The following is a 240,773-nucleotide window of genomic DNA, read 5'->3' as shown; positions in this document are numbered from 1 at the left end:
TGGAGCCCAGTGCTGGTTTTAAAAATACGGGGGACCCCTACATCTTTTGTCCCCCGTATTTTTGGAACCAGGACCGGACTAAGAGCCCGGTGCTGGTTGTCTAAATACGGGGAACCCCTGTCCAATTTTTTTCCAGTATTTAAACAACCAGGACCGGTTCAAAGAGCCCGAGGCTGGTTATACTTAGGAGGGGGGACCTCACGCATTTTTTTTTTAACCCATTCATACCCTTCTCCATTAAGTTAACGGAAGCCCTGGACAACAAAATTGCATTCATGTCCTCCTCCCACTCCCTTCCCAAACACTAATTTTTTTTTTTTTTTCTATAAAAATGTACAATATATCACAAGTATGATGAGCAGGCAGGCAGCAGGCATTGGCGGCATCGGACTGAGATGCAAATTAGTGGCGGAGAGCTGGGTCAGTTGATGGTGGGTGAGTTCGTAAGCCATTGGCGGTGGCAGCGGGCATCGGCTCAGAGGCAGTAGCGGGCATTGGCTTGCTGGCCGTAGGGGTCATCGGCAGGATTCGGCGGACATTATGGCTGTAGTAACTCCCCAGCCACTGACCTCACCGCATGCCACTGGGGTATGGTCTGGGTAATGGCGACTGGCTACTGTAGCTTTTGCTTTGAGCACATATTTGACATGCTTTAACAAATTCTTCAGTGAGTAGGGTAACCCTCCAGGAGCAGGGCCGGCGCCACCATTAGGCCACTGCAGGGCGGCACTAAACACTGGCCATGAGTGGATGCTGTCTTTATTATTACACAGTTACACTTGCCTCAGCAGTCAGCCAAGCTCCACCCCCCCCCCCCCCCCCCGCGATTGAGCTCCCAGACTCCAGTATGTCACCTGCTCCCCCCTCCGTAATTGGGCTCCCGCATGCCGCTTCTTGTCACACGCATCCCCCCCCTCACGACTCTGCTCCCGCTGCATGTTACCCGCTCCCATTCGGCTCGTGCAACTTGTGACCCGCTCTCACCCCCCCGCCCCCCGCGACTCTGCTCCCGCTGCCTGTTACCCGCTTCCACTCGGCTCCTGCAACTTGTAACCCGCTCTTCTTCCCCTTCTCTCGCCTCTCTCTCTTCTCCCCCCTCTGCTCCCGCTGTCTGTTACCTGCTACCACTCGGCTCCCTGCAGCTTGTAACCCGCTCTCCCCCCCCCCCCCCCCCGCCCCCGCGTCTCTGCTCCCACTGCCTGTTACCCGCTCCCACTCGGCTCCCTGCAACTTGTAACCCGCGCACTTCCCCCCACGCGACCCTGCTCCCGCTGCCTGCTACCCGCTCCCACTCGGCTCCAGCAACTTGTAACCCCCCCCCCCCGCGACTCTGCACCCGCCGCCTGTTACCTGCACGGTAGATGTGTATATATATATGTATATGTATGGAGACAGTGTGTATGTACAGAGGCAGTGTATGGCTGTATATATGTGTGTATGTATGGAGGTACTGTATGGATGTATATGTGTTTATGTATGTATGTATGGAGACAGTATGTTTATATACATGTATGTATGTATGTATGTATGGATGTATATATGTGTGTATGTATGGAGACAGTGTGTATATATGGATGTATGTATAGAGGCAGTGTATGGATGTATATATGTGTGTGTGTATGTATAGAGGGAGTATATGGATGTATATATGTGTATGTACTGATAAAGCTAAATATTTATCTTATATAATACCCTTTATGAGGTCTAAGAACACTGTACGCTATCTACGTATGAAGTACCGTAAGGGTACGCACGTTGCGTAACAATCGCTTAGCCGTAGTTGAGACGCTCAAGCGTCACGTTCGCTCACGGCCAAGAGATCACAGGCAGGCACGCTATTGGCTGCTGACTAACTTAATGATTCGCTATAGCGTAGCGGACGCTCGGGACCACGAGGAGATCACCAGCGGCGCTGACGCTCACAATGTTAAACCTTTGTATCTAAACCATAAACAGTGTATTGTGCAGTAAAACCTTAGTGTAATGATAGAGTGTAAATGCAACACAGTATAACCTTATTACCTTTAAAGCTGTTCTAGCGTCACCGACGCTCTGAGAATACTTAACACTATAAGAAATACACAGATACCGTGCTCAGGGTCCAACGCCTAATATATATATTATGAATGATATACTTGCAAAAGAATTAATACAAATACAAATCATACACTACAATATAACATAGACTACCTAACCAGATAACTACACAGGAAATACAATACAATTACTATTTAAGGGAAAATAAGAGAGAAAGAGGAGAAGAGAGAGAGAGAGAGAAATTGGCCTACAATAACAAGAAGATCAATATAGTTGCGGAGAAACACTTACGCACAAGGGGAAACGATCGCATGCGCCTCGATATCCAGCTCCCGATTATCAGCAATGAGAACCGTTGAAGAGAGTGAACTGGATATGGTCGGCCTGCCTATTTATGCCCCACACACAATACAATTCAATGGTCCCTACAATCTCATTGTTCATTGGACACAGGAATTCGGCTTCGCATTATAACAAAAGGTCATAGGTTGATTCATACAGGTGGGCTGTGACTGCTTCCAACTGTTCAGGTGGGTGGGATACTGGGTTTCCCGCCGCATGACTAAATAAGAACAAATAATAGTAAATGGACATAAACTTCTTATGTCCATAACTATTCGCACGAGCGATTAATCCGCTCCAAACCAACACCGGAATATTGCTATTTAAATACTCTTCCGATGGGTACCAAACACCACTGTATGACCCCTGTTAGACCCTTCGTACAATACAAAGAGGGATCTCTCTGTTCAGGAACATGCTATGTTAACTAAACTTTCAGAATCTATCAAAGGGACCATGATCTACAAAATACATTATATAGTGAAAATATGTAACGATTGAGTCGCACGCTACGATCACATAAACTCTACCGTAAATACGCATACCGTGCGCCTGCGGGTGCCCGCGACTGTGAGTATGCGCACGTACGGGAGAGCGTACGCATGCGCAGCACGGACCTGTGTGAGGTGCAAATATGGTAGTGTGCATAGAGATATTTTTCTGACTTTGACAGTCCACCCTTTGGCAGTCAACAATAACTGCCACCTTCTAAAACATTTCAAAAAGAGAAAAATATATGTCAGGGGTTAATACATTTACATGGTTGGGTAGGGGAGGAGAGGAGAAGGTAGGAAAAAGGGTATGACCTAGTGAGATAGCAGAAGCATGTGTGTATGAATCCGTGCTTGGGGGTCATGTATCATCGTGCCGTACGTGTTTTAAATCAAGCTTCGAGGTATTGCGAAGTATACATTTGAATTCCTTCTTATCCCGTGGTACGGGTCTGTGGATGGGCTGTCAAACTTTACCGAGCTCTTTTCGGCTTTGGTTGTAACAAAATGGGGGAGCACATTTTAGTTGATGATACATGAATGGGGGAGATATGTGATTGCTGATATCTGTGCCTGTATTCCCTATCGACTATGTGTGTCATTACCTGAGGGTTGTAGAAATGAAGAAAAGACATAATTACGGTAAATGCGGTGGTATTCTATGTCAGGTAAATGTACATTCGTCGATTGAGGTCTTGTTTGGTGTCTGTTGAATGCAGTCTTCTTTGTGCTTTTGCCCATAAGGTGCGAGCAAAAGCTGTCAATGTCCATAGATTTACAAAAGTGTTGGGCTAGCGTAATTTTAAAATTTCTAGGGAAACTGGGGATCCATGGCATAGTTCATCAAAAATCTGTGTATCAGGTTGTCAAAACTTCTTCTTTAATCCCTCTGTTGTCTGTATATCGGCTCATCAAATTCCTCGTCCAAGTGGGTCTTTTTACCTTGGAGGAAACGGAAAAACAGGTGAAAGAAACGGACCGTAGAAATCGCATTTTCATCACATCATTGTTTCTACATTTGGGTCATAAATCAAGTCCATTGGAATTACAGTTTCCTCACTCCTTAAACTCATTACCCTAGTACGACGATTGCACCTCATTAAAGCCTGACCGCATCTAAATATCAAACCAATCGTTATGATAACACCTAAGATACATAGGAGAAACTTCCCAACATCCATTATGACTCCTTGAGCCCAGTCTCCTAAACCGGAGAACCAATTTCGCGGGTTCAACCATGACACCCAACCAGTCAGCTCATTACCTACAGCAGCAAGAGTGAGATTGTGTCTCCTGCGAAATTCCCACTTCAGTTGGAGAATATCGTCCATCTTTTGGTCTATGACCTCGACCGGGTCCTCGGTGCTATTCGTAATATATGTGCAACATTTCACGCCGTATTGTGTTGCCAGTGTGACACAATATCCGCCTGTCACTGCTGTGAGGTAATTAAGAACCATTCTATGCTGTACGAGTTCTGTTTTATAAGCCTGAAGTTCTCTTCCAGTATACCTAAACGTGTCATCATACATTTCAGTGATATTATCTAACAAATTGGCGAGCGCAGATATGTATTTATAATTCAACACTCCTCTAGCGGTGCGAGTGATATCTAACGCGATTAGAAACTGAATCCCGGTGGATTCATGGATCATGTCAGAGGCCGGATGCTCTGTTCTTTCTATCAGGTGCCGTTTAACTACGTGCTCGTAATGGGTGTGAGTATAAGGAGTTTGGGCAACACGGTGTATGTCTTTCATTTTGTCATGTGATACAGTCATTACTTCAGGCAGTACTTTTCCAATATAACACAATCCTTCAGAGTTTGGGGCAAGCCACTTATACGCCTTTCTCCCGCATATGAAATATGCATCATCGGGGAGAACATATGGGACGGAGTAGGACATAACCATATTACACACCTTCCATGTGAAATCTCCTAACCCTAATTCTTCCATCTGCTTAGTACACGTATCAGGTTGTACGATATGTGCACAGTATCCTGGTGATACCTCTCCAACTCTCGTAATCCTATTTCCTAAGGTATACCTATACCGGAAAGATTTTCCTCTACTGGCTATGTGGCGTATAAGCTCTGTATCTGTAGGCATTCTATCTGCTCTATGCGAAAAGGTTATGGTTTGATTACTCCATGACACTTCCCAATTTCCCGGCTTTCGGGGATTGGAGATGTTAAAACATAATAGGGACCTATCCACATGGTATTGGTGGAGCTTCAAACTAGGAGGGCTGGAGATATTAAACCTCCTGTCCACCGGTCTCCCACCACTTAACTCAAGTACCTCCCCTAACGTTAAAGGAAATGGTACTAGCCCTGATTTGCTATGACCTTGAGGTACTTGAGAGCATACCCAACAATCTGTTTTATTTAACACACTACCCACTAAGGAGTGATAGTCACTCAATGGATGCCGGTCCATATGGATATTAAAACTGGATTGGCATTTCTTTATGCACCCATCCTCAATGACATTGTTACAGAGCCGACAGATACAGTTTTCTTCAGCTAACAATCCTTCACAATTCCTTCTATGGTCAATGCTATCGGATCGTTTTCTGATACTCGCCTTTGCTTGTTGATTATGTTGTTCTTGGAAAACTACGCCTCCATCTCTGTCATCAGAACCCATTCCAGAACCTCTCTCGACCTCCATGGTACTCTCGCCGGAACAGACTGCTCTGGTCAACATCATGGTCAACAGGAAAATCCGGATCACAGTCTCTTGGGGCAAGTCCATCTTGTAGGAGGAAACGGAGAAGAATGAGAAGGGGGAAAAAAAAATAATTTGAGGGAGAGGGGATGGGAAGTTGGAGAAAAACAATAAAAGGGAACAGGGGATTGACAACTGCTTTTGGTCTTGTGATTTTCAATGCTCAGGTGCCGCCTCAGTCCTCCTGGAACAGACACTCCAGTGATACAACCTCTACCGTCTGTTCCTTATCACGGGGCCTCTCTGGATCAGCAACCTTTTTACAGTGGGACGAATGAACCCAAGTCTCTCTCTCAGCAACCTTCAATGCTGTAGTGCTAGTCAATAAGACCTGGTATGGTCCTTCCCATCTGTCAATAAGGCAACCTGAGCGTAGAAAATTCCGTATCATTACATAATCCCCAGGTTCAATGTCATGACAATTACTATCTGGTAAATCAGGAATCACTAACTTCAGATTATCATTTTGATTCCTTAACTGTTTACTCATGTTAATCAAGTATTTTACAGTCACTTCATTGTTACACTTCAAATCATCCTGAGGGTTAATCATAACATGCGGTTGTCGACCAAACAAGATTTCAAAGGGAGACAGATTAAGAGGGGACCTGGGAGTGGTTCTGATGCTGTACAGTACAATGGGTAAAGCTTCTGGCCATGTCAATCCTGTCTCTGCCATCACTTTACTCAGTTTATTTTTAATAGTGCTGTTCACTCTTTCCACTTTCGCACTCGCCTGTGGACGGTATGGAGTGTGCAGCTTGCTATCAATTCCCATCAATTTACACATTCCTTGGAAGACATCACCTGTAAAATGGGTACCCCTATCACTTTCGATAATTCTAGGGATACCATATCTACATACAAATTCCTGCACAATTTTCTTAGCAGTAAACATAGCGGTATTTGTGGCCGCCGGAAATGCTTCGACCCAATTTGAAAAAACATCTATACAAACAAGTACATATTTCAAATTTCGACAAGGGGGTAATTGAATAAAGTCAATCTGTATTACCTGGAAAGGGCCGCCGGCAGGTGGGATATGAGATGGTTCTGTAGGTATTGCCTTTCCGATGTTCTTTCTCAGACAGGTAAGGCATGACATTGCCCTTTTACTTGCATGAGATGAAAATCCTGGGGCACACCAATATGCTCTTACCAACTTGCACATTCCTTCCTTGCCCAGATGAGTCAGCCCGTGGGCTCCCTCAGCTAAACATGGAAGGTATGCTCTGGGGGCCACTGGTTTACCGTGTCCATCCGTCCAGAGTCCTGAGGACTCCTGGCCATATCCTTTTGCCTTCCAGACTGCCTTTTCCTGTGTGGAACACAAATTTTGCATCTCACACAACTTCTGTGTGTTGATGGTATTAAATACCATCAGTTGTGTGGTGTCTGTCTGTCTGGGGGTAGCAGCTGCTAATTTAGCAGCTTCGTCTGCTCGGCTGTTACCAAGTGATACTGGGTCTTGGCTATATGTGTGTGCTTTACATTTGATAACAGCCACTCTGTCGGGTTCCTGTATCGCTGTTAGAAGCCTTTTTATATGAGCTGCATGCGCTACCGGTGTACCAGCTGCCGTCATGAAATTTCTGAGGCGCCATAGGGCTCCGAAATCATGGACTACCCCGAATGCGTATCTAGAATCGGTGTAGATATTGGCTGATTTGCCCTTAGCCAATTCACATGCTCTGGTTAGGGCGACCAGTTCAGCAACCTGGGCTGAGTGAGGTGGGCCTAGCGGTTCCGCTTCTATGGTGCCTTGGTCATCTACGACTGCGTATCCAGTACACAAGTCTCCCGAGTCTGACTGTCTATGACAACTACCGTCCGTGTAGAACGTAAGTTCTACATCTTCCAGTGGGTTGTCACTGATGTCAGGCCTTGCGGTAAAATTTTGGGTCAAATATTCCATACAATCATGTGTGTCTTCCTTTGTATTAAATTCTCCTTCCCCACCACTCTCATCCTCCACCCTTTGTGCCTGTCCAGGCACACCTGGGAGATATGTTGCAGGATTTAATGCACTGCATCTCCTTATGGTGATGTTTACGGGGGCCATTAGTGCCAATTCCCATCTTGTAAACCGCGCTGATGAGACGTGTCTGGTTTGGGCAGAATTTAACAAGGCTGACACTGCATGTGGTGTATGAATTGTGAGGTTGTGACCTAGCACGACGTCTTCGCTTTTCGTTACTAGCAATGCTATCGCAGCAACGCTTCGCAAGCATGTGGGGAGGGATCGCGCTACCGTATCAAGCTGAGCGCTGTAATATGCTACCGGCCTGCTGGCATCACCGTGCTTTTGGGTTAGTACGCCTGCCGCGCAACCAGCACTTTCTGTTCCGCATAGTTCAAAGGGTTTCCCATAGTCTGGCATACCCAATGCTGGTGCCTGTGTTAGGCACTGTTTAAGTCTCTCAAATGCTGTCTCAGACTCGTCTGTATGCGAAATCCGATCAGGTTTGTTTGAGGAGACCATCTCCTGCAAGGGTAACGCTAGAATGGAAAACCCTGGGATCCAGTTACGGCAATACCCACACATTCCTAAAAATGTTCTGATCTGTTGCTGGGTTTGTGGCAGAGTCATGTCTCTAATTGCTTGAATTCTATCAGCGGTCAGGTGTCTCAGTCCTTGTGTTAGACAGTGTCCCAAATATTTTACCTTAGTTTGGCATAATTGCAACTTGTCTTTAGAAACCTTGTGTCCTGTGTCTGAAAGATGAAACAGGAGCTGTTTCGTATCCTTCAGGGATGCTTCCAATGAATCAGAACACAGTAGTAGATCATCCACGTACTGTATTAATACTGATCCACCCACTGGTTGGAAAGACTGTAAACAATCATGCAAAGCCTGAGAAAATATACTTGGGCTATCTATGAATCCTTGTGGTAATCGAGTCCATGTGTATTGGACTCCTCTGTATGTAAATGCAAACAAATATTGACTGTCAGGGTGCAGAGGTACCGAAAAGAAAGCGGAGCAGAGGTCAATAACAGTGAAAAATTTCGCAGTGGGAGGGATTTGCATTAGGATGACAGCTGGATTTGGCACTACGGGGAACTGACTCTCAACTATTTTGTTAATCCCCCTTAGATCCTGCACTAGCCGGTAACCCCTCCCCCCACTCTTTTTAACAGGGAAGATGGGACTATTGGCAGTGCTGGACGTTCTTACCAGACTGCCCTGTTGTAGCAAGCGCTCTATTACGGGATACACTCCTAACTCCACCTCTGGCTTCAGAGGGTACTGTGGGATTTTTGGAGCTATCCTACCATCTTTTACTTGTACAACTACCGGAGCTACGTTTGCCATTAATCCAGTGTCCTGTCCATCTTTAGTCCAAAGTGACTCTGGTATCTGAGATGTCATTTCTTCTACTTGGGAGGGAGTCCTATTTGTCATAATGGTATGTGACATTAATTTTGACGGGGAGTCTAACATGTCTCGCACTTCCTGAGCGTGATTCTCAGGTATGTCCAAGAATACACCTTCAGGAGTACAATAAATGACGCACCCCATTTTACACAGTAAGTCTCTTCCCAGGAGATTAGTCGGTGCCGATGCAGCCAGCAAAAAGGAATGCTTGGTATGTAAAGGCCCTACTGTAATCTCGGCTGGTTTGCTAACATGGTAGTGCTGGACTACTCCCGTTACCCCTATGGCTGGAATTGTCTTACCAGTGGTTCTCATGCCCACTGTCGAATTTATCACTGATTTGGCCGCCCCTGTGTCTACAAGAAAGTTTAATGATTTACCAGCTACATTGATTGCAATTTCTGGTTCACTTCCAAGGCTTGCAATCAATTTTACTGGCTGCAGATTACAGGTATGGCCACACCCCTATTGGGTATGGTGACCTCCCTGAATCCCGCTGGCAGCAACTACTTGTGATGGAGTTAATTGGGAGCTACCAGAGGCTTGCCAGTCTCTGTTCGGGGGATATCTTTTTGTTTCCCCTGTATGTGGCTCATAACTCCGTTTCTGCGGACCCTGATCCCAATGTCGTGTCGTTGTCTAGGGGGTTGGTATGAGTTTCGTGAATTCTTCACTCTACAATCTCGTGCCATGTGTCCCTGTTTATGACAAGAATAACAAGTAACCACATTTGACTTACCCACAGGGTTTGGTGATATAAACAAAGGCTGCCTTGTGGTCAGGGCCTGTATACTTACTGCCATTAACTTATCACCTTGTTGTTCCCTGTGTCTGGTGATGTTCCTATCGTGATCAATAGCAGCCTCTCTCAAAGTAGCCACAGACAGACCTCGCCAACATGGTTGTGTGGTCTGTACCCTAGTCTTCAATGACTCTTTTAAACCATCCATCAGTACCGATACTGCTACTTCTCGATGGTTTATGTTTGTTTTAATGTCCTCTATGCCTGTGTATTTTGCCATTTCTGATAATGCTCTGTGAAAATACTCTGCAGCTGTTTCTGACTCCCTCTGTTTAATGGAGAATATTTTGTTCCATTTAACTACGGCTGGGAAATACTCCTTTAACTGTAAACTTATTCTTTTTACATTGTCTTTGTTGTATACTTCTGTAAGAGGTACATCCTGATCTAATCCACAGTCAGCTAAAAATTGAGCTGCGTCGACATTGGAGGGTAAACATGCTCTCAGCAATATCTGCCAGTCTTTATTGTTGGGCTCTACAGTGTTACCTAGGTCTCTGATGTATTTTTGGCTGGCAACTAAGTCTTTTCTAGGGTCAGGGAATTCAGACACTATGGTCCTTAATTCCATTCGGGAAAATGGGCTGTACATGGCAATGTTCCTAACAGGAGTGACTCCTGAGGTGTCTGTTTTCCCATTTGGAACTACTATTACCTTAACAGGATTAACTCTAACAACCTCATTCTGTGTAGATTCTACAGGCTGTGGTGAAATAGTTTCAGCATAGTGTATGGTGCCGTACTTACCCGTTGATACGACCTCACCTATCCCTCCGCTAGGGGCCTTTGTTACTAATCTCGGGGGTGGAGCTGTGCCTACTGTGGTCTCTGCTATGGTGGCTGCTAGAGAGAGCGCTGAAATTGTTGCCGATTCGTCCTCTTGATCACACTCCTGAGGAAAGTTCAAAACAGGGTACAACTTGCACGGGTTAATACTTGCATTGGTTAATTGGTTAACATTATCTTTAACATTTACACAGTTGCTAAGTGTTTGTTTGTTACACCTTAATGCGTCATTCTCCGCAACCAATTTTTCTCCCGATATATATGGTGGCGGTGGGGCCGTGGCTATCAGTTTTCTGATCGAGCCAGATCCCGCCGCCTGAGCCAATCCTCTCTGTATGTCACCCTCCTGTTGCCACAACTGTAAATAATCGTAATGCTTGATTCGTCTCTTTGCTGATTTAATGAGACATATCCTTCTCCTTAAATTCGTTAACACTTCTGTGCTGAAGCTACCTACTCTTGGGAATTTCTCCCCGTCATGTACCGTCATTCTCTCCCATTCATCACATAAAGCTTCTGTGTGACTTCCGTATTTCTCACACATTACGTACCTTGCCGACCCGACTGGTCGGTTCACTGAATCAACCCGAACCGAGGTTGATCGCCCCCTACCTGAACAAGTGGCCCCCATAGTTCGAAGGTGTTGCTTTATTCAGCCAACCCTTACGCAAACCAAAATGTTCAAAATAGGCTGACGGTGAAGTTTACCGAGTACTCCACTCACTTCTCGCCCACGTTGGCCAGTAACACAATCACTGTATCCAGAGCTGTTGTACCCAACCTAGGGCCCCTGTGAACCTTTATTTACTGGGGCGCGTTTCCCAGCAAGTATCGGTTGTTGGATAGTTCCTGAGTGACCAGCGAACTTCCCTTAAAATAAAAAAATTACACAAATCACGTTAGAATGTACAAATAGCGTTTATGACCTTCGTACACAAATAGTACCGGTCAGGTTTACTAATGCACACAATTACGTGCGGTACAATCGTTCAGCACATAAGCAACTAATCTTATGTACTGAGCGACCAACGGAATCGAAAATTACGGCTGCGAATTCCTTCAGCCAGAGCTTGTATGGCCTATATGGGTGTTGCACCAACCCTTTTAGGTGTTGTGCCTGTGGACTGTATAGCGGACTTCCTTGTCTGCTGTACCTAAACCTGCTGGTCTGCTATGACCTCCTGGTCTGTTACAGTATGACCTCCTGGTCTGCTACACCCTAATGCTCAAATTGTATGTTTTAACCAGGGATGCCTCCCTAGCCACCATGTACGTCACTTACACGCATGTACCTCACGAGAACTCGACTTTTCTTGTGGTTCAACCTCAAAAATTGTAAAAACAAACACTCACTCACCACATATACACTTTTGTTTCTATTTCTATTTCTGCGCAGAAATTTCTCTTTAGACCAGATGTGTTACAAATTAGGAGAAGGATCTGTTAATTTAAATTTCGAATGTTAAAATAGATTTGCGCGATTTATCGCCTTGCGTTATTTACCGCGTTGCGCTATTTATCGCGTTGAAAAAAATTAACACTTGTGATTTGAGTTACGTGGGCGTACCCGTACGCTCCGTTGCGTAATATACGCTGCGTGCGTCGGCCCTTGGGTTGCGTACGCAAGTCTCAGTCCTTTGTTAGAGACACGTGTACGCAAAGCAAAGATCCACCGTAACACAATTTATACGTTTATCAATGTAGATGATCCTTTATCATCTACCGCGCACCACACTGACTTCGCCTTGTCTCTCAGGCACAGCTGTGTTTGTCTATACTTTAACTATATTACCTTTTTACTCTTAAACTATGAAATAGCGGCAAATCTCTCTTAGCACGTTTATCAATTATACAATAGCAAACAGGAGAGTGATATATGAAAATACACGAATGAAAAGAAATGCAGATATGCGTGCGTGTGTACGCAAGACAGAAAAATAAACAGTTTTAAAAGAGACTAGCGTGTTGTTCTTACCTCCGGTTCCCGGATTCCTTCAGCACCCTTTACTAAGAGAAGCAGACGCTTATCCAAACAGCACTACGAGGAATATGATCTCCCGCCCTTTGCTGCTGGATAATGTCTGCTGAAATTACCTAGTGCAGATATGTGAAGGACAGGACGAGCCCGCAATTGATAAAGCTAAATATTTATCTTATATAATACCCTTTATGAGGTCTAAGAACACTGTACGCTATCTACGTATGAAGTACCGCAAGGGTACGCACGTTGCGTAACAATCGCTTAGCCGTAGTCGAGACGCTCAAGCGTCACGTTCGCTCACGGCCAAGAGATCACAGGCAGGCACGCTATTGGCTGCTGACTAACTTAATGATTCGCTATAGCGTAGCGGACGCTCGGGACCACGAGGAGATCACCAGCGGCGCTGACGCTCACAATGTTAAACCTTTGTATCTAAACCATAAACAGTGTATTGTGCAGTAAAACCTTAGTGTAATGATAGAGTGTAAATGCAACACAGTATAACCTTATTACCTTTAAAGCTGTTCTAGCGTCACCGACGCTCTGAGAATACTTAACACTATAAGAAATACACAGATACCGTGCTCAGGGTCCAACGCCTAATATATATATTATGAATGATATACTTGCAAAAGAATTAATACAAATACAAATCATACACTACAATATAACATAGACTGCCTAACCAGATAACTACACAGGAAATACAATACAATTACTATTTAAGGGAAAATAAGAGAGAAAGAGGAGAAGAGAGAGAGAGAGAGAAATTGGCCCACAATAACAAGAAGATCAATATAGTTGCGGAGAAACACTTACGCACAAGGGGAAACGATCGCATGCGCCTCGATATCCAGCTCCCGATTATCAGCAATGAGAACCGTTGAAGAGAGTGAACTGGATATGGTCGGCCTGCCTATTTATGCCCCACACACAATACAATTCAATGGTCCCTACAATCTCATTGTTCATTGGACACAGGAATTCGGCTTCGCATTATAACAAAAGGTCATAGGTTGATTCATACAGGTGGGCTGTGACTGCTTCCAACTGTTCAGGTGGGTGGGATACTGAGTTTCCCGCCGCATGACTAAATAAGAACAAATAATAGTAAATGGACATAAACTTCTTATGTCCATAACTATTCGCACGAGCGATTAATCCGCTCCAAACCAACACCGGAATATTGCTATTTAAATACTCTTCCGATGGGTACCAAACACCACTGTATGACCCCTGTTAGACCCTTCGTACAATACAAAGAGGGATCTCTCTGTTCAGGAACATGCTATGTTAACTAAACTTTCAGAATCTATCAAAGGGACCATGATCTACAAAATACATTATATAGTGAAAATATGTAACGATTGAGTCGCACACTACGATCACATAAACTCTACCGTAAATACGCATACCGTGCGCCTGCGGGTGCCCGCGACTGTGAGTATGCGCACGTACGGGAGAGCGTACGCATGCGCAGCACGGACCTGTGTGAGGTGCAAATATGGTAGTGTGCATAGAGATATTTTTCTGACTTTGACAGTACGAAGGTAGTGTATGGATGTATATACGCAAACCAAAATGTTCAAAATAGGCTGACGGTGAAGTTTACCGAGTACTCCACTCACTTCTCGCCCACGTTGGCCAGTAACACAATCACTGTATCCAGAGCTGTTGTACCCAACCTAGGGCCCCTGTGAACCTTTATTTACTGGGGCGCGTTTCCCAGCAAGTATCGGTTGTTGGATAGTTCCTGAGTGACCAGCGAACTTCCCTTAAAATAAAAAAATTACACAAATCACGTTAGAATGTACAAATAGCGTTTATGACCTTCGTACACAAATAGTACCGGTCAGGTTTACTAATGCACACAATTACGTGCGGTACAATCGTTCAGCACATAAGCAACTAATCTTATGTACTGAGCGACCAACGGAATCGAAAATTACGGCTGCGAATTCCTTCAGCCAGAGCTTGTATGGCCTATATGGGTGTTGCACCAACCCTTTTAGGTGTTGTGCCTGTGGACTGTATAGCGGACTTCCTTGTCTGCTGTACCTAAACCTGCTGGTCTGCTATGACCTCCTGGTCTGTTACAGTATGACCTCCTGGTCTGCTACACCCTAATGCTCAAATTGTATGTTTTAACCAGGGATGCCTCCCTAGCCACCATGTACGTCACTTACACGCATGTACCTCACGAGAACTCGACTTTTCTTGTGGTTCAACCTCAAAAATTGTAAAAACAAACACTCACTCACCACATATACACTTTTGTTTCTATTTCTATTTCTGCGCAGAAATTTCTCTTTAGACCAGATGTGTTACAAATTAGGAGAAGGATCTGTTAATTTAAATTTCGAATGTTAAAATAGATTTGCGCGATTTATCGCCTTGCGTTATTTACCGCGTTGCGCTATTTATCGCGTTGAAAAAAATTAACACTTGTGATTTGAGTTACGTGGGCGTACCCGTACGCTCCGTTGCGTAATATACGCTGCGTGCGTCGGCCCTTGGGTTGCGTACGCAAGTCTCAGTCCTTTGTTAGAGACACGTGTACGCAAAGCAAAGATCCACCGTAACACAATTTATACGTTTATCAATGTAGATGATCCTTTATCATCTACCGCGCACCACACTGACTTCGCCTTGTCTCTCAGGCACAGCTGTGTTTGTCTATACTTTAACTATATTACCTTTTTACTCTTAAACTATGAAATAGCGGCAAATCTCTCTTAGCACGTTTATCAATTATACAATAGCAAACAGGAGAGTGATATATGAAAATACACGAATGAAAAGAAATGCAGATATGCGTGCGTGTGTACGCAAGACAGAAAAATAAACAGTTTTAAAAGAGACTAGCGTGTTGTTCTTACCTCCGGTTCCCGGATTCCTTCAGCACCCTTTACTAAGAGAAGCAGACGCTTATCCAAACAGCACTACGAGGAATATGATCTCCCGCCCTTTGCTGCTGGATAATGTCTGCTGAAATTACCTAGTGCAGATATGTGAAGGACAGGACGAGCCCGCAATTGATAAAGCTAAATATTTATCTTATATAATACCCTTTATGAGGTCTAAGAACACTGTACGCTATCTACGTATGAAGTACCGCAAGGGTACGCACGTTGCGTAACAATCGCTTAGCCGTAGTCGAGACGCTCAAGCGTCACGTTCGCTCACGGCCAAGAGATCACAGGCAGGCACGCTATTGGCTGCTGACTAACTTAATGATTCGCTATAGCGTAGCGGACGCTCGGGACCACGAGGAGATCACCAGCGGCGCTGACGCTCACAATGTTAAACCTTTGTATCTAAACCATAAACAGTGTATTGTGCAGTAAAACCTTAGTGTAATGATAGAGTGTAAATGCAACACAGTATAACCTTATTACCTTTAAAGCTGTTCTAGCGTCACCGACGCTCTGAGAATACTTAACACTATAAGAAATACACAGATACCGTGCTCAGGGTCCAACGCCTAATATATATATTATGAATGATATACTTGCAAAAGAATTAATACAAATACAAATCATACACTACAATATAACATAGACTGCCTAACCAGATAACTACACAGGAAATACAATACAATTACTATTTAAGGGAAAATAAGAGAGAAAGAGGAGAAGAGAGAGAGAGAGAGAAATTGGCCCACAATAACAAGAAGATCAATATAGTTGCGGAGAAACACTTACGCACAAGGGGAAACGATCGCATGCGCCTCGATATCCAGCTCCCGATTATCAGCAATGAGAACCGTTGAAGAGAGTGAACTGGATATGGTCGGCCTGCCTATTTATGCCCCACACACAATACAATTCAATGGTCCCTACAATCTCATTGTTCATTGGACACAGGAATTCGGCTTCGCATTATAACAAAAGGTCATAGGTTGATTCATACAGGTGGGCTGTGACTGCTTCCAACTGTTCAGGTGGGTGGGATACTGAGTTTCCCGCCGCATGACTAAATAAGAACAAATAATAGTAAATGGACATAAACTTCTTATGTCCATAACTATTCGCACGAGCGATTAATCCGCTCCAAACCAACACCGGAATATTGCTATTTAAATACTCTTCCGATGGGTACCAAACACCACTGTATGACCCCTGTTAGACCCTTCGTACAATACAAAGAGGGATCTCTCTGTTCAGGAACATGCTATGTTAACTAAACTTTCAGAATCTATCAAAGGGACCATGATCTACAAAATACATTATATAGTGAAAATATGTAACGATTGAGTCGCACACTACGATCACATAAACTCTACCGTAAATACGCATACCGTGCGCCTGCGGGTGCCCGCGACTGTGAGTATGCGCACGTACGGGAGAGCGTACGCATGCGCAGCACGGACCTGTGTGAGGTGCAAATATGGTAGTGTGCATAGAGATATTTTTCTGACTTTGACAGTACGAAGGTAGTGTATGGATGTATATATGTGTGTATGTGTACGTACGTACGTACGTACGTACGTACGTACGTACGGAGGTAGTGTATGGATGTATATATGTGTGTATGTATGGAGGCAGTGTATGGATGTATAGATGTATATATGTATGGAGGCAGTGTATGGATGTATGTATGGAGGTAGTGTATAGATGTATATATGTGTGCATGTATAGAGGTAGTGTATGGATGAATATAGGCTTAGTGTCTGCCTGCGCTGCGTGTAGGAAAATAGAGGAGGGCCCCAGGGAAAGAAGCGCGGCCGGTGTCTGCCTCAGCCCATCCACCACGTGGAACAAGGGCCAGGCCACCAAATTACCATCTCCTGCAGCCACTTTCAAAAGGAATCGGCCACCATGGAGGAACCACCCCCAGCCACAGCCATTCAACTAAAGGTAAATACACAGCTCCTCAATCAGATCCGCACACACAGCCCTACCCTCCTCACACAAAGGGGGACGCTGTCTGCCGTAATGTGTAAAAAGGGGGACGCTGTCTGCCGTAATGTGTAAGAAGGGGGACGCTGTCTGCCGTATTGTGTAAGAAGGGGGACGCTGGCTGCCGTAATGTGTAATAAGGGGACGCTGGCTGCCGTAATGTGTAAAAAGGGGGACGCTGTCTGCCGTAATGTGTAAAAAGGGGACTCTGTCTGCCGTAATGTGTAAAAAGGGGGACGCTGTCTGTCGTAATGTGTAATAAGGGTACGCTGGCTGCCGTAATGTGTAAAAAGTGGGACGCTGTCCGCCGTAATGTGTAAGAAGGGGGACGCTGGCTGCCGTAATGTGTAATAAGGGGATGCTGGCTGCCGTAATGTGTAAAAAGGGGGACGCTGTCTGCCGTATTGTGTAAGAAGGGGGACGCTGGCTGCCATAATGTGTAATAAGGGGACGCTGGCTGCCGTAATGTGTAAAAAGGGGGACGCTGTCTGCCGTAATGTGTAAAAAGGGGACTCTGTCTGCTGTAATGTGTAAAAAGGGGGACGCTGTCTGTCGTAATGTGTAATAAGGGTACGCTGGCTGCCGTAATGTGTAAAAAGTGGGACGCTGTCCGCCGTAATGTGTAAGAAGGGGGACGCTGGCTGCCGTAATGTGTAATAAGGGGGACTGGCTGCCGTAATGTTTAAAAGGGGCTCTACCTGGTGTAGTGGCGCTACTGTGCAGCGTAATTTGAATAATGGAGACTACTGTGCACGGTAGTATGAATTGGTATTATTTTGTGGCCACACCCCTTCCCCATTAAGCCACGCCGCCCCTATTTTTTTTGCGCGCGCCTACGGCGCACACTGCCCGTGTTTTACGTAAGGGGGTGCGCCAATGCCGTTTCTTCCACACAGCGCTAAAATGCCTAGTTACGGCACTGCCCCCTTGCACATACAGTAGTGGCCCGTGTTAGTTGCAGAGGGGGTCAGATGAATAGTAAATTTTTTTTAAGGGGATGGCCATGCCTCTCCATATTTTGCCACACCCCACCAGTATGTCGATCCATATCCGCTCTCCGCTGCCCTGACCCTGCCCCCTATTTAGGGCTGCTTCCAGAAATTTCCCGGGCTGGTTTTGTATCCCATTCTGCCCCTGTGGATATGTATGTATGAGAGACAAATTAAATAGAAAGAGATAGGCAGCTGGGTAGGGTGCCAGGATCTGGGAACGGGGTGCCACTAGGTGTACCCATCAATTAATTAAGGATGTCTTTGAGAGATACATCCTTGTTGTACTCAATGCAGTCAGACGGCTGGAAAACATATAAGACGCCGCTTATGTACTTTTACTTTAGTGACTGGGAAAGTGAGTAATTGATGGTGTTGGGGGGCAGTAGGCAGAAAATTTGCCTAGGGTGTCAATAAACCTTGCACCGGCCCTGTCCAGGAGGCTTTTCCCTTCACCCGGATTCCTGTATTCTCCAGGAATAAGGGGACCCTGGGAGCACCAGGTCACCAGCAGGGCTCCTTGGCAGCTGAGGAACTCGGTGAACTACAGTGACTGTCTTGCAAGATGATGACATCAAATCTTGCGAAACTGTGTGTAGCCAGACTGAGCCGAGGCTGCTGTGACACAGCCAGCGGCAGCTCTTCCTCAGTGTTTCCCTGGGCTGCGGTGGTGAAGTAACGCCGGCCCGGCTCATGAGCAACGAGAGCTGACAGGCATGTCACACGTATATTTATAATATAATGAGCATGCATGAAACAGTAGCTCAAGTTATATATAGATATATGTATATTTTTTAATCACAAACAGACACCTTTTAGTAGTGCATTTGTTTGTTTAACCTGTTGAAGCTTGACATTGATTAGGTTGTGTGCAACACTTAAACGGTTCTTCCCTCTATCACACAATCTGGTTTAACTTTTAAGGCACCAAATGCCTGTAATTTATCCAAGTGACAACTATTTATACTCCTGTTTATATAGATACACTGTTTCATTTAGATTGTTTGTACATATTTTTTTTTTTATAAATATGGTACATCATAATATTTAAAGGAACATTGCTTGGTGGTGGTGGCGGTGGGGGGTTGGGTAGGTGGGGGGATCTCCAGGAGTCGATGATGCATGAGGTGGCAACCCTATCAGTGAGAGATGTCCACCAGATAGAACAAGACAACATCTTAATGGTTTCACCAAGATGACTAGAGACTTAAACTGCAATAATACTATACAATACATGGTCCAGGTCGATGTCCACTATTCTTCTTGTTTACAAAAGTAACCCAGCTCCTACTCATTCTGAAAGTAATTTAAACATTTTAAAAATAGGATTTTAATACCTACCGGTAAATCCTTTTCTCCTAGTCCATAGAGGATGCTGGGGTCCACTTCAGTACCATGGGGTATAGACGGTTCCGCAGGAGCCATGGGCACCTTAAGACTTTTCAAGGGTGTGAACTGGCTCCTCCCTCTATGCCCCTCCTCCAGACCTCAGTTATAGGAACTGTGCCCAGGGAGACGGACATTTCGAGGAAAGGATTTACTTTTATACTAATGGTGAGATTCATACCAGCTCACACCTCAACCATGCTGCACAACATGGCATTCAACATGACACACGCCAACAGGCATGAACCATTTACAGCAACATGCTGAAAACAAATGAAACACAACTTGTTTAACTATAAAGAACAAACTGCAGGTAAAGTACGCACTGGGTCGGGTGCCCAGCATCCTCTACGGACTAGGAGAAAAGGATTTACCGGTAGGTATTAAAATCCTATTTTCTCATACGTCCTAGAGGATGCTGGGGTCCACTTCAGTACCATGGGGTTATACCAAAGCTCCAGTACGGGCGGGAGAGTGCGGATGACCCTGCAGTACTGATTGACCGAACTTGAGGTCCTCATCGGCCAAGGTGTCAAACTTATAAAATTTAGCAAATGTGTTTGACCCTGACCAAGTAGCTGCTTGGCAATGTTGTAAAGCCGAGACGCCCCGGGCAGCCGCCCAGGATGAGCCCACTTTCCTAGTAGAATGGGCCTTCACCGACTTCGGTACCGGCAAGCCTGCCGTAGAATGAGCGTGCTGAATTGTCCCTCTGATCCAGCGTGCAATAGTCTGCTTAGAAGCAGGACACCCAATCTTGCTGGGAGCATACAGGACAAACAGAGCCTCTGTTTTCCGTAATCGAGCTGTTCTTGCGACATAAATCTTCAAAGCTCTAACCACATCTAGAGACTGTGACTCAGTGAAAGTGTCAGTAGCTACTGGCACCACAATATGTTGGTTTATGTGGAAGGACGAAACCACCTTTGGAAGAAATTGTTGACGAGTTCTGAACTCTGCCCTATCTTCATGGAAGATCAGGTAAGGGCTCTTGTGAGACAAGGGCCCCCAACTCCGACACCCGCCTTGCGGATGCCAAGGCCAAAAGCATCACCACTTTCCAAGTGAGAAACTTCAATTCTATCTCCTGCAGAGGTTCAAACCAATCTGACTGAAGGAACTGCAACACCACATTAAGGTCCCATGGTGCCACTGGAGGCACAAATGGAGGCTGGATGTGCAGAACCCCTTTCACGAACGTCTGAACTTCTGGAAAGGAGGCCAATTGTTTTTGAAAGAAAACTGATAAGGCCGAAATCTGGACATTGATTGACCCCAATCTAAGGCCCGCATCCACACCAGCCTGCAGAAAATGGAGAAAACGTCCCAACTCAAACTCTTCCGTAGGAGCCTTCTTGGATTCACACAAGACACATATTTTCTGCAAATACGGTGGTAATGTTTAGACGTTACTCCTTTCCTGGCCTGAATAAGAGTGGGGATGACTTCCTTGGGAATACCCTTTCGGGCTAGGATCCGACGCTCAACAGCCATGCCGTCAAACGTAGCCGCGGTAATTCTTGATACACACACGGCCCCTGCTGTAGTAGGTCCTCTCGAGGAGGTAGAGGCCGAGGATTTTCTATGAGCAACTCCTGAAGATCTGGATACCAAGCTCTCCTTGGCCAGTCTGGGGCAATGAAGATTACTCAAACTCTTGTTCTTATTATTATTTTGAGAGCTTTTGGAATCAGTGGAAGTGGAGAGAAAACATATACTGACCGAAACACCCACTGGGTCACCAGTACATCCACTGCTATTGCTTGAGGGTCTCTCGACCTGGAACAATATCTCTGAAGCTTCTTGTTTAGACGAGATGCCATCATGTCTACTTGAGGAACTCCCCATAGACTTGTCACCTCTGTGAAGACTTCTTGGTGGAGGCCCCACTCTCCTGGATGGAGATTGTGTCTGCTGAGGAAGTCTGCTTCCCAGTTGTCCACTCCCGGAATGAAAATTGCTGACGAAGCTCTAACATGTCTTTCTGCCCAGAGGAGAATCCTTGTCACCTCTGCCATTGCCGCTCTGCTTTTCGTTCCGCCTTTGCCTGTTTATGTACGCGACTGCTATTACATTGGCCCTCATTCCGAGTCGTTCGCTCGGTAATTTTCATTGCATCGCAGTGAAATTCCGCTTAGTACGCATGCGCAATATTCGCACTGCGACTGCGCCAAGTAATTTTACAATGAAGATAATATTTTTACTCACGGCTTTTTCTTCGCTCCGGCGAACGTAGTGTGATTGACAGGAAATGGGTGTTACTGGGCGGAAACACGGCGTTTTAGGGGCGTGTGGATAAAAACGCTACCGTTTCCGGAAAAAACGCAGGAGTGGCCGGAGAAACGGGGGAGTGTCTGGGCGAACGCTGGGTGTGTTTATGACGTCAAACCAGGAACGACAAGCACTGAACTGATCGCAGATGCCGAGTAAGTCTGAAGCTACTCTGAAACTGCTAAGTAGTTTGAAATCGCAATATTGCGAATACATCGGTCGCAATTTTAAGAAGCTAAGATACACTCCCAGTAGGCGTAGGCTTAGCGTGAGCAACTCTGCTAAATTCGCCTTGCGAGCGATCAACTCGGAATGAGGGCCATTGTCCGACTGGATCTGCACGGGATCTTAAAGAAGATGTACCGCTTGTAGAAGGCCGTTGTAAATGGCTCTCAATTCCAGAACGTTTATGTGAAGGCAGGCTTCCTGACTTGACCATTTTCCTTGGAAGCTTTCCCCCTGTGTGACAGCTCTCCAGCCTCGGAGACTTGCATCCGTGGTTATTAGGACCCAGTCGTGAATCCCAAACCTGCATTCCTCTAGTAGGTGAGAACTGTGTAGCCACCACAGGAGCGAAATCCTGGCTTTGGGGGACAGGATTATTTTCCGGTGCATGTGTAGGTGGGATCCGGACCACTTGTCCAACAGGTCCCACTGGAATACTCTGGCATGAAATCGGCCAAACTGTATGGTCTCGTAGGCCGCTACCATTTTCCCCAACAACCGAATGCATTGATGGATCGACACGCTTGTTGGTTTCAATATTTGTTTGACATTTTCTGGATTTCCAGAGCCTTTTCCACTGGAAGAAATACTCTCCGTACTTCTGTGTCCAGAATCATCCCTAAAAAGGACAATCTTGTCGTCGGTTCCAACTGCGACTTTGGAAAATTCATGATCCGACCGTGTTGTTGGAGTATTGACAGGGAGAGTGCGATGTTCTGCACCAACTGTTCCCTGGATCTCTCAGGAGATCGTCCAGATAAAGAATTATATTGACTCCTTTTTAAAGAAGGAGGACCATCATCTCCGCCATCACCTTGGTGAATACCCTCGTTGCCGTGGAGAGTCCGAACGGCAACGTCTGAAACTGGTAATGGCAATCCTGTACTGCGAATCTCAGATAAGCTTGGTGAGGAGGATAAATGGGAACATGCAAGTAAACATCTTTTATGTCTACTGACACCATGAAGTCCCCCTCTACCAGACTGGAATCACTACCCTCAGGAATTCCATCTTGAGCTTGAACCTTTTCAGGTAGAGATTCAGATTTTTCAGGTTTAAAATTGGTCTGACCGAGCCGTCCGGCTTCGGAACTACGAAGAGGCTTGAATAAAAAACCTTCTCCTTACTGTGCCAAGGGTACCAGGACAATGATCTGATCCTGACATAATTTTTTAATTGCCGTTGTTACTGCCTCTCTTCCTGGAAGAGAAGCTGGCAAGGTCGATTTGAAAAATCGGCATGGGTGGACGTCTTGAAACTCTAGTTTGTACCCATGGGACATTATTTGTAAGACCCATTGGTCCAGGCCAGATTGAATCCAGATTTGTCTGAAAAGTTTCAGACGTGCTCCCACCCGAGCGGACTCCCGCAAGGGAGCCCCAGCGTTATGCTGCAGATTTGGCAGAAGCAGGGGTGGACTTCTGCTCCTGCGATTTGGGAGACGTTGCGGATTTCTTTCCTTTTCCCCTTCCCCTACCTGCAAAAAAGGGGAGACCTTTGGCCTTTTTGTATTTGTTGGGCCGAAAGGACTGTATGTGAGAGTGATGTGTCTTTTTCGGCGGTGTAGGAGCATAAGGCAAGAATGTCGACTTACCTGCGGTAGCCGCCGAGCCTAACGCATCCAGCCCATCACCAAACAAGGCCTCACCTTTATACGGGAGAGCCTCCATATTTCTTTTGGAATCTGCATCAGCATTCCACTGGCGAATCCACAATGCCCTCTGAGCCGATACTGCCATGGTAGCGGTTCTTGATCCCAAGAAATCAATATATTTCATGGTTTCTAGTACGTACGCAGCAGCGTCTTTGATATGACCTAACGTTAGGAGTATCTCGACTCCATCTATTGTGTCAATGTCTAATGACAAGTTTTCTGACCACTTTTCAATAGCACTACTCACCCACTCACAGACAGTGGTAGGCCTGAGTAGTGTCCCATTGGCCACATCAATAGATCACCTCACTCACTTGCGGTCTGTCGGCTCCTTAAGTGAAGCCATTCCAGGCGCAGGGAGAAACACCTTTTCTCTTTTATGACAGGGCCCTGTCTAAAATGCGGGGTGACTCCCACCTTTTTTGGAAAAAGGTAAGCTGCCTGAATTCCTTTTGGGAATCTGAACTTTCTTTTCAGGTTAAATCAGACCTGAGGTGGAGGGAAAATTACATTACTTCTTTATGTTATGATTCCAGCACTCCTGACCGGAGGAGATTTTATGACAAGGACCAGAGCGCTGGAATGGAATGCAGGTAACGGGAGCAGGGAAGACTAGTTGCCCCTGGCGCCCTAACTCTATTGTCTCACCCGTGCTATCGGAAATCCCCTGCGAGACTATGGTTTCTTGAGCCCCTGGCAGCCACGTTTGAAGGGCGGATTATGTCTGCCCAACTCCGGTGCCCCCCGGTCTTAGTGAGAGACAAAGGGAAATCCGAGGCAGGATGATAACAAGAGGACCTCTTACTGACAACAGGCCAGGGGCAACAAGCTAACTAACAAAAACAGAAGTATGTGCGGAAACCCGCCAGGGAAAAGGACAACCAAAATCCACTTGTCCAATACTCCTACCCAGCACCGCCGGATACCAGAATGGACCTGTGGAAGCGGAACCCTCCGCAGAATGCTCCAAAACACAAATAATAAATAATAAAGCGGACAAGCCGCAACACACGGCAAGGCCGCGACTCACGAACACCACTGGATGTTATATGGTGATTAGTCAGGACTCCAGGAATAAGATGACAAACTTCCGAGTTCAGGACTTCCGAATACTGGAATGACCGGATACAGCAAGACTGGAACAGACTCTCAGCAAACAGAAACAGCATGCAGGAAGCTATTACCGGCGTCTGTGAGAAGCCCTGGGAGTGTATTTAACAAGGAGTCCTCCAATCAGCTGCCAAAAGGCTGATTAGAATAAATGCCGTGCAGCTGCCTTGCTGCATGGCCAGAGAGCAGGAGAATACATTAACTCTTAAAACCTAGCAACGGGGAACACGGTCCGCCAGTGGCGTCCCCGTTGCTAGGGTCCGTGCGGCTCAGCGCGCCCGGCGTCCAGCGTTGCCAGGGAGCCGGCGGCTGTCCGCGTACGGCGTCCCTGGTTGCTAGGCGCCGGGCCGCACCGACGAGCGGACCCCGGCGCCTAACAGTACCCCCCCCCCCTTGAGGAGGGGTCAAGGAACCCCTAAAGCCAGGCTTCCAAGGAAACTCCCGAAAAAATGCCCTCTTGAGCCTTGGGGCATGAAGATCCTTATCCAGGACCCAGGACCTTTCCTCTGGACCATAACCTTTCCAGTGAACCAGAAAATAAAGCCGGCCCCTGGACAACTTGGATTCGAGAACCTTCTCCACCAGGAACTCCTGTTGTCCCTGTACATCCACTGGAGATCTTCCCTGAGAGATCTTCCGAGGAAATTTATTGGAAGAAATGTATGGCTTCAACAGGGAGCAATGAAACGTATTACCAATCCGAAGAGATTTTGGTAAACGTAACCGGAAAGCAACTGGGTTAACTTTTTTAATGATATGAAATGGTCCAATAAATTTGGGTCCCAACCTAGCTGAAGATTGTCGAAGTCTAATGTTACGAGTCGACAACCATACCCTATCTCCCACCTTAAAATTGCAAGGACGTCGGAGCCGGTCAGAAAATTTTTTCTCACGAAAGGCCGCTTTTCTGAGAGCAAGGTGCACTTTTTTCCAAATGGCTCTGAGATGGGAGGTTAAGGTTAGCGAGGAAACTGAGGAATGTTGAAAAAAAGAATTAGCTCTGGGGTGAAAACCAAAAACTGAAAAGAATGGAGACACGTTGGTGGAGGAATGACAAGAATTATTGTAAGCAAACTCCGCTAATGGAAGAAACTCGGACCAATCATTCTGGAGTTTGGCTGAGTACAAACGCAAATACTGTTTCAATGATTGGTTAACTCGCTCTGTTTGCCCGTTGGACTGTGGGTGGTAACCAGATGTTAATGACAATCTCATCTTTAATGAAGCACAAAAACACTTCCAGAATTGTGCAACGAATTGTGGACCCCGATCAGAAACAATATCAGTGGGCAACCCATGAAGTCTGAAAATATGGCGGAGAAACAACACTGCCAATCCTTGGGCAGATGGCAGTCGGGGAAGGGCAATGAAATGAGCCATCTTGCTAAAACGGTCTACTACCACCCAAATGACTCTGCATCCAGCTGAAAGGGGAAGGTCCACCACAAAATCCATGGAAATATGAGACCATGGCCTGAGAGGGACATTCAAGGGCATAAGTTGCCCGATAGGCAAGGAACGGGGAACCTTATGCTGTGCACAAACCTGACATGAAGAAACAAACTCCTTAACGTCTTTAGAAAGACCAGGCCACCATACTGAGCGGGAGACTAACTCCAATGTCTTAGAGATCCCTGGATGCCCGGAAACTTTGTTATCATGGAACTCAGTCAAAACATTAGCTCTCAGGAACTCAGGGACGTAAAGACGACCAGCAGGAGAATTTCCAGGAGCTTGGTGTTGAAGCTGTTTTAACTGGGTAAATAAATCTTGTGTGAGGCCTGCCCAAATGACTGAAGATGGAAGTATGGGAGTAACAGGACTGTTATCATGAACCGGAAGAAAACTGCGTGACAGAGCATCTGCCTTGGTATTCTTGGAACCTGGCCTGAAAGTTATAATAAACTTGAAACGAGTAAAGAACAAAGCCCAACGAGCCTGCCGGGCATTCAGCCGCTTAGCTGATTCGATGTATTGCAGATTCTTATGGTCAGTCAATACTGAAATGGTATGTGTTGCTCCCTCCAGCCAATGCCTCCACTCCTCGAAAGCCCATTTTATTGCCAGTAGTTCCCGGTTACCAACGTCATAGTTGGATTCAGCGGAGGAGAATTTCCTAGACATAAAGGCACAAGGATGTAGTTCCTGAGACTCTGGATCCTTTTGAGATAGTATAGCCCCTACTCCAACCTCCGAGGCATCAACCTCCACCACGAAGGGCAATCCTGGATTGGGATGTCTAAGGACTGGAGCCGAGACAAAAGCTTGTTTCAAGGCCCGAAAGGACAACTCCGCTTCACGCGACCAGTTGGTAGGATCCGCTCCTTTCTTTGTCAGGGCCACAATGGGAGCAACCAGGTCGGAGAAGGAATGAATGAACCTCCTGTAATAATTCGCAAACCCTAAAAAGCGCTGAATTGCTTTTAAATTGGTGGGTTGCGCCCAACTAAGGATGGCCTGAAGCTTCTTTGGTTCCATGAAAAATCCCCGAGGGGAAATAATGTATCCTAAAAAAGATACCTCCGTGACATGAAACTCGCATTTCTCCAGTTTGGCATATAGATGATTCTCACGTAACTTTTGAAGAACCTGACGCACCTGGGTAACATGTTGTTCAATAGAGTCAGAATAAATCAGGATGTCGTCTAAGTAAACGACCACGAATTTCCCTAGGAAGTCACGGAGCACATCGTTAATGAGGTCCTGGAAAACTGCTGGAGCGTTAGACAAGCCGAACGGCATCACTAGGTACTCGTAGTGACCCGACTGAGTACTGAAGGCTGTCTTCCACTCATCTCCGGACCTGATTCGGATGAGGTTATACGCTCCTCTTAGATCGATTTTGGAGAAAATCACAGCCGAACGCAGCTGATCAAAGAGGACAGAAATCAGCGGCAGAGGATAAGTATTTTTAACTGAGATTTTATTTAAGGCTCTATAGTCAATGCAAGGTCTGAGTGAGCCATCCTTTTTCTCCACAAAGAAGAAGCCTGCACTTAAAGGAGATTTAGATGACCTAATAAATCCTTTCCCTAGGCTCTCTTTAACATAGTCATTCATGGCCGCAGTTTCTGGCCCGGATAAAGCATATAACCTTCCCTTTGGCAATGCGGCACCAGGAATTAGCTCAATGGCGCAATCATAAGGCCGATGGGGAGGCAGAAGGTCTGCATTGCCCTTGGAGAACACATCAGCAAACTCCTGGTACTCCACGGGAATGAGTTCAGGAATTGCAGCAGCTATTCTGACTGGAAACGAAATACATTCCTTATCACAGAAGGCACCCCATTGAGAAATCTCCCCTGACCGCCAATCAATGGTGGGATTGTGAAAGGCCAGCCAAGGGTGACCCAGAACCACTGGAACTGCTGGGCAATGGGTAAGGAAGAACTCGATCTTTTCAGAATGAAGAGCTCCTACCGTAAGTAGTACAGGGGGTGTACAGAGGGAAATAACCCCATTGGACAGTGGACTCCCATCTAAACCATGCATGGTGACACTCCTACCCAAAGATAACTGAGGAATGCCTAAGGCCTTGGCCCAAGTAAAATCCATAAAGTTTCCTGCGGCTCCACTGTCGACAAAAGCCGACACCGAGGAACTGAGGCTGCCAAAGGAAACCTTAGCTGGGACTAAAAGGGAGTTATGCGAGGAGATAAGCTGCAGACCTAGGTGAACCCCCTCACAATTCACCTGGTCAAGGCGTTTCCCGACTTATTCGGACAATTACGAGCAAAATGTCCCTTACCCCCACAGTACAAACAAAGACCAGAGTTTTGCCTTCTGGCTCTCTCTTCAGGAGACAACTGGGAGAGACCCATCTGCATGGGCTCCTCTATGTCCTCAGGGATGGAATATACACACGGAGATGACCTGACCGATGCTCCTTTTTCAGCCTTCCGCTCTCTGAGACGACGATCAATCTTAATAGAAAGCTCCATGAGTTTATCGAGAGTCTCAGGAGCGGGATACTGGAGGAGACTGTCTTTAATTGATTCTGATAAGCCGAGGCGAAACTGACTGCGCAGGGCTGGGTCATTCCAGCCACAGTCGTTCGACCACCGGCGAAACTCCGTACAATAAACCTCTGCGGGATTCCTACCCTGTCTGAGAGCGCGCAACTGACCTTCAGCGGATGCCTCTCTATCAGGGTCGTCATATAACAGTCCTAAAGACCCAAAAAAAGAGTCTACTGACAGCAACACCGGATCATCTGCTTTTAAACCAAATGCCCAAGTCTGGGGATCCCCCTGGAGCAAAGAAATAATAATCCCGACCCGCTGAGATTCAGTACCCGAGGAGATCGGTCTTAAACGAAAATAAAGTTTACAGGATTCTTTAAAATTAAAAAACTCTTTTCTATCCCCAGAAAAACGGTCAGGCAAATGCATTTTTGGTTCAGGAACTACCCTCGGGGAAGTTCGTAAAAGATCTTCCTGCGACTTCACCCGAAGGGAAAGATCCTGAACCATCTGAGTAAGTTCTTGAATCTGACTGACTAAGAGCTGACCAGGATTTGGTCCTAACCCTGTTGGATTCATGAGGCCGACAATTTCTTACAAAAAACTGAATAAAAATTAAACTCCGTTTTAATTTTAAGTTTTGGTATGGCCGGTAATAATGTTATGATTCCAGCACTCCTGACCGGAGGAGATTTTATGACAAGGACCAGAGCGCTGGAATGGAATGCAGGTAACGGGAGCAGGGAAGACTAGTTGCCCCTGGCGCCCTAACTCTATTGTCTCACCCGTGCTATCGGAAATCCCCTGCGAGACTATGGTTTCTTGAGCCCCTGGCAGCCACGTTTGAAGGGCGGATTATGTCTGCCCAACTCCGGTGCCCCCCGGTCTTAGTGAGAGACAAAGGGAAATCCGAGGCAGGATGATAACAAGAGGACCTCTGACTGACAACAGGCCAGGGGCAACAAGCTAACTAACAAAAACAGAAGTATGTGCGGAAACCCGCCAGGGAAAAGGACAACCAAAATCCACTTGTCCAATACTCCTACCCAGCACCGCCGGATACCAGAGTGGACCTGTGGAAGCGGAACCCTCCGCAGAATGCTCCAAAACACAAATAATAAATAATAAAGCGGACAAGCCGCAACACACGGCAAGGCCGCGACTCACGAACACCACTGGATGTTATATGGTGATTAGTCAGGACTCCAGGAATAAGATGACAAACTTCCGAGTTCAGGACTTCCGAATACTGGAATGACCGGATACAGCAAGACTGGAACAGACTCTCAGCAAACAGAAACAGCATGCAGGAAGCTATTACCGGCGTCTGTGAGAAGCCCTGGGAGTGTATTTAACAAGGAGTCCTCCAATCAGCTGCCAAAAGGCTGATTAGAATAAATGCCGTGCAGCTGCCTTGCTGCATGGCCAGAGAGCAGGAGAATACATTAACTCTTAAAACCTAGCAACGGGGAACACGGTCCGCCAGTGGCGTCCCCGTTGCTAGGGTCCGTGCGGCTCAGCGCGCCCGGCGTCCAGCGTTGCCAGGGAGCCGGCAGCTGTCCGCGTACGGCGTCCCTGGTTGCTAGGCACCGGGCCGCACTGACGAGCGGACCCCGGCGCCTAACACTTTACTAAAGTAAACCCTCTCCTTGTGGTAAAAGAGGGGGCTTCGTTACTTCTAACACCTCACTTATAGCTAAAACATGTTTTGAATGCTTTTTTGCAAACTTAGGACCTATTCCCCTGGAATCACTAGTGTCGACACAGGAATCAGAGTCCGTGTCGGTATCAGTTTGTACTACTTGTGCAAATTTGTATGTGACCCAGAAAGGTCCCTGTGGATGAAAGGCAGAACTATTAAAAATCACATCTTCAACAGATTATTTTCATTTTCTGTCCAACCTCTTACTGATATGATTCACACTATCATGTAACCTTTCACCCAGTCAGGCTCTTGGTGTCATATTACACCTCTGTATCCCTAACATGTCTCCACAGAGTTCCCTGCCACAGACATGTTACACACGTGCACAACCACACCACAGACACTCGGGGACTTATAGGGGACAGACCCACAGTAAAATCTGTCAGAGGGACACAGATAGGATTTGCCAGTTCACAACCCAGCGCCAGTAACACAATGTCTGTGAACACAAAATGCCCACTAATATTCAGCGCTTTTATAATGTTAATCACACAATTATATAGCACCAAATTCACTGTGGCCACCCCGTTTTGCACCCTGATACTTGTTCAGTAGTGGAGGACCAGCGTTGTCTCTGCAGCCTGAGGAGAGAGAGAAAATGATGCTGAGCAGTGTGCTGGCTGACTGAGGAGGAAGCTCCACTCTTCAATGGTGTGTTTCTCCTCAGGTTTTATGAGGTCAGTTTTTATACTGGCGGGGGTAGGACTGTGCCTCAGCAACTTATGCCCCTTATTTATGCCAGTTTCCATAGGTTTCATGCTCCCCGGGGTGCCCCCCCCCCCCTGCGCCCTGCACCCTGCAGTCCCTGTGTATGTGTGGGCAACATGGTGCGCTGCGCTCCCGCCAGCCGCGCAGTACCTTTAGCCGTCACTTTCTTGATTGAAGATCTGTCTTCTAACACTCACCTGTCTTCTGACTTCTGGCTCTGTGAGGGGGGTGATGGCGTGCTGTGGGAGTGAGCATCTGGGCACGACTAGCGTTCAGTTCCCTTCAGGAGCTAATGGTGTCCTGTCAGCCAGTAGCAGAGCCATGAAACTCTTTAGGACGTTGGTTCCTACTTCTGCCCCCTCAGTCCCACGAAGCAGGGAGACTGTTGCCAGCAGTTCTCCCTAAAAATAAAAAACCTAACATAAGTCTTTTCAGAGAAACTCAGTAGAGCTCCCCTGGAGTGCATCCAGTCTGCCTGGGCACATTTCTAAAACTGAGGTCTGGAGGAGGGGCATAGAGGGAGGAGCCAGTTCACACCCTTGAAAAGTCTTAAAGTGCACATGGCTCCTGAGGAACAGTCTATACCCCATGGTACTGAAGTGGACCCCAGCATCCTCTAGGACGTATGAGAAAATAAGAATTTACTCACCGGTAATTCTATTTCTCGTAGTCCGTAGTGGATGCTGGGGACTCCGTCAGGACCATGGGGAATAGCGGCTCCGCAGGAGACAGGGCACAAAATTTAAAAGTTTGACCACTAGGTGGTGTGTACTGGCTCCTTCCCCTATGACCCTCCTCCAAGCCTCAGTTAGGATACTGTGCCCGGACGAGCGTACACAATAAGGAAGGATTTTGAATCCCGGGTAAGACTCATACCAGCCACACCAATCACACCGTACAACTTGTGATCTGAACCCAGTTAACAGTATGATAACGTAGGAGCCTCTGAAAAGATGGCTCACAACAATAAACAACCCGATTTTTTTGTAACAATAACTATGTACAAGTATTGCAGACAATCCGCACTTGGGATGGGCGCCCAGCATCCACTACGGACTACGAGAAATAGAATTACCGGTGAGTAAATTCTTATTTTCTCTGACGTCCTAGTGGATGCTGGGGACTCCGTCAGGACCATGGGGATTATACCAAAGCTCCCAAACGGGCGGGAGAGTGCGGATGACTCTGCAGCACCGAATGAGAGAACTCCAGGTCCTCCTTAGCCAGGGTATCAAATTTGTAGAATTTTACAAACGTGTTCTCCCCTGACCACGTAGCTGTTCGGCAGAGTTGTAATGCCGAGACCCCTCGGGCAGCCGCCCAAGATGAGCCCACCTTCCTTGTGGAGTGGGCATTGACAGATTTAGGCTGTGGCAGGCCTGCCACAGAATGTGCCAGTTGAATTGTGCTACAAATCCAACGAGCAATCGTCTGCTTAGAAGCAGGAGCACCCAGCTTGTTGGGTGCATACAGTATAAACAGCGAGTCAGATTTTCTGACTCCAGCCGTCCTTGAAATATATATTTTCAATGCTCTGACAACGTCCAGCAACTTGGAATCCTCCAAATCGCTAGTAGCCGCAGGCACCACAATAGGCTGGTTCAGGTGAAACGCTGATACCACCTTAGGCAGAAAATGAGGACGCGTCCTCAATTCTGCCCTGTCCGAATGGAAAATCAGATATGGGCTTTTATACGATAAAGCCGCCAATTCCGACACTCTCCTGGCTGAAACCAGGGCCAGTAGCATGGTTACTTTCCATGTAAGATATTTCAAATCTACCGATTTGAGTGGCTCAAACCAATGGGATTTGAGAAAATCCAAAACTACATTGAGATCCCACGGTGCCACTGGGGGCACAACCGGGGGCTGTATATGTAGTACTCCTTTTACAAAAGTCTGGACTTCAGGAACTGAAGCCAATTCTTTCTGGAAGAAAATCGACAGGGCCGAAATTTGAACCTTAATGGACCCTAATTTGAGGCCCATAGATAATCCTGTTTGCAGGAAATGTAGGAATCGACCCAGTTGAAATTCCTCTGTCGGGGCCTTCCTGGCCTCACACCATGCAACATATTTTCTCCAAATGCGGTGATAATGTTGTGCAGTCACCTCCTTCCTGGCTTTGACCAGGGTAGGGATGACCTCTTCCGGAATGCCTTTTTCCCTTAGGATCCGGCGTTCAACCGCCATGCCGTCAAAACGCAGCCGCGGTAAGTCTTGGAATAGACACGGTCCCTTATAATTCTCAGTACCTTGGGTATGAGAGGCAGAGGAGGGAACACATACACTGACTGGTACACCCATGGTGTTACCAGAGCGTCCACAGCTATTGCCTGAGGGTCTCTTGACCTGGCGCAATACCTGTCCAGTTTTTTGTTGAGGCGGGACGCCATCATGTCCACCATTGGTCTTTCCCAATGGACTACAATCATGTGGAAGACTTCTGGATGAAGTCCCCACTCTCCCGGGTGAAGATCGTGTCTGCTGAGGAAGTCTGCTTCCCAGTTGTCCACTCCCGGGATGAACACTGCTGACAGTGCTATCACATGATTTTCCGCCCAGCGAAGAATCCTTGCAGCTTCTGCCATTGCCCTCCTGCTTCTTGTGCCGCCCTGTCTGTTTACGTGGGCGACTGCCGTGATGTTGTCCGACTGGATCAACACCGGCTGACCCTGAAGCAGAGGTTTTGCCAGGCTTAGAGCATTGTAGATTGCTCTTAGTTCCAGTATATTTATGTGAAGAGACGTTTCCAGGCTTGACCACACGCCCTGGAAGTTTCTTCCTTGTGTGACCGCTCCCCAGCCTCTCAGGCTGGCATCCGTGGTCACTAGGACCCAGTTCTGTATGCCGAATCTGCGGCCCTCTAACAGATGAGCACTCTGCAACCACCATAGCAGAGAGAGCCTTGTCCTTGTCGACAATTTTATCCGCTGATGCATCTGCAGATGCGATCCGGACCATTTGTCTAGCAGATCCCACTGAAAAATTTGTGCATGGAATCTGCCGAATGGAATCGCTTCGTAAGAAGCCACCATTTTTCCCAGGACTCTTGTGCATTGATGCACAGACACTGTCCCTGGTTTTAGGAGGTTCCTGACGAGTTCGGATAACTCCCTGGCTTTCTCCTCCAGAAGAAATACCTTTTTCTGAACAGTGTCCAGAATCATCCCTAGGAACAGCAGACGTGTCGTCGGGATCAGTTGGGATTTTGGAAAATTCAGAATCCACCCGTGCTGTTGGAGCACTACTTGAGTTAGTGCTACTCCGACCTCCAGCTGTTCTCTGGATCTTGCTTTTATCAGGAGATCGTCCAAGTAAGGGATAATTAATACGCCTTCTCTTCGAAGAAGGATCATCATTTCGGCCATTACCTTGGTAAAGACCCTGGGTGCCGTGGACAATCCAAACGGCAGCGTCTGAAACTGATAATGACAGTTTTGTACCACGAACCTGAGGTACCCTTGGTGTGAAGGGCAAATTGGGACATGAAGGTAAGCATCCTTGATGTCCAAGGACACCATAAAATCCCCTTCTTCCAGATTCGCTATCACTGCTCTGAGTGACTCCATCTTGAACTTGAATTTTTGTATGTACTGGTTCAGAGATTTCAGATTTAGAATAGGTCTTACCGAGCCGTCCGGCTTCGGTACCACAAATAGCGTGGAGTAATACCCCTTTCCCTGTTGTAGAAGGGGTACCTTGATTATCACCTGCTGAGAATACAGCTTGTGAATGGCTTCCAATACCGTCGCCCTGTCTGAGGGAGACGTTGGCAAAGCAGATTTTAGGAACCGGCGAGGGGGAGACTTCTCGAATTCCAACCTGTAACCCTGAGATACTACCTGCAGGATCCAGGGGTCCACCTGCGAGTGAGCCCACTGTGCGCTGAAATTCTTGAGGCGACCCCCCACCGCCCCTGAGTCCGCTTGTAAGGTCCCAGCGTCATGCTGAGGCCTTTGCAGAAGCCGGGGAGGACTTCTGCTCCTGGGAAGGGGCTGCTTGCTGCAGTCTCTTACCCTTTCCTTTGCCTCGGGGCAAATATGAATGTCCTTTTGCTCGCTTGTTCTTATAGGAACGAAAGGACTGCGGCTGAAAAGACTGCGTCTTTTTCTGCTGGGAGGGGACTTGAGGTAAAAAGGTGGACTTCCCGGCTGTTGCCGTGGCTACCAAATCCGATAGACCGACCCCAAATAATTCCTCCCCTTTATACGGCAATACTTCCATATGCCGTTTGGAATCCGCATCGCCTGACCACTGTCGTGTCCATAGACTTCTTCTGGCAGATATGGACATCGCACTTACTCTTGATGCCAGAGTGCAGATATCCCTCTGTGCATCTCGCATATAAAGGAATGCATCCTTTAATTGCTCTATAGTCAATAAAATACTGTCCCTATCCAGGGTATCAATATTTTCAGTCAGGGAATCCGACCAAGCCACCCCAGCACTGCACATCCAGGCTGAGGCGATTGCTGGTCGCAGTATAACACCAGTATGTGTGTATATACTTTTTAGAGTATTTTCCAGCCTCCTATCAGCTGGATCCTTGAGGGCGGCCGTATCAGGAGACGGTAACGCCACTTGTTTGGATAAACGTGTGAGCGCCTTGTCCACCCTAGGGGGTGTTTCCCAGCGCGCCCTAACCTCTGGCGGGAAAGGGTATAACGCCAATAACTTCTTTGAAATTAGCAGTTTTTTATCAGGGGTAACCCACGCTTCATCACACACGTCATTCAATTCCTCTGATTCAGGAAAAACTACAGGTAGTTTTTTCAGACCCCACATAATACCCCTTTTTGTGGTACTTGCAGTATCAGAGATATGCAAAGCCTCCTTCATTGCCGTGATCATATAACGTGTGGCCCTACTGGAAAATACGTTCGTTTCTTCACCGTCGACACTAGATTCGGTGTCCGTGTCTGGGTCTGTGTCGACCGACTGAGGCAAAGGGCGTTTTACAGCCCCTGACGGTGTTTGAGACGCCTGTACAGGTACTAACTGGTTTGCCGGTCGTCTCATGTCGTCAACCGACTTTTGCAGCGTGCTGACATTATCACGTAATTCCATAAACAAAGCCATCCATTCCGGTGTCGACTCCCTAGGGGGTGACATCACCATTACCGGCAATTGCTCCGCCTCCACACCAACATCGTCCTCATACATGTCGACACACACGTACCGACACACAGCAGACACACAGGGAATGCTCTGATAGAAGACAGGACCCCACTAGCCCTTTGGGGAGACAGAGGGAGAGTTTGCCAGCACACACCAAAGCGCTATAATTATATAGGAACAACCTTATATAAGTGTTGTTTCCTTATAGCTGCTTAAATATATATAATATCGCCAAAAAATGCCCCCCCTCTCTGTTTTTTACCCTGTTTCTGTAGTGCAGTGCAGGGGAGAGCCTGGGAGCCTTCCTAGCAGCGGAGCTGTGTAGGAAAATGGCGCTGTGTGCTGAGGAGATAGGCCCCGCCCCCTATTCCGGCGGGCTCTTCTCCCGGTTTTTCTGAGACCTGGCAGGGGTGAAATACATCCATATAGCCTCATGGACTATATGTGATGTATTCTTTTTAGCCAGAAAGGTATTAACATTGCTGCCCAGGGCGCCCCCCCCCAGCGCCCTGCACCCTCAGTGACCGCCGGTGTGAAGTGTGCCTGAGCGCAATGGCGCACAGCTGCAGTGCTGTGCGCTACCTCATGAAGACTGAAAAGCCTTCAGCCGCCGGTTTCTGGACCTCTTCTTACTTCGGCTTCTGCAAGGGGGTGGGCGGCGCGGCTCCGGTGACCCATCCAGGCTGTACCTGTGATCGTCCCTCTGGAGCTAGTGTCCAGTAGCCTAAGAAGCAAATCCATCCTGCACGCAGGTGAGTTCACTTCTTCTCCCCTAGGTCCCTCGTTGCAGTGAGCCTGTTGCCAGCAGGACTCACTGAAAATAATAAAACTATCAAAACTTTTACTCTAAGCAGCTCTTTATGAGAGCCACCTAGATTGCACCCTGCACGGACGGGCACAAAAACCTAACTGAGGCTTGGAGGAGGGTCATAGGGGGAGGAGCCAGTACACACCACCTAGTGGTCAAACTTTTAAATTTTGTGCCCTGTCTCCTGCGGAGCCGCTATTCCCCATGGTCCTGACGGAGTCCCCAGCATCCACTAGGACGTCAGAGAAAGTATGATTTGTACAATGCTTTATTTCGTAGTGTATTATCCCAGTAATGACTCTATAATGTCCATACCTACAGTTTACCTGTATGTTTTTAGTGATCTCATGTGCAGTACACAAACGCACACACCACTTGTATAAAGGTACTGTGAGAGTGTGAGGACTGGAGTTGTTCCTCCGTCTCACAAGGTGGCGCTGTGCCGGCTGCAGATGGTTAGTGTCTATCATTCCGCACTGACTGCACTGCACTCACCGGCACGGTAGCATCTAGTTTCTCTTCGGGCAGAGGACCTTTCCCATAACCCCCTCACTGGCACTGCCGGAGGAGGTGACAGCTGATGGCTGCGCCCACGGTGGCACATGCTGGAGATATGTTGCAGGGACCAAGGCAGTGTATCATTTTCTACCAGGAGCGGGGGCTAAACTCACTGAGCGTAGTGGCACTAAAGCTCGAACAGTTTACAGAGTGAGTGACATCACCCATTCTCTGCATTGTATTCTGACTGTAGACATGATTTTGCTATAGATCATAACGCTCCATTGCTGTAAATATAGGCTTCTTCATTTACTGTGGCTGATTACTACATGAGACGAGTGCCAATATAAAAAACACATACTGTAGCAACCATTCAGTGTGAGCCTAGTGAAAGTCAAACTAAAGGGAATGGTCACAATAGATGACTGCATTCTGCCAGCTTGCATATATGTTAGTAAATAACTCTTAATCAGCTCGTTTTTTCTCATTTGTAATAAATAACATTTCTCTTACGTCCTAGAGGATGCTGGGGACTCCGTAAGGACCATGGGGTATAGACGGGCTCCGCAGGAGACATGGGCACTATAAAGAACTTTAGAATGGGTGTGCACTGGCTCCTCCCTCTATGCCCCTCCTCCAGACCTCAGTTAGATCCTGTGCCCAGAGGAGACTAGAGGCACTACAGAGGAGCTCTCCTGAGTTTCTTTGAAAAAAAGAATTTTGTTAGGTTTTTTATTTTCAGGGAGCACCGCTGGCTACAGGCTCCCTGCATCGTGGGACTGAGGGGAGAGAAGCAGACCTACTTAAGTGATAGGCTCTGCTTCTTAGGCTACTGGACACCATTAGCTCCAGAGGGTCGGAACGCAGTTCTCACCTTCGCCGTTCGTCCCGGAGCAGCGCCGCCGTCCTCCTCACAGAGCCGGAAGATTGAAGCCGGGTGAGTATAAGAAGAAAGAAGACTTCAAAGGCGGCAGAAGACTTCAGTTGCTCCTACACACACACACACACACACACACACACACAACAGCGGGCACTGTAAGGGCGCAGGGGGGGCGCCCTGGGCAGCAATTAATAGCCTCAAGGGATACTGGCAGCTGTACATATACTGAGGAGGCAGTATATTATTTACCCCCGCCAGGTATTTTGATTGTTTGAGCGGGACCGAAGCCCGCCGCTGAGGGGGCGGGGCTTGATCCTCCAGCACTAACCAGCGCCATTTTCTCCACAGCACATGCAGAGAAGCTGGCTCCCCGGACTCTTCCCTGCTGAACACGGTCACAGAGGACAAAAAGAGGAGGGGGGGCACTTTTTATTGGCGCAGTGAGTGTATATTATATAATTGTATAAAAGCACTGTTTCTCTGGGATTTTAGTTTCCAGTGTCAGTTGGCGCTGGGTGTGTGCTGGCATACTCTCTCTCTGTCTCTCCAAAGGGCCTTATTGGGGAACTGTCTCCATATAGATATATCCCTGAGTGTGTGGGGGTGTCGGTACGCATGTGTCGGCATGTCTGAAGCGGAAGGCTCTTCTAAGGAGGAGGTGGAGCAGATGATTGTGGTGTCTCCGTCGGCAACGCTGACACATGATTGGATGGATATGCTGAATATTTTAAATGCAAATGTGGCTTTGTTGCATAGGAGATTGGACAAAGCAGAGTCCAGGGATAGAACAGGGAGTCAATCAATGGCTTTGACGGTGTCACAGGGCCCTTCAGGGTCTCAAAAACGTCCCCTGTCCCAAATAACAGACACTGATACCGACACGGATTCTGACTCCAGTGTCGACTACGATGATGCAAGGTTACACCCAAGGGTGGCCAAGAGTATTCATTGTATGATTATTGCAATAAAAGATGTTTTGCATTTCACGGATGACCCCTCTGTCCCTGACAAGAGGGTTCACATGTTTAAAGAAAAGAAACCTGAGGTAACTTTTGCCCCATCTCATGAGCTGAACGAGTTATTTGAAAAGGCTTGGGAAACTCCAGACAAGAAGCTGCAGATTCCCAAAAGAATTCTTATGGCTTATCCTTTCCCTGCGAAGGACAGGTTACGGTGAGAATCCTCACCCAGGGTGGACAAGGCATTAACACGCTTGTCCAAAAAGGTGGTGCTACCGTCTCCAGACACAGCAGCCCTCAAGGATTCTGCTGATCGCAGACAGGAAACTACCTTAAAATCAATTTATACACATACAGGGACCTTGCTCAGACCGGCAATAGCGTTGGCTTGGGTTTGTAGCGCTGTAGCAGCTTGGAGTGATACCTTGTCAGCTGACTTTGATACCCTAGATAGGGATACCATTTTATTGACTTTAGGTCACATAAAAGACGCAGTCTTGTATATGAGAGATGCTCAGAGGGACGTTGGTCTGCTAGGTTCGAGAGCCAACACCATGGCGATTTCTGCTAGGCGAGCACTGTGGACCCGCCAATGGTCGGGTGATGCCGACTCAAAGAAACATATGGAAGTTTTACCTTACAAAGGTGAGGATTTATTTGGGGAAGGTCTCGCAGACCTGGTTTCCACAGCTACCGCGGGTAAATCTACCTTTTTACCTTATGTTTCTCCACAGCAAAAGAAGAAAACGCCGCAATATCAGATGCAGTCCTTTCGATCGCATAAGTCCAGAAGAGGTGGGGGTTCTTCCTTCCTCGCCAGAGGTAAGGGTAGAGGGAGAAAACTGCCGGCTACGGCTAGTTCCCAGGAGCAGAAGTCCTCCCCGGCTTCTACTAAATCCACAGCATGACGCTGGGACTCCACTGGGGGAGTCCGCCCCGGTGGGGGCACGTCTTCGACTCTTCAGCCACGTCTGGGTTCGGTCAGACATGGATCCTTGGGCAATGGAGATTGTATCCCAAGGCTACAAGCTGGAATTCGAAGACGTGCCTCCTCGCCGGTTTTTCAAATCGGCTTTACCAGCTTCTTCCCCAGACAGGGAGATAGTGTTAGCTGCGAGTCAAAAACTGTGTCAACAACAAGTGGTTGTCGAGGTTCCCCTAGTTCAACAAGGGAAGGGGTACTACTCAACCCTATTTGTGGTCCCGAAACCGGACGGTTCGGTCAGACCCATTCTAAATTTAAAATCCCTAAACCTGAATACTCTTGGCCACCTTTTATGGTGTCTCTAGACATAAAGGATGCATACCTTCATGTGCCCATATATCCCCCTCATCAGGCGTACCTGAGATTCGCTGTACAGGACTGTCATTACTAGTATCAGACGTTGCCGTTTGGGCTTTCCACGGCCCCGAGGATTTTCACCAAGGTAATAGCGGAAATGATGGTGCTCCTGCGCCGACAGGGAGTCACAATTATCCCGTACTTAGACGATCTCCTGATAAAAGCGAGATCGAGAGAACAGTTGCTGAAAAGCGTGTCACTCTCCCTGAGTGTGCTGCAGCAGCATGGCTGGATTCTAAGTCTTCCAAAGTCGCAGTTGATTCCAACGACTCGGCTATCTTTCTTGGGCATGATTATGGACACGGAACAAAAGAGGGTTTCTCTATCGTCCTAGTGGATGCTGGGGTTCCTGAAAGGACCATGGGGAATAGCGGCTCCGCAGGAGACAGGGCACAAAAAGTAAAGCTTTAGGATCAGGTGGTGTGCACTGGCTCCTCCCCCTATGACCCTCCTCCAAGCCTCAGTTAGATTTTTGTGCCCGGCCGAGAAGGGTGCAATCTAGGTGGCTCTCCTAAAGAGCTGCTTAGAAAAGTTTAGCTTAGGTTTTTTATTTTACAGTGAGTCCTGCTGGCAACAGGATCACTGCAACGAGGGACTTAGGGGAGAAGAAGTGAACTCACCTGCGTGCAGGATGGATTGGCTTCTTTGGCTACTGGACATTAGCTCCAGAGGGACGATCACAGGTACAGCCTGGATGGTCACCGGAGCCTCGCCGCCGGCCCCCTTGCAGATGCTGAAACGAGAAGAGGTCCAGAATCGGCGGCAGAAGACTCCTCAGTCTTCTTAAGGTAGCGCACAGCACTGCAGCTGTGCGCCATTTCCTCTCAGCACACTTCACACGGCAGTCACTGAGGGTGCAGGGCGCTGGGAGGGGGGCGCCCTGGGAGGCAAATGAAAACCTTTTTTGGCTAAAAATACCTCACATATAGCCTCCGGGGGCTATATGGAGATATTTAACCCCTGCCAGAATCCATTAAAGAGCGGGAGACGAGGCCGCCGAAAAAGGGGCGGGGCCTATCTCCTCAGCACACAGCGCCATTTTCCCTCACAGAAAGGCTGGAGGGAAGGCTCCCAGGCTCTCCCCTGCACTGCACTACAGAAACAGGGTTAAAACAGAGAGGGGGGGCACTAATTTGGCGTTAGAAATATATAAAAGATGCTATAAGGGAAAACACTTATATAAGGTTGTCCCTATATAATTATAGCGTTTTTGGTGTGTGCTGGCAAACTCTCCCTCTGTCTCTCCAAAGGGCTAGTGGGTCCTGTCCTCTATCAGAGCATTCCCTGTGTGTGTGCTGTGTGTCGGTACGTGTGTGTCGACATGTATGAGGACGATGTTGGTGAGGAGGCGGAGCAATTGCCTGTAATGGTGATGTCACTCTCTAGGGAGTCGACACCGGAATGGATGGCTTATTTAGGGAATTACGTGATAATGTCAACACGCTGCAAGGTCGGTTGACGACATGAGACGGCCGACAAACAATTAGTACCGGTCCAGACGTCTCAGAAACACCGTCAGGGGTTTTAAAACGCCCGTTTACTTTAGTCGGTCGACACAGACACAGACACGGACACTGAATCCAGTGTCGACGGTGAATAAACAAACGTATTCCTTATTAGGGCCACACGTTAAGGGCAATGAAGGAGGTGTTACATATTTCTGATACTACAAGTACCACAAAAGAGGGTATTATGTGGGATGTGAAAAAACTACCGTAGTTTTTCCTGAATCAGATAAATTAAATGAAGTGTGTGATGATGCGTGGGTTCCCCCCGATAGAAAATTATGGGCGGTATACCCTTTCCCGCCAGAAGTTAGGGCGCGTTGGGAAACACCCCTTAGGGTGGATAAGGCGCTCACACGCTTATCAAAACAAGTGGCGGTACCGTCTATAGATAGGGCCGTCCTCAAGGAGCCAGCTGACAGGAGGCTGGAAAATATCATAAAAAGTATATACACACATACTGGTGTTATACTGCGACCAGCGATCGCCTCAGCCTGGATGTGCAGAGCTGGGGTGGCTTGGTCGGATTCCCTGACTAAAAATATTGATACCCTTGACAGGGACAGTATTTTATTGACTATAGAGCATTTAAAGGATGCATTTTCTATATATGCGAGATGCACAGAGGGATATTTGCACTCTGGCATCAAGAGTAAGTGCGATGTCCATATCTGCCAGAAGATGTTTATGGACACGACAGTGGTCAGGTGATGCAGATTCCAAACGGCACAAAGGTGTATTGCCGTATAAAGGAAGAGGAGTTATTTGGGGTCGGTCCATCGGACCTGGTGGCCACGGCAACTGCTGGAAAATCCACCGTTTTTACCCTAAGTCACATCTCTGCAGAAAAAGACACCGTCTTTTCAGCCTCAGTCCTTTCGTCCCTATAAGAGTCATATCTGCCCAGGGATAGAGGAAAGGGAAGAAGACTGCAGCAGGCAGCCCATTCCCAGGAACAGAAGCGTATCACCGCTTCTGCCAAGCTCTCAGCATGACGCTGGGACCGTACAGGACCCCTGGATCCTACATGTAGTATCCCAGGGGTACAGATTGGAACGTCGAGACGTTTCCCCTTCGCAGGCTCCTGAAGTCTGGTTTACCAAGGTCTCCCTCCGACAAGGAGGCAGTATGGGAAACAATTCACAAGCTGTATTCCCAGCAGGTGATAATCAAATTACCCCTCCTACAACAAGAAAAGGGGTATTATTCCACATTATATTGTGGTACTGAAGCCAGAAGGCTAGGTGAGACCTATTCTAAATCTAAAAAAATTTGAACACTTACAAAGGTTCAAATCAAGATGGAGTCACTCAGAGCAGTGATAACGAACCAGGAAGAAGGGGACTATATAGTGTCCCGAGACATCAGGGATGCTTACCTCCATGTCCAAAATTTGCCCTTCTCACTAAGGGTACCTCAGGTTCGTGGTACAGAACTGTCACTATCAGTTTCAGACGCTGCCGTTTGGATTGTCCACGGCACCCCGGGTCTTTACCAAGGTAATGGCCGAAATGATGATTCTTCTTCGAAGAAAAGGCGTCTTAATTATCCCTTACTTGGACGATCTCCTGATAAGGGCAAAGTCCAGGGAACAGTTGGAGGTCGGAGTAGCACTATCTCGGATACTGCTACAACAGCACGGGTGGATTCTAAATATTCCAAAATCGCAGCTGATCCCGACGACAAGTCTGCTGTGCCTAGGGATGATTCTGGACACAGTCCAGAAAAAGGTGTTTCTCCCGGAAGAGAAAGCCAGGGAGTTATCCGAGCTAGTCAGGAACCTCCTAAAATCAGTGCATCATTGCACAAGGGTCCTGGTAAAGATGGTGACTTCCTACGAAGCAATTCCATTCGGCAGATTTCACGCAAGAATTTTTCAGTGGGATCTGCTGGACAAATGGTCCGGATCGCATCTTCAGATGCATCAGCGGATAACCCTATATCCAAGGACAAGGGTGTCTCTCCTGTGGTGGTTACAGAGTGCTCATCTTCTAGAGGGCCGCAGATTCGGCATTCAGGATTGGATGCTGGTGACCACGGAGGCCAGCCCGAGAGGCTGGGGAGCAGTCACACAAGGAAAAAATTTCCAGGGAGTGTGATCAAGTCTGGAGACTTTTCTCCACATAAATATACTGGAGCTAAGGGTAAATTTATAATACTCTAAGCTTAGCAAGACCTCTGCTTCAAGGTCAGCCGGTATTGATCCAGTGGGAAAAACATCACGGCAGTCGCCCACGTAAATAGACAGGGCGGCACAAGAAGCAGGAGGGCAATGGCAAAAACTGCAAGGACTTTTCGCTGGGCGGAAAATCATGTGATAGCACTGTCAGCAGTGTTTCATTCCGGGAATGGAAACTGGGAAGCAGACTTCCTCAGCAGGCACGACCTCCACCCGGCAGAGTGAAAACTTCATCGGGAAGTTTTCCACATGATTGTAAACCGTTGGGAAATACCAAAGGTGGACATGATGGCGTCCCGTCTGAACAAAAAACGGGACAGGTATTGCGCCAGGTTAAGAGACCCTCAGGCAATAGCTGTGGACGTTCTGGTAACACCATGGATGTACCAGTCGGTGTATGTGTTCCATCCTCTGCTTCTCATACCTAAGGTACTGAGACTTATAAGACGTAGAGGAGTAAGAACTATACTCATGGCTCCGGATTGGCCAAGAAGAACTTGGTACCCGGAACTTCAAGAGATGCTCACAGAGGACTTATGGCCTCTGCCGCTAAGAAGGGACTTGTTTCAGCAAGTACCATGTCTGTTCCAAGACTTACCGCAGCTGCGTTTGACGGCATGGCGGTGGAACGCCGGATCCTAAGGGAAAAAGACATTCCGGAAGAGGTCATTCCTACCCTGGTCAAAGCCAGAAAGGAGGTGACCGCACAACATTATCACCACATGTGGCAAAAATATGTTGCGTGGTGTGAGGCCAGAAAGGCCCACGAAGAAATTTCAACTCGGTCGATTCCTGCATTTCCTGCAAACAGGAGTGTCTATGGGCCTCAAATTGGGGTCCATTAAGGTTCAAATTTCGGCCCTGTCGATTTTCTTCCAGAAAGAAGTGGCTTCAGTTCCTGAAGTCCAGAAGTTTGTCAAGGGAGTATTGCATATACAACCCCCTTTTGTGCCTCCAGTGGCACTGTGGGATCTCAACGTAGTTCTGGGATTCCTCAAATCACATTGGTTTAAAACCAGTCAAATCTGTGGATTTGAAGCATCTCACATGAAAAGTGACCATGCTCTTGGCCCTGGCCTGGACCAGGCGAGTGTCAAATTGGTGTTTTTTTTCTCAAAAAAAGCCCATATCTGGTTGTCCATTTGGACAGGGCAGAACTGCGGACTCGTCCCCAGTTCTCTCCCTAAGGTGGTGTCAGTGTTTCACCTGAACCAGCTTATTTTGGTGCCTTGCGCCTACTAGGGACTTGGAGGACTCCAGGTTGCTAGATGTTGTCAGGGCCCTGTAAATATAGGTTCCAGGACGGCTGGAGTCAGGAAAACTGACTTGCTGTTATCCTGTATGCACCCAACAAACTGGGTGCTCTTGCTTCTAAGCAGACTATTGCTAGTTGGATGTGTAATACAATTCAGCTTGCACATTCTGTGGCAGGCCTGCCACAGCCAAAATATGTAAATGCCCATTCCACAAGGAAGGTGGGCTTATCTTGGGCGGCTGCCCGAGGGGTCTCGGCTTTACAACTTTGCCGAGCGGCTATTTACTCAGGGGCAAACACGTTGGTAAAATCCTACAAATTTGATACCCTGGCTAAGGAGGACCTGGAGTTCTCTCATTCGGTGCTGCAGAGTCATCCGCACTCTCCCGCCCGTTTGGGAGCTTTGGTATTATCCCCATGGTCCTTTCAGGAACCCCAGCATCCACTAGGACGATAGAGAAAATAAGAATTTACTTACCGATAATTCTATTTCTCGGAGTCCGTAGTGGATGCTGGGCGCCCATCCCAAGTGCGGATTATCTGCAATACTTGTACATAGTTACAAAAATCGGGTTATTATTGTTGTGAGCCATCTTTTCAGAGGCTCCGCTGTTATCATACTGTTAACTGGGTTCAGATCACAGGTTGTACAGTGTGATTGGTGTGGCTGGTATGAGTCTTACCCGGGATTCAAAATCCTTCCTTATTGTGTACGCTCGTCCGGGCACAGTATCCTAACTGAGGCTTGGAGGAGGGTCATAGGGGGAGGAGCCAGTGCACACCACCTGATCCTAAAGCTTTACTTTTTGTGCCCTGTCTCCTGCGGAGCCGCTATTCCCCATGGTCCTTTCAGGAACCCCAGCATCCACTACGGACTCCGAGAAATAGAATTATCGGTAAGTAAATTCTTATTTTTTCTCCCAGTGGAAAAAGCCAAGGAACTACAGAACATGGTCAGAGACCTGTTAAAACCGGAAAGAGTGTCAGTCCATCAATGCACTCGAGTTCTAGGGAAAATGGTGGCGTCCTACGAGGCCATCCCCTTCGGCAGGTTTCATGCGCCAACGTTTCAGTGGGACCTTCTGGACAAGTGGTCCGGGTCGCATCTTCAACTTCATCAAACAATAAGCCTGTCCCCCAGGGCCATGGTGTCTTTCCTGTGGTGACTGCAGAGTGCTCACCTTCTAGAGGGTCGCAGGTTCGGCATTCAAGACTGGGTTCTGGTGACCACGGACGCGAGCCTCCGAGGATGGGGAGCAGTCACACAAGGAAGAAATTTTCAGGGACTGTGGTCGAGCCAGGAGGCTTGTCTACACATCAACGTGCTGGAATTAGGGGCCATATACAACGGCCTACGACAAGCGGAGAATCTCCTTCGCGATCTACCGGTTCTGATTCAATCAGACAACGTCACAGCCGTGGCTCATGTAAACCGGCAAGGCGGGACAAAGAGCAGAGTGGCAATGGCGGAAGCCACCAGGATTCTTCGCTGGGCGGAAAATCACGTAAGCGCTCTGTCAGCTGTATTCATTCCGGGTGTGGACAACTGGGAAGCAGACTTCCTCAGCAGACACGATCTCCATCCAGGAGAGTGGGGACTTCATCAAGAAGTTTTTGCAGAGATAACAGATCGTTGGGGACTTCCTCAAATAGACATGATGGCGTCACGCCTCAACAAGAAGCTTCGGAGGTATTGTGCCAGGTCAAGGGACCCTCAGGCAGTAGCAGTGGACGCCCTGGTGACACCGTGGGTGTTTCAGTCGGTCTATGTGTTCCCTCCTCTGCCACTCATCTCAAAGATATTGAGAATCATAAGACGAAAAAGAGTGCGGACAATACTCATTGTTCCAGATTGGCCTCGAAGGGCCTGGTATTCAGATCTTCAGGAAATGCTCACAGAAGATCCGTGGCCTCTTCCTCTCAGAGAGGACCTGTTGCAACAGGGGCCCTGCGTGTTCCAAGACTTACTGCGGTTACGTTTGACGGCATGGCGGTTGAACACCGAATCCTAGCTGGGAAAGGCATTCCGGAAGAAGTCATCCCTACTCTGATAAAGGCTAGGAAGGAGGTGACGGCGAAACATAATCACCGTATCTGGAGAAAGTATGTATCTTGGTGTGAGGCTAAGAATGCTCCTACGGAAGATTTCCATCTGGGCCGGTTTCTCCACTTTCTGCAGACAGGAGTGGATATGGGCCTTAAATTGGGCTCCATTAAAGTACAGATTTTGGCCCTATCGATTTTCTTTCAGAAGGAATTGGCTTCTCTCCCAGAAGTCCAGACTTTTGTAAATGGAGTGCTGCACATGAAACCTCCTTTTGTGCCCCCAGTGGCACCATGGGACCTTAACGTGGTGTTACAGTTCCTGAAATCTCACTGGTTTGAGCCCCTTCAATCAGTGGAATTAAAATTTCTCACTTGGAAGGTGGTCATGTTGTTGGCCTTGGCGTCTGCAAGGCGGGTGTCCGAATTGGCGGCTTTGTCTCACAAAAGCCCCTATCTGATTTTTCATGTGGATAGAGCAGAGTTGAGGACTCGTCCTCAATTTTTGCCTAAGGTGGTTTCTTCATTTCATACGAACCAACCTATTGTGGTGCCGGTGGCTACGAGTGACTTGGAGGATTCCAAGTCCCTGGATGTAGTCAGGGCCTTAAAAATTTATGTAGCCAGGACGGCTCGGGTTAGGAAAACAGAGGCTCTGTTTGTCCTGTATGCAGCCAACAAGGTTGGCGCCCCTGCTTCTAGGCAGACTATTGCTCGCTGGATATGTAACACGATTCAGCAGGCTCATTCTACGGCTGGATTGCCGTTACCAAATTCGGTAAAGGCCCACTCCACTAGGAAGGTGGGCTCGTCTTGGGCGGCTGCCCGAGGCGTCTCGGCATTACAACTTTGGCGAGCGGCGACTTGGTCGGGTTCAAACACTTTTGCAAAATTCTACAAGTTTGATACCCTGGCCGATGAGGACCTCGTGTTTGCTCAATCGGTGCTGCAGAGTCATCCGCACTCTCCCGCCCGGTCTGGAGCTTTGGTATAATCCCCATGGTCCAAACGGAGTCCCCAGCATCCTCTAGGACGTAAGAGAAAATAAGATTTTAAACCTACCGGTAAATCTTTTTCTCCTAGTCCTAGATGCTGGGCGCCCGTCCCAGTGCGGACATATTTCTGCAAGGCTTGTATATAGTTGTTGCTTACATAAGGATTATGTTACAGTTTGGATCAGTCTCGGACTGATGCTGTTTTGTTTCATACTGTTAACAGGTTAGTATATTCCATGTTATACGGTGTGGATGGTGTGGGCTGGTATGAATCTTGCCCTTAGAGTAACAAAATCCTTTCCTCGTACTGTCCGTCTCCTCTGGGCACAGTTTCTCTAACTGAGGTCTGGAGGAGGGGTATAGAGGGAGGAGCCAGTGCACACCCATTCTAAAGTTCTTTATGGTGCCCATGTCTCCTGCGGAGCCCGTCTATACCCCATGGTCCTTACGGAGTCCCCAGCATCCTCTACGGACTAGGAGAAAAAGATTTACCGGAAGGTTTAAAATCTTATTTTTACAAAATCTGATGTCATGTGTAATTAATTTCTCTTACAGGGCTTCAGTGAAGCGTTGCAAAGAAAAGCATTTAGATGAGGCAGCCCAAGCATTGGATGCTGTGGAGCAGACTCTGGGAAGCCTTACTGATGATGAACTCCTTCCGCTACTCCGCTGTATCCTAACCTGTCAGATAGATTCTTGTAGTAGTTCCAGTTTCTTCTTGAGGCTTGAGAAGGTGAATTGATAGCCGGTAATGTGCACAGGTATCCAAGAAACTAAGGTTGGGGGAGAGATAAAGTGGAGAATAAAAAAAGCACTAACCAATTAACTTGTGTCGTTTTCCAGTCGCAGCATGTGACATGCGAATTAGGAGCTGATTGTTTAGTAATTTGTATCTTTCCACTTTATCTATCTTCATGCTCTGATAAATACCCCAAGAGACATAAAAAGAGGAAGATGCAGCTTCACCGGGTTTGTTACATTACATGCAGCTAATGTATTAAAAAGCAATGTACAGGCATAATAAACAGGGCTTTTTCTACAAGAATTATAAATTGGCGTAAATGTGCTACTATGGTGGACACTACTGTACATTTACTATTCTTTTGTATTAATCTATCAGGGTTTGTTGGTGATCCCTTGCTTTTGAGCTTTTCACAGATCCTGCAATGCAGCGTGACTAATAGGGTTTCCTAATAATATTGAGGTCCCCAGTGATGTAACATAAGTACTGGCATACATATTATGGATAGTCCTTTTGAAAAACAACATTTCTGTACTTCTTTGATTCAAAATCGTTCTCTACATAAATGGTAAAATATTCATTTGGAAAAATGAGGTGTCCTTTGCGTAAACTCACAAGTAAACTACAATTCTCTCTTTCTGCTTTCAGCCATGGGGGGCACTGGAGTGACTTTGGGGTATAGAGTGGAGCCTGGACACCAAATATGATTTTTTCTTTCCCAGCAGCACAGGCTCCCTCTCCCCTATACCCTGCTCCTTGAGCTCCTATAGCCCAGTTTAGTTTAGTGGAATGGGCACAGTACAGGGAGGTTGCTGTTAAGCATAAGCAGACTCTTTTTTCCCCCCCTTTCATTTTATTTTACTTTATTTACTGTATGAGCAGGTGGTGAGTCAGCATCATTTACACCTTTACCACCGCTCCACCAACTCTCCAGTCATGGCGGTCTGCGCGCCGGCTACTGAGTCAGTGACACCAGCTAGCTCCTGCACACACCATTTGTTACACAGCCAAACAGTGGGGAGCAGGTAGTTGCACATATTGCGGCTGTAACTGCCAGTGTAGGAACCCAATGGTGGTGTGGCAAGTGGGGACCAGATCTCCTCCGCATCCCCAGTAGACCACCAGGGATGCTTGGTAATGAGGCACTGTGATATATTGTGGTGACCACTTTCCCTTGTAGTTTTTGCCATTGGGCGATGTAAGCTTTTCCCATTAGTTCCTCCCCCGGTCTTAGTGTGTCCCCTGTGCAAGGGTACCCACGAAAAGGGATACATTTCCTCCTCTCTCCTTCCATTCTAGCAAGCAGAGTGGCCATTTTACAGTGCTACAAACCTGCATTCTTGGCTGAGAGAGAGAGTGACACAGACACCTCGTGTCGTACCTGGTGTCAGGTTGTAGATTCTTGTTCCTTCTTTCCCTATTGGGGATTAGTTGTTGAGCTTTGTGCCCATTTTATTTTGCTTGCATGTAATTTTGTGTGCATCAACTGTTTCTCTGTATTTTTTTCTCACTTTATTCTCTCTAAGTGCATTTTCACTGTATTCCTCCTATTTTTCTCTACTTGTCTCTATTAGAGACTGTTATTTGTATTGCACCACTTATTTGTTTTTCTGCTGCGGGGTACACAGGGCTCCACAAGGATTAACATCGGGGTGTAGAGTAGGATCTTGATCCGAGGCACCAACAGGCTGAAAACTTTGACCTTCTTCCCAAGATGCACAGCGCTGCCTCCTATATCACCCCGCCTCCGTGCACAGGAGCTCAGTTTTGTAGTTGGTGCCATGCAGTAAGCAGGCACATAACAGGTTTATCGTAATATAGGCAGTTCACAGGATATACTCAGTGTGTATTTTTCTCTGTGATTTTTAGTCACCATATACCTCTTGAATTCCCTGTTTGTGCTGATACACTACACAGGGGTTTCTTGTCAGGTATTGTGCTGCTGATATTGTACTGTGTTGCCTTGCATTGAGCTTTTGATTATGTCAGCTACAAAGGGAAACGGAGCTGGGGCCGATCCCACATTGTGTGGTGTTGACGCTGCAGACACATTTGAGGATAACATAGCAGCTGAGAGTTCAGGTTCTGGGGGTTCCTTACCCCCCAAGTGGGACTGTAGTAACGGGGGTGCAAAATGACCCACCTTGGGCTACCTTCTCCACGCTATTGAATACGCTGGTAACTAGACTAATGCCCCCTATGGGACCTCCTGTGTCGGTACAACCGCTTATAGTCCCCGCGGTTAACCCGGCTTGGGCAGATCAACTGTCCAATCAGTTACAGCAATTGAACCAATCACTGACTGCTCAAAAGTCTAACCCTCGCCTGCCTAAGACCAAGGGGTCCTCTAAGCGGGCAATTACTTCCTCACAATCCACCAACGTCCCAGACACCTCGTCTGGTGAGGATGGCGTTTATACGACCCCACAGATTCTGATCCTGATGCGTCTGATGGGGAAGTTGTTTCGCAGGTGGATGTTCCTGACCTGTTAGAGGCTATCAGGCTCATTCTTCAAGTTGATGATGAACCGGAGCCTGACTCTGCCACTAAGAAACCGAACAGGTTTAAATGTCAGAAGGTGGTTAAACAAGTTTTACCTCACTCTGAACATTTAGTTGACATACGTCGGGAGTCCTGGGAAAATCCAGGAAAAAAGTTCACGCCTCACAAGAAGATGCTGGCTCACTACCCCCTATCTGCGGAGCTTAGTAAAAATTGGGAAACATACCCGCCAGTGGATTCGCAAGTGGCGCGGCTGGTAGTATCCTCAGCTCTGCCTGTAACTACCATTACGTCTTTGAGAGAGCCGACGGAAAAGCGCGTGGCGGGTTGTTTGAAGGCAATCTACACCCTAAACGGTGCGGTGCATGGGCCCACTATAGCAGCGACATGGGCTGCAGAAGCTGTGGAAGCGTGGGCTCAGGAGCTGGAGTTGCCTTCAAATGCTTCTGATCATGCTAGACAATGCCTGTCGTATATTGTTACAGCGTCTCATTACATTGAAGAGGCGGCTTCTAAAGCTGGTATTCTGGCGGCCAAGGCTTCTACTATGTCCATTTTGGCTCGCCGTATTCTCTGGTTACGGTCCTGGTCTGTGGACATGGACTCTAAGAAAACCCTGAAGCTACTCCCCTTCAAAGGAGACATTCTTTTCGGAGAAGACCTCAACAAGATAGCGGCTGACTTAGCGTCTGCTAAAACAGCATGTCTTCCTAGTACTGCTCCTTCGGTGCCGAAGGCTAAGAGTACTTCCTTTTGCTCCTTTCGTCCTTCAGGGAAACCAAAAGGTCAGGCGTACCCAAAACAGGTTCGCACTTCCAAACCCAATAAACCCAAACGGGCCTGGGCTGCATGTCAGCCTGCTTCCAAAACTGACAAGCCTGCTGCATGACGGGGCGGGCCTTCCTTCTGGGGGATCCCAGAATGAGGGGCCGACTTCTAAGGTTTACCCAGGAATTGTTGAAGACCACTTCCGATGCCTGGGTACTGGAAGTCGTCACTCGAGGTTACGCCGTATCCTTCAAGAATCGTCCCCCTCATCGATTTTGCCTGACAGACGTCCCTTCGGATCAGGTGAAGGCAAAGACTCTTCATTCGGTGGTGCAGTCCCTCCTGGACACAGGAGTGGTAGTATATGTGCCTATGGCTCAGAGAGGCAAGGGGTACTATTCACTGCTGTTCCTAGTCCCGAAACCAAATGGGTCTTCCCGGCCCATTCTCAACCTCAAGTCCTTGAACAAATTTGTGGAGGTCTCCAAGTTTGGTAAGGAAACTCTTCGCTCTATTGTTCTGGCCTTGGAGCCTGGGGACTATATGGTCTCACTGGACATACAGGATGCTTACCTGCATATTCCCATTGCAGTGTCGCATCAGCAGTACCTGAGGTTTGCGGTTGGCAACCTCCATTACCAATTTCGGGCGTTACCTTTTGGTTTGACCACGGCTACGCGTTCATGGCGGTAATGATAGCTGTACTCCGCCGTCAAGGGGTCAGGATCCTACCGTACTTAGACAATTTGTTGATCCTGGCAAATTCCCCAGAGATTCTCCTACGCCATCTGGATCTGACTATCCAGTTTCTGCAAGCCCACGGGTGGCTCATCAACTGGAAGAAATACTCCCTGGTCCCTGCTCAGAGCATGGTGCACCTGGGGGCGTTGTTGGACACTCACAACCAGCGGTTGTTCTTGTCTCAGGAGAAAGTCCTGAAGCTTCAGGACAGGATTCAATGCTTCCTATCTCGTCCGCAAGTGTCGATACCTTCGGCAATGCAAGTGCTAGGTCTCATGGTGTCGGCTTTCGTCATGGTGGCGTACGCTCAATTCCATTCCCGCCCTCTCCAGAGGCTGATTCTTGCCAGGTGGGACGGCTTGCCTCACTGTATCAGGTCTCAAATTATCTCTTCGTCTCCGGAGGTCCGTCTGTCACTGAGCTGGTGGCTTCAGGACCAACGATTGAGCAGGGGTCGCCCCTTCTGGATCTCAAACTGGGATCTTCTGACAAAGGACGCCAATCAGAGGGGTTGGGGCGCGGTGTTGGAGCAACACTCCCTTCAGGGGCGGTGGACCAAGGAGGAGTCTCTCCTCCCGATAAACATTCTGGAATTGCGGGCGGTATTCAACTCTTTGAACTTGGCCCATCACTTAATACAGAACAGACCTGTTCAAGTACAGTCGGACAACGCCACCACGGTGGCGTACATCAGTCGTCAAGGTGGCACTCGAAGCCACATGGCAATGAGGGAAGTATCACGGATTCTTCAGTGTGCGGAACACCATCTGCCAGCCATATCGGCAGAGTTCATTCCGGGGGTCCTAAACTGTGAAGCGGACTTTCTCAGTCGTCAGGATGTACATGCCGGAGAGTGGAGCCTCCATTCAGAAGTGTTTCAACTCCTCGTGGACAAGTGGGGCCTTCCACATGTGGACCTGATGGCATCTCGACACAATCACAAGGTTCCGGTCTTCGGAGCAAGGACAAGGGATCCTCAAGCAGCGTTCTTGGACGCACTGGCAATTCCATGGAACTTTCGGCTGCCATACGTGTTCCCTCCGGTGTCACTCCTGCCCAGAGTAATAAGGAAGTTCAAGCAAGAAGGAGGTATCCTACTTCTGATCGCTCCAGCGTGGCCCAGACGACATTGGTTCTCAGACCTTCAGGGTCTCTCGATGAAGCGTCCACTTCTACTTCTGCAGCACCCAGACCTCCTCGTTCGGGGCCCCTGTGTATATCAGGATTTAGCCCGATTGGCTCTGACGGAGTGGCTCTTGAAGCTTCCGTCTTAAGGGCCAAGGGATTTTCTGAGGCGTTCATTCAAACCATGTTGAAGGCCCGGAAACCGTCTTCTGCTTGGATTTATCATAGGGTCTGGAATTCTTACTTTGCTTGGTGCGCATCTAACAATCATGACGCTTACAAGTTTAGTACGGCCAAACTTTTGGCCTTTCTACAACAAGGCCTGGACTTGGGCCTTCGTCTGGCCTCCATCAAGGTTCATATTTCTGCTTTGTCGGTTTGGTTTCAGAGAAAAATTGCGACCTTACCTGATGTGCAAACGTTCACTCAGGGTGTGTTGCGGATTCAACCTCCTTATGTCACGCCGGTGGTCCTGGAGGCGTTGCAAGGGTCTCCGTTTGAGCCTCTTGAATCTGCAGACCTTAAGTGTCTTTCTCTTAAGGTATTGTTTCTGCTGGCTATTACCTCTGCTAGACGGGTGTCGGATTTGGGTGCCTTGTCTTGTAGGTCACCATATCTTATTTTTTTCACCGTGATCGTGCGGTTCTTAGAACACCTCCCAGGTATTTACCTAAGGTGGTGTCTTCTTTCCACCTTAATCAGGAGACTGTGTTTTCGCCTTTGCCTCTTTTGATTTGTCTTCCTAAGAACGGTCTTTGGATGTGGTACGGGCTCTCCATATCTACGTGAAGAGAACTGCCTCCATTAGGAAGTCGGATTCTCTCTTTGTACTGTTTGGTTTTCACAAATGTGGCTGGCCTGCTCACAAGCAGACCTTGGCCAGATAGATTAGAATGGTGATTGCACATGCTTATGTACAGGCTGGTCGCCCAGCTCCTGTTACTATTAAGGCCCATTCTACTCGGTCTGTTGGACTTTCTTGGGCGGCCCGCCGTGGTGCGACCCTTGAACAATTGTGCAAGGCGGCTACGTGGTCCCCAGTGAGGTTCTATGCCTTCGATACTTCCGCCTCCCAGGATGCTTCCTTTGTATAAATATAGCAAACTCCGGCGCCATTACAGGAGGCGGAGCTTCCTCAGAGCGGGACCAGCGGCGTTTTGGCGTTTTCCTCTGCTTACAGCAGCAGGCACACACAGCTCCTCCAGACACTCAGGATACGCAGGAAAACTGGTACAGGGGTGTAGCAAAGGGGGAGAGCCGGTATTGTACACGATCTGTGTCCTGAAAAGGACAAAAACTCCAGTGTTTCACTGTGATATAACTGCTTGCAGCCTCACCTGGGCTGTTTAGCTTGGGTGTGCTGTTCCCTTCTCTCTGTCTCCCTCTCACATACAGTAAAGGCAGGCTTGCTATTGTATTACTTGTCTGTGTGTATGTGTATGTAAGTGTTGTTTACTGTAAACATGGTAAAACACCAATTATGCAGTGTATGTTACACCAGATTCTCTCCCTCTTCCTCTGGTTCCATATCATGTGAACAATGTAGTCAGTGCTCACAGCTCAGTGAGGGGACTGGGGGAGGGTCAAGAGCCTTCCTGGCTAGGTGCAAGAAAATCCATGATGTCAGATATGTACTCTCAGCTCACTGCTAATGCTCAAAAAACTCAACAACTGCAGCAGGCTGTAGCAGACGTAGCTGCAAGGACAGATGTTCCACAGCCCCCCCCTCTCTAACTCAAGACCACTTAAATGTGGGTTACCTGCTTTACTCTCAGACTTTGATGAGGAGATACAGGAGGAGGAGGAATTTGATCCCGTTACTGGGGATTCCCCTTCTGCACAGGGTATTGAACCCCTCATTTTAGCTATACGGGACATGTTAAGACTCCCTCTACAGTACGCTGCGGCACAGCAGTCGTTTTTCTTCAAACAGAACAAGCTCAGTGTCACTTTCTCTGATTCTGCAGAGTTACATAACCTATTTAAGTTAGCCTGGAAAAATCAGGATAAAAATACCAAATGTCAAGACGGTTTTTGCACACTTTCCCATTTGCTCCTAAAGGCAGGAAAATCTAGGAAGAACCCCCGGCTGTTGACATATCAGTATCTCGCCAATCTAAAAAGGCGGTACTGCCAGCTCCGGGCTCCTTTACCATAAAGGTCCCCGGGGATAGAAAAATAGAGACTACACTGAAGTCTGTCTACACTGCAGCGGGTATATCACAAAGACCGGTCATAGCAGGTTGCTGGATGACTCATGCCATTCATACTCAGATTCAGGAGGGCCTCTCGGGGGATATGTCCCTGGTCACTACAGTGACTCGCCTGAACCACATTCAGGACACTGCACGCGTCCTGTGTGACTCTCTCAAGTAGATAGGCAATATTAATGCTAGGACATCTGCCATAGCAGTGTCGGAGTGCAGGGCTTTGTGGTTGCGTCAGTGGATAGCGGACACAGAGTCTGAGCGCAGTGTGGAGTTTCTCCCCTTTTCAGGGGAATGGCTCTTCAGGGTGGAATTGGATACGTGGATTTCTAAAGTTACTGCAGGGAAATCCACGTTTCTGCAGCGGGGTACACTGGTATTCCACAGGGAATACATTGGGGTGTAGAGTTGGATCTTGATCCGAGGCACTAACAGGCTAAAGCTTTGACTGTTCCCAGGATGCACTGCACAGCCTCTTCTATAATCCCACCTCCAGGCACTGGAGCTCAGTTTGTAAGTTGGTGCCACTAACAGGTGGGGCTGCTCTAGGCAGCCCTGAAAAGAGCTTTTTAAGACGACTTCAAGGGCCGCAGCACTGTTTATGTCATTCTGATATTCTGTGCTGCGACTCCATCACCTCCCCAGCAGCGCTGCACACTCCCGCGGCCGGGTTCCCGGGTACTTGCAGCAGAGGCGCACCGGTCATCAGGCACACCACCGCTGACGCTCTCCAGGATCGCGTGCCTGCACATGAGGGAGGAGGTAAGAGGGTCCCCCAGGTGGGACCCGCCGGTAAATCGCGGTCCCAGTAGATGGACCGCACCGCTGGGTGGACACTGTACTGCACAGGGACCCCACTATATCCATCAGGGCAGGGATCACAGGTCGGATTTACTAAAATCCATTTTACATAGGCTACACAGTACCCAGTGGTGAGGCCCAGCATAGGGGATAAGGCGCTGACCTGTAGCGCCTCCCCCAGCTCCAGGCGCCATCTACTGCTGGTGTTCCCGCCCTGGAGCTGCATTTCACTCTCCCTCACTCCCTGACAGAGATTTTGGCGCCATCTTCACTGATAGCTGACCTGATCTCCGGGACTGCAGGGCACTTTCTCCCCTGTAAAGCCGCCTGTCTCATCATCAAATGCTGTGCATTTACAGACACTTAAGTATTCTACATGTCATTTTAGACAGTGTTAGTTAAGAACAAGTGTACTGCTATCTGAATATTTAGTTCAAGTATTCTGTGATATACATCAAGTATCTACTGTGCATTGTTATATCTATATTGATACATATCTCTATGTAGTTTTACTAGTCCAGTGCAGTTTTATTGTTTATCTGTAATAACTTCTGCATTGTACCTGTGACTGAGTGTGCCTGTAGCTACTGTGTGGATTTCATTCTCGTGTATCACAGTATTTGCTATCACTATATTCTGGGGGTCTTTGTGCGTCAGGGTCTCATATATAAATATATATAGTGCTACACAGTATATATGGTTTGGTATTTTTTACAGTTTTTTTCTCTAACGTCCTAGTGGATGATGGGAACTCCGAAATGACCATGGGGAATAGCGGGCTCCGAAGGAGGCTGGGCACTCTAGAAAGATTTATGACCACCTGGTGTGCACTGGCTCCTCCCACTATGACCCTCCTCCAAGCCTCAGTTAGATCTTGTGCCCGGCCGAGGTTGGATGCACACTAGGGGCTCTCCTGAGCCTCTAGAAAGAAAGTATAGAATTAGGTTTTTTATTTTCAGTGAGACCTGCTGGCAACAGGCTCACTGCAGCGAGGGACTAAGGGGAGAAGAAGCGAACTCGCCTGCTTGCAGCCGGATTGGGCTTCTTAGGCTACTGGACACCATTAGCTCCAGAGGGATCGACCGCAGGCCCAGTCCTTGGTGTTCGGTCCCGGAGCCGCGCCGCCGTCCCCCTTACAGAGCCAGAAGCAAGAAGAGGTCCGGAAAATCGGCGGCAGAAGACATCTGTCTTCACCAAGGTAGCGCACAGCACTGCAGCTGTGCGCCATTGCTCCTCATGCACACTTCACACTCCGGTCACTGAGGGTGCAGGGCGCTTGGGGGGGGCGCCCTGAGCAGCAATAAAAACACCTTGGCTGGCAAAAATACCACAATATATAGCCCCAGAGGCTATATATGTGGTAAATACCCCTGCCAGAATCCAGAGAAAAGCGGGAGAATAGGCCGCGGAAAAGGGGCGGAGCTATCTCCCTCAGACACACTGGCGCCATTTTCTCTTCACAGTGCAGCTGGAAGAAAGCTCCCCAGGCTCTCCCCTGTAGTTTTCAGGCTCAAAGGGTTAAAAAGAGAGGGGGGGGCACTAAATTTAGGCGCAATATTGTATATACAAGCAGCTATTGGGGAAAATTCACTCAGTTATAGTGTTAATCCCCACATTATATAGCGCTCTGGTGTGTGCTGGCATACTCTCTCTCTGTCTCCCCAAAGGGCTTTGTGGGGTCCTGTCCTCAGTCAGAGCATTCCCTGTGTGTGTGCGGTGTGTCGGTACAGCTGTGTCGACATGTTTGAGGAGGAGGCTTATATAGTGACGGAGCAGATGCCGATAAATGTGATGTCGCCCCCTGGGGGCCGACACCAGAGTGGATGGTTAGGTGAAAGGTATTAACCGACAGTGTCAACTCCTTACATAAAAGGGTGGATGACGTAACAGCTGTGGGACAGCCGGCTTCTCAGCCCGCGCCTGCCCAGGCGTCTCAAAGGCCATCAGGGGCTCAAAAACGCCCGCTCATTCAGATGGCAGACACAGATGTCGACACGGAGTCTGACTCCAGTGTCGTCAAGGTTGAGACATATACACAATCCACTAGGAACTTCCGTGACTTGATCCCGGCAATAAAAAATGTGTTACACATTTCTGACATTAACCTCTAAAAATGGGTTTTTATGTTTGGGGAGAAAAAGCAGGCAGTGTTTTGTTCCCCCATCAGATGAATGAATGAAGTGTGTGAGAAGCGTGGGTTCCCCCTGATAAGAAACTGGTAATTTCAAAAAAGTTACTGATGGCGTACCTTTTCCCGCCAGAGGATAAGTTACGCTGGGAGATATCCCCTAGGGTGGATAAGGCGCTCACACGGTTGTCAAAATAGGTGGCACTGCCGTTTTAGGAAAGGCCAGTTTGAAGGTACCTGTTGATAAAAAGCAGGAGGCTATCCTGAAGTCTGTTTTACACACTCGGGTACTAGACTGAAACCTGCAGAGCGTGCTGCTGCAGCGTGGTCGGTGACCCTGTCAAACATACTAGTTTGCTAACATGAGAACATATTAAAGACGTCGTCTTATATATGAAGGATGCACAGAGGGATATTTTGCCGGCTGGCATCCAAAATGAATGTAATGTCCATTCTGTCAGGAGGATATTAGAGACCTGTCACTGGACAGGTGATGCTGACTTTAAAAGGCGCATAGAGATTCTGCCTTATAAGGGTGAGGAATTATTTGGGGATGGTCTCTGGGACCTCGTATCCGCAGCAACAGCTGGGAAGAAATATTTTTACCTCAGTTTTCCTCACAGACTAAGAAAGCACTGTATTATCAGGTACAGTCCTTTTCGGCTTCAGAAAAGCAAGCGGGTCAAAGGCGCTTCCTTTCTGTACAGAGACAAGGGAAGAGGGAAAAAGCTGCACCAGTCAGCCTGTTCCCAGAATCATAATTCTTCTCTCGCTTCCTCTGAGTCCACAGCATGACGCGGGGGCTCCACAGGTATAGCCAGGTACGGTGGGGGGCCGTCTCAAAAATTTCAGCGATCAGTGGGCTCGCTCACAGGTGGATCCCTGTTTCATTCAAGTAGTATTTCAAGGGTACAAGCTGGAATTCGAGATTTCTTCCCCCCGCCGTTTCCTCAAATATGCCTTGCCGACAACTCCCTCAGGCAGGGAGGCTGTGCTAGAGGCAATTAATAAGCTGTATTCCCATCAGGTAATACTTAAGGTGCCCCTACTTCAACAAGGACGGGGTTACTATTCCACACGGTTTGGGGTACCGAAACCGCATGGTTCGGTGTGACCCTTTTTTATATTTAAAATCCTTGAACACATACATAAAAAATTAAAGTTCAAGATGGAATCGCCCAGGGCGGTTATTGCAAGCCTGGACGAGGGGGATTACATGGTATCCCGGGACATCAAGATGCTTACCTGCATGTCCCCATTTACTATCCTCGCCAGGAGTACCTCAGATTTGTGGTACAGGATTACCATTACCAAGTCCAGACTCTGCCGTTTGGACTGTACATGGCACCGAGGGTGTTACCAAGGTAATGGCCGGAATGATGATACTCCTTCGAAAAAGGGGAGTTTTTAATGATCCTGTACTTGGACAATCTCCTTATAAGGGCGAGGTCCAAGGAGCAGTTGCTACTCGGGGTAGCACTATTTTGGAAAGTGCTACAACAGCACGGTTGGATTCTAAACAGTCCAAAGACACAGCTGTTTCCTACGACACGTCTACTGTTCCTGGGGATGGTTCTGGACACAGACCAGAAATAAGTGTTTCTCCCGGAGGAGAAAGCCATGGAGCTGTCATCTCTAGTCAGAGACCTCCTGAAGCCAAAACAGTTATCGGTGCATCATTGCACGCGAGTCCTGGGAAAAATGATAGCTTCCTACGAAGCAATCCCATTCGGCAGGTTCCATGCAAGAACTTTTCAGGGGGACCTGTTGGACAGGTGGTCCGGATCACATCTTCAGATGCATCGGCTGATAACCCTGTCTCCAAGGACCAGGGTATCTCTACTGTAGTGGCTGCAGAGTGCCCATCTTCAAGAGGGCCGCAGGTTCGACATACAGGACTAGGTCCTAGTGACCATGGATGCCAGCCTTTGAGGCTGGGGGGCAGTCACACAGGGAAGAAGCTTCCAGGGACTTTGGTCAAGTCAGGTGACTTCCCTACATAAATATTTTGGAACTGAGGGCCATTTACAATGCCCTGAGTCAGGCAAGGCCTCTGCTTCAAAAGGCCGGTCCTGATCCAATCAGACAACATCACGGCAGTCGCCCATGTAAACCAACAGGGCGGCACAAGAAGCAGGATGGCGATGGCAGAAGCCACAAGGATTCTTCGATGGGCAGAAAATCATGTGTTAGCACTGTCAGCAGTGTTCATTCTCGGAGTGGACAACTGGGAAGCAGATCTTCTCAGCAGACACGACTTCCACCCGAGAGAGTGGGGACTTCATCCAGAAGTCTTCCAAAGGATTGTACACCATTGGGAAAGGCCACAGGTGGACATGAAGGCGTCCCGCCTCAACAAAAAGCTATAAAAGATATTGCGCCAGGTCAAGGGACCTTCAGGCGATAGCTGTGGACGCTCTGGTAACACCGTGGGTGTACCAGTCGGTTTATGTGTTCCCCCCTCTGCCTCTCATACCAAAGGTACTGAGAATAATAAGAAGGCGAGGAGTAAGAACGATACTCGTGGTTCCGGATTGGCCAAGAAGAGCCTGGTACCCAGAACTTCAAGAAATAATATCAGAGGACCCATGGCCTCTGCCGCTCAGACGGGACCTGCTGCAGCAGGGGCCCTGTCTGTTCCAAGACTTACCGCGGCTACGTTTTGATGGCATGGCGGTTGAACGCCGGATCCTAAAGGAATTCCGGAGGAAGTAATTCCTACGCTGATTCAAGCCAGGAAAGATGTAACTGCAAAACATTATCACCGCATATGGCGGAAATATGTTGCTTGGTGTGAGGCCACAAAAGGCCCCAACAGAGGAATTTCAACTAGGTCGATTTCTGCATTTCCTACAAGCAGGAGTGTCTATGGGCCTAAAATTAGGCTCCATTAAGATACAGATCTCGGCTCTGTCGATTTTCTTCCAAAAAGAATTAACTTCAGTTCCTGAAGTTCAGACATTGTAAAAGGAGTGCTGTATATTCAGCCCCCGGTTGTGCCTCCAGTGGCACCTTGGGATCTCAACGTGGTGTTGAGTTTCTTAAAATCACATTGGTTTGAACCACTAAAAACCGTGGATCTAAAATATCTCACGCGGAAAGTGGTCATGTTATTGACCTTGGCTTCGGCCAGGCGTGTATCAGAATTGGCGGCTTTGTCATATAAAAGTCCTTATCTGATTTTCCATATGGAGAGGGCAGAATTGAGGACTCTCCCTAAGGTGGTATCAGTTTTTCACTTGAACCAACCTATTGTGGTGCCTGCGGCTACTAGGGACTTGGAGGATTCCAAGTTACTGGACGTAGTCAGGGCCTTGAAAAATTATGTTTCCAGGACGGCTAGAGTCAAGAAAATTGACTCGCTATTTATCCTGTATGCACCCAACAGACTGGGTGCTCCTGCTTCTAAGCAGACTATCGCTCGCTGGATCTGTGACACGATTCAGCAGGCGCATTCTGCGGCTGGACTGCCGCATCCTAAATCAGTGAAAGCCTATTCCACAGGGAAGGTGGGCTCATCTTGGGCGGCTGCCCGAGAGGTCTCGGCTTTACAACTTTGCCGAGCTGTTACTTGGTCAGGTGCAAACACGTTTGCAAAATTCTACAAATTTGATACCCTGGCTGAGGAGGACCTTGAGTTCTCTCATTCGGTGCTGCAGAGTCATCCGCACTCTCCCGCCCGTTTGGGAGCTTTGGTATAATCCCCATGGTCCTTTCGGAGTTCCCAGCATCCACTAGGACGTTAGAGAAAATAAGATTTTACTCACCGGTAAATCTATTTCTCGTAGTCCGTAGTGGATGCTGGGAACTCCGAAAGGACCATGGGGAATAGCGGGCTCCGAAGGAGGCTGGGCACTCTAGAAAGATTTATGACCACCTGGTGTGCACTGGCTCCTCCCACTATGACCCTCCTCCAAGCCTCAGTTAGGACACTGTGCCCGGACGAGCTGACATAATAAGGAAGGATTTTGAATCTTGGGTAAGACTCATACCAGCCACACCAATCACACCGTACAACTCGTGATACTATATCCAGTTTGACAGTATGAAAACAACTGAGCCTCTCAACAGATGGCTCAACAATAACCCTTTAGTTAGCAATAACTATTTACCAGTATTGCAGACAATCCGCACTTGGGATGGGCGCCCAGCATCCACTACGGACTACGAGAAATAGATTTACCGGTGAGTAAAATCTTATTTTCTCTATTTCTCGTAGTCCGTAGTGGATGCTGGGCGCCCATCCCAAGTGCGGATTGTCTGCAATACTGGTAAATAGTTATTGCTAACTAAAGGGTTATTGTTGAGCCATCTGTTGAGAGGCTCAGTTGTTTTCATACTGTCAAACTGGATATAGTATCACGAGTTGTACGGTGTGATTGGTGTGGCTGGTATGAGTCTTACCCGGGATTCAAAATCCTTCCTTATTATGTCAGCTCGTCCGGGCACAGTGTCCTAACTGAGGCTTGGAGGAGGGTCATAGTGGGAGGAGCCAGTGCACACCAGGTGGTCATAAATCTTTCTAGAGTGCCCAGCCTCCTTCGGAGCCCGCTATTCCCCATGGTCCTTTCGGAGTTCCCAGCATCCACTACGGACTACGAGAAATAGATTTACCGGTGAGTAAAATCTTATTTTTGAGTCACTTCATACCGCTTAAATCCTCTATTTGTGCCCTGTATATACTGTCACATAACTTGGGGTTATTTGCAGGTATTGTGTTTGTCTGGCTATATTGTACTGTACTGTTACGCTCTAAGGCTACATTCCCTATAATGTCTTCCACACAGGGCGGGAAATCCGCGGACGCTTCTGCATCCTGCAGAGCTGGCACCACGGATTTACCTGAGGGGAAAATTTTAGCTGCTGGTTCAGGCGCTTGGTGCCATACACCTCCCGGTCAACCTGCAGCACCTGTGGCCAATCAGGACCCACCTTGAGCAATGTTCTCAATTATGCTGAATGCACTTGTAACACGTCTTACGTTGGGCGGAACGCCATCTGCCAGCAATATCGGCAGTGTTCAGTCCAGGAGTCCTCAACTGGGAAGCGGATTTCCTCAGTCGTCAGGACATTCACGCCGGAGAGTGGAGTCTTCATCCGGAAGTCTTTCAACTCCTAGTGGACAAGTGGCATCTCGACACAATCACAAGGTTCTGGTCTTCGGATCAAGGACAAGGGATTCTCAAGCAGCGTTCGTGGAAGCACTGGCAATTCCATGGAACTTTCGGCTGCCATATGTGTTCCCTCCAGTGTCACACCTGCCCAGGGTACAGCGGAAGTTCAAGCAAGAGGAATACTACTTCTAGTCGCTCCAGCGTGACCCAAACGACATTGGTTCTCAGACCTGCATGCCCTATCGATCAAGCATCCTCTTCTACTTCCTCAACGCCCAGACCTTCTCATTCAAGGCCCTTGTGTCTATCCAGACCTGGCCAGGCTGGCTTTGACGGCTTGGCTTTTGAAGCTTCACTCCTGAGGGCTAAGGGATTCTCTGAGGTGGTTATTCATACTATGTTCAAGGCCCGCAAACCAGCTTCTGCACGGATTTATTACAGGGTCTGGAACTCTTACTTCACATGGTGTGCTGCTAAGAATTATGATGCCTATTCGTTCAGAACTTCCAGGCTTTTGGCTTTTCTACAACTAGGCCTAGATTTTAGCCTTGTCAGGCCTCCCTCAAGGTTAATATGTCTACCTTGTCGGTGTGGTTTCAGAGAAAAATTGCATCTATTTCTGACGTTCATACTTTCACTCGGGGTGTTTTATGGATTCAGCCTCCCTATGTCCCTCCTGTGGCTCCATGGGATCTGTCTGTTGTCTTAAATGCCCTAGAAGAGTCTCCATTTGAACCTCTTGAGTCTGTGGACCTTAAATGCCTAATGCTTAAAGTCGTGTTTCTGCTTTCTATTGCCTCTGCTAGGAGGGTGTCGGACTTAGGCGCTTTGCCCTGTTGTCCACCCTTTCTGATTTTTCACCGTGACCGGGCAGTTCTTAGAACTCGCCCTGGTTATCTACCTAAGGTGGTATCATCTTTCCATCTTATCCAAGAGATTGTGGTTCCGACTTTTATCTCTTCTGCTTTGTCCTCCAAAGAGCGGTCTTTGGATGTGGTAAGGCCTCTCCGTATTTATGTGGAGAGGACTGCCTCTATCAGGAGGTCAGATACCCTTTTTGTACTTTTTGGTTCTCACAAAAGTGGCTGGCCTGCGAATAAGCAAACCTTGGCCAGATGGATTAGAATGGTGATTGCACAAGCCAATGCGCAGGCTGGACTCCCAGCTCCTGCTGCTATCAAAGCCCATTCTACTAGGTCTGTTGGAACTTCTTGGGTAGCCCGCCGAGGCCGCCCAACGTTCATTAGGTTTTATACCTTTGATACTTCCGCCTCCCAGGATGCTTCCTTTGGACGCCGGATTCTTGTGCCTGCTACCGTGCATCCCCTCCCATGAGGAACTGCTTTAGGACATCCCGAATGTATTCCCTGTGGAATCCCAGTGTACCCCGCTGCAGAAAAGGAGATTTATGGTAGACTTACCATGGTTAAATCTCTTTCTGCGAGGTACACTGGATTCCACATGGCGCCCGCCCTGACGTACTTAGCTTCTATGGGTTTGTATGGCATTAGCCGCTGGTCCCTTCTCTCGTGAGAATGTGGTTCCATGTGACTAACATCTGCCGTCTCTTTTTACCTGCTACTGCATTGGACTGGTTAACGAAACTGAGCTCCAGTGCCTGGAGGTGGGGTTATAGAGGAGGCGGTGCAGTGCATCCTGGGAACAGTCAAAGCTTTAGCCTGTTGGTGCCTCGGATCAAGATCCAACTCTACACCCCGATGTATTCCCTGTGGAATCCAGTGTACCTCGCAGAAAGAGATTTAACCATGGTAAGTCTACCATAAATCTACTTTTCTCCCCTCTGGGGCCCCGCCGGCTAGACATTCCTACCCGGGGCCGTCTACTCGGTCCTTTCGGTCTAACAGATTTTGATCTAGGGCCAGAGGTGTCTCCAATGTGGCTAGAGGCACCAGACGTAAGACAAGAAAACCTGCGATCGCCGGTTCTCAGGAGAGTACCAGTTCAGCTTCCACTAAGTCCTCAGCATGACGGGGCCCACCCACCCCGAGGGGATCTCGAGGTGGGAGCTTGGCTCGTCACTTCAGCCGCATCTGGGAAAGTTCCTGCCAGGATACCTGGGTAAAGAACCTCATTTCTCAGGGCTACAAGCTGGAGTTCGACGGTGCTCATCCCCAACGATTTTTCAAATCAAGCTTGCCAGCTTTGGAGGATACGTGTGTTATGCTGCAACAGGCCAGTCCCAAGACATTGTTCCAGTGCCACTACAACAACAGGGAAAGGGTTACTACTCCAACCTGTTCTTGGTACCGAAACCGGATGGTTCGGTAAGACCCATTTTGAATCTGAAATCCTTGAACCCGTACCTAAAGGTTTCAGGTTCAAGATGGAATCCTTACGAGCAGTGATTGCAGGTGTGGAAGAACAAGAATTCATGGTCTCCCTAGAGATCAAGGATGCCTATGTCCATATCCCGATTTGGCCACTTCATTGGGTTTACCTGAGGTTTGCCCTACTGAACGATCACTACCAATTCCAGGCGCTGCCCTTCGGCCTGTCCACAGCTCCGAGGGTGTTCACGAAGGTGATGGCGGAGATGATGTTCCAACTCCGGGTCCAGGGGGTCAATATTGTCCCTTATCTGGACGATCTCTTGATAAAAGCGAGATCCAAGAAACTTTTATCGCTCCATATAGATCGCACTATTCAGCTTCTGTCACACCATGGGTGGATCCTCAATTTACAGAAGTCCCACCTGGGCCAACTCAACGGCTACTGTTCCTGGGAATGTTGCTGGATACTGTGGCCCAGAAAGTGTTCCTCCCAGGGGAAAAAGCAAGAACACTTCAGGAGATGGTCTGCATGGTTCTCCGGCCTGCTCGAATATCCATCCATCTTTGCATAAGATTGTTGGGGAAGATGGTTACCTCGTACGAGGAAGGTTCCATGCCAGAACATTTTAATTAGATCTCCTGAGCAAGTGGTCCGGATCACAACTTCAGGTGCACTGGATAATATGGCTGTCACCTCATGCCAGGATTTCCCTCCTGTGGTGGCTGCAGTCCTCCAACCTACTGGAAGGCCGAAGTTTCGGGATTCAGGATTGGATCCTCCTCACGACGGATGCGAGTCTGAGAGGATGTGGAGCTGTCACCCAGGGGGCTCAGTTCCAGGGCAGGTGGTCAGCCCACGAAGCCCTCCTTCCGATCAACATTCTGGAACTTCGGGTGAAGTACTACAGGTTTGATACCCTGGCAAAGAGGATTTACAGAGAAAAGGATTTACCGGTATGTAATTAAAATCCTATTTCCCTTCTCTACACAATAAGAGGACCTCCTAGCAGAGGCCTGGCTACAGCTTTTACTCTCTCCCATCTATTGACAGGGCTAAGTGGCAAACTCCACCACCAGTAGATTTTTATATTGCTAGGTTAGTCAAAACCACAACTTTGCCAATTCCAGAAACAGCCTCTCTTCAGGAGCCCACATGTTGGGAGTCATTCCGAGTTGATCGCTCGCTAGCAATTTTTAGCAGCCGTGCAAACGCTATGCCGCCGCCCACTGGGAGTGTATTTTAGCTTACCAGAAGTGCGAACGTTTTTATCGCAGAGCACCTGCAAAAAATTTTTGTGTAGTTTCAGAGTAGCTCGAAACCTACTCAGCGCTTGCGATCACTTCATACTATTCAGTTCTGGATCTGACGTCACACACCCGCCCAGCCACGCCTGCATTTTCCCTGGCATGCCTGCGTTTTTCCGAACACTCCCTGAAAACGGTCAGTTGCCACCCAGAAACGCCCACTTCATGTCAATCACTCTGCGGCAACCAGTGCGACTGAAATGCATCGCTAGACCCTGTGCAAAACTGCATCGTTCGTTGTGTCTGTACGTCGCGCATGCCGCCGCATACGCATGCGCAGAACTGCCGTTTTTAAGCCAGATCACTGCGCTGCAAACAAATGCAGCTAGCAATCAACTCGGAATGACCACCATAGGACATTAGAAAACTTCCTAAAGTCTACCTATGTTATTACATGGGCTTGGGTTGCTAAGGTCCAGGGCCGTAAATGCATTATCAGGTCTGAATTGTTGTCCAAGGTGGACCCCATTTGAGAGCCCAGTGAGTATAATGGAAGGCGGTTACTGATTTGGGCCTCCACGTCTCTAAAGTAACGGTTTCTGCTGTAACTGTTGGGTCCTTCTTACGACTGACATGAGTCTTCAAGGCTGGGGAGCGGTAACGTGTCCGCACTCCTTTCAGGTACAGTGGACGGTACTGGAAGCTACGCTTTGCATAAACATACTGGAAGCCACTTACAAGGTGTTTTGTCAAGCCAAGTTTCTCCTCCTTCACAGGCCTGTTAAAGTACACTGTGACAATGCAATGGTAGTTGCTTACATAAATCAGCAAACGGGCCATGAACGTAGTTAGCTGCATTCTTCGATGGGTCGTAAGACATCCTCCAGCGTTGTCAGCAGTTCACATCCCGGAGTACAGAACTGGGAGACCGACTTTCTAAGTCACCAAGAAGTCCACTCGGGGGCATGGTTTCTTCATCCCGATGTGTGAGGTGGCTCTTGAGAAGTCCATCTTGAGAGCTAAGGGCTCCTCATCTCAGGAGATCGGTACCCTGTTTAATGTACATAAACCTTCTTCTGCAAGGATTTATCATCGGGTATGGAAGACTTATTTTGACTGGTGCTCTGTCCGGGGTTTTAATCCACGGTCTTTTAGTTTGTAACACATTTTGTCGGGGGTAATTCCAAGTTGATCGCAGCAGGATTTTTGATAGCAATTGGGCAAAACCATGTACACTGCAGGGGAGGCAGATATAACATGTGCAGAGAGAGTTAGATTTGGGTGGGTTATTTTGTTTCTATGCAGGGTAAATACTGGCTGCTTTATTTTTACACTGCAATTTAGATTGCAGATTGAACACACCACACCCAAATCTATCTCTCTCTGCACATGTTATATCTGCCTCCCCTGCAGTGCACATGGTTTTGCCCAATTGCTAACAAACTTGAAGCTGCGATCAACTCAGAATTACCCCCTTTGTCTTTTCTCTAAACAGGACTGGAGCCCTTTCAGTCTTTTTCCAACAAAAGATTGTTTTTTTTCCAGATGTCCAAACTTTCTTGCAGAATTATGTCCACCTGAAGCCTCCATTTGTCACTTCGGTTATCATGGGACCTCTCCTTGGTGCTCTCCAAGTGGTTCCCTTTGAACCATTAGAGACAGTTGACCTTCATTCGCTTACCTTGAAGACTGTCTTACTTCTTGTCATCGTCTCAGCCCATAGAGTCTCGGATATTAGCACTTTAACTTTTTGCTTTCCGTTTGTGATCATTCACCCAGAGAGGGTGGTTCTGCAAATGCGCCATGACTATCTTCCTAAAGTGGTCTCCCATTTTAATATAAATCAGGAAGTAGTTGTTCCTTCCTTCTCCCGTCCGAAATCCACTCCGGAACAGGCTTCTTTGAACGTGGTCTGGGCACTTTACATGAAAATTTGGAAGCCTAGGGGAGCATTGATGCACAAGGAAGAAACTCCTTATTGTTATTTCAACAAGTGGGCTGGCCAGCTGCCACAGAGACCTTGGCCCACTGGCTACGCTTTACCATCAGACATGCTTATTCTCTCATGAGGCTTCCTGGGCAGTTCAACATGGTGTTTCTGTATAACAGCTTTGCAAGGCTTCCACCTGATCTTCTGCCCATGCTTTCATCAGATTCTACCAGTTTGCCACATTTGCTTCACCTGATGCTAGTTTTGGTCGTAGGGTGTTTGGTGCAGCACAGTAGCATTCCCTCCCTTGAGGGGACAGCTTTAGGACATCCCACAGTCATCCCAGTGTCTCCCATAGCTGAAAGGTGAAAAGATGATTTTTGCAGTTACTGTTAAATCCTTTTCTCTCCCATGGGGGACACTGGGTGCCTACCCTGATGCTCCTGAGTTGCAGAACTTCTTGTCTTCTGGCTACTCCCCTAGCTGTTTCTTGTATGCAAGTGCGTCGGTTTCTCTCTCCTTCACTTCTCCTTCATCTCTCTGTCTTTGGGCTTGTTAACAAAACTGGCATTTAGGTCAGGACTTGACACATTTTTCTAAAATCTAGGAGCTAGACTGAAAGTATCGGGGATAGACCTCCTCACCCCCCCCCCAAAAAAAATAATAATAATAACTGGAACCCACATCCCCCCAACCACATTACTGTGTAGCTTCCCCCTACTCCCTAGGCAAACCAGCCCTCCGCAGCCACCTCCTGGGCAAACAGTCCAACCCGCCCTGTGGCCACATTAATATCCCCTCCGAAGCTGCAATCCCCGGCCAATCATAGACCCTCTTATCGGAGAGCTTTATGCAGCCAGAGTTTGGAGACAGCTGACTGCGAAGGTTGGGACGGACAGGCACAACAGTCAACGCAGGCCAGGACGGACACTCACCACATGCACTCCTGTGAATGAAATGGCTGCCACAATAGAGGCACACCCACAAACCTACGCTGGGGCTGAAGAGGATCTGCTTCCTCCCTCCCGGCATAATCTGGTAGCCAGGCAGCAAATTCTAGGGCCCATGGCAACCTGGCTCCTGGGATTTGTTGAGCCCTGCTTTAGGTGCCCAGTGCACTGGGTATAGAGCAGAGGGAGCCTGTGCTCTTGGGAGAAAAGAATTACCTCTTTGGTGCCTAGGCTACGCTGCTCCACTCTATACCACACGGACATCCCAGTGTTACCCATAGTTTTAGAGAAAATTATTTAACAGGCAAGGACAAAAATCTCCTTACTTTGTAAATACTGTCTGGATATTTTTATGGAGAATTAACAAAGAATGTTTTTATTAACGTCCATGGCCTCCCTATGAGCAGTATAATATCCATAGTTACTGTAAGTCAGTCTCCTAGTTTTAAGATTCCCAATAAGAAACTCTTTCAGTTTTTATGATGGGTTCCATTCCAGGAATAATCACATCATTTCCACGGTTAGAACCCCCATGGTGTTGCCTAGATTTCTGACATAGGACACATATCTCTATTTTCTTCAGGTATTATCAAAGATCTCACAGGTTAGACCATGTCTGGTGTCGAAACACAGAGAATCATTTCTGACGTCGCTCTTGCAGAGTGAAGAGGTGAGAACAAAGTGGAAGTATTTGTAAGCTGCGTGAAACTTTGTTCTTTTAAGTACAAATCTGAAACTGGTACAGCATGCGTGTTATATGATGTTTCTGCTGTAAGAAGTTACAGCAATTGTCTTTGTGTTAATAATAATTCCCCTAGTAATGTATTTGATTCAGGAAAGTACAGATACACATTACATTTAAGGGTTTGACCTGCTTACCGAATGAATAGTGACATGAAGACCTATGTGTAGTTTTTTCATTTTCTTGTTTTGACTACATGTGACCCGATAGGAGGCTCTATGACTAGCACATTTGTAGATTATTGGGGTTGCACTTTGTTTGTATTCTAGTTACAGATAAATGTACCATTTATGTAAATTTAAGACATTATATACGCACACCTATATAAACCCATGTTATCTTCTTTTGTCACAGGTGTTAAAGCTTAGAGACATGCAGACAGGTACTCGTAACACCCCTTCTAAATATACGTATTGTGTTATTAGTGTCATGTATGTCATATTCTCCTCTCCATTTCAATCAATAAATTATGTTTCTTCTACTTTTCTATGGAAAAGTGTTGCTATGCATGTTACTAATTGCACTCTTTATGGTTTATTTTCTCCAGTTTGTATGTATGTGGAAGGAAGTCCTGCTGGGCAGACATATTTTAAAAATCACCTTCATGCCTTGCTTTCAAAAATGTCTCTGACTCTGTGTTCAGTGCTGCAGAACCAAATGAGTCCAAGCTCTGAATACTGCCACATCGCTGTCAAGGTAAGGTGGATATGAATTACAAATGTGTTACCCAAATAATAAATCACTTTTGTGGCATTACAGTACAGATAAGCTTTTCTTTAGGAATATCAATTTTAAATATTTTTTTATTGGGATTAACTAAGATTTTATAGATTCTGTGCAGTGTAGGGGAGCATTCCTTCCAAAGAGCACATATACATTCTGAACTGTTTATGGCTCCTAAGGATATTAGCTCAATGGAGGAATGATTTGTAATTTAATGGCTCTTTTGTTACAGTAATTGAATTTCTATAGCAGGGGTGGGAAACCTGCGGCACTCCAGCTGTTGTTGAACATCACATCCCAGCATGCCCTGCAACAGTTTCAGAATGGCCAAATAGCAATACTGTAGCAGGGCATGCTGGTTTGTGTAGTTCAGCAACAGCTGGAGGGCAAAAGAGGGCCTGCTCTATAGAATAAACTTTAACCTTATGGTACTGGTAGCTAAAGGTGCATACACACTGGGCGGCGTTTTTGCCCAGCGTGTATTTACAGCGATGATTGCTGACATCGCTGGGCTGAAAATCGCTCACTGCATATACACTGAGCGATTTTCCCCTTTGCCCAGCGATGTCAGCGGGGGTGAGCGACTTTCTATAGTAGGACGCTATGGAAAGCTGTTCACCCCACCGTACATCTGCTGGTAATACCAACAGATGAACTGCGGCTGCCGGCGATGAAGCGGGAGCGCGCATAAGCGCTCATCGCTGGGGCACACACAATGGGCGGTTTTGAGCTGAAGGCATCTCAACACACCAAAAGTGATTTGCTTTAAGCTCAAAATCGTCCAGTATGTATGGGCCTTTACTCTCTCCAGTCCTTTATGCAATGAACCAATTACAATTGACAACATAAATAACTAATTAGGAGGCCAGTATCTATAGCAACATTTGCAATATAGTGGCCAAGATTTGCAATATAGAGGCCTAGTTCTCTTTGTCAGTTTGGCCAAGATAATGCACCTACCTTCCATTTCTGCAAAGCTAACATTTCTTCTGATCATGGTTCACTCCATAGGCTAAGAAGGACTTTTGTTTTCCACAAAAAGTAAAGGAACTGGAGCAGAAAACAGCAGGAAACAGACCCCTTAGTGGTTTGCTGGACAATGGGGGGTCATTCCGACCCGTTCGCTCGCTGCGTTATAACGCAGCAGTGCGAACGGGTCCTTGCTGCGCATGCGCTGGCGCCGTAGTGCGCCCGTGCATGCGGGACGGCCGAAGGCCGTAGCAGGACAGCGATCGCCTCTGCCTGATTGACAGGCAGAGGCGACCGATGGGCGGGAGGGGGCGAAACGGCGTTTGCCCGCCGTTTCGTAGGCGCAGACCGGCCAACGCAGGCGTGGCCGGACAGAACGATGGCGGGCCGCAGCGGCTGCGTGACGTCATACGCAGCCGCTGCGGGCCAAGGAGCGAGGAGTAGCGCCCGGCCAGCACGCTAAAGCTGCGCTGGTCGGGAGCTACTCCTGAAGTGCAAAGGCATCACTGCTGTGCGATGCCTTTGCACTTCTGCGAGGGAAACCGGCACTGACATGCGGGGCGGACTAGCCCTGTGCTGGGCGTCCCCCCGCATGTCAGGAAAGATGATCGTAGCTGTGCTAAATTTATTTGCAATCCAATGTGCAATCTGCAATCCCCAATGTGCAATCTGCCATATCTCTGGTTTGTGCAGCCTAACTTTGCAACCCCATTCACTGAGAGTTGAAATGCACCCCACACCCCCCAAAATAAATTATGGAGATAACTAGAAGTAACAGAGATTTATCAGATGGAGGATATGTAAACCTAAATATGTATTGTACAAAAGTTGTACAATATACATCTGCCTGTCTAAATTGATTTTTTTGCATCACTTGGCCATTTTGCTTGTTTGTGAAGAAGGTAATATATGTTTATACATTTTGTTTGTCTTTTCTAGTTGTGCCTTTTGCTATTTAGAGAGCTGGCCGAGAAGATTAGCTCATTGGTGTGGGATTCTGCTTGCACTCCAAACCCCTTGGAAACTATTCTAGGATCACTCCTGCATATAATTGGAGACCAGGTAATACATATTATGAATGAGCTTTATTGAGCAGCACAGATGGTGTAATGGTTAGCATTACTGACTCACAGCACTGAGGTCATGGGTTCAATTCCCACTATGGGGTATATTCAATAAGTGTCGGATTCATTCCGACATGCATTTGTCGGAATGGATCCGACAAGGACTATTCAATGTACGGCCAAATCCGACGGAGGTGTCGGAAAAAACTGCCCATATTGAATAGGTCCATATTGAATAAGTCTTTCCGACAAGATGGCAGCTTCCGACAGCTATTGAATACGGGCCCATCGCCATAACTGAGTGGAGTTTGTATATTCTTCCCGTGCTTGTGTGGGTTTCCTCCGGGTACTCTGGCTTCCTCCCACAATCCAAAAATATACTGGTAGGTTAATTGGCTTCAGACAAATTTAACCCTAGCGTGAATGTGTGTGCATGTACATGTGGTAAGGGATATAGGGCCTAATCCTTTTGTTAGCATGCTGGGGGGTGCCCATCGCAGTGCAAGGAAGCCCAGCATAGTGACCGCCACACCCCCCCCCCCTTCAACAAGCAGAAATTGCGAACGCATCGCAATTTCCGCTTGTTAGTAAAAATTAGGGTTGTCTCCTGCCTGCGCAATTTAGCTGCACTCGCAGGAGCCCGCCGCCATGTTCCCGATCGCGGCGGCTACGTGTGACGTCACGCAGCCACCGCGATCATGCCTCCGTTCGCTCCGCACAACGCTCCGTCTCCTTCGTGGAAACTGAGCGTTGCCCGCCACGCGGCCGCCTCTGCCTGATTTACAGGCGGAGACAAATGCATTTTCTGTGCCTCCGCAGAAAATGAGGACGCATGCGCAGGACGGGCGCTGCGCATGCACCTACATCTTTTTCTAATTTTTTTGCAGTTGGAGCGCACACCGCGATCCAAACTGAATCAGCCCCATAGATTGTAAACTCCACTGGGGCAGGGACTGATGTGAATGGCCACATATTCTCTGTAAAGTGCTGCGGAATTTATGTGCTTTGTATAAATAACTGGTAATAAAAAATAATAATAATAATACATTGGCCAAACGCCTTGTCAGTGGATCCTCACAACTGTCATCTCCATTTATACCCCTTTTCTACCTGAGTACTGGGTCCGATCCGGGATGTTCAACCCGGCTACAACCCATTTCGGCCCCGCCGTTTCCACAGCACTTCGACACGGGTTATTCCCGGGTCAGATCTGATTCCATTTAACCCGGGTAAGCTCTGTAAAAGCCTATTGATGTCACTCGTTACTCGGTTTTGAAACACGGGTAATGACCGTTTCCACTGCACAATACCTGTGACATTACCGTGTTACCGTGTTCAACCCAGGTAGCTACCCGGGTAGGATTCCAGGGTCACTCAACCCGTGTTGAGCCATTTCCATTTACTAAAAACCTGTGTTGATGCGCGACCCCCGTGCAAAAACACAGGTAAATTTAGCTAGTGGAAAAGGGGTATGAGTCATCTGCTGCTAAGTTAGTAGTTGTCCATGAGGCTAATTCAGACCTGATCGCTGCTGTGTATGTCCGGAACGTTGGGAGGGGCAGGCCGTGGCGACTATGTGACGTCACACGCAACCGCTGCGACCTGAGCAGCGACGAGTAGCTCCCTGCCAGCGCACAGGAGCTGTGCTGATGGGGAGCTACTCTACCAGTACAAAAGCATCACCGCTGTGCGATGCTTTTGTACTTGTGCGACGGGGCAGGGTCTGACATGCGGGGCGGACTAGGTCTGTGCTGGGCGTCCCCCCGCATGTCAGGGAAGCTGATCGTAGATGTGCTAAATTTAGCACATTTACGATCAGGTCTGAATCACCCCCTATGTTCACTTTGATATAACATTAACAGATGTTGTATGTAGCAAACTTAAAAATATTTAATTGTAACACAGTGTACAGAAAAGAACATTTATCAACCAACAAAAGAATTGCACATCATGTTATATTCAGAATTAGTGAATATATTACTCAGTTGATGAATGTTTTAACAGATGAATAGTTCCCCGAAAAACCTGTTTATTGTGCAGCATACAAGATAATATATACTTTATTTATTATTGGAGGCTTTCAGCTATTCTGCTTCAGGGTTTTTTGGAGGAAACTGAAATGCAATCTAAGCATTTTATAGTATTGATATATTATAGTAATTGTTATTGTCCATTTCAAGGGTAAGCAGATATGACCATTTTTTTAATATTGACAATGCTATTTATTAAATAAATGTACAGTTCTGTTATCATATGCAGTAAAATCATAAAATTTTTTTCTATGGTTTATAAATTAGAATTCAGTATTATAACGCATATTTACAAAAAAATAAATAAAACAAAATGAGCAAAATCAACTGAATTGGTATATAGACTAATATGTCACTCACAGATATAATAAGAGCAGAGCTGCTATGTTTTGCCTTACTGAGGTTATCATTGACTCTTGTAGAACGTAAGTCGAGATGTCAGGTTGTTAGCGGGAACAGCTGTGGCATCCCTGGTAAACACAGGACCGATAGAAGAGTCTGCAACTCAAGCAGCCGTGAGCCTTGTACAACAGTTTAACAATGGTGAGCAAGTTGCAATAATAATAATATGCAAATTGTACATAATAATACAGCATGATGTAGTGTTTGATTTCTCCTGCAGGGTCCACAGATTATCCACAAGATAACATTTGGATATAAGGTAGCGTCAGCGGAATGGCACCAATTGATCAAAGCTTTCGGCCTCCCATAATGCAACGGGCCAGTCTCCTATATCCCCGCCTCTTGGCTCAGGCAATTCAGTTTTTTGTTTGGTGCTGCAGGAGCCGGACCATGGTCAATGGGCTGCTGGTTTTTAGCAGCCATAAGCCTTTTTATTATTTTATTTTTATAGTCTTATTCTTTTTGAGCGATCTTTCTAAAAAGCATCTTATACGTACCTTAGGAAGAGTCGCTCCAACAACTCCTCGCCGGGTTGCGACGACGCTTACCCACTTGTACAGTGCTGTTTCGGCGGGGGTCTGTGTAGGATGTACTAGCAAGTCCAGCAGACGTTACTAGGCTGTGGCCGGAGCACGGGGAGAAGGCAAGGCGTTGGTTCCGCTTAGAGGGGGAGACGTGAGACACAGCCGCACTGTTTTCGGGATGGAGACTACCGAACAGTTGCTGACGCGGCTGCCATCTTGGGTGCACCAGCGCTAGGCCTCAGGGATCATAGGCCCCAAGAGTTAGTATGAGGCCGCGATCCCTGGGGTTGATGTCAGCAGTGGGGAGTAAGACGCTCCGCTGGTCACCCCTCCTCCCGGTTCATGACCAGTTTCCTCCGAGTCTCCCCCCGCATGAACTGATTTCCCGCTTCGGTCTGAGACGCTAGATACTAACTAAACCAGACGCAGCTTAGGCGGCTTTGTCACTGGTGCTTCTGTGTTCACTTGGGCGTCTGTGTTCACTATTAGCGTCTGGATCCACTCAGCGTTTGCTAGCATATTGATCAATCCTGGAAGCAGGGTTAAGTCTCCCTGTATCCAGCTCTCCTGAGGCAGGTGATATAGCACCGAGTCTCTACGTACCATATGAGCCTTGTAAACGTTTACTGCTGTTTCTTTCACTTGTGTGACTGAATACGTTAAAAGTCCTATACAAGGTAATGCAGCAATATGTTTTTCCTACATACCTGAAATGTATCTGTAGTTGAATATGTGTTCATATTGCCAATGTATACTAATGTATAACAATGTAACTGATTGCTAGTGTGGCTGCTGACTTAAACTGTGTTTCTGTCAGTTAAGCTTTCTCATATATCTGATCCTCAATGCTGGTACAAAGCAGGGAGGGGTCGGATTGTATATCACTTTAGCAAGCATTAGTGATTTCAGTCACAAATTGTGTAGTTAACACCAGTCAGGTGTGTGATTTGTTTATCATGTCAAAGAGAGGCAAGGGTGAGAAGGATACACTCTACACAGCTGTACCTACATTGATATCATGGTTGTCATGCAAAGCAGAACCTTCATGGGCATCATTTGCACAAACATTATCTAATATAGCTGAGCAAATAGTGCCAGCTCCAGTACCAGGTATAGGTTTCCCTATTAACCCTTACATGCAACATTCCCCCTGGATTATGACAGATCCAGTTCAGGAAGCTGCAGCCTTTCAACAAAAACAGGCTGAAAGGCCTAAGGTAATTAAATCACACAAACATGTAACATCTTCACAGTCTACACATGTATCGGAAGGGGACACTTCGGAGATGATTCCTCACATTCTGGGCCTGCATACAGAGATGATGACGAAGGGCCCAGCTTGGTAGATATATCTGAGCTAGTTAATGCTGTGAAAGCCATTCTAGGAGACAGAGAGCCTTTGATAAAATCAAGGCACCTGTGTTTATACGTCCAGAAACAGTCAGGACTGAATTTCCAGGAATCAGAGCAGCTGACGGAAATCAGGCCAGAGGCTTGGGTCACATCCAGTAAGAAGTATCCTTTTCAGGCTGGGGATTGTTTGAATAGGGAGGTTGCTCCCAAAGTAGTTATGCGTGGGATTCGACTAGTGCGTAAATCTACATTACCTCTGCATTCAACATCTGTAAATGATGTAACGATAAGGAAAATAGATGGTTTTCTTAAAACTGTTTTTCTCCTTCATCCTCTAGGGAACACTGGATGATCTTTACGGTGAGGTATAGATGGTGGACTAGTGGGAGCCTGGCACTTTAAATTGTTTAGAATAATGACTGGCTCCTCCCCTATATTCCCCCCTACAGACCCGTTTGAAAAATGTGCCCGAGGGAGCCGGTCCTCTCTCTGGGCTTCTCCAGAGATTTTTTCTATTTTGTCTGCTTTAAGAACTGAGGACAGACAGGAAGCCTACTGTCCGTGTCTGTCTGCACCGCGGGAGCTGATGGTGGGACTCTGGCACAGCTTGCTTTAGTCTGCAGCCAGAGATCCCGGCTACAAGGACATCAGTCCTGGAGGTAATTCCTTAGGAGCTGCATGCAGCGTCCTGTAAGGTACCCACAGCCTGTGCCCAGCCGTTTCAGCTTGGCAAGGGGTGAGTATAGCCCGGAGCTCTGACTAACAGAGTCTCCGGGAGAAGCACTTCCGAGAGGGCACTCTCCCCAGTGCTGGTACGGCGCTGGATGCGGTGAAACTACAGCGCCCGCCACTGCACTGTAAGGCTACACTGAGCAGCTTGAATTGTCCCTTTGAAACAGGGGTGGGGGGCAAAGCTACGCTACGGGCAGCTTCTCCTTCCCGGCGCTGCAGCGCCATTACGCGTTCTGCTTACAGCGTTATTCTGGCAGCGGGGCTGGCGTCCTGTCCACAAGGCAGTGGCAATCTTCTCACTCACACTCAGGAAGGACCACTAGTAGCGTGAGTTATGGGGGAGATAGAGAAGGAATGTAAATTTAATTATATACCTACAGAGACGCCTGTTGTAGTTAGTGTTCTGTGGCTATTGTCTTAGGGCGGCTGTGACTGGCCCACACCTGTATGCTCCCCCTTCTCTAAGGATTTTTTCAGTTTTTGTGTGTGGGCTGACTTTGACAAGGTGACAGGAAGGTGCACTTCTTGAAAGGCTTCACAGAAGCTATATGCCTGTAAAAAGTGCTCAGCCAAATTCACACAACAGATTGAGGGTTCCCTGTACTGTGATACATGTGAGTCAGCGAACCCAGTGGAAAGTCCTGCCACTATACACTATACACTCCTACTTGGATAGCTCAGCTGACTGGGGTCAAGCCTGATCTTTCTGCGGAACTGTATGTTTCTCGTAAGTATAGAGAAGCATCCAGGTCCCAGGTTTCACTACCCGAACCAGATTGGGCATAAAGTTTAGCCAAATCAGTAGAGGGGTTAAGAAGAACTTTGGGGACCTCTACATCCCCCACTTCCTTTTCTACGCAGACGGTCTCAAAAAAGAGACAATTACCAGTGGTATTACAGTCTGATGATTCAGACACTGAAGATTTACCTCCTTTAGAGGAGGGAGAGGTGGAACTACCCTCAGACACTGAATTAATTCAGGACAACACAGAAATTGAGTCTGAAGGGTTAGACGCTCTCATACGAGCAGTGCGCCAGGTTTTACAGATTTCGGATTCTGATCCAACTCCGCCGCAGCCTTGTTTTTTTACAAAAAACCAGCGGAGTGCTATTTCTTTTCTTTTCTCTGCAGAAATAGATAACCATTTTGTGTTAGCCTGGAAGTACCCTGATAAGAAATTTCAGGTAATGCGCAGGCTTTTGCTTACTTATCCTTTTCCAGAGGACAGTAGAACAAAGTGGGAAAATCCCCCGCTGGTAGACCCATCTTTATCTAGATTATTAAAAAAGACTATCCTACCGGATGCCAGTGTTACCTCGTTAAAGGAGTAGGTGGATCGTAGGTTGAAAATACATTAAAGTCCATATACACAGCAGCAGGGATATTTCTTCGAACCTACCATGGTGGGTCTTTGGCTTAATAAGGTTATAGAGGCCTGGGCAGATCAATTGGTGACAGGGTTACAAGCGGGTCTCTCTACAGATCAATTGATTACACTGGCAGAACATATCAGAGAATCTGTTGTTTATTTAGGTGGAAGCATCCAAGGATGCCGGAACCATTGGATCCAAGATATCTGCATTATCTGTTTCGGCACGCCAGGCGCTGTGGCTTCGGCAATAGCAGGTAGATGCTGAATCCAAGAAGGCGGTAGAGGCAATACTGTTTAATGGCGAATTTCTGTTTGGTCAAGAACTGGATACCCTGATCTCCAAAGCCACTGGTGGTAAGTCAACCTATCTTCCCTCTGCAGCTCCTACTCCCAGGAAGACTTATTCTGGTCCGTCCTTTCGTGTCCCATCAAAGTTCAGGGGATGTGGCAGAGGAGGAAACACCTCTTTTAGAGGTAACAGAGGCCGAGGTTATGCGGCATCCACAGCTGCCTTACCACAGGACCCTAAGCCTGCCGCTAAGCCCACAGCATGACGGGCTACCCTCCCTCCTGGGGGGATCCCAGGGTGGGAGCTCGTTTACTGAATTTCAAACAAGTTTGGTTGGAAACCTGCACAGATGCCCGGGTAAGAGATATCATTGTCCATGGTTACAGACTAGATTTTCAGTTCAAGCCTCCTCAGAGATTTTTTACAACAGGTTTGCCAGTTTCACAGGAGCGTAAAGATTCCCTTCTCCAGGCAATAAAAAGACTTCTAGAGATAGGAGTCATTGTTCCAGCTCCTCTCCACCAGCAGAAACGGGATTTTTTTTCCAGTTTATTCGTAGTACAAAAGCCGGACGGCTCTGCAAGGCCCATCCTGAATTTGAAGGATCTTAATTCCTTTCTGAGGGTATTCAAATTCAAGATGGAGTCCCTGCGCTCGGTGATAACCGGTCTGGAAGCAGGAGATTTTCTTGTGTCAATAGACATCAAGGACGCTTACCTCCACATACCAATTTGGCCTCCGCATCAGAGTTTTATCAGGTTTGCGGTAAAAGATTTGCATTTTCAATTCCAGGCCTTGCCTTTTGGTCTGTCTTCAGCGCCTCGAGTCTTTACAAAGGTAATGGCGGTGGTGATGGCACAATTACGATCTCAAAGGGTGACTGTTGTTCCCTACTTGGACGATCTACTCCTAAAGTCCCTGTTAGAAGAAAAATTAGTAAACGACATGAGAATAGCCCAAGCTTTTCTCGTACGACACAACTGAATCATCAGTGTCCAAAAGTCTTGCTTACAAACGACACAGCGGATTCAATTCCTAGGAATGATCATGGACACTGTGCGGCCAGTGGCAGATCTAGACTTAACTTTTAGGGGGGCGGTTTAAGAATTATAACTCCTCCCCCTAATCATAGCCCCTCCCACTTAGTAATACCCTTCCCGTTCGCTTCTAAAATTTCCTATTGTTGCCATTACTAATAAAATGTTGCCAGTTAGTGGAGAGAACCCTGCGCACTGGTGATACAGACTGGCGAATCGCCATTCCTTCCATCAGAGGTGGTAGAGGCTAAGACACTAGGGCAATTTAAATATGCATGGGATAGACATAAGGATATTCTTACAAAGAAATAAGGATCACATAAGGTTAGAGATAAAAATAATGTAAAAAAAAAAAAAGGGGGCAGACTAGATGGGCCAAGTGGTTCTTATCTGCCGACAAATACTGTTTCAACAGCACACAGATTAAGACGAAATTCACATTATAGCACACTGAATGAGCCGACATTCACATTATAGCACACTGAATGAGCCGAAATTCACATTGTAGCACACTGAATGAGCCGTAATTCACATTATAGCACACTGAATGAGCCGAAATTCACATTATAGCACAGTGAATGAGCCGAAATTCACATCATAGCACACTGAATGAGACGAAATTCACATCGTAGCACACTGAATGAGCTGAAATTCACATTGTAGCACACTAAATGAGCTGAAATTCACATTGTAGCACACTGAATGAGCCGAAATTCACATCGTAGCACACTGAATGAGCCAAAATTCACATTATAGCAAGCAGAATGAGCCAAAATTCACATTATAGCACGCTGAATGAGCCGAAATTCACATTATAGCACACTGAATGAGCCAAAATTCACATTATAGCACGCAGAATGAGCCAAAATTCACATTATAGCACGCTGAATGAGCCAAAATTCACAATATAGCAAGCAGAATGAGCCAAAATTCACATTATAGAACGCTGAATGAGCCAAAATTCACAATATAGCAAGCAGAATGAGCCAAAATTCACATTATAGAACGCTGAATGAGCCAAAATTCACAATATAGCAAGCAGAATGAGCCAAAATTCACATTATAGCACGCTGAATGAGCCGAAATTCACATTATAGCAAGCAGAATGAGCCAAAATTCACATTATAGAACGCTGAATGCGCCAAAATTCACAATATAGCAAGCAGAATGAGCCAAAATTCACATTATAGAACGCTGAATGAGCCAAAATTCACAATATAGCAAGCAGAATGAGCCAAAATTCACATTATAGAACGCTGAATGAGCCAAAATTCACAATATAGCAAGCAGAATGAGCCAAAATTCACATTATAGAACGCTGAATGAGCCAAAATTCACAATATAGCAAGCAGAATGAGCCAAAATTCACATTATAGAACGCTGAATGAGCCAAAATTCACAATATAGCAAGCAGAATGAGCCAAAATTCACATTATAGAACGCTGAATGAGCCAAAATTCACAATATAGCAAGCAGAATGAGCCGAAATTCACAATATAGCACACTGAATTAGGCAAAATAATGCAGGGACATAATGCAGGGAGAAATGGGACACAGGGGACACCCCCCCCCCCCCCCCCACCACCACCACCACCACACAGACACACACGCACACACGAGACACCTACTCATAGATGGCACACACTAGAGGCCGGGTCCCGCCGCGTTATTGGGAACTGGTGGAGAGCGGTGCAGCGCGGCGGGGGACGAGGAGAGAGAGAGCGTCCTAACGCGCGTACAGGGAGGAGGGGGCGTGGTCAGAACAGAAGCTGCTGTACGCGCGTGAGGACGCTCTCTCTCTCCTCGTCCCCCGCCGCGCTGCACCGCTCTCCACCAGTTCCCAATACCGCGGCGGGACCCGGCCTCCATCCCGGTGGCGGTATATCTAGGGGGGGCGTTCGCCCTAATCGCCCCCCGCTAAATCCGCCACTGTGTGCGGCAGAGGATTTTCCTTCCTCCAGACAAGATTCAGTCCATTCAGGAAATGGTTCGTCTGGTCCTTCAGCATCGCAGAGTATCCGTTCATCTGTGCATTCAACTACTAGGAAAGATGGTAGGGGCCTTCAAGGCAGTACAATACGGCAAATTCCACTCCCGGCCTTTTCAACTAGATGTCCTTTCTCAGTGGTCTGGTTCGCATCTTTTCATGCATCAGATAGTTCAGCTACGACCTAGGACACATCTCTGTCATTGCTTTGGTGGCTGAACACGACAAATCTGTCCAAGGGGAGAACCTTTATTGTCGCAGATTGGGTGCTCCTCACAACTGATGCCAGTCTCCGCGGATGGCGAGCATTTGGACTCCACAAGAACGGACTCTTCCTATCAATATTCTGGAACTTCGAGCTGTCTACAATGCTCTTCTATTGGGGTTTCATCTCCTACAGGGGCGTGCAATATGTGTGCATTCAGACAACGCCACTGCAGTGGCATACATAAATCGTGAGGGTGGAACCCACAGAAGGGCAGCCATGAAGGAAGTAACCAAGATACTGTTATGGACAGAAAGGTATGCAGTGGCAATATCGGCAGTGTTCATACCAGGAGTGGAAAACTCGGAGGCCGATTACTTAAGTCGTCAGGATATGCATCTGGGCGAATGGGAATTGCATCCTCAAGTTTTTCAGCACCTGGTAAATCGATGGGGATTTCCGCAGATAGATCTCATAGCGTCCAGACGGAACCACAAACTTCCTCTGTATTGCTCTCATGGCGAGACGGTGGATGCACTGACAGTTCCTTGGAATTTCCAGTTTGTGTATGTTTCCTCTGTTACCGCATCTACTCAAGCGGATCAAATGAGAAAGGGTCCGGGTCTTCCTCATAGCGCCAGACTGGCCTCAAAGAATGTGGTACAGCGACCTACATTACTTACTCATAGACCACCCGTGGCTTCTACCTCTACGACAGGATCTGCTAATGCAGGGACCTTTCATTTATCCAAACTTACAGCGGCTATGTTTGACGGCGTGGCTGTTGAAAGGGAAATCCTAAAGCAAAAAGGAATTCCATCACTAGTTATCCCTACGATGCTGAGTGCTAGAAAGGAGGTCACTTTAAAGCACTATTACGCATATGGAAAGCCTACATCTCTTGGTGTGAGCAGTGTCCGTGTTCTGCTACTTCTTTTGCATTACCTACTCTTCTACTTTTCCTCCAGGCTGTTTTCTCAGCTGGATTAAGTATTGGTTCTCTCAAGGTTCAAATCTCCGCCCTTTCTATTTTTTTCCAGAAAAAAATTGGCCTTACTCCTGGAAGTACAGACCTTCCTTCAGGGGGTTATTCACCTTAAACCTCCATTTATCCCTCCTACAGCTCCTTGGGATCTGAATACGGTGCTAACCTTTTTACAATCATCTTTATTTGAACCACTGGAATCGGTGGAGTTGAAATTTCTTCCGATGAAGGTAGTTTTACTTCTAGCTCTGACTTCGGCGCGGCGGGTTTCCAAATTAGGAGCTCTGTCGCGCCGTCCTCCATATTTAATATTTCATGAGGACAGAGCAGAACTCCGCACTCATAGGTCTTTACTACCTAAGGTTGTTTCAGCATTTCACATCAATCAACCTATTGTAGTCCCAGTGCTATCAGACGATTCTCCTTCTACGAGATCCCTGGATGTAGTTCGGGCCCTATGTGTTTACGTAGAGCAATCAGCTGATTTGCGCAAAACGGATAATCTTTTCATTCTCTAAGATGCTGTCAGGCCTGGTTGGGCTCGTTGGATCAAATTTACCATTAGGCAGGCTTATCTCGCAGCCTCTCTTTCACCACCGAGTTCGGTTTCAGCCTACTCCACTAGATCTGTTGGCTCTTCCTGGGCTGCTGCTAGAGGAGTTTCTCTGACACAGTTGTGCAGAGCAGCAACTTGGTCTGGGAAACATACATTTATAAAGTTCTACAAATTTGATACCTTTGCAGCTTTGGCTTCTCGGTTTGGCCGAGCGGTGCTTCAGAACTCTCATCGTTTTCCTGTCCGTGTTGGGAGCTCTGGGACGTCCCCACCGTAAAGATCCTCCAGTGTCCCCTAGTGGATGAAGAAAATTAGATTTTGCTACTTACCGGTAAATCCATTTCTCCGATTCCACAGGGAACAATGGACTCCCTCCCAGCGCTGGGCGTTTTTCTTGTATTTCTTGTGTTTGTTCTTTTCTCCAGATTAGGAGATTGTTGGAGATTTCTCTCCAGTTCAGTTGACTGGTGACAATTACTGTTGTGATTGTTGTTGTTTGGGTTGTCCTTGTTTTCCTGTTTCTGTAACTCACCACCTCCTCTGTTCGAGTCTGTCGAGCCGTCTCCTCTCGGGCTCAGTTTTCAAACTGGTCTAGACTCTATAGGGGGGGCATAGAGGGAAGGAGCCAGTCACTATTCTAAACAATTTAAAGTGCCAGGCTCCCACTGGTCCACCATCTATACCCCACCATAAATATCCCCCAGTGTCCCCTATGGAATCAGAGAAATGGATTTACTGGTAAGTACCAAAATCCTGTTTTCCCTGTCAGGGGCAGTCGGGTGGCCAGCCATGGCCACAGCATGGATGGTAAAAGGTGGCGGCCTGGGCTGATGCATTGGAAGATGATCTTTTATTGGCTACTAGAGAAAAAAAATACCATATTGCACATATTAAACAGGCAGCTATTTTTATAAGAAGCTGCCTTGGATATGGGTACAGTAGCTTCTCAAAAAGGGTACTAGAGTCTTTGCCTTTTACTGGAGATATTCTTTTTGGTAAAGAATTAAAACTGTATTCTGGAATCTGAAGCAGACTCTAACAAATTGAAGTCTAAACCTAAGTTTCCAGCTTTTCGGTCCTTTCAGACCCAAGGAAAAGCGAAAGGACAGGGTTACGGCAAACAGTCCCAATCAGATAGGTCTGGAAAGACTAAAAAGCATTGGGCTACCAGAGGGCCTGCTTCCAAACCAGAAGATAAGCCATCAGCCTGATGGCACGGGGCTCCACCTGGGGTATCCCAGGATGGGAGGTCGGCTTCTTTTATTTGCACAGAACTGGCAGCAGTCCACCACAGATGCCTGGGTGCAAGAAGTGGTATCTTATGGTGATGCTAGAAGTTCCGATGTTGGTGTCAAAGTCAGAAAAATATCCCCATACACACTGCCATATTTGCACCGCACACTGGTCCGCGCTGCGCATGCGTACGCTCTCCCGTGAAGGCGCATACCCGCAATAGCGTGCACCCGCGGGCGCACGGTATGCGTATTTACGGTAGAGTTTATGTAATCGTAGCGTGCGACTCATTCGTTACATATTTTCAGTAATAATGTGGTTTGTAGATCATGGTCCCTTTGATAGATTCTGAAAGTTTGGTTAACATAGAATGTCCCTGAGCTGAGGAATCCCTCTTTGTATCGTAGGAAGGGTCTAACAGGAGTCATGCAGTAGTGTTTGGTACCCATCGGAAGAGTATTTAAATAGCAATATTCCGGTGTTGGTTTGGAGCGTATTAATCGCTCGTGCGGATAGTAATGGACATAAGAAGTTTATGTCCATTTCTACTATTTACTCATACTCAGGTATGCGGCGGGAAACCTAGTTCCCCACCCACCTGAGCTGTTTGAAATCGTCACAGCCCACCTGTATGAATCAACCTATGACCTTTTGTTATGATACAGGGCCGAATTCCGACGTCCAATGGACAATGGGATTGTAGGGACTATGAGATTGCATTGTGTGTGGAGCATAAATAGGCAGGCCGACCACATCCAGCGCTCACTCTTCAACGGTTCTCATTGCTGAAAATCGGGTGCTGGATGTCCAGGCGCATGCGATCGTTTACCCTTGTGCGTAAGTTTCTCTCCGTAATCATTGTCTTACTGTGAGCCAATTTCTCTCATCTCTCTCCATTTCTCTCTCTCTCTCTCCTTTCTCTTTTCTCTCACATCTCCCCTAGACTAGTATTGTATTGTATTGTATTAGATAGTATTGTATTTTGGTTAGGAAGTCTCTGTTATATTGTAGTGTATCATTTGTACTGTTATCCCCTTTTACAAGTATATTAGATATAATACAGTTAATAGGCTTTGGACCCTAAACCAGTATCTGTGTATTTTCTATAGTGTTAAGTGTTCACTTGAGCGTCGGTGACGCTCAAGCAGCTTTGTAGTTAGTCAGGTTACACAAGGTTGCACTTACACCCTGTACTCACATTAAGGTATTCTGTGCATTTCATTGGTATAAGGTTTAGACATAAAGGTATAGCGTTGTGAGCGTCTGCGCCGCTGGTGATCTCCTCGTGGTCTCGAGCGTCCGCTACGCCATAGCGAATCATTACTCTAGTCATAACCAATAACGTGCTGTCCTGTGATCGCTGGGCCGTGAGCGAACGTGACGCTTGAGCGTCTCGCCTACGGCGGAGCGATCGTTACGCAACCAGCGTACCCGTACGGTACTTCTTAAGTAAACAGCGTACAGTGTTCTTAGACTTCATAAAGGGTTGTTTATACGACAAAAGGAATTTAGCATTGTCAATTGGGGACTCGTCCTGTCCTTCTCATATCTGCACTAGGTAGATCAGCAGACATTATCCCCCAGCAAAGGGTGGGAGGTTGTCTCGCAGTGCTGACGGGATAAGCGTCTGCTTCGCTTAGATAAAGAGTGCTGAAGGAATCCGGGAACCGGAAGTAAGAACAAAACGCTTGTGTCTTTTAAAACTGTTTTATTTCTCTTCTGTCTTGCGTATACACGCACGCATACATATATATCTGCATTTCTTTTTCAATTTCGTATATCACTATTCCTGTTTGCCAATTTTTATAGTTGATAGAAAGTGCTAAAAGAGATTTGCTGTTATTTCATAGTAGAGGTAATAGTTAAAATATAGACCAACACACGGCTTGTCTGGGAGACAAGGCAGTCAGTGTGGTGTGCGGTAGATGATCAGGGATCATCTACATTGATAAAAATAGAAATTGTGTTACGGTGGATCTTTGTTTTGCGTACACGTGTCCCTAACAAAGGACTTGCGTACGCAATCCAAAGGCAGACGCACGCAGCGTACGTTACGCAACGTAGCGTCCGGTTACGCCCACGTAGCTCAAGTCACGAAAAGTTGAATTAGCGCAAAGCGATAATTAGCGCAAAGGCGATAAGTAACGCACAGCGGTAAGTAACGCACAGCGGTAAATAACGCAAATCTATTTTTGGAAAAATCTGAAATTTAGTTTAACAGATCCTGCTCCAAATTGGTAACACTGCTGGGCTGAAGAAAAATTTCTGCGCAGAAATAGATATAGAAACAAAGTGTACATGTGTTGAGTGAGTGTGTTTTTTATCACATAAGTTTATATAACTTAGAGGTTGAACCAAAAGGAAAGTCGGGTACTCGTCAAGGGACACACGTGTAAGTGACATATACGGTGGCTAGGGAGGCATCCCTGGTTAAATAAATATTTGAGCATTAGAGTATAGCGGACCATAAGGTAACAGACCAGGAGGTCATAAGGTAACAGACCAGGAGGTCATAAGGTAACAGACCAGGAGGTCATTAACATAACAGACCAGGAGGTCATAAGGTAACAGGTAAAATAGACAAAGAGGTCCGCTATAAAGGTACAAGAGGCACAACGCCTGGGGTGTTGGTGCAGAACCCATATAGGCCATACAAGCTCTTGCTGAAGGAATCGCGGCCGGAAACATCGATTCCATTAATCTCTCAGTACATGACAAGTAGTGCTTATGTACTGAACGATTGGACCGCACGTAATTGTGTGCAGTAGTTAGTAATCTGACCTAATACCATTAGAGTAAAGTGGTCACAAACGCTATTTGTACATTCTGACGTGATTTGTGTAATTTTTTATTTTTAAAGGGAAGTTCGCTGGTCACTCAGGAACTATCTAACAACCCCACCTTTACTGGAAAGAGTAAGTGTCCTGCGGGTAACCCTCATATGTTCCAGTAAACACAGGTTCACAGGGGCCCTGAGTTGGGTACAGCAGCTCTGGTTACAGTGATTGCAGTACTGGCCAACGTGGGCGAGAAGTGAGTGGGGTACTTGGTAAACCGCCACCGCCAGCCTGCCCAGGACATCTTGGTTTGTTTGTAAGGGTTCGCTGAAAACCTTGATATAAAGATCAAAGGAGTAGTAAGCAACACCTGCAGATTATGGGGGCCAGTTGTTCAGGTAGGGGGCGATCAACCTCGGTTCGGGTTGATTTAGGGAACCGGCCAGTCGGGTCGGCAATGTGTGAGAAATATGGAAATCACGCTGAAGTTTTATGTGATGAATGGGAGAGAATGACTGTACATGATGGGGAGAAGTTCCCAAGAATAGGTAGCTTCAGCCCAAAAGTGTTACAAAATTTAAGGAGGAGGATATGTCTCATTGAACCAACAAAGAGACGAAGTAAACATTATGATTATTTGCAGTTATGGCAACAGGAAGGTGAATTACAAAGAGATTCAATTGACTTTTCTGACTCTTATCTTGAGGGGAGAGATATGGCAGCAGGGAGGATTGTGGTTGCAGAGAAAAGCACAAGGTGGAACAATAAAAACGCTCTTAGCAACTGTAATAAAGATTATAAGAATAAGTGTAATAAATGTAACAATGATTATTGTAATACTGTTGAATGTACAACTATTAACCTATGCAAGTTGCACCCCATGTCAAACTTCCCTCAGGAATACAAACAAGAAAGTGAGCCCAGAACGATGTCAGCACCTCTTCCAGCAACCATCACAAAAGCCATCCAGGTGGACGCGACCAAATTGGTAAAGGCAATAATCAAACCCCCTAACGAAGGGTCAGGTGAGGTCGTGTCCACAGGTACGTACAATGTTTTATATCACGCACAAACAAATGTACCCCATATTATAAGACCAACACAAGATGATGTAACTGAGTTCGATCTGGCCAGGGTGATCTCAGTCCCCAATGGGAAGGCTGACGATCAGGGAATCATTCCCGTCAAGGACAGTGCAATGCACTGTCTCTGGTCCCGGACCGAATTGAGATCAATTATGTCTGAATTTCCTGATCCTAGGAAAAATCTAGCCAAATGTCAAAGGTTTATTAAAGAACTAGGAAACGCCACAGGACCCACCAACCAAGAGTGGCGGACAGTGCTGAGGGCATGTTTGCCCTCCAGTGTTGACCCTGCAAAATTCATTGCTGATTGTAAATTAGACACGGAGGTACCTTGTATGGAGGAACACAATCAGGAATGTATTAGGCAGATTAACCGACAGTTAGGAATATATTTCCCAGCCGCTGTCAAGTGGAATGACATTTTCTCCATAAGGCAAAACGAAAGGGAAAATGTTTCTAATTATTTCAATCGAGCACTGCAAATAATGGCTAGAAACACTGGGATCGCAGACATCAAGACAAATGCACAACATAAAGGAATAGCGGTTAAGGTATTAATGAATGGTTTAAAGGATGAATTAAAAACAAAGGTACAGACCACCAACCCAAACTGGAGAGATATCTCGGTGACCGCACTAAGAGAGGCCGTCATTAATCATGATCAGAATATCACCAGATACAGAGAGTCACTAAGAGATAAGTTAATGGCAGCAAATATACAGGCCCTAACCACAAGACCACCCCAACAAAAGCCCCACACCCCTGCGAGAAATCCAGATATGGAAGTCTGTTACAATTGTCATAAAAAGGGACACTTTGCAAGAGATTGTAGATCAAGAGAAAGACAACACCATAATCATGAAAACCAAGGAATCAGGGAAGAACAGGGGAAACGGTTGATGATGATGAGCATCCGAGCGTTTGAGGAGGCATCAAATCAGCCAAGACCCCAGTTCACTGACACTCGGAGAAAGCCAAGGATCTGTTACCATTGTAGAAGAGAAGGGCATTATGCCAACAACTGTAATAACCCACATAAAGTTAGACCCCCTAGACCAAGAAATGAGCAAAATTACAACACACACCATTATAATCAGGGATCATATAGGAAGAATTTTGGGCCACACCCATAATATATAGTCAGGAAAGGTGATCATTAGGACTGATGGTAAGCCTGAGGTAACGGTTAACAAAGTGGGAGGTCATTCACTGAAGACACAGGAATGACCAGGTGAAAAGTTGTAAATGTATTTGTGAAAAATGTTTTTTTTTCTCTCTCTCTCTCTATCCCCATCTCTGACGAGTAGTGGTAAGAATTCACACATTGCATATCCACTTGGTCCTTGCAGAAGTCTACCAAACCCCAGCATGACCTCCGCCACAATGTATTTCTGGCCAGATACAGACAGTGGAGTAATGCAGGTGCTGGTGGGGAGGGACTGCTCAAGGAGACCATTAGACACATAGATATGACAGCCTAATAAGTCTGACAATGTTTTTCTAATGCTAACAATGTTTTCTTAATGTTGACAATGTTAAAAAAAAAAAAAATATGTTTTGTTTCTCTTTTCTCATTGGTGGTTATTGTCGAGTTATGTAATGTATATATGCACATGAATTGTTCTCTATCTCTTTTGTTTTTTTGTTGTCTCTCTTTTCCCACTCATGTTTCCATGGTTTAAAGATGGTATGTCACCCCTCAGTTGGACCAATGGTAATGCCAGATTTTTTTTCTCCTTACAGAAAGATCGCCGGTTAGGAAGGAATATTGCATCACCAGAATGTTCGTTTGGAAGACTGAGAGACAGCACCTTTGAGAGGACAGCAGAACAAGAAGAACAACAAGACGAGAGAACTTATTATCGTAACAAGTTCTCTCCCCCCCTCAAACTGTTTTCTTATGCCCCCTTTACAAATTTCTTCTTTTCTCCTCCTGTAAGATGGACTTGCCCCAAGAGACTGTGATATGGATTTTCCCGTTAACCATGATGTTGACCAGAGCAGTCTGTTTCGGTGAGAGTACCAGTGAGGTCGAGAAAGGATCCAGAAAGGTCCTGATGACTGAGACGGAGGTGTAAATTTCCAATAGCAACCCAATCACCAAGCAAAGGCGAGTACCGGGCACGATCTAACAACCATGTTATCTGTAAACATTTTCTTTGAAGGATTGTTAGTTCAAAAAAAGAAAAACTGTATCTGTAGGCTCTGTGACAATGGTTGAAGATGGATGCATAAAGAAATGCCAATCCAGTCTTAATATCCATATGGACCAGCATCCATTGAGTGACCATCACTCCTTAGTGGGTAACGTGTTAAATAAAACAGATTGTTGGGTATGCTCTCAAGTACCTCAGGGTCATAGCAAATCAGGGCTAGTACCATTTCCTTTAACGTTAGGGGAGGTACTTGAGCTAAGTGGTGGGAGACCGGTGGACCGGAGGTTTAATATCTCCAGCCCTCCTAGTTTGAAGCTCCACCAATACCATGTGGATAGGTCCCTCTTATGTTTCAACATCTCCAATCCCAGAAAACCGGGAAATTGGGAAGTGTCGTGGAGCAATTTAACCATGACCTTTTCACACAGAGCAGATAGAATGCCTACAGATACAGAGCTTGTACGCCACATAGCCAGTAGAGGAAAATCTTTCCGGTATAGATACACCTTAGGAAATAGAATTACTAGAGTTGGAGAAGTATCACCAGGATACTGTGCACATATCGTACAACCTGATACGTGCATTAAGCAGATGGAAGAATTAGGGCTAGGAGATTTCACCTGGAAGGTGTGTAATATGGTAATGTCTTTCTCCGTCCCATATGTTCTCCCCGATGATGCATATTTCATATGCGGGAGAAAGGCGTACAAGTGGCTTGCCCCAAACTCTGAAGGATTGTGTTATATTAGAAAAGTATTGCCTGAAGTGATGACTGTTACACATGACAAAATGAAGGACATACACCGTGGTGCCCAAGCTCCTTATACTCACACTCATTACGAGCACCGAGTTAAAAGACAACTGTCAGAAAGGTTAGAGCATCCGGCCTCTGATCTTATCCATGAATCCACCGGGATTCAGGTTCTGGTAGCGTTAGATTTCACTCGTACCGCTCGAGGAGTGATGAATTATAGATACATTTCCGCACTCGCCAATTTGTTAGATAATATCACTGAAATGTATGATGACACGTTTAGATACACTGGAAGAGAACTTCAAGCTTACAAAACAGAACTAGTTCAGCATAGGATGGTTCTTAATTATCTTACAGCAGTAACAGGCGGATATTGTGTTACATTGGCAACACAGTATGGCATAAAGTGTTGCACGTATATCACAAATAGCACCGAGGATCCGGTAGAGGTCATAGACCAAAAGATGGACGATATTCTCCAATTGAAGTGGGAATTTCGTCGAAAACACAATCTCACCCTTGCTGCTGTAGGTAATGAGCTGACTAGTTGGGTGTCATGGTTGAACCCGCGAAATTGGTTCTCCGGTTTAGGAGACTGGGCTCAAGGAGTCATAATGGATGTTGGAAAGTTTCTACTATGTATCTTAGGTGTTGTTATATTTATTGGATTGATATTTAGATGCGGGCAGGCTTTAATGAGGTGCAAACAAAGTACAAAAGTGATGAGCTTGAGGAGTGAGGAAACCGTAATTAACCTGGATTTGATTTATGACCCAATGATAGAAACCAGGATGTGATGAAAATGCGATTATACGGTCCGTTTCTTTCACCTGTTTTTCTGCTTTTCTCCAAGATACAAAGACCCCCTTGGACGAGGAAGTTGACGAGACGCTATACAGACAACAGACAAGCACCAAAGATGAAGTTTTGACAACCTATGATATGGACACTTGATGAACTTTGCCATGGATCCCCAGTTTCCCTAGTATTTTTAAACTCACGCTAGCCCAACATTTTTTGTAAATCTGATGGCACTGACAAAGCTATTTGCTCATGCCCAAGGAGCAATACAGCGCAAAGAAGACGACTCTCAACAGATACCGAACACAACTTCAAGGACAGATGTACATTTCCCTGACATAGAATATCATTGCATTTTCCATAAGTGTTCTTTATCTTCATCTCTACAACCCTCAGGTAATGACACACATAGACGATAGGGAATACAGGCACAGATATCAGCAACCACATACCTCCCCCATTCATGTATCATCAACTAAAATGTGCATCCCCATTTTGTTACAACTGAAAGCCGAAATGAGCTCGGTAAAGTTTGACAGCCCATCCACAGACCCGTACCACGGGATAAGAAGGAATTCAAATGTATACTTCGCAATACCTCGAAGCTTGATTTACAACACGTACGGCACGATGATACATGACCCTCCAAACATGGACTCATACACACATGCTTCTGCTATCACACTAGGTCATACCCTCTTCACACCTACTCCTCTCTCCTCCCTCACCCAACCATGGAAATGAATTAACCACTGACATATATTTTTCTCCTTTTGAAATGTTTTCAGGAAGTGGCAGTTATTATTGACTGCCAAAGGGTGGACTGTCAAAGTCAGAAAAATATCCCCATACACACTGCCATATTTGCACCGCACACTGGTCCGCGCTGCGCATGCGTACGCTCTCCCGTGAAGGCGCATACCCGCAATAGCGTGCACCCGCGGGCGCACGGTATGCGTATTTACGGTAGAGTTTATGTAATCGTAGCGTGCGACTCATTCGTTACATATTTTCAGTAATAATGTGGTTTGTAGATCATGGTCCCTTTGATAGATTCTGAAAGTTTGGTTAACATAGAATGTCAAGAGAAAATTGTTCCTTGAAAGGGATCAGGGAACCAAGAAGTAACCTCTTTGTGGGGGCACTCTTAAACAAATATTTAATTTAAAACGTAACTTTTATTAAGTCAAGGATTAAAAAACTAGATATAATACTTAGCCTTTTCCAAACATGAAAAATATATATAGAATAATTAAGTATAAGAACAAATTAAATATACTCAAAAATTGAGAGTTCTTGGTCTTTTCTAATCAGGCCACATAGTGTGAATCGCCCATAGGTGAAAATATATAGTGTCTTGTGAGAAAGAACAAAACAATCAAAATATTCGTGTAATTTCTCTTGGTACAATTAAATGTTAAGAAAAATGGTCGGACAGATAATCATATTCTGACCTAACGGCAAGTAAAGAAATTCATAGCGGGACATCCAGGTAGCAGCTTATAATTCTTTAAGAAAAAGATAGTGTCTTGCACATTAAACTAAACCGTAATACATGTCACTTCTTATTGTAGTGAGATTGTCATAAATATTGTGACTGAAGATATATATTCTCAAATATCTATAGGTGAATAATATCCTTATATATATGAGTAAAACATGCATTCACTGAAGACATAATTAATTGTTTTCACTAATGAGAAAAAGGAGAGAAACATATAGACAATTCCTGCGGATCAACGTAATCATATGATTATCTGTAAGAGACCAATTGATTTAGGAGTATAGATTGATAATTTTTACAGACAACACGAAGAAGGTAATATCTGAACAATGATAGTAATCATATGATTATCTGTGAGAGACCAATTAATTTGAAAGTATGAGTTGATAATTTTTACAAACAACACAAAGGAGGTAATATCTGAACAATGATAATCTCCCTATGAATCAGACCATGAAACATGGTCCTGCAGATAATCATATGATTACTATCATTGTTCAGATATTACCTTCTTCGTGTTGTCTGTAAAAATTATCAATCTATACTCCTAAATCAATTGGTCTCTTACAGATAATCATATGATTACGTTGATCCGCAGGAATTGTCTATATGTTTCTCTCCTTTTTCTCATTAGTGAAAACAATTAATTATGTCTTCAGTGAATGCATGTTTTACTCATATATATATATAAGGATATTATTCACCTATAGATATTTGAGAATATATATCTTCAGTCACAATATTTATGACAATCTCACTACAATAAGAAGTGACATGTATTACGGTTTAGTTTAATGTGCAAGACACTATCTTTTTCTTAAAGAATTATAAGCTGCTACCTGGATGTCCCGCTATGAATTTCTTTACTTGCCGTTAGGTCAGAATATGATTATCTGTCCGACCATTTTTCTTAACATTTAATTGTACCAAGAGAAATTACACGAATATTTTGATTGTTTTGTTCTTTCTCACAAGACACTATATATTTTCACCTATGGGCGATTCACACTATGTGGCCTGATTAGAAAAGACCAAGAACTCTCAATTTTTGAGTATATTTAATTTGTTCTTATACTTAATTATTCTATATATATTTTTCATGTTTGGAAAAGGCTAAGTATTATATCTAGTTTTTTAATCCTTGACTTAATAAAAGTTACGTTTTAAATTAAATATTTGTTTAAGAGTGCCCCCACAAAGAGGTTACTTCTTGGTTCCCTGATCCCTTTCAAGGAACAATTTTCTCTTGTTATTCGTTTGTTTTTTGACCCTGGGGAGCACCACCAGCAGGATAATTTTTTTCTGTAATATTTTGACCAAATACTATCTCATATTGCTGGTTTTCTATTTATTTTTCATTATTTTAGGTTGTGCAGGACATCCCCTCTCTTTCTTAACATAGAATGTCCCTGAGCTGAGGAATCCCTCTTTGTATCGTAGGAAGGGTCTAACAGGAGTCATGCAGTAGTGTTTGGTACCCATCGGAAGAGTATTTAAATAGCAATATTCCGGTGTTGGTTTGGAGCGTATTAATCGCTCGTGCGGATAGTAATGGACATAAGAAGTTTATGTCCATTTCTACTATTTACTCATACTCAGGTATGCGGCGGGAAACCTAGTTCCCCACCCACCTGAGCTGTTTGAAATCGTCACAGCCCACCTGTATGAATCAACCTATGACCTTTTGTTATGATACAGGGCCGAATTCCGACGTCCAATGGACAATGGGATTGTAGGGACTATGAGATTGCATTGTGTGTGGAGCATAAATAGGCAGGCCGACCACATCCAGCGCTCACTCTTCAACGGTTCTCATTGCTGAAAATCGGGTGCTGTATGTCCAGGCGCATGCGATCGTTTACCCTTGTGCGTAAGTTTCTCTCCGTAATCATTGTCTTACTGTGAGCCAATTTCTCTCATCTCTCTCCATTTCTCTCTCTCTCTCTCCTTTCTCTTTTCTCTCACATCTCCCCTAGACTAGTATTGTATTGTATTAGATAGTATTGTATTTTGGTTAGGAAGTCTCTGTTATATTGTAGTGTATCATTTGTACTGTTATCCCCTTTTACAAGTATATTAGATATAATACAGTTAATAGGCTTTGGACCCTAAACCAGTATCTGTGTATTTTCTATAGTGTTAAGTGTTCACTTGAGCGTCGGTGACGCTCAAGCAGCTTTGTAGTTAGTCAGGTTACACAAGGTTGCACTTACACCCTGTACTCACATTAAGGTATTCTGTGCATTTCATTGGTATAAGGTTTAGACATAAAGGTATAGCGTTGTGAGCGTCTGCGCCGCTGGTGATCTCCTCGTGGTCTCGAGCGTCCGCTACGCCATAGCGAATCATTACTCTAGTCATAACCAATAACGTGCTGTCCTGTGATCGCTGGGCCGTGAGCGAACGTGACGCTTGAGCGTCTCGCCTACGGCGGAGCGATCGTTACGCAACCAGCGTACCCGTACGGTACTTCTTAAGTAAACAGCGTACAGTGTTCTTAGACTTCATAAAGGGTTGTTTATACGACAAAAGGAATTTAGCATTGTCATTGGTCAACCACAAAGCTCCCACCAAATCAGGAGAGTAACCCGCACCGAGATTTCTCTATCGTCCTAGTGGATGCTGGGGTTCCTGAAAGGACCATGGGGAATAGCGGCTCCGCAGGAGACAGGGCACAAAAAAGTAAAGCTTTAGGATCAGGTGGTGTGCACTGGCTCCTCCCCCTATGACCCTCCTCCAAGCCAGTTAGATTTTTGTGCCCGGCCGAGAAGGGTGCAATCTAGGTGGCTCTCCTAAAGAGCTGCTTAGGAAAGTTTAGCTTAGGTTTTTTATTTTACAGTGAGTCCTGCTGGCAACAGGATCACTGCAACGAGGGACTTAGGGGAGAAGAAGTGAACTCACCTGCGTGCAGGATGGATTGGCTTCTTGGCTACTGGACATCAGCTCCAGAGGGACGATCACAGGTACAGCCTGGATGGTCACCGGAGCCTTGCCGCCGGCCCCCTTGCAGATGCTGAAGTAAGAAGAGGTCCAGAATCGGCGGCAGAAGACTCCTCAGTCTTCTAAAGGTAGCGCACAGCACTGCAGCTGTGCGCCATTTTCCTCTCAGCACACTTCACACGGCAGTCACTGAGGGTGCAGGGCGCTGGGAGGGGGGCGCCCTGGGAGGCAAATGAATACCTAATTTGGCTAAAAATACCTCACATATAGCCTCCGGAGGCTATATGGAGATATTTAACCCCTGCCAGAATCCGTTAAGAGCGGGAGACGAGGCCGCCGAAAAAGGGGCGGGGCCTATCTCCTCAGCACACAGCGCCATTTTCCCTCACAGAAAGGCTGGAGGGAAGGCTCCCAGGCTCTCCCCTGCACTGCACTACAGAAACAGGGTTAAAACAGAGAGGGGGGGCACTAATTTGGCGATATGCTTATATATATATTAAGATGCTATAAGGGAAAACACTTATATAAGGTTGTCCCTATATAATTATAGCGTTTTTGGTGTGTGCTGGCAAACTCTCCCTCTGTCTCTCCAAAGGGCTAGTGGGTCCTGTCCTCTATCAGAGCATTCCCTGTGTGTGTGCTGTGTGTCGGTACGTGTGTGTCGACAGGTAGGAGGACGATGTTGGGAGGAGGCGGAGCAATTGCCTGTAATGGTGATGTCACTCTCTAGGGAGTCGACACCGGAATGGATGGCTTATTTAGGAAATTACGTGATAATGTCAACACGCTGCAAGGTCGGTTGACGACATGAGACGGCCGACAAACAATTAGTACGGTCCAGACGTCTCAAAAACACCGTCAAGGGTTTTAAAACGCCCGTTTACTTTAGTCGGTCGACACAGACACAGACAGGGACACTGAATCCAGTGTCGACGGTGAATAAACAAACGTATTCCTTATTAGGGCCACACGTTAAAGGCAATGAAGGAGGTGTTACGTATTTCTGATACTACAAGTACCACAAAAGAGGGTATTATGTGGGATGTGAAAAAACTACCATAGTTTTTCCTGAATCAGATAAATTAAATAAAGTGTGTGATGATGCGTGGGTTCCCCCCGATAGAAAATTATGGGCGGTATACCCTTTCCCGCCAGACACCCCTTAAGGTGGATAAGGCGCTCACACGCTTATCAAAACAAGTGGCGGTACCGTCTATAGATAGGGCCGTCCTCAAGGATCAGCTGACAAGGCTGGAAAATATAATAAAAAGTATATACACACATACTGGTGTTATACTGCGGCCAGCGATCGCCTCAGCCTGGATGTGCAGAGCTAGGGTGGCTTGGTCGGATTCCCTGACTAAAAATATTGATACCCTTGACAGGGACAGTATTTTATTGACTATAGAGCATTTCTATATATGCGAGATGCACAGAGGGATATTTGCACTCTGGCATCATGAATAAACGCGATGTCCATAACTGCCAGAAGATGTTATGGACACGACAGTGGTCAGGTGATGCAGATTCCAAACGGCACAGTATGGCCGTATAAAGGAAGAGGACTTGTTTGGGGTCGGTCCATCGGACCTGGTGGTCACGGCAACTGCTGGAAAATCCACCGTTTTTTACCCTAAGTCACATCTCTGCAGAAAAAGACACCGTCTTTTCAGCCTCAGTCCTCTCGTCCCTATAAGATCATATCTGCCCAGGGATAGAGGAAAGGGAAGAAGACTGCAGCAGGCAGCCTATTCCCAGGAACAGAAGCGTTTCACCGCGTCTGACAAGTTCTCAGCATGGCGCTGAGACCGTACAGGACCCCTGGATCCTACAAGTAGTATCCCGGGGGTACAGATGGGAATGTCGAGACGTTTCCCCTTCGCAGGCTCCTGAAGTCTGCTTTACCAAGTCTCCCTCCGACAAGGAGGTAGTATGGGAAAAAATTCACAAGCTGTATTCCCAGCAGGTGACAATTAAATTACCCCTCCTACTACAGAAAAGGGGTATTATTCCACACTATATTGTGGTACTGAAGCCAGAAGGCTAGGTGAGACTTATTCTAAAAATTTTTTTTTGAACACTTACAAAGGTTCAAATTAAGATGAAGTCACTCAGTGCAGTGATAACGAACCAGGAAGAAGGGGACTATATAGTGTCCCGGGACATCAGGGATGCTTACCTCTATGTCCCAAATTTGCCCTTCTCACTAAGGGTACCTCAGGTTCGTGGTGCAGAACTGTCACTATCAGTTTCAGACGCTGCCGTTTGGATTGTCCACGGCACCCCGGGGTCTTTACCAAGGTAATGGCCGAATTGATGATTCTTCTTCGAAGAAAAGGCGTCTAAATTATCCCTTACTTGGACGATCTCCTGATAGGGGCATAGTCCAGGGAACAGTTGGAGGTCGGAGTAGCACTATCTCGGATACTGCTACAATCAGCACGGGTGGATTCTAAATATTCCAAAATCGCAGCTGATCCCGACGACACGTCTGCTGTGCCTAGGGATGATTCTGGACACAGTCCAGAAAAAGGTGTTTCTCCCGGAAGAGAAAGCCAGGGAGTTATCCGAGCAAGTCAGGAACCTCCTAAAAACAGTGCATCATTGCACAAGGGTCCTGGTAAAAATGGTGGCTTCCTACGAAGCAATTCCATTCGGCAGATTTCACGTAAGAACTTTTCAGTGGGATCTGCTGGACAAATGGTCCGGATCGCATCTTCAGATGCATCAGCGGATAACCCAATATCCAAGGACAAGGGTGTCTCTCCTGTGGTGGTTATAGAGTGCTCATCTTCTAGAGGGCCGCAGATTCGGCATTCAGGATTGGATGCTGGTAACCACGGAGCCCAGCCTGAGAGGCTGGGGAGCAGTCACACAAGGGAAAAATTTCCAGGGAGTGTGATCAAGTATGGAGACTTTTCTCCACATAAATATACTGGAGCTAAGGGTAAATTTATAATGCTCTAAGCTTAGCAAGACCTCTGCTTCAAGGTCAGCCGGTATTGATCCAGTGGGAAAAACATCACGGCAGTCGCCCACGTAAATAGACAGGGCGACACAAGAAGCAGGAGGGCAATGGCAGAAACTGCAAGGACTTTTCGCTGGGCGGAAAATCATGTGATAACACTGTCAGCAGTTTTTCATCCCGGGAATGGAAACTGGGAAGCAGACTTCCTCAGCACGACCTCCACCCGGGAGAGTGGAAACTTCATTGAGAAGTTTTTTCCACATGATTGTAAACCGTTGGAAAATACCAAAGGTGGACATGATGGCGTCCCGTCTGAACAAAAAACGGGACAGGTATTGCGCCAGGTCAAGAGACCCTCAGGCAATAGATGTGGACGTTCTGGTAACACCGTGGGTGTACCAGTCGGTGTATGTGTTCCCTCCTCTGCTTCTCATACCTAAGGTGCTGAGAATTATAAGACGTAGAGGAGTAAGAACTATACTCATGGCTCCGGATTGGCCAAGGAGGACTTGGTACCCGGAACTTCAAGAGATGCTTACAGAGGTCTTATGGCCTCTGCCGCTAAGAAGGGACTTGCTTCAGCAAGTACCATGTCTGTTCCAAGACTTACCGCAGCTGCGTTTGTCGGCATGGAGATGGAAAGCCGGATCCTAAGGGAAGAAAGGCATTCCGGAAGAGGTCATTCCTACCCTGGTCAAAGCCAGAAAGGAGGTGACCGCACAACATTATCACCACGTGTGGCGAAAATATGTTGCGTGGTGTGAGGCCAGGAAGGCCCCACAAAGAAATTTCAACTCGGTCGTTTCCTGCATTTCCTGCAAACAGGAGTGTCTATGGGCCTCAAATTGGGGTCCATTAAGGTTCAAATTCGGCCCTGTAAATTTTCTTCCAGAAAGAATTGGCTTCATTTCCTGAAGTCCAGAAGTTTGTCAAGGGAGTATTGCATATACAAAACCCTTTTTTGTGCCTCCAGTGGCACTGTGGGATCTCAACGTAGTTCTGGGATTCCTCAAATCACATTGGTTTAAAACCAGTCAAATATGTGGATTTGAAGCATCTCACATAAAAAGTGACCATGCTCTTGGCCCTGGCCTGGACCAGGCGAGTGTCAAATTGGTGGTTTTTTCTCAAAAAAGCCCATATCTGTTTGTCCATTCGGACAGGGCAGAGCTGCGGACTCGTCCCCAGTTCTCTCCCTAAGGTGGTGTCAGTGTTTCACCTGAACCAGCTTATTGTGGTGCCTTGCACCTACTAGGGACTTGGAGGACTCCAAGTTGCTAGAAGTTGTCAGGGCCCTGAAAATATGTTCCAGGACAGCTGGAGTCAGAAAATCTGACTCGCTGTTTATACTGTATGCACCCAACAAGTTGGGTGCGCCTGCTTCTAAGCAGTCGTTTGCTCGTTGGTTTTGTAACACAATTCAACTTGCACATTCTGAGGCAGGCCTGCCACAGTCTAAATCGGTTAAGGCCCATTCCACAAGGAAGGTGGGCTCATCTTGGGCGGCTGCCCGAGAGGTCTCGGCATTACAACTCTGCCGAGCAGCTACGTGGTCAGGGGAGAACACGTTTGTAAATTTCTACAAATTTGATATCCTGGCAAAAGAGGACCTGGAGTTCTCTCATTCGGTGCTGCAGAGTCATCCGCACTCTCCCGCCCGTTTGGGAGCTTTGGTATAATCCCCATGGTCCTTTCAGGAACCCCAGCATCCACTAGGACGATAGAGAAAATAAGAATTTACTTACCGATAATTCTATTTCTCGGAGTCCGTAGTGGATGCTGGGCGCCCATCCCAAGTGCGGATTATCTGCAATACTTGTACATAGTTACAAAAATCGGGTTATTATTGTTGTGAGCCATCTTTTCAGAGGCTCCGCTGTTATCATACTGTTAACTGGGTTTAGATCACAAGTTGTACGGTGTGATTGGTGTGGCTGGTATGAGTCTTACCCGGGATTCAAAATTCCTCCCTTATTGTGTACGCTCGTCCGGGCACAGTACCTAACTGGCTTGGAGGAGGGTCATAGGGGGAGGAGCCAGTGCACACCACCTGATCCTAAAGCTTTACTTTTTTGTGCCCTGTCTCCTGCGGAGCCGCTATTCCCCATGGTCCTTTCAGGAACCCCAGCATCCACTACGGACTCCGAGAAATAGAATTATCGGTAAGTAAATTCTTATTATCTTAATTATAGTTTATGTTACAAAGTTGGGGTGCCTTACCATACTATCTGTTTAAACCCTGGTTTTGGGATTTCACATATGTGTATGTGAAACAGAAGGATTAAGGCTCACAAGGTGCTACCGCCTGGTTTGGACAAGGGTACAAAATCAAATCCCCATAGAGAGGGGAAAGGACAGAAACCAGGTACAGTTTGAGGTGCACTCAAGCCAACTAACAAGATTTAAGATATTTATTGTCAAAAATGTGTATCCACACTGCAATATCTAATAAAGGCTTAAATGCTCATCAACCTGGATTAATACTTGAAATTGTTATTGCTTATGGGACTTGAATGTGTCCTTTATTAATAATAGAGCAAAATATTAAAATCGAAAGAGAAAGAAATGTGATAGAAATACAACAAATTGTGAATAAAGATTTAAAAACAAGCTAATGTGTTATTCCCTTCATGTGTTTCTTTAGAATTATTTCAAATGTACATAAATATGCATATGTTTATGCAGCACTGTACCAGTGCTAAATTTAATCAAAACCTATGTTTCTCCGTCGTCAGGGGATAAGAATTTTCCAATAGCAAAAGTGAAGTCTTCCCTGGTAAACTGGGAAGCAGATTTTCTCAGTCGACATGCCATTCATGTTATCAAATAGGCATTACACCCAGAAGTCTTCCAGATTCTGTTAGACAAGTGGGGGCTGCCATAGACCTCATGGCTTCTCGTCAGAACAACAAAGTTCCCGCATATGGGTCAAGGACAAAGGATCCCAAAGCGATCTTCGTGGATGCTGTGTCAGTGAGATGGGTGTTTCATCTGACCATTTACCTGTTGCCCAGGGTGATTTGGAAAATCAAACAAGGAAAGGGCACCGTGGTAGCTCCGGCATGGCCCAGAAGACATTCGTACGAAGATCTGCAGCGGTTGTCTGGGGATATTCCGTTTCTACTGCCTCAACGTCCAGATCTATTGTCTCAGGATCCTTGTCATTACAAACACCTGGATTGGCTGTTTTTTGTCGGCGTGGCTCTTAAGACACCCATCCTGAATGCAAAAGGATTTTCACAACAGGTAATTTAAACAATGCTTAGGTCAAGGAAACCATCCTTGGCTCGCATTTATTACCAGTTATGGCATGCTTATATTCAGTGGTGCACTGCCAGAAATTATGAACCGAGGTCTTTCAAGAGTTTCAAGAGTTCTAGCATTCCTTCAGGCAGGAATGGATAAAGGCCTACGTGTGTATTCCTTAAAAGTACAAGTGTCGGCACTAACTGTATGGTTGCAAAAGGAAAATTGCTAACCTACAGGATGTTCGCACTTTTTTCAAGGAATGCTTCACATTCAGCCTTCTTTTGTTCCCCCTACAGCCCCTTGGGATCTAGAAAAAGTCCTTAGGGTGTTTCACGTTGCCCCATTAGAACCACTGAATAAAGTGGATTTGAAATGGTTGACAGCAAAAGTTTTCTTTCTACTGGCAATTGCCTCAGCTAGAAGAGTCTCAGATTTAGGGGCGTTATCATGTCGCCCTCCTTTTCTGATATTTCATCCAGATAGAGCGGTTCTCCGAACTAGATTTGGTTATCTCTAAATTACACCTTAATGAAGAGATTGTTGTTCCGTCTTTTCCAGGACCGGACTTCTCTGTGGGAGATGCATCATTGAACATAGGGGGTAATTCTGAGTTGATCGCAGCAGGAACTTTGTTAGCAGTTGGGCAAAACCATGTGCACTGTAGGGGAGGCAGATATAACATGTGCAGAGAGAGTCCGTGCATTTAGGATCTACGTGGATCGTACCAGTACCATCAGAAAGACAGACACTCTCTTCGTTCTCTACGGATTTCACAAGAGAGGATGGCCTGCTGACAAGCAGACACTGGTGAGGTGGCTTCGGATGACTGTTTCAGAAGCAAACTCTCAAGCTGATCTCCCTGTTCCGGCTAATGTCTCTGCTCACTCTACTCGTAAGAGTACATCGTGGTGCCTCAGCTTAAAGATATGTAATACAGCCACATGGGGTTCCATTAACACATTCATTAGACATTATGCCTTTGATACCTTTGCCTCTCAGTACGCTGCATTCGGACGAAGGATTCTCCTGTCCAATGAAGAGCATCCCCTCCACTAATATTGCTTTGGGACATCCCAATGTTATCCTGTGGATAATCTGTGGACCCTGCAGGAGAAATAAATAGTTATGGTAGACTTACCATTGGTAACTCTATTTCTCCGAAAGTCCACAGTATACACAGGGATCCCACCCTGATGCACCTGATTGTAGGATCTTTACACTTACTAACCTCTTCCCTCTTGTGTGGAAGTGTGTGTATGCGTTCTTCTTGCCTGATTAGGGCTCTCTATCATGCTCCTGCCTTGAGCTTTGATAAATAACTGAATTGTCTTACCCAGGAGGCAGGCATATAGGAGACTGACCCGTTGGCCGAAAGCTTTGATTGATTGGTGCCATTCCACTGACGCTACCTTATATCCTAGTGTTATCCTGTGGATACTGTGGACTTCGGAGAAAAATAATTATCGATGGTAAGTCTACCATAACTACTTATTTTTTTCCTAGTCCGTGTGGATAACAAGCTTGTGAAGGTAGAAAAGAAGGACGTGATAAATATGCGAAACAATGTTTTAGTCATTGCAGCCTCCGGAGCCCTGAAATTTTATATAATTTATGGAATAATATGTGTTTGTCTTCTTAAGTATTATACCTTAAGGATTCTATCTTTTCTTTACCTAACAGCCACTGGTAAGCTACGATTTGGAGAGCTTCATGTGTCTGTCCCTGACCGCCTGGTAGATGAAGTGGGACTAATTGCAGTATTACGAGGGCTGCTAACCTGTGGCCGCGGAGACCTCCTAACCAGTGAATTACATTCTTCCAGCCAGGTAGGGCAAATGCTGACACGCTACTCCATAACTCATAATGTTGTTTGCATTATATCTATGTAGTGCCTATTAAGAGATCACAATAATACCTGTATTGGTGTCTTAAACATCTATAAAATCACAGGTACTTTCTAAAAATTGTCTTGTGTATTTCTATATGAGATAAAGCTGGACCAAGAAAAATAAGTGTTTCTCTCGAGTTCCAATGCTGTAGTTGAGGAACGTGTCCAGAGCGACACTTTACAGCCCAGCAAAGTGTACTTTTGCCCGCTTGTAGCCCTCCTTCCTGATTCCTGTCTGATAACTAATACGCAGAGCTTCTGGGGCTTATGTGCTGAGCACAAAGGAAGGTTCTACCTGGCATTCATGTGCCAGCAGCACTTATACAAAGAGTATAGTTAACCGCATTACCAGAATGAGATCCTACAAAGAAGTAATGGACACCCCCACCAATATTTAAGCTTTCTGCAGCATGCTACATTCGTTTCCACAGGGAAACATCGTGGGGTAGAGTGGATCTTGATCCAGAGGCACCAACAGGCTAAAGCTTTAGGCTGTCCCAGGATGTATTGGGGCCTCCTCTATAACATACGCCTCCATCTCCTTGCAGATTTGCCTCCCTGGAGCTGCCTCACACTCTCCCTCACTCCCTGACTGAGACGCTGGGCACCATCTTACGAGCATAGCTCCTGCTGGTCTCCGGGATTGCAGGGCAATGTCTCCCTTGTAAAGCCGCCTGTATACAGCACTAAGATTTTACAAACGCTTAAGTATCCTATATTTCTCTTTCATCCACTAGGGGACACTGGAGTCCTATACAGTAGGGGTGTGAAGCTTGCAACCGGAGGTGTGGCACAATCTAAAATTAGCATTGTCTGCACAGCCGGCTCCTCCCCCTTCACATCCCTTCTCCCTCAGTTTTGAAAATTGTGCTGGAGGTACAGCACGTGGAGCACAGAGCTCCTGACTAAAATCTATGACAATGTGCTGCGTCCACCTAATAAAAGGGAGACAAAGCCTATGTATATTGGAGAGACAAAGATCCCTTTTGAAGGGACCTGCATCTCTCCACAGGAGATCCTCTTATCAAGGCACAGTGAGTACTGGTCTCGACAGTAGGGGCCATGTTAGACTTTTGTTTTATTTATTTTATGCTTTACCTGCCATAATTTTCCACATACAGCCAGCGGTCACCAGGGTGTAGCGCGGGGCTGGAGAGCGCGCCGGGGGTAGGGGGGGGGGGGGAACAGTAAGTCGCCCATTACCGCTGAGAAGCGCCACACTGATTGGCTCCGCTACGGGACTTAGTGAGAAGGGTCCCGTAGCGTGCATCACCAGGGGCCAGAGAGAGCCGCGTGCGGGGAGACTGTGAGCCGCGTACAGGGAGACACTGTATAGCGCCGCTACGGGACTTAGTGAGAAGCAGTCCCGTAGCGCGCGCACACCATAACGCTGCAGTGTTTCCGCGGGGCTGAGGAGAGCTTTCAGCCGCGTGTGGGTAAGAGGCCGCTCAGCACATCAGCGCGCCTCCCCATATTGTTTAAAACTGTAGTACGGGAAATACACTTATTTAAGGATGGCCCGGAGTGACTAAAATGTTTTTATGTCGGCCATCTTAATTATCCCTAACTGGCACCATTTACGGGAAAGGGATAGCCCCCCCTCGTATAGATATCAAGAGGGATGTTTTATTGTGTAGCAATAGCTCCCTCTACTGGTGAAAGAGTATATTCAGAAATGTGAGGATCTCCTGTACAAAATAGTCCTATATACTATTTATATTTTCAAAGGACTTCTATTATAAAGATCCTGAAGGAAATACAAGGATCCATCGTAGCTGAGTTACAGTTAAGGGTGGAGGTTGCATGTCGGCTGGTGGTTTAATTTTATTTTTTTCTCTTTTTCCATTTATTTATATATATATAATTTTGTCCTGTTCTGGTTTCTATGTAAAGAAGGGAACAGTAATTCCAGCCAGATCCGATAGTTTTGCTTCCGTCATCGCTCACAGCCTTTCTCTTCCTAGTTTAAAGGGTGAAAGCGCCGTGAAATACCCTGGTAAGGGGTTTTAACCAACATGTCTAAAGCAAAGACATCCAAGACCTGTTATGTTTATATGGCAGCTCCGGGGTGTGCGACTCCTGATTAGACAAGGACACTACACCTGGGAGCAGTGCTCCGCCCAGGTCATGGCAAGAGGACCTGGCAGATAGAGTCTCCAAGTAGATGGCGGAATCACGCATGCAGCAATAGGAATGGGCTGCGAGATTCTTAAAAACAATGAAATACATTCTCATCAAGTTAATACTGCCCGCACAAGCAGAAGGCGGTTAAAAGACCTCTTCCTATTGTACCAGTTTCAGAGGGAGGAAGGTCTTATTATTGATACAGATAATTGAATCAAACCTAAACGCCGATTTTCAGGAAGAAGACACGGCAATCTCGGACTTAGATTCCTTAATTGACGTGGTAACGGTGATCCTAAACTTTAAAGTTGAAAAAGTTAAGGAGCCAGAGAATTTCGAATTATTCGAATCCCAAAAGAACCGCGTTCGACTGTTTCCCATTCCTAAGTCTCTCCGATCTCAAATGGAGGAGGCTTGGAAGCAACCTGATAAACCAGTAGTGTATGCTTCCTTAGGCAGTTTGTCAAAGAGAACAATCTTACCGATACCTAATGTAACGGCTTTTAAGGATGGCTCAGATCGTAAGGTTAACTCAGCCTTAAAGTCAATTTTTTGTAGCAGCAGGTGCAGCACAGAGACCTACGATCGTCTGTGTTTGGGTTAACAAGGCCATGGGAGCATGGTCGGGACGTATTGTAGAGGCTATTGAGGAGGACAATAGCTTGGACGAAATACCCAACTGGCGAAACACTTTCGAGAATCCAGCTCGTATTTGTGTCAAGCCTCAAAGGATATTAGCAGGATAGCATCGCGCATCTCCGTATCGGCCATATTACCTAGACGGATTTTATGGCTCAGAGAATGGCAGTAGGCGGTGGAATCCATAGTTGGACAAGTGGATTTCACAAGCTACGGCAGGGAAGTCCACTTTCCTACCTACTCCTTTTACGAGAACCACTCCACAGGTTAGGAGAGGTTATTCGGGACAAATGTTAATTCATTTAGGTTACAGTCCTTTCGAGCCCAAGCAAGAGGTTTCGGTTCACAGGGTCATGACGGTCTCCCATCTCACCTGGGGTCCCCCTTGGTGGGCGCACGTCTGGAAGGATTCTGGGACATCTGGACCAAAACCTCACCAGAACTTTGGATAAAGGGTACAAACTGGATTTTCAACAGAGGCCTCACAGTCAGTTTTTTTACAACGGAATTCCCTCGGTGCCCTCAGAAAGCAGAGGCATTACTGACAGCAATTCAAAAATTGCTACGGTCAGAGGTCATTATTCCAGTTCCCGCCTCTCGGAAAGGTACGGGTTTCTATCCCAATCTTTTTGTCGTGCCAAAGCCAGACAGGACGGTGAGAGCGATACTCAATTTCAAAGTTTTAAACCAGTTTCTAAGGGTTTGCAAATTCAAGATGGAATCAATCCAGTCGGTCATTGCAGACTTAGAAAAAGACGAGTTCATGGTATCCATGGACGTAAAGGATACAGATCTGCATATCCCAATCGGGACTCCTCACCAGGCTTACTTAGGGTTCGCACTGGTGATGGATCACTACCAATTCAAGGGCCTTGCCGTTCGGTCTATCATCAGACACAGGAATCCTTACGAAGATCATGGCAATCATGGTTGCAGGATTGAGACTTTTAGGGGTCACGTTTATATCTTGTCTTGACGATCCACTAATCGAGACATCCTCTCGGGAACAGTTGATCAAGGATGTTCAGACATCTCATCAATTTCTCATTCAACATGGGTGGCTTGTGAATTTCCAGAAATCCAACCTCATGCCAACTCAACGGATTCAATTCCTCGGTCTCATCTTGGACACGGTACAATTGAGAGTTTTCCTACCAGAGAACAAGGTCCAGGACCTACAGAGATTACTGGCTCGGGTACTGAGGTCACAAATGGTTTCTCTACACCTCTGTGGGCAACTTCTCGGGAAGATGGTGGCGTCTTTCGAAGCTCTACAGTACGGCAGACTTCATCCCCGACCATTCCAGATGAACCTCATTGCTCAGGGAGCAGGGTCACACTGGCTTCTACATCGAAGAATCCGACTTCCACCGCACATACGAACTTCTTTGATTTGATGGTCGTTGCACAGGAATCTTGCAGCAGGCAAGAGATTCAGCATTTGGGATTGGGGGATCCTGACAACGGACGCCAGTCTCAGAGGTTGGGGTGCCATCTTGGCGGAACTTCAGTTTCAGGGCAGATGGACAATACTGGAGAGCAGCCTACCCATAAACATTCTAGAACGAAGAGCAGTTTACAATGCGCTTCTCTTAGGCAAAGACCTAGTCATGGGTCAACACATAAAGATACAGTCGTACAATGTCACGACGAAGGCATACATGAACGGTCAGGGAGGAACTAGGAGCAGGATGGCGTTAAAAGAAGCCACAAAGATCTTGTTGTGGGCAAAAAGGCGAAACATCATCCTCTCGGCAGTGTTCATTCCAGGTGTGGAAAACTGGGAAGCAGATTATCTCAGTCGCCAGGACATGCATCCGGGGGAGTGGTGCCTTCATCCACGGACTTTCGACATGGTGGTGAGGAGATGGGGTCTACCTCAAGTCGACCTAGGGCGTCTCGGCAAAACCATCAACTGCCCAGATATGTGTCCAGGACAAGAGATCCAGCAGCAGAAGGAGTGGATGCATTAACACTTCCTTGGTGTTACAGGAAGGTTTAAGTTTTTCCACCTTTCCCACTCATACCCAGGGTTTGGGAAAAGGTTGAAGCAAGAACGAGTGGGGGCGATTCTAATCGCACCAGGTTGGACCTCAAGGAGTTGGTACTCAGACCTGTGAGGGTTACTAGTGGAAGATCCTTGGCGGTTACCTCAGAAAGAGGACCTGCTATATCAGGGACCGTTCCAACACAGACCTGAACAGGCTGCGTTTAACGGCGTGGTTATTGAAACCCGGATCTTACGAAACGGACGGATACCAAGAACGGCCAGTCCTACGATGATTACCACTAAGACGCCGGTCAGAGCCAGGCACTACTACGGGATTTGGAGAGATACGTGGACTGGTGTCCAGAACGTGGGTGGAATTCGACGAACTTCCACTTATCCAGACTTCTACTTTTCCTTCAGGTCGGTCTAGAGGTAGGTCTGAGGCTGGGCTCTCTGAAGGTTCAAATTTTGGCTCTATCCATCCTATTTCAACAGCGGTTAGCATCCTTGCCAGAGGTTCAAACCTTTTTACAGGGGGTTCTGAGGATCCAACCCCCTTTTCGTCCCCCCACTGCACCATGGGACTTAAATTTGGTGTTGGAATTTTTGAGATCACCAACTTTTGGAAAAAAATAAATATATATATATATATATATCTCTTGGAAGGTCACATTTTTGCTTGCCTTGGCTCCGGCCAGGCGGGTTTCTGACTTGGGAGCCTTATCCTGTAAGAGTCCCTTTTTAATTTTTCATGAGGTTAGGGCAGAACTCCGTACAAGAACAGATTTCCTTACTAAGGTTGTTTCGGGGTTTCATGTAAACCAGCCAATTGTGGTCCCATCTTTCCAGGGTCTTGCAGATGGGGAAGTGTCTTTGGATGTTGTCCGAGATTTACGGGTATACATGCAAGTTACGCCGTCCTTCAGAAAGTCGGACCATTGGTTTGTTCTTTATGATGGGCCAAAGAAGGGATGGCCAGCAGCTAAGCAGTATTTGTCTAGATGGATTCGACTTGCCATTCGACAAGCTTAAATTTTGTGGCAAACAGGTTCCAGTTGAGACGGGTGCGCTCCTACCACCCGATCAGTGGGTACCTGATGGGCGGCTGCCAGAGGTGCTTCTGCTACTCAACTTTGCAGAGCGGCGACGTGGTCCTCAGCCCACACGTTCGCGAAATTTTACAAGTCTGATACCTTTGCGTCCGGAGACTCTTAAGTTCGGACGTTTAGTTTTGCAGGCCACCGACAGCACTCCCTCCCTTGGGGATAACTTTGGGATGTCCCCTACTGTATAGGACTCCAGTGTCCCCTAGTGGATGAAAGAGAAAAGAGGATTTTGGTACTTACCGATAAATCCATTTCTCTGAATCCTCTAGGGGACACTGGACGCCCGCCTCGGTGCTGTCAACCTGTTGTGTTCAAAGATCTTGTTCAAACAGTTCGTACAAACAGCGTTAGTTTTTCGGTTAAGAGTTTCTTGGATGCCATTTGATATGTTGTACGATTCTGTTCCTCGCCATGTGCTATAATATCATGTCCTATTCCCTCAGTCATTTTTTCAAAACTGAGGGAGGAGGGATGTGAAGGGGGAGGAGCCTGCTGTGCAGACAATGCTAATTTTAGATTGTGCCACACCTCCGGTTGCAAGCTTCACACCCCTACTGTATAGGGCTCCAGTGTCCCCTAGAGGATTCAGAGAAATGGATTTATCGGTAAGTACCAAAATCCTCTTTTCTTTATACAGACAGTGTTAGTTGAGAAAGAGTGTACTGTTTCCAGAATATACTGTACAAGTATTCTGATATATCCTCCGGTCAGCGACCGTGCTGTGATATATAGATCTCTCTCTCTCTCTCTCTCTCTATCTATCTATCTATATATATATATATATATATATATATATATACTAGTCCAGTGCAAGCTTTATTGTGATAATAATTTCTGCATTGCCTGTGACTGTGTGTGCCTGTATCTGCTGTGTGGTTTCACTCTCAGTGTTTCACTATATTCTGTACCCTGAGAGACTAAGTGCGTCTGGGTCTCATATATAGTGCGACACAGTATTTTTCCAATACGCATATTATACTGTGTACTCAGTCCCATAATACCGGATATTTTCGCAGGTATTGTACTTTGTCATAATGTCTAACAAAAAGGGCAGTAAATCAGTGGAAGCTCATGCATCATGCAGAGCATGCTCCAAGGATTTACCAGAGGGGGAAGTTTTGTATGATGGTCTGTGTACTACGTGTCATACACCTCCTAGTCATCCCGCTGCTCCTGCGACTACTCAGGAGCCACCCTGGGCTGCGTTCACAAACCTTCTGGGTACTCTGGTAGAACGCCTTACACCCCCTATGGGACCACCTGTGCCATTACCACCACAAATTGTCCCTATGGTTGAGGTCATGGAAGGTGGACCTAGACTCCAAAAAGACCTTAGAGGTTCTCCCCTTTACTGGGGACATTTTATTTGGGGAAGATCTGAATAAAATTGTGTCTGGGTTAGCAGCTGTTAAGACTGCCTTCCTCCAAATATTAATCCTTCTGACAAGAGACGTCCCCCTCGCCAGTTCTGCACTATGGCCCTCCCTTCGGATCCATTAAAGGTGCAAGCTCTACAAACTGTGGTGAGTACAGGAGTGGTTGTGCCGGTACCTGAGTCCCAGAGAGGCAGAGGTTATTACTCTACCTTGTTTCTGGTCCCGAAACCCAATGGGTCCTTCCGGTCTATACTAAATCTCAAATCACTGGACAAGTTTGTGAGAGAGCCCAGGTTTCATATGGAAACACTGCACTCCATTATTATTATTATTATTATTATTATTATTATTATTATTATTATCCTTTATTTATATGGCGCCAAGGGATCCGCAGCACCCATTACACAGTACATAATCAGTGCTGGCTATGGAACCCGGAGACTATATGGTATCCCTGGATATACAGGATGCATACCTGCATATTCCTATTGCCATGTCGCATCAGCAGTTCCTGCGGTTTGCTATTGGCAACCTTCACTACCAATTCCAGGCTCTGCCATTTGGACTTTACCAAGATCAAGGCCATCTCCGTCACCAGGCAGTCAGAATCCTGCCATATTTGGCCGACCTGCTGATTCTGGTAAATTCCCACAAAGTCTTCCTCAGTTATCTGCAACTGACTGTGACCTTCCTGCAAGCCCACGGGTGGCTTATCAATTGGAAGAAGTCCTCGCTGGTCCCAGCTCAGAGCATGGGACACTCCTGGACACGCACAGTCAGAGACTGTTTTTGTCCCCAGAAAAAGTCCTGAAGCTTTAGGACAGGATACAATGCTTCCTTCATCGCTCAGAGTGTCGAAACACTCGGCGATGCAAGTACTTGGCCTGATGGTGTCGGCCTTCGACATGGTAGAGTACGCTCAATTTAATTCCCGCCCACTACAGAGGTTAATCCTTTCCGAGTGGGACAGCCTACCTCATCGGATCAGATCTCACATGATTTCTTTGACTCCGGAGGTTAGTCTGTCACTGACCTGGTGTCTCCAGGACCAGCAATTAAGCAGGGGCCATCCCTTCTGATCCCTGACTGGGTCCTACTGACAACGGATGCCAGTCTGAGGGGATGGGGTGCGGTGTTGGAGCAACACTCTTTTCAGGATCGATGGACCAAGTAGGAATCACTCCTCCCAATAAACATTCTGGAGCTGAGGGCGATGTTCAGTGCGCTATCTCTCGCCCTGCATCTGGTACAGAACAGGCCTGTTCAAGTACGGTCAGACAATGCCACAACGGTGGCATACATAAACCATTAAGGCGGCACTCAAAGCTGCATGGCAATGATGGAAGTGTCAAAAATCCTTTGTTGGGCGGAACGCCATCTGCCAGCAATATCGTCAGTATTCATTCCGGGAGTCCTCAACTGGGAAGCGAATTTCTTCAGTCATTGGCACATTCACGCCGGAGAGTGGAGTCTTCATCCAGAAGTCTTTCAACTCCTAGTGGACAGGTGGGGCCTACCAGACGTAGACCTGATGGTGTCTCGACACAATCACAAGGTCTGGTCTTTGTATCTCAGACCAGGGATCCTCAGGCAGCATTCGTGGACGCACTGGCAATTCCATGGAACTTTTGGCTGCCCTACGTGTTCCCTCCAGTATCACTTCTGCCCAGGGTCCTATGGAAGTTCAAACAAGAAGGAGAATCGCTACTTCTAATTGCTCTAGCTACTTCTAATAGCTCCTCAGCGGCCAGACCTCCTCGTACAAGGACCTTTTGTCTACCTAGACCTGGCCAGACTGGCTTTGATGACGTGGCTCTTGAAGCATCACTCCTGAGGGCCAAAGGTTTTTCTGAGGCGGTTATACAGACTATGTTGAATTTATTACAGGGTTTGGAATTCTTACTTCACCTGGTGTGCTGCTAAGAATTATGATGTCTCTAGGTTCAGAACGTCCAGAATTCTGGCTTTTCTGCAACAAGGCCTTGACTTAAGTCTTCGTCTGGCCTCCCTCAATGTTCACATATCTGCCTTGTCGGTTTGGTTTCAGAGAAATATTGTGTATATAACTGACGTTCATACTTTCACTCAGGGTGTCCTTCGGATTCAGCCTCCCTATGTCCCTCCTGTGGCTACATGTGATCTGAATGTTGTACTGAATGCCCTGCAAGAGTCTCCATTCGAACCTCTTGAGTCAGTAGCCCTTAAATGGCTCACGGCCAAGGACCTGTTCTTACTGGCTATTGCCTCTGCAAGACGGGTGTCGGATTTAGGCGTTTTGTCCTGTCGTCCACCCTTTTTGAAATTTCACCGTGACCGGGCAGTTCTACGAACTCGACTGGCTTATTTACCTAAGGTTGTGTCATCTTGTCACCTTAACCAACAGATTGTGGTTCCAGCCTTTATCTCTTCGGACTTGTCTCCCAAAGAACGTTCTTTGGATGTGGTTAGGGCTCTCCGTATCTATGTGGAGAGGACTGCCTCTATCAGGAGGTCAGATGCCCTTTTTGTCCTGTTTGGTTTCCACAAACGTGGCTGACCTGCGAATAAGCAAACCTTGGCCAAATGGATTAGAATGGTGATTGCTTAAGCTTATGCGCAGGCTGGTCTCCCAGCTCCTACTGCTATGAAAGCCCATTCTACTCGGTCTGTTGGACCTTCTTGGGCAGCCCGCCGAGGCGCATCCGCAAAACAATTGTGCAAGCTACGTGGTCCTCAGTGGACCTACGTGGTTTCTTAGGTTCTATGCCTTTGATACTTCCGCCTCCCAGGATGCTTCCTTTGGACGCCGGATTCTCATATCCGATAAGGCGCGTCCCCTCCCATGAGGATCTGCTTTAGGACATCCCCAATGTTTCCCTGTGGAAACCAATGTACCCTGCTGGAAAAAAGAAGTGTTATGGTAGACTTACCATGGTTAACACTCTTTCTGCAGTGTACATTGGGTTCCACAGGGTACCCACCCTGACGCACGTAGCTTTTATGGATTTGTATGGCATTAGCCGCTGGTCCCTTCTTCTGTCGTGAGAATGTGGTTCTATGTGACTAACATCTGCCTTCTCTCTTGCCTGCTCCTACATTGAAAAAAACACTAACTGCAGGGATATAACCCCCTGTAGATAAAAAGGAGCGCTGTCCGGACAGCGCTCCTTTTTATCTACAGGGGGTTATATCCCTGCAGTTAGTGTTTTTTTTTGTTTAATATAAGGAATGCAATTATCCTTAAAATTAGGAGCAGCAGATCGCACCATTATTCAGTCTCCATCTTTCTGGTAGGTACTGGCGCCGGAGGGTATATACACTTGTCCATACACCCACGAGTGTGTGGGCGGTTGTGTATACGCACAGTGTGGTATTTTGGTGAATTGCTCCTACATTGGACTGGTTAAAGAAACTGAGCTCAAGTGCCTGGAGGCAGGGTTATAGAGGAGGCCCCAATGCATGCTGGGACATCCTAAAGCTTTAGCCTGTTGGTGCCTCTAGATCAAGATCCACTCTACACCCCAAAGATGAAGATGGTAGCCTCCTACGAGGCTCTACAGTACGGAAGACTTCATGCACAGTCTTTTCAACTGGATGTCCTGGACAAATGGTCGGGATCTCATCTTCACATGCACCAGAGGATATGTCTGTCACCGAAGGCCATAATCTCACTCCTCTGGTGGCTGCAAACCTGTCACCTACTAGAGGGCCACAGGTTTGGGATTCAGAATTGGATCCTCCTAACCACGGATGGGTTGGGGGCAGTCACCCAAGGGGAAAACTTCCAAGGAAGGTGGTCAAATCTGGAATCCATTCTTCCAACAAACATCCTGGAACTAAGACCCGTGTACAATGGTCTTTTACAGGCGGCACATCTTCTGCAAGATCAGGCCATTCAGGTGAAGTCGGACAATGTAACGACGGTGGCCTACATAAACCGACAGGGCGGAACGAAGAGCAGAGCTGCTATGTCGGAGGTGTCAAGAATCCTCCTCTGGGCAGAAAAGCACGCTATGGCGCTGTCCGCAATCTTCATTCCGGGAGTGGACAACTGGGAAGCGGACTTCCTCAGCAGGCACGATCTCCATCCAGCAGAGTGGGGCCTCAATCCGGAGGTGTTCACAGAGGTGACAAGTCTTTGGGGCGTACCTCAAATAGACATGATGGCCTCACGCCTCAAGAAGAAGCTTCGGAGGTATTGTTCCAGGTCGAGGGATCCACAGGCAGTGGCGGTGGACGCCCTTGTAACTCCGTGGGTGTTCAAGTCAGTGTATGTGTTCCCTCCACTTCCACTCATCCCAATGATTCTCAAAATAATCAAAAGAACAAGAGTTCAGGCGATCCTCATTGCTCCAGACTGGTCAAGAAGGGCTTGGTACGCGGATCTTCTCGAGTTACTGCTGGAAGATCCGAGGCCTCTTCCTCTTCGAGAGGACCTTCTGCAACAGGGGCCGTTCACTTATCAAGACTTACCACGGCTATGTTTGAGGTTGAACGCCAGGTCTCAGCTCGGAAGGGCATTCTGAACAAAGTTATTCCAACCTGATACAGGCTAGGAAAGGAGTAACGTCAAAACATTACCATCGGATATTGAAAAAGTACGTCTCTTGGTGTGAATCCAAGAAGTTTCCTACGGTGTAGTTTCAACTGGGACGGTTTCTCCTCTTCCTGCAAGCAGGGGTGGATGTGGTTCTGCGCCTGGGCTCAGTAAAAGTCCAGATTTCGTCCTTGTCCATTTTCTTCCAGAAACAATTGGCTGCCCTCCTTGAGGTTCAAACTTTCTTGAAAGGGGTTCTGCACATCCAACCTCCCTTTGTGCCTCCTACGGCACAAAGGGAGGTTGGGATCTAAACATGGTCCTGCAGTTCCTGCAATCACATTGGTTCGAGCCTTTACAGGAGGTTGAGGTCAAGTTACTTACTTAGAAGACTGTCACACTGTTGGCATTGGCATCTGCTAGATGTGTGTCAGAATTGGGGGCATTGTCCTACAAGAGCCCCTACTTGATTTTCCATGAAGATAGAGCTAAGCTCAGGACGCGTTAGCAATTTCTTCGAAGGTGGTGTCGGCTTTTCATATCAACCAACCTATTGTGGTGCCAGTGGTTACTGACTCCTCAATTACCTCAAAATCCTTGGATGTTGTACGGGCTTTGAAGATTTATGTGAAGAGAACTTCTCGTCACAGAAATTCAGACGCTCTGTTTGTCCTTTATGATCCCAACAAGCTTGGGTGGCCTGCTTCTAAGCAGGCGATTTCTCGCTGGATCAGGCTTACTATCCAGCATGCTTATTCTACGGCAGGATTGCCGTGTCCGAAATCCGTTAAGGCCCACTTTACTTGTAAAGTGGGTTCTTCCTGGGCGCTTGCTCGGGGTGTCTCGGCTTTACAGCTTTGCCGAGCAGCTACTTGGTCAGGGTCGGACACGTTTGCTAAGTTGTACAAGTTCGATACTTTTGCCTCTGAGGTTCTACAGGAGCCTCCGCGCTCTCCCTCCCGTACTGGGAGCTTTGGTACATCCCCTTGGTACTAATGTGGACCCCAGCATCCTCTAGGACGTAAGAGAAAATAGGATTTTAATTACCTATCGGTAAATCCTTTTCTCGTAGTCCGTAGAGGATGCTGGGCGCCTGCCCAGCGCTTCGTTTTCCTGCAGTTGATTACTTGGCTCAGTACTGCCTTGTTACTTGGTTGAGTACTGCATTGTTGCTTGGTTAAGTACCGATGTTCAGCCGTTGCTCACTTGTTTCAAGCTGGTTGCTTGATTTTCTGTTCTTACGTGTGAGCTGGTGTGAATCTCACCACTATCTGTGTATTTCCTTCTCTCGAAGTATGTCCGTCTCCTCAGGCACAGTTTCTAGACTGAGTCTGGTAGGAGGGGCATAGAGGGAGGAGCCAGCCCACACTATTAAACTCTTAAAGTGCCCATGGCTTCCAAGGGACCCATCTATACCCCATGGTACTAAAATGGATCCCAGCATCCTCTACGGACTACGAGAAAAGGATTTACCGGTAGGTAATTAAAATCCTATTTTCCACCAAAGGAGGAGACCTTGGATATAAAAACATGAAAACAATAAAACTTGGCAAACATGTAGACACAGGACCAGCACAACACAACTGCTCTATCGAAGCCACTTGCGGCTCTACTGAAGCCACTCACCGCCCTGCTAGAAAGTGCAACAACCTCTCTGCAGTCACCCTCCCCAAGCCAGAGTAAGCAAGGAGTATGACAGGGCGGATTCACCGCGATTTCCAATAGCCAACTCACGTTTATTTCCATCATAAATAGCCAACTCACGTTTATTTGCATCATAAACCACCAGAAATGAATTACTGCGCCTTACAGAGGAAGTATTCTTCAAATACAGTCAAAGAGCTCTGACCACATCCAAGAGAGCCAAAAGCACATTAATATTTTATTACCTATGTAACACCTATTATCATTACCTCTGACCCATGTAACACTCTAAACATATAGCTTATGCTTTTTATTTAACACTTTATTAACACTTTAACCTCTCACTAGTGTGATACCTTGGGGCGTTTGTGCTATGTGCATTCCGAACGGGAGGCAGGCCGACCCTACTTTCAGGGGAGCTGCGTGATCTGACACGCAGCCGCTCCCCAAACAATTGTCGGTAGACCGCCTGATAGCACAGCCAGGCTGCGCTGCCTGGGGTCAACCTTAGTTCTAATGTGGCCTCAATGTAATTGCGGACACATCGGGAGGCGGCCTTACACATGCTGGGCAGCCTTGTGCTGTGCTGGGCAGCCCCCAGCATGTGAGGAGATGAACGCAGTTCTGCCTGCGTATGCAGCGATCTGCATTCATCTCTGAATAAGGTCCAAAGAGCTCAGATCACATCCAGGTAAGCTAAAAGCACCGGAAATACAGAGGAGGGATGACCAGAAAACAGAAAAAAACGATTTCCTGATTGATATGGAAAGCCGACACAACCTTAGGCTTAAATAAAGGAACTATATGCAAAACAGCTCTATACTCATGGAAGACGAGATAAGGTGATTTACAAGATAAGGCACCATGCTCAGAGACAGGCCAGGCCTAGGCAATTGCTATAAGGAAGACAAGCTTTCTAAGTTAGAAACTTCAGCTCAGCCCACTCCAAAGGCTTAAATCATGCCTATCAAAGGACTGGCCAGACCAGATTCAGATCTCATGGAGCCACCAGGGAGATGAAGGGAGGCAGGACACGCTGAACGCTCCGTAAAAATGTCTGAACCTCTGGAAGAAGAGCCAACAGGTGCTGGAAATAAAAGGACAATGAGACCTGAACCTTAAGACAGTTCAGCCTGCCTCCAAGCCATACTGCATAAAAGCCAGCAAATGAGACAGATAAAAGGCAGAAGTATGATACCCCTTCTTCTCACACCACGCAATGTAGAATTTCCACACTGCTGTAATTCCAAGCCGAAACAGGTTTTTAGGCTGAAATTACAGTCTGCACCAAACCTCTTAGCTCTTGAGCCTGGATTCAATTTGCAGGCCATTAAACCCAGCCGAGTTAGGTCCTGGTGAACAAAGGGACAGTGTTATAACATCTGGGCACAAGGAAAGATGCCAACCTGGCCACGTTTTGAACGTTGGCATACCAGGATAGGCTTGGCCAATCAGAGTCACCAAGATGACTGTTATGCCCTGCTCCGTGATCCACGTCATCACACGAGACTACACCTGTAACAGAGAAAAGAGATATCCCAGAGGGAACAGTCAAGGCATCCTCTGCAAATGCTTTCAGGTCCCCGGATTGAGCACAAACCTGGGAAAATTGGAGTAGTGCAGAGATGCCATTAGGTCCACCTCTGTCCAGCTCCGCTTCTGAACGAGCTGTTCGAAGAACTCCGGGTAAAGAGAACACTCCCTCTGCAGGATAGTGCTCTTTCCTCCCAATTTTCCACCCTTGGGATGAACACAGTGGAGATCACCAGAATCTCTGCCCAAGTCAAGATCCATGTTGGCTGACATTATCCGACTGGATCCTGACCTGACTGCCGACCAGGACAGACTGAACACCAAACAGGGCAAGAAAAATGGCCCTAAGCTTCAGGACATGTATGGGAAGAATGGACTCGCAGTAACTAAAGAACCTGCAGATGAAGGTATAATACCACTGCTCCCCAACACAGGAGACTGGTATCTCTGGTCACAATGACCCAAATGTAGTGGTTCAGAGATTCTCCATGACCAGCTACCACTGCAGGGACTGACGTAAATGGGAGGCCAGCATAGCCTTCTCAAATTCAAAAAGTTGATTTAAGGCCAAGACCTTCCCGACCAAAACCCAATTGAAACAGATTTTGTCTTCCAGAAGAGACACCCTCTGAAGGCCGGTGTGGAAGATCAACACTAGGAACATTATGCGTTAGCAGGGTTATAGATGGGATTTCTTGAAATTTTGGATCTAGCCATGTTCCTGTAATACTTGCACCATATGGTTGACGTGATGATGCAGCAAGGTAGCAACTTATGGAGTCGTGGCCGGATCGTTGCGGGGGAGCGCTGTGGCGGCTGTGTGACGTCACACGCAGCCGCTGCGACACGTGACGCAGCGGAAAGCCACCTGCCACCGCAGCTAGACTGCACAGTTAGGGAGCTACTCACCAGGTACAAAACATCACCACCATGCAATGCTTTTGTAACCATGCGGGGGGCAGAGCCAGACATGCGGGGCAGACTAGCCCTGCGCTGGGCGTCCCCCCGCGTGTCTGAGAAACTGATCGTAGATGTGCTAAATTTAACACATCTACAATCAGATCTGAATTTCCCCCTAGGTTTCTCTGACACCGTGGACCCTAAATATCTACCGGACTAAGCAGATCTGCCATGCTGCATGACTTCTGACTCAGAAATGTTCGACCTATGGATTTACTGGCTCCCTACACATCCTGAAAGGAACAGAATCTAGACCCTCTCTGTTTTGATATCGTGAGAAGGATAGTACTTTTGCTGTCTGTAACTTGCACAATAACCTTATCCAGCTCCGGTCCAAAGAAAATGTGCTGTAGCTCATGAAGGGGAGCGCCTAAAGAGAACGCTTATACTCCTAATTCACCTCCCAGGAATGTAGCCTCAAAGCCCACCTAGCCAGGATAGCTGTAGCCAAAACCCTGGAAGCCACCTGAGCTTCTTCTTTGCCACTTCGCAAACATTCTGTAGTTCCACAAAGCTAATGCCACAAGCTTCTCTCTAGCAGGGTCCACCTGATACGCCAGAAGGAGTTAGTCAGACCAAAATTCCATGACTGAAGCCAGCATAGGCAGGATAGCCACACTTGCTTCAACAACATCTGACCGAATACAACCCTCATGCTTCTTACCAAGCCATTCTCTAATGGATACTGACTCGGGGACCAGAAACGTAGTTGTCTTGGCAAACCATGCCACCTAGTGGATTGTTCCCACTTCTAATTGTGGTCCGCTGCCAGTGGACAGAGAGGTACAAACTTCTCATCTGGAGCTTTCCAGTCCTCCTCCATAAAATCTGAAATATCTGAAAAAGACAGGAAAGTAACCGACCTCTTCTATCTATGTTTAAAAGGCCCCGAAGCCTCACCCAGAAAGTCCAGATCCAAACTGTCTAAAGGCTGACCGACTGCATTAATGAGGTTTTCCACACCCTGGCTAGAAGAGGAATCAAATTCCTTGCACTCCTTCTGAAGCAGCTTGTTAGGATGCTCCCCATCCTCAGACTCCGAATTGTCGAAAGGATTTGTGGGTCCACTTCAAATAGGAAGAGACCATTGCAAACCCAGCATTGGCTGCTGATGCTGCACATTCGTGCTGTCATGTAAAAAGATTAACAATAAAGAAACCATAATGCATTGGGGGAAAAAAATCTATGTTTTCATTCATATATCTCTTTAAAGAATAAATTTGCTCACAATACATTGTGAATATATAGTGGTGATGATGAACACAGTCAGCTTAATGTCTGAGGGGGGTGATTTAGTAAGGATGGCTGATGATATCCTTACTGCCTTTAACCCAATGGTCGAGTCCTGCACACATGCAGTTCTTAGGAATGCAAACTCCTCTGCCTGATTTACAGGCAGAGGAGTTCGGGAAAACGGCATGCTGCGGCCAAGGACTGCATCGTGAGACGCATTTTCCTTTGCCCCGCAAGCTGCCCTGCGATTGCACGGCTGAGAAAGCTGACACGTTGGTCATTTCAGATGCATTTGTATTGCAAATGCAGATAGGAGGTGGTATGGATCACCTCCTGCATTTGCATTACTAAGGATTCCAATTGCAAAGCTGCTGCAGACTGCTTTGCAATTGCAATCCTAAAGGTGCCCATACACTAGTGCGATTTGGGCCCGAAGCATCAGGCCAAGAATTTGGATGAAAAGTGGCAAATTGCATGTGAATCCGATCTGCGGTCCTGTGTTCATCGTATCGGAACCTGTAGATCGCAAGGGCTGCACTATAGATTTCTTGGATCCGGCAGCCTTGGCTGGGATCGCATATGATAACATCGTATGCAAAAGGACTGCACACAATGTATCGTATGCGATCCTGCCGCCCTGGAAGCTGCCGGGTAGTTCAAGTGAGACATATGTGACTTCTCCCCTCAGACCTTTAGTGAATTAGGCCCTGAGTTTGCCGGAGGTGCAGGATTTCGGCTGAGAATGCACGACTTTTTAAAGCGGCAATAATTTGCAAAGCAAAACCAGGTTGTTTTTGCATTGTAAATGATTGCCGCTTTAAACTGATGTGCATTTTCGGACAAAATCCAGCACCTCCGGCAAACTCAGGGCCTATTAAATTTAGCTGCTTGTTTTAATTGTTTACAGGAAAATGCATACAGACGGGATATTTTGAGTTAATTGTAATGGAAGGAGGGAGAGAATACAATGTGATGATTATGAATATAATATAATCTTTTCATTTCCTGTAACAATGATTGTTTATTTTGGGACTAATAAATGTATTTATTTTTTCCATGATTCCTTAGACTGTGACCTTGTTGGACATTCTCCTTCCTATTGTAGCCTCTGTATGTGAGAAGCAGACTGAACCTTATTACAGTTTTCAAGGTAAAGTGTGAAAGGATGAATTGGTTTGGTTGATGAAGCCATGAAAAACACTGATGGCCTCATTCAGAGTCATTATGAAATGCAATTTCAGATTTTTTTCTTTCGTTTGCAAGTTGTGATTTTTTGCATTGTGCATGCACAAAGTTTTGTAATCTGGAACATTTTCCAGTCTCAAACATAATTTGAAAATAAAATCAATACAGATGGAGCCTCACTCATTTAGCCTTCTCTGGTGCGCCATGGTGCACCAAGGCTTATTAGCATAAGCCTTTCATCTATTGTTCTCAGATGCAATACAATACAGAGAGAACAATACAGCAGGGAATTAATTAATTACAGCAGGGGATTAAGGGCCTAATTCAGAGTTGATCGCAGCAGCAAATTTGTTAGCATCTGGGCAAAACCATGTGCACTGCAGGGGGGGCAGATATAACGTGCAGAGAGAGTTAGATTTAGGTGGGGTGTGTTCAAACTGAAAACTAAATTGCAGTGTAACAATAAAGCAGCCAGTATTTACCCTGCACAGAAACAAAATAACCCACCCAAATCTAACTCTCTCTGCACATGTTATATCTGCCCCACCTGCAGTGCACATGGTTTTGCCCAACTGCTAACAAATTTGCTGCTGCGATCAACTCTGAATGATCCCCTAATTCCGGCAGCACTGGCTCAGTTAATCCTATTAATGGGATAGATGAACAGGGCTCCATCTGTATATGACAAAGTTTTCATGTAGGACTTAACCTCTTACAGTACATGGTGTGGTCGCATCAGATGTAACCACACCAGTCTGGGCTTTCCCTGACATGGTCGCATGGTGGGCGGTTCCCGGAAGATAGTCTTTCAACAGCTGCCAATCTCTTGGCCCCTCTTCACCCTTGGATCCCCGACGTGTACCAATTACTGCTGATCTGGCAGCCCGGCAGCAAAAAAAAATAGTTTTGTATTTTTAGAAATATCTATATTATTGTGAAAGCTAATTTCATGGACAGTTTTGATTACTACAATCACGTTTCAGTCAAGGCTAGCGATATGGGGCCTCCGAATAGAGATAGTATTCTATATATTGTACAGTATACTACGGGGGTCATCAGCAATCTTTTATTGCTTACATTCATGTTCGTCCATGGATGCAAATCCATTCAAATTTGGACTGCTTATTTAATACATGCACAGAGCGTGTAACCCAAGTACAACAGGGGGATGGAGTCACAGGCAGAGTTGTAGCTCAAGATTTGTGGATGCGACTTACTGTGGTCCCAAAGATGCAAATGGATTTGTGATCGCATTTGGCAATTTCAGATGTGTTTGACTTTGTATAAAGCTCTGTCTCCTCATTTCTTATAGTGTTTTGCCTCTGGTTGCAGCGGGTCCGTGAGCAACTGACTGGGGTGCTCAAAGTCCGGGGTGCATTTCTCTTGACAGACAGCAAGGAGATCGCCTCTCTTGTGACCAAACTTCTGTGGATTGGTGCTGAAATGCCAGTAATAAACTTTTAAAAATAAATTTTCTTAAACTTTTATTATTGTAACTTGTCAAAAGCCAATATACAGGTGAAACTCAGAAAATTAGAATATCATGCAAACGTTCATTTATTTCAGTAATACAATTTAAAAGGTGAAACTAATATATTATATAGACTTATTACATGTATAGTGAGATATTTCAAACCTTTATTTGTTATAATTTTGATGATTGTGGTTTACAGCTTAACATAACCCCAAATCCAAAATCTCAGAAAATTAGAATATTACATAAAATCAATAAAAAAAGGATTTTAAATACAGAAATGTCACCCTCTGAAAAGTATAATCATGCATATGTACTCAGTACTGGGTTTGGGCCCCTTTTGCATGAATTTTACTGCCTCAATGCGGCGTGGCATGGATTCTATCAGCCTGTGACACTGCTGAGGTGTTATGGAAGACCAGGATGCTTCAATAGCGGCCTTCAGCTCTTCTGCATTGTTTGGTCTCATGTCTCTCATCTTTCTCTTGGCAATGCCCCATAGATTCTCTTTTTTCTTTAGCCCAGGTAAGACGCTTCTGACGTTGTTCAGGAGCGGCTTGACAAGAGGAATACGACATTTGAAGCCCATGTCCAGGATCCGTCTGTGTGTGTTGGCTCTTGATGCGCTAACTCCAGCCTCAGTCCACTCCTTGTGAAGCTCCCTCACACTTTTGAATGGCTTTTTCCTAACAAGAAAAAAAGAACTGGTCTGTTGCTCAGTGGTCTAAAGTCCTCTTTTCTGATGAGAACATATTTTGCATCTTATTTGGAAACCAAGGTCCCCGAGTATGGAGGAAGAATGGATAGGCACACAATCCAAGATGCTTGACATCCAGTGTGAAGTTTCCACAGTCTGTGTTGATTTGGGGAGCCATGTCATCTAGTGTGTTTTATTAAGTCCAGAGTCAACGTAGCCATCTAACAGGACATTTTAGAGCACTTCATGCTTCCTTCAGCAGACAAGCTTTATGGAGATCCTGACTTCATTTTCCAGCAGGACATGGCACCTGCCCACACTGCCAAAAGTACCAAAACCTGGTTCAATGACCATGGGATTACTGTACTGGATTGGCCAGCAAATTCGCCTGACCTGAACCCCATAGAGAATCTATGGGGCATTGCCAAGAGAAAGATGAGAGACATGAGACCGTACAATGCAGAAGAGCTGAAGGCCGCTATTGAAGCATCCTGGACTTCCATAACACCTCAGCAGTGCCACAGGCTGATAGAATCCATGCCACGCTGCATTGAGGCAGTAATTCATGCAGAAGGGGCCCAAACCAAGTATTGAGTACATATGAATGAATATACTTTTCAGAAGGCCAACATTTCTGTATTTAAAATCCTTTTTTTTGTGATTTTATATAATATAATTTTCTGAGATTTTGGATTTTGGGTTATTTTAAGATCTAAGCCACAATCATCAAAATGATAACAAATAAAGGCTTGAAATATCTCACTTTGCATGTAATGAGTTTATATAATACACATGGAGCTACTCCTATCTATAGGGGCCCCATCACAAACATGCGCTCCCGCCGTGACTAGGCGATCCGTCCGTCTAGTCACGCCGGGAGAGCACAGAGACGCTTCCCATTCAGAGCGTCCCTGTCTGGGCACTCGCGCCCGCCCAGACGGAGACGCTCTCCATTCATGTGAATGGAGTGCGTCTCCATTACGGGCGCGCGTGCCCAACCAGACGGAGACGCTCACAGCGTCCAGGCGCAGACTGAGCCACGACTAGCGTGGCTCCATCTGTATATTAGTTTAACCTTTTAAGTTGAATTACTGAAATAAATGAACTTTTGCACAATATTCTAATTTTCTGAGTTTCACCTGTAATATAAAATTTTCTTATCTGTGTATATTCTTCTCCTCTATTATTAAAGTAGTTTTCTCTGTCATCCACTAAAGTCTTTATTTTTACCTAACCTGATTCCTCATTCACAGGTGGATGGTATGTCAGCAGTGATGCTTAGCTGCTTTCAGCACTACTTGCACATTCTTCGTATGGAGTGTCAGCTGTCGGCATTTTCGGAGGAGACCATACTCCAAGACATGCTGAAAAAAATCACAGATATCTCCTGGCAGGCCCGGTCAAGATACACTCCACTCTGTGCTCTGCTGCCACACCTGGGGCCTAAGAAGGTCAGAGCTGTATATTGGGCTGTTAAGTTCTTAGCATTTTAAGGATTACAAAAAGCCATTGTTTTCCTTGTTCTGTAAAATATTCGAGAATGTTGTTTTATAGAATATTGTAAGTTTAACATTTACTCAGATGCAGCTTTTGGGCCTAAGTCAAGATTGAAACTCATTAGCAGTTGCCGATAATACACTTCGCATGCGCAAAATACGCACGGCGCATGTCCATTGCTATATTTGTGTACGGAAAAACGTAAAAATAGCCTCCGCTAATTTATTCAGCAGACTAGCACATAAAAACAACCCCTCAACTAAACAATGTTAAAAAGGCGTGGCAGAGGAGTGTCTGTGGGCACTCCGTAATGTAACAAATTTGGGCGTGTAACAGGTGTGTAGTGGGAGTATGTACCTGGGTCCAGGGCGGTGCATACGCATATCTGCAGATAGGCAACCTTAAAGTCAATGCAGATTCTGGGCAGTTATAGAGCTACACACACTGTGCAAGTCACTATAATGGCAGTAGTAAACAGAGCCGTAACTAGACTTTTTGGTACCCCGTGGCGGGCAGAGAGTTTGTGCCCCCCCTTTCCCCCCTCCCCTTTATTTTTCCAATAGGGACAGAAGGCGCATGCCTTTTGTGTGTGTGTGTGTGTGTGTGTGTGTGTGTGTGTGTATATGTATGTATGTATGTATGTATGTATATATATATATATATATATATATATATATATAGTCCAAGAATAGGCACTCTCCAATATTCAATATGCTTAAGGTATATTTAATCCAATACTCACAGGAAAAATTTGCAAAGCATACATAGATGCATGGCAGGCAGGTCAGCAACGTTTCGGTCCGACAGGACCTTTGTCAAGCATTCAACATTTCTATGCCTATAACAAACAACAAATAAGCAGAGCTATTCGAGCTGCTGAATGGAACCTCCAGTTCTCTCCCCCCGAGCTAGAAAAGCCAAGTAACTACCCCCCGTGTCCGATTGTGAATAGAGGGTATGCTGGGAGAAAAGTAATTTGCGCCTTGATTTATCAAGTAAATGGTCAGACCAGGCTTTCCTGGCCAAATCCCACCTCACTCGGTCACTAAGGGTCTTAGTAGAAAGGTAAACAGACTCAGATTGGGAACAGGCAAGCTCCAGGCGCACCTCCTCCTCCCTACTAGATTTTTTGACACTAGCTATTTGTCGTATGAAGGAGCCCCGTAGCGAAGCCTTAAATGCGTCATGTTTAACCAGTTGATCAGAACAGGATGCATTATGAACCTCAAAATCACTCCATTCACGAACCAAGGCCTCATGATCAGTCAACAAGGTCAACCAAAAGGGGTTCAATTTCCAAAGTTTAGCCCCACAGACAGGCACAGAATCTAGGGCCACCAGCAAGGGTGAGTGGTCCGACATTCCCCTCTGTAGGTACTGGACATCTAGTATTCTAGCAGTGAGATCAGGGGAAACGAGGGCCAAATCTATTCTCGAGAACGTGTGAAAACTGGCCGAGTGGCAAGAGTATTGTAATTGTTTAGGGTGTCTCAGCCTCCAAATATCCAGGAGCCCAAGCTCGGCAACCAGCCTCTCAAACGGTGTGGGGGACGGGGAAGAAGAGGGTAGAGAAGGGGGAAGCTCAGCCCACCGATCTAAAACTTTATCTAAAACATTATTGAAATCTCCGATGCAAAGGACCGGTGCTGAGGGAGAAGTAGCAATAAACGACATTGCCTGTCGGAGTACTTCATTATTGTAGGGGGGGGGGGATATAAACAGCAAGTATATGCAAAAGTGTACGGTTAACACAAGCCCTAAGGAATTAATACCTGCCATATTGGTCAATTTGACTATGAACTAAATGGAAATTAACCGACTTCCGCACCAAAACTGAAACCCCCCTGGAATTAGCAGAAAAGGTGGAATGATAGGAGAGACCAACCCGGGGCTTCCTGAGAGCCAAGGTTCTAGTACCAACCAAGTGTGTTTCGGAGAGGCATATGACATCTGCCTTATACTTCCTCACCTGAGATAAAACCAGAGCCCGCTTGATGCGGTCATTCAGGCCCTTCACATTCCAGCCGAGTATGCGGAGTCCATCAACCCCTGCAGCCATGAGTATAAGAAAGAAAGGACAGAAGGAGAAAAGAAGCAAGGGGCGAATATGGAGAGGCAGAAGAAGAGGAATATCCAAGGCAAGCAGGGCACGTAACAGAGAGGAACCCGGAGTGTAGAGGAGGAAGGAGCAAAGGGACCACTACGGCCCTCCACCAGCAAGCAGGTAGAGCATCCGGAGACCAATAGGCACATATAAGAAAAAACATAGACGCAAGAAAAAATAAATAACACAGTGACACATGGAGCAATACATATAAATAGTAACATAGTAACATAGTATCTGAGGTTGAAAAAAGACAATTGTCCATCGAGTTCAACCTATTTGTGGTCTCCTATGCATGATGATTTGACTAAAGTTTCTGACTGATGCTGCTGTCAGCCGTTACATTTTATCCCTATTTATAGTAACTATAATGCATGACTATGCACCATACCCCTGGATATCCTTATCCATTAGGAATTTATCTAACCCATTCTTAAAGGTGTTGACAGATTCCGCCATTACAACTCCCTCGAGCAGGGAATTCCAAACATGTATTGTCCTTACCGTGAAAAAGCCTTTACACCGTATTGTGCGGAATCTCCTCTCCTCTAACCTGAGCGAGTGTCCACGAGTCCTCTGTGTTGATCTAACCAAAAACAGGTCCCGCGCAAGCTCTGTGTATTGTCCCCTTATATATTTGTAGATGTTGATCATATCCCCTCTTAGTCTCCGCTTTTCCAATGTAAACATGCCTAGTCTTTCAATCCTTTCCTTGTATTCCATCGTCTCCATGCCCTTAATTAGTTTGGTCGCCCTCCTCTGTACCTTTTCAAGCTCCAGGATATCCTTTTTGTAGTACGGTGCCCAGAATTGTACACAGTATTCAAGGTGTGGCCTCACTAGTGATTTATATAACGGGAGTATAATACTCTCGTCCCTAGCATCAATACCCCGTTTATGCATGCTAATATCTTATTAGCCTTCTTTGCTGCAGTCCTACTTTGGGTACTACTGCTTAGCTTGCTATCTATGAGGACACCTAAGTCCTTTTCCAGTACAGAATCCCCTAATTTTACCCCATTTAGTAGGTAGGTGTAATTTATGTTCTTGTTACCACAGTGCATTACCTTACACTTGTCTGTGTTGAAGCGCATTCTCCATTTGGCTGCCCATGCTTCTAATTTAACTAAGTCGTTCTGAAGAGACTCGGCATCCTCCTCTGTATTTATAGCCTTACACAATTTGGTATCATCTGCAAAAATTGACACCATGCTCTCTAGACCTTCTGTTAGGTCGTTAATGTAAATATTGAACAATAGCGGTCCTAATACTGAGCCTTGCGGCACACCACTTAGCACTTCAGTCCAAGTTGAAAAAGATCCATTAACCACAACGCGCTGCTTCCTATTATCTAACCAGTTTTTGACCCAAGTGCATATTGTGCTTCCTAGCCCTGATTCTTGTAGCTTGGCTAGCCCTGATTCTTGTACAAGAATAAAACAAAACAAACCCAAAACAGCCCAAACACCCCCCTCCCTGCATATCCATCCCAAACTAGACACGCCTGGATCCCAAAAAAAACAACTAAACTAAAGCTGAAAACCTATAGCAACCCCAGGGAGTAGAGACAAGTATTGCCTCTACAAAAGGGCTATATCCTAGCATTCAGCTCCTAAACTTAAAGATCGTCCCCACTACATGAATAGCAGGAGTACAAAACCCAGCAAACAATGCGACCCCTGAGAGAGAAACAGTCCTCAGTTAGGGGCCTGAGGTCTACGCTCCAGCCAGGCCTCCGCCTCTTGAGGGGTATTGAAGAAGTGTGTGGAGCCATCATACACCACCTTTAAACGTGCCGGAAACAACATGGCATATTGGATTTGATGGTCACGAAGCTTCCTTTTGACCTGAAGGAACTGCGCACGCGACTTCTGGACATCTACGGCAAAGTCCGGATAAACAGAAATATCATGGTTGTCAAATTTCAAAGGACCCTGTGTGCTGGCCAGCCGCAGGACCGCATCCCGGTCCCTGTAGTGTAGGAAACAGGCTATGAAAGTGCGTGCAGGTGCACCCGGGGGAGGAGCCCTGGCAGGTAATCGGTGCGCCCTCTCCACAGAAAACTGAGGACCAAAGTCATCACGTTGAAATAATCGGAGAAGCCATGTTTCCAGGAACGATTCTGGGGAGGAGCCCTCCGCTCTCTCCGGGAGGCCCACAAAGCGACGTAGTCTTCCTTCAATATCAGAGAGCTTCGCCTTAACTGCCGACATTTGAGTTGTGAGATTGGAAACCGTATCTTTAAGAGGATTGGTGACGTCTTCTAAGTCGGAGATACGGTGCTCCGCTTCCCCCACCCGCTCACGAATCTTTTGCATATCATGTCTGATTAAAGTGATATCCACCTGTACTTGGCCGATTTTATCCATGACTCTGTGTTCGGACGTGGATATGGCCAAAATAATTTGCTGCGTCGACCGGCCCAGCGCATCCCCGGCCCCCGCTGTTAGTTCTCAATATGGCGCCGCACTTCCGGTTAGACGGAAGGAGTGAGGCAGAGCGGTGTAGGCCACGATCCGTCCAGCGGCCGTCCAGGGCAGAGACACAGTCCCACAGACCCCTCAAAATGTGCAGGGCCAAGAGACACAAAGGGTGAGCCAGGTCAGTAGCGATCACCAGCGGGGGAATCAGGATAAAGACAGCAGGATAGACGGAGCTCTAACCCCTAGCTCCTTACTCCATGCTCGGCCAAGCCATGCCCCCGGCTCCCTATTATCTAACCAATTACTGACCCAAGTGCATATTGTGCTCCCTAGCCCTATTTCTTGTAGCTTATAGATAAGACGCATGTGTGGTACAGTGTCGAAAGCTTTGGCAAAGTCTAAAAAGATTACATCCACCTCCTTACCCTGATCGAGGTTCGCACTTACTGTTTCATAAAAGCCAAGTAAGTTGGTCTGACATGATATGTCCTTCACAAATACATGTTGGTTCCTTTTAATGTCCTTATTTGCTTCAAGGAACTTTTGAATACGGGGGTTAATTCCAAGTTGATCACAGCAGGAATTTTGTTAGCAGTTGGGCAAAACCATGTGCACTGCAGGGAAGGCAGATATAACATGTGCAGAAAGAGTTAGATTTGCAGGGTAGGGCTGAAAGACGGCACTTTCCGATGATAATTAGAACTTTCCGACACTTCAATATTTAATTGAAGTTTCGTTTTACCGCCCTGTTGGATATTCTGACAAGTCGAAAAACACTCTGCTCATCCATGTATTTTCAACCCCGCTGCGGTCGAAAGCGGTTCGTTTTCGACCATTCATTTTTGCCCATTAGAGAGGGCGGAAATTAATGGTCGGAATGGGAGGGGAAATGGGCAGAAACGGTCCGCTTTTGAATACTGAAGTGTCGGAGAGGATCCGACTGTAATTGAATATACCCCTATGTTGGTAAGTGCATTATTCAAACTGTTCATGCTTTACAATTTAGGACATTAGTAACATATGCACATTACCCTGTGTTTGTAGTTTAATTTACTGGAAACACTAAGTCGGAGTTTCTCTTAGTGCAAATGAATGCTAATCTGCAAAGAAAGTATAATTGCTTCTAACGCTAGTTTGCATAGCTTTCAGGTTGACTCCTATTTTGCTTTTGCAAATACATTTGAGTTCAACCTTTAATTAGGCCCTTTGTACAGATTGCTTCACAATAGGTAGGCACTACAGTATATAAATAACAGCTAATAAATACATAAACACATTAAAACATTAATCTTTTTATGCAGTGATAAAGATTATAACGGCTTATTATTAGATCACATATCTCAACAGTTGTCAGTATTGGACTTTTGTCTTTCCGAAGAAGCAAAAAATATATTGTTAAACAGTTGTAAAGAGTATGTACTGATCACCTGTGCTAGATGACCTTGGGTTTCATTATTCTGGAAAATATTAAATTCATTCACAATTTATTATTGTCCATGTAATCTTGTCTTTGTCAGTTGAGCTTGCAGGCTGTGTTTTTGTGAACTCCTAAATTAGGAACAATTCGGATAACTTTTTGAAGTGATATCTCCACTGAGAGAACTTGTGTGGATGAGCCCTTTCTCTGCTGTAATGAGGGATAACTGGAGCCTTGTGGCTACTGTTGTAGTTGCTTTATCTCCACACATTTGTAAGCTTTAAGTGAACAGTCTGATCATAGGTTATTATGGTCCAGTAAGCCTTATAACTCTGTATATTTCTATTTACTAACAAGAGTGTGAGATGTGCTTTTGTTTTCTTAGCTTAGGTCAATTTAATTATCAAATCATCTTTAAAAATGTAGTCTTTGCAAAGCAGTAACTTTTGGGAGACACTAAATATGCAGACATGGGAAATATCCTAGTTGTAGTCAACTAGAGCTCTACAGAGGGGATGCAATTAATATACCGACTGTTGGGATTCCGGTGATCAGGATACCGAAGCTGGAATCCCGACAGCCGGTAAATTCCAGCGACCGCAATCCCGCCTGCAGCCCCATATTCCCACTTGGTTGGTGGGTCCACGCCGCCACCCGAGTGGGAATATAACCTGTGGCGATCGAAGCTCGCCCCCGAGGCATGGTGAGCGCAGCGAGCCCGCGAGGGAACTTATTGCCTCGCAGGCAGGTTTACAGCTGACAGAATGCTAATGTCGGTATAGTGACAGCTGGGATCCCAACTGCCGATCTCCTGTATGTATCCTCTACAAAGTGACCATTGCCAGCAGTGACACAAACTGTACTTCTAGATTCCCGTATTAGTGATTATACATTGCCACAATAAGCTAGCGACTATGGGGGTAATTCCAAGTTGATCGCAGCAGGATTTTTGTTAGCAGTTGGGCAAAACCATGTGCACTGCAGGGGAGGCAGATATAACATGTGCAGAGAGAGTTAGATTTGGGTGGGGTGTGTTCAATCTGCAATCTAATTTGCAGTGTAAAAATAAAGCAGCCAGTATTTACCCTGCACAGAAATAAAATAACCCACCCAAATCTAACTCTTTCTGCACATGTTATATCTGCCTCCCCTGCAGTGCACATGGTTTTGCCCAATTGCTATCAAAAATCCTGCTGCGATCAACTTGGAATTACCCCCTATGTGTGCCACTGACAGGCTGCAGCAAGTGAATCTGTGTTACTCTTCTATGTGTGGGATCTTCTTTTGTATGGAACAGGTGACTGCATTATTAACACATTTTTTCTTCCAGGTTCTTGCTCTCTACCCCCTGCTCCCAGCTCACCTGTTTAGCTGTCTGGCAACAAACTTTCTCTGCCCCCGAGCTGCTGAAATTTACCGAACCCTTCTTACTCTGCAGAAACAGGAATGGCTTCATAAGGGACAACTGGATGAGAAGGAGCTGGGTAAACTATGGGCAGAGATTTGGCTCTTCCCCCTTTCTGATGCCTTGAGTTCCACAGACTGTAACCTGCAAAATAATGCTGCCACTCATCTTCTGCCTTGCACCCTGCGCATTTTTGCTGAATCATCTAATTTGCTGGCAAACCGGCTGCATGGTTTCAGTCCTCCACAGCTGCGTGCTTGGATCAGCCTTGCACGTGCAAAGAAAGAGATCTTCGGTCGAGTGGCTGGTGTAGGAGAGAGGCTGCAGCTGTGCTTGGAATCTGCTGATGATGGAGTCCGCCTGAGTGCACTGAGTTTCCTGTGCTGTGGCCCCAGAAGCAACCAGCCCCCTTCTCCAGATGAGCTGCAGCTCCTTAAGAAATATCTGCCTTACAATATGGGCTGTGACAGTCCAGGCTTCCGGCAACAACTGCAGGCAGTGCTCCGCAGGGCTCTGGAGAGGCTAAGAGATGGAGCAATGTCAACCCTGCGCAGGGGACAAAGCAAGAAGGAAGATGTGTCCCAGGCAATTGGTGAGATAATGGGTTTTACTATCAACACCTAGCAGCCTATCAGTGTGTAGTAAAGTTGTATGATACAGTGCCCAGCTGCTTTGTAGTGTACATGTGGCGTGTTCCACTGCTGGCCAAAGCCACAAACACCCATTCTACTTCAGTATTGTGCTGAATCATGAATTCACAATATGGAGTGTTGTCAAGCTAGTATATGCAGCCTAAGATCCCTAACATTCGTGTAACTATAATGAGAGATTGTCTGACAATGACAACATTTGGAAATTACAATGCTTATTATTAGAAAGAATGTGTATGGTTGATGGGGTTTTTTTAATTTAAAAAGTACACGGTATACTTTAGGACTATACTACTTTCCATATATTGACCTATATGATGGTCTATCTATACGTTTATAAACTTGAATTTCAAACACAGATTTCCATTGTCTCTTCTATGGCCAGACTTCACGGAATGGCTGTTTCAGTTAACCATCTCATCATTGCCCCCTACTGGAAATTACCAGCGACGATGCAGTGCTCTAATTACCCTCTGTTCTCTACTGGAATGCTGTACTGACTGTTGGAGCCCACAGAAAAAGAAAGGACAGCCCCCACGTAAGTGGTTTTAATCTATTAAAAAATATATTTCTCTGACGTCCTAGTGGATGCTGGGGACTCCGTAAGGACCATGGGGAATAGACGGCTCCGCAGGAGACTGGGCACATCTAAAGAAAGATTTAGGACTATCTGGTGTGCACTGGCTCCTCCCCCTATGACCCTCCTCCAAGCCTCAGTTAGATTTCTGTGCCCGGCTGAGCTGGATGCACACTAGGGGCTCTCCTGAGCTCCTAGGAAGAAAGTGTTTGTTAGGTTTTTTATTTTCAGTGAGACCTGCTGGCAACAGGCTCACTGCATCGAGGGACTAAGGGGAGAAGAAGCGAACCTACCTAAGTGGTGGTAGCTTGGGCTTCTTAGGCTACTGGACACCATTAGCTCCAGAGGGATCGAACACAGGACCCGACCTCGTCGTCCGTTCCCGGAGCCGCGCCGCCGTCCCCCTTACAGAGCCAGAAGCAAGAAGGTGGTCCGGAAAATCGGCGGCTGAAGACTTCGGTCTTCTCCAAGGTAGCGCACAGCACTGCAGCTGTGCGCCATTGCTCCTCATGCACACCTCACACTCCGGTCACTGATGGGTGCAGGGCGCTGGGGGGGGGCGCCCTGAGCAGCAATACTGACACCTTGGCTGGCAAACTGGCACCATATATAGCCCCAGAGGCTATATAGGTGCTTTTTAACCCCTGCCAGAATCCATAAAAATGCAGGAGAAAAGTCCGCGAAAAAGGGGCGGAGCTATCTCCTTCAGCACACTGGCGCCATTTTTCCCTCACAGCTCCATTGGAGGGAAGCTCCCTGGCTCTCCCCTGCAGTCAATACACTACAGAAAGGGTTAAAAAGAGAGGGGGGGCACAATTTAGGCGCAGTATACAATATATATAGGCAGCTATAAGGGAAAACACTCTTTATATGTGATATCCCTGTGATATATAGCGCCCTGGTGTGTGCTGGCATACTCTCCCTCTGTCTCCCCAAAGGGCTTTGTGGGGTCCTGTCCTCTGTCAGAGCATTCCCTGTGTGTATGCTGTGTGTCGGTATGGCTGTGTCGACATGTATGAGGAGGATAATGATGTGGAGGCGGAGCGAATGCCTGTAAATGTAATGTCACCCCCTGCGGGATCGACACCGGTGTGGTTGGACTTATGGAAGGATTACGTGAAAGTGTCAACTCCTTACACAAAAGGTCGACGACACAGAACAGCCGGCTACTCAGCTTGTGCCTGTTCCAGCGTCTCAAATGTCATGGGGGGCTCTAAAAACGCCCGCTACCTCAGATGGCAGAAACAGATGTCGACACGGATACCGACTCCAGTGTTGACGACGATGAGACTAGTGTACCCTCCAAATAGGTCCACCCGTTACATGATTGAGGCAATGAAAAATGTATTACACATTTATGATAATACCCCAGGTACCACATAAAAGGGTATTATGTTTGGTGACAGAAAACTACCAGTAGTTTTTCCTGCATCTGAGAAATTAAATGAGGTGTGTGAGGAAGCGTGGTCTTCCCCCGGTAAGAAATTGATAATTTCTAAACGGTTATTGGCAGCGTACCCTTTCCCGCCAGAGGATAGGTCACGTTGGGAAACACCCCATAGGGTAGATACAGCGCTTACACGCTTATCAGAAAAGGTGGCACTACCGTCTCCTCATACGGCCGCCCTGAAGGAACCTGCTGATAAAAAGCAGGGGGTTACCCTGAGAGATATAGTCACACACTCGGGCATTATATTGCGACCAGCCATTGCTTCGGCATGGATGTGCAGTGCTCCCGCTGCGTGGTCAGATTCCCTGTCGGAAAATAACTATGGATAGGGACAATATTTTGCTGACAATAGAGCATATAAAAGACGTGGTCTTATACATGCGTGATGCACAGAGGGATATTTGCCGGCTGGCATCAAAAATAAGCGCTAGGTCCATTGCCGCCAGACGGGGGTTATGGACTCGGCAATGGTCAGGCGATGCCGACTCGAATCGGCACATGGAAGTTTTGCCCTATAAGGGGGTAAAACTGTTTGGGGATGGTCTTTCAGACCTCGTTTCCACAGCTACTGCTGGGAAATCGACTTTTTTGCCACGGGCTACCCCACAACAAAAGAAAGCACCGTATCATCAAGTACAGTCCTTTCGGCCCCAGAAAAGCAAGAGGGCTAGAGGCTCATCCTTTCTGCCGAGAGGCAAAGGTAGAGGAAAAAGCTGCAGCGCACAGCTAGTTCCCAAGAGCAGAAGTCCTCCCTGCGTCCGGTAAGTCCACAGCATGACGCTGGGGCTGCTCAGGCGGACCCGGGTACGGTGGGGGCCCGTCTCAGAAATTTCAGCGCCCAGTGGGCTCTCTCACATGGATCCCTGGGTCCTTCAAGTAGTATCTCAGGGGTACAGGCTGGAGTTCGAGACGTTCTTCCCCCCACCGTTTCCTAAAATCTGCCTTACCGGCACCTCCCTCTGCCAGGGAGGCGGTGTTGGTGGCTATTCAACACTATAATCACAACAAGTGATTGTCAAGGTGCTCCTCCTTCAGCAAGGAAGGGGTTACTATTCCACAATGGTTGTGGTACCGAAACAGAACGGTTCGGTGAGACCCATCTTAAAATTAAAATACTTGAACTTTTATATCAGAAGATTCAAGTTCGAGATGGAATCGCTCAGGGCGGTTATTACGAGCCTGGACGAGGGGGATTACAGGGTCTCCCTGGACATCAAGGATGCGTACCTGCATGTCCCCATTTACCCTCCTCACCAGGAGTACCTCAGATGTGTGGTACAGGACTGTCACTATCAGTTCCAGACGCTGCCGTTGGAGTTGTCCACGGCACCGAAGGTCTTTACCAAGGTAACGGCCGAAATGATGATACTCCTTCGCAAGAAGGAAGTTTTTATTATCCCGTACTTGGACGATCTCCTGATAAAGGCGAGGTCCAAAGAACAGTTGGTAGTGGGGGTAGCACTCTCTCGGGAAGTGCTACAACAGCACGACTGGATTCTCAATATTCCAAAGTCACAGCTGGTCCCGACGACACGTCTTCTGTTCCTGGGAATGATTCTGGACACAGACCAGAAAAGAGTGTTTCTTCCAGTGGAAGCACATGAGTCCTGGAAAAAATGGAAGCATAATTCCATTCGGAAGGTTCCAAGCAAGGACGTTCCAGTGGGACCTGTGGGACAAATGGTCCGGGTCCCATCTACAGATACAACAGCGGATAACCCTGTCGGCAAGAAACAGGGTGTCACTGCTGTGGTGGCTGCAGAGGGCTCATCTACTAGAGGGCCGCAGATTCGGAATACAGGACTGGGTCCTGGTGACCACGGAGGCCAGCCTTCGGGGCTGGGGTGCAGTCACACAGGGAAGAAATTTCCAAGGAGATTTCGCTTCACATAATTATTCTGGAGCTAAGGGCCATTTACAATGCCCTAAGCCAAGCAAGGCCCCTGCTTCAGAACCAGCCGGTACTGATCCATTCAGACAACATCACGGCGGTCGCCCATGTAAACAGACAGGGCGGCACAAGAAGCAGGATGGCGATGGCAGAAGCCACAAGGATTCTCCGTTGGGCGACCTACACCCGGGAGAATGGGGACTTCTTCCAGAAGTTTTCCAAATGCGGGTAAACCGTTGGGAATGACCACGGGTGGACATGATGGCGTCCCGCCTCAACAAAAAGTTGAAAAGATATTGCGCCAGGTCAAGGGACCCTCAGGCGATCGCTGTGGACGCTCTAGTGACACCGTGGGTGTACCAGTCGGTTTATGTGTTTCCTCCTCTACCTCTCATACCCAGGGTGCTGAGAATAATAAGACTGCGAGGAGTGAAAACCATACTCATGGTTCCGGATTGGCCAAGAAGAGCTTGGTACCCGGAACTTCAAGAGATGCTGGCAGAGGACCCTTGGCCTCTGCCGCTCAGACAAGACCTGCTGCAGCAGGGACCCTGTCTGTTCCAAGACTTACCGCGGCTGCGTTTGACGGCATGGCGGTTGAACATCGGATCCTAAAGGAAAAGGGTATTCCGGAGGAAGTCATCCCTACCCTGATCAAAGCCAGGAAGGATGTCACCGCAAGACATTATTACCACATTTGGCGGAAATATGTTGCTTGGTGTGAGGCCATGAAGGCCCCGAAGGAGGAATTTCAACTGGGTCGATTCCTACACTTCCTGCAAGCAGGGGTGACGTTGGGCCTCAAATTGGGGTCCATCAAGGTCCAGATTTCGGCTCTGTCGATTTTCTTCCAGAAAGAACTGGCTTCACTGCCTGAAGTTCAGACTTTTGTCAAAGGAGTTCTGCATATTCAGCCTCCTTTTGTGCCCCCAGTGGCACCTTGGGATCTCAATGTGGTTTTGGCATTCCTGAAATCACATTGGTTCGAACCACTTAAGACTGTGGAATTAAAATATCTCACGTGGAAAGTGGTCATACTGTTGGCCCTGGCTTCGGCCAGGCGGGTTTCAGATTTGGCGGCTTTGTCTTGAAAAAGCCCTTATCTGATTTTCCAGATGGATAGGGCAGAATTGAGGACTCGTCCTCAGTTTCTCCCGAAGGTGGTCTCAGCTTTTCACTTGAACCAACCTATTGTGGTGCCTGCGGCTACTAGGGACTTGGAGGATTCCAAGTTGCTGGACGTAGTCAGGGCCCTGAAAATTTATGTTCCAGGACGGCTGGAGTCAGAAAAACTGACTCGCTGTTTATCCTGTATGCACCCAACAAGCTGGGTGCTCCTGCTTCTAAGCAGTCTTTTGCGCACTGGATTTGTAGCACTATTCAGCTGGCGCATTCTGCGGTAGGATTACCGCAGCCTAAATCAATAAAAGCCCATTCCACAAGGAAGGTGGGCTCATCTTGGGCGGCTGCCCGAGGGGTCTCGGCTTTACAACTTTGCCGAGCAGCTACTTGGTCAGGGGCAAACACGTTTGCTAAATTCTACAAATTTGATTCCCTGGCTGAGGAGGACCTGGAGTTCTCTCATTCGGTGCTGCAGAGTCATCCGCACTCTCCCGCCCGTTTGGGAGCTTTGGTATAATCCCCATGGTCCTTACGGAGTCCCCAGCATCCACTAGGACGTCAGAGAAAATAAGATTTTACTCACCGGTAAATCTATTTCTCGTAGTCCGTAGTGGATGCTGGGCGCCCATCCCAAGTGCGGATTGTCTGCAATACTTGTACATAGTTATTGTTACAAAAATCGGGTTTTGTTGTAAGCCATCTCTTCAGAGGCTCCAATTGTTATCATACTGTTAACCGGGGTTCCTATCACGTGTTATATGGTGTGATTGGTGTGGCTGGTATGAGTCTTACCCGGGATTCAAAATCCTTCCTTATTGTGTCAGCTCTTCCAGGCACAGTTCCTAACTGAGGCTTGGAGGAGGGTCATAGGGGGAGGAGCCAGTGCACACCAGATAGTCCTAAATCTTTCTTTAGATGTGCCCAGTCTCCTGCGTAGCCGTCTATTCCCCATGGTCCTTACGGAGTCCCCAGCATCCACTACGGACTACGAGAAATAGATTTACCGGTGAGTAAATTTTTTTCTAACGTCCTAGAGGATGCTGGGGACTCCGCAAGGACCATGGGGGATAGACGGGCTCCGCAGGAGACATGAGCACTTTAAGAAAGACTTTGACTCAGGGTGTGCACTGGCTCCTCCCTCTATGCCCCTCGTCCAGACCTCAGTTTGATACTGTGCCCAGTGGGGACTGGGTGCATTTCAGGAGCTCTCCTGAGTTTCCTGTAAAGAAAGCAGTTTAGTTAGGTTTTTTATGTTCAAGGAGCCTGCTGGCAACAGACTCCCTGCATCGAGGGACTGAGGAGAGAGAAACAGACCCACTTCTCTGAGTTTCAGGGCTCTGTTTCTTAGGCTACTGGACACCATTAGCTCCAGAGGGATCGGTACGCAGGTCTCACCCTAGCCGTCCGTCCCAGAGCCGCGCCGCCGTCCTCCTCGCAGAGCCGGAAGATTGAAGCCGGGTGAGTATTGAGGAAAAGAACATCAGAGGCGGCAGAAGACACCTTGATCTTCATGGAGGTAACGCACAGCACTGCAGCTGTGCGCCATTGCTCCCATTCACCTCACACACCTCGGTCACTGTAAGGGTGCAGGGTGCAGGGGAGGGCACCCCGGCAGCAATTTAAACCTCTCCTGTGGCATATATAGATATATACATGTACAGCTGGGCACTGTACATGTATATAAAGAGCCCACGCCATGTTATTGAGAAATTTGAGCGGGACAGAAGCCCGCCGCCGAGGGGGCGGGGCTTCTCCCTCAGCACTCACCAGCGCCATTTTTCTCCACAGCACCGCTGAGAGGAAGCTCCCCGGACTCTTCCCTGCTTAACACACGGTGAAAGAAGGGTTTTAAAGTAGAGGGGGGGCACATAATTGGCGCATATACATAACAAAAGCGCTACTGGGTAAACATACTCTGTTTTTTCCTGGGTCATATAGCGCTGGGGTGTGTGCTGGCATACTCTCTCTCTGTCTCTCCAAAGGGCCTGGTGGGGAACCTGTCTTCAGAAAAGAGCTTCCCTGTGTGTGTGTGGTGTGTCGGTACGCGTGTGTCGACATGTCTGAGACTGAAGGCTCAACTAAGAGGAGGGGGAGTGTATGAATGTTAGGTCTCCGTCGGCAGTGCCGACACCTGACTGGATGGATATGTGGAATGTTTTAAGTGCTAATGTTAATTTATTGCACAAAAGATTAGACAAAGCTGAAGCTGGGGTACAGTCAGGGAGTCAACCCATGCCTGTCCCAATGTCGCCTGGACCTTCGGGGTCTCAGAAGTGCCCACTATCCCAAATAGTTGACACAGATACCGACACGGATTCAGACTCCAGTGTCGACTACGATGATGCAAAATTACAGCCAAAGGTGGCTAAATGTATTCGATATATGATTATCGCAATAAAAGATGTTTTGCATATCACTGAGGAACCCCCTGTCCCTGACACGAGGGTACACATGTATAAGGGAAAGAAACCTGAGGTAACCTTTCCCTCTTCACATGAGCTTAACGAATTATGGGAAAAAGCGTGAGAAACTCCAGACAAAAAACTGCAGATTCCCAAAAGGATTCTAATAGCGTATCCTTTCCCGTCACAGGACAGAATCCGATGGGAATCCTCCCCTAGGGTAGACAAAGCTTTGACGCGCTTATCAAAAAAGATAGCGCTTCCATCCCAAGATACGGCTACCCTCAAGGATCCTGCTGACCACAAGCAGGATGTTACCTTGAAGTCCATTTACACACATTCTGGTACGTTACTCAGACCGCCAATTGCGTCGGCCTGGGTTTGTAGCGCTGTAGCAGCATGGACAGATTCCTTATCAGCGGATATTGAGACCCTTGATAAGGATACCATTTTAATGACCCTAGGGCATATAAAAGATGCTGTCTTATATATGAGGGATGCTCAAAGAGACATTAGTTTACTGGGTTCCAGGATAAACGCTATGTCTATTTCTGCTAGGCGAGTCTTATGGACCTGACAGTGGTCAGGTGATGCCGACTCCAAGAGACATATGGAGTTATTGCCTTACAACGGTGAGCAATTGTTTGGAGAGTGCCTCTCGGACCTCGTCTCCTCGGCTACGGCAGGTAAAACGAATTTTTTGCCATATATTCCCTCACAATCTAAGAAAGCGCCTCATTATCAAATGCAGTCCTTTCGTTCCAATAAAAGCAAGAGAGTACGTGGATCGTCCTTTCTTGCCAGAGGTAAGGGCAGAGGGAAAAAGCTGCAAAACACAGCTAGTTCCCAGGAACAGAAGTCCTCCCCGGCCTCTGCAAAATCCACCGCATGACGCTGGGGCTCCCCTGAGGGAGTCCGCCCCAGTGGGGGCACGTCTTCGCCTGTTCAGCCACATCTGGGTTCACTCACAGGTGGATCCCTGGGCAATAGAAATTGTTTCCCAGGGTTACAAGCTGAAATTCGAAGAGGTGCCTCCTCGCCGGTTTTTCAAATGGGCCCTACCGGCTTCTCCCCTGGAAAGGGAGCTAGTGTTACATGCGATTCGCAAATTGTGTCTTCAACAAGTGGTGGTAGAGGTTCCCCTGCTTCAAAGAGGGAAGGGGTACTACTCAACTCTGTTTGTGGTCCCGAAACCGGACGGTTCGGTCAGACCCATTTTGAATTTAAAATCCCTGAACCTTTACTTAAAACGGTTCAAGTTCAAGATGGAATCGCTCAGAGCGGTCATCACCAGCCTGGAAGGGGGAGATTTTATGGTATCTCTGGACATAAAGGATGCATACCTGCATGTTCCCATATATCCTCCTCATCAGGCGTACCTGAGATTTGCGGTACAGGATTGTCATTACCAATTTCAGACGTTGCCGTTTGGGCTTTCCACGGCCCGAGAATTTTCACCAAGGTAATGGCGGAAATGATGGTGCTCCTGCGCAAACAGGGTGTCACAATTATCCCGTACTTGGACGATCTCCTCATAAAAGCGAGATCACGGGAGAAGTTGCTGAACAGCGTTTCACTTCCACTGACTGTGTTACAGCGACACGGCTGGATTATCAGTATTCCAAAGTCGCAGCTGAATCCCACAACTCGTCTGCCCTTCTTGGGCATGATTCTGGACACAGACCAGAAGAGGATTTTTCTTCCGACAGAAAAAGCGCAGGAACTCATGACTCTAGTCATGAACCTGTTGAAGCCAAAACAAGTGTCAATACGTCATTGCACTCAAGTCCTGGGAAAAATGGTGGCGACATACGAAGCCATTCCCTACGGCAGATTCCATGCAAGGACATTCCAATGGGACCTATTGGACAAATGGTCCGGGTCACATCTGCAAATGCATCAGCGGATCACCCTGTCCCCCAGGGCCAGAGTATCTCTCCTGTGGTGGCTGAAAAGTGCTCACCTTCTAGAGGGCCGCAGGTTCGGCATTCAGGACAGGATCCTGGTAACCACGGACGCGAGCCTCCGAGGTTGGGGAGCAGTCACACAGGGAAGAAATTTCCAAGGCCTTTGGTCAAGTCAAGAGACTTGTCTTCACATCAACATCCTGGAACTAAGGGCCATATACAACGCCCTACGTCAAGCGGAGATCTTACTTCGCGATCGACCAGTTCTGATCCAGTCAGACAACATCACCGCAGTAGCTCATGTAAACCGCCAAGGCGGCACAAGGAGCAGGGTGGCGATGGCGGAAGCCACCAGAATTCTTCGCTGGGCGGAGAATCATGTAAGCGCTCTGTCAGCAGTGTTCATTCCGGGAGTGGACAACTGGAAAGCAGACTTCCTCAGCAGACACGACCTGCATCCGGGAGAGTGGGGACTTCATCAAGAAGTCTTCGTGCAGATTGCAAGTCGGTGGGGACTGCCCCAAATAGACATGATGGCGACCCGTCTCAACAAAAAGCTACAAAGGTATTGCGCCAGGTCAAGAGACCCTCAGGCAGTAGCTGTGGACGCCCTAGTGACACCGTGGGTGTTCCAGTCGGTCTATGTGTTTCCTCCTCTTCCTCTCATACCCATGGTGTTGAACATAATAAGAAAAAGAGGAGTGAGAACAATACTCATTGTTCCGGATTGGCCACAAAGGACCTGGTATCCGGATCTGCAGGAAATGCTCACAGAAGATCCGTGGCCTCTTCCTCTAAGGCAGGACCTGTTACAACAAGGTCCCTGTCTGTTCCAAGACTTACCGCGGCTGCGTTGAGCGCCTGATCCTTGCGGAAAAAGGTATTCCGGATGAGGTTATTCCTACGTTAATAAAGGCTAGGAAGGACGTGACATCTAAACATTATCACCGAATATGGCGTAAATATGTTTCTTGGTGTGAGGCCAGGAATGCTACTACGGCAGAATTCCATCTAGGCCGTTTTCTTCAATTCCTACAAACTGGAGTGACTTTGGGCCTAAAATTAGGCTCCATTAAAGTTCAGATTTCGGCCTTATCCATTTTCTTTCAAAAGGAATTGGCCTCTTTACCTGAAGTACAGACTTTTGTGAAGGGAGTACTGCATATTCAGCCTCCTTTTGTACCTCCAGTGGCCCCTTGGGATCTTAACGTGGTGTTAAGTTTCCTTAAGTCACATTGGTTTGAACCACTCAAAACAGTGGAGTTGAAATATCTCACTTGGAAGGTGGTCATGTTGTTAGCCTTGGCTTCGGCTAGGCGAGTTTCGGTATTGGCGGCTTTATCACATAAAAGCCCCTATCTGGTTTTCCATATGGATAGAGCGGAATTGCGGACCCGTCCTCAATTCCTAACTAAGGTGGTCTCATCCTTTCATATGAACCAACCTATTGTCGTACCTGTGGCTACACGTGACTTGGAGGATTCCGAGTCCATGGATGTGGTCAGGGCTTTGAATATTTACGTGGCCAGAACGGCTAGGATCAGAAAAACAGAAGCACTGTTTGTCCTGTATGCAGCCAACAAGGTTGGCGGCTCTGCTTCAAAGCAGACTATTGCTCGCTGGATCTGTAACACGATTCAGCAGGCGCATTCTACGGCAGGATTGCCGTTACCGAAATCGGTTAAGGCCCATTCCACTAGGAAGGTGGGCTCGTCTTGGGCGGCTGCCCGAGGGGTCTCGGCACTACAGCTGTGCCGAGCTGCTACTTGGTCGGGGCCAAACACCTTTGCAAAGTTCTATAAGTTTGATACCCTGGCAGAGGAGGACCTCCTGTTTGCTCAATCGGTGCTGCAGAGTCATCCGCACTCTCCCGCCCGTTTGGGAGCATTGGTATAATCCCCATGGTCCTTACGGAGTCCCCAGCATCCTCTAGGACGTTAGAGAAAATAAGATTTTAAACCTACCGGTAAATCTTTTTCTCGTAGTCTGTAGAGGATGCTAGGCGCCCGTCCCAAGTGCGGACTACTTCTTCAAGACTTGTATATAGTTTTTGCTTACATAAGGGTTATGTTATAGTTTCATCGGTTTTGGACCGATGATATGTTGTTTTATCATACTGTTAACTAGATAGTATATCACAAGTTATACGGTGTGATTGGTGTGGCTGGTATGAATCTTGCCCTTGGATTAACTAAAATCCTTTCCTCGTACTGTCCGTCTCCTCTGGGCACAGTTTCTCTAACTGAGGTCTGGAGGAGGGGCATGGAGGGAGGAGCCAGTGCACATCCAGAGTCAAAGTCTTTCTTAAAGTGCCCATGTCTCCTGCGGAGCCAGTCTATCCCCCATGGTCCTTACGGAGTCCCCAGCATCCTCTACGGACTACGAGAAAAAGAATTACCGGTAGGTTTAAAATCTTATTTTTATTCTTCTCAACTAGGGGGCACAGGGAAGACAATGGATATAGCCTGAAGAGGAAAAATAAGATTTTACTCACCGGTAAATCTATTTCTCGTAGTCCGTAGTGGATGCTGGGAACTCCGGAAGGACCATGGGGAATAGACGGGCTCCGCAGGAGACTGGGCACTCTAAAAGAAAGATTAGGTACTATCTGGTGTGCACTGGCTCCTCCCTCTATGCCCCTCCTCCAGACCTCAGTTAGGATACTGTGCCCGGAAGAGCTGACACAATAAGGAAGGATTTTGAATCCCGGGTAAGACTCATACCAGCCACACCAATCACACCGTATAACTCGTGATACTATACCCAGTTAACAGTATGAAATATAACTGAGCCTCTCAACAGATGGCTCAACAATAACCCTTTAGTTAGGCAATAACTATATACAAGTATTGCAGACAATCCGCACTTGGGATGGGCGCCCAGCATCCACTACGGACTACGAGAAATAGATTTACCGGTGAGTAAAATCTTATTTTCTCTGACGTCCTAGTGGATGCTGGGAACTCCGTAAGGACCATGGGGATTATACCAAAGCTCCCAAACGGGCGGGAGAGTGCGGATGACTCTGCAGCACCGAATGAGAGAACTCAAGGTCCTCCTCAGCCAGGGTATCAAATTTGTAGAATTTAGCAAACGTGTTTGCCCCTGACCAAGTTGCAGCTCGGCAAAGTTGTAAAGCCGAGACCCCTCGGGCAGCCGCCCAAGATGAGCCCACTTTCCTCGTGGAATGGGCTGTTACTGATTTAGGATGCGGCAATCCAGCCGCAGAATGCTCCAGCTGAATTGTGCTACAAATTCAGCGAGCAATAGTCTGCTTAGAAGCAGGAGCACCTATTTTGTTGGGTGCCTACAGGATAAAAAACGAGTCAGTTTTCCTGACTCCAGCCGTCCTGGAAATATAAATTTCTCTAATGTCCTAGTGGATGCTGGAGACTCCGTAAGGACCATGGGGAATAGCGGCTCCGCAGGAGACTGGGCACAGCTAAGAAAGAATTAGGACTACCTGGTGTGCACTGGCTCCTCCCACTATGACCCTCCTCCAGACTTCAGTTAGAATCCTGTGCCCGGCCGAGCTGGATGCACACTAGGGGCTCTCCTGAGCTCCTAGAAAGAAAGTATATGTTAGGTTTTTTATTTTACAGTGAGATCTGCTGGCAACAGACTCACTGCAGCGAGGGACTAAGGGGAGAAGAAGCGAACCTACCTAACTGGTGGTAGCTTGGGCTTCTTAGGCTACTGGACACCATTAGCTCCAGAGGGATTGACCGCATGGAACCGGCCATTGGTGTTCGGTCCCGGAGCCGCGCCGCCGGCCCCCTTACAGAGCCAGAAGCAAGAAGAAATCCGGAAAATCGGCGGCAGAAGACATCAGTCTTCACCAAGGTAGCGCACAGCACTGCAGCTGTGCGCCATTGCTCCTCATACACACTTCACACTCCGGTCACTGAGGGTGCAGGGCGCTGGGGGGGGGCGCCCTGAGAAGCAATAAATACACCTTGGCTGGCAAATATATCACAATATATAGCCCCAGAGGATATATATGTGATAAATACCCCTGCCAGAATCCATAAAAAAGCGGGAGAAAAGTCCGCGAAAAAGGGGCGGAGCTATCTCCCTCAACACTCTGGCGCCATTTTCTCTTCACAGTGTAGCTGGAAGACAGCTCCCCAGGCTCTCCCCTGTAGTTTTCAGGCTCAAAGGGTTAAAAAGAGAGGGGGGGCACTAAATTTAGGTGCAATATTGTTTATACAAGCAGCTATTGGGGGAAAAATCACTCAGTTATAGTGTTAATCCCTGCATTATATAGCGCTCTGGTGTGTGCTGGCATACTCTCTCTCTGTCTCCCCAAAGGACTTTGTGGGGTCCTGTCCTCAGTCAGAGCATTCCCTGTGTGTGTGCTGTGTGTCGGTACGGCTGTGTCGACATGTGGGATGAGGAAGGTTACGTGGAGGTGGAGCAGAGGCCGATAAATGGGATGTCGTCCCCTGTGGGGCCGACACCAGAGTGGATGGATAGGTGGAAGGTATTAAACGACAATATCAACTCCTTACAAGGCTGGATGACGTAAAACAGCTGTGGGACAGCCGGCTTCTCAGCCCGCGCCTGCCCAGGCGTCTCAAAGGCCATCAGGGGCTCAAAAAAGCGCCCGTTACCTTAGATGGTAGACACAGATGTCGACACGGAGTCTGACTCCAGTGTCGACGAGATTGAGACATATACACAATCCACTAGGAACATCCGTTACATGATCTCGGCAATAAAAAATGTGTTACATATTTCTGACATGAACCCAAGTACCACATAAAAGGGGTTTTATTTTTGGGGAGAAAAAGCAGCCAGTGTTTTGCTCCCCCATCAGATGAATGAATGAAGTGTGTAAAGTAGCGTGGGTTCCCCCAATAAGAAACTGTTAATTTCTAAAAAGTTACTGATGGCGTACCCTTTCCCGCCAGAGGATAGGTCACGTTGGGAGATATCCCTTAGGGTGGATAAGGCGCTCACACGTTTGTCAAAAAAGGTGGCACTGCCGTCTTAGGGTACGGCCACCTTGAAGGAGCCTGCTGATAAAAAGCAGGAGACTATCCTGAAGTCTGTATATACACACTCAGGTTATATACTGAGACCTGCAATCGCTTCAGCATAAATAGTGCTGCTGCAGCGTGGTCTGATACCCTGTCAGATAATATTAATACTCTAAGACAGGGAAAATAGTTTGCTAACATAGAGCATATTAAAGACGTTGTCTTATATATAAAGGATGCACAGAGGGATATTTGCCGGCTGGCATCCAGAATTAATGCAATGTCCATTCTGCCAGGAGGGTATTAGAAACCCGGCAGTGGACAGGTGATGCTGCCTATAAAAGGCACATGGAGACAGGTGCGGTAGGGGCGCGTCTCGGGAACTTCAGGGACCAGTGGGTTTGCCCACAGGTGGATCCCTACGTTCTGCAAATAGTATCACAGGGATACAGGCTGGAGTTCGAGGCGACTCCCCCTCGCCGTTACCTCACCTCAGCCTTGCCTGCTGCCCTCGGAGAAAGGTAGTACTGGCGGCAATTCACAAGCTGCACTTCCAGCAGGTGAAATCTAGGTACCCCTCCTTCAACAAGGCCGGGGTTACTATTCCAAAATGTTGTGGTACCGAAACCAGACGGTTCGGTGAGACCCATTCTAAAATTGAAAGCCTTGAACACTTATATACGAAGGTTCAAGTTCGAAATGAAATCGCTCAGGGCGATTATTGCAAGCCTGGAGGGTATCACTGGACATCAAGGATGCTTACCTGCATGTCCCTATTTACCCATTTTCACCAGGAGTACCTCAAAATTGTGGTACAGGATTGTCATTACCAATTCCAGACGTTGCCGTTGGTCTGTCCCCGGCACCGAGGTATTTACCAAGGTAATGGCCGAAATAATTATCCCGTACTTGGACGATCTCCTTATAAAGGCGAGGTCCAGGGAGCAGTTGTTCGGCGGAGTAGCACTATCTCGGGAAGTGCTACAACAGCACGGCGGAATTCTGAATATTCCAAAGTCGCAGCTGGTTCCTACGACGCGTCTACTGTTCCTGAGTATGGTTCTGGACACAGAACAGGATAAAAAGTTTTTCTCCCGGAGGAGAAGTCCAAGGAGTTGTCGTCTCTAGACAGAGACCTCCTAATACGTATACAGGTGTCGGTGCATCAATGCACGCAAGCCCTGGGAAGGATGGTAGCTTCTTACGAAGAAATTCCATTCGCCAGGTCCCATTCAAGGATTTTCCAGTGGGATCTGTTGGACATGTGGTCCGGGTCGCATCTTCAGATGCATCGGCGGATAACCCTGTCTCCAAGGGCCAGGGTGTCGTTGTTGTGGTGGCTGCAGAGTGCTCATCTTCTAGGGGGCCGCAGATTCGGCATACAGGACTGGGTCCTGGTGACCACGGATGCCAGCCTTCGAGGCTGGGGGGCAGTCACACAGGGAAGAAACTTCCAAGGCTATGGAAAAGTCAGGAGACTTCCCTACACATAAATATTCTGGAACTAAGGGCCATTTACAATGCCCTAAGTCAGGCTAGACCCCTGCTTCAACACCGGCCGGTGCTGATCCAGTCAGACAACATCACGGCGGTCGCTCATGTACACGACAGGGCGGCACAAGAAGCAGGATGGCGATGGCAGAAGCCACAAGGATTCTCCGATGGGCGGAAAATCATGTGTTAGCACTGTCAGCAGTGTTCATTCCCGGAGTGGACAACTGAGAAGCAGACTTTCTCAGAAGACATGACCTCCACCCGGGAGAGTGGGGACTTCATCCAGAAGTCTTCCAAATGATTGTACACCGTTGGGAAAGGCCACAGGTGGACATGATGGCGTCCCGCCTCAACTAAAAGTTACAAAGATATTGCGCCAGGTCAAGGACCCTCAGGCGATAGCTGTGGACGCTCTGGTAACACCGTGGGTGTACCAGTCGGTGTATGTGTTCCCTTCTCTGCCTCTCTTACCCAGGGTAATGAGAATAATAAGAAGGAGAGGAGTAGGAACTATACTCATTGTTCCGGGTTGGCCAAGAAGAGCTTGGTAACCAGAACTCCAAGAAATGATCTCAGAGGACCTATGGCCTCTGCCGCTCAGACAGGACCTGCTGCAGCAGGGGGCCTGTCTGTTTCAAGACGTACCGCGGCTGCGTTGACGGCATGGCGGTTGAACGCCGGATCCTGAAGGAAAAGGGAATTCCGGAGGAAGTTATCCCTACGCTATTTAAAGCTAGGAAAGAAGTGAACGCTAACCATTATCACCGCATATGGCGGAAATATGTTGCGTACTGTGAGGCCAGGAAGGCCCCAAAGGAGAAATTTCAGCTAGGTCGATTTCTGCACTTCCTATAGTCAGAGGTGACTATGGGCCTACAATTGGGTTCCATTAAAGTCCAGATTTCGGCTCTATCGATTTTCTTCCATAATGGAACTGGCTTCACTGCCTGAAGTTCAGACATTTGTCATGGGAGTACTGCATATTCAGCCTCCTTTTGTGCCTCCAGTGGCACCGTGGGACCTCAACGTGGTGTTGGGTTTCCTAAAGTCACATTGGTTTGAGCCACTCAAAACCGTGAATTTAAAATATCTCACGTGGAAAGTGGTCATGCTTTTGGCCTTGGCTTCGGCAAGGCGGGTGGCAAAATTGGCGGCTTTGTCATGCAAAAGCCCCTATTGGATTTTCCATATGGATAGGGCAGAATTGAGGACTAGTCCCCAGTTTCTTCCTAAGGTGGTATCAGCTTTTCACTTGAACCAACCTATCGTGGTGCCTGCGGCTACTAGGGACTTGGAGGACTCCAAGTTACTGGACGTAGTCAGGGCCTTGAAACTTTATGTTTCCAGGACAGCTGGAGTCAGGAAGACTGACTCGCTGTTTATCCTGTATGCACCAAACAAGATGGGTGCTCCTGCTTCAAAGCAGACTATTGCTCGCTGGATTTGTAGCACAATTCAGCTTGCGCATTCTGTGGCTGGCCTGCCGCAGCCTAAATCTGTAAAAGCCCATTCCACGAGGAAAGTGGGCTCTTCTTGGGCGGCTGCCCGAGGGGTCTCGGCTTTACAACTTTGCCGAGCTGCTACTTGGTCAGGGGCAAACACGTTTGCAAAATTCTACAAAATTGATACCCTGGCTGAGGAGGACCTTGAGTTCTCTCATTCGGTGCTGCAGAGTCATCCGCACTCTCCCGCCCGTTTGGGAGCTTTGGTATAATCCCCATGGTCCTTACGGAGTCCCCAGCATCCACTAGGACGTTAGAGAAAATAAGATTTTACTCACCGGTAAATCTATTTCTCGTAGTCCGTAGTGGATGCTGGGCGCCCGTCCCAAGTGCGGACTGTCTGCAATACTTGTATATAGTTTTTGTTAACTAAAAGGGTTATGGTTGAGCCATCTGTTGAGAGGCTCTGTTATGTTCATACTGTTAACTGGGTATAATATCACGAGTTATACGGTGTGATTGGTGTGGCTGGTATGAGTCTTACCCGGGATTCAAAATCCTTTCCTTATTGTGTCAGCTCTTCCGGGCACAGTATCCTTACTGAAGTCTGGAGGAGGGTCATAGTGGGAGGAGCCAGTGCACACCAGGTAGTCCTAATTCTTTCTTAGCTGTGCCCAGTCTCCTGCGGAGCCGCTATTCCCCATGGTCCTTACGGAGTCCCCAGCATCCACTACGGACTACGAGAAATAGATTTACCGGTGAGTAAAATCTTATTTTTTAAGGCCCTGACTACGTCCAGTAACTTGGAATCTTCCAAGTCCCTAGTAGCCGCAGGCACTACAATAGGTTGGTTCAAGTGAAAAGCTGATACCACCTTAGGGAGAAACTGGGGACGAGTCCTCAATTCTGCCCTATCCATATGGAAAATCAGATAAGGGCTTTTACATGACAAAGCCGCCAATTCTGACACACGCCTGGCCGAAGCCAAGGCCAATAACATGACCACTTTCCACGTGAGATATTTCAGATCCACAGTTTTAAGTGGCTCAAACCAATGTGATTTTAAGAAACTCAACACCACGTTGAGATCCCAAGGTGCCACAGAAGGCACAAAAAAGGGGCTGAATATGTAGCACTCCCTTTACAAATGTCTGAACTCCAGGCAGTGAAGCCAGTTCTTTCTGGAAGAAAATCGACAGAGCCGAAATCTGGACCTTAATGGAACCCAATTTTAGGCCCATAGTCACTCCTGACTGTAGGAAGTGCAGAAAACGACCCAGCTGAAATTCCTCTGTTGGGGCCTTCCTGGCCTCACACCACGCAACATATTTTCGCCAAATACGGTGATAATGGTTTGCGGTTACTTCTTTCCTGGCTTTTATCAGCGTAGGAATGACTTCCTCCGGAATGCACTTTTGCTTTAGGATCCGGAATTCAACCGCCATGCCGTCCAACGCAGCCGCGGTAAGTCTTGGAACAGACAGGGCCCCTGCTGTAGCAGATCCTGTCTGAGCGGTAGAGGCCATGGGTCCTCTGATATTATTTCTTGAAGTTCTGGGTACCAAGCTCTTCTTGGCCCATCCGGAACCACGAGTATCGTTCTTACTCCTCGTTTTCATATTATTCTCAGTACCTTTGGTATGAGAGGCAGAGGAGGGAATACATAAACCGACTGGTACACCCACAGTGTCACTAGAGCGTCCACAGCTATTGCCTGAGGGTCCCTTGACCTGGCGCAATATCTAGTTTTTTGTTTAGGCGGGACGCCATCATGTCCACCTGTGGCCTTTCCCAACGGTTTCCCAACAGTTGGAAGACTTCTGGATGAAGTCCCCACTCTCCCGGGTGTCGGTCGTGTCTGCTGAGGAAGTCTGCTTCCCAGTTGTCCACTCCCGGAATGAACACTGCTGACAGTGCTAAGACGTGATTTTCCGCCCATCGGAGAATCCTTGTGGCTTCTGCCATCGCCATCCTGCTTCTTGTGCCGCCCTGTCGGTTTACATGGGCGACTGCCGTGATGTTGTCTGATTGGATCAGTACCGGCTGGTTTTGAAGCAGAGGCCTTGCCAGACTTAGGGCATTGTAAATGGACCTCAGTTCCAGAATATTTATGTGTAGGGACGACTCCTGACTTGACCAAAGTCCTTGGAAATTTCTTCCCTGTGTGACTGCCCCCCAGCCTCGAAGGCTGGCATCCGTGGTTACCAGGACCCAGTCCTGTATGCCGAATCTGCGGCCCTCTTGAAGATGAGCACTCTGCAGCCACCACAGTAGAGATACCCTGGTCCTTGGAGACAGGGTTATCAGCCGATGCATCTGAAGATGCGATTCCGACCACTTGTCCAAGAGGTCCCACTGAAAGGTTCTTGCATGGAACCTGCCGAATGGAATTTTGCTTCGTAATAAGCTACCATTTTTCCCAGGACTCGTGTGCAGTGATGCACCGATACCTGTTTTGGTTTCAGGCGGTCTCTGACTAGAGATGACAGCTCCTTGGCTTTCTCCTGTGGGAGAAACACTTTTATTTATTTTTTTCTTCTGTTCTGTGTCCAGAACCATCCCCAGGAACAGCAGGCGTGTGGTAGGAACCAGCTGTGACTTTGGAATGTATAGAATCCATCCGTGCTGTTGTAGCACTTCCCGAGATAGTGCTACTCCGACCAACAACTGCTCCATGGACCTCGCCTTTATAAGGAGATCGTCCAAGTACGGGATAATTAAAAACTCCCTTTTTTCGAAGGAGTATCATCATTTCTGCCATTACCTTGGTAAAGACCTTCGGTGCCGTGGACAGTCCAAACGGCAGTGTTTGGAATTGGTAATGGCAATCCTGTACCACAAATCTGAGGTACTCCTGGTGAGGATGGTAAATGGGGACATGTAGGTAAGCATCCTTGATGTCCAGGGATACCATGTAATCCCCCTCCTCCAGGCTTGCAATAACCGCCCTGAGCGATTCCATCTTGAACTTGATTTTTTTTATGTATGTGTTCAAGGACTTCAAATTTAAAATGGGTCTCACCGAACCGTCCGGTTTCGGTACCACAAACAGTGTGGAATAGTAACCCCGTCCTTGTTGAAGTAGGGGCACCTTGACTATCACCTGCTGGGAATACAGCTTGTGAATTGCCTCTAGCACAGCCTCCCTGCCTGAGGGAGTTGTCGGCAAGGCAGATTTGAGGAAAACGGCGGGGGGGAGACGCCTCGAATTCCAGCCTGTACCCCTGAGATACTACTTGAAGGATCCAGGGATCCACCTGTGAGCGAGCCCACTGATCGCTAAAATTTTTGAGGCGGCCCCCCACCGTACCTGGCTACGCCTGTGGAGCCCCCGCGTCATGCGGTGGACTCAGAGGAAGCGGGGGAAGAATTTTGATTCTGGGAACTGGCTGACTGGTGCAGCTTTTTCCCTCTTCCCTCGTCTCTGTGCAGAAAGGAAGCGCCTTTGACCCGCTTGCTTTTCTGAAGCCGAAAGGACTGTACCTGATAATACAGTGCTTTCTTAGGCTGTGAGGAAACCTGAGGTAAAAATTTTTCTTCCCAGCTGTTGCTGTGGATACGAGGTCCCAGAGACCATCCCCAAACAATTCCTCACCCTTATAAGGCTCTATGTGCCTTTTAAAGTCAGCATCACCTGTCCAGTGTCGGGTCTCTAATACCCTCCTGACAGAATGTCCATTGCATTAATTCTGGATGCCAGCCGGCAAAATATCCCTCTATGCATCCCTCATATATAAGACGACGACTTATGTTCGCAAAATAGTATCCCTGTTTGACAGGGTTACAGACCACGCTGCAGCAGCACTATCTGCAGGTCTCAGTCTAGTACCTGAGTGTGTAAATACAGACTTCAGGATAGCCTCCTGCTTTTTATCAGCAGGTACCTTCAAAGTGGCCGTATCCTAAGACGGCAGTGCCACCTTTTTTGACAAACGTGTGAGCGCCTTATCCACCCTAGGGTTTATCTCCCAGCGTAACTTATCCTCTGGCAGGAAAAGGTACGCCATCAGTAACTTTTTAGAAATTACCAGTTTCTTATCGGGGGAACCCATGCTTTTTCACACTTCATTCACTCATTTGATGGGGGAACAAAACGCTGCCTGCTTTTTCTCCCCAAACATAAAACCCTTTTTTAGTGGTACTTGGGTTAATGTCCGAAATGTGTAACACATTTTTTATTGCCAGGATCATGTAACGGATGTTCCTAGTGGATTGTGTATATGTCTCAACCTCGTCGACACTGGAGTCAGACTCCGTGTCGACATCTGTGTCTGCCATCTGAGGGAGCGGGCGTTTTTGAGCCCCTGATGGCCTTTGAGATGCCTGGGCAGGCGCGGGCTGAGAAGCCGGCTGTCCCATAGCTGTTACGTCATCCAGCCTTTTATGTAAGGAGTTGACACTGTCGGTTAATACCTTCCACCTATCCATCCACTCTGGTGTCGGCCCACAGGGGGCGACATCCCATTTATCGGCATCTGCTCCGCCTCCACATAAGCCTCCTCATCAAACATGTCGACACAGCCGTACCGACACACCGCACACACACAGGGAATGCTCTGACTGAGGACAGGACCCCACACAGCCCTTTGGGGAGACAGAGAGAGAGTATGCCAGCACACACCAGAGCGCTATATAATGTAGGGATAAACACTATCACTGAGTGAATTTTCCCCAATAGCTGCTTGTATAAACAATATTGCGCCTAAATTTAGTGCCCCCCCTCTCTTTTTAACCCTTTGAGCCTGAAAACTACAGGGGAGAGCCTGGGGAGCTGTCTTCCAGCTACACTGTGAAGAGAAAATGGCGCCAGTGTGCCGAGGGAGATAGCTCCGCCCCTTTTTCGCGGACTTTTCTCCCGCTTTTTTATGGATTCTGGCAGGGGTAATTATCACATATATAGCCTCTGGGGCTATATATTGTGATTATTTTGCCAGCCAAGGTGTTTTTATTGCTGCTCAGGGCGCCCCCCCCCAACGCCCTGCACCCTCAGTGACCGGAGTGTGAAGTGTGTATGAGGAGCAATGGCGCACAGCTGCAGTGCTGTGCGCTACCTTGGTGAAGACTGAAGTCTTCTGCCGCCGATTTTCCGGACCATCTTCATGCTTCTGGCTCTGTAAGGGGGACGGCGGCGCGGCTCCGGGAACGAACACCAAGGACGGGTCCTGCGGTCGATCCCTCTGGAGCTAATGGTGTCCAGTAGCCTAAGAAGCCCAAGCTAGCTGCAAGCAGGTAGGTTCGCTTCTTCTCCCCTTAGTCCCTCGTTGCAGTGAGCCTGTTGCCAGCAGGTCTCACTGTAAAATAAAAAACCTAACATATACTTTCTTTCTAGGAGCTCAGGAGAGCCCCTAGTGTGCATCCAGCTCGGCCGGGCACAGAAATCTAACTGAAGTCTGGAGGAGGGGCATAGAGGGAGGAGCCAGTGCACACCAGAAAGTACCTAATCTTTCTTTTAGAGTGCCCAGTCTCCTGCGGAGCCCGTCTATTCCCCATGGTCCTTACGGAGTTCCCAGCATCCACTAGGACGTCAGAGAAAACTGGGCATCAAATAATTAATTATTTTTTTCCCAGCAGCCCAGGACACCCTCTCCTCTATAATCCACTCCCAACCACCGGCAGCCAGTAAGTTTGGTGCCGGCAGGAGCGGGCACCGTTTTAAGGGGGGCTGCTTTTAAGAGGTTTCTCAATTTGTTTTTATTATTTTATTTGTTTTGTTTTACTTTTAACAGAGCGGGCAGAGAAAGGCGTCCTATAGGAAGCCCTCACTGCCAATCCAATTACCCTAGCGCCAGTGGCAGCTGCACTGGTGAGACTGGGTCAGTGTCTTTCGATGAGGACTCCTGGAGCAGCAGCCAGAAGCAAAGGAGCTGCATACTCCCAGCTGTACACCGCCGGTGTGAGAGACCACTAGCGGTGCTGGTTGTGAAGGCATCGGATGTCACCGCTCCACTCACTAGACCACCAGGGCACTTAGTAATAAGACATTGCTAGTAGCGATGGTGGCTATTACCTTGGTGCCCACACCGAGATGTAGTTCTATTACCAGCAGTCGGGATCCCAGCGGTCAGGATACCGACGCCAGAATCCAGACCAGTGACAATGCCGCAAGCCGGAATCCCAGCTAACGGGCTATTCCCACTCTGTGGGTGTCCATGACACCTATAGAGTGGGAATAGAACTTGTGGAAAGCACAGCGAGCCACCAAGCACGCAGTGTGGCGTGCACATCAACCCTGCAAGTGGCTTCGTTGTGCTCACCCCCCTGCCGGCATTCTAGCAGCCGGGATCCCGGCATCAGTAAGCTGACCACAGGGATCACAGCCGCCGGTATCCCATATCCAAGGCATCCACACCAGAGCTCCTCTTGTTAGCCCCTCCACCAACCCTGGGCCGCACTCCCTCAGTGCAGACAGCCTGCCTCGGGTACACTCCTCGTCTCTATCCACCTCCTCCATTTTTAAAGCATTGCCCGCCATAGCACAGTATCAGGAGAGAAGCTTGGGCTCCTGTCTCCCCGTATACCTCGCTTCTAGTGGGCAAGTTATATTTTTAGCTCCTTCCTGCTACTAGGGCTGGATTGTTGAGCAGTATTGTCCCTATGTTTTCTGTGCATCAAGTGGTTCTGTGTGCTTGTGAGTGTTGTTATGTGTTTGTGTGCCTGTGTGTGTCCTGCTGCTGATACTGGTCACACTAAGGATACCCCAAATCAGTCAGTGCTATCTATCTATCTATCTATCTATCTATCTATCTATCTATCTATCTATCTATCTATCTATCTATCTATCTATCTATCTATCTATCTACAACCCCACTTATTGTATATTGGAGCCGTTTGCCACTCTTTGTACTCCCCTGTCATTACACATCACTGCTTCAGCTTATGTGTGTGAGGACACTCTTGGATTGCATGTACAATGTCTTCCAAGAAAAAAAGCTCCTAATTAGGTGGGTGCTCCTGTACCGCACACTTGTAGAACCTGCGCTAACATACTTTATCCACAGAACACAGACCACAGTGGCGTCTGTGTCCATTGCTTTACAGCCTGCACTGCAGGAGACACCTTAAACTGCTGCATCCAGTCAGGAACCGGCTTGGGCTTCAGTGTTGACAGAGTTATTCTCTCAGTTAATTGACAAGCTTGCAGCTCCCAGCTACTCCTGCTAGTCAAGCTACCGATGCACTCCCGGTTACAAACATTTTGCTTGCCTAGCTGTCTTCCATAGGTCCATCGTGGATGCAGTCGTTTACACAGTCCCTGCAGGAATTGGAGGATGTGTCAGCATCTCTCCAGCAGATGCTAGACAGGAATAGTACATCCAAGCACATGCCTTCCAGAAGATAGAGCTCTAAGCCACTATCTTGTGGCGATTCAGACTCCGAGTTTTCCTCGGTGCATGAGGCTAGCGTCTCAGTCACCACTGATGTGGAGACTTTCTCTGTGCCTGAGGATGCTGTGTCACAGGTAGATGTTGAGATGCTGATCAGAGTAGTTTGATCAGTACTCCAGGTTGAGGACGCCGAACAGACTCCTAGGTCCAAGGCCTTGGTATTCAAGCATCAGAAGAGGGTGACAAATGAGTTCCCCTCTTCGGTGCAGCTGGTGGTCCTCCTTGTGGTGGCATGGGCTCACCCTAATAGGCGCTTTCAGTTGTCTAAGCGCATTGTGTTATTTCTACCCGTTACCAGTTGCAGAGCGAGCCAACCTCCAGTTGGTGCGCACATGTATGCTAGCTTATAAAATAGCATCATTGGGGTTGGGTATGTGTGACCGGTGGTCACAATACCGACGGCATTTAGATTCCCGGCGGGGGGGGACGGACGAGCGTAACAAAGCCCCTCACTGTGCCCACCACGCTGCGGGCTCGGTGGCGAGCTGTGCTCGCCACAGGTTCTATTCCCGCTCTATGGGTGTCGTAGACACCCACGAGTGGGAATAGTCCCTGTTGGCCGGCATGCCAACCATCGGAATAGTGAGGGTCCGGGATGTAGGTGCTAGATCTCCTGACCGCCAGTCACATAACTACATCCCCTTCATTGTATTCACTCTTGTGTGAGGGATGGTGTGAAATTTGTATATTGGATTTGTCCAACAAACAATTCCTGCATGTCAGAATCCAACCTTTAGTCACAGTAGCTGTCCTGTTTTTTTCTTACAGAGGACATGTGTCTCCTGCTGAACCTTGTTAAACAGAAAGGATGCTGGGATTTTCTATGCGCTCACACGATGCAGGTTCTATTGGGATGTATACAGGATAGCACTAATGAGGTAAATCCTGACTCATCTGCAGTATGTAATTCTACATAAAGGAAACATTTTGTTTTACCAATTGTTACATTGTTGTCAACTTTATTTACCTGGAATTAACGGATTGCCTTTAATGTCTGATATATGCATAAAACTGCATGTCCTTATTTTTTGAATGCTTAGGCTCACATATGGAACTAATGCAGATATGCTTCACCAATTGGATTGATTTTTAAGTTTAGGCTCAGAAATGATGGGACATGCCAAACCAGTACATAGCGCCAACAGGTTAGGAGCAAGAAGATTGACAGCAGTCGAAAGTTACAATGGCCAGGAGCGGATAAGACACTGCATCTTGCAGAGGAGGTGTTATCCAGTTGTATCGTGATGGTCAGATGACAGTAAGCTGAGAAAAGGAGAGCAGGAGAGGTGTTATGTAGTTGTATCATGATTGTCAGGTTGACATAGTTGTGACGTCAGGCTACACTAGACTGATAAAAGAAAAGTAGAGGAGGTATAACCTAGTTATATTGTGATGATCACATTATTTACAATAGACTGAGGGAAGTAGAGCAGTGGAGGTGTATCCCAGTTTTATCATGACGTTCTGGTGACAATAGAATGAGAAAAAAAGAGCAGTGGAGGTGTAATCTAGTTGTATCGTGACAGTCAGATGACAATAAACCGAGGAAAGGAGAACAAGGCAGCTGTTACCCAGTTGTACTGTGATGGGCAGATTGCAAAAGACAGAGGAAAGGAGAGCAGGGGATGTGTAATCTAGTTATATTGTGACAGTCAGATGACAATAGCTCGAGGAAAGGAGAGCAGGGGAGGTGTAACCCAATTGTATTGTGTCAGTCAGATGGCAATATGCTGAGGAAAAGCAGTTAAGGGAAGTATATTCCAGTGGAGCTGTGATGGACAGATGGCAGTGTGCTGAGGAAAAGAGAGCAAAGGACATCTGTGATGATGTCATGAAATCACTATTTGGTTCAAACCTCAAAAGACTGCCAGAAGCTCTATAGTGGCAATAGTGGAATAGGAAAGCTTGGGCTATAAACTCATCAACAAGGTGCTTGTGAATGGTTATCCTAAGGTGATTCCCCCAGCTACTGAAGTTCTTCCTGTCATTGTGCTGAGGAATCTGGAGTTGAATGTCATAATTCTTCTCACCTTATTAGAAAATTCCTATGCTGCTAAGAGATGATATCAACATTATTACTGATTCTGCTCTTTTCTTTTTCATCCACTAGGGGTCACTGGAGTACTCTTGGGATATGGACGGCTTAGCAGAAACAAAGGCACTGAATATTTAAATTTAGAACTCTCCACCCCTCCATATCCCAGAGTACCTCAGTGTACGACCTCAGTGTTTTTTCTGTGCTAACAGCACTAACAATGGCTTGTGGGAAGTTCCCACACTTTGTGGAAGATTTTATTAATTTTTAATTTTTACTTTTAACAATTACAAGACCAGAAGTTGTTTGGTCCTAAATTTGACAAAATTGCCTCCTCCGATATTAGAAATACTCGGGTCCGGCGGTTAAAGCCTTTAGACTTCAGTCTTTTCAAGACTGTGGTACAAAAAGCAGTCACGCCTTGTAACGCCAGTGGCTTGACGGGCTCTCAGCCTATCTCGCATTTCCAATTGTGGAAACGTGCCTTTACACGTTACATTGGCCGGGTTTCCAGCCATCCACTCAAAATAAGGCATTTTGGCAGGTTGCCATTCAGTCTCTGCTGGTTTCAGCAGGTCTTATTTCCTTAAAAGACAAGACTGCCTCGGTCGCTTGATCTCCAGAATGCGTATTTACCCATTCCGGTTTGGTCACCTCATCACAGGTTGTTGCGGTTTGCAATACGCCACTACCATTAACCGTTTCAGGTTCTACCGGTTGCCCTCTTGTCAGTGCCTCCGGTATTCACCAAAGTGATGTTTGTGATAATACCTCATCTCAGATCCCTGGCAGTGACAATCGTTCCATTCTAAGACGATCTACTCATAATAGCTCTGTTTCAACAAATGCTCCTCCTACTTGCGCTGCTAACATACACCACGGTTGCAGTGTCAAGTTCAACGATTTCAATTCCGTCTCAACGATTTCAATTCCTAGGTATGATTACACATACAGACAAACAATTTGGAAGCTGCTCAATCATACCTGGAGATAATTATATATCAGGTGCTGGAAGGGGGAGGGGTCATAGACAGACAAACAAAGAGGAGGAAGGGGGGTGCAAATCCCCACCCCCAAATTCCCTTCCGCACACTGAAAATTACCTGTAACCATCCCTGAATCTATCTGGTAATAAAATTCAGAGAATTTGTCACAAATGTTTGCAAACACATGTTTAAGCTGCTGGCCACTTCACGGCTTCTCTGATACAGCAGTCCTAACTTTTTAATTTGGGGGTGGGGATTTGCACCCCCCTTCCTCCTCTTTGTTTGTCTGTCTATGACCCCTCCCCCTTCCAGCACCTGATATATAATTATCTCCAGGTATGATTGAGCAGCTTCCAAATTGTTTGTCTGCTTGTGAGCATGAGGCATTGAATGGGAGCAGCATTTGGAAGGCATGCTGTTCCTTGTAGTGCCAATGGGAGATCCTGGGGGTGGCTCCCTGGTAAGTTAGCTCTCTGTCTGGAAATGTTTTAGTATTGACCTTTATCATGAGGCGTACTGTGACAAATTACATGGCCCAATGTGGGCACTGCTATTAAGTAGTTAGGACTGCTGTATCAGAGAAGCCGTGAAGTGGCCAGCAGCTTAAACATGTGTTTGCAAACATTTGTGACAAATTCTCTGAATTTTATTACCAGATAGATTCAGGGATGGTTACAGGTAATTTTCAGTGTGCGGAAGGGAATTTGGGGGTGGGGATTTGCACCCCCCTTCCTCCTCTTTGTTTGTTATGATTACACATACGGTAACTCAAAGATTTACCTACTACACCAGAAAGTACAAATTATACGCCATCTGGTACAAATTAGTGCTCAAGAACACTATCGGTACATTGGTGTATTCGTCTATTAGAAACAATGATGGCCTTTCGAGGCGCTTCAGGTCGGAGGTTTTCACTCGCGGTTCCCACAGGGGGGCGAGGGTGTCTCTACTCTGGGCGAGAGTCTCAAAGGTTGGGGAGTTGTAGTTTCAAACAGGGTTTCTAAACGGATCATGACTGATTGCTGTCTATAATGTCCTGGAACTCCGTGCAATTTACTATGCACTACATGCTTCGAACTCAGACTGTCCAAGTGCAGTCACACAACGCGACGGCAGTCGCAGGCCCAACAAACAGGGAGGAACGAGAAGCCGCATGGCAATGCGGGAAGTAGCTCGATTCCTCAATTGCCCAGGATACCACAAGGTGATATTGTTGACTGGGTTCATTCCGGGAGTGGACATCTGTTAGACAGATGATCTCAGCCGTTGGGGTTTTTCATCCAGGAGACTGGGCATTAAATCCAGAGGTGTTTCACATGTTGGTCCACAGGTGGGGTTACCCTCAGGTGGACAGGATGGCATCTCGCCACAATTACAAACGCTCAGTATGTGTACAGAACGACAGATCACAAGGGCAGTGGCGGTGGAGGCTCTCACATTCGCGTGGTCGTACAGCCTCGTGTATCTGGGTCCACCGTTTTCCGCTGCTCTCTCCGTTGCTAAAACGGATCATAAGACAGTTCGTCACAGTCATACTAGTGATATCTCATGGGTTTCGGAGAGCTTGCTTCTTGCATCTCCAAGGAATACTCGCACACGATCCTTGGCCGCTCATACTACGTCCAACCTGTTACAACAGGGACTGTTCTTTTACCCCTATTTACCGCGGCTGCGGTTGACGGGGTGGTTGTTGAGACCGTCCTCTTAAGGAAAGAAAGAGGGCATTACAGTATCGGTTATACCAACCATGTTACGAGCTAGGAAGCCGGTTACGGCAGCTCATTATTACAGAATTTGGCGTGCCTATATAGGTTGGTGTGAAGCTCGGAAGTTTCCGACATCATCTTTTAAGTTACCCGTATTCTGTTATTTTACAGACGGTGTGGGATGGAGAACTGCGTTTATCTACACTGAGGGTGCAGGTATCTGTGTTGTCAATTTATTTTCAACGACGATTGGCTCTATTGCCGTCGGTACACACCTTTCTACGGGGTGTCTTCAGAGTGCAGCCTCCATTTATCCCACCTACAGCGCCATGCGACTTGAAGCTGGGTTCAGATTTCTTACAGTTTTCATGTTTTGAACCCTTACAACAAGTGGGAATTAAGTTTCTCACTTGGAAAACGTTTTTTCTTCTAGCCTTAGCTTCGGCAAGGCGTTTTTCAAATTTGGGGGCCTTGTATTGCAAGCCACCGTATTTGGGTTTCCTGATGACAGAGCGGAACTTCGGACGAATTCCGATTTCTTACCAAAGCTAGTGTCATATTTCACATGTGTTGACAGCACAGTCTAGAATTCTGAATGTGGTACGCGCATTACGCGTTTATATGTCCCGAACGTCTACAGTTCGTAATACGGATACGTTGTTTGTTCTCTATGATGCTGCCAAGTGGGGTTAGCCAGCTTCTCAGCAGACATTATCCAATTGTATAAAACTGACTACACGTCAGGCTTACATTAAGGCTAAGTTACAGTCGCCTACGTCAGTAATAGCTCATTCCACAGGTTCTGTGGGAACGTCATGACCAGCTGGTCGTGGAGCTTCTATGACGCGGCTACATGGTCTTCAGTGCACACGTTTGTGCGCGTTTACAAGTTTGAAACGTTTGCGGCATCAGCATCTAGCTTTGGCCGCCTACTGTTACAGGTGTCAAACAGCTCTCCCGCCCACGAGGGAAGCTTTGGTACGTCCCAAGAGTACTCCAGTGACCCCTAGTGGATGAAAAAGAAAATAGGATTTTGGTACTTACCAGGTAAATCCTTTTCTTTGAATCCATAGGGGGCACTGGACGCCCACCCAGAGCAGTTTTACCTGGGTTGTATTAAGCTCAGAGGAGCTTATGGTAACACATTTTCACCGATTGGTTCAAATTATAAAGTTCTATCGGTTATGGTGTCAACTGTTTAGTTGTCAGTAACGTTATGTGTCAACTTTGTTGTTGTCCGTTATGTTATAGGAATTCTCCATTGTCAACCTCTCTATAGTTCCTGTTCGCTCAGTAAAAAACACTGAGGTCGTACACTGAGGTACTCTGGGATATGGAGGGGTGGAGAGTTCTAAATTTAAATATTCAGTGCCTTTGTTTCTGCTAAGCCGTCCATATCCCAAGAGTACTCCAGTGCCCCCTATGGATTCAAAGAAAAGGATTTACCTGGTAAGTACCAAAATCCTATTTTCTTCATGCCAACTGCTTTAAACCTCTTTCCATCCCTAGATAACAAATGCATGCCCATGTTCATTTCTTAAGACTAGATTTAGAACAAAGGGCCTGATTCAGAGGTTTGCGCAGTTGGCCGATGTTTTGTGTACTGCGCATGCGTCGTAATTAATTATCAGTGATGGTCGCAGAGACGATTTGGACACAGTTGGATTCATTGTCAGTGTGCATTTATGGGAAGTATAGGGAGAGTGGCTAGTTAAACATAGGCGCGTCGTGAGTGTTTCATGGGTGTGTCGCAGGCATCGACTGTTTATGCAGTTGCAATGGCCCCATCAGCATTCTCAGCAATTATGGGGTTGTTCAGACATTTGATGGTGCGATCGATGTGCGTCTGGTGGTGCCGATGTTGCGTCTTTTTACACAAGCGGTGTATTAGAGATGCTGCCAGTGGGCAGCGGCTGCGGCGTCAGCGCATTTTTGCAGTACTGCTGCATACAAAAACAGAATATGTGTCCGCCTGAATCAGGCACAAAGCCTTTTAGTTTCAGGTAGAGCAACAGATTGCTGTCGTTAAGAAGGATAGATTAATTAGTCTATTCCCTGCATCAGTTATATTGCTTAATATTCTTGTGATGTCCATATATAAAAATGTGTAATTGCAATTTCTACTTGTTGCCTTTATCGATTACATACAGATCCGAGAGATGGCTTCTGATTTGTTGGCTCGCTTTTTCCTGCCTGCTCCACAGTCAGTGACCAGCATGCTGTTCGAGCTAGGACAGAAGTCTCTCTGCAATCCTCGCGTACCGCTGGCAGAAGCTGGCGCTGTCCTAATGAAGACTTTGCTGCTAAGGTATGTAAAAGTAAAGGGATATATGGTTTGACATAAATCATTTAAGGGTTGTTTAATAAAAAGAAAATTGTTATATAAAACTCTTCAAAGTTAATAAGAGGTAAATAAAAACAAATAGTGACCCCATTTGCCCGAGAGAGTGATTGTAAAACAGCCTGACCCAGTTGCAGGGTTGAGCTGCCCCAAGTTGGCTTCCTTTATGCAGTTTATCTGCCTGCAAACACTGGTAGCTCATCAGCTGGGTCAGTCTATTTTATAAGCACTGGTGTTTTATTTGTGTCATTGCAATCATGCATTGTGCACAAGAGACTGTGCAGACTGTAACTAAATACCAGTACATAACCCGGTAACAGCTTCTCTGTAAGGCCAGTGTCACACTACTCAGAAAAATGCTGATTTTCACATCCTCACCACATTTAGCAACACATACGCTCAAATGTAATCCTCCGCGAGTTGCAGGCAGTGGCAAGCCTCAAGACTTAAGGGGCATGCACACTAGGCGATCAGCTTCAGGAGCGACATCGCCTAATGTGACCCCTCCCTTGCCGGACCGCCCGACGTGGGCATACACACTGTGCGATATCGCACAGTGACGTCATGCCGCGTCCGTCCTGAACATGCAGCATCTGACGATAGCCTCAGGTTGAGCTGCATGCACAGCCGACGGAGGGGGTCGCCAATAACTCCCGTGACCGCGCATCGGCCGTCGTCTGCAGCACACACAGTAGGCAATATAGTAAGCGATATCGCTCAGGATCGTAAAAATTAGTGATATCGCTTACTATATCACCTAGTTGTGTACGGGCCTTTAGAGTACCAATTATTTTTAAACCCCAAACTAGTTTTCATTTTAAAATGTGGTGACCTGTCACAGATGAGCACTTCGGAGAATACGGACAGTGAGAGCTGAATGTGGGAGCTGCGGTGTGGACAGAATACAGCTTTTCCCATTTTAGGGGTTTTCTAATTTGGGTTCAGAAATGCTAATGTCAGACAAGTTTAGTATTCTATGTAATGTGTTGTGAGCAGCACTTGCTAGATGGTTTGTCCAGAATGAAATGGTCCTGTGCAGAGCAAATCCAGGGGTTCCCCCGCAAAGGAATAGTCTCTGTTACCTGAACCTGCAGCTCTTTGCTCTGGCAGACTAAGGGGGAGATGTATTATAACAGCACGGATCGTCTTACTCCGGGCTGGGTCCTCTGGTCATGGGTGAATTCTCGCTATTCATGCAAGATTTCCTGTGCAGCCCGGAGCCAGCAGCCACCGCAGCCAGGGATAGCGCTGTCCCTGGCTGTATTCTATGGGTAACGCCACCTGCAGCTGTCGAAATCGATAGCTGCAGGTGACGGAATGGTCAGTGCCACTAACCGTTCATACATTGTTCTACATATTGGGTACGATATACAGGGCAATGTATGAACAGGTAGCAGTGTCTTACAGATAGCAGCACAGCTAATGACAGGAGCTGTTGGTGAGTGTTGTTACATCTATGCCTAAGTCTGGACAATGAGCAGCATCCTGTGCAATCCAACATGCTACTTCAGGTAATGGGCCTGATGCAGAGGGTGCAGTCACTTGTATGTGCAGCTGTGATTTTGCTGGCAGGATACTTGTGAGTATATGCTAATAGCTCAGCTGCCATCTTGTGCACAGACGTTCCCACTGCCGATGTCTCATCCGCCACTCACATACATAAGTGGGAACATCGATCACACCATCGGACCTCTGAGCATTCCTATGCTGTCTCAGGCTGAGCGTTTCTCCTAAGACACCTGTTTCTTTTACAGCTGCAAACAAATTTGCATAGACTTACTAGGGAACACTCCAGCGTTTTTCCAGCCACCCCCTGTTACCTCCCCCAAACACTGACAGTGTGTGTGCAGTGCGGGCTTGGCACATGCACAGTGGGGAAAAAACGATCCGCCACATCCGATGTCAACATTGTGTGCACCTCTGAATCAGGCCCAATGGGAGGCGTTTCCTGCGCCACTTTGCTGTATGGGAGGGGATAAAAGAGGTTGTACAAAAGTGGGCAACACTTTTTTTATTTTTTATTAATTCAACAATTTTTATTAGATTTTTTATAGAAATACAAGAACAGGGAAGACCTTCATGATACAGACATACCAAAAACCGGAGAGAAACCGGTATAGTTACAATAATCCATCGTAAGGTGCTTTTAAGCCACATCAGTGAGACAACAGATACATAGTCGGTACTTGTAGGCTTGAGTAAGAGGTAAAGGATAAACAATCTTAACCTACATGAGGTCTAGGAAATGATGAAAACATTACCGACGTGCGTCTTAGCATAAGAAATCACCATATACCTAAGGCTAAGCATACAATTCTACCTGAGGATTCACAGGACATCAGTATACCCGAGAGGTCAGTAAAGAAGACAGACAGGAGGGGGGGGGGGGGGGAACAAATGGGGAAAACAATACAAGTATAATCATATCATGAATGAGTAGCGGCCAAAGAAGTCCTAAGTAAAAATATTAAAGAAGTAATTCAGGCATGTTTAGCCATTCTAACCAAAGAGAAGGTTAAGTACCCATATGGCATCAGACTAAACATACAGCATGGGGTATTAAAATAAATATAAATGCATTTCCTAAGAAAACAGCAGGGGGTCCCAAAGGAACAGTACATGGGCCTAGGTTGTCAAGAGGCCCTATCAATTTGTCTATATAGATACCACGTTGTGGTCTCAAAAAGTTTATAGATGAACGACTGTACATCCGGGTCTAGAGTATCAATATACCTCTCCCACTTCTTGGCAAACCGCCTAACCCCCAATTCAATATCAGGAAGAGTAGCACGCCTCTCAAAATAAATAATCCGGAGGGTTATGTGTTTCACAGCCATCAAAGAAGGGGTAGACGGTTTGATCCAATTATTAAGAATTTGTTTCTTGGCAATTGTCAGGATAACAGAGAGTACCGGAACAATGTCTCTATCTTCAGGCCCAAGAGACCACTCCCTAAAATCAAGTAGCAAACAAGCCCTCGGGCGTTTTATTAACCGTAAGTTAAATACTGTGTTAAGATAAGCGACCACCTTGTACCAAAACTTAGATATTTTCCGGCAAGACCACATATTGTGGTACAAGGTGGCACTCTGCGCAGTACATTTGATGCAACAGCCAGTGTCGTCTGGGACCATGTGTGCCCTCTGATTAGGCGCTATATATGCCCTTTGGAGCGTCTTCAAGTGAACCTCTTGCAAAGAGGCAGAGTATAAGAACCTAAAAGTGTGTAAAATGTTATCTAACAATTCAGCGCACGATCCCATATTGGGGATATCTCTGGCCCATGAAGACAACGCGGAATCCCAGAGCCGGTCTCTATATGAGACCCTAAAGGTGTTTCTGAAGTAACTAAGATGGTAAGGACAATCTTTAGTAAGCACCATTAAGGTGCGCAGCGGGTCTGTGGTAGCCTCAGAAATCATTGGGTGAGACTGGGATTGAGCAAAGTGTCTAGCCTGTAGGTACATAAAAAATTCCCGGTGGAAAATACCAAATTTTATCTGGATATCAGAGAAAGAAAGCACTGCGTTGCCTCCTGGGTCGTATATGTCTCTAATAGCTGCGATCCCCTTTTCTCTCCAACTCAAAAAATGTGCGTTATCAAGGCCAGGAAGGAAACATGGGTTACCCCAAAACGTAGTGTGAAGAGAGGTGTCAGGTTTTCTCTGGGCTTTAGTGTGAGTGGCCTGCCATGCTCGATATGTATGCCAAAATAGAATATTATGTTTTATCTCAGATGGGAGATGGGAGTTTGGGGTGTGTAAGAGTGCAGCAGGGGAGAAAGGATGGAATACGGCCAGTTCAAGTGGCAAGTTCGTAAATACTGATCTGCCCCAAAGCCAGTCTGTGATATACCGGTACATCGCTGCTCTACTAAATAGAACAGGATCCGGGATTCCCATACCTCCCTCTTCACGTAATAGCTGTAACCTAGCGTAGGGGACTCTTGGTCGTTTACCTGCCCATAGAAATCTAGTGAAACACTGTTTAAGAAAAAGGACATCTTTCTCAACAAGGGCAATAGGGAGCATAAGAAGAAAATAAGCAATCTTGGGAAAAACAACAGAATTTAATAACTTCTGCGCGACCCATAAGAGACAAGGGCAGAGACGCCCAGTCTGTAAGGATTTTAGACACCTTGGACAAAATAGGACCAAAATTAACCGCATATAGATGTGGGAGGGAAGTAGGGATCTGAACTCCTAAATATCTAAGACTATCTCGAGCCACTGGGAATCGGGACAGGACCGGGTATAATGGAAAGAGGGAAGAGTCTCCTGAAAGGAGGAGAAGCTCGGATTTAGATATATTAATTTTGTATCCCGCAAAGGAACCAAATTGTTCAATCAGGGAGACAATCGCAGGGATGGACGTATCAGGCTGAGAAATAAATAGAAGCATGTCGTCAGCATACAGTGATAATTTTACCATGGTGTCCATTATTTTTATGCCTGTAAATCTGGGAGAATTTCTCAGGGAAACAGCTAGGGGTTCTAAAGCTAAGGCAAATAATAAAGGTGACAAGGGGCAGCCCAGACGTGTGCCACTCTGGATAAGAAAAAGGGATGAGAGGATACCATTCTCCAAAACTTGAGTGGAGGGAGATTCATATAATCGGGAAATAAGAGAGACAAAGTCCTCAGATGCACCAAAGCGGTGAAGCGTTTCATACAGATGGTCCCAGGTGACCAGGTCGAACGCCTTTTCGGCATCAAGTGTGGGCAACACTTTTACGCTGCCTTTGTTGTCAGAGCAGTTCCATTTGCTCAGGAGAAAAGTATTCTTTTTGAATTGGAAGATGCCATAAGTTTGCAGAGCTGTATTAGATCAGCAGGTCTGGTGCGGAGCAGGTATAGGCAGCCAATGACAAGACATGCTTCCTTGATGTTCCATGAGCACAAGTTCCGTTATCCCACAAGCCTAGCTAGTATAGTAGATGAGACAGTCACCACCTCTTCCTCCTCACTTGCGGGGGCTCAGGCATCGGCCACCTCTGCTCTTGTAATTTGTTGAGATTTCTTTCCTTGCCATGAATTCCCATACTTAGAAGCCAGCAGCATCCAACTTTCATTTATATACTGATCAGGTCTCCTACTGGACAGATAGGAAATGCATTGTCCTAGGGATTTCTATCCGTATGCATCACATGACTGATATCAGGCAGGCAAATACAGTCACATGATCATTTGTATTTCCTGCATAAAAGAGAGTTAGTGACATCCAGATAAGTTCTGCAGAGCATCCCCATGATATCAACCTATGATATTGCAGTTTAAACTGTTATTCCAGTATCTAGTTTATTCTAAATAATAAAGTTGTAATAAAAATTTAACGTTTAGGTAACGTCAACCCTATTTCTATTTGGACCTTAATTCTTTGTAAGGATATACATATGCCTATCCCTAGCATGTTTAAATAGCTCAACTGTCTTATCCTCTACCACATCTAATGAGAGGCTATTCCAATTTTCACTACCCTTTCTGTGAAGTCATTTTTCCTAAAAGTTCCCCTGAACCTACCTCCCTGATGAGTTAGATGTGTATCTTACTGGTGTAGAACTGCAAGTCTCAGTGTGCCAAGTCCTGCAGCTTCTCAGTCAAGAGAGTAACATCAATAGAGTAACTTGCTGTTGGTCTTGCCTCCTGTGCTCTTGCTGTTGGTCTTGCCTCCTGTGCTCTTGCTGTTGGTCTTGCCTCCTGTGCTCTTGCTGTTGATCTTGCCTCCTGTGCTCTTGCTGTTGGTCTTGCCTCCTGGGCTCTGTGGGCTTGAGTTGGGAGGGGGGGGGGGGGGGGGGGCTGCCTCCTTTGATCTGTGGGTGCTTTCTGTGGCTGGAAAAAGCCTCTTATGCTCTGTGGTGTGGGAGTGTCTCCTGTGGCTTGGGGAAGCCTCCTATGATCTGTGGCTGTGGCTGCCTCATGGGCTCTGTGGGTTGTTAGGCCTTCTTTGGCTGGGGGAGGGCCCAACTGCAAACTCTTTGGCGGGGGGGGGGGGGGGGGGGTCTACCGTGCTCTCTTTGGCTGAGGAGCCCCCAACTGTGCTCTCTTTGGCTGGGGTAGCCCCAACTGTGCTCTCTTTGAGTGAGGCAGCCCCAAACTGTGCTCTCTTTGGCTGGGGCATCCCCAACTGTGCTTTCTTTGGTTGGAGGCCCCCAGCTGTGCTTTCTCTGACTGGGGGCCCGACTGCACACTCTTTATCTGGGGGGCCCCAATGGCACACTCTTGCTGAGGGGGACCTCAACTGCACTCTCTTTTGCAGAGGGGGACCCCAACTGCACTCTCTTTTGCTGAGGGAGACCCCCAAATATGCTCTCTTTAGGGGGGCTCAGCTGTGCTCTCTGTGTCTGAGGGAATGGCCCAACTGTGCTCTCTTTGGCTGAGCCCCCCCCCCCCCAACTGTGCCCTTTTTGGCTGGGGAGACCCCTAACTGTGCTCTCTTTGGCTGAGGGTGCCCCCCAACTGTGCTCTCTTTGGTTGGGGTTCGCCAACTGTGCTCTCTTTGGTTGGGGGACCGCCAACTGTGCTCTCTTTGGCTGGGGGACCGCCAACTGTGCTCTCTTTGGCTGGGGGACTGCCCAACTGTCCTCTCTTTGGCTGGGGGACTGCCCAACTGTCCTCTCTTTGGCTGGGGGACTGCCCAACTGTGCTCTCTTTGGCTGGGGGACTGCCCAACTGTGCTCTCTTTGGCTGGAGAACCACCCAACTGTGGTCTCTCTGGCTGGGGGACTGCCCAACTGTGCTCTCTTTGATGTGGGGAGGGGGGGCAACTGTGTTCTTTTGGCTGTGTTGGTCCCCAATTGTGCTCTCTTTGGCTGGGGTGGGGGCGCAACTGTCCTCTCTTTAGCTGGGGGGGGGGGGGGCAACTGTGCTCTCTTGGTTGGGATGCCCAAGTTTGCTCTCTATGGTGGGTAATTGTGCTCCTTTTAGCTAAGACTACCCCCAGCTGGGATGATTGGCAATCTTTTGGGGAAATGGGGAAATAAAACATGTAAAAAAAATACCAGTTTGCCGATCCCGATCGTTCTCGGTCAGGATTGGGGAATCTGGATTTTTAAACATGTCTTATATTCCTGATTCCCCAACCAAGCCATTGGAGGATCAGGAAATTGCCCCAATATATCTGTGATGTATGTGGGCCTTTAGATAGATAAATTGCTACCTCCAGTGTATGCTACAGTATAGACCCCTTCATTATTTTACCAACTTATATCTCTTTTAAGCTGGCCATACACTAGGATGTTATCGGGTGCGAATACACGATTTTGATGCCTCGATTGCTGCATCATGTGATTACGATGCGATGCGCGGTCCCATTCGATGGATTGTTCGATCAGCGTCATTTGAGTGAATACGATGGGTCGTAAGATTGTATGCACATCGTGTGCCAGGAAGCTCCCAGGGAGTTTGAGGGAAATCGTGAGACGACTCGGATCGGATGCTGGTTGTCCTAATGTATGGCCAGCATTAGAAAAAAGAGAATGGGAGTACAGCATGCATTATCTATTAATCTTATATGTCCTCTGTCAAAGGCCGGATGAATCCATTCTATTGGCAGGAGATGTACCTTTGTCTGCACTGGGCCTTCTAACGTATCTTACTAGGATGCTTCAGGATCACTACTACTGTGCACAGGAGAACCTTCTAGTGGCAGCAAGCACAAAACCCATGCATGGTAAGCTCACTATATAAACAATGGAGATAAAATGCAAATACTGTATGATAGTTGGTTTTATGCATAGGGAAATCCAAGTAAGGCATACAGGGGCTTGTTTGTGGTAAATCAATGTGAAGAGGCTCATTCAATTCCTTTTCAATGAACTGTATTGAATAATTGATAAAGAAGCGTTATAATATAATACTACCAAAAGAAACCTCTATGTGCCTGGAACAAACAAGATAAGATTTGCTTGGGTACACTAAGAAATGAATAAGCAATTCTTAGAGATCTGGTCACAGAGCTATAAACAATCACTGGTCTTGAAGGGGTTAAACCAGTGGTTCCCAAACTGTCTGCCTAGGCACCCAGGGGTGCCGCAGGTTGGTGGTCCAGGACCAAATCATTATTTATGGTCAAAAGGTGCATACACACGGAGCGATATAACTGAGCGATTTTGACTATATAGTCAAAATCGCTCAGAAAGTTAGTGCATATCTCTCCATGTGTACACAGCCAGCGATAGCGATCCCCGCCAGGTCGCTATCGCTGCTAAAAATAGACTGTGCAGGCAAGTCAATTTTGGCTACGTCGCTGGGAAAGAAAAAGCATCCCCTTGCTTAAATGAGTTAGCCAAAATCGGCCATAGCCAAAATCTCTGTTAAAGTTAGTCAAAATCTCCTACTGCCAGTTCAAGGCAAAACGCTCAGTCAAAATCTCTCATAGTCAAAATCTCTCCGTGTGTATGCACGTCTTAAGGTGATAGCCAAAACCACTGCTAGTGGCTGCCAGTCATAAAACATGGACAGTCAGAAGCACACTGTACACCACCATATAGAAACTGTACCTAAAGATGACAGGTAGGCACTATTTACTTCATTTAATATTTTTTTACAAATTTACTAATAAATTTTTTTTATCCTAGGGGTGCCATGAAAAAAAATGCTGATACTTTAAGGTGCCATGATTCAAGAAAGTTTGGGAACCACTGGGTTAAACAAATTTGTAAAAAATATTCTCAGCCTAATTGAGGGAATTAACACTTGTGTACTACACATCCCATTTTGGATGCAATACATCCAGCCACTTATCGGATACATTTCTGCGTTAATAATGCCGGTTATGTATTTAGAATATAGATTACAATCAGAATGGACAGCTCTCCCGGTAACAATACAAGGACTTCCGGGTTTATGACCTGGGAGTTCTTCTGCGCATGCACCTGATGATGCGCGCAACATGAAGCACACTGGGAGCGATTTGATTGGCTCTCCCTCATGGAACATTGCGAAAGGAAGCCAATAGACTTCTGTTAGGCAACGCCATCTATAGATGGCATTGCATACTGGGTCCAAGCTTGGTACATATCGCCTTTCTTGAGTTGTCTGCGTGAATGACAAAAATCAGAACCGTCAGCAATAATTTAGTAGTTTTTTTTTCCTTTCTGGTTTTTAGTTTTTCAGATAAAATATTTCTGCAAAAGAGATTTCATACCTATACATCCATGTCATCTATGTATGTTACTGTGATATACTGTATGTCTAATATTGTATTTTCTCCCTATTCTCATCGCCCTGTCTCTAGGTGTGCTTTCTGCTCTGCGGTTATGTCTGCTGGATGTCTCCTCTGTCTCACAATCCCTGTCACAGGCTGACCTTGCCCCTAGTTGGCACTGTCTCCTACAGAAACTGGTGCGCTTGTTGCAGGAGATAGCATCCTTCATTTTGAGCATGTTGCACAAAGCATGGCTGGAGGAACCTTCAGGTGAGACGTGTTGGTGTTATTATTTCCCAGTATACACTATTCATGACCTCTTTATGTGACTGTTAGTGTTCTATAAGATGCGTAAACGGATATTGCCAGTAGGTACCAGCATTTGCTTGTTGCAAAGCTGTCTAACTTGTTTATGGGATGGATGCAAGCTACCAAGAGTGTTTCTGGGTGTTGTCCCCAAGAAATAGTTTTGTCATTTACCACTCTCAATAGAAATTATAGAATACTAACATAATGTACATACTGCTGCCCGGATCATCTTCCTCACCAAACGCACTACATCCACCTCCCCTCTCTTACTAGCCTTTCACTGGCTTCCCTTCCCCTTCAGAATCCATTTCATGCTTCTCACACTCACTTACAAAGCCCTCACCCAGTCCTCTCCCAGTTACATCTCTGACCTTATCTCCCTTTACACTCCCATCCGTCCTCTTCGCTCTGCTAATGCACACCGCCTCTCCTGCCTTCTGATTACCTCCTGCCACTCCTACCTCCAAGATTTGCCACGTGCTGCTTCCTTGTTCTGGAATTCTCTACCTCTCTCCCTCAGACTCTCCACCTCTCTAAACTTCAAACGGGCTCTCAAGATACACTTCTTCACCAAACCCAGCCGTCTCCCATCCTAAGCCCTCTGTTCCACGCTCACTTTCAACCCCATCTGTGTCACCCCTGTCTGTGTGCCGCTTCCCTTTTAGAATGTAAGCTTTCACGAGCAGGGTCCTCTTTCCTCATGTGCTTTTATGTCTCTTACTTAACCTATCCTCTTTTCAATACTCCCTTTGATGGCACCAAATCCCTCGGGTTTCTGCCAACCTGATACTTATTTCAGTGCTGTTTACTGACGCAGCTATGTTTATATACACTGTACTTGTCTTATATTGTATCGAACTGTAAGTCACTGTCTTTGCTTATTTGTTAACTCTGTAATTGGGCGCTGCGGATCCCATGTGGCGCCATATAAATAAAGGATAATAATAATAATATGGCCATTCCCATTAAATCACTATGGACACAGTTACAGTATTTATAAATGAAAGTACTATACTAATTGTCGGCTACTATAGAGACATCACACACAAATTCTTAATTTTATCTACAGAAAAAAACACTTTGTTATATTAGTAATGTCCCTGTCTCCCAGATGTAGCTGCTCCATCCTTTGAAGACATGGGCAAAGCTGTTAGTGTGCTGATTGCACAGGGGAGAGGTTTGCTGGATGTACAGGAAGATATTCTGCTCTCAGAGGAACACAGCCTCATCATGACTTGTTGCTGGGTCTCCTTAAAGGTGAGAACCCTAAAAATGAATGTAAGCCCCCTGAGATGAGTTACTATAACCAGTCATGTCTGTGGATTTTCCTCTCAGGAAATTGGAATGTTTCTTGGGCCTCTAGTAGAGAAGCTGGTAGCTGGCTCTACACCTCTGCTTCCTGACTCAGTAGTAGAAGGGTCTGTGGCAACGTATCATGATATATTCCTGAGATGTCGTCACTGGGTAAGTTCCATACAGCCAGGTATATGTGTTTTGGGGGCTTTTCGTTCAGAGGTCATTTGGGGGCTTTTCGTTCAGAGGTCATTGAGTGGAAAGGTCACAGTTAGGTACAGAGACAATATAGGGCAATAAATAAATCACAAATTTGGCGCTGCTTTCTTATCGCCACTAACAGCCTACTATATGGTCCTGCTATCGCTGTTTCCACTTTTTTTGGGTTCAGGATGATGTCCCCACCTTCTCATGCACTTTTTCCAGGTGCTGCAAACCCCTAGTGGTGTCCTGCAAACTAAGAATAAAATTAAGGTTGTCAGTAGATTTTTCCAGCTGCCATTGAATCTCCTTTTGGGGATCCAGTGGTAAATGTAATACTTCCTGATACCAGAATACCTTGTCATGGGCCATCCAATGGAAGACACTGCTAGGAACAAACTACAAGCAGAATAAACATCTTATGAAGAGTGATATTTGTCCGTCTCATCCTTGAAAGAAGCAGAATCCTTTGCCAGAAGGATAGCTATTGCATGATAGCTAATGATAGCTGAATTAACCCTATGTTGTAGATTGCCTCGCAAGGATAAGTGATTCTCCACCTGCTAATTATTTTCATTGCTACGATTACGTGATGATCAGATTTGAACACATAAAAGTGGCACACACTGGTATGTCAGTCTCATTCACTTTAAAACAGAGCAGGATATGAAGAGAAGATTGGAAACTTGGGAATGAATAAAGGGGATAGTCCTACAGTATTTCTGGTTGGACTCTTGTTTCATGCTTTCTACCATTGCCATTTCCAGGTGGGTTTGGAAGCACCATAAAGATAATAGCAAATTAATTATTGGGGCCAGTTCCAAGGACTGTGTAGCGGGAGTGTGCCCAGAACACTAGTAGGTGGATAAGTAAGCACACCCGCACACACATACACCACATGTTATGCTGTTCATATATAACTGTGTGTTTCCCAAATAGTACTAAAGCGGCTTTCTCATGCTGCTATTAGCTACCATAACAGATACCATCAGCCGAGTACTAGAACTCTGATTCTCCAGCTCGGTTTAGTTAATACAAATATTGTGGATTACGGTTACTGGCAGCTGAGTGTCTTAGCACTTATACAGTGCCTAGTTCATGTTTCATGTCTCCACCTTCCACTGTCTCTTCCACTTGGGAATCAGTAGCACGTTTACATTTGTGTAGATAGACGCCCACTCACGACTTCTTTGATCCACTGACGTGTCCAAAGGCGCAGCATCACCTTAACTGCATGACCATTGGACATCTGAGTAATCCCTCTGGTTACTCAGGCTGTCCAGTCACACTGCCAGGGCCATTGAAGCTTCGGTATGCCCAGAAAACGAGACCAAGACACCCCCTTCACTGCCCCTAAAACGCCAGCAGCATGTCAGTCATGATGCAGCAGGCACTACAAGTGGCATCGTAACCCCAGATCTGCACATACATAGTGCCAATCCAGCATATGTGAAGATCTCAAAAACATTGGAGAGGTGCATTAATATCAAAGTAACGTAACTCTGAGTCATGCTCAATGTCTCAGTAGCCATCATCATCCCCTATTCTGTATCAAGTGTTTCCTTTATCTCATTTGGGCAGGTCCATATTTACCTTCTGTTTCATCCTTATATGTAGTTTACTTGAATCACGATCACCTAGATGTACAATGTGTTAACATTTTATAACTACAGGCAAATAATAACGAGACAGTATGATAAGCAGTGTTGATTTCCTTTCCACAGACACTGTAGGCCTGATGCTAGATAAATGTACACCTACAGTATAGTGTTCATTCTAGCATCCTGCACCTGTCCCAACCAATGCAGTTCCTCTTTCCTGCCTGGGGTGTCGCTCTCTGTTCTGGTCTTTCTAGCACATTCTGGTCTGTATCTCAGTGCTGAGACACATACCAGATTGTGCTAGAAGCACCAAAGCAGCGAACAACAGCCCAGGTAGGAAATAGGAACGGCACAGGTTGTTACAGTTACAGGGTGCTAGAATGAACACTACAACTATGTGTTCATCTAGTCTTCCACTGATGTAGTGGTTGGTCTGAAGTTTTGTATGCCACACCCTGTAGCTTTTTTTCAGTGACATTTATTTATTTTTCTCTTTCATCCACTAGGGGACACTGGAGCATTCTTAGACAGTAGGGGTGTGAAGCTTGCAACCGGAGGTGTGGCACAATCTAAAATTAGCATTCCTGCACAGCTGGCTCCTCCCCCTTCACATCCCTCCTCCCTCAGTTTTGAAAATTGTGCTGGAGGTACAGCACGTGGAGCATCATAGCTCCTGACTAAAACAATTCTGATAGCTGCGTCAACCTACTAAAAGGGGGACAAGGCTGATTACATCTGGGGAGACAAAGATCCCTGTTGAAGGGATCTGCATCTCTCCACAGGAGATCCTCTTCACAGAGCAGTGGACTGTTCCGTGTGAGTACTGGTCTGAACAGGGCCCTAGCATAGAACTGCATAGCTAGCATAAGATTCCCTTATAGATCCCTCAGTGTATGTTAGTTTTTAGACAGAACTGTAAAGACCGGTGAGTGAGGATCCGGGGCGCGCGAGCGCACGCACCACTTTATACTTCTCTTCTCCGGCGGGTATGTGTGTGTGGAGAGGCGCCGCTGTGGTATTGGATGACACGGTCCCGCGGCGGGCGCGCTGGCCAGAGCACGAGGGTAGCAGCGCGGCTGAGGGGTGGACTCGGTCGCGTGAGGAAGCCCTTCTCCCCGGCGGGGATTACAGAGCAGAGAGAATCTGCACTTTATACAAGAAGCGCAGGGCAGCCTCTTCTCCTCTCCGGCGGGTATGGCAATGTAGAGCGACGGCGCTGTGGGACAGGATGTGAACGGTCCCGCAGCGTGCGCGCAGGCCGGAGCATGCTGTCTGCAGCGCGGCTCAGAGGTATACTCGCGCAGCGCAAGGAAGCCCTTCTCCCCGGCGGGGATTACAGTGCAGAGAGAAGCCGCTGTGGGACTGGATGAGAACGGTCCCACAGCGCGCGTGCTGGCGGGGGACAGATGCCGCTATAAGATAGGGTCAGTGGCGGCCATGTTAACTATACATTCAGGCGCCAACCTGAGGGGCAGGATGCTTCCTTCCCCCCTCCTCTTCATGAAGGACAGGGGAGACGGTTTTGTCTTCCCCTGCTGTTCAGTTTTTATAATATAAACAGCGCCCTCTGCTGGTAGAATCTATAAATTAAGTTAGGTGAGGATCTCCTGCAGAGTACTTATATATATATATTATTTATATTTTCAATGGAATTCTCTTTTAAAGATCCCGGCGAAAATACACGGAAGAAGGCGGATACCAACTCTAACATCGTAGCTGATTTACAGTTAGGGGTGTGGGGATTTGTGAGTCGGCTGGTGTGTTTTTCTTTTTTTTAATTTTAAATTTTTTGGCCTGCTCCCTTGGTATAGGATGGGACAGGTAATTCCAGCCGGATCCGATACCTTCACTTCCGTCATTTCTCAGCCTTTCGCTTCCTAGTTTAAAGGGTGAAAGTCCTGCGCAATACCCTGGTAAGGGGTTTAATTAACATGTCTAAGGCAACCAAGACCTCCAAGACCTGTTATGTGTGTACGAAATGTAACAAGAAGAGCACGCGGGTTGGCAGCTCCGGGGTGTGCGACTCCTGCTTGGACAAGGACGCCCCACCTGGGAGCAGTGCTCCGACTCGGTCATGGGAAGACAACCTGGCAAATAGAATCTCCATGGAGATGGCAGAATCACGCAAGCAGCAATCAGATTGGGCTGCGGGATTCTCTAAGACGATGGAGGAATTTCTCATCAAGCTAACGCCGCTCGCACATACAGAAACGAATGTGCGCAAGGCAGTTAAAAGACATCTTCCTATCATATTGGAATCAGAGGAGGGAAAGGGTCTTCTCATTGATACAGAGGAAGGTGAGTTAATTGAATCTGCCCTAGACGCCGATTTTCTAGAAGAGGACTCGGAAATCTCGGGTATTGAGTCTTTAATAGAAGCGGTAAAGGAGATCCTGAACTTTAAGGCAGAAGACGTAAAAGAGCCAGAAGAATTTGATTTATTAGAATCCCAAAAGCCGCATTCAGCAGTGTTTCCCATTCCTAAATCCCTCCAATCTCAGATGGAGGAGGCTTGGAAACAGCCGGACAAACGATTTCATTTTCCAAAGAGGTTTCAAGTGACTTATCCCCTACCCAGGGTTGTAATGGATAAGTGGGAGAATCCGCCTGTAGTGGATGCTTCCCTAGGAAGGTTGTCGAAGAAGACAATCTTACCAATACCTAATGTAACGACTTTAAAGGATGCTTCAGATCGTAAGGTTCACACAGCTTTAAAGTCAATTTTCGTAGCAGCAGGCGCAGCACAGAGACCTGCGATCATATGTGCCTGGGTCAATAAGGCCATGGGCGCATGGTCTGGGCGTATTGTACAAGCTATTGAGGAGGAAAATAGCTTGGAAGAGATTACCCAACTGGCGGAACACGTTTGAGAATCTGCTTCATACTTGTGTCAAGCCTCAAAGGATATTTGCAGAATAGCATCGCGCATCTCCGCATCGGCCATATCGGCTAGACGGATTTTGTGGCTCAGAGAATGGCACGGAGACTCTGACACCAAGAAGGCGGTAGAATCTATCCCCTTTTGGGGTGAGATGCTTTTCGGTTCAGAGTTGGACAAGTGGATTTCGCAGGCTACAGCAGGGAAATCCGCCTTTCTGCCTACTCCTTATACGAGAACCGCGCCGCAGGTTAGGAGAGGTTATTCAGGACCGGCGTTTAATTCATTTAGATCGCAGTCCTTTCGAGCCCGAGGAAGAGGTTTTGGTACACAAGTGCGTGGAGGCAGAGGTAGAGGCCGCTCACAGGCAGCAACCAGAAAGCAGGATAAACCTGCTGACAAGACCGTGGCATGACGGTCTCCCGGCCCACCTGGGATCACCTTTAGTGGGCGCACGTCTGGAAGGTTTTCTGGACGTCTGGGCCAACACCTCGCCAGACCTTTGGATAAACGACATAATTTCCCAGGGGTACAAAATGGATTTTCAACTGAGACCTCACAGTCAGTTTTTTACAACGGGTTTGCCGCGGTGCCCTCAGAAGGCAAACACACTACTGCAAGCAATTCAAAAATTACTACGGTCAGAGGTCATTACTCCAGTTCCCGCCTCTCAGAGAGGAACGGGTTTCTATTCCAATCTTTTTGTTGTGCCAAAGCCAGACGGGACGGTCATGCCGATACTCAATTTAAAAGTTTTAAACCAGTTCCTAAAGGTCTACAAATTCAAGATGGAATCTATCCAGTCGGTCATTGCAGGTTTGGAACAGGGCGAGTTCATGGTGTCCATGGACATAAAGGATGCATACCTGCATATCCCAATTTGGTCTCCCCACCAAGCTTACCTAAGGTTTGCACTGGTGAAGGATCATTACCAATTCAGAGCTCTACCATTCGGTCTATTATCAGCTCCATGGATCTTCACGAAGATCATGGTTGCAGGATTGAGGCTATTAGGGGTCACGATAATACCTTATCTAGACGATCTTCTGATCAAGGCCTCCTCTCCAGAGAAGCTGATAAAGGATGCTCAGTTATCTCGATTTCCCGTTCAACATGGGTGGATTGTGAACTTCCAGAAGTCCAACCTCATTCCAACTCAAAGGCTTCAGTTCCTCGGTCTCATCCTGGACACGGTGCAACTGAGAATTTTCCTGCCGGAGTCCAAGATCCAGGACATACAGAAGTTAGTGGCTCAGGTACTAAGGTCACCGACTGTGTCTCTGCACCTCTGTGTGCAACTTCTCGGGAAAATGGTGGCGTCGTTCGAAGCACTCCAGTACGGCAGACTTCATTCCCGACCATTCCAGATGAACCTCATTGCTCAGGGAGTAGGCTCGCACTGGCTTCTTCATCGGAGAATCCGACTTCAACCGCAGGTGCGAGTCTCCTTGATTTGGTGGTCGTTACACAAAAATCTTGCAGCAGGAAAGAGATTCGGCATTTGGGATTGGAGGATCCTGACAACGGACGCCAGTCTCAGAGGTTGGGGTGCCGTATTAGAGGACCGTCAGTTTCAGGGAAGATGGACGTTACAGGAGAGCAGATTACCCATAAACATTCTCGAACTAAGAGCAGTTTACAATGCGCTTCTCCTAGCCAAAGACCTGGTCATGGGTCAATACGTAAGGATTCAGTCAGACAATGTCACAACGACGGCTTACATAACCCGTCAAGGAGGAACAAAGAGCAGGATGGCGTTAAAAGAAGCCACAAAGATTTTGTTGTGGGCAGAAAGGCGAAACGTCATCCTCTCGGCAGTGTTCATTCAGGTGTGGAGAACTGGGAAGCAGATTATCTCAGTCGCCAGGACATGCATCCGGGAGAGTGGTGCCTACATCCACGGATTTTCAACATGGTGGTGAGGAGATGGGGTCTACCTCAAGTCGACCTCATGGCGTCTCGCCAGAACCATCAGCTGCCCAGATATGTGTCCAGAACAAGGGATCCAGCAGCAGAAGGAGTGGACGCATTAACACTTCCTTTGTGTTACAAGAAGTTTACATCTTTCCACCTTTCCCTCTCATACCCAGGGTTCTGACGAGGTTGAAACGAGAATGAGTGTGGGCGATTCTGATTGCACCAGATTGGCCCCGCAGGAGTTGGTACTCAGACCTACGAGGATTATTAGTGGACGATCCTTGGCGGTTACCTCAGAGAGAGGACCTGCTATCTCAGGGACCGTTTCACCATCCGGACCTGAACAGGCTGCGTTTAACGGCGTGGCTGTTGAGACCCGGATCTTAAGAAGCAGAGGGATACCTAGAACGGCCATTCCTACGATGATTGCCGCTAGGAAGCCAGTCACAGCCAGGCACTACTACAGAATTTGGAAGAAGTACATGGATTGGTGTCAGGAACGGGGGTGGAATTCGACGACCTTCCACTTATCCAGGCTTTTACTTTTTCTTCAAGCCGGCCTAGAGTTAGGTCTGCGGCTGGGCTCTCTGAAGGTTCAGGTTTTGGCCCTTTCCATCCTTTTTCAACAGCGGTTGGCATCCTTGCCAGAGGTTCAAACCTTTTTACAGGGGGTTCTGAGGATACAGCCCCCTTTTCGGCCTCCCACTGCGCCATAGGATTTAAACTTGGTGTTGGAATTTTTGAAATCGCCACTCTTTGAGCCGTTAGCGAGAACTGACCTGAAATATCTTTCTTGGAAGGTAACGTTATTGCTAGCCTTGGCTTCCGCTAGGCGGGTTTCTGAGTTGGGAGCCTTAACGTGTAAGAGTCCTTTTTTGGTTTTTCATGAGGATTGGGCAGAACTCCGTACAAGAGCGGACTTCCTTCCTAAGGTTGTTTTGGGGTTTCATGTAAACCAACCAATTGTGGTCCCATCTTTCCAAGGTCTCGCAGATGGGGATGTGTCCTTGGATGTTGTCCGAGCTTTACGGGTATACGTACAAGTTACGTCGTCCTTTAGAAAGTCGGACCATTTGTTTATTCTTTAGGATGGGCCAAAGAAGGGATGGCTGGCTTCTAAGCAGTCTCTGTCTCGATGGATTGGACTTGCCATTCGGCAGGCTTATGTTTCCTGTGGCAGACAGGTTTCGGTTCAGACGGGTGCTCATACCACCCGATCGGTGGGTGCCTCCTGGGCGGCTGCCAGAGGTTTCTCCACTACTCAGCTTTGCAGAGCGGCGACGTGGTCTTCAGCCCACACGTTCGCGAAAGTTTGATACCTTTGCGTCCGAAGATTCTAAGTTTGGACGTTTCGTTTTGAAGGCCACCGACAGCACTCCCCCCCCTGGGGGTTAACTTTGGGACGTCCCCTACTGTCTAAGAATGCTCCAGTGTCCCCTAGTGGATGAAAGAGAAAAGAGGATTTTGGTACTTACCGATAAATCCATTTCTCTGAATCCTCTAGGGGACACTGGACGCCCACCTCGGTGCTGTCGGCCTGCTGTGTTCGTAGTTCTTGTTCATACAGTTCGCACAAACAGCATTGGTTTTTCGGTTAAGAGTTCTTGGCCGCTGTTTGATATGTGGTACGGTTCGGTTCCTCGCCATGTGCTATAGTGTCATGTCCTATTCTCTCAGTCAAATTTTTCAAACTGAGGGAGGAGGGATGTGAAGGGGGAGGAGCCGGCTGTGCAGACAATGCTAATTTTAGATTGTGCCACACCTCCGGTTGCAGGCTTCACACCCCTACTGTCTAAGAATGCTCCAGTGTCCCCTAGAGGATTCAGAGAAATGGATTTATCGGTAAGTACCAAAATCCTCTTTTCTCACATCCAGCGTTAATGCTGCTGGAACATGTAAAATTCAGCAGTAACTTGATGGGATATTTATAGTTTTGCAAGTGGGTAAAATGTAAGTTGATATTAGACATGAATGTTATTATATGTGTATCCTCCAGGGGGCAGTCGATGGCTGCATTACAGGATTTACCAGGCTCTGTGCTGCATTGCTCCAACATAAAGACCCAAAGTTGAGAGATCTTCCGAGGGAAATGATGGAGCAGGTATGGTATGCACCATATATAGTATAACGCATTTCCTGTGTCAGTCTTTGACATACTGTCTGTTTTACAGGCTCTGGTACGTGTACGGTCACAAAGCTCTCTCTCTGTAACTCGCAGAGCTGCAGGCTTTCCTGTACTCCTGCAGTGCATCTTATCTGCGGAGGGACCACAGCATCCTCTTCTTGAAGCCTATGTGCCATCTTTACTAACATTAGCTAAAGAGCTGCTCCCCCCTAACTGGGACCAGACACGAGACCTGCCACAGGTAAAAAAAAAAAAAGGCAAAGAAAATATGCCATAGAGCAGGCTATGTGATAAGCGCCAGTCACCATTCTCAAACATCATTTTTTTCAGGTATCTGCAGTTCATGCTCTACAAACTATGCTACGATCAGCGAGCCTTCGCCCCACACTCCTTAGTCATGCAGTATCTTTGGTGTCACTTTCACTCAGCAATCTGCGCTCTCCCTGCTGGGCCATGCGCAATGCAGCTTTGCAGCTTTTCAGTAAGTTGTACTGTGCATGACAAACATAAGCAGTGTATGTGAATCACTGACCAGGAGAATATGTATGTCTCTTTTCCCTTTTATCCAGCTGCTCTTTCTGTTGGTATGTTGGAACTTTCTCGCAGCGACGTCGATAGTTCGGTGCAGAGCACACTGCACATTGGAACTCTGCTGCGGAGATATCCAGGCCTGCGGGACTTACTCCTGGAGGAACTGCACAGGCCTAGACAAGAGAAAGAGTTGCTGCATCCCAGTCTGCATCCTGTTCTCACACTGCTTGCTAAACTGCAGCCTGGGGGAGACAGTGAGGCCAGGTACCAGATACATAGTGTACATGAAGTGTTTTATGTTACCATTATTCTGTGTAGTTTGGATCTTTATCATGCACTGTTTACGCCAGATGTTTAATGGAGCCTCTGTTGGACCTGAGAGAAAACCCGATCTATGCAGTGCGTGCCATGGCTGCTCGTGCCCTTGTGCCCATTGTCCAGGTGATGGATTATCACATGCTACTTCTTAAGATGGCAAAGGGCCTTCCCCATGCAAATGAAGCAGTGTCCCACAATGGACTACATGGCCGACTACTGCAGATTTATGCTCTACTGTCACTAACTGCGAAGGAAAACTGGTGAGAATACAGGGACAGAGTGGGAACAATATTGGGGTATTTGCTTTCCACCTAGAAAGCTAGGAACCTGTTCAAACATGTATCTCATTTTTCTTAACTTCTTCTGCAAATAATTATCTCCTTTTTGAAATCTCTCTTGAAGGATAACAGGTAAGTAAACAATTTATTTTACAGGATACTCACCTTCTCTTGCGCAGGATATCTGTTATTGGTCGCAATCGTTTGTGTGTTTATATGTATGTATAGGGGCCAACTTCAAGGTTTCTGTAGTACCCCACCTATATGACTGAAAGATGCCATGCACTGATATGGAAAGAGGCAGCAAAAATATGGGGGATAGCGTGTGTATCTATGAGAGGGTGTGCAGGGCGTAGGAGGGTATGCCGGCGGCCGGGCTCCCGGCGACCAGCATACTGGCGCTGGAATCCCGACTGCCGGCATACTGACAGCTGGGCAAGCGCAAATGAGCCCCTTGCAAGCTCGCCACGCTGTCTATTCTCCCTCCAGAGGGGTTGTGGACCCCCAAGAGGGAGAAAAAGTGTCGGTATGCCGGGTGTCGGGATTCCGGCGCCGGTATACTGTGCGCCGGGATCCCGACAGCCGGCATACTGAAGACCACCCGGTGTGCAGGGCAGGATTCATTCCCACATGCAATTTTAATAATTTTATTTGTTTTGTTTCAAATCTGTATAGCTTAATTATAGCTTCATACACTAACCATTTTTTATGATTAATATTGATTCATCATTGCCCTTTATTCATACTGATGCCCATTTTCCTACTACTGTATTACCAATTTACATTTGTATTCCTTTTCCTTACTTTATTCATCATCTGTGCATTTCTTGTTTGTTCCAGTATTCCAGAAGGTGTCATCCAGGAGCTGACACAGGTGCTGCTACCATTACTCTGGCTGCTGTCACCAGTGCAGAGGTGCCCACTAGTGCGAAATGTCTTCCTTGATGTTCTCGCTGTGTTGTTGCCACGTTGCGGAGAGGACTTTGCCAGACAAGTTCAGGAGGCCGTCTGCAAGGAGCTGAGTAAAAAGGAGCCACTTACACAGGTGAGAGCATCTAATGAGCTACAACTATAACTGGATAGAAGCTGTTACTTTAATGGTGGGAAATATTATTTTCTTAGCTGTATTTCTCACGTAAAACTAAATGCACAAAACTGTGATCCATCCAGTTCTCAGTGTTGGTCAGTGATCCATGAGTCATATTCCTCATACAGGTGGGAGCTGACGTTTTCTATGATGCATGTGTCCGCTATGTCTGCAATGAAGCCACCAGGTCCTCTGGCCAGTCTAGTTACAGTTATTTATGCCAGCTAATGGAGACGGCAGATACAGCTGTACTGAGATGGCTGAGAGAGCGGCAGATGGGCGATGTTCCTGCTGCACTGGGTCATTTAATGAGGAATGTATTACAGGTATGACAAAGATAAAGGGTGTTATGTATACCTAACCATCGTGTCATGTATTTATGCTAGGGTCATTATAGAGCAGGTGTGTCTTAGGCTGGCCATATATTAGGACGACCAGCATCCAATCCGATTCCTCATACGATTTCCCTTCAATCCCCCGTGGAACCCATCGCACATGATTTGGCTTTTTCTCTAGGATGCTAGGGTCCACATTAGTACCATGGGGTATAGACGGGTCCACCAGGATCCATTGGCACCCTAAGAGTTTGAGAGTGTACACTGGCTCCTCCCTCTATGCCCCTTCTACCAGACTCAGTTTAGAAAATGTGCCTGGAGGAGCCGGTCACAGCTAGGGGAGCTCTACAGAGCTTCTTTAGAAAAAGTATGTTTTAGAGTTTATTATTTTACAGGGAGGCTGCTGGCAACCGCCTCCCTGCATCATGGGATTAAGGGGGGGGGGGGGGAGTAGTGTCCACCCTGCCGGGTCTGAGCCACTATCTCTGCTGACCGGACACTGAGCTCCTGAGGGGATAGAACGTTCCCCGCCACAGGGGATCGCTCACCCCGGCAGCATGCCGCCACCCCCTTACAGAGCCAGAAGATTGGTGGCGAGTGAGACACCAACCACCCTAGCAAGCGGGGGGCCGGTGTGAAGATGGTGGCAACAGGGTATGGAGTGCAGTACTAACTGCGCTCCAGGGTTCAGCGGTACATTGTGCGGCGCTGTGAGGGGCGCCCTGAGCCAGCGCCTACACCCTACACTGACCTTCCAGCCTGTCAGGGTCCCAGGATCGCTGCGAGCATAATTCCTCAGGCCAGTATAATCTTATGAAGAGCAGGAAGACAGCGCCACAGAGCTTCTCCTCAGAGCGGACCCAGCAGCATTCAGCGTAATTTTCATGCCTGCACAACGCTGTCAGTGAAGAGCAAGTCCCTCCAGAACAACTCCAGCTATCTCTCACGGTACCAAGGGGTTGTAGAAGGTTGGGGGGGAGGCTGTGTAAAGACTGTGTAACCTATTAAGGTGCACAGTCAGCGCTGGTTGGGGTTCTCCCTTTACCTAAAAAGCGCTGTGTGTGGGTTGGCTCCAATCTCTGTGTCTCTCTTGCCATTCTTGGGGGTGAAACTCTGTCTGTCCTCCCCTGTGTGTGTGTGGAGTGTCTGTGGTCTCCATTAAGCTATGTCCAGGGACTCTGTGTCATATGCTACAGAGGATATGTCCTCTCAGGATGATCTCATTCCATGTAATCAGGATTGCACTGTTTTAGCACAGATACCAGCAAGGGAGCCTGAGTGGTTATCCGCTATCAAATCTCTGATTTCTCAGATTTCTACTAGGGTTGCACAGAATGAGTCTGCAACTCAGGCTTTACAGAACTCTATGGCAGTCTGGCCCAGTTCTTTTACCTCAGGGCCCCCCACTGTATATTCCCAAAAACGTGCTCTTGCACAGATTATGCAAGACGACACGGATACCGATTCTGACACTGCGGACGGTGATGGGGAGGTGTTGAGGGGGGCAGCATCTCTTGCAAAAGGGGTGCAGTTGATGATAGAGGCCATTAGGGATGTGTTGAATATTACTGATGCAACACCTGAGCAGGTTGAGGAGGCTTACTTCACTGACAATAAGAAAGCCTTGCTAACCTTCCCTGCGTCAAAAGAATTAAATGCTATTTTTGAAAAAGTTTGGGAAAACCCTGAGAAAAAATTCCAGATTCCTAAAAGGGTCCAGGTGGCGTTTCCTTTCCCTGTGGAGGATAGGGGAAAAAAAGGGGAAAACCCGCCCATTGTTGACGCGTCGGTATCCAGACTCTCAAAAAAGGTGGTTTTACCTGTTCCAGGATCCACCGCCTTGAAAGAGCCGGCTGATCGTTAAATTGATAATACGCTCAAATCCATGTACACGGCTTCAGGGGCTATACTACGTCCCACTATTGCCAGTGCTTGGATTGCCAAAGCTATAGTAAAGTGGTCAGGTACGTTACTTGAAGATTTGGATACGATGGATAAATCTGATGTTGAATTGATTTTGCGTAACATTCAGGATTCGGCAGGATTTCTGGTAGAATCCATGAAAGACCTGGGTTCCATGGCTGCAGGAATTTCTTCCATGTCTGTCTCAGCTCGTCGAGGACTGTGGCTGCGACAGTGGACTGCCGACGTGGAATCCAGGAGAAGTGTGGAGACCCTACCCTACACACGTCAGGCTCTCTTTGGGGAAGCGTTGGATGCGTGGATCTCCACGGCTACAGCGGGTAAGTCACCCTTTCTTCCCTCAGCTGCACCAGCTACGAAGAAACCCTTTAATTCAACTGCATCACATCGGGCTGCCAAGCCCCGAAAGGCCACATCGTCCAACACCTTCTTTAGGGGAGGTCGGCCCAAATCCAAGAAACCTGTTGCTGAAGGTTCCCAGGAACAGAAATCTGCTTCAGGTATGCCAAAGTCCTCCGCATGACGGTGGACTACACGCCCTGGAGATGGGACCGGTGGGAGCGAGACTCAGGGTTTTTTGTCACGTCTGGGTGTCGTCCGGCCTGGATCCCTGGGTACAAGATATTGTGTCCCAGGGGTACAGGCTGTAATTTCAAGATCTCCCTCTTCACCGATTCTTCAAATCAGGCTTGCCAGCTTTGTTGGCAGACAGGACTGTCCTGCAGGCAGATGTCCAAAAGTTGGTGGAGGCACAGGTTATTGTACCGGTCCATCCTCATATGCAAAACAAAGGTTACCATTGGGACCTTTTCGTGGTACCGAAACCGGATGGTTCGGTCAGGCCCATTCTGAACCTAAAATCGCTAAATCCCTTTCTGAAGGAGTTCAAGTTCAAAATGGAGTCTCTAAGGGCGGTGATATCAGGTCTGGAAGAGGGGGAATTCCTAGTATCCCTGAATACAAGGATGCGTACCTCCACATTCCGATTTGGCCACCGCATCAAGCTTATCTCCGATTCGCACTGTTGGACTGTCGCTATCAGTTCCAGGCCCTGCCATTTGGCCTCTCCACAGCATCGAGAGTATTCACCAAGGTGATGGCGGAAATGATGGTTCTCCTCCGCAGACAGGGGGTGAACATAATTCCATATCTGGACGATCTGCTGATAAAGGCATCGTCCAAGGAGAAGCTGTTACAGTCCATTCTTCTCAAGACCCACCTGCTCAGGGAACAGGGTTATTTGGAACGAACCAGGTGGTTGTCCTTTCTGGGAATGATCCTCGACACGGAAGTGCAGAGGGTGTTTCTTCCAGAGGAAAAAGCGCTGGTGATACAAACAATGGTCCGGGATGTTCTGAAGCCAGCCCAGGTGTTGGTTCATCAGTGCATTCGCCTTCTGGGAAAGATGGTGGCCTCTTACGAGGCTCTGCAGTACGGGAGGTTTCACGCTCGGTCCTTCCAACTGGATCTCCTGGACAAGTGGTCGGGATCCCATCTACACATGCACCAGAGAATACGTCTGTCACCAAAGGCCAGGATTTCACTCCTCTGGTGGCTGCAATTACCTTATCTTCTGGAGGGACGCAGGTTCGGGATTCAGGACTGGGGTCCTTCTAACCACGGATGCAAGTCTCCGGGGCTGGGGCGCAGTCACTCAGGGGGAAACAGTCTTCTCCAAGCGGCCCATCTTCTGAGAAATCGGGCCATTCAAGTGCAGTCGGATAATGTAACGACAGTGGCTTACATAAACTGACAGGGCGGAACTTAGAGCAGAGCTGCAATGTCAGAGGTGACAAGAATCATCCTCTGGGCAGAAAAACACGCGTTGGCGCTGTCAGCAATCTTCATTCCGGGAGTAGACAACTGGGAAGCGGACTTCCTCAGCAGACACGATCTCCATCCAGGGGAGTGTGGTCTCCATCCGGAGGTGTTCAAGGAGGTAACAGAACTTTGGGGCGTACCGCAAATCGACATGATGGCCTCTCGTCTCAACAAGAAGCTTCGGCGGTATTGTTCCAGGTCGAGGGACCTGCAAGCAGTGGCAGTGGACGCCCTAGTGACTCCGTGGGTGTTCCAGTCGGTGGACGTGTTTCCTCCACTTCCACTCATTCCAAGAGTTCTCAAACTCATAAGGAGAACAAGAGTTCAGGCAATCTTCATTGCTTCGGACTGGCCAAGAAGGGCTTGGTACGCGGATCTTCTGGATCTACTGCTAGAAGACTCGAGGCCTCTTCCTCTTCAGGAGGACCTGCTGCAGCAGGGGCCGTTCGCCTATAAGACTTACCACGGCTACGTTTGATGGCATGGAGGTTGAACGCCAGATACTAGCTCGGAAGGGCATTCCGAATAAGGCTATTCCTACCCTGATACAGGCTAGGAAAGGAGTAACGTCTAAATATTACCATCGTATTTGGAAAAAATATGTATCTTGGTCTGAGTCCAAGAAGTTTCCCGCGGTGGAGTTTCAACTGGGACGTTTTCTCCTCTTCCTGCAAATAGGTGTGGATATGGGCCTGAGGTTAGGATCCATAAAGGTCCAAATTTCAGCCCTATCCATTTTCTTCCAGAAACAGTTGGCTGCCCTCCCTGAGGTTCAGACTTTTTTGAAGGGAGTTCTGCACATCCAATCTCCCTTTGTACCGCCTACGGCGCCTTGGGATCTTAACATGGTGTTGCAGTTCCTCCAGTCGGACTGGTTTGAGCCTCTACAGGAGGTTGAGGTCAAGTTTCTCACGTGGAAGGCTGTCACTTTGTTGGCCTTAGCTTCTGCTAGACGTGTGTCGGAGTTGGGGGCGTTGTCATGTAAAAGCCCATACTTGATCTTCCATGAAGACAGAACTGAGCTTTGGACACGTCAGTAGTTTCTTCCGAAGGTTGTATCAGCATTTCATATCAACCAACCTATTGTGGTGCCAGTTGCGACTGACTCCTCAATTTCATCAAAGTCCTTAGATGTTGAAAGGGCTCTAGAAATCTATTTGAGGAGGACTGCTCATCACAGAAAATGGGACTCTCTGTTTGTCCTGTATGATCCCAAGAAACTTGGGTGTCCTGCTTCTAAGCAGACAATCTCTCGCTGGATCGGGTTCACTATCCAGCATGCGTATTCTATGGCAGGCTTGCCGTGTCCTACGCCTGTTAAGGCCCACTCTACTCATAAGGTGGGTTCTTCCTGGGCGGCTGCCCAGGGTGTCTCGGCCTTACAACTCTGCCGAGCAGCTACTTGGTCGGGGTCGAACACGTTCGCAAATTTCTACAAGTTCGATACTTTGGCCTCTGAGTACCTTAAGTTTGGTCAATTGGTTCTGCAGGAGCCTCTGCGCTCTCCCTCCCATTCTGGGAGCTTTGGTACATCTCCATGGTACTAATGTGGACCCCAGCATCCTCTAGGACGTAAGAGAAAATAGGATTTTAATTACCTACCGGTAAATGCTTTTCTCGTAGTCCGTAGGGGATGCTGGGCGCCCGCCCAGCGCTTTGTGATCCTGCAGTGGTTATTTAGTTCAGTACTGCTTTGTCTAGGTTAAGTACTGTTTTGTTACTTGGTAAGTAATCTTGTTCAGTCGTTACTGATGTTTCAAGCTAGTTAGCTTGGTTTGCCTTGTGTGTGAGCTGGTGTGAATCTCGCCACTATCTGTGTAAAATCCTTCTCTCGAAGATGTCCGTCTCCTTGGGCACAGTTTCTAGACTGAGTCTGGTAGGAGGGGCATAGAGGAAGGAGCCAGCCCACACTCTCAAACTCTTAGGGTGCCAATGGCTCCTGGTGGACCCGTCTATACCCCATGGTACTAATGTGGATCCCAGCATCCTCTACGGACTACGAGAAAAGGATTTACCGGTAGGTAATTAAAATCCTATTTCTCTAACGTCCTAGTGGATGCTGGGGACTCCGTCAGGACCATGGGGAATAGCGGCTCCGCAGGAGACAGGGCACAAAAGCAAGCTTTTAGGATCACATGGTGTGTACTGGCTCCTCCCCCTATGACCCTCCTCCAAGCCTCAGTTAGGTTTTTGTGCCCGGCCGAGAAGGGTGCAATCTAGGTGGCTCTCTTAAAGAGTTGCTTAGAAAAAGTTTTTAGGTTCTTTATTTTCAGTGAGTCCTGCTGGCAACAGGCTCACTGCATCGAGGGACTTAGGGGAGAGATTTTCAACTCACCTGCGTGCAGGATGGATTGGATTCTTAGGCTACTGGACATAGCTCCAGAGGGAGTCGGAACACAGGGCTCGCCCTGGGGTTCGTCCCGGAGCCGCGCCGCCGACCCCCCTTGCAGATGCTGAAGATGAAGAGGTCCGGAACCAGGCGGCAGAAGACTCTCAGTCTTCATCAGGTAGCGCACAGCACTGCAGCTGTGCGCCATTGTTGTCAGCACACTTCACACAGCGGTCACGGAGGGTGCAGGGCGCTGGGGGGGGGCGCCCTGGGCAGCAATGTATAATACCTGTATGGCGAAAAATACATCACATATAGCCCTTGAGGCTAGATGGATGTATTTAACCCCTGCCAGATATCTAAAACTCCGGAGAAGAAGCCCGCCGAAAAGGGGGCGGGGCCTATTCTCCTCAGCACACAGCGCCATTTTCCCTCACAGAAAGGCTGGTGGGAAGGCTCCCATGATCTCCCCTGCACTGCACTACAGAAACAGGGTTAAAACAGAGAGGGGGGGCACTGATTTGGCGATATGTATATATATTAAAATGCTATAAAAGGAACACTTATATAAAGGTTGTCCCTGGATAATTATAGCGTTTTGGTGTGTGCTGGCAAACTCTCCCTCTGTCTCCCCAAAGGGCTAGTGGGTCCTGTCCTCTATCAGAGCATTCCCTATGTGTGTGCTGTATGTCGGTACGTGTGTGTCGACATGTATGAGGAAAATATTGGTGAGGAGGCGGAGCAAATTGCCTGTAATGGTGATGTCACTCTCTAGGGAGTCGACACCGGAATGGATGGCTTATTTATGGAAATTACGTGACAATGTCAACACGCTGCAAGCCGGTTGACGACATGAGAGGGCCGGCGAACAAATTAGTATCTGTCCAGGCGTCTCAAACACCGTCAGGGGCTGTAAAATGCCCATTTACCTCAGTCGGTCGACACAGACCCAGACACGGACACTGATTTCAGTGTCGACGGTGAAGAAACAAACGTATTTTCTTTTAGGGCCACACGTTAAGGGCAATGAAGGAGGTGTTACATATTTCTGATACTCCAAGTACCACAAAAAAGGGTATTATGTGTGAGGTGAAAAAACTACCTGTAGTTTTTCCTGAATCAGATAAATTAAATGAAGTGTGTGATGATGCGTGGGTTTCCCCCGATAGAAAATTATTGGCGGTATACCCTTTCCCGCCAGAAGTTAAGGCGCGGTGGGAAACACCCCTCAGGGTGGATAAGGCGCTCACACGCTTATCAGAACAAGTGGCGGTACCATCTACGGATAGGGCCGTACTTAAGGAGCCAGCTGATAGGAGGCTGAAAAATATCCTAAAAAGTATACACACACATGCTGGTGTTATACTGCGACCAGCGATCGCCTCAGCCTGGATGTGCAGAGCTGAGGTGGCTTGGTCGGATTCCCTGACTAAAAATATTGATACCTTTGACAGGGACAGTATTTTATTGACTATAGAGCATTTAAAGGATGCATTTCTATATATGCGAGATGCGCAGAGGGATATTTGCACTCTGGCATCAAGAGTAAATGCGATGTCCATATCTGCAAGAAGATGTTTATGGACACGACAGTGGTCAGGTGATGCAGATTCCAAACGGCACAAAGATGTATTGCCGTATAAAGGGGAGGAGTTATTTAGGGTCGGTCCATGGGACCTGGTGGCCAGGGCAACTGCTGGAAAATCCACCGTTTTTTACCCTAAGTCACATCTCTGCAGAAAAAGACACCGTCTTTTCAGCCTCAGTCCTTTCGTCCCTATAAGAGTCATATCTGCCCAGGGATAGAGGAAAGGGAAGAAGACTGCAGCAGGCAGCCCATTCCCAGGAACAGAAGCCCTCCACCGCTTCTACCAAGTTCTCAGCATGACGCTGGGACCGTACAGGACCCCTGGATCCTACAAGTAGTATCCAAGGGGTACAGATTGGAATGTCGAGAGGTTTCCCCCCTCGCAGGTTCCTGTAGTCTGCTGTACCAATGTCTCCCTCCGACAGGGAGGCAGTATTGAAAATAATTCACAAGCTGTATTCCCAGCAGGTGATAATAAAATTACCCCTCCGACAACAAGGAAAGGGGTATTACTCCACACTATATGGTGGTACTGAAGGCTAGGTGAGACCTATTCTAAATCTGAAAAATTTGAACACTTGCAAGGGTTCAAATCCAGATGGAGTCACTCAGAGCAGTGATAGCAAAGAACAAGGGGACTATATGGTGTCCCGGGACATCAGGGATGCTTACCTCCATGTCCCAAAATTTGCCTTTTCTCACCAAGGGTACCTCAGGTTCGTGGTACAGAACTGTCACTATCAGTTTCAAGACGATGCCGTTGGATTGTCCAAGGCACCCCGGGTCCTTACCAAGGTAATGACCGAAAGGAGGATTCGTCTTCAAAGAAAATGGACGACCTCCTGATAAGAACAAGGTCCAGAGAACAGTTGGAGGTCGGAGTAGCACTATCTCAAGTAGTTCTACGACAGCACGGGTGGATTCTAAATATTCCAAAACCGCAGTTGTTCCGACGACACGTCTGCTGGTCCTAGGGATGATTCTGGACACAGTCCAGGAAAAGGTGTTTCTCCCAGAGGAGAAAGCCAGGGAGTTATCCGAGCTAATCGGGATCCTCCTAAAACCAGGAAAAGTGTCAGTGCATCATTGCACAAGAGTCCTGGTAAAAATGGTGGCTTATTACGAAGCGCTTCCATTCGGCAGATTTCACGCAAGAACTCTTCAGTGGGATCTGCTGGACAAATGGTCCGGATCGCATCTTCAGATGCATCAGCGGATAACCCTATATCCAAGGACAAGGGTGTCTCTCCTGTGGTGATTACAGAGTGCTCATCTTCTAGAGGGCCGCAGATTCGGCATTCAGGATTGGATGCTGGTGACCACGGAGGCCAGCCTGAGAGGCTGGGGAGCAGTCACACAAGGAGTGTGATCAAGTCTGGAGAATTCTCTCCACATAAATATACTGGAGCTAAGAGCAAAATTATAATGCTCTAAGCTTAGCAAGACCTCTGCTTCAAGGTCAGCCGGTATTGATCCAGTGGGATAACATCACGGCAGTCGCCCACGTAAACAGAAAGGGCGGCACAAGAAGCAGGAGGGCAGTGGCAAAACTGCAAGGATTTTTCGCTAGGCGGAAAATCATGTGATAGCACTGTCAGCAGTGTTCATTCCGGGAGTGGACGACTGGGAAGCAGACTTCCTCAGCAGGCACGACCTCCACCCGGGAGAGTGGGAACTTCATCGGGAAGTTTTCCGCATGATTGTGAACCGTTGGGAAAGACCAAAGGTGGACATGATGGCGTCCCGCCCGAACAAAAAATGGGACAGGTATTGCGCCAGGTCACGAGACCTTCAGGCGATAGCTGTGGACGTCCTGGTAACACCGTGGGTGTAACAGTCGGTGTATGTGTTCCCTCCTCTGCTTCTCATAACCAAGGTATTGAGAATTATAAGACATAGAGGAGTAAGAACTATACTCGTGGCTCCGGATTGGCCAAGAGGGACTTGGTAACCGGAACTTCAAGAGATGCTCACAGAGGACTAATGGCCTCGGGAGCTAAGAAGGGATTTGCTTTCAGCAAGTACCATGTCTGTTCCAAGAGGAACCGTGGCATCGGCCTTTAAGAAAGGACCTGCTCCAGCAGGGACCTTGTCTGTTCCAAGACTTACCGCGACTGCGTTTGACGGCATGGCGGTTTGAACGCCGGATCCTAAGGGAAAAGGCATTCCGGAAGAGGTCATACCTACCCTGGTCAAAGCCAGGAAGGAGGTGACCGCACAACGTTATCACCACATGTGGTAAAAATATGTTGCGTGGGTGAGGCCAGGAAGGCCCCACGAAAAAATTTCAACTAGGTCGATTTCTGCACTTCCTGCAAACAGGAGTGTCTATGAGCCTCAAATTGGGGTCCATTAAGGTTCAAGTTTCGGCCCTATAGATTTTCTTCCAGAAAGAATTGGCTTCAGTTCCTGAAGTCCAGACGTTTGTCAAGGGAGTATTGCATATACAGCCCTTGTGTGCCTCCAGTGGCACCGTGGGATCTCAACGTAGTGTTGGGATTCCTCAAATCATATTGGTTTGAACCACTCAAATCTGTGGATTTGAAATATCTCACATGGAAAGTGACCATGCTGTTGGCCCTGGCCTCGGCCAGGCGATTGTCAAAATTGGCGGCTTTGTCTTACAAAAGCCCATATTTGATTTTCCATTCGGACAGGGCAGAACTGCGGACTCGTCCCCAGTTTCTTCCTAAGGTGGTGTCAGCGTTTCACCTGAAACAACCTATTGTGGTGCCTGCGGCTACTAGGGACTTGGAGGACTCCAAGTTGCTAGACGTTGTCAGGGCCCTGAAAATATATATATATATATATATATATATATATATATATAATTCCAGGACGGCTGGAGTCAGAAAGTCTGACTTGCTGTTTATATGGTAGGCACCCAAAAAGCTGGGTGCTCCTGCTTCTAAGCAGACTATTGCTCGTTGGATTTGTAGTACAATTCAGCTTGCACATTCTGTGGCAGGCCTGCCACAGCCAAAATCTGTAAATGCCCATTCCACAAGGAAGGTGGGCTCATCTTGGGCGGCTGCCCGAGGGGTCTCGGCTTTACAACTTTGCCGAGCAGCTACTTGGTCAGGGGCAAACACGTTTGCAAAATTCTACAAATTTGATACCCTGGCTGAGGAGGGCCTGGAGTTCTCTCATTCGGTGCTGCAGAGTCATCCGCACTCTCCCGCCCGTTTGGGAGCTTTGGTATAATCCCCATGGTCCTGACGGAGTCCCCAGCATCCACTAGGACGTTAGAGAAAATAAGATTTTACTTACCGATAAATCTATTTCTCATAGTCCGTAGTGGATGCTGGGCGCCCATCCCAAGTGCGGATTGTCTGCATTACTTGTACATAGTTATTGTTACAAAAATCGGGTTATTATTGTTGTGAGCCATCTTTTTTAGAGGCTACTTCATTGTTATCATACTGTTAACTGGGTTCAAATCACAAGTTGTACGGTGTGATTGGTGTGGCTGGTATGAGTCTTACCCGGGATTCAAGATCCTTCCTTATTGTGTACGCTCGTCCGGGCACAGTACCTAACTGAGGCTTGGAGGAGGGTCATAGGGGGAGGAGCCAGTACACACCATGTGATCCTAAAAGCTTGCTTTTGTGCCCTGTCTCCTGCGGAGCCGCTATTCCCCATGGTCCTGACGGAGTCCCCAGCATCCACTACGGACTATGAGAAATAGATTTATCGGTAAGTAAAATCTTATTTTTTTGTTGCATAAGATGATTCATACGATCTATCGTACGATCGTATGCCTCACCTAGCATGTGATCACTACAGAAAAAAAGAGAATTTAACAGGACGCTAATCATATACACTATCGTACAGTGCATCGTATGTGTATACGATTTCGACGGATAAAATGGGCTGCACGAATGATCATTTGATGCGACATTTGACCAACGGGGACGCGCATCGCATCGTAGGCCTACTGTAAACACTTACGATGTGCACACAATGTATCATACGACGCGTTGAAATCTTACATTCGTATCCGATATCATCCTAATGTATGTCCAGCATGTCTCTGCTTCTTAAGAATTAACTGCATTTTGAATTTTAGGAATTTAACTCTCATTTGCATATTATTTCTTTGGAACATTACATTTTGATTCCAGTATAACTATCTACAATGAAATAACATCCCCTACAATCAAACAGATTGGATGACAGGGCTGAAAGGCTTCCAGTCAGTAAAGTGTTCCCATGTGTTATTCTAAATGCTTTCTTTGATGTTGATACCATATTGTAACCTTCCTGTGTGTCTGCCAGTCCCCCCAATTCCCTATTCTGTTCCCGGCCGAGGACTTGTTACCTTTGCATTTCACAGACACACTACTACCCACCCAACCCTAATCTATGTTATAGCTATATGATTTGTGTTTCTCTTTCATCCACTAGGGGACACTGGAGTCCTATACAGTAGGGGTGTGAAGCCTGCAACCGGAGGTGTGGCACAATCTAAAATTAGCATTGTCTGCACAGCCGGCTCCTCCCCCTTCACATCCCTCCTCCCTGTTTGAAAAATTGTGCTGGAGGTACAGCACGTGGAGCACTGAGCTCCTGACTAAAAATCTGTAAAGGGGCTGCGTCAACCTAACAAAAGGGGGACAAGGCTGCCTAATATCAGAGAGACAAAGATCCCTATTGAAGGGACCAGCATCTCTCCACAGGAGATCCTCCAGAGTCCTCTAATAGTGAGTACTGGTTTAACATAGATGTAGCATAGGTCTTTTATGTATCTATTAATCCTTTTTATTTTTTTAGCTCTCTCTCCTCTCTAGAAAGCTCTTCCCTTATGATGGCTCTCACTCTCTCTCTACTCGTAGCAAAGTGTTGTCAGCGGCCGGCGCGCGGGAGCCAAGTGGGGGGCAGACGGCGCGGGACTCAGCGTCTCTTACCTGTGAGCAGGGAGAGACGGCTGAGCGGCGCTCTACTCGGAGACGAAGCGGTGCACAGGCGCCGCTTCGGGAAAGGAGCCGGAAGTATCCCCGGCGCGCACTGGCCAGCGGGTTCGGTGCGCGCCAGCGGGAGGGAGTGGGAGCCGCACATAGACTTACGCCGCGCGGCTACACAAGCGCGCGGTGTTAAAAGAATAATGTAAATGTTGGAGAGTGCAAGAACAGAAAGGTTTTTCTTTAATAAAACTGCATGTCCTAACATTTAATGGGGGCCATGTTTAGTTGCAGGATGGCGGTAAAATCATGGCGCCAGTCTGTGTAAAGAAGGGACCTCTTTCTCCCCCACCCCACCCCTCCCCTCAGTAAAGAAGGGAATTTTGTTTTATGACACAACAGCTCCCCCTGCCGCACTGTTTGGATAGTGCATATAAGTAGAGACTTTCTGCTAGACAGCTCCCTCTGCTGGTGAAAATAAATATATATGAGGATCTCCTGAAAAGTAATCATGCTTTACAATTTATATTTTCAAGGGACTTCTATTTCAAAGATCTTGAAGAAAATACACGGAAGCAAGCGGATACCAACTCTAGCATCGTAGCTGCTCTACAGTTGGGGTGTGGGGGTTGCGAGCCGGCTGGTGTTTTTATTTAAAAAAAAATGATTATTTTTTTTTAATGTAAAAATATATTGACCTGCTCCTTCTCTATACGAGAGGTCTGAGGAAAAAGAATCCCAGCCGGATCCAATACCTTCGCTTCCGTCATCTCCCAGTCTTTCTCTTCCTAGTTTAAAGGGTGAAAGCGCTGCGTAGTACCCCGGTAAGGGGTTTTAAAAACAACATGTCTAAGGCGACCAAGACCTCAAAGACCTGTTATGTTTGTACGAGATGTAACAAGAAGAGCAAGCGGGTTGGCAGCTCCGGGGTGTGCGACTCCTGCTTAGACAAGGACGCTCCACCTGGGAGCAGTGCTCTGGCTAAGGCATGGGAAGACAACCTTGCTAATAGAATCTCCAAGGAGATGGCAGAATCGCGCAAGCAGCAATCGGAATGGGCTACGGGATTCTCAAAGACGATGGAGGAATTTCTCATCAGGTTAACGCCGCCCGCACCCGCAGAAACGAGTGTGCGCAAAGCTGTTAAAAGAACTCTTCCTATTATACCAGAATCAGAGGAGGAAGAGGGTTTTCTTCTTGATACGGAGGAAGGTGAGTTAATTGAACCTAACCTAGACGCCGATTTTCCAGAAGAGGACTCGGCAATCTCAGGTCTAGACTCCTTAATTGACGCGGTAAAGGAGATACTAAGCTTTAAGGACGAGGAAATACGGGAGCCGGAAGATTTCGATTTGTTCGAATCCCAAAAGCCGCGTTCAGCAGTGTTTCCCATTCCTAAATCCCTCCAGTCTCAGATGGAGGAGGCTTGGAAACAACCTGACAAACGCTTTCAATTTCCGAAACGGTTTCAGGTAACTTATCCCCTACCTAAGGGTGTAATGGACAAGTGGGAGTCTCCGCCGGTAGTGGATGCTTCCCTAGGAAGGTTGTCAAAGAAGACAATCTTACCAATTCCTAACGTAACTACTTTAAAGGATGCGTCAGACCGTAAGGTTGACACAGCGTTAAAGTCAATTTTCGTAGCAGCTGGTGCAGCGCAGAGACCTGCGATCGTCTGTGCTTGGGTCAACAAGGCCATGGGTGCATGGTCCGGCCGTATTGTACAAGCTAGTGAGGAGGAAAATAGCTTAGAAGAGATTACCCAACTGGCGGAACACATTCGAGAATCTGCTTCATACTTGTGTCAAGCTTCTAAGGATATTAGCAGAATAGCATCGCGCATATCTGCATCGGCCATATCGGCTAGAAGGATTTTATAGCTCAGAGAATGGCAAGGAGACTCTGACACCAAGAAGGCGGTAGAATCCATCCCCTTTGGGGGTGAAATGCTGTTCGGACCAGAGTTGGACAAGTGGATTTCGCAGGCTACAGCGGGGAAGTCCACTTTTCTGCCTACTCCTTATACGAGAACCGCTCCACAAACTAGGAGAGGTTATTCGGGTCCAGCGTTTACTTCATTTAGATCACAGTCCTTTCGAGCCCGAGGTAGGGGTTTCGGTACACATGCACGCGGGGGCAGAGGTAGAGGCCGCTCGCAGGCAGCAACCAGAAAGCAGGATAAACCTGCTGACAAGACCGTGGCATGACGGCCTTCCAGCTCACCTGGGGTCCCCCTTGGTGGGCGGCCGACTGGACGGTTTTCAGGACATCTGGGCCAAAACCTCACCAGAACTTTGGGTGAACAACTTAATCTCTCAGGGATACAAGCCGGAATTTCAACAGAGGCCTCACAGTCAGTTTTTTACAACAGGATTGCCTTGGTGCCCTCAAAAAGCAAGGGCACTACGGGCAGCAATTCTCAAATTGCTACAAGCAGAGGTCATTATTCCGGTTCCCGCTTCTCAGAGAGGAACGGGGTTCTAGTCCATTCTTTTTGTCGTGCCAAAGCCAGACGGGACGGTCAGACCAATACTCAATTTAAAAGTTTTCAACCAGTTTTTAAGAATCTACAAATTCAAGATGGAATCAATCCAATCAGTCATTGCAGGCTTAGAACAGGGCGAGTTCATGGTATCCATGGACATAAAGGATGCATATCTGCATATTCCAATCTGGACTCCTCACCAGGCTTACTTAAGGTTCGCACTGGTGGCGGATCACTACCAATTCCGGGCCTTGCCGTTCGGTCTAGCATCAGCCCCAAGAATTTTCACAAAGATCATGGCGATCATGGTTGCAGGACTGAGACAGTTGGGGGTCACGATTATACCTTATCTGGACGATTTACTGATCAAGGCTCCATCTCAGAATCGACTGCTCAAAGATGTTCAGACATCCCACCACTTTCTAATTCAACATGGATGGATTGTCAATTTCCAAAAGTCCAACCTCATACCGACTCAACGGATTCAATTCCTCGGTCTCATCTTGGAAACGGTCCTATTACGTGTGTTCTTACCAGAGAACAAGGTCCAGGACCTACAGAGATTAGTGGCTCAGGTACTGAGGACGCAAACCGTTTCTCTGCACCTCTGTGTGCAACTTCTCGGGAAGATGGTGGCGTCATTCGAAGCTCTCCAGTACGGCAGACTTCATTCCCGACCATTCCAAATAAACCTCATTGCTCAGGGAGCAGGCTAGCACTGGCTTCTCCATCGGAGAATCCGACTTCAACCACAAGTACGGGTCTCCTTGATATGGTGGTCGTTACACAAGAACCTTGCAGCCGGCAAGAAATGCGGCATTTGGGATTGGAGGATCCTGACGACGGACGCCAGTCTCATAGGTTGGGGAGCCGTCCTAGAGGACCATCAGTTTCAACGACGGTGGACGCTACAGGAGAGCAAACTACCCATAAATATCCTCGAACTAAGAGCAGTTTACAATGCACTTCTCTTAGCAGAAGACCTAATCATGAAACAACACATCAGGATTCAGTCAGACAATGTCACAACGACGGCTTACATAAACCGTCAAGGAGGAACAAAGAGCAGGATGGCGTTAAAGGAAGCCACAAAGATCTTGTTGTGGGCAGAAAGACGAGACATCATTCTCTCGGCAGTGTTCATCCCAGGTGTGGAGAACTGGGAAGCAGATTACCTCAGTCGCCAGGACATGCATTCGGGAGAGTGGTGCCTTCATCCACGGATTTTCAACATGATTGTGAGAAGATGGGGTCTGCCTCAGGTGGACCTAATGGCGTCTCGACAAAACCATCATCTGCCCAGATATGTGTCAAGGACTCGAGATCCAGCAGCAGAAGGAGTGGACGCATTAACACTTCCTTGGTGTTACAGGAGGGTTTACATATTTCCACCATTCCCACTCATACCCAGGGTTCTAAAAAGGGTAAAACGGGAACGAGTGTGGGCCATTCTAATCGCACCAGATTGGCCCCGCAGGAGTTGGTACTCCGACCTGCGGGGGTTACTTGCGTAAAATCCTTGGAGGTTACCTCAGAGAGAGGACCTGCTATCTCAGGGACCGTTCCTACACCCCGACCTGAACAGGCTGCGTTTGACGGCGTGGCTATTGAAACCCGGATCTTAAGAAACAGAGGGATTCCAAGAACGGCCATTCCTACAATAATTGCCGCTAGGAAGCCGGTCACAGCCAGGCACTACTACAGGATTTGGAGACGATACATGGCTTGGTGTCAGGAACGGGGATGGAATTCAACGAACTTCCATTTATCTCGACTTCTACTTTTCCTTCAGGCCGGTCTAGAGGGAGGACTCAGACTGGGCTCTCTGAAGGTTCAGATTTCGGCTCTCTCCGTCCTTTTTCAACAGCGGCTAGCATCCTTGCCAGAGATTCAAACCTTTTTACAGGGGGCTCTGAGGATTCAACCCCCTTTTCGTCCTCCCACGGCACCATGGGACTTAAATTTGGTGTTAGAATATTTGAAGTCACCGACTTTTGAGCCGTTGACTAGAACAGACCTGAAATATCTCTCTTGGAAGGTCACGTTATTACTTGCCTTGGCTTCGGCTAGGCGGGTTTCTGAGTTAGGAGCCTTATCCTGTAAGAGTCCTTTCTTAGTTTTTCATGAGGATAGGGCGGAACTCCGTACAAGAGCAGACTTCCTCCCGAAGGTGGTTTCGGGGTTTCACGTAAACCAGCCAATAGTGGTCCCATCCTTCCAGGGTCTCACAGATGAGGACGTGTCATTGGATGTTGTCCGAGCTTTACGGGTATACGTACAGGTTACGTCGTCTTTCAGAAAGTCAGACCATTTGTTTGTTCTTTATGATGGGCCAAAGAAGGGTTGGCCGGCATCTAAGCAGTCTTTGTCTAGATGGATTAGACTTGCCATTCGGCAAGCTTATATTTCCTGTGGCAAACAGGTTCCGGTTCAGACGGGTGCTCATACTACCCGATCAGTGGGTGCCTCCACTACTCAACTTTGCAGAGCGGCGACGTGGTCTTCAGCCCACACGTTCACGAAATTTTACAAGTTTGATACTTTTGCGTCCGGAGAATCTAAGTTCGGACATTTAGTTTTGCAGGCCACCGACAGCACTCCCTCCCTGGGGGAAAACTTTGGGGCGTCCCCTACTGTATAGGACTCCAGTGTCCCCTAGTGGATGAAAAAGAAAAGAGGATTTTGGTACTTACCGATAAATCCATTTATCTGAATCCTCTAGGGGACACTGGACGCCCGCCTCGGTGCTGTCAACCTGCTGTGTTCAAAGTTCTTGTTTTAAACAGTTCGTACAAACAGCGTTACTTCTTCGGTTAAGAGTTCTTGGCCGCTGTTTGATATGTTGTACGGTTCGGTTCCTCGCCATGTGCTATAGTGTCATGTCCTATTCTCTCAGTCACATTTTTCAAACTGAGGGAGGAGGGATGTGAAGGGGGAATAGCCGGCTGTGCAGACAATGCTAATTTTAGATTGTGCCACACCTCCGGTTCAAGGCTTCACACCCCTACTGTATAGGACTCCAGTGTCCCCTAGAGGATTCAGAGAAATGGATTTATCGGTAAGTACCAAAATCCTCTTATCTGCTGCGGCTTCATTAAAACATACAAAGACTTTATAAATGGACGCAATGGTTTTGATTTTTTAAGTAAAAATAGTAATAATGTGTTCCTAGAATAGTTATTTGTATTTTATCCTCTTATGTTTCTAGCTGTAGTCTTTTTCTACTCTACCAGGACAAGTTACGCAAAGTGTTAACTGATGGGCCATCTGAGACTCTTCAGCTGTATTTAGAGTCCTACGTTCACCTGCACAAAGTGTGTCCCACAGTTCTCTATCCTCCAAACACCAAGGCCACCGAGTGCGTACACATTCTTCTCAATCTTCTGGAATCAACCAAAGGAGGTCCACAACTCCGCGGCCATGCGCTCTGCACACTCGGCTTGCTACTGGCTCATGGGTAACTGCGAGTACGATGCTGCTTGTAGATATCAGTGGGGTACAAGGGAATCTCTTTTGCAACCGTTTACTTGAATGATTAGATATGGTTGTTACAGGTGAAGTCTAGTGAATATATTTATGCAAATGTATTGTGTAGTGACTGCCATGATTGGGTATTCTGAATCCAGTTAAAACTAAGTTGATATGCATAGAGACATAAAAATGTGTGGGCAAGAGGACAGGTTCTGTTTGTTATTATATATCAGTTTGCATGATGCAAGGTACAGTATAAAGATCAACGGTGTTAATTGTTTTACTGTTTTCATGTCTCTTTGGTAGTAAACTTTTGGACAATCTCTCGCTTGGTTCCCGTTGGCTCTCTGCTCTGTTTGTTTGTGCAGACCCAACGATGTCCTGTGAGAACTTAAGATTGGCTGCAGCAGATGCTCTGCAATTGGCTGGAGCTGACCTGGTGAAACTAGCACTCAGATGTGGTACTTCAGGCCTCACAGAGCTGGCAGTGAGGTGAGAAGACTGATTTTCTCTTTATCATTCTTTCATCCTTTTTATATTTCCACCTAAAGTCTTGGTTTTCAATAAGGACTGTATGGTGTGGAGTGGATCTGCTGCAAGATGAGGACCGAGGTGTGCGAGATCTTGCCACCAGTTTTGCTGTATCTGTTTTGAATCATCCAGCTGAGAAGACCTTACACAGTGACTGGGCCATTCTGGGTCTCCTAGGACTTTTGAGAGACCGTTTCTGGAGCTGTGAGGAGACCTTTCACTCCCTTACACTTCGTCTTCCCCCATACAATCTGCACAGTGCACTTTCCACTCTTCATGACAGGTGATTTGGTGTACACTTTCTCCAGAAATAAATAGGAATCCCAAACATATGATTGTATTAATATACAAGTTGAGTCTCCCTTATCCAGAATTCAAAATGATACAAAATCTGACATTTTTGAACACGGATTGAGATAGTGACACCTCTGATGATTCAACGTACACAAACTTTGTTTCAAGCACAAAATTATTACAAATATTGTGTAAAATGACCTTCAGGCTGTGTATAAGGTGTATATGAACCATATATGCATTCTGTGTTTACACGTGGGTACCATCCTCAAGATACCTCATTAATGTATGCAAATATTCCAGAATACTTCTGGTCCCAAACATTTAGGATATGGGAGACTCAACCTGTACTTCTTGTGACCTTACCCTCTACAGCACATTAATGACCCATCACATATCTTGCAGATCGGTTACACTGTATGAGGAGGATGAACCCAATACATTTGCAGACCCCAACTTTCTTTCCTCCTTATTATGTCTACTGCTCTATGACTTACTGGGTTTCATGTCTCGTAAAGCTTCCTTGTGCTCGGTTGTACAGCAATGGCTTCTAACTGCAATGATTCCTGTGACAGATCAGATAAAGAGATGCCTCAGCTGGGCAAAAGTGCATGGTAAGTTACGGAGCCACTTAAATGTAGATTCCTCCTTGGCCTTGATTTGCACAGCTGCTCAATGTTCTGTTTCCACATTTACATGTATCCAGTGATGACTATTTAACGGATTTCCCCTCTTAGTGAAAAACCCCTTCCTATGTGATGGTGCATATGTTTCTTCATCGTAGTTGTGAGACTGAAGAGTTAGGGGGGTATTCAATTAGCCGCAATAACAGACTTTTCCTGCGAATCACGATTACAATCTATTAAATTATTCTGGAAAATTTATCAGTGATTATTTTTGCACAAATTTCACTTCACCTACTCTGATCAGGTGAAAAGTTGGGAATTTTTTTTATTTTAAGATATAAATGTTTGGATATGATACAGAACCCCTGGGACACCCCTCTTAATGATTAATTAGGCACGTTGAAGTTTTTAATTGCCCAATAATAACATGTCATTTCTCTTTCATCCATCTGGGGGACGCTGCGCTGTTACTTGTGGGGTTAGAGTGTGTGGATGGGAGTTTGGCACAGAACCTATCAAAACTGAATCCTCCCCCTTCTAACCCCTCCCATCTCCAGCCTACCACCAGATCACCTCAGTTTTAGTTTTGTGCCTGAGGAGTACAGGCACAGATTTCCTTAGCTATAGATTTTAGTTAGGTTTTATTTATTTTATTTAGATTTCTTCAATTATACTTAGTCCCTGTCCACAGGTGACAAGTATAACAGGAGTGGGGTTAGTCAGCATGCATTTACTCACTCCTTTTTGCGCCTCTGGGAAGTCACCATACTGAGGTCACTGGGGCTTGCTCATTCCGGGCTCAGATCCGAGGAGGCAAACAGATCTGTCAGGGTAAGACAAGATCCTAACCTTCCCCCCTCCCTCCCCCCCCCGTTCCTCTAATTACAGGGGGACGACTGTATTCACAGATCTAGCGGACGGGATCACTCAGATCACCGCCGCTAGCTTTCTTTTCACTGAACAGAGCGCTAAGGTCCCTTCACAGAAGGGGACGTATAGCGCAGTGCGGGCAGCACAATCGCACGGGATCTCTCAGATCGCCGCCGCTAGTGTAACAGCGCAGAGAGCGTAAGGTCCCTTCAGGGAAGGAAACGTATGACGCTCCGGTCACTTAAGGGGAGCGGTAGCCGCGGCGGGACGCAGGGGGAGATGACGTCTTCCCGCATTGCGCTCCCGCCATGCACCGTCCGCCGTCCTCACTCTGTGGGGGCGGGTCCCAGCTTCAGGCGCCATCTTATTGCTGTTGCCGGAGTGGAAGCGGGGGACACTGCGCTGACGCCACACACACACACACACGGATCTCACCCTGTATATCTCACAGGCGGGGAGCAGCATAATAGCAAGTATTGCTAGGTTTATTTTTTGTTAATATTGAAAGAAGTATCCTGCAAGGTTTCCCACAGGCTGTCTTTACATTACTTTACAGTTGGTTTAGTACTCACACTGTGAGATTTACAGGAGGGGTACACAATTTGTCAGCAGATTGTATAGGGTGGAAGCCTTATATAGAAATTTCCTTTATTTACTAAGTCACTGATAAAAAAAAATAAAAAAAAAATAATAACAATGGCAAGTAAGCCAGACAAACCTACTAAAGGGAAGACAGGCTCAGCTGTATATTTTGCCTGTTCTCAGTGTGGTTCAAAGCTGTCAAAGGGTAGCATGGATCCTGGTTCGCTCTGCACGACATGCTCCGTGACACCTACAGTAGAGCAGCCTAGTGTATCAGCAGATCAGTCAGTCCCACTATGGGCCAGGAACATGGCCGACGCTATTGCTGATTTACGTCAGTCACAGTCAGGGGTGGATTCCGGTCAGTCGGCTATGGAGCCACCTTGGGCAAGGAATATGGGAAAAAGTATTGCAGACTTGGCACAGTCTATTAACAAGATGGTGTCCGCGTCCAATTCGGCGGCCGCTAAGCGACAGCATCCGGTGGCCGCTATCACCTTCCCAGGAGAGGACTTGGATCCGGTATCCGCTCCTCTGGAGGAGGGTGAACTGGAGTCTGAGTGGGAGGATACATCCGCCTAGGAAGAGGAGGAATTATCTACAAGTTCAGGTGTCAGATTATTGATTGAGGCCATCCGTCAGACTCTTAATATTCAGGATTCGGCGGAGGCGGAGACTTCGTCAGGTTTCTTCAAGCGTCAGAAAAGACAAGTAATAGTCTTTCCGTCTTATACTCATTTTGAAGACATTTTGAAGGAACCCTGGCTTAGGCCAGATTCACGATTTCAGGCTCCTAAGAAATTTAAATTTTTGTATCCCTTTGCAGATGAAGACACAAAATTCTGGGAAACTGCTCCGAGAGTGGATGCTCCTATTTCTCATTTGGCGAAGGCTACGGTAATTCCTTCAGCACAATCAGTGACATTAAAGGATCCAACAGATCGGAAGCTTGAAGCTATTCTTAAATCCATTTTTGCTTTATCAGGTATTTCTCTGCGCCCAATACTTGCTAGTGCCTGGGTCCTTAAAGTCGTTGATGAATGGTTGGCCCAGGTGGTATCTGGCATGCAGTCGGATGACCCATCAGAGGCTATTCAGCTGGCTGAGCAGATCTCCGAGGCTGTCACCTTTGTTGGTGAGGCCTTACTAGACTCTGTCTCACTACAGTAGCGGGTATCTGCTCAGGCGGTTACAGCAAGGCGTGCGCTATGGCTTCGTGTTTGGAACGCTGACTCTGATTCAAAACAGACATTGACAGCGGTTCCTTTTGAAGGAGAGTTCCTCTTTGGTTCAAAGCTTAAAAAGATTATCTCTGATACTACAGGTGGTAAGAGTCCGTTTCTTCCAGTTGCCCCTCAGAAGTCAAGAGCGACTAGGTTTCGGTCCTTCCGTACTCAGAGTAGGGGCGGGTTCCAGTCCTTTCGGGCCTTTTCAAGATTCCCACGTAGAGGCGTGTATTGTGGTAGGGGCACACAAGCACCTCGCAGAGCGGCAGTCAAACCTGCCGACAAACCTGCAGCATGACGCAAGGACTCCCCTGGAGGGATCCTTGGTAGTGGGAGCGCGGTTACTACAGTGCAAAGAGGCTCCTGTCGCATCCGGATCAGTGGGTGTCTGGAGTCATAACCCGAGGTTACATTTTAGATCTCAAAGAACCTGTTCCAAACCGTTTCTTCATCACTCCTCTTCCGAGGGATCCCTCCAGATGACAAGCAATAACTCAGGCTACTTCCACGCTCTTGAAACAAGGAGTAATTCGTTCAGTTCCCAGAACTCAACGCGGTCAAGGGTTTTACTCAAGTCTTTTTCTAGTAAACAAACCGGACGGTTCCTTTCGGCCCATTTTAAATCTAAAGTGCCTGAATCCTTACCTTTCTGTCCAGAAGTTCAAAATGGAATCGATTCGTTCAATCATCGCAGCCATGGAACCAGAGGAGTATTTGGCATCTATCGACATAAAGGACGCTTATCTCCACGTTCCAATTTGGTCGGGTCACCAATGTCTGTTGAGGTTCGCACTAGGGCCCTGGCACTTCCAGTTTCAGGCTCTTCCCTTCGGTCATTCTACGGCCCCTCGAGTATTTACAAAAATATTGGGTCACGTGGTAGCGATCCTCAGAGGCCAGGAAATCAACATTACGCCTTACCTGGACGATCTACTTCTGAAAGCTTCCTCGCCGGAACTTCTTCAGCTGCACCTACAGTGCACCACGACCACTCTGCAGTCCTTCGGATGGATTGTGAATTTCCAAAAATCTTCCCTGACTCCCTCTCAGGAGATAGTGTTTCTCGGTCTCCTGTTCGACACAAGGAGGCAGAGGGTTTTTCTACCTCCGGACAAGATTCAGGATCTCAGGTCCAGGATTCGCTCTCTGTTACAATTGCCGAGGGTGTCGGTTCTCAGATGTATGCAGGTGTTGGGAAAAATGGTAGCAGCGTTCGAGGCGGTACCATATGCCAGATTTCATCCTCGTGCCCTTCAGTCGCAGATTCTGGGCTCTTGGAATCAGATGGGTCCGCATCTGGACTTGCAATTATGCCGGCTGTCGGTTCAGACTCGACAGTCTCTACTTTGGTGGCTTCACAGTCCAAGTCTGGCCAAAGGAGCACCGTTCACGGTATGGGATTGGATGATGGTCACCACGGACGCCAGCCTCACCGGTTGGGGGGCGGTATTTCAGTCTCAGCATCTCCAGGGTCTCTGGAGCGTTCAGGAGTCAAGGCTACCAATCAACATTTTAGAGTTGAGAGCAATTCGGTATTCTCTGGTTCAGATACAGGACAGTGTCAGGGGTCACCCAGTACGCATCCAATCAGACAACGCAACAGCAGTAGCTTACATAAACAAGCAGGGAGGAACTCGCAGTTGGAGAGCCATGAAGGAAGTCACACATATTCTACAGTGGGCGGAGAAGTGGATTCCGACCATATCCGCAATTCACATTCCAGGGGTAGACAACTGAGAAGCAGATTTCTTAAGCCACCACACGATACATCCGAGGGAATGGGAACTTCATCAATAAGTCTTTCTGACCCTGGTGTCTCAGTGGGGCACACCCGACATCGATCTCATGGCATCCCGCCTAAACCGAAAGTTACCTCAGTACGGCTCTCGCTCTCAAGACCCTCAAGCAACGCTAATCGATGCATTGACAGCCCCGTGGCGATTTCGTCTCGGATATGTGTTTCCTCCAATTCCCTTGATACTGCGTCTTCTTCAACGCATCCGCAGAGAGGGTCTACCAGTCATCCTCGTAGCACCGGACTGGCCTCGACATCAGTGGTACACTCTTCTTCGGAGCATGGTGGTCGGAGAACCGTTCCGTCTTCCTCTACGACCCGATCTCCTCTTACAAGGTCCTTGTCACCATCAGGGTTTAGATCGTCTGGCTTTGACGGCTTGGTTCTTGAATCCAACATTTTAAGAGCTAAAGGGTTATCTCGTCCAGTGGTAAAAACAATGCTTCAGGCTAGGAAGCCTGTCACTTCTCGTATTTATCACAGGGTATGGCGTATTTACATTGCTTGGTGTGAAAGGCGGGGGTTGTCCCCGCACCTCTTCCAATTACCTCGTCTGCTCTCTTTTCTCCAGGAGGGTCTGACTAAGGGTCTTCGTTTGTCTTCTCTTAAGGGACAGGTTTCAGCACTGTCGGTACTTTTTCAAAAAAGATTGGCTGTCATTCCGGAAGTTCAGAACTTCTTTCAGGGTGTACTCAGGATTCAACCTCCCTTTGTACCTCCGGTTCCACCGTGGGATTTAAATCTGGTTCTTCAGGCTCTCCAGAAGTCTCCGTTTGAACCATTAAATTCTGTTGAGTTACGTTTTCTTACTCTTAAAGTGTTTTTTCTCTTGGCCATTGCCTCCGCTAGGCGTGTTTCTGAGTTGGCGGGCCTTTCTTGCAGGCCGCCTTTGTTGGTGTTTCACGACAATCGAGTGGTTTTGCGTACAAAGCCTTCCTTTCTGCCTAAAGTGATATCGGCTTTCCATATGAATCAGGACATTGTTCTTCCGGCGTTTGTTCCGGAATCTGCTGGATGTTGTTAGAGCTTTACGCATATATTTGTCCCGTACAGAATCAATTCGACGTACGGATACCTTATTGATTTTGTTTGCTGCGCCCAAGCGTGGCTGGCCGGCCTCTAAAAATACAGTGGCACGCTGGGTTACCTCTGGTCTTAGACAGGCTTATGTTCTTCAGCGTTACCTATTCCTGATGCTTTGAGGGCTCATTCGACTAGAGCTGTTGGGGCCTCTTGGGCTGTGCGCGGTGGAGTGTCCGTCGAGCAGTTATGTTGAGCGGCAACCTGGTCTTCTGTGCATACCTTCACAAAGTTCTACCGTTTTCATACTTTTGGTTTGGAGTCTGCCTCTGTTGGGCGTCAGATTTTGCGGACGGCTATGCCGTCCACGTCTCCCTCCTCTAATTAGCTTGCTTTGGGAAATCCCACAAGTAACAGCGCAGCGTCCCCCAGATGGATGAAAGAGAAATAGGGATTTTTGTTACTTACCGTAAAAATCTCTTTCTCTGATTCCATCTGGGGGACGCTGCGATCCCTCCCGTATTTTTGTCTGGTTTCCTTGGTCAGGTCCTATCTCATCTCCTCCGGCTTTGCTAAACGTTAACTGAGGTGATCTGGTGGTAGGCTGGAGATGGGAGGGGTTAGAGGGGGGAGGAGTCAGTTTTGATAGGTTCTGTGCCAAACTCCAATCCACACACTCTAACCCCACAAGTAACAGCACAGCGTCCCCCAGATGGAATCAGAGAAAGGCTTGCAGGTGGGAGTAATCGGTCTGTTTTCACTTTTTTTAAAAGTACCCTAAAATTACCCAAATATATACATATACCCATTTTCATGTACCTCAAGTTTAATCAGAGCATTTATTTTGCTCAAAAAAACTTATTTTCTATCATTTAAAAAAAAAAACAGCCATTTCACACAATTTACGTCCCCAAAAACTCTTTAATGTGAGCTCTAATACACTTCTCTTCTCTTATCCTATGTTAGTTTATAATTTTTTGGGGTGCAGGCTGATTTCCCCATTTTTACCTACACTTTTCACTGCAAGAATTTTCACGTGAAACCCGTTTGGAATGGAATAGGTCGAAAAACGGGAGTGCGTGTACCCACGAAAAGCCGTTTTCGCTGCAATTTTCGTCCTACCGCCGTGTGAAAAATTGCAGCGAATTTGCATCTTATTGAATACCCCCGTTAGATTTACATATCAGTGTAGATGTATGTAAACAAATGAATGTGTAGTTGTTACAGTGTAAGCCTAGAAAGTCCATTTTCACTTTTCGCTCACTGGCTTGGCACAAACACTCTCATATACGCATCCATCTCTATGTGGCCATTTTACCCTGACACGTCCTGCCTTTTCTCCTCCAGGCCCTGCATCTGTCCAGTGGCTTACAGCCTCCGGCTGCCCACGTGTACATGCTGCTATGTTGGGCTTACTGATACGTGCTGAGCTGTTCCTCAGGGCTCAGGAGATATTAGCACATAGTGGCATCACATTTACACACTTAGAATGGTCTCCAGATTCTTTGTGCGAGGAGCTCGCTCAGCTGAAGGAAGAACTTACACTTCATGGACTGGGATATTTCAGCATGGAAACCAAAGTGGAACTTCTCTGGAGATATTTGCCTGCTGTGTAGACTCTGTGTGATGTCTAAATATTATATTGTTTCTATTTTTTTATATACTGAAAATAAAAGTAGGAATAAGCTAATAGAACTGCGTCACATTGAAAGGCCAGCTCTGCCAGCAGCTAACTTACCCATCTACAGGTGTTGTTCCTGCCATGTTGTATAGTGGGCTTGCATTTACTGTTCAATTGATTATTCTGTACAGTGCCGCAGAACATGGTAGTGCTATATAAACCTTAATAATTATCCTAAATTACTGTGCAGCTTTTTAAGGATGTCTCTGATACAGGCGTAATTCAGATGTGGTTGTGGTTACTATCGCCGCTTCTTCCTTGGAAGCAGCAGTGATAGCGCTGTATGGTACTGTATATCAGCAGGAGACGTCTATTACAAACAGATGCTTCCTGCTGCAGTAGTGATCCGACCTGCGTCCTAGCATCGGATCTCTCTCTCACCATCGGGCGGCCTCCAGCACCCATGATGCTGCAAAGTTTCCCCTCGCAGAGGGCAGGAAATCTCCTTCTTACAACAGAGAGTCATGGCGGCAGGCTGATTCCCCCTTTTTACACATTGCGGCAGGCAGATTCCCCATTTACACATTGCGGCAGGCTGATTCCCCCTTTTTACACATTGCGGCAGGCAGATTCCCCATTTCTCTGACGTCCTAAGTGGATGCTGGGGACTCCGTCAGGACCATGGGGACTAGCGGCTCCGCAGGAGACAGGGCACAAAAGTAAAAGCTTTAGGATCAGGTGGTGTGCACTGGCTCCTCCCTCCATGACCCTCCTCCAAGCCTCAGTTAGATTTTTGTGCCCGGCCGAGAAGGGTGCAATCTAGGTGGCTCTCCTAAAGAGCTGCTTAGAGTAAAAGTTTGTTAGGTTTTTTATTTTCAGTGAGTCCTGCTGGCAACAGGCTCACTGCTACGAGGGACTTAGGGGAGAGAAGTGAACTCACCTGCGTGCAGGATGGATTGGCTTCTTAGGCTACTGGACACCATTAGCTCCAGAGGGAGTCGGAACACAGGTCTCACCCTGGGGTTCGTCCCGGAGCCGCGCCGCCGACCCCCCTTGCAGATGCCGAAAAGTGAAGGTCCAGAAACGGCGGCAGAAGACTCTTCAGTCTTCATAAGGTAGCGCACAGCACTGCAGCTGTGCGCCATTGTTGTCAGCACACTTCATAGCAGCGGTCACTGAGGGTGCAGGGCGCTGGGGGGGGGCGCCCTGGGCAGCAATGATAGTACCTTATTCTGGCTAAAAATACATCACATATAGCCCCTGGGGGCTATATGGATGTATTTAACCCCTGCCAGGTCTCAGAAAAACGGGAGAAGAAGCCCGCCGAAAAGGGGGCGGGGCCTATTCTCCTCAGCACACAGCGCCATTTTCCCTCACAGAAATGCTGGTGGGAAGGCTCCCAGGCTCTCCCCTGCACTGCACTACAGAAACAGGGTTAAAACAGAGAGGGGGGGGCACTTATTTGGCGATATGTATATATATATTAAAATACTATAAGGGAAAAACACTTATATAAAGGTTGTCCCTGTATAATTATAGCGTTTTTGGTGTGTGCTGGCAAACTCTCCCTCTGTCTCCCCAAAGGGCTAGTGGGGTCCTGTCCTCTATCAGAGCATTCCCTGTGTGTGTGCTGTGTGTCGGTACGTGTGTGTCGACATGTATGAGGACGATGTTGGTGAGGAGGCGGAGCAATTGCCTGAAATGGTGATGTCACTCTCTAGGGAGTCGACACCGGAATGGATGGCTTATTTAAGGAATTACGTGATAATGTCAACACGCTGCAAGGTCGGTTGACGACATGAGACGGCCGGCAAACAAATTAGTACCTGTCCAGGCGTCTCAAACACCGTCAGGGGCTGTAAAACGCTCATTTACCTCAGTCGGTCGACACGGACACTGACTCCAGTGTCGACGGTGAAGAAACAAACGTATTTTCCTTTAGGGCCACACGTTACATGTTAAGGGCAATGAAGGAGGTGTTACATATTTCTGATACTACAAGTACCACAAGAAGGGTATTATGTGGGGTGTGAAAAAACTACCTGTAGTTTTTCCTGAATCAGATAAATTAAATGAAGTGTGTGATGATGCGTGGGTTTCCCCCGATAGAAAATTATTGGCGGTATACCCTTTCCCGCCAGAAGTTAGGGCGCGTTGGGTGGATAAGGCGCTCACACGCTTATCAAAACAAGTGGCGGTACCATCTCCAGATAAGGCCGCCCTCAAGGAGCCAGCTGAGAGGCTGGAAAATATCCTAAAAAGGTATATACACACATACTGGTGTTATACTGCGACCAGCGATCGCCTCAGCCTGGATGTGCAGCGCTGGGGTGGCTTGGTCGGATTCCCTGACTGAAAATATTGATACCCTTGACAGGGACAGTATTTTATTGACTATAGAGCATTTAAAGGATGCATTTCTATATATGCGAGATGCACAGAGGGATATTTGCACTCTGGCATCAAGAGTAAGTGCGATGTCCATATCTGCCAGAAGATGTTTATGGACACGACAGTGGTCAGGTGATGCAGATTCCAAACGGCACATGGAAGTATTGCCGTATAAAGGGGAGGAGTTATTTGGGGTCGGTCCATCGGACCTGGTGGCCTCGGCAACAGCTGGAAAATCCACCTTTTTTACCCCAAATCACATCTCAGCAGAAAAAGACACCGTCTTTTCAGCCTCAGTCCTTTCGTCCCCATAAGGGCAAGCGGGCAAAAGGCCAGTCATATCTGCCCAGGGATAGAGGAAAGGGAAGAAGACTGCAGCAGGCAGCCCATTCCCAGGAACAGAAGCCCTCCACAGCTTCTGCCAAGTCCTCAGCATGACGCTGGGGCCGTACAAGCGGACTCAAGTGCGGTGGGGGGTCGTCTCAAGAGTTTCAGCGCGTAGTGGGCTCACTCGCAAGTGGACCCCTGGATCCTACAAGTAGTATCCCAGGGGTACAGACTGGAGATTCGAGACGTCTCCCCCTCGCAGGCTCCTGATGTCTGCTTTACCAACGTCTTCCTCCGACAGGGAGGCAGTATTGGAAACAATTCACAAGCTGTATTCCCAGCAGGTGATAATCAAAGTACCCCTCCTACAACAAGGAAAGGGGTATTATTCCACACTATATTGTGGTACTGAAGCCAGACGGCTCGGTGAGACCTATTCTAAATGGGAAATCTTTGAACACTTACATACAAAGGTTCATGGAGTCACTCAGAGCAGTGATAGCGAACCAGGAAGAAGGGGACTATATGATGTCCCTGGACATCAAGGATGCTTACCTCCATGTCCCAAATTGCCCTTCTCACCAAGGGTACCTCAGGTTCGTGGTACGGAACTGTCACTATCAGTTTCAGACGCTGCCGTTTTGGATTGTCCACGGCACCCCGGGTCTTTACCAAAGTAATGGCCGAAATGATGATTCTTCTTCAAAGAAAAGGCGTCTTAATTATCCCTTACTTGGACGATCTCCTGATAAGGGCAAGGTCCAGAGAACAGTTGGAAGTCGGAGTAGCACTATCTCAAGTAGTTCTACGACAGCACGGGTGGATTCTAAATATCCAAAATCGCAGCCGTTTCCGACGACACGTCTGCTGTTCCTAGGGATGGTTCTGGACACAGTCCAGAAAAAGGTGTTTCTCCCGGAGGAGAAAGCCAGGGAGTTATCCGAGCTAGTCAGGAACCTCCTAAAACCAGGAAAAGTGTCAGTGCATCATTGCACAAGAGTCCTGGGAAAAATGGTGGCTTATTACGAAGCGATTCCATTCGGCAGATTCCACGCAAGAACTTTTCAGTGGGATCTGCTGGACAAATGGTCCGGATCGCATTTTCAGATGCATCAGCGGATAACCCTGTCTCCAGGGACAGGGGTGTCTCTCCTGTGGTGGTTACAGAGTGCTCATCTTCTAGAGGGCCGCAGATTCGGCATTCAGGATTGGATGCTGGTGACCACGGAGGCCAGCCTGAGAGGCTGGGGAGCAGTCACACAGGGAAAAAATTTCCAGGGAGTGTGATCAAGTCTGGAGATTTTTCTCCACATAAATATACTGGAGCTAAGGGCAATTTACAATACTCTAAGCTTAGCAAGACCTCTGCTTCAAGGTCAGCCGGTATTGATCCAGTGGGACAACATCACGGCAGTCGCCCACGTAAACAGACAGGGCGGCACAAGAAGCAGGAGGGCAATGGCAGAAACTGCAAGGATTTTTCGCTGGGCGGAAAATCATGTGATAGCACTGTCAGCAGTGTTCATTCCGGGAGTGGACAACTGGGAAGCAGATTTCCTCAGCAGGCACAACCTCCACCCGGGAGAGTGGGGACTTCATCGGGAAGTCTTCCACATGATTGTGAACCGTTGGAAAAGACCAAAGGTGGACATGATGGCGTCCCGCCTGAACAAAAAACTGGACAAGTATTGCGCCAGGTCAAAAGACCCTCGGGCAATAGCTGTGGACGTTCTGGTAACACCGTGGGTGTACCAGTCGGTGTATGTCTTCCCTCCTCTGATTCTCATACCCAAGGTATTGAGAATTATAAGACGTAGAGGAGTAAGAACTATACTCGTGGCTCCGGATTGGCCAAGAAGGACTTGGTACCCGGAACTTCAAGAGATGCTCACAGAGGACTCATGGCCTCTGCCGCTAAGAAGGGACTTGCTTCAGCAAGTACCATGTCTGTTCCAAGACTTACCGCGGCTGCGTTTGACGGCATGGCGGTTGAACGCCGGATCCTAAGGGAAAAAGGCATTCCGGAAGAGGTCATTCCTACCCTGGTCAAAGCCAGGAAGGAGGTGACCGCACAACATTATCACCACATGTGGCGAAAATATGTTGCGTGGTGTGAGGCCAGGAAGGCCCCATGAAGAAATTTCAACTCGGTCGTTTCCTGCATTTCCTGCAAACAGGAGTGTCTATGGGCCTCAAATTGGGGTCCATTAAGGTTCAAATTTCGTCCCTGTCGATTTTCTTCCAGAAAGAATTGGCTTCAGTTCCTGAAGTCCAGAAGTTGTCAAGGGAGTACTGCATATACAACCCCCTTTTTGTGCCTCCAGTGGCACTGTGGGATCTCAACGTAGTTCTGGGATTCCTAAAATCACATTGGTTTAAACCGCTCAAATCTGTGGATTTGAAATATCTCACAGGGAAAGTGACCATGCTGTTGGCCCTGGCCTCGGCCAGGCGAGTGTCAGAATTGGTGGCGTTTGTCTCAAAAAGCTCATATCTGATTGTCCATTCGGACAGGGCAGAGCTGCGGACTCATCCCCAGTTTCTCCCTAAGGTGGTGTCAGTGTTTCACCCGAACCAGCTTATTGTGGTACCTGCGGCTACTAGTAACTTGGAGGACTCCAAGTTGCTAGATGTTGTCAGGGCCCTGAAAATATAGTTTCCAGGACGGCTGGAGTCAGGAAGACTGACTTGCTGTTATCCTGTATGCACCCAACAAACTGGGTGCTCTTGCTTCTAAGCAGACGATTGCTAGTTGGATGTGTAGTACAATTCAGCTTGCACATTCTGTGGCAGGCCTGCCACAGCCAAAATATGTAAATGCCCATTCCACAAGGAAGGTGGGCTCATCTTGGGCGGCTGCCCGAGGGGTCTCGGCTTTACAACTTTGCCGAGCTGATACTTGGTCAGGGGCACACCCTGACTGAGGAGGACCTGGAGTTCTCTCATTCGGTGCTGCAGAGTCATCCGCACTCTCCCGCCCGTTTGGGAGCTTTGGTATAATCCCCATGGTCCTGACGGAGTCCCCAGCATCCACTTAGGACGTCAGAGAAAATAAGAATTTACTTACCGATAATTCTATTTCTCGTAGTCCGTAGTGGATGCTGGGCGCCCATCCCAAGTGCGGATTGTCTGCAATACTTGTACATAGTTATTGTTACAAAAATCGGGTTATTATTGTTGTGAGCCATCTTTTCAGAGGCTCCGCTGTTATCATGCTGTTAACTGGGTTCAGATCACAGGTTGTACAGTGTGATTGGTGTGGCTGGTATGAGTCTTACCCGGGATTCAAAATCCTTCCTTATTGTGTACGCTCGTCCGGGCACGGTATCCTAACTGAGGCTTGGAGGAGGGTCATGGAGGGAGGAGCCAGTGCACACCACCTGATCCTAAAGCTTTTACTTTTGTGCCCTGTCTCCTGCGGAGCCGCTAGTCCCCATGGTCCTGACGGAGTCCCCAGCATCCACTACGGACTACGAGAAATAGAATTATCGGTAAGTAAATTCTTATTTTTTACATTGCGGCAGGCAGATTCCCCCTTTTTACACATTGCGGCAGGCAGATTCCCCATTTTTATACATAGCGGCAGGCAGATTCCCCATTTTTATACATAGCGGCAGGCAGTCCCCCCTTTTTACACATTGCGGCAGGCTGATTCCCCCTTTTTACACATTGCGGCAGGCAGTCCCAACAAATAAAAAAAGAAAGAGACAGACAGAAAGAAAGAAAGAAAGAAAAATAAGAGACAGACAGAAAGAAAGAAAGAAAGAAAAATTATACTTACCCTCTCTGTTGGCTCAGGCTCCTTGTGCAGCTTCCCGGGCAGTAGAGAAGAAGGAGGAGGGAGGTGGAGGAGGGAGCCGCAGCAGCGCTGTGTTATTGGTGGAGGCGCTGCTGCTGCTGCCCCTCTGCTTCACTATAGGCTGTTCTCAGAGACAGCCTATAGTGAAGCAGAGGAGCAGCAGCAGCAGCGCCTCCACCAGTAACAAAGCGCTGCTGCGGCTCCCTCCTTCACCTCCGTCCTCCACCTTACCCCGTACCGCTGCAGTGCGCGCCGCTCCTCTCCTCTCTCTCCGGGCGGCTGTGCGCTGCGGGCAGCGGTTGTCCGCAGCGCACAGCGGCATGTAATGAGTCAGTTTGACTCATTACATGCTTGGGCCCCTGAACAGAGGCGGGCCCCAGTGCAACGCACTGCTTGCACTGCCGGTAGTTCCGCCTCTGGCCTTGCTACAGTTTTGCTATTTGGCCATGCTAAAACTGTTTCAGGGCATGCTGGGATGTGTAGTTAAACAACAAGTGGAGGGCTGAAGGTTCCCCATCCCTGCTCTATACCATATTTGGTTACTTTTGAAAAAGTATTACATATCCTTGGGCACACAGCCATTCGAGTACCCATCATGAGTGTTGCCCATTTTCTAATAACACATCTTCCATATTTTTCTCCTCAGTGTTTTCTCCTTGGTGGGTAGTGAATGGTCATGTCATCATTGTGTTGCGTCACCCCTCCCTAGCCTCATGGAAATTTCTAGACTTTTCAGAGAGATCACCACTATTTGAGGGAATCTCCCTGACATTCAGGGATAGTTGGGGGTGGGGAGAGGGCTGGACTGCACACCTTAATTCTAAACATAATAAGAGGCGCTACCATACTGAGACTTGTAGTGCCACACAGGAAAAAAAGGAGAAAATACAGGTGCACACTCTAAACACTAAGCACACTGGCAATCAAAACAATTATAATAAACTCTGCAATTTAACATGGAGTCAAATTTACATTACATTTTTAGCCTTATGGGCAAATATTTTTTGATCAAAAATTATGCTAAGAACCTCACTTTTACTCCATGTTAAATTGCAGAGTTTGTTATAATTGTTCTGATTGCCAGTGTTCTTAGAATTTAGCGTATGCACTTGCATTTTCACTTTATTCAGGGATAGTTCGCAAGTATGCGCTATACTAAATATTCTAGAACTCTGTACTATATAATGGATAAAGATGCATTGCTAGCACTAGTACAACAGCTGGAATAGATACTACTGGGCACTACTACTAATGCTTTAATATGTGGGCATGACTCCTGGTGGTTCTCATGCATATTACTGTCATCACTTGGTTATATGAGCATCATTAAGCTGATATATTAATGCTGGTAGCTTATCAATGTACAGTACATTACCATTGGCATATTGGTATCCGGTCTCTAGGTCGACCACAGTTAGGTCAGCAATGTCTAGGTCGACCACTTTTGGCCGACAGTAAGTAGGTCGACATGTTCTAGGTCGTCCTGACAGAAGGTCGACATGAGTTTTTCACAATTAAATTTTTTTTCCATTTTTTTAACTTTTTCATGTTTTACGATCCACGTGGACTACAATTGGGAACGGTAACCTTGTCCGAAGCATGGCGAGCGGACACGGTGCACTAATTGGGGTTCCCGGTCACTCTGCGGAGAAAATAACACCAATTTTTTTTTTTTAAACTCATGTCGACCTTGTACAAGTAGACCTAGATACCCTGTTGACCTAGAAACCATGTCGACCTACTTACTGTCGACCGAAGTGTGGTCGACCCTATGATCCACACCCGGCATATTACTGGGTATTACTACTATTGATGGCTCATTACTGGGTATTACATATTTATTGTTTTCGGTGTCCCATTTATATAGTGTAATGACGTTTACTGAAGCTATAGACAAAAATAAAAGTTTACTGAAATGGATATGTGAATAGAGGAAATCAATTGTTAGTCTTGTGTTACAAACTACACATAGTATTTGTTCCTTTTTATTCTGATGATAGTATTACTTTAAAAACTACTACTGTTAAAAAATACACGTAAAAGTCCACATACTGCAGCTTCAGTTCCTGTGATTATTGACGATGTATTTACATATGCTATACTGACATTTTAAGCTATTAGTTTACTGTGTGTCATTTAATAGACTTAAAAACAGGAGCGTAGAAACAAATTCCCCACAATCCAAATGTCTGCAGACGTTTCAGATGTGCTACTTAACGTAGCTCTTTTATACAAAGTGGTCATTTAGATGTTTTCTATTCTGCACTAATACCCAAAACTAAGTTATTGACTATATTTAGCATATTGTTTTAATATATAAAGCTGGAAGGATTTCTGGGTCTGTAAGCAGAGCAGATCCTTTTCTGTGTGTGAGCCCAGGTTCCTCCCGTTTACTAAAGTAAACAGCAATAGAAAACAATTACCCATCCCCCACCTCCGTTGTCTATACACTGGTGGCCAGCTAATAGGGGCACTACCACGGCTGTCAAAGGATTAATATATGCAAATGAGAAGATAAGTTATATTCCCTGTGCAGAATAGTTATGTTTCCTGTCGCAGGTTTGGTATGTGATCCTGCCGGCCGGGATGCCGAATGTCAGTATACCGACATCGGCATCCCAGGCGCTAGAATGCCGGCAGGGGGCTAGCACAACGAAGCCCCTTGTGGGCTTGATGGCGAGCTTCGCTCACCACAGGTTCTATTCTCCCTCTATGGGTGTCGTGGACACCCATAGAGGGGGAATCACTTACATCGCCAGTACTCCGGCGACGGTATAGTACCCCCAGTCGGGATCCCGGTGTCTGTACTGAGACAGCCGGGATCCCGATGGGCGGTATGTTAACCTGCCAGTTTCATGAAGATCACCACCAGACAGCGGGTTTTTTTTCTATTTTTTCTAAAATCACTTTTGTAGGATTTTATTTTTCTTTCATCCATCTGGGGGACGTTGCGTCTGTACTGATGGGTTAAGTGTGTGGGAGGGAGCTTTGACACAGAACCTATAAAAACGAACTCCTCCCCCCTCTAACCCCTCCCATCTCCAGCCTGACTAGCAGATCACCTCAGTTTAAGTTTTGTGCCTGGAGAGTGCAGGCACAGTTTCTTTCTATAGATTTGTTAGGTTTTCTTTTCTTTGATTTTTTTTTTTTTCAAGATATCCTAAGTCCCTGTTTACAGGTGACAGGTATATGTTGAGTGGGGAGTAGTTAGTTAGTTTCCCCCCGCTCTCTACAGCCTCTGGGGACGTCACCACACTATAACACTGGGGCTCCCTGTATCCGGACTTGTAATAAAACCGAGGAGGCTACTATTCAGGTAGGATGCGGGCAGCCACAACCTGTATAACAGTGTTGGGCTGTTGGTTTCTTTCCCCCTTGTGTGTATGTGAGAGGCTGTGTATGCAGCGCACGCTGTGACTACAACAGCGTGCGAGGGGGGGGGGGGCACTGACCGCTCTTTAACGCGCTCGGACAGTTCCCCGGACATTACTACCAGAGAGACAGGCGGGACGTTACTAGCCTGCCTCTAGCGCCGGTCTGCATTAGTTCCCCTTCTTGAAGGGGACCGTCAGCAGCAGCGGAAACAAGGGGAAGCAGGACTTCCCGCCTTCGTCTCCCGCTCAGCACTGCGCCGCCCAGCTCAGTCTGTGGGGGGGGGGCCTTCTTCTACGGGCACCATTTTCTCCACATTGAATCGCTGCGGGGGATGCTGCGCTCCGGATTACATATACACAACATATCAAAGGGGGATTCAGCTTCTCACCCTGTCAGGCGGGGATCAGCTTACCGCAAGTACACTGTATTTTTCCTATTACAGTAGGCTACCTACTTTTCCTCTTTTAATATACTGGTTCTCCTCACCCCCTTTTTTTTTTTTTATTATACAGGGTTTTTTTTAGAGCTACAGAAGGGGTAAGGTGTTACATTTTGTAGTTAGTACTGAGTGTTTCCTTCTAAGGACACTTGTGATCCTTAACACAGCCTGTAGGGCCAATAAGCCGGACAAATCTGCTAAGGGGAAGGCAGGCTCTGCTGTTTACTTTGCCTGTTCTCAATATGGATCCAAACTTTCTAAGGGTAGCACGGATCCAGGTTCTATCTGCACTGCATGCTCTGGGACGCCTGTGGTTGAACAGTCTGGTGGGTCTGCAGATCAGTCTATTCCTCTCTGGCCCAGGAACATGGCCGATGCTATTGCGGATTTGCGTCAGTCCCAGTCAGGTACTGATACAAGTCAATCTGCTGAGGAACCACCTTGGGCGAGACATATGGGCAAATGTCTTTCGGATATAGCACAGTCTATTAACAAAATTGTGACTACTTCATGCTCAGCGGCCACTAAGAGACAGCATCCGCTATCCACTATTCCCTTCCCAAGTGAGGAGTTAGATCTGGTCACTCCTTTGGAAGAGGGTGAACTGGATTCTGAGTTGGAGGATTCTTCCGCTTGGGAGGAAGAAGAATTGTCTACAAGTTCAGGTGTCATGTTATTGATCGAAGCCATAGGTCAAACCCTTAATCTTCAAGATACGGTAGAGGTGGAGACTTCGACGGCCTTTTTCAAACGACAGAAGAGACAAGTAGCTGTCTTTTCTTCATACACGCATTTTGCAGATACCTTGAAAGAACCTTGGCTTAAGCCGGATTCACGCTTTCGACGGCCTTTTTCAAACGACAGAAGAGACAAGTAGCTGTCTTTTCTTCATACACGCATTTTGCAGATACCTTGAAAGAACCTTGGCTTAAGCCGGATTCACGCTTTCAGGCTCCTAAAAAATGTAGGTTTCTTTATCCTTTTGCAGAGGAAGACACCAAATTCTGGGAAACGGCTCCAAAGGTAGATGCTCCTATTTCTCACCTGGCGAAAGCTACAGTAATTCCTTCGGTACAATAAGTGACGTTAAAAGATTCAATGGATAGAAAGATTGAGGCGATTCTTAAATCCATGTTTGCCTTATCAGGTATTTCTTTGCGTCCAGTCCTCGCTGGTGCCTGGGTCCTTAAAGCCGTAGATGACTGGTTAGCGCGAGTGGTGTCGGGCATGCAGTCTGATGACCCATCAGAGGCTATTCAATTAGCTGAGCAGATTTCTGTGGCTCTCACTTATGTTGGTGAGGCCTTGTTGGAATCAACTTCACTACAGTCACGTGTTTCTGCTCTAGTGGTTACCGCAAGGCGTTCACTCTGGCTTCGTGTTTGGAATGCTGACTCTGATTCCAAACACACATTGACAGCCGTTCCGTTTGAAGGAGAATTCCACTCTGGTCCAGAACTTACAAAGATTATCTCCAATACCACGGGTGGCAAGAGCCTGTTTCTTCCAGTTGCTCCTCAAAAGCCGAAACAAACTAAATTTCGGTCCTTTCGTACTTGAGGCAGTGGCAGTTTCCAGTCCTTTCAAGCCTTTTCAAGATTCCCACGCAGAGGTGCGTACCATGGTAGGGGATCACAGGCACCTTGCAAACCAGAAGTCAAGTCTGCCGACAAGCCCGCTGCATGACGCAGGGAGGTCTCCGGAGGGATCCTTGGTGGTGGGGGCACGGTTACTACAGTTCAAAAAGTGTGGCTCCTGTCACAACCAGATCGGTGGATGACGGGGGTCATAACCCGAGGTTACATTTTGGATCTCGAGGAACCTGTCGCAGACCGCTTTTTCATCACTCCTCTCCCAAGCGATTCCTTCAGACGACAAGCACTAATTCAGGCAACTTCCACGCTTTTACGAAATGGAGTAATACTTTCAGTTCCCAAACTACAACGGGGTCAAGGCTTTTACTGGAGTCCTTTTCTCATAAACAAACTGGACGGTTCGTTTTAACCCATTTTAAATCTAAAATGCCTGAATCCGTATCTCTCTGTCCAAAGATTCAAGATAATTTGTTCAATCAGGAGGAGTATTTGGCATCTATCGACATAAAGGACGCGTACCTCCATGTTCCAATTTGGTCAGGTCATCAACATCTGTTGAGGTTCGCAATCGGTCCTTGGCATTTCCAGTTTCAGGCTCTGCCCTTCGGTCTTTCCACGGCCCCTCGAGTATTTACAAAAATATTGGGTCACTTAGTGGCGACACTCAGATTGTCAGGGGGTCAACATTATTCCTTACCTGGACGATTTGTTGCTAAAAGCTCCGTCACAGGAACTTCTTCAACAACACCTACATCTCACCAAGGACACTCTACAGTCTTTCGGATGGATTGTGAATTTACGGAAATCTTCCTTGATCACCTCTCAGGAGATGGTTTTTCTAGGTCTCCTATTCGACGTGAGAAGTCAGAATGTTTTTCTATCTCAAGACAAACTTCAGGATCTACAATCCAGAGTCCGTTCCCTGTTACAATTACCGAAGTTCTCAGTTCTCCGATGTATGCAAGTATTGGGCAAGATGGTGGCGACCTTCGAAGCAGTACCATATGCCAGATTTCATGCTCAGGCCCTTCAGTCTCAGATTTTGGGCTCTTGGAATCAAACAGGTCCACATCTGGGCTTGCAATTGTGCCGGTTGTCGGCTCAGACTCTGCAGTCTCTCCATTGGTGGCTTCACAGTACGAATTTAACTAAGGGGGCACCGTTTACTGTTTGGTCTTGGATGATGATCACCACGGATGCCAGCCTAACCGGTTGGGGGGCAGTGTTTCAATCTCAACACTTCCAGGGACTCTGGAACGGTCAGGATTTGATGTTACTAATCAACATTTTGGAGATGAGGGCAATTCGTTATGCTCTAATTCAGGTACAAACCAGTGTTCAGGGTCATCCAGTATGCATTCAATCAGACAACGCCATGGTGGTGGCTTACATAAACAAACAAGGCAGGACTCGCAGCTGGAGAGCCATGAAGGAGGTTGCCCATATTCTCCAGTGGGCGGAACAGTGGATTCCAACCATCTCCGCAGTTCACATTCCAGGCGTGGACAACTGGGAGGCAGATTTCTTAAGCCATCCCACAATACATCCGGGAGAATGGGAACTTCATCAAGAAGTCTTTCTGACCCTTGTGTCTCTATGGGGAACACCCAACATCGACCTCATGGCGTCTCATCTCAACCGAAAACTGGCCCGGTACGGCTCTCGAACTCAGGATCCTCAAGCAACGCTGATCAATGCATTGACAGCTCCGTGGCATTTTCAACTGGGATATGTGTTTCCGCCATTCCCCCTGATACCGCGCTTGCTTCAACGCATTCGGAGAGAAGGTCTCCCGGTCATTCTTGTAGTGCCAGACTGGCTAGTCATCCGTGGTACTCTCTTCTCAGCAGCATGGAGGCCAGGGAACCGTTCCATCTATTTCTGCGACCCGATCTACTTCTACAAGGTCCTTGTCGCCACCACGATTTAAATCGTCTGGCTTTGACGGCATGGTTCTTGAAGCCAGCATTTTAAGAGCTAAAGGGTTATCTCAACCAGTGGTAAAAAGCTATGCTTCAGGCTAGGAAACCAGTCACCTCTCGTATAGTATGGCGTATATAGATTGCTGAAAGGAGTGGATTGTCACCGCAACTTTTTGTTTACCTCATCTGTTGGCCTTCCTTCAGGATGGTCTAACTAAAGGACTTCGTTTGTCTTCCCTTAAGGGTCAAGTTTCGGCATTGTCAGTACTTTTTCAAAAAAGATTGGCTCTCATTCCGGAGGTCCAGACATTCCTTCAGGGTGTCCTCAGGATTTAACCTCCGTTTGTTCCTCCGGTTCCACCCTGGGATTTAAATCTGGTTCTTCGGGCTCTCCAGAAACCTCTGTTTGAGCCACTAGAAGCTGTTGAATTAAGTTTTCTTACTCTGAAGGTGGTTTTTCTTTAGGCCATTGTTTCAGCCAGGCGTGTTTCTGAGTTAGCGGCGCTTTCTTGCAGACCACCTTTATTGGTCTTTCATGACGATCGAGTGGTCCTATGTACGAAGCCTTCCTTCTTACCAAAGGTTGTGTCGGCCTGAATCAGGACAAAGTGATTCCAGCGTTTGTTCCAGAGTCTTCTGGAAAAGATTGTCATTTGGCGTTGTTGGATGTGGTTCGAGCCTTACGCATTCATTTGTCCCGTACAGAGTCTATTCGTCGTACGGATACCTTGATAGTTTTGATTGATGCACCCAAATGTGGTTGGCCGGCTTCTAAAAACACGGTGGCACGTTGGGTTACTTCTGCTATTTGGCAGGCCTATGTTTCTTCAGCATTACCTGTTTCTGACTCGTTGAGGGCTCATTCGACTAGGGCTGTTGGAGCCTCTTGGGCTGTTCGTGGTGGTGTTTCAGTTGAGCAGTTGTGTAGAGCAACAACTTGGTCTTCTGTGCATACTTCCACCAAGTTTTACCGTTTTCATACTTTTGGTTTGGACTGCCTCTGTTGGGCGTCAAATTTTACAGACGGCTCTGCCATCTGCTTCTCCCTCCTCTATTTAGCTGGCTTTGGGAAATCCCATCAGTACAGACGCAGCGTCCCCCAGATGGATGAAAGAGAAATATGGATTTTTGTTTACTTACCGTAAAATCTTTCTCTGATTCCATCTGAGGGACGCTGCGATCCCTCCCGTATTTTTGTCTGGTTTATTGGTTGTATTCTGTCTGCCTCTTCTGGCTTTGCTAAACGTTAACTGAGGTGATCTGCTAGTCAGGCTGGAGAAGGGAGGGTTTAGAGGGGGGTGCGGTTCGTTTTTATAGGTTCTGTGCCAAAGCTCCCTCCCACACACTCTAACCCATCAGTACAGACGCAGCGCAGCGTCCCACAGATGGAATCAGAGGAAAATATTTTACGGTAAGTAAACAAAAATCCCTATTTTACTACTATTTTAGTCCTATATACTTATAGGCTTTGTGAAGGGCATCAAATTGCTTCATAAACACTCCAGATAAAAGTCTAAACATACCCTACAAGGTGAGCAGTCTTTATGACCCCCAGATCCAGCAGAGTTATCCAGTAAGAGACAATGGGCCGGATGTAATGACGTCTGAGATCGCAGGTGCGAGATACCGGCCGATCTTGGAGGGTTTTTTAAAGGGGCAATCACTGACAAGGCATCTCGCACCTCCGGCAATTACGGGCATCACTACATCCGCCCAGCACCCCTTCAGAGTTTAAGGTTTCAGTAACTAAGAGCCCATCAGTAAATTAGCAGCCCATAGATTGCTACAGAACGAGCTTACTTGTTTCACTATAGTTTTAAATGTTTGGTTTTCAGTGATTTTGAACATTTGCTCAGTGCATTTAGTTAATAGTTTGTATGCATCCCTTATAGTCACACCAGTGGTTTTTATTGATGTGCCTTAGATACCTCAGGACTAGAAAGTAAGTTTTCTTTATATATTAGATTTTTAATGAGTTGCAGTTTTGAGGGGTGTACAGATACACGATAACTAGTTGCAAATGAAAAAAGGGCCATTATGTTATTAACACCCCGGAAAATCACGGCTGGTCATTAAAAGAAAACTATAACACATACATATATATATATATATATATATATATATTGTCAGAGAATATGAATGATAACTCACAAACTTTTCTTTCACTCATGGTTAGTGGTTGGGTGAAGCCATTTATTGTCAAACAACTGTGTTTAATCTTTTTATATCATAATGACAACAGAAACTACCCAAATGACCCTGATCAAAAGTTTACATACCCTGGAGATTTTGGCCTGATAACATGCACACAAGTCGACACAAACGGGTTTGAATGGCTACTAAAGGTAACTATCCTCACCTGTGATCTGTTTGCTTGTAATCAGTGTGTGTGTATAAAAGGTCAGTGAGTTTCTGGATTCCTGAAAGACCCTTGCATCTTTCATCCAGTGCTGCACTGACATGTCTGGATTCTGAGTCATGGGGAAAGCAAAAGAATTGTCAAAGGATCTGTGGGAAAAGGTAATTGAACTGTATAAAACAGGAAAGGGATATAAAAAGATATCCAAGCAATTGAGAATGCCAATCAGCAGTGTTCAAACTGTAATTAAGAAGTGGAAAATGAGGGATTGTGTGGAAAACAAATCACGGTCAGGTAGACCAACAAAAATTTCAGCCACAACTGCCAGGAAAATTGTTCGGGATGCAAAGAAAAATCCACAAATAACTTCAGCTGAAATACAGGACTCTGAAAAAAAAGTGGTGTGTTTGTTTCAAGATGCAAAATAAGAAGGCATTTGAAGAAAAATGGGCTGCATGGTCGAGTCGCCAGAAGAAAGCCATTACTACGCAAATGCCACAAAGCATCCCGCTTACAATACTCCAAACAGCACAGAGACAAGCCTCAAAACTTCTGGAACAAAGTCATTTGGAGTGACGAGACCAAAATTTAACTTTTTGGCCACAACCATAAACGTTACATTTGGAGAGGAGTCAACAAGGCCTATGATGAAAGGTACACCATTCCTACTGTGAAACACGGAGGTGGATCGCTGATGTTTTGGGGATGTGTGAGCTACAAAGGCACTGGAAACTTGGTCAAAATTGATGGCAAGATGAATGCAGCATGTTATCAGAAAATACTGGAGGAAAATGTGCACTCATCATCCCGGAAGCTGCGCACTTGGACGTTCCAACATGACAATGATCCAAAACATAAGGCCAAGTCGACCTGTCATTGGCTACAGCAGAATAAAGTGAAGGTTCTGGAGTGGCCATCTCAGTCTCCTGACCTCAATATCATTGAGCCACTCTGGGGAGATCTCAAACGTGCAGTTCATGCAAGACAGCCCAAGAATTTACAGGAACTGGAGGCTTTTTGCCAAGAAGAATGGGCAGCTTTACCATCTGAGAAAATAAAGAGACTCATCCACAACTACCACAAAAGACTTCAAGCTGTCATTGATGTTAAAGGGGGCAATACACGGTATTAAGAACTGGGGTATGTAAACTTTTGATCAGGGTCATTTGGGTAGTTTCTGTTGTCATTATGATTTAAAAAGAGTAAACACAGTTATTTGACAATAAATGGCTTCACCCAACCACTAACCATGAGTGAAAGAAAAGTTTGTGAGTTATCATTTATTTTCTCTGACAAATGGCCAGAAAATCACAAATTCTGCTAGGGTATGTAAACTTATGAGCACAACTGTATATATAATAGGTATTGTGCTCTGATGCTATTACACTTTCATTTGTATTTTTTTCTCTTACGTCCTAGAGGATGCTGGGGACTCCGTAAGGACCATGGGGTATAGACGGGCTCCGCAGGAGACGTGGGCACTCTAAGACTTTAGATAGGTGTGAACTGGCTCCTCCCTCTATGCCCCTCCTCCAGACCTCAGTTAGATCCTGTGCCCAGAGGAGACTGGATGCACTACAGGGGAGCTCTACTGAGTTTCTCTGAGAAGACTTTTGTTAGGTTTTTTATTTTCAGGGAGCACTGCTAGCAACAGGCTCCCTGCTTCATGGGACTGAGGGGAGAGAAGCAGACCCACTTTCCTGGACTGATGGGCTCTGCTTCTTAGGCTACTGGACACCATTAGCTCCAGAGGGTCGGAACACAGGTGTCGTCCTTGCTGTTCGTCCCAGAGCCGCGCTGCCGTCCTCCTCACAGAGCCGGAAGATAGAAGCTGGGTAAGTATAAGAAGCAAGAAGACTTCAAAGGCGGCAGAAGACTTCGGTTCTTCATGAGGTACCGCGCAGCGCGCCATTGCTCCCACATCACACACAGGCACAGCAAGGGTGCAGGGCGCAGGGGGGGCGCCATGGGCAGCGATTTTTACCTCACATAAGCCTGGCACATAAATAGATACTGTGGAGGCAGTATATGAAAATTCCCCTGCCAGTATAAAGAAAAATAGCGGGACCGAAGCCCGCCGTCGAGGGGGCGGAGCTTGATCCTCCAGCACTAACCAGCGCCATTTTCGCTGCAGAGAGCTGCTCCCGGACTCTCCCCTGCTGAATAAGTAACGGGGCAAGAACGAGGGGGGGGGGGCACATTTATTTGGTGCTAATTTGTGTATAAAAGCGCTATACAGGCTGGGACTTCGTTTCAGTATCTAGTGGCGCTGGGTGTGTGCTGGCATACTCTCTATCTCTCCAAAGGGCCTTGTTGTGGGTCTGTCCCCATATTCATATATCCCAGTGTGTGTGTGGGTGTCAGTACGTGTGTGTCGACATGTCTGAAGCGGAAGGCTCGTCTAGGGAGGATGCAGAGCAGATGGTGGTGGTGTCTCCGTCGGCACAGCCGACACCTGATTGGTTGGACATGTGGAATTTGTTAAATGCTAATGCGACTTTATTACATAAGAGATTGGACAAAGTAGAGTACAAGGACAAAGCAGGGAGTCAATCCATGGCTTTGACTGTGTCACAAGACCCTTCAGGGTCCCATAAACATCCCTTTTCCCAGGTAGCAAACACTGATACCGACACGGATTCTGAGTCCAGTGTCGACTATGATGATGCAAGGTTGCACCCAAGAGTGGCCAAGAGTATTCAATATATGATTATTGCAATAAAACATGTTTTGCATATCACAGAGGACCCCTCTGTCCCTGACACAAGGGTCTGCATGTTTAAGGAAAAGAAACCTGAGGTAACGTTTCCCCCATCTCATGAACTGAACGCTTTATTTGAAAAGGCTTGGGAAACTCCAGACAAGAGGCTGCAGGTTCCCAAGAGAATTATTATGGCGTATCCTTTCTCCTCAAAGGACAGGTTACGGTGGGAATACTCGCCCACGGTGGACAAGGCCTTGACGCGCTTGTCCAAAAAGGTGGTACTACCGTCCCCGGACACGGCGGCCCTAAAGGATCCTGCGGATCGCAGGCAGGATACTACCTTAAAATCAATTTATGCGACTACGGGAGCCCTGCTCAGACCTGCAGTAGCGTCGGCATGGGTGGGTAGCGCAATTGCAGCATGGGCAGATAACTTGTCATCTGACATTGACACCCTAGATAAAGATAGTATTTTGTTGACCTTAGGTCACATCAAAGACGCAGCGTTATATATGAGAGAAGCTGCGAGAGATATTGGGCTGTTGGGTTCAAGAGCCAATGCCATGGCAGTTTCTGCTAGAAGGTCCCTGTGGACCCGTCAATGGACAGGTGATGCTGATTCAAAGAGACATATGGAGGCTTTGCCTTACAAAGGTAAAGTTTTATTTGGGGAGGGCCTCGTGGACCTGGTTTCCACAGCTACCGCAGGTAAGTCTTCTTTTTTGCCTTACGTTCCCCCACAGCAAAAGAAAACACCTCAATACCAGATGCAGTCCTTTCGGTCGCATAAGTTCAGAAAGGGTCGTGGCTCCTCCTTCCTCGCCAGAGGTAGAAGTAGAGGGAAAAGAACACCAGCTACGGCTAGTTCCCAGGAACAAAAATCCTCCCCGGCCTCTACAAAATCCACCGCATGACGCCGGGGCTCCGCTACGGGAGTCCGCACCGGTGGGGGCACGTCTTCGACTCTTCAGCCAAGTCTGGGTTCAGTCGGATTTGGATCCTTGGGTGGTCGAAATTGTATCCCAAGGCTAAAAACTGGAGTTCGAAGACGTGGCTCCACACCGATTTTTCAAATCGGCCTTGCCAGCTTCTCCCCCAGAGAGGGAAATAGTTTCAGCTGCCATACAAAAGCTGTGTCAACAGCAGGTGATTATCAAGGTTCCCCTAGTGCAACAGGGGAAAGGGTTTTATTCAACCCTGTTTGTGGTCCCGAAGCCGGATAGCTCGGTCAGACCAATTCTGAATCTAAAATCCCTAAACCTATATTTGAAAAGGTTCAAATTCAAGATGGAATCTCTCCGGGCAGTGATCTCCAGCCTGGAAGGGGGGGGGGGATTTTATGGTGTCACTAGACATAAAGGATGCATACCTTCATGTCCCCATATATCCGCCTCATCAGGCGTACCTGAGATTCGCTGTACAGGATTGTCATTACCAGTTTCAGACATTGCCGTTTGGGCTTTCCACGGCCCCGAGAATTTTCACCAAGGTAATGGCGGAAATGATGGTGCTCCTGCGCAAGCAGGGGGTCACAATTATCCCATACTTGGACGATCTCCTGATAAAGGCAAGGTCAAGAGATCAGTTACTAAAAAGCGTGTCTCTCTCCCTGAGAGTACTCCAACAACACGGCTGGATTCTAAATCTACCAAAGTCGCAGTTGGTTCCGACAACTCGGCTGTCATTTTTGGGCATGGTTCTGGACACGGAAGAAAAGAGGGTTTTTCTCCAAATGGAAAAAGCCCAGGAACTCCAGAACATGGTCAAGGACCTACTGAAACCAAAAAGAGTGTCAGTTCATCAATGCACTCGAGTATTGGGAAAGATGGTGGCGGCCTATGAGGCCATTCCGTTCGGCAGGTTCCATGCAAGAACTTTTCAGTGGGACCTTCTGGACAAGTGGTCAGGGTCTCATCTACAAATGCATCGGAAGATAAGCCTGTCCCCCAGGGCCAGGGTCTCTCTCCTGTGGTGGCTCCAGAGTGCTCACCTTCTAGAGGGTCGCAGGTTCGGCATTTAAGATTGGGTTCTTGTGACCACGGACGCGAGCCTCCGAGGATGGGGAGCAGTCACGCAAGGAAAAATTTTTCAGGGAATATGGTCAAGCCAGGAGGCTTGTCTACACATCAATGTACTGGAATTAAGGGCCATATACAACGGCCTGCAACAGGCGGAGAAGCTTCTTCACAACCTACCCGTTCTGATCCAGTCAGACAACGTCACAGCCATGGCGCATGTAAACCGCCAGGGCGGGACAAAGAGCAGAGCAGCAATGGCGGAAGCCACCAGGATTCTTCGCTGGGCGGAAAATCATGTAAGCGCTCTGTCAGTGGTCTTCATTCCGGGAGTAGATAACTGGGAAGCAGATTTCCTCAGCAGACACGATCTCCATCCAGGAGAGTGGGGACTTCATCAAGAGGTCTTTGCACAGGTAACAAGTCATTGGGGACTTCCTCAAATAGACATGATGGCGTCACGCCTCAACAGAAAGCTTCGGACGTATTGTTCCAGGTCGAGGGACCCTCAGGCAGTGGCGGTGGACGCCATGGTGACACCGTGGGTGTTTCAATCGGTCTATGTGTTCCCTCCACTTCCACTTATCTCAAAAATATTGAGAATCATAAGACGAACAAGAGTGCAGACAATACTCATTGTTCCAGATTGGCCTCGAAGGGCCTGGTATTCAGATCTTCAGGAAATGATCACAGAAGATCCGTGGCTACTTCCTCCCACGGAGGACCTGTTGCAACATGGGCCCTGTGTGTTCCAAGACTTACCGCGATTACATTTGACGCATGGCGGTTGAACACCAAATCCTAGCTAGGAAAGGTATTCCGGGGGAAGTCATCCCTACTCTAATCAAAGCTAGGAAGGAGGTAACGGCGAAGCATTATCACCGTATCTGGAGGAAATATGTGTCTTGGTGTGAAGCCAAGAATGCTCCTACGGAAGATTTTCAGCTGGGTCGTTTTCTCCATTTTCTACAGACAGGAGTGGATATGGGCCTAAAGTTAGGCTCCATTAAGGTGCAGATTTCGGCCTTATCTATATTCTTTCAGAAGGAATTGGCTTCTCTCCCAGAAGTCCAGACTTTTGTAAAGGGAGTGCTGCACATCCAACCTCCTTTTGTGCCCCCAGTGGCGCCGTGGGAC

The 240,773-nt window shown here is 47.2% G+C and overlaps 1 protein-coding gene across 4 annotated transcripts; it reads left to right on the top strand.

The window, feature by feature from the left end:
* The first annotated feature begins 37,896 nt into the window (after positions 1-37,896).
* LOC135070944 (tRNA (32-2'-O)-methyltransferase regulator THADA-like) lies at positions 37,897-219,378 on the top strand. Of its 4 annotated transcripts, XM_063964800.1 has the most exons (31): positions 37,897-38,098; positions 49,602-49,779; positions 72,175-72,261; positions 72,688-72,715; positions 72,881-73,029; positions 74,965-75,087; positions 77,542-77,662; positions 107,710-107,855; positions 126,107-126,188; positions 127,536-127,672; positions 129,648-129,845; positions 137,166-137,832; positions 138,276-138,428; positions 163,311-163,420; positions 169,420-169,577; positions 177,136-177,278; positions 178,845-179,024; positions 180,175-180,320; positions 180,399-180,527; positions 188,950-189,054; positions 189,125-189,319; positions 189,409-189,559; positions 189,648-189,873; positions 189,960-190,187; positions 191,046-191,250; positions 191,421-191,618; positions 209,908-210,131; positions 210,452-210,637; positions 210,714-210,959; positions 211,376-211,584; positions 218,437-219,378. In XM_063964800.1, exons 1-31 carry the CDS (start codon positions 37,971-37,973, stop codon positions 218,703-218,705), a joined length of 5,505 nt encoding a protein of 1,834 aa, XP_063820870.1. In that variant the 5' UTR covers positions 37,897-37,970; the 3' UTR covers positions 218,706-219,378. The 4 variants fall into 4 exon arrangements, with proteins under 4 accessions (XP_063820870.1, XP_063820871.1, XP_063820872.1 ...); XM_063964801.1 differs by lacking the exon at positions 72,175-72,261; XM_063964802.1 differs by lacking the exon at positions 138,276-138,428.
* The last annotated feature ends 21,395 nt before the right edge of the window (positions 219,379-240,773 follow it).

Source organism: Pseudophryne corroboree, chromosome 1 (assembly GCF_028390025.1).
Source record: "Pseudophryne corroboree isolate aPseCor3 chromosome 1, aPseCor3.hap2, whole genome shotgun sequence".
In the NCBI taxonomy this organism is placed as follows: Eukaryota; Metazoa; Chordata; class Amphibia; order Anura; family Myobatrachidae; genus Pseudophryne; species Pseudophryne corroboree.
Note: the sequence above shows the minus strand (reverse complement) of the source record. Positions and strands in the feature narration are given on the sequence as shown.

What these genes read in the sequence shown, in the direction of transcription:
- LOC135070944 (XM_063964800.1), top strand. Translation starts at nt 37,971, where the DNA reads ATGGCTGCGCCCACGGTGGCACATGCTGGAGATATGTTGCAGGGACCA. An exon ending in AAGCTCGAACAGTTTACAGA is followed by an intron (nt 38,099 to 49,601) that starts GTGAGTGACATC and finishes TTTCTCTTACAG; the next exon opens with GGCTTCAGTGAAGCGTTGCA. An exon ending in AAAAGGAGCCACTTACACAG is followed by an intron (nt 191,251 to 191,420) that starts GTGAGAGCATCT and finishes TTCCTCATACAG; the next exon opens with GTGGGAGCTGACGTTTTCTA.